Here is a 237,744-nt window from a genome sequence, read left to right as displayed (position 1 = left end):
GTTCAATTGATTTACAACTTTACATGAATATGATAAGATTAATTTTAGGATTCAATTTTATCACAGCTTGGGAATGTGGTTTTTTTTAATATTAAAAAAAATGCAACAAGTTATGATTAAAACAATACCACTTTCACATGAATTCACCATTAAGATCAATCTCGACCTATCATTTTTTTAACTATTATGAAAAAACTGTGAATATTTTTTTGCATCATTGGACTTGTTGGTATGATAATGTTATCTTATTAATCTGATTATTAGCAAATACTAAAATCATTATTATTAGTCGACCCCAAACTTTAGGAATAAAGCTTCTTGTTGTCATTGTTGTAGTCTTGTACTACTTTCTTGGTATGATAATGTTATCTTACTAATCAAGGTGCAGTGCATGCAAAGTGTCAAATTCCAAGTAATTTCGGGTCCGTTTGGTTAGAGATTTCTAATATCGTTATTTAAGTATTGTGAAAATATATATTGTGGTATTGAAACACTGAAAACTGTTGTTTAAACACCCCTACCAAACACCCTCTCTAATTTGGGGGGGGGGGGGGGGGGGGGGGATGTAACATTGTGGTTGTGAGAAAAGTTGGCATTTTCAAAGTCTTGGACCCTTGGTACCAAAAGTTCATGGATTTTGAGTTGTAGTAGTCCATGGGCTCACGATGGGCCCATGTATATAAGCCCTTTTAAATTGCATCAAGAAAAGGGGATGGCACTTTTTGGTAAAGCCTGTGAGAGAGGGCCCCGGAGACTGTCTAGACCTATTTTATATTTTTATGAGTGGGCTGGCAGTATTAGTTAAAGAAAATTTTATATTTTATATTTTGTGTCTGTGATTAGAGAGATTTAGGGGTATCTGAGAACTATATACATTGTAAAAATAAATAAATAAAAGGAAATTAGAGGGACGTAAACAAGTACTCCTATTAATTAAAGATCTATTCAACCCAACATTATCAACTCTATTCTTCACCACATTAGAGCCATTTCACATTGGTTTAGTCAAAATTCTCTTTCTGGTATAGAATAAAATTTTACTTTTTGTATTTTAACTAATCACTTTTTAAAACACCTATATTTGATTCTCTTTATTATAGACTAAGCATTGTACAAAATTTGGCTAATTGATTGATAATTGTAGGGTCAAGGGCCAACCCACATATTGGGCCTTGGGCTCTGGCCGAGTGCATGGTGATCCGAAGACAAATAAATGGATGTGACAGAGTCAAGCTTAGAATCTAATAAGTGAAATACGAATGGAAGGGTAGTCCAAGGAGGAATGTCTCCTCCAATAGACTAAGCACAACTCAAATATGTCTCCTAAAAAGTCAAAGTGACCTTCGAGGAAGCTTCAGTGATAGAAACATGCCTCATGAATGTACAAGTAGGATGAGAGCTAGGAAATATCTAAAGGAAAGCTGCTGCCACCGCATTTAATGCCCTGCAGCTAACTTTCTGGCCACATTTATGTAGAGAAGACCCCTAAACTGTGTTGCATTGGCTACCACAACTAACAAAAGGCCAGAAGGGGTGTTTGATGAGACAGACACTCGAGTAGTGGCTCAAATAATCAACAGATGTAGGATCGAAATCATCCTGAGGGACTTATATAATGTAAGAGGTCCTCCATTGATAGGGGAGAGGGGGAAAAAATAGAGAAAATGCACTATAGCAATCTAAATTGCACTTGTACTCTATTTAATTGATTTATATGAAAACTTACCTCCTCGAACGGTGAATTCATTCAGCTCTATGTTCTTTGTTCTTGCTTAATCATCTTCTACATCCATACTAGCCGTTGTCAAATTCATTAGGGCCTAGTTCTTTAACACATTCTCTACAAATTCATTGTTTTAGGCTTTTTTGGGCCTAAGTCTATTCATCCTGGACTGAGTCTCGAATCTAGTCCTTACAATAATAAATTATGAATGCTTATTCACATTGATTGTTGGGGTTTATTAGACTTTTTTTTTTTTAAAGAGTTTCAACCTATGATGTCCATTCCTAATGATAGCTCTTTATCATTAGACCAAGACACCAATCAGTTTTTAGTGTAGACGAAAATTGAACCCCAGATCTCTTATATAACCATCAGAGAGTTTACCAGTTGAGCTAACTGAAACCCACTTTATTAGACATATTTGAATTGAAATACTACGGGTCTATTAGACATTTTTGGACTGACATATTAATTTAGCTAATCTAAAGCGAATGTTAAAAGCATTGAGTGCATTTTCTATCAACATTTAAGTGTCATGTAACTCAGTGATATTGCTTATTAATAAGTACAATTAGGATTCAAATCTCACTCTCTACTTGTTGTAACAATTGAATTATCCATTCAAAAAAAAAAAAAAAAAACTATGCCCCTGACATTATAACTATCTTCCCCCTCAGCAACTGCCTCTTGTTTAATGGTAGTTCAGTTGGTTGAGGAGAAAACTTGGAAGAAAAATGAACTTGATTAGAAACCTTATTGCATATTTTCTTTAACTTCAAAATAATTGTATAGTCGACTGTTGAGTAGTTTTTTTTTTTTTTTTTCCTTGTTTACTTCAAGTTATACCAAGTTCCCAGCCCACCTTGAGCAGAAAATAATCCTAGGTATACAACTATATATACACTTTTTTTTTTTATACAATATAGAAATTATATTCTTACCTAATTTAAGTGTATATATGTGTGAAACTCCCTCCTGGAGACTTGAACACCGGCCTTTGTCTCTCACACTCCACAAACACTTATATTTGCGAAGTGACTACCGCACTAAGAGTGCACGGTAATACTATATATACACAATTAATCATTGTAAATCACATGAATCAAATTAATTTCGATAAAATTAAATTATAAATGTGGGGGAAAAAAGACTAATCGGCCTGTTTGAATATCTATATTGGGCCAAGGGCCTAATCCATGGAAAAGCCCCTCCTCGGCCATGGAAAAATCCTCCTCGGATGAATATAGCCAAGGGTAAAAGAGGTAACAGGTCACCGGTAGCGAGACTACAGATAGTTCCATAGGGCAGGGAAAGCACTAAAGTAGAGAGAGATAACAGAGAGAATGGAAGCGTCTAAGGGAAGGCTGCCTTTATTGTATTCAGTGCCCTGCGCCTAACATAGCCATACTTCTCTGTCCTTGCAACCACTCCCAACAACTGAAGGTAGGGGCTGATGGGACAAATACCTACCCTGGGGACCCCAGTCAGGAGGAGGAAAACGACTATAAAAGGGGAATAAAGAGAAACAAAGGGGGGGGGGGTGATCCCCAACACACAAGAGGCACCAGAAAAAGCTCCTCGGATCTTACCAAGGACCAAATTTTCTCTGTTAAACTCGGCCCATGAGGAATACCTTGATGGTTGTCATTCACACACCTAAGCCCAGCTCTTTGGCCCACTCTCTACAAATTCATTGTATTGGGTTCACTAGTCTAAGGTTCCAAGCATCTTGGACCTAGCCTAAGAAAACGTGTCCCTACAATAAATATGTAAGATTTTTTAGCTGTTGTCTCCATTTTACTTAAGCTTATTTATTTAATTTTTAGTTTTTATGTACATTTTTTTAATTTTTTTTTAATTTTGTCAAAATATATGTATACTTTAACACACGTTTAGTGAAAAATTAAATAAATTATCCTCAAACAAACAACCATATAGGAACAAATTCTAAAAGCATGCCTTTGTAGTTCTAGACAATGAAATTAAGTCTATGACTCTGTAATTCAAGTTTAGCAAGTTGACATGTTCTCCTAGATCGCAACTCGCAACACACCTTTTGGCTGGTGTATTGGGGTGCATCATTTTTGGCCCTTATGAGTGTATGATACATCATCACACCAAGGGTCTTAAGCGTCACACTTCCTTAAAGAGGCTTTATATTGTTTTAGTGTGGGTCATCAAAATCATTGTAGGTAAATGCTTAGATAATGAGAAAACGCCAAATAAAAAGGATTTAAGTAAAAGTTAACAAAAGGAAATTAAGGCATCTAATGAGTTTAATGGATCATATAACTAAAGTGATGCTTTATGCTTAAAGTGGACCATGTATCATGTGGGTGTGGTCGTAATGATCCTTTACTGGAATTTAATTAGCATATCCTCCTTTGGATCCTCTACAGATTCGGTTTTTAAGTAAACTGAGCAGGTGAAATATGCCACTGTTCATTATTTTCTGTACTCATAGTCTGCATTAATAATGCATGTATAATTTCCAAGTGATAAGTCCCATTGTAATAGAAGAGAATGAGCAAACAATGATATTTCACTTCATGATTTATGTAGTATACAATTGTACATAGTACATCATGTCCTTATATGATGATAATAATAATAATGGCCTAGTAAAATACAAAGTACAGTAATCAACAATTTACAATCCAAGTAAAACTTAGATATAGTACTTAAATGTTATTCCTTAAGTTCCCCTCTTAAAATTCAACCATATGACTTTTTTCTCATGAAATAGAAGTATATTTTTTTAATTAAGTAATCTCATACCTAAGTTTTAAGAAGAAAACCTAAGGAATAATATCTAAAATACTACATGTACTTAAGTTTTGTTCGTAATGGCAACACCAAGAATATTTTTTACATATATTCTGAAACTACCACCATCTTCCTATCGTTTTCCTCGTTATTCTCTTCATCGTCACAATACTAGTATTGCTAAACATATAATAGTATTCCTATCGTTTTACTTTTTTATGCATTATAGTGATATCAAGCATCTTCAACTCATTATTGAAAGTTGAAACAACAGAAGTCCAACAATCACGGAGACCATGCAAAATGATGAGAATTTATATCATTTTTGTTTAGTTGAATTGCCTCAACCAACACCTTTCACCATCACTGCACCATTGCCATATTCGTTATCAACACAACTAAAAACCATTACCACCATTTATGGAGATATACCACAACCTCATTAGTGTGTGTTTGGCAAAAATAATTTTTGCCAATTTATTTTACTATTTAGCTTATTTTTACTACTATTTATGAGCCTCCCTCTACTTTTTGGTACTATTTATGGATCTCATTGTACTATTTCAGATAAGTTTTACCTTTATTATCTACAGTATTTTCGGCAAAAAGTTTTCAATTTCAGCAAAATAAGCAGATTCCAAATAGACCTTTAGTTTTGCTGTCACCTTCTTTTAATTACAGAACCAATGCCGCCAGCTACTAAAATTCGTTTGCTATAATCACTAGTACCAAGCATAAATGTCCACTGCCCATGGCTACAACAACTTTACGACCATCATTATTGGGGGCTTCTACAGACTATATCGTAAGAGTTAATGGACTTCCAATTTGGACAATTAACTTTGTACATTATGTTTATCACAAATCAAACATTATGTTAGTATTTTTCCCTTAAGACTAATAGCCATCACATATGATTTTTGTCACATTATCAATAATTCTGAAATGTCATTATTAGTTTATTACCATGTGCATATTATGTGACAAAATATGTACTTTAATAATAATAAAAATTCTAACAAAGTATTTGAGTTATCACACCTAACATAAATGAGATAAGTTGTTCAAATCAAGGTTCTAAAACTTGTTTGGCAAAAAAAAAAGTGTTATTCCCGCAATAGTTATTCTTTGAAACCTTGGTGATTTAAAGTTTTTACCCTAAAACTTTTGAAAGCTTCAACCAGCTTTAAAGTGGTAATAATATCATTGTCAATAGGTTTAACGGTATAGTGGCTTTTGATTGGAATGCATGCACTTGTATTGTTAGGAATAAAGAATTTTACTAGTGGGCCTTCAGGATCAAGCTGGTTCACTCTTGCAAATAAAAGTACAACAATTGGGGAGAATATATATGTGAGGTTTAGGCTGTTTAGCACAAAGTCATTTCATGATATATATATATATATATATATATATATATATCATCATTCTTGTAATATACTATAAGGTATGGTCAAAAAGGGAGGAAAATATAATCATATATATGCTTTTGAAGCTTAAACAAACCAGGAGCCTTATATTTGGATATGATTGTAATAATCTTTAAGTGAATTTAATACTTACTATCATGAGTAGAAGGGGTTTCATGATCATCATCAAAAACTAATTAGTGTCTTAACATGATAATAGAAAACAATTATCATAAAACGGATGTTATAAATTTGAAATATTATTATATTTATCAACAAAAAAAAAAAAAAATTGTTGTATAAAAAATGTTGTGAATTTTTTTTCCCAATTCATTCAACAAATGAGTAAGAGGGGTCCCATCATCATCTTCTACTCATTTAGGCATTCATGTGGATGGGGTTGATCATGAGTTCAACAAGTATTTGAAAATTATCTAGAATAAATCAGCTAAATCATACCAAAAAAGAGTGTATCAATGGGCCTCATCATCTTCTACTCATTTGCTAATTGAACTTTTGGCAATTTGTCCAAATTAATTGAACTAAAGCTGCTGATCAATCATAGTAAAAAAGAGTGAATGTTTTAAAACTATGATTATGCATATCCCTTTCATTAGTACACTTGTCCAAATTTAAAAATGCATAAAGCACTATTTCAAAAAAAAAAAAAAAATGCATAAAGCACCTAAAGGTGACGTGGACCACCATTTTGAAGACAGCTTTTTTTTTCAATAATATGTTCATCTTTCCACGTTCCTGACCAAAGTCGGTCGTACGTGGCACATAGCCATTGGTTCACATCTTTACAACAAGGAATCTTAACCATGAATTATTCTCACCGTCCTCGAATGATCAACATGTATCTGCTAAAAAGGGGAATCCCTATAATGCAAGGTAAAGCTACACAAACACACTATTTGCTTTTGTTTTCTTTGATAAATACTCATTTAATATACACAAAAACTCATTTAATATAGTTATCTATTCTTTTTTCTATAAACAAAGTTTGAAATTAGCAAAAGGAATTGCAAGTTAAGAAATTTATCACACGGATCGAGCTTGACACACAAGCTCACTTCTTGATCTAATTCCCTATATAAGCTACTTTTGACTACACAACCTTGTCATCCAAAGCAAACCAGTTCATTCTAGAAATCATTTCAAACAGTTCCACCCTACAGAAGAACCATCATAAAAACCAATTCAAACCCCATTTTCTTTCACCCTTTTGCTAAACATGGCTAGGTACTACAACCAACATTATTATTACCTAGACTACCTCTCTTTCCCTATCCACCTTTGCTTCTTTGTTTTCATACTCTTCTTCATCTTGGGCTTCACATGGTACATAAACTATGAGTCTATGTTTGAGGACTTGATCACTCAGATCAAACTCGTCCTCACGCTTGTCCCCTTACTTCTATTGATACTAGTTCACTGCCTATCCAGTGGTTTTCCATCTCTGATACCGTTGCCGGGGGAGAGGGATTCGCTTCATAGGGCTGGAGGGTCTCCTTGGGGTGTGGCACTAGTACTTGTTTTCCTTTTGTTCATGATCTCACACCAATCTTCTTTTCATGAGCGTTGGTTTCCCTTACTAAATAGGTGATGATCAAGTTATTTTAGTGGATTTTGGGTCATACCTGTAAGAGAAAAAGTGGGCTAGCTTGACTTGTTCTTTTTGGCATACAAGACTTGCTTTTGTATTTAGGTTATTATGATAGCATATATGGTGCCTGTGAAGATAAAGATATTGTAAGAATATGGATCTCTGTACTTAATTTGTTTTGTTTTATTATCATTGATCCTGTACTTATGACCAATTCCAACTTTCTTCTCTTTTGTATACTGCTTTGCCACTTTGAATCTTTTTTAGTTTAATTATGCGTGTGCTCATTCTGTTTTGTTTATCCAATCATGCATCATCAGTTTTTATTCGATGTATAAAATTTATTCAGTTGCATTTGCAAATTGCAATAATGTCGTAGACATTATGTTGCTATTTATTAATGAGCAATTAAGATCTTATATCCTTCATTCATGTATTTATACTTCATTAATCATAACTTGTCGTGTATTTTTTTTTTCTTATAAAATAATCAAAGCTTAAAAAAATTTATTAAAAAAAAAAACTTACACATGAAAAGTAGTGAGTAATTATAAAATATAATACAAAAACTGGTTTCTATTCAATTGAGATATGGCAATATATTCAACACATTGATTCAAATTTGTTTCTGCCTGATATAATCTTTTCAAATTTGTAGTGGTACTTTGATTATGTAATATATTATAAGCCTATTTAAAAAACTCTATATACTACTTTCGTATTCTTGTGTTCTAATAAGTATTATTGTTTCCTAAAAAAAAATATTTCTTTGACTTTTATATACCCATCATGTCTTTTGGTTCCAGCTAGTTTTATTTTGAGAAAGTGGTTCTAGCTAGTTAACAATTCAAACCAAAGCATTGCGTCGTTGAGTCCAAATCTTCTGTCCAACTTTTCCTGCTCCACTTTATATTCCACCAATAAAAACTTGTCACGTGTTCACCTAATTAATTAAATACTATCATTATTGACTTATTAATACTACCGTTATTAATTAATAGTAGTATTTAATTAATTAGGTGAACACGTGGCAACTTTTTATTGGTGGAGTATAGAGTGGAGTAGGAAAAGTAGGACAGAAAATTTGGACTCTGCATTATATAGTCATTATGCAAAACGTGCAACACTTAAAATAACTAAACCCAAGGATAATTAATTCTTGGAATGGGCTCGAGTGATAGTCCAATGGTAATTGTATTTGGGAAATGTTAACAAATGTCCTAAGGACATTAGTTTAGGAACCATTTTTAGAAACATTTTATTGGAAATTGATAAAGTAATTAATTTTTTTGACAACTTTTTATATTTCACTTGAAAGTGTTGTTAAAACTTTCCTAATTTGGTTTATTAATAATTGCTCTAAAGGCACTCGTTAACATATGACCAATTGTATTTTTTGTGATGCTTCACAATTGCGGTTTGAATCTCCTTCCTCCTTCCCCCTCTGCCTACTAGCTAACTACCTAAAATAATAATAATAATCTTGGAAATGAAGGACAATGGAGAGAGAGTAGAAGGGGAATGTGGTTGAATGTAATAAAATTCAGTGGTGAATAAAAACCATTTTTCCCACTTAATGTTTTACTTTATATTTCATCAGTCACAATAAACCTATTAAGTTGGATCACTTCTAAATCAACATCTCAAATTTTTATTTTGAAATTTTCTCCGTCAACATTTTAATCTCAGTTAATCCACTCATTTATCATTTGTCGCATTTTTGTTGTTAATCAATTAAAAAAAAATTCTATTAAAAACGTCATTTTTGAAAAAATGATATCATATTTTGGCAAGTTAATGGCTAAATTCTAATGGATGTTGACACTTGACAGAAAGGACATATTAACATTGTTGTACTATTTGAATATTTGAATTGAAAATTTTTATTCAAGGGACCAGTTTTTACTCTTAGAGTATCTCCAACAATCACTGTATTTCCATTTTTAGCAAATAAAATGCCACTATTCACACTCCAACAGGTTTTCTAAACACAGATTCTCCAATTTTTTTTTTTTGAAGTTGCTATAGTACTTCTCTTAATTTAGAGAACACTGTAGCAACTCCAAATCAATTTTTCTATTTAAAAAATTATCTCAGCTACTATTGTATCAATTCTTTCTCTCTCCTCCGGATTTTTTTTTCCTCTTATTCTCTCCGTTTCTCACATAATCCAAACACAAAACAAAATCCAATTCTTAAAATAAAGTTAAATCAGAAAGAAAAAAAAAAAAAAAAAAAAAAAAAAAAAAAAAAAATCTGACTCAGCCTGGTGGTGGGGAGGACGACGAGCGGCGGTATGGCGAAAGACGAGCGACGGCGGCAGAGCGGAGCCATCAAACCCATCTGTTCTTTCTCTCTCTACCTCTTTCTCCGTATCTTATTACAGAGAAAGCTGGATAATGTGTTGGAATCAAGTAGAAAATGAAAAAAAAAAAAAAAAAAAAAGTTTGAGAAAGAGAGCTAGAGAAAGAAAGAGAGGGAGGGTTCTGGAAAGTGGAAAGTAGAGAAAAAAAAAAGGGAGAGGATAGGGATATATGGTTATACATGTGTGGTGGAGAAAAATCAAAAGAAAAAAAAAAAAAAAAAAAAAAAGAGAAACGTATGGATGATAGAAAGAAAGAAAGGAAAAATAATATATAAAAAAAATGACAATTTAGAAATTCTACCACAATATTTTCACAATATTTTCACAATAAATTTTAAGTAAAATATTGTTATTAACTAATATTGGTGAGTAAAAATATAATTTCAGCAATGAGTTCAAATTAGAACTAATAACAATTTTCCACATAAGATTTTGATGTGATTCTTGTGAAAGTATTGCGAAAAATGTTATGAATATAACACTTTTAATTGAAAAATATAATTGTTGGGAATTAATATAGAAAGAATAAATGATAATAAAAAAAGAATAAAGAAATAATGAAGAAATAATATTTAAATGAAATAGAGAATGGGATAGAGAATCTGTTAGAAAGTGTATTTGAAAAAATGGGTAGGTAAAAGTTAAATGTCATTATTCATTCTCCAAACAGTACAAAAATTTGGAGAAGTTGCTGGAGATGCCTTATAAATTTAAAGGGCATAAATAGTATTTTAGACAAGAATAACAGAACACATAATAATCCCTTCATAATGAAAATTCCAGAGAATATTGTTGTTCTTTAACAATAAGTACTGAAAAAACGAAGGAAAAAAAAAATTTAAAATCAATCATTTGCTTTGAAAGACTAATGTTCTGACTATAATTGAATGTGGCAGGCCCGGTTGTTAGTGAGTACCGAGTACAAGTAAGGGATCCATATACATTTCAGATTTCAGAAAAATTACATTATATTTTATATTTAAAAAACAAGGTATAAACCGGTGGAGAATTCAAGACTTCATTTAAAAATTCTAGCAACCAAAACAATATCATAATTAAAAGATAGTTTGGTCGAGTGGTTAAAGCGGGCTAGGGATTCAATCAAAATAATAATAATAATAAAGCGGGCTACGGATGGAGAATTTAATTTAATCCACATTTAGGTAGGGTAGATCTGGGTGCAATGGCCTGAATTATGGTTAGGGGTACATGAGGGTAGCTCTTTGTTAATTAGTTGAGTAATATTACATGCACAAAAGTTTCACAATTTCTTTTAGAGATATGATCGTATTTCAAATTTTTGGCACCCGATCCATGATGATTGTTCTTTATTATTTGGCTAGGATACCAACTAGTTTTCTATGTAGGCAATAATTGAACTTTAAATCTCTCATTTGATAATAAAAAATTTTACCAATTTAACTAACTAGAATTGTGCATTTTTTTGACATAGTTGAGTTAATAGGATTTTACTAGTTCTTATCAGACACACCACTTACATAACTTTTTTATCTACCATTAATAATTTGTCACATTAATAATTCTCAAATTATTTTTCCACAATAATAACACTATGGAAAAAGTTGCACCCTATATATCAACTATATAGGCCCTACAATTTTGGGGAGAGGCTAATAAGTGAAGATAAAAGTGTTTCTATTGAATGAAAGATTAGGTGAAGGGAGGAAAAGATAAGACCCTACCGGAAGATTAGTTGCATAATTCTTAAAACTTTAATGGGCTTTATGATGTGGCAAGGTACAAGGTACAAAATCATATACAAATAAAGAATTGAAGAAAAAGATCGTCCTAACTTCTGCCCCTATGTTCTTTGTTCTCTCTCTAACATTTTCATTCAATTCTCATTTGGGTTTATGTTTAGAAGGCGAAAGCTTAAGATACTACAATATTTTTCTTTAATTTTTTTTTCCCATGGATGTTGTTGGCACTTTCCCTATCATCAAATTTTGTTAATGTTAGCAGAATTGTCTCATAAAGCAAATTACAAAGAAGTAAATGCCTTATTAAGCAAAATTCAAAGGAGGTAAGTGTCACAAAATAAAACATAGGGTAGCTTCATATTTGAAGGTTATATCGAAGGAGTGGTATATATAATTTAATTAGTTGATCTCTAACGTAGAAGATAGTTCCGTTAAGGTGGTGATGGTTAGAGAGGGTCATGAACGTTGTTGAACTTGCCGGTGGTATCTTCCTCCTCTTTCATGCATAGTTGTCAAAATTATGATCTAGATCCTACGATCTTATGATTTTACGTTCTCACCTATTCAAAACGATCTAAATCTTTCAAGGATCTTTGCGATCGTTTAAGATCGTACAATTCTGACGATCTCAAACAATCCTGATTTCTTGTAATTTTCTTTAACTTGACAGAGGGTTTAATTGGATCCAAATGAAAAATAACATTCCAATAAACTAAGTTTTGCTATTCTAATGTAGAGAAATAAAGTGTCAGTTGAACACAAATGAAAAATAACATTCCAATAGAGTGTCATGTTTTGAGATTTTTGACATCTTTAATGATGCTTACAAATGAATTAAATGATGTGTGGTAATTATATCAAATGAATACAAATTTTTGGTTTTTTATAAATGTATAATTTATGTGATTGTTTAATATACCAATTTTTTTTTTAGTTTTTTTTCTACAATCCATGATCTCATCTACCTCACACGATCTTACGTAAGCTCTCAATTTTGACAACCTTACCTTCGTGCATATATTTGCCCCATTAAGATTATTATCACATGCCCACACACATCCTAGGCACCACGATCTATCTTGTGTAATTGAAATTGCTAAAACTCACATTATCATTGTTAAATTACCAATTCTCTCAAAAGTTTAAACTTCTATCTAACAATCATCATCTTCATTACCACATATTGACTACCATGCACGAACTCTAGCTGCGATGGAACTGTATCAAAGTTAAGACCCACATCATAATGGTAGTGACCGATATATAATCTTATAAAAGAAATTGCCACGGCAATGAGGGCCTTCCATGTAAGTGTTGTCGCCACCACTACCCGTGAAGGTTGGCATTTTGATAATGATTCAGAATCACAAGCACCAGTACCTTTGGCAATGGCTTTTTAGGCTTGATATCGATGCCTTATTGAACACAAATCTTTTGGTGATGATTGGATTTGGAACAGGTCCAGGTTTGTTTTTAGGTGGTATCACAGGCATAATATTCTCTCTTGGTGGGAAGAAAAAAGCCAAGTCAAATCTTGGGTGAATCAAGCTTCATTGATCCCCCTTCTGCTTAGTTTATAGCATTAAATTTAAAACACAATCTAATGCAACTTAAAATATGAGGTTTATTAAACAAACAAAAAATAAAAGAGCAGTACAATAACTGTGTATTATTATTAAACATTGCAGACGTATCAGATGGCATGTGTAAGTCTTCCCCCGTGAATCACATTGGCAGCCCCACAGGCCACAATGCCTGTACGTACTGGAAGTCTGGAAGTAAAAAAGATTCTGTGAAAATTTTAAAAAATAAATAAAAAGAAGAATCTATGGGACCAATTTATTCAAATATATGTGTCATATGTAAACGGTAAAGCAAGGAACGTAAGCTGTTGTGACTTGTGAGTTGACTATAAAAAAAAAATCTTTGGGCTTCATTGGATGTATTCTTTTCACCTCTATAACAGTTTTTAATACATCACCTTTTTAAAGTTTAATTATAATTTTATCAAATAAACTATATAAACTAAATAAGTTAATTTTGTATTGTATCTCTTTTTCTCTATGTCTCTAGTTAGTGTAACTTGATTGCTTGGGGTGTTCCCATTTTTTGTCCCTGTTTATGAAAAGTTTCGATTCCCTCAAAAAAAAATTTAGTGTTTGAGAATGATTTTTATAGAATGTGTTTTGAAGTGGATACACAGTTTATTTGATTGCTGGTTTGGACAACTTAATGAAGATTGGAATGTTGGATCGAGGTGCAAGAGAGTGGTTGTTGATGGTCTTATACTTATGGTAATGGAAAAAAAAGAGAAGATAAAAATAATTGGTTTTGCTTGGACCATCTCTTATAATGTAACTTGCAAGTTTAATTAACACTTACAGATAAGGTCAATCAATTGGGTGAGTTGAGCTGAATGGTATCTCTCACACCTTAAAAGTGTATGAGAGAACACGGGGACCTCAATTTGAGCCTTGGGGTATTTATGCAATATTTCTAACTAATTTATTATAAATAATAATAATAATAAGGCCCATCATAAAAGTAGATAGAATCACCACTTTGATATGGAACATGAGGGGCTAAAATAAAAACACACCTAAACATAAAATGTTATAAGTGTAATTTAGTCTCTAACTAGATGTCTAGAGTCTCTTAGACCAAATAAGATGAGGCTGCACCCTAATCCAATAATTTAGTTATAATAGAATTTGATTAAGAAAAGCTAACATAGGGGAGGAGGTACTTTAAAACACCATAACTACTAATTTGTTTATATGATATTTGCATCAAAGCAAAATATTCTTGTGAAAAGTTAGTAAAACAACACATTGAGTCATTGAGATGTTTCACAACTAACAACACTTACAGCTTTGAAAATAAAAATTCATTAATTGGGATTTTGACTGTGTAAAACATTATTGAATCTATAGATATAGATGTCTTTTGAGTTTTGTCTGTATTATTATGGTGATAGATGATGTACGAAGCTGTAATTGTTGCTTTCAGAGGGCTAGGTAAGGTTAGCTCGAGTCCTTTTATAATAAATGAGGGCCCATAGGTAAAGTTATTTGAGGGCCTGGATAGTTTTAAATTGAATTTATAAAGGGCCAGATTTTAGTTGAATTTTTCTAAGGAAGTGGGGTCCTATGTACCGGATCCCTAGCTCAACTTTTGACTGGGCCTATAATTTTTTCACTACTAATTATTCCTATGTACCGGACCTACCTGTTTCATAATGGAATAGATTTAATGGCTGAGATTGATTCAGAGTTAAAAAAAAAGAAGAAGGAACTTTCAATCTCAATAATTGGATAATGAAAATAAGAAAAAGTTAAAAAATTAAAGTGGTAAAAATATTTTGTAAGTAGAGGAGGGATAATTGCATTCAATCCTATTTTCACATCTATAATTTCTGTCTTCTTTTTTAAATTGAACCAATCTTTGCACTCAGACAATACAGATTGTCCTATCTACTTCGAGTGCTGATAAAGTAATCCATTTTTTTTTTGCTAATCTGATAAAGTAATCCATTAATCATAGAAGAAGGTATCTCGTGAATATGACATACGTATATCCCACTAAACGTGAAGTCTACCTCGAGAGAGATTATGTATATTAGCATATGCCAAATGTACAAGATAATGGGCAAAACTTTCTAGGTGCAATATATTATGTTTCCTCATTATATTCAAATACATGGTTGCATGGAATAATGAAGTACAAAAAAATAATTTTTCCTCCAAAAAAAAAATTATACTTAATGCAGTTATTAGATTGAATTTAATTGAGAAACATAATACACTGCACCTCAATAATTTTATCTAAGTTTTAAACCTAAGTTTTATCTTTAGAAAATTATTAAATTGTACCTAAGTTATCTCCAAAATTATTAGAACCCATGGAACACATGAGACTTGGAAACCATTACATTGGCATCCGGTTTCTAAAAAATATCTCATTTTACCATCTCAAAAGCTACTTTATTTATTATACTATACCATTTTACAATACACCCAACATCCTTACTTTTATTTTACCATACAACACATTAAAATAATATATCTACATAATAAAATATAATATAACCCAATACCTAAATAAAGCCCAAATAAAAACCTAACAAAATATTATTTAAAGAAACTACCATCTTGCTATCGTACCATCATAAAAGTAGGATGGTATTGTAGCCCAATTGTAAAACTATTTAGAATTGGAAGTGATGCAAAATTTATTGGGTTTGATACTAAACTTTAGTATATTTGGAGTTTTAGCATGCCGATGCTTGCTCCCCACCTATACTATTATATGTAAATCTCAATGAAAAAGACAATCACCTTTGTTTAATTGTTTCCTTAACAAGCTGATCCCTTTCTTTATATTGTGTGCACGCTAAATGTTGATGGCAAGGTATTGCTAATTACTATTCAACTTTCCACCCTCTTGGGAAAAAAACAAATGTTTGCATGATCCATCAACAAATGGCCAAAACGGAAAAAGGAATAAAGCAAAGACTCCATGCTGGGAATCAAAATTCAAAATGACCTACTGAGATAGTGAAGAATATTCGTTCTTCAGAAAGTGGGTTCCAAAAAGTAGTTGTGCAGGAATATGTATTTTAATATAGCAGGGATTAAAGAATGATTTTACACTAACAAAAACCACAGGAAAATCCCTATTGCAAATTGAAAATTGAAAAGCTCATCTTTCACTTTACTGTTGAAGTAGAAATTACAGGAAACCTCCTATTGCATTTTGCAAGTTGGAAAGTTCATCCTCCACTTTCCTGTTGACGTTGAAAACAGCAGGAAAACTCATAATGCATTTTGGCAAGTTAAAAAGTTCATCCAGCACTTTCCTGATAAAGTAGAAGCAAAATTTATTCCCCATATAATGCAAACATCAAAGACAAGGCTGTGCTTGTAGCTGGTGAAAAGCAAATTTGAGGTAATTTTTTCATAAAAAGTTTCCCCTATTCCTATGTTTATAGAACACAAACTGTGAGATTAAGAAGAAAAAAATAGAGCACAAACGGATTATTTATGGGTGGAATATTTCCGTAGTTCTTCAAAATCAATGGAAGTGGTTTCATCCTCAAAAAAAAAAAAAAAAAATGGAAGTGGTTTCAATATGATGATTCACTCTGAGAAGCTAGTTAAACACATAAAGAAACCAGAACCAAGATTACATTTTACTAGCATATATAGTAACAGCAGTTAATCCTTCTCCTCATTTCATTTTCCACAGAAATGAAATGACTGTTAACTTACATTATGGAGAAGGATACATTACACACCTATATAGCACACACATTTGTGAACTGGCATACTTGAGCTTTGCTTTAGAAGATAAGGCCATGCAAGGAAGGCTGGTAGGATATGAGAAATAAAAGCAATAGGAGTACAAAGGCCACACCCCAAGGTGAGCCCCCAGCTCGGTGAATGGCACCTGGCTCAGACCCTGGCATTGGGAGGTTAAAATGGCTGCCTGTAGAGAGCCAGTGAACAGCAATGACCAGCAACAGAGGAGAAATCACCAGCAAACGTTGCAATAGCTCAGATGCTGTGGCCATAATTGCATCATAAATTACATAACCCAAAAACCCACAGATAAATATAAAGGCTGCCATTAGGAGCCACATCTCTGAGAGGCTGAGACTTGATGCTCTTGATCTTGGGGCTGAAGTCATGAGGAAAAAAGGTTAGTGAGTGATTCTTAGGGAGTGAAAAACTGAAAGGGTCAGGACTCTGAAGCTGTCAAAAGACATACATATGCAGGGATATATGGCCACAAAATAATAGCAATAATAGAGGTGTCCTTTTGTATTTATCTGGTGGACCTATGGACTTATAAACTCTAATTTCACTAGGATAAATTATTCTGTAGTTTGAAACTTTTGTCAGACTTTTTACCAAAGGGAATCAATTCACTGAGCCTTTAACCTTAGTTTTAACTCATTCCTTTGAAGGCATGTAGTCATGGAATTTTGTACAGTAACACTAGCATCTCTATGATTCAATCAGTTACCAATCATATATTTTATTGATTTGCAAGGGCAATGCTGGAATTTCATAAGAATCAGGTAATTACTTTGCCTAAATAAGAAAAGGCAACTCTATGATATGCACAACAAAGACATAGGAAAATGCTACTCCTAGAAAGCTTCAATAGTTGCTTTGAAAATTATCATGTGAGCATGTAATGAGATGCTTCACAAGTTTAAAAATATTGTCTTGAAGTAAAAGTAATTCCTCTGGGTATTAACAGCTCATAAGATGTGTTATTCCAGATGCAACCTATGCCTATAAGCTCCACTTCTAGTGATTCCATGTAAACCATCACTTGCTCGTGGCAGAACGAACAAAAATGGCAACTTTGTGTTCTAGGATTTTACCTGATTTTATATACATCATGATGACTCAGCCAATCTCTCTAGTGCAACAACTTTAAATGTCCATAACATGAAAGTTATGCTGCTCAAATTAGAACTAATCTCTGGTTATTGCTTGCAGGAAAGGTGACTGTTGAGAAATTCAACATTTATTTCTTGCACATTTGTCAGGTCTCAGTTCTCACACATAACGGAAAAATTACACTCATAGGCAAGCTGAAATTTCATTTTACAGTAACATGCAAGCTGCATTTGCGTATATTTATGCAGATTGGCTGTCCAAATATGCCCTTGACATTCTGTTAAGCTCCCCAAATAGCCTCCAAAACTCAATTCCATATGTACCTTTTAGTCTAAGACTTAATATTGCGCTCATGTTGGGAATCTAATTTCACATGCTAATAGTGCAGCTGTCAACAAGAACAAAAATCCTGGAAAGCTCAAGTACTTTGTTACAAAAGATAAGTTCACTAGTGATTCATCTCTCTTACAGTCTACACTACGCCTCTTTAATTTCCAAAACTATGTTCTTCATCCCTGAATTCTCAGCAAAATACAGAAATTCAGATAGATTATGACTCTTCATTAGCCAAGATCAAAAGTTACCATACAGCCTCTTTGATGATTACCTTAGTACAAACACTATTTACTCCAACCAACTGTACCCAGGAGCCTTCTTCAAGCCCTTCTGTTTCATGGCTACTCTCAGGTCAGCTGCATCATTCCAGAAACCAGATAAAGTAGATACATTAGCTGCAAGTACATAGTTTGCTCCAAGTTCAGGCTCTAATTTAAGTAATAGTTTCCTAAGGTTATCATCTAAACAAAGGTTCCAGCCATAGGTCCTACATGCTCCCAGGAAGCTCCTTATTATTACTGAGTTAGGCTCCATTGGCATGTTCTTGATAATCTCATAAGCTTCATTAATCAATCCAGCTCTTCCAAGTAAATCAATCATGCATCCATAATGCTCCATCGTTGGCTTGATATCATAAATTCTTACCATCTGATCAAAATACTTTTGACCCTCTTCAACAATACCCAAGTGGCTACAAGCTGACAAGATCCCAGCAAATGACATACTGTCTGGTTTCAGCCCAGTTCTTTCCATCTCAGTAAACAATGAAATAGCATCTACCACATGGCCATGATCTGCAAGACCAGATATCATGATTGTCCACGACTGCAAATTCTTCTCACCCATCAAATTGAAGACTTGGAAAGCTTTGTTAATATATCCACACTTAGAGTACATTTCAAGGAGAGCTGTCCCTAAAGCAACATCCAATTCCATATGGTTTATGATAATGTAGGAATGAATGGACTCCCCTGTGTTGATATCAAGAAGATGAGTACAAGCAGAAAGCAAGCTCACCAAAGTGACTGAGTTTGGTCTTTCATTTGCTAGTTTCATTTGTTGGAACACCTTAAAGGCATCTGATGGACAGTTGCTGTATAAACATAAAAGTAAGAAAGGAATAATTTAACTGGGGTTAAGGTGAATCTGTATTATATATATGACATGAAAATTACAGAATAAGGGAAATGGCCATCTTGGTAGCAAAGACATAATAAAAGTCAATCTGAATTATTTGGTCATTTTTCTTAACCTGACAATTATTATAAATTATGATTGGAGGTGAAGCTTTCTGCAGTTCCATGATGCAAGAATAAACATTGAAGCTTAGCCATGATTAAGGCAACTTTTATGAATTTTAATATAAAACAAAGTCTAAGAGAGGAAGAGCAAAAGCTAAAATAAAAATTAAAACAAATAATAACTAATTCATATAAGAATAACAAGAAGAAGGTTTTCACACTAAAATCTCTCTTCATGAGGACACTAAATTAACTAAGAGTAATAGCTAACTTTCTTTTTCTAGAGGATTCACAGTTTTAAGTTTTAACATGTCAAACAAATGAAAGGAACAGAGAAATTTTCTTAAGCAGGGATTATGAGGAAATAGAATGTATGAAGCACATTGCAACATTGGACAAGTATACAAGCCTTAAACCTGAAAACACATGCCTCTAGGAACTTTATCTCCAAATCCCACGGCCCAAGTGAGTTGTAGGAAGTACCCAATCTATAAAGCTTGACTAGTTTATTAATTCTCTACTCTGTCATTGTAAAATTCAAATATGTGGAGTAATTCTAGAGCTCTTTCTGAATGACATAGCAATTGAAATCATGAGTTCACAGTTATAAAGAACGTGTTTATTTTTCATGAGAACATGTTGGTATCAAGAGTCGAGAAATCACCATGGATAGGTTAGAGAAACTTTTTTTTGTGACCAACAGTTAAGAAAGCACCATGAATATTAAATGCATCTTCATTAAGGAAAAGTTAGCATACTTGATGAACAAAAGGAGCATATATTAATCCAGGCCCGGCATGAAAGTTCAAGAAAATAATTAACAAAGGAACTCTATGTGATTATTATCAGGATTTTATGGTCAGTAGAGGAAGTTTAGTAACCTCGATCTTTTTCATTACATTCAAAAACAACTATAACTCTATGTTATAATTTGGGAAAGTAACCGATAAAATCACTAATCAATTTTTACTGGGTGAAAAAACCGAAAACACTAAATAGCAAGTGCTGCTGATGACAAATCATCTGAAAGCTTTTATAATGCTCTTAATCAAAACATCATCAGTCAGTCCAAACTCCAAACAAGGTTGCATATGAGCTGAAGCATTAAAGGGGCATACCAAGCAACATATCCTGCAATCATGGAACTCCAAGAAACCACATCTCTCACAGTCATTTCATCAAACACCCGCCTCGCAAGCCCGACAGCACCACAAGCTGCATACATTCTCAAAAGGGTATTCCCTATATACCGATCCAAATCAAAACCCGCCTTTATAATCATCGAATGCATCGCCCCACCTTCTCCGACCAACGAACACCGGCCACAGGCTTTCAAAACAAAAGGGTATGTGAAATTGTCTGGTTTAATCCCAACCCTTTGGAGCTGAGAGAACAGCCTCACTGATTGTATTGGAGTTGAGCTCTTGGTAAATGCTCTGATAATTGTGTTCCAAGCAAAGAGCGGTGGAGTAATGGGCAAGCTATCGAATACTAATTTTGCAAAATTGACTGAAACAGAGCACCCTGAAAGAACGAACTGAGAGATGAATTCGGCGTCGTGATCAAGAGCGGTTTTGAAAATCAGAGACTGGAATTGGAGGAGATGGGAGGTAGTTTTTGACCGTTGGATCAAGTTTTGAATTTGGCGGGAAACCATGACACTTTTACATTAACACAAAAGACTTTAAAAGTTAAAACTCAAAGACTCCGAACTAAAACAGCAGGTTTTGGCTTTTAATCATTAAAAACATCCAAATTACACTATCGACAATTACAATAAAATGGCCTCTTCAAAAAATAAAAATGAGAGGTTAGAACGTGTTGGAATTTGGGACAAATACAAAATAAGAGGTAACCTCAAACATTGATTTCATATCCCCTCTCCTACTATTTACCTATCTCAAACATAAGACGTAGTTTCATTTTTACTCCATTAAATTTCTTCTAAATCACGTTGACTCTTTAACATGTTTTATCAACATTCCATTTTCATATAAGTAATTGCTCAAACATAAGACGTAGTTCTATTTTTATTTTATTAAATTTCTTCTAAATTACGTTAACTTTTTGACATGTCACATCAATATTTTATTTTCACATAAGTGATTACTTGAGTAAGATATTAATAGGTTGGACAAAAAATTAACACCTATTGAATTCTTAAGGACTAAATAACAACCTTTCAAATTTTAAGAACAAAAAATAAATTTAATCAAATTAGAAGGGAAATTTTGCACCTTTACTCTTCTTTTTTTTCTTGTTTCCATGCATGTTCATTTTAGATTTTAGGTTGAAATTTGTTTTAGTATGCATTTAGATCTTAATTATAAGTCAATTTATTGTTTTTATTATACTATTTACAAGTCTCACGTAAATTCTCTACTTATTTTATTTAGTACTTACTTTCTGTCCAAATTTATTTAAAAAAATGAAGCCTTGGAAACCTTTTTTTTTTTTTTAAAATAATACTTATCACACAATTAATTCTATCAAATAATATGTCTTGTGAATATTTTCAGTTAAATTTTTATTAATAAAAAAAAAATGTTAAAACTTTAAACAGCTTGATTGCTGACAGAATTGGACTCTGAAAAGGTGAGGACTAAATTGACCAAAGTTTAATCTTAGAGTCTAATTTTTCAATTGAAGTAAAAATCAATGCACTAAATTGAATTTTAGCCTAAATTTTGTATCACACACAGTCACAAGACGCCGTCGTTTCTCTCTGCTTTCCGTCTTCTCTTGTGAAAGCAATAGAGAGTAGAGACTACTCAGAAGAGAGAGAGAGCTAGCTAACAATGAAAGTTTCAGAGATTTCAATGAAATCCAACAACAACAATGGGCAAAGCAGTTCAGAGAAGCCTAGCAAACCCCATTTTAGACCTGCTCAAGATGACACCAAGCCTGTCCTCCAAGACCCAGTACTCTCTCTCTCTCTCTGTCTAAATTTTTATGTGAATATTTGGCCTTTAGTAGTTTTCATTTGACATGGGTTTTTCATATTTTGCGTTTTTTGATATCATTGTTCTATGTGTATGTGGTACCATTCATTTTGTTATATATCAATATAGAAAATTTTCAATATTGTAGAGGCTTTTGGAGATAGAAGCCTCTCCTCCAAGACCAACTACTCTCTCTTTAAATTTTTTATATGGGTTTTCCATTTTATGTTTTTTGATATATCTTTATGTGTATCTAGTTCAATTCATTTTCTTTTTTTGATAATTGTTGCTAGTGGGAGAGGGTAATTTGAACCTAAGGAGATCAGGTATAGCTGAGCTACAAGGTTCTTGGCTACAATTCATTTTCTTATATAAATATACATATGGAATTTATTATGGGGTTACTTTTGTTAATTTAAGTCTGTCCTCCAAGACCCACTGGACCACTACTCTCTCTTCAAATTGTTATTTGGATTTTTGCATTTTGTGTTTTTTGATCTCTTTGAGGGTAGTTCTACTCATTTTTTGTGAGTGGTACAATTCATTTTTGTTAAACTAATATACATTTTTCAATTTTGAGATGGATTTTTATTGATATAAGGGTGTTCATTTCTGTTTTGCTTTTTTGTTTTTTGGGTAGATACTCAGGTCAGACCCAATTGAGACGGAAGAAGCAGTGCTCAGATTGCCTCCTTTCCCTGTTACTAGCAGATCAAATCCCAGTTCAAAATGAGTTCAATTGCCAATATATTGTTTTATTGTATCTTTTTCTGTGTTTTGGGAATTTGATGTAGAATATGAATTCAGATCAAATGTGCTTAACTGAAATAAAATTGTTGGAGTTCTACTTTTATATGTGTATTGCATGGCCATGTATGACTTCTATAATAGCCTTGAATGTGTTGGACTTCTTTTTGGTGGTTGAAAACAAGCTTTTGAATATAAGGGTTTTTGGTTTGCATTTCTCTGGCAAAAATAATGACTAAATGGTGTACTATTCAATTTTTTGAAGATTTTTAATATATATATATATATGTGTGTGTGTGTGTGTGTGTGTGTGTGTGTGTGTGTGTGTGTAATTGTGAGAAGTTAAAAAAAAATTTAGCTCTGTAGAGCTTCACCTGTACTTTCCAGGTTTGAATGCCAAAAAACCAAATGCTTACTCTAGAATGGTTATTCACTCCTGTGTGTTCTCTGGAAACAATTTGTATTTAGAGCAGCACACATTGCTGAAGCCAGGCACAGAGCCAATCTGATCTGTACATTGGGTCCTGCTCTGTGAACAGCACGTGAGTTCTCTCTATCTCTCTAACTTTTCTAATCAAATTGTTTATCTTGGTTTGACAGATCCCTCATATCTTTCTGGCAAAGCATGTTCTTTTAATATGATTTTGATCTAGAAAATAAATAGATCCCCAAAGCACAACAGTCTATGAGTGTTGGATGTTTTCCCTCATTGCCTGAACAACCTGAAAACTAACAGATTTAACATTTAAGAGATAAATTAGAAATAGCAATTAGCATCAATCCATGAGTGGCCATGCACAAATTTGCTTGAAATTCTAGGTCTGTTTAATGTTTTTACTTGTTGGTTTGATTTTGATTTGTATTAATCAGAATCCTGTTGTGTGTTTGTCAATTTTTTTTTCCCAATTAGATTAATTATATTGGAACCATTTCATTGTTAATTGGTCCAAACAAGCATTTGGTAAATTGTACAATTGTTTGGAAAGTATGCCTGTATGGATTGGCAGGTGCGTTTGTGCTTGGCCTAACACAATTGCTGGTTTGTTTAAAAAAAAATGAATGAGATATTTTATTAATACCAAATGGAACATATACTATCAAAAAACACCCCCACCTGAGACCAAAAGCCAGCACATATCTAGCAAAAACACCAAAGAAACAGAGGCTACAAGGACAACAGAGCAAACCCAACTCAAGACTCAAAACTGAATGAAATCTTCCACGTACAGCACAAACCTCTGTTAATGATTGAGTGACACTTTCTTACAACAATTCAACTCTACAACTCACATAAATAACATTGGCTTGAACCTTGAAGAATTGCATCCTCGGATCTTATTCTCCCATTGCACAATCTAGCATTACAATCTAACCACAAATGATAAAGAGTGGCAGCCCAAGCTAACCTGCAAACAAGATCATCCAAATTGTTTGATTTTTTTTCTTTTGATAAATACGATAGGATTTGAACTCATAACATCTGCTTCATGATAATTGCTCTTTATTATCAAGTCAATATACCAATTGGCTCTTTATTAAAAGAGAGAGGTGAAACTTAGTTGTGTATTTATGTAAGATTTTAGGGTGTTGATTTGTCGGCAATTCTGGATTGTTATCTGTCTAGGAATTATGATGATGAGATTTTTCCTGGAACTTCTTGCAGAGCTGTGAGCAGGAGAGTTGACTTATAAGATTGATTTAAAAAGAAAAATCCATGCTCTCGTGGGTTATTTGCCACATGAGTCAAGGCACAATGAAGTGTTATTATATAGATCTTAGTTCTGTGTGCAAAGCTTTCACTCCTCAAATTCAGGCATTTGTGCTCCCTTTTATAAATTTCTTTCCAAACTTGGTGTTGGTTTCATTTCCATAATTAATTGGAGAGTTGATCCTAGCAGTTTAATGGTTGAAGAAATGCTGAAACAAGGTAAGAAATTAAGAATATGCAGCCCAGAAAAGAGAGAGGATCTTTTAATCTGCTACAAGCAGAGATTGTGACTAAGATAAGCAGTTGTTCATGAGAAGGGTTGTGTTCAATGAGGGAACTGTGGAATATTAGCCATTCTTACTGGCATTAGATTAGAAGTGGATGCGCTTTTCTTTTTTGAATGATTTAGCAGCTAAATTCTTGTTTGGAAACCAGATGGGAATTCAATTTTGACTCTATTCAAAGATGTGTTTATCAATCTTATTAAAAACATTTCAATTGACAAACTGCTAGCATTTTACGCACCGAAGGTAGCCCATTCAATTGACAAACTGCTAGCATTTTATGCACCGAAGGTAGCCCATTCACCTCAAACATAAACTGGAAAATTATTTTTTATAAGCAGATTTCGAAATTTATAACTACTCCATATCTTATTTCACTACATGCACAGCATGAAACAGAATACTGACTAGTAATGCCAACCAACTGATGTAGCCTGTGTAGGTTAGTTAAATTCAGTCTTAATGTTCTTCAAATAAACAAAATTTGAGGAACTTTTTTTTTTTTTTTTTTGAGAAACAAACACACACAAGAAAGAGAGAAATGGATTTTAACACAAAGACACACCACAAGAGAAATGGATTCTGAAGCAATAAACACCACCCCCTCCCCAATAAAAAATTAAAATTAAACTTTTTTTTTTCATTTTAAGTTGGCTTCTGATTGTGAACATCAATTACTTATATAAATACATAATGACCTAAAGTTTAATATAAAAATATTTCCTTATGGTAAATTTTGCATAAAAATTACTTATTTTCTATAAAAACATAATTAAAAAAATCATTTGACCCCACATACGTTAATTTTATGTTTTTCCCATTTTTTATCTACAGAAGGAAAGGTTCAAGAGAAGCGTGACTTTCTCCTTAAAAATTATGTTTTGCATTGATTCTTGCTCATAATTGATAATTCACCTTCCATGCATTTAGGGCACTCAAAACATACAAGATCTTTGTCAGCTGGAAAATCTGCTGTCAATGAATCAATCTGCAGGGACAAACTGTTCAACTTTAGCCATTCCATGTGAAGATAAAATGTTTGATTTTTTATGGATTAGTGGAGACTTGAGAGAAGCAATACAAGACACATTGCAAAACTACTCATTTCAAACAGAACACCAAAATATCAATCACAATAAAGCAACATTTTTACCTAAAAGATAAGAGGCACTTCAATTAATTCATCTAATAATATTGCGAATCAGAGTGACAAAAATAACCCAATTAGGGCAATTTACAATTCCCTTGATAGAATTAATAATATTCAAATATAATGTATCTCTTCCAAAGAAAGAATCAAGCATCATCCTCAGATGCTGCTGAAGAACACACTCCTGAAATGTTTGGAAATTTTGGAGGCAATCTAAACACGGGTTCATTAACACCACTAGAACCTTGAAATGCTGAACCTAATGCATAGCCCAAGGCTCGAGCAACAGGAACCGCAACGGCATTCCCAACTTGAATGTATCTGAAACAATATCAAAGAATAGACTTAAAATCAACAACTGTATCAATAATTCCAACACAATTAAGCATTATTCCAACACAATTAAGCATTACAGATTCATAAAACCAAAAAACCAAATTTTATCTATCAGATATATTCGAAATGAATAACTAAGAAACTAAAATTCACTTTTTCCTGCTACAAATATGTAGAAACACTAGACTTGTCATGAGCATCAAACTAGTCAAGAACATCACTTCACATTTTTTGACAGAAACCATAAAAAGGTTGACAACTCAGCATGAGATGCAATACAATACCAGCAACACAATGCATCAGAATTGTTCTATTCAAATGATACTACATAACTACATAGCATGGCAAACCACATCTTGTATAACCACAACTGACAGAAACATTAAAAGGGCATCTCCTTCCCCTTTCCCTAATCACTCAAATTCTCTCTCTAAGTTTTGGCCCCAAGGGAAGATGAGAATTGAGCCAACAATCTAAGCTTCTTGAGGCATGGTCCCCAGCCAATTGTGCAACCCCTTCAGGTCTAATTTAATCTCGTGTAGTTTCCATATTTACGAAATCAGCAAAAATTCACTCATGAAATGGTCCTCTTCTATTAACAACCACTTTAGTTTTGTCTATTGTAAAGTAACAATTCTGTTTGAAAAAGATGCCAAGTAGGATAAAGTGCCATTTGGGCACCACAAACTCATGAGATTTAATAGTAGAAACATGTATTTGCAGTATTTTCTTCAACCAAGAGTAGGAAAATGAAAGGCACCTCTCTTTTACTGGACCACAAAGCTTGTAACAATCAGGAAAACCCTGAAGTCTGGCATTCTCACGTATTGTGAGTACCCTGTTCTGTACTGGATGTAAAATTGCCTGTAATAGAGAGACATGTTAACCATCAAGAAACACCGTGCATATCCTTTTAAGCTATAAGAATTTAAACAAGGAGATGACCTGATTGTGAGGCTCAGCTCGTGTAACAACAGTTGGCACAGTCTCATCCCACCATAAACGTGCAAAAGGTCTACAAGAATTTGTAAGGAGAATATATGAAAAGCAAATCAACTAGCAAAATCAACAACAACAAAAAAAATCAGCCAAAAGAAATACTTACTTAGATGACGTCCCATTGACAAAACTCATTGCATAATCTGGTACCTACAAGTAATGAAGTGAATAGGACTTATCAGCCCAAATTGCTGAAAATAATATGTATAAATATATCCATAACCACCACCATTTGAAAAAAACAATAGTAGGAAAAAAAATAAAAAATAAAAAACTTTACCAAGGGTTTCCCTGACTTCAAATAGACTCTCTCTACATCTGGATCCCATTCTACTTTATTTTTATTCGAATCTGAACAGATCCGAACACCAGGCAGATCTCGGAAATTTGCACCCTAACCAAACATTCAAACGAAGTAAAAATAAGAAAGCAATGCACACATGGAAAATATTAATACTTCAATCTAGTTGCATCTCTCCTCCCTGGTTATCTGTTTGCTCCTCTTCGTATTCTGCTTTGAACATTCAGTCCACTGAAATGCTATTAAGATGAATGAGACCGAACCCTAGGAAGAATCCTCAACCAAGGGAACCTCACCCGAAGTTGACTCTCAGTGTGGGAACGGAACAAAGGCTCTCAACAGAACTTCACTCAATTAGGAGGACAGGCATTCCCTGTGCTAGTCAAACTATAAATACATATTGCATGATATGAAAAATCACCTTTTTCTGAGGGATCTCACAAACACGCTCATAATCATCATTATTCAATGCCAATGGACGATGATCATAAAGGACACATTCTAATGGTTCTTGCTTTGGAAGACCCAGCAATTCTGCCAAAAAAAACACCCACCAAAATGTACATTTAGACCTTCAACATTACCTACCAAATTTATAAAGAAAGTTGATTGACTTGAAACACCATTCAAAGAAAGAAAGAAAAAAATGGAGAAAATACAGTACATCATATACTTCATTGAAAATTTTCTGTTATTAGAGTCTATGATTAATATTGACCTGAAAAAGGGGAAAAACCATCATACACATAATTCTATATTTAATAAAACAGTAAATTAGCACACTTGCTAGTTGCTATAAACGCAAATTTAATATATGATAACAACACAAAACCTGCAGTACTGATCAAAAAGAGTTACTTATTCAATGTTAGTGTATTAAAAATGTTTTCAAACTCACAACATGTAATGAAACAATTGCATATACGGGTATATGGGAATAGTATCGAAATACACATCTTCAAACAAAATTTTTTTCTTTCAATGATGCACACCCATTGAAAAAGATACTGATAAAAAAATTAATTTGAAGCATTCTCAAGTTTCTCCTTTCAACAAATTGACACTTCAAAAATGAACATCACACAGAATATAACTCCATGGATTTAGAAAAATTTATGCAACAAACACAGAAGCATACCATCTCGGCCTAGTCTAATAAGCTTCTGGAACTCCGTCTGGGGAGGCCCACTGTAGGGCATTTCATCTCGGCATTCATTATTCTCGACCTGAATAAAACGTGAAAAGATAAATTATATTACAATAGATTGCAAACATATGTAAAAAGAAGCAAGTAATGATAAAACATACAGCGATACTTATCAAAAAAATAAAACATACAGCAGGAAGGTCAGAAATTGCATCTTTAAGCAAAAGCTTTTCTTCCAATTTGAGATTGTGGCCTTCATCATGAGCAACTGTATTCTTCTGCAGCAATACATAAATATAATTATAAGAAAACCATCGGCAAGGAAAATAGAATTTCTACTATAGAGCAAGGTAACCCTCTTATACCTCAAACTCTAATGGAATAACCCCCCTTACAACAACATCATGGGTGGGGAGTGGGAACTGAGGCAGATTCTGCCAAAAAAAAACAACTAATTAGCACAAAAATGCTTCAAGATAGTCATACCAAATAAAAAATATATAATTATTTACAAACCTCAGTAGGCTGTGCCCCCCATAAGAAAACACGCATGCGAAATTGTGGAAGCCCATATGCACCTGCTGCCATCATCCCCATCCGGACTTGATAGTTCATACCAATAAGACGACCCAATGCATAACGTCCAAGAAAGCCATTTGCAAATTTAACAAGATCAACCACATTTTCCATTAAAACATATCTTGGCTTCAAGTGTTGCACTAAGTTCATATAAACAATTAGTTGTTTATTTTTGTCATCATCCAATGGATTTTCTTTATTCCTAAACCGATTAAAACCACTTATGCCTTGACAAGGAGGTCCACCACATATCACATCAACATCACCCTACATTATTAAAAAAAAAAAGTATAAGGTCACATTCAAGTTAGACATAACTTGCTTCCTAATTCCAGTTACAACAAACATACCGGTAAAGGTAAAACCTTTGATCTATAACCATTGGTGACAAATTCTTTTATTGTCTTAACACAATTCCTGTAAAATGAACCATAATTAGAAAAATATATAACAAAATAGCATATCCATAAAAATGTAACAAAATTCCATGCAATACCCCAATCCCATGATTGGTTCCCATGTGTCTTCATCAGCTCCATAGCCTTTCCAACGAACCTAAATACAAGAGATGATAAAACCCAATTGTCAAAAAGAGGCACATTCTAAAAAACTTCAAATTTTAAACCTTAATACTGCACTTAAAATTTTACAATATTACATTTTTTGGACCATTGAACTTAATAGTTAATTACTTTTTTAGAGAGCACATGATTGAATTTATTCTAGCTTCTCCATGTAAATATTCTAACATGATAATCAACTACAATTTCTTACTCAAGTGCAAAATAATGACAAAAATAAAATCAAAACAAATAATAACTAATTCATATGAACTAATTCAAATACCTTAAGATATAATTCCCGTTGTTTTGTCTCATTAGGGTCACCATAACATATTCCCAATATCTTTTCAACTTCAAAGACCTCCCCATCTTCATCATCAGCCTCATCATTATTGTTGTCCTCGTCACTACCATCACCATCATCGGCAACAAACAAATCCGCATACACTTGTGGAACAGCATCACTTTTAAGTAAGGAAAAATAACAACACAATTTTTCCCACTCCTCTAGCAACAATAAAAAATCCTCAGCGGATTCATTTCTAACCTGATTTGCCAAGGATAAACTAATATTAGAGTTTTGCACTTAAGCATAAAAGTTCCTATGTATCAATAAAAGAAAAGAGACCAGAAAATCTACCTCCGTCTCTGGATGGTTTAACCTGAGACTTTCACAAGCATACCGGTTTAAGTCAACAGCCCATCTCTACAACAACATACAAAGGAAATAAATTAGTTCCAAGACATAATGATGATGATAAGCTGACATCTAATTCAGGTTTGTATATATTTTGGCTTAAAGAATGGAACTTACGGTAACAAGATGTAAACCAAACAAATTAGCTCCAAGACATAACCCAGTCGACATAGCACCACAACCGGAGTAGAGGTCTAGCAATGACACCTCTGTCTTAGAGTGATCTTGAACTTTAAAATCTTCTTCTTGTTCAGTCCCATTCATATCACACTCACAAGAAATAGTGGATGATGCCTCACAGCTACTATGCCTCTCTTCTGCAAGTTTATAAGAAGGAAAAAATAGGACAAATAAAAATAAAGTCTTTCAAATTTAAAAACACATACAATTTAATGCAAATAACACAAAATTCCAACCTGTTGGTAACTTAACAAATGTAGAATATGGCAATAAATAGAGCATGTCACAATAATAATCACAATTGGGAATTGTTCTATTTGCTGGATCAACCTGAAAAAGAAATTTTAATTACTATCACACTATAAAAATATCAGAGAACGTATATAAGAACTTATAAAAATCAAAGAACGTATATAAGAATTTGAAATCATACATCCAAAGGAATCCTAGCAATTGTTAATTTTTCAATTAGACAATCCAGTGGGTTATCATTCTGGATTTCCGAATAGAACACACGCTTGTTGTCAATAAGATTGTGACAGTTCTGTATGACCTATGGAAAAAAAAATTAAAAATTTAATCAGAACTAGGCATTAGTAAGCTAAATATTGAGGACCAAAATCAAGAGATAGTGTTAAGATGATACTTACCGTATCCTCAGCCCTATAATACCATTGAGCTGTAAAATAAAAACCTCCATCCACTGCCTCAAACATTTCAACAATCTTGCCAATATAACTAGGCATTCCTTCTGGAGCCTAAACATAACAAACAAATAAACAAAAACACAAGTTAGACTATCAAAATAAAATATACAATAAATAGCAAAGCATTTCAAATTAAAACTTACCTTAACATGAGCATCATCATAAAGATTATAGAGAATTTGACCATCAACCTCTGCTTGAGTGTAATGGCGTCGAGCCAAAATAATTTCATCAGATTCATCCTTACTTTTTATGACCTAACAATATCATCACATCACTTATCAAGAAGATTTATAATATTTCATTACATAACAGTAGGTTTAACCATCTAAGAAATATCTCATTACATTACAAGCTTACATCTATAATTAAAATATATTACTCATCAACGAAACAAAAAGGACCAAATTAAAACAACATAATTTTATTTTAACTCACAACATTACTCTTAATTAATGATGATTTGAAATAGAGCTTGATGGCCATCTTCCATCTTTATTCATAAAAAGTCAATATCCATAAGTGGTAGATCAAGCTTCATGAAACATGATTTTCACTACTCAAGTAAAAAACCAACATAAAAACAGAAGTATTTCTTGCTTTTATTCAAGCCAACCAAAACACATAACAAGCAATATTAACATTTTATAGTTTTGAATTTCAAAACTACTTTTAATATATAAAACATTAATGTCGACGCAATCACAAAAGTAACTTTACAATTTGATGATATAAAAATTTCCCCAACAACCAAATAGAAACTTCCAAGCATAATGTCTCAAAATGACTACACTTCTGATTTCACAATATGGTTTCTGCTCAATAAAACATTTATATCTACCCAACAAAGCTCAAATCTTTACAATAATTTAACTTAATTCAAGTCAGCTCATGACACATAAACAAATACATTAATGTCAACGCAATCACAAAAGTAACTTTACAATTTGATGACATAAAAATTTCCCCAACAACCAAATAGAAACTCCCAAGCATAATGTCTCAAAATGATTACGCTTCTGATTTCACAAGATGGTTTCTGCTCAATAAAACATTTATATCTACCCAACAAAACTAAAATCTTTACAATAATCTAACTTAATTCAAGTCAGCTCATGACACATAAACAAATACATCATAGACCAATTTGTTTTTCAGACTGATTTTTTAAACCAAGCAAGAATTGCATACATGGACATTAAGCCCAACTATTTAGCTTACTCAAAATAAGCTCATTGTACTCTTTTTTCCATTTCACATACCTAGCAACCAGACTCCTCCACATTTGGTAATAGAAAAAATCTCGAACTCTACAATTTAATAATTGACTAATTTTCTAGAAAACCAAACAAAAACCCCACACAGAATTGAGTTCAATACAACAAAAAGTAAACGAACCCCGTACAAATAAAAATATCATATACCCATTGGTCCTTTTTTTAAAAATTGAACATTCTCAGCAATCAAACAGCTCTATCTGGATGCAGACAAAACTCACAAATCCCTAGCCATATTTTACTAACACATTGATTTTCTGACTAACCAAACGGAAACTCCACACAAAAATTATCACTTCGAGCAAACAGAAAACTCAAAAAGAAAGCAAAAAAATAAAAAGTATACCTTTCCCTTTTCCTCGTACCGCTTAGGCCAGCGTTGGCGAGCCTCTAGGTCCGGAACTGGCTCTCCGACGAACCTCGAATCTTCCTCATCATCATCCTTTTTCTCCACCGCCCTCCTCGGCGAACTGCTCTCCTCCTCCTCCTTGGGAGCCGCCGCCTGAGGCTGCTCTTCCACTCTCCGCTTTTTCTCGGTCACTGACTTTGACCTTGACTTGAGCTTCGCCATTTCCGACTCTTCCTCTTCCGCCCTACGCTTCCTCGGCGAACTACTCTCCTCCTCCTCCTCCTCCTCCTGCGGCTGCGCTTCCACTTCCTGCTTTTTCTTGGTAACTGACCTCGACCTTAACACGCGCTTTGCCACTGCCGACTCTTCCCCCACCGCCCTAGGCTTACTCGGCGAACTGCTCACCTCCTCCTCATTCAGATCCGGCGCCGCCGCCGCCTGCGGCAGCGCTTCCACCTTCGGCGTTCTCTTGGTTACTGACTTTGAGCTCGAGTTGCGCTTTGCCATGGCAGAGAAGTGAGAGATCGGAGCGTGTGTGTGAGAGAGCGAGCGCGAGAGAGTTGGAGAGAATAGAGTTTGAAAAGTAGAGTTTGAGAGGGAGAGGAAGGGATTAATTAGGTTTTTATGAGATATCGGGAAGAGCGAAATTTTTGAAAAAGGGCGGAGTGAGCGGGAAAGTGAAAATTATTGAGTTTGGACTTTGGTGAAATGGATTTTAAAAAGGTCCATGACTCCATGTGTTTTTTTTTTGTTTTTTTCTCTTTTATGTTTTCTTCCTTCTTTTATTTTTTTGTTCCTTTTTTACTTGAATCCAAAGGGTGGCTACAACTAGATAGGCTTTATTCTCTCCACAGTTTATGGACGGGTGATGTGGGAAAATTGTGTTTTGTTTTGTTTTGTTTTGTGTTATTTTTCTTTTCTTTTTAGAAAAAAAAAAATTTAACACTTTCATTGTTTGTTAGTAATTGGAAATTATTGAGTGTGACTTGTATATTATATATTCATCTCACATAAAAAGTAAAGTAATTTTTACACATATGATCCATGTTTACATGAAGAGGAAGATATAATACATTAAATGAACGGAATAATTTATTCTCAACGAGAGTATAATATTAACTAGTCGCTAACCCGTGCGATGCACGGGAAAACTATTTTGTATAAAGATGAAACATTAAATTACTTAATGAAAAATAGAAATCAAACTTAAGTTTAAAATAAAGCACTTACTGATCTTTGAATTCAGCAGTCTCAGGAATAAATGATGAATTGAAAAAAAAAAAAAAACTTTAAAAAGTGTTTTTTGGTAAGCCTGGCAATAGAACAGGTTGATAACGAAAACAACAATAAATGAAATTTTCCAATAGTTAGAAGCACCAACAATGAACAGGCAAAAAAATTTCAAAATTTCAATTTCATACTCTAATTGAAAAGAATTATAAGAATTGTCATAGCAGCATAATTATTTTGACTCTAATCATCTCTCTGCAATAAATTTTTCCACAATACAATTAAGGACCAAAATGGGTTATGTATGAACTCCATATCCTGTTCCAAACCCAAAGATTCATCTAAACTACAATTCAATCAAATATAAAATACAAAACAGACACAAGTACCCTCTAATATAATTATTTACATAAAAAGAATTGGGTCGAAAAAAAAATCAGCACAATCTATTAAACAATAAAATTTCAATATAATCTTTGGGAAATATCTCTCCCATTGTCATCTTCATTGTTGTACATGATATGACATGGCTTCAAACTGTTGGCAGGAGGAGTCAGATGTTCCAAAAGAAACTCATTTGTTAACTATGGTAAAACTCATTCGATTGTGAACTATAGTAATTCTCATTGCATGTAGCAAGTACTGTCAACAAACCATAAATTTACTCTATCTTAGCAAATAGAAAAAGAGGCTAAAGCAAGGAAAAAAGAAGAATGATTCATTTAAAGCTTTACGTAGGCATTTGAATTGAAGTGCTATATAATGTCTCAGTTGTAACCTTAATAGAGGACAACTCATTCAGCCCAGGAAAAAAATTTTCAAAATAAAAAGAGAGCAAAGAACGAAGCATTGAAAATATTAGTTTGAATACCAAGCCACTGCATTATTTGGCAGAAAATAAGAAAAAAGACTATTCAATGCATTGAATTAAATACCTTAGAAACAAAGTTCTACCAAGCACCTATCTAAATTTGAATGCTTGAAAGTTGAAAGTAACGTTGACAAACTGCGCTTTGACCATAAGGCTTTCATTATAAAAAAAATTTGAAAGAAACAACAATCCATCATTCCATTATTTCTATATCAATTGAAAATCTGGCAATTGAAATCAAATCTACTGATTAAGTACATTGGCTATTTAGCAGAACTGACATCTAAGAGTTTCTTCATCCTTTAATGACTTGGCAAAACATATTTTTTCCCGATCGTTGGGTACAAACAGAATATTGTTTGTATCATCATAACTTATGATTGATACATAACAAAAAGTAGTCAATAACCAGTATCAATTAAAACCAAGATGCACAAACCATAAAGTGGCTACAAACTAATGCAAGAGTAAGCAAGGCATTTTCTCAAACACATGGTGTGCACAAAATATTTCAATGCCTTAGTTATAAATGTTTGTTATTATAAAAATTAAAAATTAAAAACAGAAAACAATAGCTTGATTGTGAAGAAAAGAATTACCAATAGCAAACCACCAAAAAGATACAATTGTTTAGTGTTTTAATAACTCATGTCTATGTCCATTACTCATAGCTTTCTTTTCCCTGCAACCCATACCAACAATTTGCATTAAATAATCACAACAGAAAATCTTCTATCATTAGTAAAATTTTCTCATAATTTCTATCTTAAATAGCTCTACCTTTTCACTTTGCTATTGCTGGGATTTGCAGACAGCTTCTAAACTATATAGATTTGGTCTTTCGTTGTGCATAACAGAAAGCAGAAAATAATCCGTGGGTTACTAAAGGAGGAAATTGGAAAAGAAGCTGGGGTCTGCAACCAAACAAAGAATCAAATAAAACCCCTCAAAAATCAAGATGCTACTATTAAAGAAGATTCGGTCAACTAAAATACAAAATAAATAGAGACTAAACATGAAACCAAAGCTTGACACCTATTAAATTGGGCTATAAAAAAAACATTTGATGATTGCTACAAAAATCATGAGCTAAAGCTGAAAGTTCAATCCAAAAGTCCTAAACTTTAGGAAACTTGCATCAAATACCAATAAGTGTATTATTCTAACAAAAAGTCACATATCCAAGTCCAAAATTTTATTATAGCCATCAATAGCAACCCAAAGATAAGAAAAGAGAATCATGAGCTAAAGCTGAAAGTTCAATCCAAAAGTCCTCCATAAAACAGGAATAGAGTATGGAAAAAACAAATAGATGAAGTCTGACTTATCTCTAACTCCAACAATACGGTAACAATGCCATACAAACATATTTTGCAGCAACTTTAAATGAGAATGAATTTCATTATTACAACATGGTAAGAAAAAAAAAGATTTCAATTTCATTGAGACATTCTGTCAAACACTTAGGGTGATGGGGAGGATTTTAACAAAACAGACATAAATTTTTTACCAAACCTTTAATTTTCATTGATTCTAATTTCTCTGGGTCATTTTGTCAAACACTTAGGGTTGGCTTATTTTCACAAAGGATACCGATTCTTACATCATTCTCTCAACCATTATACCAGCAAAAACATGAGAAAGAGAGAATTACTGAGAGAAAAAGCAAGAAAGCTGGTGAATTTGTCAAACAAAATTGGATTTTGAATAACATATGGAAGACTTTGTATGTTTTGAATAAAAGGAAGATCGATTTGTTCCAGAAGACAATTTGCGATGTCGTTGGGTTCTTTGGATTATGCCCGTTTAGAGAGGAAAAGGGGTATGAACTAAAATTCCTAACTTGACAACAAACCATAATTGAAGAGAATATTAGAAAAAGAAATTAATACCTTTGCTGTGATGAAATTAGAGTATTCCACTTCATCTCTGCAAAGAAACTGAATGATTTAAATCCAAAGAGATGAATTAAAAAAAAAAATATATATATATATATATATAAACGAAAACATTTAATCAATCACATCAGAATCCTATTTTCTAAGCCCTAGTTTCTGAATTTAAATCTAGAACCACAGCCAACTGAAATTATAAATTTTGAAAACGTATAACAAAAAATCAAAGAAAGAATGGGAACCCATCGGTGGAGGAATTTTTTTTTATCAGAGAAAGAGTAGGAACCCATCAGCAGCGGTGTTTATGGGCAGAGGAGAATTACCTTTTGAGAGGAAGTAGGCCACAACCCGAAAATCAAAGAGAATGGTGAAGGACCCTCAAAATCCAATTGCTATCTCTGTCTCGGCATTTCGCGGCTCTGTGTTTTTTTTTTTTTTGGATGCGGTGGTTCTGTTTTTTTTTGTAGAAGAGAATCTGTCTAGGGTAGCAAAGCCACAGGTAGAAGAGGAGTGGGGGGGACGATAGAGAGAGATACGTTTGCGTTTGAGGGAGAGAAATAGGTTTTATCGGGTTTGTTTTTGGAGAAATAGTTATTGGGTCAGAAAAGGGTTTTATTTTTATTTTTTTAATAATTTTTTTTTAAATAATGCTGATGTGGAAAAATGTGGGAGCTCTAAAAGCTTCGGTTTTATATATATATATAGATAAGTTAGTTTTAAAAGGGTATGATAACTGACTTTTTAACGGTATTCATTCAATTAAAAGATTTGGAACGAAGCAACGAACTTCCAAGTATAATTTGGTTTTAGCAATATCAATAATAAAATCCATTAGTTTCAGTTTTTTTTTTTTTTTTTTTTTTTGAGAAAGTAATTTGCTAGTTTCATTAAGGCTTCGTTTGGGAGGAGAGAATAGAATGAAATAGAAATTAATAAAAATAATAATTTTAGAATATTCTTCTCTTCCCTTATTTGGGAGTTTTAATGGAGGGAATGGAAAGCTCATTCCCTTGTTTTGGAATTTAAGTGGAAAGGAATTGAATAGGTAAAAGGAAACACTCATTCCTCTCTATTCCCTTAAAACCTTAAATTTTAATTCTCCCCAAAATTGGGAGGAATAGGAGGGAATGAAATTAGATTTAATGATATTTTTACTAAAACTCCCAAAATACCCCTATATATTCAACCCTTTATTTTAAAATAGGAGTCTAATAGTATTATTGTCATAAAATGATTTCATTTTATTCCCTCCATGTTACTCTCAAACAATATTACTTACATTTCATTCATTTCCATTCTTTTATTTTAAAATATCCAATCAAGATTACTTAATTCCATTTTTTTCTCTTACTTAAATACATTATATTCCATTCATTTCCATTCCCTTATGATCATTCCATTTCATTCCCTTATAAACTCCCAAACGGAGCCTAACTCACCTAATAAGTCAATTTTTGTACCGTTATAAACAGGCATTATAAGTTCGAATCTTGTCAATAAATTAACATATATAAAAATTTCAAGAAGCAATATCTCTTTTATTTCTTTAATGGTTCAAAGTTTCCATATAATAAATTAGTTTTTGAAATGCATGATAACGGACTCTTCAAAAAGGGAAGAGTTAACGAATGCCCTAAACGCATTGGTTAGTGAACCATTTTAAGAAAGTTTTTATCAAAAATAAAAATAAATAAATAATGTTTTGACATCTTTTTCAATTTCTCATAAAAGTATTATAAAATGAGTAATGCTACAGACATAAACTATTTTACAACATTTTTACAAACTGCTGATGTGGCAAATTCTTACTAGTTATAATATGGACTCATCACTAACATCACATTTTTACTTGCAATAACTATTTGGAAAATACTAAAGCCATATCAGCCGTTTGTAAAAATGTTGTAAAATAGTTTGTGTCCGTAACATTACTCTTATAAAATATTTAGAAATATATGATAACTACGGTATTCATTCAGTTAAAAAATTTGGAGCGAAGCAATGAACTCCCAAGTATAATTTGGTTTTAGCAATATTAATAATAAAATCCGTTAGTTTCAGTTAACTCACCTGATAAGTCAATTTCTACACCATTATAAACAAGCACTATAGGTTCAAATCTTATCAACAAAATTAACATATAGTATTAAAAAAAAAATTAAAAGCAATATCTCTTTTATTTCCTTAATGTTTCAAAGTTTCCATATAATAAATTAGTTTTTGAAATGTATGATAACAAACTCTTCAAAAAGGGAAGTGTTAATGAATGCCTTAAGCATATTGATTAGTGAACAATTTTAAGAAAGTTTTACCGAAAAAGAAAAAAAAAAGTAATTAATATTTTGACATCTTTTTCAATTTCTTATAAAAGTGATATAAAATATTTTCTAAAATAATTTATTCATAATTACTCTAAAGGCAACCGTTAATAGGATCCCTTTAAAAATATTTGTCAAAAACTCACAAGTATAACAAATATAATTTGGTTCTATCAATATCAATAATAATTTTTTTTTTTTTTTGAGAAAGATAAAATTTGTTAATTTAAGTTAATAAAATCCATTTATGTACCATAAAACAGACATTAGGCTAAAATCTGGTCGCGACTTCCCCTTTCCTTGTATAGGGTCCAATATTCAAACTCTACGGCTTCACGTGAGAAAGGACTTGCAATCTTGCACGTGTTTATTGACTTGTTAAATCATAAGTCATAACATCAATTTGCTCAATCAAACAAGAGTTTTTTTTTTTTTTTTTCAAGTAATGACACCTTGCACGTGCGGGCGTGGCTTAACCTGGTCTAAAAAGAAATACAATGTGGCAAGTGATGAACGCATAAATTGCCACTAATCACAAAACAGTTTTTTCACACAATTTTTGCCATGACCTTTTTAAGACTAGTCACTAAACAGTTTTTCACCACAATTTTTGCCATAATATTTTAAAGTGGTATACCATGAATAAAGGATAATCACATTCACAACTCATCACTTTTTCTCCACCATTAACTGTGGATCACATCAAAATTATAATAAAAATTGTGTTACTAGACTTTCCTATCACTAAATATGCGAAGAGAATCTTACTTTAAAAAAAAATTAAGAAAGTTAATTTTTGATAATTCAAAGTTACAATGAGAGAATTTAATCTATGGACATCTCCTTTAAAAATATTAAAATATGTCAATTGAGCTACAAACTCATGATGAAGAGAATCGATTACACAATAAAGAATAGTTAAAACATCTAAAATCAAATATAATATCAAATTATTTACAAATTTTGTTTTCGTGGACTTGTACGACCTAAAAACTACTGAAGATTGCTTTCATGAGTTGTACAATATTGAAATTGTAATGCAATGAGAAGAGGGATTTTTGCATTTTCTACCTAGAGCATTCACAACAATACATGTAAAATTTGTTGTATAAGTTTTTAACATAAAAAGCTACTTTTTTCTATTTTATATACTCACTTTTTAAAACAACACATGTGGGGTATAGAAATTTAAAAAGGAAATCATGCCATGTGTCATACCTAAGGCCGAGAAGGCCAATACAGTTCCGAGGAGTCCATACACTCAAATGGTAAGGCCGAAGAGGCGGGCCATGGCCACGTCAATGGCACATTGCAGGAGGGGGCCACACTATAGAGGAAGAGCTTCGGAAAGGGGGTTAGCCCTGACGTGATTGGAAGGATGGTAGCTGCCACCACATTTAATGCACCTCACCAAACACCATGGCCGCATTTATGTAGAGAAAACCCCTAAACAGTGTTGTCTTGGTTGCCGCAATTCACAGAAGACTTGGGAGGGCGTTTGATGGAACAATCACTCGAGTAATGGCCTGCATGATCAACAAATTAAGGGCCAAGATGAGAAAAATGAGGCTATATATTGTGAGAGATCCTCCAGGAACAGGGGGGAGTTTATCTGAAAATTTGGAGAAACACTGTAGTGCAAAGAACTAAAATTGTAATCAATTTTAAGAAGAATATACTCCAGTATTACTCTCCTCGGACTTTTCCGAGGGAGGATTTCTTCAAGCAAAACCTATTTTCCTTTGTTTTATTTTAATCTTAAACCCATTGTGAGTGTTGTCCCATTCATTGAAGCCTAGTTTTTAGGCCACTCTCTACAAATTCATTGTATTAGGCTCTTTGGGCCTTAATCCATTTACCTTTTGGGCCTAGGATCCAAAACCCACACCTACAATACACATTAGATTATCTATTTTATACCATAGTTATCAAAATCATAATGAAGGTTGACCTAATTGAAAAATTGGTTCATTAGTTCATCAATTTAACCGGTGTTTCATTGGTTGAATTGTAGGTTTATTAATTAATTAAATAATATATTTTATAACTATAAAAGCAACTAAAATAAAATAAAACATATTCTATTTAGGTAAACTAATAAATTATAACAATAAAAAATTACATCATATGACATAAAAATTAGAGAATATAACAAAAATAAACATATCTAAATCGTCCAATAACTTTTTGACATTTTATTATAACAAATTTTGTCTCTTTTAGTGTATAAATTTTTCCATTTTTGTCTCTCTCTCTCTCTCTTTTTTTTTTTTTTTTTTTTTTAAGTTCTATCACTTTATCCTAGTTCTATAATTTTATCGCTATATCTTTATCTCTTTCGGTCTCATAACTATCACTTTATCTCTTTAATCTCAACACTCAACTCTTATCTCATGGCACAACTCTTACTTTATCCCTTCAATATTTCATTTTTATCAATTTATTTTTTTCAATCTTAAGTGGTTATCAAAAAAATTTCAATCTTAAGTAGTTTAATAATTAGGTTCAGAGTCTGCAGACTTCAAAGTTTAGACAATCCAGTAACTTCAATAGTTCAGTTTGGTCCTTTTTCACAAATACACAAGATTTTTTTTTTCTTTTATCCACCAGTTAAGAAGATTAATATGTGCAATCCATCAATTTACATGGTTTGAGAATGGATCATTGCATATACGGTATTTTACACCAAACCATTCTAGATAATGATTTAGTTCACAAGTTTCACGATTTCACCAATGGTCTAGTGCGAATTTAGTAACTATGTGTTATACTACAATGCATTTAGCAAGAAAATTCTGAAAAATAAAGAGAAATTAAAATTTTAATGCAAAATATATGTTTGAAAAGTGAAAATGTAAAATAGAAAAAAAAATTGCCAAGGGTGACGTGGTTTTCTCTGATGGAACGCTCTCTCTCCCTCTCTAAAGAAGAACTGGCGGAATTAGCACGTAGTAATAAGAAAGTTAAAAACGTCAACCATGCAAGCTTCCAAGAAGGCCGGGAGTCCAATCCATCAATGCCGAGCCATGGTTACAGCCCCTGGAATCGTGCAGCTTCATTCAAGGACAAGCTGGTAGGCGAGATACCAAGAGCTTTTACGTAGGCTTTCAACTTCGGAGACCTTATGGAAGATGATATGGAGTCGGATGATGAGGTAAAAGCTCTTCGTGAAGGTCTACTTGCAGTGAGATTCTCCAAGGATCTTAAGCAATGGATTCGCACACCGTAGACTAGAGCCCTCATTATGAAGGTGTATGGCAGGTTTATTGGATTCAACTACCTTCATAATAGGCTCTTATCTTTGTGGAAACTAGTGGGTAGATTAGACTACATGGATTTAGGACACAGCTTCTTCCTCACTCGGTTCTACTTAAGAGAAGGTTTCGAATCTATATTACAAAGGGGTCTGTGGTTCATTGGCGAGCATTTTCTGCCCATTAGGCCGTGGAAGCCAAATTTTCACCCGGCTACGGCTAATGTCTCTTCCATTGCCGTCTGGATAAGACTAAACGAATTGCCGATTGAATATTATAATGCAGAAGCTCTGCACCAAATCGGTAAGACGATAGGTAATGTCTTAAGGGTGGATACTCATACGGCCTTTGAAACGAGAGGAAGATTTGCTAGGCTCTGTGTCTAAGTTAATGTGAACAAACCACTAACCACGACTATTTTGATCGGAAAGTTCGAACAACCTATCTCCTACGAAGGAATTCATAAGTTGTGCTTTGTCTGTGGGAGGATAGGGCACAAACAGGAGTACTGCCCACAAGTTATCCGGCAAGATTTGCCACCAAAGAAGGCGGAGACAGTGGCAGAAGGGGAGCGGGATTTAGGCTCATGCAATGAACATGTAGCGGATATTAACAAACTTGTATAGGGGCCCACTGAAAGCGTGCTTGCAATGAGCAGAAGGAAGGTACAGATGGGAGGTATAGGCTGTCGGTAGTGGTTATGCGCAAGAAGAGTGGGACAAAGAGTCAGAGGAGTGGTGGGGTCTCTATGGTACAAGGTAGTGGCCAACCACAACAACTACAAAAAAGGAGTGAATTGGTATTGAGGACAAACCTTGCAACACGCTAGACTAATTTTAGAAGTGAAACGGCAAGGGAGGCTAAACGTAAACTTAATGGACTTGCTATAGACAACGTGATCCGGCGCATTGTGAATGAGCCTAATTGGCTGGCCCAAGACAGGTTTGAGAGCAGTTCAAAATTGAAAGAATTGGGCCATGCTAATATCCGGTTTGATGTGGACTTACGTAAGCCCAACCTGAGTCACAAGTCTTCTATTAAGGGCAAGAAAGTCCTTGCACGACTAAGGGCTTCCCAAGCTAAGATAGGGAGCGCCGTTGGAGAAGCTAACATTGATATTCCCCATTTATCTATCATATCCCAGGAGCAAAATTTCCATGATGCAAATGCAGGCTGTAGCAACTATGGCGGACAACAAATGGGTTCTAATCCTCAGTTTCAGTTCACAACCGGGCAACAATCAAAGATTGGCCATCTGCGTAGTCGTGATTTCGAAGATGGTGCTCACCGAAGCTAGAGCAAACCCGATCCATGTAGTGAGATAGCTCAACGAAGAGCTCAATAAGCCATGGAATTGGAGCTTCCCTTTGATGGAGGCGAGTGCAAAGGTGGGTGAGTTAGCACTGTCAGACCCAGCTTGGATTTTGGCAAAAAATCCATGGAGTATCTAGAGAAGCAAATGAATTGTGTAATGAATTCATGTGTTTCAATCGATGGGTGTGCTTAGTCTACACACAGCTTCACAGGAGATGGAGATGGGGTTAATTAAGCACAATCGGAGCATATCACCGGGCGAGGGACAGATGAGGGATATGCTGAGGCAGAGCAGATGGAATTTGAGGGTGAAGGCGAAGTTGCTGCCACCTGCTAATAAGTGGTTCACTCTTGATCACCAAATTCCTCATGAATATAATAGTGTGGAATTGCAAGGGCGCTTTGAAGCCCTCTTTTCTAAAGCATGTTAGTGCGTTGGTCCATAACCATAATCTATCTATAATGGTTGTAATGGAAACTCGAATTGGGGGTGGAAGGGCAAAACATGTCACTAATAGAATGCCTTTTGACGGAGCTCTGGAATTCGGATAGAGTAGAGGTCACACCGCTGTCAAGCACTGAGTAGGAGATTCATGCAATAGTTAAGGTACGAAATTCAAATTCTAGCTGGATGTTTATTGCTGTGTATGCTAGTCCTAGGACTGCTGAAAGACATATTTTGTGGAATAATTTAGCTAAAATTTCTGATCTCCATAACATGCCCTAGGTGGTAGCGGGTGATTTTAATGAACCGTTTATAGGTGAGGATAAGTTTGGGGGTAGAGCAGTAAGCATCAACAGATCTCTGTTGTTTAAGGAATGTCTGGATAAGTGTAGTATGATAGACATCAGTTTTTCTGGACCCCGATTCACTTGGACCAACAGAAGGGATCTTCATGGCCTAGTACAAGAAAGGATAGATAGATTTTTTGTGAATCCTAGTTGGTGCATGTTATATCCAGAAGCAAAAGTGGTGCATCTTACTAGGTGCCACTCAGACCACTGCCCAGTTATACTGGAGATGCAGCAAGGAGGTGGTAGGGGGAGAAATAGACCTTTTAAGTTCCAAACATGTTGGCTGTCTAACCCTTCTTTTCCTACCATTGTGTCATGGGCTTGGAGTCAATCTGAAATGCTAGTGGATGCCATTAGTAAGTTCATTGATGAGGCTACAAGGTGGAATAAGATGCACTTTGGAAATGTCTTTAATAGGAAGAAGAATATCATGGCAAGGCTTAATGGCATCTAGCAAGCTCTAGCTAACAGGCCTTCAACTTTTCTCATTAATCTTGAAAATGAGTTGCTTAAAGAGCTGGAGGTAGTGCTTAATCAAGAGGAGGAGATATGGGCATTAAAATCTCGGATAAATTAGTTGGTGCAAGGTGATAGAAACACTAATTTTTATCATGTTTCTACGTTGGTGAAGAGGAAAAGGAACCAGATTTTGGCAATCAAGGATTCAGTTGATGAGTGGATTTTTGAGGAAAGGGCTATTAAGGAGCACATTAGGAATGGATTTGAAGATATATATACGTCTTCTTTTCTCTATGTTACCCGAGCTGCCCCATCTATTTCTCAATGGCAGGTTAGTCTCTCTGAAGAGGAGAAACAAAGCATTTAGGGGGGGCTGCCTCGAAGGATGAAATAAAAGCGGCGTTGTGGTCATTGAAAGCTTTCAAAGCGCTGGGCTCGGATGGTTTGCATGCCGGTTTTTTCCATATGTTTTGGTTGATTGTGGGTAGCTTGGTGGTAAATGTAGTGAAGAAGGTGTTTATGGAGAGAAAAGTTTTAAAATATCTCAACAAAACCCACATTGCACTTATTCCAAAAATCCAAGGGCCAGAAACTATTGGTAACTATAGGCCGATTAGTCTATGCAACACCGTTTACAAAATCATAACTAAGATCATTGTTGCTCGACTAAGGCCTCATTTGGATAAGCTTATTTCACCCCATCAAACAGTATTTGTTCCTGGTAGGAAAGGAGTTGATAATGCGATCATTATGTAAGAAGTTGTTCACTCTTTGAGTAAGAAAAAAGGGAAAGTGGGATATATGGCCTTGAAGATTGATCTTGGAAAGGCACATGACAAGCTTGAGTGGAGTTTCATTAGGGAAGTTCTCATTAGAGCAAATTTTCCAACTGATTTGATTGAGATAATTATGAGCTGCATCTCCACCGTTTCTACATCCATTTTGTTTAATGGTGAAGTTTTGGAACCGATATACCCCTCTAGAGGGATAAGACAAGGAGACCCTCTATCTCCATACTTGTTTATACTTTGTATAGAGTATTTGGGTCAACTTATTGTGGAAAAATGCAATGCTAAGCTTTGGCAGCCTGTTAAGACATCTGGTAGTGGGCTGGCCTTCTCACACTTGTTTTTTGTGGATGATTTGGTATTGTTTGCAAGGGCTGATGCCACCAATTGCTCTATCATTAGGGATGTTTTGGATGAGTTTTGTAGCATACTGGGGCAAACAATTAGTGAGGCTAAGTCGAGAGTTTATTTCTCGCCCAATGTGGATAGGGATACTAGGGAATCATTAAGTGATATCCTTGGTTTTGCCTCCACTCCTTCACTTGGTGAGTACCTTAGGATACCTATTAAGCACCTAAGATCCTCCTCCCATTAGTACAATTTTGTTTTGGATAGGGTTAAGCAAAAACTTGCCCGATGGAAGGCGAATATGCTGTCTTTTGCTGGTTGTGCCATCCCTATTCAAGCCTCTTTTACGGCAATACCATCCTATATTATTCAATGCGCTAAGTTATCGGGAAGAATATTGGATGGGATTGATTGGGTTAATAGAAATTAACTATAAGGAACCACGGAGACTGCCAAAAAAATTCATTGGGTGGGGTGGCAAAAAGTTACAAGAACTAAAGAGGAAGGAGGGCTTGGGTTACAGGCAGCAAAAGGTAGAAATACAGCTCTCCTTGCGAAGCTTAATTGGTGTTTGCACACGGAAAGAGAAGTTTTGTGGGCTTAAGTCCTTTGGCAAAAGCACCATAATAATAGAAGGCTCAATGCTAGCAACCCGGACAGATTGCCTTGCTCCCAGGTCTAGACAGCCATAAAAAGAGGTATGGAGACCTTTAATAAGGGTAGTTTGATGATGATTATCAGAGATGGTAATGTTAGCTTTTGGAGGGGCAATTTGCTGAGTAAAGGACCTCTCCAGAATTTGATTCAAGGGCTTTTAACTCAAGGTGCAACTCACTTGGAAGTGAAGGATGTCCTAACAGATACGGGTTGGGATTGGAGTAAAGTCCCTTTTGAGCTGCCTTTGGATTTGAAATCCTTTTCACTTTTAGAGGAACGGATAGAATCTCTTGGATGGACAACCCGAAAGACACCTTTGATTTAAGGAGTGCCTACTCTATTGCCATGGGAATGGAAACTGATATGGTTGAGTGATTTTGGGTGGATTTGGAAGTTGAACACGCTGCCCCGCATCAAGACCTTCCTGTGGATGTGTGCTCATGGAAGTATAGGGGTTAAGGCTTGCCTTGTGAGAAGAGGAGTGGTTGAGGAGGAGTCATGCCCAATCTGTCAAATAACCTCAGAATCAATATAACAAGGACTACCATAAGGTCAAAGAAGTTTGGAGGCAGTTGGGAGTTCAGGGTACTGACCGAGTATTTTGGATTAGTAACTTACAAGATTGGATCAAGATCAATAGTAAAGATAGGAAAAGTTGCTTTCAAGGTAACCCTCCATGGAATATTATATTCCCAATAGCAGTGTGGAACTTATGGAAAGGTAGAAATATGTTTATTTTCAAGAGGAAAAGCCAAAACCCAAATCTTTCTAATGAAGTTGTTAACCAAGCTGTGGAGTTTTTGTGTTATGTAGCTTCACCTAGAAACCCAACCTGAGTAGTGATAAAGAGCATCAGATGGGAGAAGCCAGCAGTGGGATGGAAGCAATTAGACACTGATGGTTCGGTTTTTTGTAGCTTTGGACAAGTAAGTTGTGGTGATGTTGTTAGAGATGAACATGGGAATTGGATTGTAGGTTTTACAAGGTATATAGGGGCTACTAACAGTTTTGCAATTAAACTCTAGGGTTTAAGGGATGGGCTTAGCTTGTGCTTGTCTTTGAATATACCATACCTCGTTGTAGAGCTGGATGCTAATGCAGTGGTTGATGTCCTAAGGAACTCTAAGTATGATAACAATATTATATCTCCTATACTAGATGATTGCAACCAGCTGGTGTTACGTTTCCAACAAATTCAGATCAAGCATTGTTATCGGCAAGCTAACCGATGTGCAGATTTGTTGGCCAAAATGGGAGTGGAGCAGGAGATTGATCTTATTAAGTATATTAGTCCGCCTGTGGACGTTTTGCAGACTTTACAAGATGATAGGGACGGATTGTATATAAATAGGATCTGTCATGGCATTGATGTAGGGCTGTCCACCTGAAACCAAAAACCGACCCACCCGCCCAAACCGCCCGGGCCGACCTGAAAACAGATCGACTCGACACCAGTGACGGTCAGCGACGGGTCTTCAAGACGAAAAACCGATTTAGGCGGGTCGGATGGCAGGTTTTCTTCTCCAAAACCCGATGAACCCGATCCGACCAACGAATCCCGTGAAAGAAGACCGGATCTACCTAGATCTACTCAGATCCGGTGAAGATTTGGTAGTTTTTGGCTAGATCCGACGATGAGATGGAAGTTTTCGCTCAAATCTGGGCTTGAGGTGGTGTTTTTTGCTTCGATCTCGTGGTTGTCACATAGATCTGAAGAAAAATCAATAGATCTAGCGAAAATCCAGTGAAGATACGGCGAAGATCCAGTGAAGATACGGCGAAGATCCGGCGATGAGATGAAAGTTCTCGTTTAAATCTGGACTTGAGGTGGTCTTTCTTGCTTCGATCCTATGATTGTCGCACAGATCCGAAGAAAAATAAGCAGATTTCGACGAATATCCAGAGAAGATTTGGCGAGATCCAAAGAAGATTTGGCAATTTCTGGTGAAGATTCGGCAAAGATTTGAAGGTTGAAACTCACTCCGACTTCAATCGACCCGACCGTTGTCCACCGAAGCCCGATCTGACTCAACCAGAGGTTGTCGACGGTCGGCGGCAGGTCGTTCAACATCCCACCCGATGTGAGTGGATCGATTCCGAGTTGGGCACAAACCCGACCCGTGAACACCCCCACATTGATGTAACGTTTTAATTTATTTATGCATCGCCTGTTTATCAAAAAAATAAAAATAAATAAAAAAATGTAAAATAGAAAAACTAAAATTTTCTATTAAAATAGACAAAATTTTTGCATTAGAAGGCACACCATACTTTTCAACCCTTTGAAAATATGTGGAATGAAAAGATTGTACCTGGAAAAAATTATAGGTTTTAAAAAGCTAGAGAGTGTTTGATATATGCATTTAAAAATTGAAAACATGTATTTAAAAACATGTGTGCAAATACGTGTAATGTTGTTTAAAAATTGAAAACATGTGTTTGAGTGGGTATACCAAATGGGTATTCTTTGAAAAAGTATGGTTTCAAATCAGTGAAACAAACAGGGCCTTGGGTACTTGCATTAAGGATAACATTAAAAGCAAGCGAACAGCTTTATAAATTTATCATACATGGGCGCAAAAGTCTGCAGCTGCAGCTAAGCTCCTCAACCATTTTTTACAATTAACATGACAACAACAACTACATATAATGAAGTTGGGAAAGGAGGAACACCAAAATCTATCACTTTCTTTCGACATGATTCCTTGAAACTACACAGGAATCAAGATACAGTCCGCCCATAACACAAACAAGCAAGATAGAGATTCTTCGCCCACTTTTCCTGCACATAAACCAAAAATATGGAAGAAAAAATTAGTACATCACTCTTGAAAAATAAAATGAAAAATAATTACATGCACTTCTTTTTATCAGTATAAAACTAGCACCCAATGAGTTTTGAACTCATGACCTCACTCTCCGCTACATCACATTTAAAATAATCACAGATTTTCCAACATTTACCTTCACATGGGTGCTTGGAAATTGGGATGTACGCAAGGTTTCCTGAGTTTCATCACCAGGTTTGCGCCTTGGAACACTCAAAATTAGAGCAGCTTGATCCCAAGTTGCAGCTGTTGATGTAATTCGGTAACCACTATCCCAACGCCTATGGATGCCCTCACTTGGATAGAGAAAATCAAGCTCCACGACCTAAATCAAAATAGAGAACAGATCAGAGAGAAGAACCAGAGGAGGCCTACGTTGAATTCCACAGTACAAATAAAATTGACATTGAAACTGTGTAAAGCAATTGTGAAGTGCACTAATCTGAAATATAAGTCTTGCCAGAAATGAAGTGCAGATATGAAGGAAGAATGTTAAAGGTTGTGCAAAGAAAATATTTTGTTGCAAATGAACAGGATATTGAGGAATTGTTAATACGTAAAATTAAAATTATTAACCCCAGAAAAATTATAATCATTATCATAGGCATATGAGACACTTAATCTTCAAAGTTCAAATCAATTGATTAGAAACTGGGTCACGATGCTGAAGTTGGCCAAGCCGATCCTTTTAGACCAATGTTATCAGTCAATTCTAACTTAATAACATTGCATTCTGTAATTTTACATGTCTAAAAAGACAGAATTCAAGTCAGCATAACACTTTGAAAATATAACATTCGCACCCACACAAAAATTTGATCCAGTTACAGCCACAAGGCATTAACTTATGCCTGCTAAGACGTTGAGCCCAGAAGGATTATAAATTTAAGACAACAAACAATGGAAGTTAACAATTATAGTTAGCCTTTACTCCCCACCCCCCCAACTCCCAAAATAACAATAGGCAGTTGTCTTTCAACTGTAAGAACAATAAGAACACGTAGTATTCTGAAAGAGAGAGAACAGTAAATGCTGAAGAGAAGCAAAACTCAACCTGATCACTGAAGCCAGCATTGCGAGACATGACAACACCCCATCGGCTTCCAGCAGTTGCCATTGAGGTCACATGGAACCCTTCTCTCCACTTCTTGTTTATCCACTTGAAAGGGAAAGAGTCGCTTACTTTGTAAGACTGCTGAGTGTATTGGGTGCCTGCAAATTTTGGTTCATAACTTAATAAGCTAGTAGCTGAAGATGGCTAGGAAGAGAATCCATGATATCCAAAGATTTGGAGATGTCACGAACTTATCAGTGCACAAGAAGTGTATATTTTTTTACCAAAATTATTAACTTAGAAATACAAAGAGGTATCTTAAGACCTGACAATATCATTTAGGAAATGGAAACCCCCAAACAGGATGCCTCACAAAGTTTTCATGAGAAAATTATTTTTATTGGTATGCACCAACCATTCAAAAAGACCACGTAAGTTCACCCATTGATGCCAATTAAACAAACCTTTAGACATAACCACAAGGGAGCTCCCATTGTTGGCACCAGCGATAGAGCTGATGTAAAAGTTCTTTTCCCATTGTTCCATGATCCATTCCTGTGAACAACCAACATTAAATTTGAATATTGCTTGACGAGTATAGCTCCTAAGATGAACATAGAAATAATGTGCGCGTCTGTGGCACAGAAATTCACCTTGTGTAAGAAAAATGGCGACAGCTCATAAACTTGGCTTGTGAAACCAGTTCCAGCATCCATAATAAGGGCCCAGAGATTGGAGCAAGATGCCACACAACTTATAAGCAGGCCATCAGCAATTCCCCTTTCCACATGTTGTGCCAGCCTTGCATCAGCTACATTATAATGGTACCTAAGCATAAAATAAATGAGCAGGTCATTAAGGGATATTCTACTAAATCTTAATTTCCATATGCTTGTTCTGTACAGTGAAGCAAATGCAGAAGTGGCATTTAACTTCTTAAAAAACAAAGGCATCCTCCAGTCAGGAAATAATAACGAGGTGCAGGTCCAATTAGATAAGCAGAAAGAATTCCATCTTTTATCTCAAAAAAAGATAAGCAGAAAGAAGATCAGGAACCCTCAAGACAGTTCCAATTACAATATCACTACCATAATGTCCATCAGTTTTGAACCTAGGCTTTCTTTGAAGATATGAACTTTTAAAGTGATACAAAAACATAAAATTAGACTTTCTTTATCAGGCCTAAAGGTGTAATTGTGGACTAGGTTGCACCCCTTTGTTTTGTCAACTGAAATTAGGACAGTGATACGGATCCAAAAACCCATTCAAAACCATAACCATTTTTCAAATATATATTTAAACCATATCCCTTATTAAAATCATGATTTATTAACACATGCACATGAAAAAACGAAACTCATCTATTTGTTCAAGAGGAGAAAAGGCAAAAGTAATGAAACAAAATGCAGTTCTACCTCTGCTTCATTGGTAGCCTGGCATTGTAAACTGAAATCCACTGCGTAGCAGGAACTCCTAAACGAACCTTCTTCCTAGGTTGCCCATCATCTTCTTCTTCAATGTTTAACCTACCCCGTTTTTGGCCAACCTGGTGGTTGCATTAAAACAACTATGAATAGAAGAACATAAAAACAATCACTTTTTATCCATAAGCTGATATAATACCAAAATTACCTTTTGAGCACCCTCGGTGTTTATTGGTCTTAGAGCCGGATTAGGTCCTATCAAGCCCTCAAACAAAGAAATGAGCTTGGCATAGTTAGGCTCTTCATCAAATTTCATATTCACCACGATCTCAAGAAATTGCTTAAGAGGTGGGGGGCAGAAACAGCATAGCATTTCAGGAGACGTTGCCATCTTTTTTTTGCACACTAGAAAGGATTTGTTATCACCCTAACAGAGGGAAGGGAAAAAAAAATAAAAAATTAAAAAGTGGCTTCAATAAAGCAATTCCAGAGACATTAACATACAATCCCAACAGATGATATATGTATTAGTACCTGGTACCCTTGCCAAGGCAACCTGCCTCGATGGAGAAAGATAAGGGTATATGCAAGAGATTCAAGATCATCTCTTCTACTAGCAGTTCTTCCCAAGTGAGCATGAACACTAGCATATCGAACAGTTCCTCTGAGAAAATGACATATAGAAGATATCAAAATCTCTAGTAAATAAGTTACATTGCAAACTGTAGCCTAAAGACACAAACATCAATTCACCTAAACATATCAGGGCGTTGATCATATTCAACATGCTGCCCACTAGAGCTATCTCTCCACTTTGTTGCTGCAACATCATCAATTCATAAAGAAGACATAAGAAATCGATGTAAAATAGATTAATTTGAGAGAGTATGTAAGTAATTAAATGTACTTGCCTAATCCAAGGTCAACAAGAAACAACTTCTTCTCTTGTGGTGTAGATGGCTGACCAAGTAAAAAGTTCTCTGGCTTCACATCACCATGGACATAGCTAATACCAAACAGGGTCATGATAAAAAAAAAAAGAAAAAAGAAAATTAGTATTCTGCAGCAAAATCAAGACACTAACCTTAAAAATCAATAAAATTAAAATAATACAATCACATACCCTCTTCCATGCATCTTCTCTAGAATTGATAAGGACTCAACTGCTATACAAGCAACCATTTCCGAGGACATACTGTGTACATATAACAAAAGAAGAGAAGAATTAAAATCATATACTCATTGCATTCATGAAAGATCTAGAAACAAGGTACATTTATTGAGAGAGGAGGAGAGAGAGAGAGAGAAGAAGAAGAAGAAGAATACAACAACCAAGCCTTAAACAAAACAAATCTTGTACTGGTTCTTTAAAATAGACAAAATAAAATAAAATAAAAGGTCACCCATTTCAAGTTCCAAACTAGTTAACATTTAGTATTTATGGATTTTATAATGTCTCCTACTGTAACAGGAACACATCAACATTTCAAGAGGTTCTAGCAAACTAATATAAACCCTCTTGTGATTTACATTGACAAAGATGGGTGCTAAGTCCACATCAACCAATATCGCAAAAGCAAATTTTATTTTGATTAAGTATTGTTGTGTGAATTTGACTTAGCAATAAAAAGAGAGGTAAGAACTACATAAAATACAGGAATTCATGCTGTTCAAAGAAAATCTAAAATGCCTCTATAAACTCTAATCATCACGTGCTTGTAACATTCTGAGGCTTGATACAGTCATGCCATGGAATAACATATCTTCACCCCCCCCCCCCCAAAAAAAATAAAACTAATAAATCAGCTTAACCCCCCTCCACTACATTATCTATTGAAGACATGAGATACTCACGCCTGCCCTGAGGAATTCCATACATCCCACAAGCTGGGCCCTAGCATGTCCATAACCTGCATATCAAAAAGTATAAAAGTTAAACCATCAAGTTATAATGGAGAGATAAATAAGTTGTAGTTTGTGCGGATCATACCATTACATAATAGTCTCCTTGCCTCCCTTTGTAGTGTACTTTAGGCACTCCATGACTACCACCAAGAGTGCTAAACAACAAAAATAAAGAATAAAAACATAAAAATATAAATTTATGGCAAAGTAAAGTAGAAGCGCCAAATTTTTTTTTTTTTTTTAAAAGAGACTTACTTGTACACTTGCCACTCATATGGAGGGCCATAGTTGCAGCCTTTGCTGTTTCTATGCTCAAATTTGAGAGCTACCTGATATGACCATAAAATTTAGAAGTTAAAATCCAGACAACTGACAGAACTTTTCTAGTACAAGAGAATCTGAACTGAGCTAACCTCTATTGCTCCGGGACCTGAGGTGCGTTCAGTTCCACCTGAAACACGACGACCAACGAACACCTGACCGAAGCCACCTTTGCCCAATTTCCTATCTATCTTATATACAGGTGACCCTCCCACCGAGACCTTTATGAAAATTACAAAAAGAGGTATCAATGCACCAAACCAAAAATGGACCATAAAAATACTTGAGTTCAATAGATGCTTTATTGGCAATGAAAAAATGCGTCAATCATATCTATACTTCTGTATTTGCCTACATAAGAGTGTACAACCAAACAACTGAGAAAAAATACAAGTACGTGCCACGTGCAATCAGGAAATGGAAACAAGTACGAATCTCACCCATTTACATAAATAGTAAATACATAAATCATTTTACTTGAACCAAGTAACGCACCCACATTAAGTACATAACACAACTACTCGCCAGTCGCCACGTGCAATCAAGAAATAGAAACAAGTACATAACGCACCCATATACATATATAGTAAATACATAAACCAACTAACACACTCATATGCATAAATAATAAATACACAAACAAGTTCATTACGCAAGTTACTCACACGTGCAGTGAGATCAGACACATTAAATGCTTCAACAACACTAGCAAAAAAATGATTGATAAGTTACACACTCACCAAGCAGGACTCGAACTCACAACCTCGCCCTCCATCCCATTATCATGAGAAGAGGAAGTACCAGTTGAGCTATAGCTCATTGGCAATAACACTAGTCAAAATCACCATATAACAAGATACTTGCAAACACGAAAGTAGACAATTCACCATTTACAATATAACCTTTTTAACAATTCAAGGATCAACCAAATCAATCAACGCCAAAACAACATTCTTTTATAAGTGATCAACACCCAAACAGCATTATAAATCATTTACCATATACCCTTTTTGGCAATTATAGCAGCAACCCGACCGATAAACGACAAAACAATATTAAACTAGCATGCCAAAGGTCATATCTCTGCAAAATTATGACACAATCCAATTGGGGGACAACCAAACAAGATCAGATCAAACTACCCAAACAATCATTATGCAATTATAACATCAAAACTAACCTACCAATGAACAATTTAAACAACTAACTACCAACACAGAGCCCTGAAACACCGAAACAACACAAACCCAGTTCACAAAAAAACTCAAAAAGTCAGGAAAAAAGTGTATACCCTCTCTGGGAAAGGAGCAGTGCTGCCCTCTTCCTCTTGCCCAGCTGCCTTATTAGCACTCAAGCCGCCACTGTCGTCACCCATCGCAGCTTTCTCTTCTTTCTTCTTTCCTCTCTTCTTGTCAGACCCACTCTCCTTCTCAGAAATGACAATCACCTGCGCCGGCTGCTTCTCTTCCTCTTCCTCCTCCTCCTCCTCCTGGTTGTGGTGGTTGAGGTTGTTGTTCTTCTTCCTGGTGGTCTTCTTGTTATCAAGCTTCAATCTCTTGGCCCTAGCTACGGCGGCGCGTGTCTTGACGTACGTCCCAACCGCGTTGGGCAAAGGAGAAGGAGAGGGAGAGGGAGAAGGATCGGATCGCTTGTTGTTGTTGTTGTTGTTATTGTTGTGGTGTTGTGGAGCGACCTTAGCTCGGCCTCTGCGAACTCCTTTGCGAAGCTCCGGCATCGCTCAAACCCATACAATAGGCGTCGAAATCAGAGTCCAACAATTCGATCATTATATTGCTCAGCTCAGCTCCCTGATTGTATTCATCGCCGAGAAAAAAATACCCCAAAAAATTCCTGTTTGGTTCCCGAGAAAACAAAAAGAGAGCTCAAGCTGCGATTTGATGCAAAAGAATCCTGATTATGAATTTTTGAGGACAGCTAGGGTTAGGGTTGGGTTTGGGTTCAAAAATGAGCAAAAATCAGAAGAAACACAGCGAAAGAGAGAGAGAGAAAGAAGGGGATGGGATGGGAGCCGTGTTTGTTTTGTTTGGGGAGCCGATTGAGAAAAGTGGTTCTTGCTTGCTTGGTTTAGTGGGACCCGAGATCAATGAGTCCTCTCCTCTCCTCTCCTCATATAGTAGTAGGTTTTTTTTTTTTTTTTTTTTTTTTTTTTGGGTGTGTGTTGGGTGGGTGAGTGGACAGTCAAAAGACTCAAATGCATGCAATGTCCGGACAATGGTTCTAGCCAATGAAGAATGGATTTATGTACATGTGTAATATCTAGGACGGTGGATTTTCTGTGATAGATTCAAAAATGTGTAGTCCATGCCCAAAGGATGAGATTGATGCACTCGAGGTGAAACTTCCATGATGTATGAGAGCAACATTTTTTTTTTTTTTTTTTTTGAGAATCGTATGAGAACAAAATTGGTTTTAGAAAAATAAATAAATAAATGGATGGTTAAAGAGGGCAAATATAAACCTTGAATGCATAGGTTGGAAACATTTAACATCACTAATTAAGTTACAAGAATATTAGCAAATATTTTTTTTTTAGTGATGCTATAGCCACAAGTTTAATTATATAGTAGATGTTAGAATATATCGTCTTCTAAAGCGCAAAAGAAAAAAGTATTTTATGTTCTGGATGTGTTGCCAAATAAACTCAATGCCACATTAATTTGTAAACCCTTTAGAGTAAGCTCTGTAGCTTTAATATATTTCTCTCTCTTTTTTTTTTTTTTTTCCATAAATGCTAATGTGCTTGTTGCAATCGATGGTGGTGGTGTCAATGATGAGTATCATAATTTGTTACCTTAACAAGTAATAATATTACACAAATAATACTGAGACTTGTTAATTTTTCTTTCTTTTTTTCTCCCTCTAGGGCTTTCTTTATCAACGCACTCATCCTATTAATGGCATTTTAATAGTTAACTCATGGAATTACCTTGTTTTGATTTGTTAAGGGGCTTAAGTTCAAGTTCATTGCAAGTATTTTATGGATAAGTTGATTGCCAACACGAAGAAGTTTAGCTTGTCCAAGCAATTAGTGTGCTTGGAAGTTGAAACAAGAGTAGAGGAATGGTCCAAACTTATGTTGCTTGGTACAATTCTATTAACAAAACCTTTTTTCTCATTTGATAGTTAGAGAGATCTTAATGACAATTGTAAAAACTTTTAATAAGGTAAATATGTCAATTGTGGATAATAAAGTTTTTATGTTCTCCTTCAAACACGTAGCGGACATTAGAAGGATTTGGGACTATTGTCATTGGTCCTGTAAAGGGGAATATTTAATTCTCAAGAAGTATGAGCTTGATTGGAGCTTTAACGGTCCAAACTTATGTTGCTTGGTACAATTTAGTTAACAAAATCCTTTTTCTCGTTTGATAATTAAAGAGATCATAACAGTAGTTGTGAAAATTTTTAATAAAGTAAATATGTCAGTTGTGGATAATGTTGTTTTTATGTTCTCCTTTAAACACGTAGTGGACGTTAGAAGTGTTTGTGACCGTTGTCACTAGTCCTTTAGGGGGGACATTCAATTCTCAAGAAGTGTGAGCTTGATTGATTGGAGCTTTAATGGTCCAAACTTATGTTGCTTGCTACGATTCAGTTAACAAAATCTTTTTTTCTTGTTTGATAGTTCGAGAGATCATAACGTCAATTGCAAAAACTTTTAATGAGGTAAATATGTAAGTTGTGGATAATAATGTTTTTATATTCTCCTTCAAACACGTAGTAGACGTTAGAAGGGTTTGGGATTGTCACAACTGGTCCTTTTAAGGAGGAACATTTAATTCTCAAGAATTATGAGTTTGATTGGAGTTTTAATGGTATCCTATTTTTGGGTCAAAGTTCATAGACTCTCTCCCTCTCAACCGACAATCTTAATCAAATAATGTTAATTGTCCTTTAACTATGGAATTCCCTTTGGAAATAGCTCATTGATATACAACAACCACTACCCATTAGAGATAGATAACAAGCAGACATGGAACCGAGAATATTTTGAATGTATATTAAGGGTTTGTTCGGGAACAACTTATTTAGGTGAAATTAAAATTTTTTTACTGAAAGTACTGTAGAAAAAAGTTAAAAGTTAGTTGAACACTACAATAAAACCCATGAATAATACCAAAAAGTACAATGAGATTCATAAATAGTAACAAAAAGAAGCTAAAAACTTAAATAAGCTGAAACTTGCATTACATCCCAAACAGGCTCTAAGCCTGGAATAGAAAAACTAGATTAGGGGTGGGGGGTTCTAATTGTGTGAGGAGGTTGGCCGACCCTTTTTTAATAGCTTTCAAAACCCATTACCAAGCATTGTTGTCAATGTAGTTTTAGGCTTTTAACTACTATTCACCATCACTAATCTTGTAAGAAGCCATCATTTTTCAAGTGGATTGGCTTGGTAAAGTAGGCTCTCATTGGCAACGATTAGTAGGTAGCCTTGTGCACATTCCACTATGATATGTTTCGTTTTTATCACTAACCCACCTAAACACAGTGCCATTTTTTATCTTTAAATATACTTGTCATTCAAAATGACATCATTTTTAGGTGAGTTAATAACAATATTATCATGCATGTTGACAGAAAAGGTACACATTGTCATTGTTGTAAATAATACTCAAAAGAGTGTAAATTACAAGTTTTCCTGATTAAGGGATTGATTTAAAGGTGACCCTAAAGTTAGAGGGTGTAAATAATATTTTAGCATAAAAAATATGAGTTTTTATTCAACCATTTAAGTTGATTATTCAATAAATAATTATAATTTATACATCCAAGCATCATATTCCAGTTGCATCAAAAGATACAAAACTAAATCCCAAAATACCAAAATAAATCAAACTAATAAATATAAACCAAGTCCAAAAATTCAAAATAAATCAAATTGACAAATTTAAAATACATATAATTAAAAAAAAATTAAATAGAGTTACTAACTCACTCGATCCAACCCAATAAAAAGCTTAATTAAAGGAAAAAAAATCTAATACAACCCATTATCCCAAAAAAAAAAAAAAAAACCCAAGATATTTGGTTGGGTTGGGTCGAATGGATTTAGCGGGTTGAAAGCACATTCTTTTCTTACAGTTGTGAGTCACTGAAACTTTCTTAAGTCGAAAAAGTTCGTCCTTACAACATGTACAATTACTTTAAAAGGCCTAGACAGATTTTTTTATTATAAAAATTAGGAAGTCAAAACGACAAGTCGTTTAATCTAACAAGACAATGGCCGAGGACAGCACTTTTTAGATTTTTGGTGATGGTGAATGTGAGGTCCTCCATGACCTTGTGTTACATGTCCACTGTCCCGTACAACACAACAGTGTGTGCGTGTGCCCGTGAGAGACAGAGAAAGAGAGAGACAGAGATAGACAGAGAGAGAGAAAAACATGGCATCTTCTTCTCAGCTCTCAGCTCTCCCTCAACGTTTTGCTCTGGCTACCACGGACCACTGTGAGTTCTCTTTCTCTCACACTCTCTCTCTCTCACACACACACACACACACACACACACACACACACACATTTACAAGTACCCAATAAAGAATTTGAGCTTATTGAGAAGTTCCAGTTAGCTGCATGAACTTGTTGGAATTGCTTTAAACTAAACTTTCAAGTTAACTTGAGCTTTGGAACATGTTGTCTGAATTTCCAGTTTGGTTCATGAAAACAAGTATAATGACTGTATTAATATTTACATATTTCTTGAATTTTCAAAAACTTAAAAAAAAAAAAAAATTGTGGGTGAATCTTCCAAAAGGGTCCAAATTTGTTTTCCATGTCAGTTGGGCTGCTTTATTTGAGTATGAAATTGCATTTTCAACTAGATATATAAATGGGTTACTTTTCCTCTTGTACAAATTCACTGTCAATGCAGAAGTGATTCCGTTGTTAGGAATTGTAGAATCAGAATTGAAATATCATCATGTTGTGAAATTTCAAGTTATGATGATTGATAAATTACCTTTTGTCTCAAAAGCTTAAGATGTAAGGAAATGATGAATTTAACCACTTAACCACTACTCTAACACTCCCTCTCATGTGAATCCAGACTCTTCCTTAATAAGTGAGACCCAACACATGAAATTTTTAACTTTTTTAAATTGGAGATAGAGTAGAGACATGGTTCGAATTCAAGATTAGCTACTCTGATACTGTGATAAATTACTATTTGTTCCCCAATTTTAAGATGTTAGGAAATGATGAATTTAATCTCTTAACCATTATTCTAACAATGATTAATTAAAAAAATGAATTTTATTTGTTTTTATTTTTATTTTTATGGATATTCAAATGGGTTTCCAAACTCATGGTGATGCAGTCGTTGTTCTGATTTTGGTTCGTCGTTTTGCTTGTATTGCTCTGAAGATTAGAATACGCTAAGCTGTATATTGTTGGAAGGGCAGTGATTTTAACCAGCATTCATTTCTATCAAATCACAGTAAATTTCAAGTCAGTTAGGATTCGTGTGAGATCTAGTTTGGAACGTGAGAACCAAAATCCAGGAGATTCAGACAACTCATCAAAACCATCAAAGGTAAAAGTTTCGATTTTTATCAACATCTAATGTCTTTTAGGGTGGGCATGATCACCATTTCCTTAAAGCAAAATTTCTAAGAGGGAAGACATGGCTTGTTGGAAAGCAAGGGGAGAAGTGGTACTGATCATCAAATGCTTTCATTTATGGAAATGTACTATTTGTTGCTCATTCTGTTATGAGTCCCAACGCATTTATGTGCCATGTATGAATACCATTTAGTAGAATGTGATGTGATGGATGGGGTTGCTAGTATTTCTCCAAGCGGGAAGCTGCTCTCTTTGTTGGGGCACATTCAATTTGTTGTTCATGTTGCTAATGGTGTAGTAGAGAAGGGAAATTTATCCATTTGCCTTATAAAACTATCTACTAGATGATTTGTCATTGTGCTGTGGATGGGCTTCCACGTTCTTAATATATAAATTCCATCAATGACACTCACTTTAGTCATTTGATGGCCACAGTACTACAAATTTATAAATTTGGCTAGTGCAAAGTTTGTTTTGCTGTAAACACTGGTCTACTGAATATCTTAAATGACATATAAAGCGCTTTAAAATCTCATAGAAAAGACTTAACTTTAACAAAGTGAGGATTTTTTTTAAGAAATTTTTTTAAAATGCAGGGATCTCAATCATCAATCTCTCGGCGTTGTTGTCTCACATGTTTGTGCTCAACTTTATCTTTGATAAACAATTCTGGTACCCCTATTTCCATACAAAATGCAACTGCTTTAGAAGGGAATGAAAGACCAGGATGCCGGAACTGTGGGGGCAGTGGTGCTGTACTTTGTAAGTGTGAAATTCCCTATGTTTTTTTGTTTTATTTATTTCCTCATTAGAATAATAATCTGAATGTTTGTACAGTGTACATATCTTGCAATATATGTAAAACTTGTTGAGAATGTGAAATTATATGAACCCTTGAGAATTTTAGAGTTGCCAGCTCTGTTGCTCTTGTATGAATATAAACTGTGAGAAGCTTAAACATGGGTGGGAAGACTGATACCTAGATCGTGGATCTTGTTTACCTTGTATCTGTTATTGCTGTTGTCTCCTCCTTCCTCCCGCCGCCCCCCCCCCCCCCCACCACACCCAAATCCCTCCCTTAAAAAAATGTTGGATGAGTAGAGTGAATATGAATTGTTTCTGTTAACACAATTCCTTACTGTTACAAGGTCTATTGAAGTTTATTGATCTGTTAAAAGTCCTTGTGTTCCAAGAATTTGGCATAGTTATGGAGATTTTATCATGGTCTCAATGGAAAAGTTTTTCATCTCTCTCACCTTTTAATCTATTTTATGTTCTAATCATTGAATCTTCTATGAAAACATCACTATTTATTAAATTCTGTTACAAGTGGTACCCCACTCTTGTCTATAAGAAATTCAGTCCATAAGATGTTCGTTTGCTTTTTATTTAGGTGATATGTGTGGTGGTACGGGAAAATGGAAAGCTCTGAACAGAAAACGGGCTAAAGATGTCTATGAATTTACAGAATGTCCAAATTGTTATGGTATGTAATTTTTGACTGATACATTTGCATTAGTTAATTAGTTATAGAAGCAGGTATTTGCTGCTTTCAATTGTTTTGTTGCCATTCTGAATATGCATTTCTCTGAACGTTATCTGATATTGGTTCTTTGACTAATGAATTGGGACATTTGGACATTCTTTAACATTCAATAGTAGTGAACACATTCCATTCTTCTTTTCTTGGCATTTTCTGCTGAGGTTATCCCTCCTAATGGAGTCAATTGCAGCATTTGAAATCATGGCCTCATATCATAGTAGCTGAAAGTTTTATCATACATGAAACTGGATAGACACATTCCCCATCTTAATTATGGTGGTAAAAGGCTATCACTGTGAGAGTGTGGCAGGTTGGAGTGGGCTTTACATAGCATAGCCTGTCCCTACAGAGAGTGGTGTATTCTAATTATCTAACTGAAAAATAAACAAACCTTATCTCTTAGCTAGAAAGATAGACTTATTATTGTATCATAGATGATACGTCAGGTTGTCTTGGATGCTACAATGTTGACATTGTTGCGTGGTAAAAGGCATTGATTTTAACCTCTATTTGTTTTAATACTGCTGTTCCAAATTGTAAAATCAGCTTTATTCCTTTTTTTTTTTTTTTTTCCCCTCTCTCTGGTAATGTGGAATCCAAGTACTTTGAATTGTGTTACTAATTTCTTGTTATGGGCAGGTCGAGGAAAACTTGTGTGTCCTGTTTGTTTAGGGACTGGTTTACCGAATAACAAAGGTCTTCTTAGGAGGCCTGATGCAAAACAGTTACTTGATAAGATGTATAATGGTCGGCTGCTACCAAAATCTTGAAGTAAGTTCTCTTCCAAATTAATTCCCTGATTACTTGATGATGTTGTTGGTGTCACACACACAGCATTTATCTTTTAGCAGTGATTCTGTATTGTATATATGGTATTATATACAGTTAATGATGCTTGGACTGCATTCATTTCATTTAATAGGCCTCCCCTTGAATTGCGTAATTTTGATGGATGTGGTTTCCTTATTTATAAATTTAAATTTTGAAATGCTGCAGTTAGAGGCTTTTTGATCACAAGAATACACTTCAACTAGTTGGAGAAAGAAGAGGCACAGAGAGTATAGAGTACTTGTTACACTCCCAAGTGCAGCACAGATATAAAGCTTTTTTCCTGTTGAGTAATCATCTGCTTGGTCTAACCGAATAGTCTATACTTGCGATAAGTTGCATGCAATTTGGGCTTGATACCAAGCACTGGGAAATACCTTTTGTTTACTTTATTACTATAGTAATTCACTTAGCTGGAGGAGAAGACTACATGGTTCTATGATGCCATGTGATACATGATTATTGCATTGCCAAGTACAAAAGTTTTTTACTGATTTGATCAATGTACGACACTTGTGGTGGACTCGTTGATCATCACAAATTGTAAGCATTACATTAGGCATATTTGTTGTGGAAAATGGACTTTGTTACTGAGCTTTACAATGTGTTTGAATAGGGTGCATGTTTTTTTTTTTTTTTTTTTTTATAGCATTTCAATGTGCCTTTTGTGAAACCTGTTTTACTTGCATTTCCATTTTCAACTCAATAGTACTTCAGAATACATGGAACTGGATTGCCCATCTTGTGACATGGAAACCATATGCAAGTAAACATTTTTATCATAGCCAACAGAGAAGGAAAGAGAGAGAGATAATGAATCAAATGTTTTAGAGTTTGGGTCTGTTTCCTAAGGCCTCTAAGCCAAGGATATCATATCCTGATCATGTTCCCAGCTTTATTACATCTTTTGGCACTGCCTGTGGAATGAATAAATGATTGGGGCACTTGGCTTTAACCAAAGCTTTACCAATATTTGGTCAGGTTAGACTTTAGGTTGGTTGGGTCCACCTGCCAAAGTGGGGACCTCAGGCTTGGGGAAACGTATGATGATCTTGTGATGTGGATGTATAGAATCAGAAAACACAGATCAGTGATCCCTACTGAGTCAATTCCATTGATAATTGCAAACTTTTACCGGAGATGAAAACAAGTTTTCTATTAGCTATGTGAAGCTGAATTGATCAGCAAATGGAAAGTTTCTTTTAAAAAAGGCAAATAAATTTCTTGAAAATTCCATGCCAATAGAAGAATCCTATCTTTCAAATTCCATGACTAAGGAAGTTGAATATCAAAATTTGAACTTTATGAGGTGGAGAAGTATGACTAACTAAATTCAAACACAACTACATTGGTCAATATAACACAATTGTTATCTTTCCCTAAACACTCAAGTACTTTGTATATGAGGATGTGCCAATTCAGCTACAAGGCCTTTGGCTAGAAAATGAGAAGCTCAATATAAATAAATCGTAAAAAACCTAATTATATATATACCATGATTATATACGGTCCATTACTAACTAATATATATATATATATATATATATATAATCAATGTTTAGAGAAAATTTAATTAGATTCAAAATTGAAATTTTCTTTTGTTAGCTTTTCATACAAATTAAATTGTTTAGATTTTTGTTGTTATTTTTTCTCTAAACTAATGAGCAAATTTTTTATACTGTTTTATTCAAATATTTTGTATGCTAGGATTTTGAACATAACAAATTGTAATTGATCTTAACGATCCCATACACCTATCCCCATTCAATTTAAGAGATACTATTGGACCAATTTATTCTTTTATTTTGTGTTGTATTTAGTAGAATTTCACGGACAATGATTGTGAATTAATATTGTATATGTAATGTAAGGACACAATTCCTTTGCGGCCCAATAATAGTGTTGGGCTCGCATATGAAAGATCCCTCACAATATGATTTGTAGAGAGTGGGTTTGAAAAGCTAGCCGTTGGTCACGGGGCGATGCCCGGTCTTGGTTTTAGAGGAATTCGTGTAGAAAAAGGATTTGGGCTTGAACATTTAAGCCCTACGGCGTCGCATCCTATGGGATGGGTCTCCTCGGACTTGATTCGAGGACCATTAAGGTCTTACCCCGGTTACCCGACGATGGGTTTTTTCTGTCATCTCAGGTGTTGTTTAGGTGTTCTCACCCATGTAGTCTCTCTTTTTTGGAGGTGGGATGGATCCCCCTTCAGATTTACTTACTTTCTTCTTTTATACTCGTCTGCGTTAACTATCCTTCGTCCACGTGTAGGGTCAACCTTTACAAGACTGATATTTGTCCCATCAGTCTAATCCCAGAATTGTTGGGGATGATTGATAAGACTGAGGAATACGGCTCTGCTAGGTGCAGAGTCTTATCTGGGAAGGGTCATAAGGGTAACTTTCTCAAGATATTTTAGATCTCTTTTCAAGTTTAGTCCAATACTAGTTTTACCCCTTTATTCCGGTGGGATTTTGGATCTGCCGAGGACTGAACTGTCCTCGGCTGTATTCCAAAACAGTCTTGTGCTCTATGTTATCGGGCTTGGGCCATAGCTCTCCTCGGCTTGGGCCTTCGGACTCTCCACGAGAAAATGGGCCTGGCCCATAGATTATTGGGCCCCACATGTAATATCCAATAGTGATTTTAAAAATTATATACATAATAATGGTGTAATGAGAAATTTGACGTAATCAATACATGAAAGTTGTAAAAAAAAACTATTTTATACCTCCAAATGTCCTGTTTGAACTAATATCCTATATATTTTATAGCCTAAGCTAATATTATAGTACCACTACAATTCATTCATCATGCTTGTGCATAACAATTTACATACTAGTTTAAACTTAATTGGAGAATCGCACAATACTTAAAAAGAATTGTATTTGTATCTAAGGTTTATGAAAGGACCACTGGTTATGTGCACACAATCATACCCGAAAAAATTAACTTCTTATCTGCATGTATAACACGTTTACACTCATTAGTGGGCATGCAAAAATTAACTGCTTAGATTAGATGCATGTATAACACTTTTACACTCATTAATAGGGCATGAATGATGCATGTATAACACGTTTTACACCCATTAATGGGGCATGCATCCGTTACGAGTTTGACTAATACGTATTGACTAATACATATGAAAAGCATCAAGAGTCTGATGAGATTACATCATTTTGTTAGGGTTGTTGGATATGTTAGAAACTGCTTAAAATTGATGGGCTTATGATATGCTCAAAGATAATGAATTAATGATCATTTGCACGTATCTTTGAAACCGTAACAAATTTTTCAATGAAAGTTGTTTCTAGGAAAGTACACATTTGGAGCTTCAAAACAAACACAAATTTGATCTAGTTTAGTTTTAAAATGAGTGGGGTATAGTTTTTTTAAATTAATACAATTGTGTTGTTTTTGAGAGTTTGCTCTCCATAAAGTTCTTTGGAGATTGGAGTACTAGAATTTCAGTGGTTGTGGACAAGTTTATTTGTGAATGAAGTTCTATAGAAGGATTCCAAAGTTTGAGAGGTCACTACTATGGGAAGCAAAAGCTGTTTGTTGAGATTGTATAGAGAGTCTAGGTTATAAAAGTTTGATAAGTTCTGAATGTAGTAACTGTTTCTTCTATAATGAATTTCCTACGGGTTGTTTACCAAAAAATTAAAAAAAAAAATTCCTAAGGGTTGGATACCTAGAGTAGTTTTTCCTCCAAGGAATTCAGCAAAGATTTTCCACTTCATCAAATTTGATTGTGCTTTTCATTGCTTTTAGATTTTGGTGATATTAACTGTGATTATGCAATCTAAAATTTTGTTAACACTAAAATTAATAAATAAATAAAAAATAGTCACAGACAATTAATTTATCAGTCGCTTAACTTATTAGGGTCTAAATAAAGTTTTTTCACATTTTAATTGTGAACGATTAAAAGAGCTTCTTACATTATATTTGTCTTTGTTCTTCAACATAAAGAAATTTGAAACCCAATGGAGACCATAAATCATAATTGCACTAGCGTGTCACAAGGGGAACTATTAAAGCATTATTGATAGGGAATGAGCAAGAAAAGTGAGCGGCTTAGGTGAAGAGAACTATTTTCTTAAGGGTTAACACAATTCAGCTAGACCACATCTCATGAATCATGACCCTCCCTTAGTGTTAGGAGCTTTATAAGTTGCTGATGATGGCATGAGGAATTGGAGTGCTTGGACAACATCAGGCTAGTCACATGGCTCAATGTTTTCTCAAGACACCCATGGCTCCTCATGCCTACCTAGTGAAGCTCCTAATTGCGCTTTGAGGGGGACAAGCTCGGTCTCCTTGCTGGATTCAGATTGACGAGCATGATGAGGGGCAGCATGTGGAGGCACCTTGCTCCACATGATGCCCTAAGGCCATGGCAGAGGAGGGCCATGGTGGGCAGAGACGGATTTTGATGATGGGCAGCAGCAGGTGGTGTTGACCCTATGTGATAGTGCATGGCATAGTGGTTTGGCTAGTGATTGCTTTGTATGCGGGCTTGGTGGCTTGGGTGCAAGGCAGTGGTGGGCTGTTGTGATGATGATATGCTGTGTAAGGCATTGGGCTGGTTGGTATTGGCATAATGCATAAACTTGTATGAGTGGGCTGATGACAGTTACTTGGTGTTGCATATGGACATGTAGTGTGGGCTATGATGCTGATGAGAAGGGCTTGGGTAGGAGGTCAAGGCTTCTAAAACGTGATGGAACTATTATGTGTGGATTGCTGGAGCATGGGCAGAAGCCCCATGATGATGTGCTGAGTAATGGGCTGGCATGTGCAGAGCGTGCAACAGCAATTACCAAGCAGTTCCTGGCTTTGTGGATGTTTAGACCTGTTGTGTAGGGGATGGAAACTTGGAAAGCAGGCCAAGACAGCATCAGTTGAAGGTGTCTTAAGTCAGACCACATGTGGCAGCAAGTTCTGGACAAGGGGCAGTTACTTGGCAGTAACTATTGTGATAGTTAATTCCGTATATTTATCCTAGGCTGTTGGGGCTGTTAACAGCAGAGTGTGTAATTTTGCTTAGAGAATTTCATGTGTATTCTCCAGGCTTTCTTTGTACTTGATATTGAGTAATAAAGGTTAAGGTTGGTGCCCTGTAAATACTGTGTGTGCTGTGTGTGTGTGAATTCCCTAGATAAATCTATTTTGAGTGTTTCTGCGGTGTGTGTGTGTGGAGTGTTAGCTGAGACTAAGTCAGGGGCTTAATGCCATCACAGATAGAAAATTTAAAAGAAAAAAAAATTGACCCTGTGACACTTAGCTTAGTGGCCAAACTCACTCATATAATAAAATAAACTAAAAATAATCAAGGCGAACGATTTAACTCCACAAAGCCATAAGATTATAACACATCTTCTATGTCAGACTTGTATGAGCTATTCAAAATTCAAGTCTGATTGTTGGGTAGTCTGCTGAGTACAGAGTGCTCTGGCTTGTGATCACATTCATAATCAAGGTGAACAAATGCCCGCTCAACTTCCGGAAGTTTCTCTAGCTTCTCCTGCAAGGTCTCTCCGATGGCATGTGCTTCTTTTAGGGGTAGCTCTTCGGGGAGTTCAATGTCAACCTGTTTCAACAATATAATAAAGATCATTACTTTGCTAGATATTCAAAACTAGGATGCTTAGAATCTAATGTAACTTTGCAAAAAATTTCATCTGCATGGCATAATAAAATTTAAAAGAAAATCTCCCACAAAATATTTAATTTGCAATTTCTTCAATGGCATCTCAAAGGGAAGGGAGGATCACAGTTTTGATGTCTTATTGTAGACTCAAAACTTTCTTTAAAAATGAAATAAAAGATTGAAGTTGTGATCGAAAGCTCGCCACTATTTATTTTTACTCAGAAATTTACATGACTCACCTCTACAAAATAGAGAACACCAAAGGTGTAGGCACGGACAGTGTCAATACGCTTGACTTGAGGGTGTGAGTGTCTCATGACAAGATATGTTAGTTTCTGCAAGACTTCAGGAGGTGCAGACTGTCCCACGAGAGAAACTGCATCAAGAAACGCAGCTTAAAATAGTTCTAAATATGAATATTACAGCCATGTAAAGTATATAAAGCATAGCCAAGCACAAATTAGAATTTATCAATAGTAAATTTTGTAGGACACATTCATTGGGATAAGGAAGTAGGCACTGTATTTATAACTTCAATTTCTGCAGAAAATAGATATTTTCCCTTCTTTTCCAAACATTTATTGTTTAGTTCTCGCACCAACCAGTATCCTGAATGCTATGCCCTTGATAAATTAAATATGAAACCAGAATTTATTTTGATATTCTTCTCTTCGTTTCTTCATTTTTCTGGGAGGTAAAACTAAAACCATTCAGGTCCGACTCCCTCAAAGCCATTAATCCCCATGGCAGGATCCTTTTCCTGAGGGGGTTATTTGCATTGAGAATAGGCGTTCTCTCCTCTTTGGCTTTGTTGCGGCAGACTAAGCCTAAAACTTAATTTATGCCCATTTAAATTAGCCAGTATTATTTTCTTCGTTCTTCTTTGTGATTGATATCATTATGACTGTAATCATGCTTTATTAGGAGGGAATACATAACTGTTTATTTAAATAAGTCAAAATACTCTGTTTTAGTTACTATTATATCTGTTTGCCGTAACTCGTCTGCAACAGTTCTGCTTGCCGTAAATTTGCTCCTGGCAGACAAGGCATAAGTTTGTGCACAAACCGGCCCAAGTTGAGTTACAATTGGACTGGCCCCAGCTCCCTTACTCAGAAACACCAGGGCCCATCACTGCAGGAGGCAGCCCAGCTCATTACCGCAGGAGGCAGCCCAACATACCATATCATACAAAAAGGGCCCCTACACCCAATAAAAAGCTTAATTAAAGAAAAAAAAAAATCTAATACAACCCATTAACCCCAAAAAAAAACCCAAGATATTTGGTTGGGTTGGGTTGGCGGGTTGAAAGCACATTCTTTTCTTACTGTTGTGAGTCACTAAAACTTTCTTAAGTCGACAAAGTTCGTCCTTACAACATGTACAATTACTTTAAAAGGCGTAGACAGATTTTTTATTATAAAAATTGGGAAGGCAAAACGACGAGTCATTTAATATAACACAAGACAATGACCGAGGAAAGCACTTTTGAGATTTTTGGTTTTGGGGATGGTGAATGTGAGGTCCTCCACGACCTTTGTGTTCCATGCCATCCCATGCCACTGTCCCATACAACACAATAGTGTGTGTGCGTGTCTGAGAGAGAGAGAGTGTCACGACCCAAATCCATGGAACATGAATTTAGATGCATGACTAACCTGCTAAACTTATATAATTCCATAAAAACATAATTAATCCAAAATAGATCAATACTCCAAAGAAATAATACTCTTAAAAAAAACCTCTCACAAAAAAAGTCTAAACTCCACAAATGGGAAATAATCTCCATAAAAACATGAAATACAAAAATAAGGTAGCTAAAGTTCTATTAGTCTTCAATGCATACTGAAGTCACCTACGACTTCCATACTCTACCTTGCACCTTATAAAGCGACCCAACGGTTCTATGTTTCCAACTATACTTTAATATGAAAAATAGTAATTGATGGGGTGAGCCACACATCTAGTAAGTAATTATACAAAATACACAATGGAATAGAGTCAAGCCAGGCACAAATATTTTGATTTTTCACAAACTCATTCAATGATATCAAAAATAATTATTCCAAAACATATAATGAATCACTTAATACAATTGTAATCACATCTTAAAATCATTTGAAATCACATTCACAAAATTGATTAGAGCACAGTGTCACATATACACATCACATATTCTCACATACAATCCTGTGAGCAGATACCAACATCTAACCCTTGCTGGTAAGGGATCAACACATATTCTCACATACAATCCTGTGAGCGGATTTACACATATATCTGATATATCTAATCAAATCCAAAAACACTTATTTTGAGTCACATATCACAAAGCAAAATTTATACAAAATATAATAATTTACTTGATATTAACAATTTCTTTTCAAATACAGAGGCATATCAAAGATCACAATATCGAATAGAACATAAATCAAAGGATGCTTGACCCTCTTAGGGAATGAATAAGAACTGAAGAGTTTATATAAATATATTACAATTCTTGAGTAAATCTGAAAATTCAATTGGCTAAAAGAAACGTTTCAAATATCATTTGGAGAATAGGAATATGACTTTAAAACTACTTGGTTTTAATAAATTTAAAGGACAAGAACCTTTTTAGAAAGCTTACATTGAAACTCAATTATTTACGGAAAAATAGTTTAGTTTAGAAATCATCTTTTAAATGAGATTTGGACATTCAAAACTTATTTAAAATTCAAAGTATCTCTTTAAAATATTATTTAATAGTTGAAATTTCTCTTTCAATGATACTAAAATACTTTTGACAAACTTTAGAAAATATAATTTTGAAATATAAAACTTTTGAAAACTTTTAACTTCTAAGAACCTAATGGACAAACTTGTGCATTTTATGCATAATTACTTACCTCTCTTGCTAATATATTCGAACACGGCCAAGCACTTTTAGTCTTCTGTAAGCTCTAAACAGAAAATTACTTTAATCAATAAGCAAGAAATTTCATGATCATAAACTACTTCCTAAAACACTATAATACTCCACAACCTTCTCTTTTTATTTTATTTTATTTTTTTCCTAGAGTTATAATATAGGCAAAACTAGTTCCCACACGTAGAAACATCAAATCTGAATATATCTATTAGTTATTCTAAAACAATCATCCAGTATATCAAATGTCAAATTTAACCAACTACAAGACTTCATGTTATTATTGACCGCCACCTTCTCTTTAGGGTCAATCCTAAACTAGTGATATAATCAAGGAAAACGTGGAAAATCCAGTAGGACCTAATATACACAAATCTAATAGGAGACTTGATGGCAATATATATAATTTATACGTGCAAAACCGAAGAAGACTTAGCCAAAATCACGGATTCTAGAAATTCCGTGGCTCAATCTAGGATTCAAGGACCAACTTTTAGGAAAAGATATCTCTTAGAAACAAATCTACATATCGCCAATGTTTCTAAGATAAAATTTTAATCCTTTAATTCTTTGTTTCTAATGGATGAAAAATCATACCTGAAACAATCAGCTGCCTCTTCAATTAACTCCAAGGAAAAAAATACCTCTTAGCCTCTTTGATAAAACCCTAGCCTCCTTAATGATGAAACCCTTCTTATCCCAAAACCCTAATTATTTTTTTTCCTCCAACTTATATTTTAACACAAAAGAGATGTGGGCTTGATGGGGTAGTGGGCTGGATTTTAAAACCCACTTGAACTTATCACTTTATTTTACAAGGAGTCCGTAAAACATCTTTCTCTTTTCCTTTTTATTTATTTATTTTAATTGACCCGCTAAATCGTATATACGAAAACTTTAATTTTCTCATCTATTTGTAGCAACACAAAATTGTCGACTCCCATCTTACTGTGCACACACATAGGGTACCTCGACGCTATATTAAAATTGACAATCATAAAATCAAAATTTGGGGTATTACAGAGAGAGAGAGAGAGAGAGAACATGGCATTTTCTTCTCAGCTCTCAGCCCTCCCTCAACGTTTTGCTTTGGCTCCATGGACCACTGTGAGTTCTCTTTCTCTAACTACCACACACACACACACTCATTTACAAGTACCCAATAAAGAATTTGAGCTTATTGATCAGTTTCATTTAGCTGCATGAACTTGTTGGAATTGCTTTAAACTAAACTTTCAAGTTAACCTGAGCTCTAGAACATGTTGTCTGAATTTCCAGTTTGGTTCGTGAAAATTAGTATAATGACTGTATTAATATTTACATATTTCTTTGAATTTTCAAAAGCTTTACTTATTTGTGAGTCCTTCCAAAAGGGTCCAAATCTGTTTTCCAAGTCAGTTAGGCGTTAGTGCTATTGAGCTGCTAATATATAAATGGGTTACTTTTTCCTCTTGTACAAATTCGTTGTTGAGAAGTGGTCAATGCAGAAATGATTCTGTTGTTAGAAGTTGTAGAATCAGAATTAAAATATCATCATATTGTGAAATTTCAAGTTTGCTGTGATGATTGATAAATTACCTTTTGTCTCAAAAGTTTAAGTCGCAAGGGGATGATGAATTTAACTACTACTCTAATACTCCCCTTCATGTGAATCTAGACTCTTTCTTAATAAGTGAGACCCAACATATAGAATTTTTAACCTTTTTAAATGGGAGATAGAGAATAGAGAGATGGTTCGAATTCAAGATTAGTTACTTTGATAAATTACTACTTGTTCCCAAAGCTTAAGTTGTTAGGAAATGATGAATTTAATCTCTTAACCCTTATTCTAACAATGATTACTTAAAAAAAAAATTATTTGTTATTTTATGGATATTCAAATGGGTTTCCAGACTTATGGTGATGCAGTCATTGTTTTGATTTTGTTTGTTGTTTTGCTTGTATTGCTCTGAAGATTAGAATATGCTAAGCTGTATATTTTTGGAAGGGCAGTGATTTTAACCAGCATTCATTTCTATCAAATCACAGTCAATTTCAAGTCAGTCTAGTTTGGAACGTGAGAACCAAAATCCAGGAGATTCAGACAACTCATCAAAACCATCAAATGTAAAAGTTTTGATTTTTATCAACATCCAATATCTTTTAAGGTGGGCATGATCACCATTTTCTTAAAGAAAAATTTATAAGAGGGAAGACATGGCTTGCTGGAAAGCAAGGGGAGAAGTGGTGCTGATCATCAAATGCTTTCATTTGTGGAAATGTACTATTTGGTGCTCATTCTGTTACGAGTTCCTATGCATTTATGTGCCATGTATGAATACCATTTAGTAGAATGTGATGTGATGGATGGGGTCGCTAGTATTTCTCTGCGTGGGAAGCTGCTCTCTTTGTTGGGGCACATTCAATTTGTTGTTCATGTTGCCAATGGTATAGTAGAGAAGGGAAGTTTATCCATTCTCTTTATAAAACTATTTACTAGATGACTTGTCATTATGCTGTGGATGGGCTTCCATGTTCTTAAAATATAACTTCCATGAATGACCTCACATTAGTCATTTGATGGCCACAGTACTAAAAATTTATAAATTTGGCTAGTAAAAAGTTTGTTTTGCTGTAAACACCGGTCTACTGAATATCTTAATGACATGTAGAGCACTTTAAAGTCTCATAGAAAAGACTTAACTGTAACAAAGTGAGGATTTTTTTTTATATTTTTTATTTTTTAAAACTGCAGGGATCTCAATCGTCAATCTTCTCAGCGTTGTTGTCTCACATGTTTGTGCTCAATTTTATCTTTGATAAACAATTTTGGTACCCCTATTTCCATACAAAATGCAACTGCTTTGGAAGGAAATGAAAGACCAGGATGCAGGAACCGTGGGGGCAGCGGTGCTGTACTTTGTAAGTGTGAAATTTCCTATGTTTTTTATTTTTATTTTTATTTCCTCATCAGAATAATAATCCGAATGTTTGTACAGTGTACACATCTTGCAATATATGTAAAACTTGTTGAGAATGTGAAATTATATGAACCCTTGAGAATTTTAGAGTTGCCAGCTCTGTTGCTTTTGTATCAATATAAACTGTGAGAAATTTATACATGGGTGGGAACACTGATATCTAGATCATGGATCTTGTTTACCTTGTATCTGTTATTGTTGTTGTATCCTCCTTCCTCTCACCCCTGATCCCTCCCTTAAAAAAGGTTAGTGAGTGAGTAGAGTGAATATGAATTGTTTCTGTTACTGCAACTCCTTACTGTTACAAGGTCTATTGAAGTTTATTGATCTGTTAAAAGTCCTTGTGTTCCAAGAATTTGGCATAGTTATAAAGATTTTATCATGGTCTCAATGAAAAAGTTTTTCATCTGTCTCACCTTTTAATCTATTTTATGTTTTAATCATTGAATCTTCTACGAAAACATCACTATTTATTAAATTCTGTTACAAGTGGTACCCCACTCTTGTCTATAAGAAATTCAGTCCATAAGATGTTCATTTGCTTTTTATTTAGGTGATATGTGTGGTGGTACAGGAAAATGGAAAGCTCTGAACAGAAAACGGGCTAAAGATGTCTATGAATTTACAGAATGTCCAAATTGTTATGGTATGTACTTTTTGACTGATACATTTGCATTAGGTAATTAGTTATAGAAGCAGGTATTTGCTGCTTTCAATTGTTTTGTTGCCATTCTGAATACTCATTTCTCTGAACGTTATCTGATATTGGTTCTTTGACTAATGACTTGGGATATTCAGACATTCTTTAACGTTCAATAGTAGTGAACACATTCCATTTTTCTTTTCTTGGCATTTTCCGCTGAGGTTAACCTTCCTAATGGAGTCAATTGCAGCATTTGAAATCATGGCCTCATATCATAGTAGCTGAAAGTTTTATCATACATGAAACTGGATAGACATATTCTCCATCTTAATTATGGAGGTAAAAGGCTATCACTGTGAGAGCGTGGCAGGTTGGAGTGGGCTTTACATAGCATAGCCTGTCCCTGCGGAGAGTGGTGTATTATAATTATCTAACTGAAAAAGAAACAAACCTTATCTCTTAGCTAGAAAGATAGACTTATTATTATATTTATATTTTAAAAATTCTACAATTAAAGAGTTGTCTTCTGTCAATTTCACATTTTGTGTTATTTAATATCATGGGTGAGTAGAGACTATCTTGTTTCAACACATTGTAAAAAGCTTTGGTACTTTAATTCTTGATGATTTAACACTAGAATTATTAATGATCATGAACTATAATAAGATGCTCATAAATTTTATTTACTTTTAAAAATCATTTACAATAAAAGCTAATGAAATAAATTGCTTGCTGAAGGCATCTTTGATATGCTGACATTAAATGAAAACCAAATGCTGGTGTTACTTTGAAATTTCTACAAATAAAACTTAACAAATAGAAATAGAAATACATATAGTTAGTTAGGTTTCAGTCAATGTTTTAAGCTTGCAGGAAAGGACGGTCAAGCCTTTAGTATATATGGTTAATTGGAGCCCTCTAGCCCTTGAGTTGTAATTTTAAATAACAGTCTGTTCTTTGTTTCAATAATTTGGATATTTTGTGAGTGCTAAACTTTAACTCAAGAGCTCTTCATGCTCATAAATGCTGAAGATGCATATGAAAGGTTTAGCAAGAAGTCTTTAGGTAAAAACACACTTCAAAGGGTAGTAGCTACTCAATGCACAATCCCAAAAGGGGGTTCTGACTAACTTTAGCAGCCCCAACACTCCTTTCATATATATATATATATAAAAGATTGTGATATGTCAGGTTGTCTTGGATGCTACAATGTTGACATTGTTGCGTTGTAAAAGGCATTGATTTTAACCTCCATTCATTTTAATACTGCTGTTCCAATTTGTCAAATCAGCTTTATTCCTTTTTTTTTTTTTAAAAAAAAAAAAAAAATTTAATTTCCCTCTCTCTGGTAATGTGGAACCCAAGTACTTTGAATTGTGTTACTAATTTCTTGTTATGGGCAGGTCGAGGAAAACTTGTGTGTCCTGTTTGTTTAGGGACTGGTTTACCGAAGGTTTTCTTAGGAGGCCTGATGCAAAACAGTTACTTGATAAGATGTATAATGGTCGGCTGCTACCAAAATCTTGAAGTAAGTTCTCTTCCAAATTAATTCCTTGATTACTTGATGATGTTGTTGGTGTTACACACACAGCATTTATCTTTTAGCAGTGATTCTGTATTGTATATATGGTATTATATACAGTTTATGATGCTTGGACTGCATACATATCATTTAATAGGCCTCCCCTTGAATTGTAGAATTTTGATGGATGTGGTTTCCTTATTTATAAATTTAAATTTTGAAATGCTGCAGTTAGAGGCTTTTTGATCACAAGAATACACTTAACTAGTTGGAGAAAGAAGAGGCACAGAGAGTATAGAGTACTTGTTACACTCCCAAGTGCAGCACAGATATAAAGCTTTTTTCCTGTTGAGTAATCATCAGCTCAGTCTAACCAAATAGTCTATACTTGTGATAGTTGCATGCAATTTGGGCTTGATACCAAGCACTGGGAAATACCTTTTGTTTACTTTGTTACTGTAGTAATTCACTTAGCTGGAGGAGAAAACTGCGTGGTGCTATGATGCCATGTGATACATGATTATTGTATTGCCAAGTACAAAAGATATTTTTTATTGATTTGATCAATGTACGACACTTGTGGACTGGTCGATCATCCCAAATTGTAAGCATTACATCAGGCACATTTGTTTGTTGTGGAAAATGGACTTTGTTACTGAGCTTTACAATGTGTTTGAATTGAGCGCATGTTTTTTTTGTAGCATTTCAATGTGCCTGTTCTATAAGATCAGTCTAATTGGTAATAGGAAATGACAGATCACATAAGGAATCTGTGAAACCTGTTTTACTTGCATTTCCATTTTCAACTCAATAGGACTTCAGAATACATGAAACTGGATTACCCATCTTGTGACATGGTAGCCATATGCAAGTAAACATTTTTATCATAGCCAACAGAAAAGGAAAGAGAGAGAGGTAATGAATCAAATGTTTTAGAGTTTGGGTCTGTTTCCTAAGGCCTCTAAGCCAAGGATATCATATCCTGATTATGTTCCCAGCTTTATTAAATCATTTGGCAGTGCCTATGGAATGAATAAATTGATTGGGGCACTTGGCTTTATCCATAGCTTTACCTATTGGTTTTAGGTTGGACTTTAGGCTGGTTGGGTCAACCTGCCAAAGTGGGGACCACAGGTTCGGGAAACGTATGATTTTCTTGTGATGTGGATGTATAGAATCTGAAAACACAGACCAGTGATCCCTACCAACTACCGAGTCAATTCCATTGATAATTGCAAACTTTTACCGGAGATGAAAACGAGTTTTCTATTAGCAAATGGGAAGTTTCTTTTAAAAAAGGCAAATAAATTTCTTGAAAATTCCACGCCAATAGAAGAACCTATCTTTCATATGCCATGACTAAGGAAGTTGAATATCAAAATATGAACTTTATGAGGTGGAGAAGTATGACAAACTAAATTCAAAATCTCAAAACACAACTAAATTGGTCAATATAACATTAATGTTATCTTTCCCGAGGGTTAATGAAATTCAATATAATTATATATTTAAACTTAATTGGAGAATCATACAATACTCAAAAGAACTGTATTTGTATCTAAGGTTTATTAAAAGGACCATTGGTTATGTACACACATTCGTACCCGAAAAAATTAACTTCTTAGATGCATGTATAACACGTTTACACTCCATTAGTAGGGCATGCAAAAATTAACTTCTTAGATTAGATGCATGTATAACACGTTTACACTCATTAATAGGGCTTGATGCATGTATAGCACGTTTTACACCCATTAATGGGGCATGCATCCGTTATGAGTGTGACTAATACATATGAAAAGCATCAAAAGTCTGATGAGATTACATCATTTTGTTAGGGTTGTTGGATATGTTGGGAAATTTTAATGTCAAAACGTAGCGAATTTGGGTTGTATTAATAGAACTATATTAAGGTTAACTCTAGGTTACTAGGTTAGAAATTGCTTAAAATTAACGGGCTTAACCATTGCACACCCTTGGTGTAATGGTTGTTCCACAAGTCTTAAGTGGTGTGGGGGGTAAGGGCAGGGGTTCAAGTCCCCAGAAGGAAACTTCATGTACTTATACACTTAGATTAAACTAGAATAGAACTTTTATTAATATTAGATAATGAATTAATGATCATTTGCACGTATCTTTAAAACCGTAACGAATTTTTCAATGAAAGTTATTTCTAGGAAAATAGACATTTGGAGCTTCAAAACAAACACAAATTTGATCTAGTTTAGTTTTTAAATGAGTGAGATATGGCTTTTTGAAATTAATACAATTGTGTTGTTTTGGAGAGTTTTCTTGAGCTAGATCTTGCTCGTTTGAAACTACAATAAATAATAAAATAAATTGACATTAAAGGCCTGGCTACTTGCCTAATGATTTCATATGTAAAACCATCCTTACCACACAAATTGAGATGGGAGAGATTGTCGTATTAGGATTATTCTTAAAAGTAAACTTTCTTGAGCCTAAACAGTTAAAAAAAATGACCCTCTCCCTTTAGGCTCCGCTTGGGAGTTTATAAAAGAATGGAATGTAATGTAATGTATTTAAGTAAGGGAAAGGAATGGAAAAAAATGGAATGGAATGGAATTAAGTAACCTTGATTGGATGTTTTAAAATAAAGGAATGGAAATGAATGGAATCTTTAAGTAATCTTGTTTGGGAGCAACATGGAGAGAATGGAATGGAATCATTTTATGACAATATTACTATTAGACCCCTATTTTAAAATAAATGGTTGAATATATAGGGGTATTTTGGGAGTTTAAGTAAAAAAATCATTAAATCTAATTTCATTCCCTTCCATTCCTCCCAATTTTGGGAGAATGAAAATTTAAAGTTTTAGGGAATAGAGAGGAAGGAGTGTTTCCTCCTACCTATTCCATTCCCCCTCACTTAAACTTCCAAACGAAGGAATGAACTTTCCATTCCCTCCGTTAAAACTCTCAAACAAGAGGGAGGGAAAAATATTCTTTTTATTTCATTCCATTCTCTCCTCCCAAGCGGAGCCTTTAGTGTTTGCCTTTTGAGTTCTTTCCAAAGTTTCTCATTCAAACCACAAAAGTTATCAACTGTTATAAGTGAGCACACTAGTGTATCTCTCCAGAGAGTTCTTTAGAGCGCTAGAATTTCATTGGTTGTGGACAAGTTTATTTGTGAATGAAGTTCTATAGAAGGATTCCAAAGTTTTAGAAGTCACTACAATGGGAAGCAAACGCATCGCTTGCTGAGATTGCATAAAGAGTCTAGGTTATAAAAGTTCGATAAGTTCTGAATGTTTTAACTTTTTCTTCTATAATGAATTTCCTATAGGGTTGGAAATCTGGAGTAGTTTTTCCTCCAAGGAGTTATCAAAGATTTTCCACTTCGTCATCAAATTAGAATGTGTTTTTCATTGCCTTTAGATTTTGGTGATATTAACTGTGATTATGCAATCTAACAATTTGTTAACACTAAAATTAATATATATATATATATATATATAATTTAGTCACAGTTAATTAATTTATCAGTAGCTTAAGTTATTAGAGTCCAATTTAAGTTTTTTTCACATTTTAATTGTGAACGACAAAAAGAGCTTCTTACATAATAACTGCCTTTGTGCTTCAGCATAAAGAAAAAGCATTTGAAACCCAATGGAGACCATAAATCATAATTGCACTAGCCTGTCACAAGGGGAACTATTAAAGCATTATTGATAGGGAATGAGCAGGAAAGTGAGTGGCTTAGGTGAAGAGACAACTATTTCCTCAAGGCGAACCATTTAACTCCACAAAGCCATAAGATTCTAACACATCTTCTATGTCAGACTTGTATGAGCTATTTAAAATTCAAGTCTGATTGTTGGGTAGTCTGCTGGGTACAGAGTGCTCTGGCTTGTGATCACATTCAAAATCGAGGTGAACAAATGCCCGCTCAACTTCCGGAAGTTTCTCTAGCTTCTCCTGCAAGCTCTCTCCAATGGTATGTGCTTCTTTTAGTGGTAGCTCTTCTGGGAGTTCAATGTCAACCTGTTTCAACAATATAATAAAGATCATTACTTTCCTAGATATTCAAAACTAGGATGCTTAGAAGAGCCTAATGTAACTTTGCAAAAATTTCATCTGCATAGCATAATAAATTTTAAAAGAAAATCTCCCACAAAATTTTTAATTTGCTATTTCTTCAATGGCATCTCAAAGGGAAGGGAGGATCACAGTTTTGATGTCTTATTGTAGACTCAAAACTTTTTTTTAAAATGAAATAAAAGATTGAAGTTGTGATCAAAAGCTCGCCACTATTTATTTTTACTCAGAAATTTACATGACTCACCTCTACAAAATAGAGAACACCAAAGGTGTAGGCACGGACAGTGTCAATACGCTTGACTTTAGGGTGCCTCATGACAAGATATGTTAGTTTCTGCAAGACTTCAGGAGGTGCAGACTGTCCCACGAGAGAAACTGCATCAAGAAATGCAGCTTAAAATAGTTCTAAATATGAATATTACAGCCATGTAAAGTATATAAAGCATAGCCAAGCACAAATTAGAATTTATCAATAGTAAATTTTTTAGGACACATGCATTGGGATAAGGAAGTAGGCACCGTATTTATAACTTCATTCTGCAGAAAATAGATATTTTTCCTTCTTTTCCAAACATTTATTGTTTAGTTCTGGCACCAACCAGTATCCTGAATGCTACGTCCTTGATAAATTAAATATGAAACCAGAATTTATTTTGATATTCTTCTCTTCGTTTCTTCATTTTTCTGGGAGGTAAAACTAAAACCTTTTCAAGCATAAATGATTCAGATAAAAGAATATCCTTCTTCAACCAAACTAATATATAAAGAAAGCACAGGTAAAAATAAAATCTACAGAAATCAATCAACATAAAGAGCCCAAATTGCAATCTCTGAAAGCACTGGAATTTAAAAAGCCTCCAACTTCAACAACTATTGTGATGAACAGTGAGAAATTCTTTAAAAGAACAAACATCCAAAGGAAGCATAACCTTTAATCTTGTAGGGATAATATGAGTTGTGGTAAAGGAAGTGGTGGCTGAATAGTAGTAAGTAAAACTTTGACAGAAAACTTATAAGATTTTAGAGATGAAATTCCATTTTATTCTTTTTGTTTGTTTGTCAGAATCATGCAAAAGATTGTGAAATCAAACAGAATAAAAATGAGGTTGAAGGAGTACCAGCATTTTCAAATACAGTTTGAGACCAATTTATTATTGTGTACAATGCAAGGATGATGGCACCAGCGGGGTCAATCCACCAGAAAAATTCATCGGCAAGAAGAGCTGCAGCTAATCCAACCACATTAGTTACCACATCGAAAAAGTGATCCTGCACATTGGCATCATTTCAAGAAGTTATGCAGCTGATAGCTAGAAGGATAATACATATGACAGAAGCTTAAGAATATAAAAGTAGAGATAGGAAACCTTTGCATATGCACGGACGATATCATTTTCTGAGTTTTTACAGTATATCCAGAGGGCAAGTTTTACTACAGTAGCAGATATCATGATTGTGCACATCCATATCAATTTACTTTTGGACAGTTTTTCAGAAGGTTCATCTTTAATTAGTTCTTCTGCAGCCTGAAGCAACACCTGAAAGCCTGTAAGAAAAATGGAAGGGTGTAACAATCCTAACCTTATCAAAAGGAATCTATTCCACATTCAGAGAAGAAAACCCCTAATAGTTTCATCAGGGTGTTTATTTTTGAAAAGCATTAAGATTTTTGAATAAGTTGAGACAGAATATTATGACATTAGATGCAAATCTTTTGCAAGTTACAATTGTTGAATGTGAGAAGAAGCCTGTGAGAAACCCAAAGGTCAGATTATCTTCTGCAAAGAAATTAAGCAATATTCTGAGGTTATGAACACAACTGAATACATAATTCTTCTTGATACTACGTAGTCTAGCAAGTAATTAATCAATGAGCGTAGCAGTTGCAATTAATTATTCTTTGAAAAATCTGATTTAGACCCTTATGTGTTCTAAAAGGTCTGATACCAATAGAAAAAAAAATCTGATTTCAACCCCAAACACTTATACAATGTATTAATCTGATTAGTTCAACAAGTTAAGTGTATTCCCAACAGATAATCCAACATGCAATTCAGCCACAATAATCAATCACCAAATCTAAAGACAGTAATAATAAAAAACAGTAAAAAGGCACACAGATTTATTAATGAAGTGGAAAGCCAATAAAAAATCTATATTTTATAAATCTTGTTATTAGAGATTATTATGTATTGTATATGATAGATGAGCACTTTACTTCAATCTAGCCTGTGCTTGAGCTTTGCGCTTTACCCTTAGTTTCGGAGAGGCCTGTGCGCTTGATGCTTTTACCAACACGATATAATGTATTGGTCATAAAGCAATGGTCTCTCCTTCCTTTATTATGAGAAGGGAACTTCTAAATTATCTTTTGCTTAAGAGCAGTTACCCACTGAAACTTGAAGCAGGTGCTGTCCTTAAACATAGCAATTCACAGAGCTTCTTCATAAGCAGCAGGGAAATGTGACAGTACATCCACTAACTATATGAAAGTTCTGGTTAAACCCATCTGGAATTATATTAAGCTCAAGCCTCAAGCAGTCTCCAGAAAAATGATAAGAATGACCAATATAACCTTTTATGGATGCCTAATTTCTCAGCCATTATATCCCCAGGCACTTAGATGTAAATAACAACATCGTGTCAGGTCATGTGTCCAAACAAGAACAAAATTCAGAACATTTTAAAAGCTCTCTGCCTACCTCAAACTTCAAGTGAACATTGTATGTTTTTTGCATGTTTAAACTGCAGGAGGAAGCTCTTATTCTTAATCAATCATTAAGGAAGTATGAGTAAGCCACACTTTTCAGGAATAAGTTCCTAATGTGTCTTTCATAAGTCCTTATCTAAATCATGCTTCATATTTATTCAAAAATGTATCAACAAACTTGCTAGTATTAAATAATGTATTTGGTTTCTAACTGTTTAGGTATTTCAATATTGTTGTGACAAGAAGAAGACAGTTTGTTATATCAACCACAGCAGTAATTACTGATATGGGTTGCTTTAGAAAGCTTTATGTATTCTGATTAACTATCCAGAAACCATTCATTAGAAGAATACCAAAAAACAATCCCTGTATTTTCTTTTACTTTTGTGTACAATATTTCAACAATTAGGAGTATTCATAAACATTTTTTTTTTTTTATATTTCACCAATTAGGAGTACAATATTTCAAGTTCCTATTTCTTTATTCTTAACAAGAAAAGCCAATTATTAAACATCGATTATGTTGCCTATGCTAGAAAGCTGATGTAATCTGGCCCAACTATCCAGAAACCATTCATTAGAAGAATATGAAAAGTGAAAACCAGTCCCCTGTTTTTTTCTTTTACTTTGTATACAATATTTCACTAAATTACAAGCATTCGTAAACATTTTTGATCATTTATATAACATATGATCAAGTTCCTATATTTTTTAACTATTAACAAGAAAAGCCAATTGTTAAAAATCAATTACATTGCATTTACTTCGCTTTATATGTCTTCAATAAAATGTAATCCGATAATTGGATAGGTTCAATTAACAAACAAGTTCACCATAAAAAAAGGTAGTCATCAATGACATGACAGAAAACCAACGGAAACCTAAGGCAGGTGAAGGTACTGCAACATACCAAGTGTAGCCATGACAGCAGCAAAGATAATTATGCCTACTGGCTGCACCCTCAGCTTTCCAATAGGATATTTGTAGATATTTATGCTCTTCATTGCCAGGTGAGTGAACCAAAGAATGCCACCAGCCATGAGATCAAGTAAAGAATCTAGTGTTGATGCAGCAATGGCCAAAGATCCACTCTTTATTGTAGCATAGACCTGCACATTGTAATGCATATTGTTATTATGGGAGTTTGTATATGAGCAATAGGTTATATATATATTGATAACATAGGGAACCTTACTAAAGAAGATCCCTTTGGACTTGCCTCTAACCAGTAACATATTATATAAAATGGTGATTTAGGGGTGCCTGGATACATGTTAATCAATTTAATACTTTTGTCATATAAAATGAATTATTTTAAGTGCTTTTTAACTCGAAGTATATATATTCTTCCAGAATATTGTTTGGTTAGATTACACTATTTTACAAGTTCCACCTTAGAGCTTTATCAGAAATAAAACTTGGATTTCCCAGAGCTTTTAACAGTTCTAAAAAAATAAGGGTTTTTTCTTCATCAAACTCAACTGAAAATATATATCCTGTAAAACATGAACAAAAATGAAAGCTCGCCTTCTTTATGTGTGCGTTTGGGTTTTGCGTCTAGCTCCTACGTTTGCGTTTTTTGCGTTTCTTTTTATTTTTTATTTTTAGCGCCACTTGTATTGTTCATGGGACATGAACAGTGCATTTAGGCTTATGAACAGTAATCTGCACTGTTCATGCACGCGGATTACACTGTGCAAGAGACATTGTGTACTGTTCAAGGTACCCATAACCACTTTATTCAGAAAAAAAAATTAAAAATAGGTCTCACAGTATTATTTACACATTTAAAAATTATTTTGCTGCAGTATTTTCTGTTTTCAGCAAAATAAGCTGTATCCAAAATAAGCATATATATATGCCTCATAAAGTTTTAAAACACACCATCCAGTAAGAGACACCTTCTTGGAGTCTGGTAGACCATGAAAATAATAAAAGTTATATATCTACATCACCTTAAATGCCAGAAGTATTATATTTGCATAATTAGATATCTTCATTGCTCTTTCATGTCGAGCATCTTCTTTAGCCTGTTCCTCCTCATCAATACTGTTAGATGTCATCAAAGAATCGACTTCTTCAAAGGAATTCATGGTATTGATTTGTCTTTCATAGTACTCCCTTTCTCCTATAATGAAGACAATGCATTCATTCATTGTAAGAAAAGGAAGAAATTTTTTTAACTTCACTCATGAATTTAAATTCATAATCTCATTTCTTCTTGTTCCCCAATTTAAAATAAACTTTAAATTCTTCTCCTAGCTACTTCCTAGGCCTACAGTATAATACATATATATATGTGTATGTCTGAGAATTTAAAAACATATGTAGGCATATATGTACATCTAGCACTAAGGAAAAAAGAAAACCCAAGTCCAATATTCAGTTATATTTAGTAGCTCATGCTATAACACAAAACCATAGTCCCCATAACGGCATAACATTTACAGTATTCCTATTGTATCAAAATGCAACGCAACTTACAAGTCGAGACACTAGGACCTTAATTGTATAAAACAGATGTACAAAAGTGCAGAAAGGGCAATTTAAGGAAAAAGAGTTTTTTTTTTTTTTTTAATTATAATTTTTCTGCTGTTCTACATAAACCCTTCTATGCGTAATGGGTTTTACATGTAATTAGTTTTATGTTTTTTTTTTTTTTTTTTTTGGGGGGGTAGAAACTCAATAATTTTTTATTCGATGTGTATTTTTGAATACTTTTTTATTCATGCCTGCAAAATCTCACAATGATCATATATCAATATATCTCATCTATAACATGGTTTAAATTTCCAAATTTTTGTATTTTAAAATTATGCATACAAGATGAGTTTATAAAAGAAAAGTACTTGATTAACACAAAATTTAGTACACATGAATGAAAACAGATAATCTAAAGGTTGAATTTTGTTTAAATATTACTTAAATGAAAAGTTATTGAGTTGGGTAACTTGATCCTTATATATACACAATTGATTGAGTTAACAAGCTTTGATTGATCCAAAACATCACCTTTTTTTTTTCACATTCAAATAGGCCTATCATTTACACCAATCACAGCATACACCTCAGCAAGTTTGAGAGATATAAAAAAATAAAAAAAAAAGGTGAAATGTTGTGTAAAAGACAAGCAAAACAAAACAAATTCTCACGCTTTCAAGTTAAGAACAATGAATTAAGTTTGTTCTATCCTATGTACTTGTCTGTATATATTATATGAACCCATTTATTTTCCAGTATTTTTGTTTCTAACAAACCAAACACAGAGAGAGACAGAGACATAGACCTTTGGATAAGCTGGAGGGTTTGGAAAGGTCAAGGTAGAATGGATCAGACTCAGGGTCAATACCAGACCGAAGCTTATCAGGCAACCTTGACACGAACTCGCTCCTCAGCGAGTTCACCGAGTACCTCCGACTCAGTCTCCCCCCTCTCCTACCGCTTCTACTCGCCCCTAGTATCGGCGATTTCAGATTCGTATCCTCCATATCTCTGTGTGTGTGTCTCTGACTCTCTGTGTTCTTACTTTTGCTTTGTCTAAGTTTCCATGTTCGTGTGTATTCTTCTAAGCTCGACTGTCTTTGCCACATATATGTAACATCTAAGTTCCAGAAAGTAAGTTAAAAGGCCTGGACTTTCAATCAGATTTTGTACGGACTATAATTAATGTCTCTAATTTTTAATTTTTTAGTCCTCTAATACCTACTAAATATTAAATAAATATAAATAGAATTCCAAAACGTACTGTTTTAGTTAAAAAATTGTAACTAAATTTACCAAATTTTAAGGTCTGTTTTTTTTAAAAATATTTTTACAACATTTTTTTTATCTAAATATATTTCTATAACACTTAAATAACCTTATTAGAAGGAATTTATCAAACTACTCTTAATTTTTTTACTCGAAAAAGAGATGTAAAAAAAAAACTAATTTGTCTTTTATTTTCCTTTTAAAGTGAGAAGTTGGTAAGTAGGTAATGATGCAATTGATGTAATTGGTATGGATAGTTGAAATTTAAAATTACAATCAGATATAAAAAAATAGTAAAAATAAAGAAGTAAAGGTAATAAAATAAAATAAAAAAGTTTATGAGGGAAAATGGGGTGAATAGCACGGCACCGGATCCCAATCCTGATGCAAGTACTTGTACTGCCAGAGTGTACCTGATTATTATAAAATTATGTTGTAATTTTTTTTTTTTTGAGACGCTGACTACTTTTGAATCTAACAAAGTATAATAGTGTTAAATAATAGAATAGTAATTGTCACCGGTATAAAAAAAAAAAAGTATCTTGTTTGGTACCGACATCAAGACCTCTTTACGGAAACAGTGTTCTGAGCATCTGTTTTATGGGGCGCGTCTATGTGCTATATGTTTGTAAGAGGCCCATTCATAATACAGATGAAGTATATATTTAATATTTTCCTCTCGTTACCAAGAGATATGGCTTGTATGAGAAGTGTAATTCTATCTCCTATGAAATTATACCATGAGATTTGCATTATGTGAAAGCCCTATTGCATGAGCATAACTTTAAAGCAAAATATAATTCTTGTTTCCTATCATATCATGGTTGTGCTAACTTTGACCTCCACATTGGGAAACATTTTTAATGTTAAGATTATATTTTATGGAATAAATAAATCTTATCTGGGTTTGTGCTCATTCGATTCCACTTATTTTGATTCTTTTCTTCTTCTTCTTTTTTCCGTTTTTTGGAATATATATTTTTATAGCATTTTTATTATATGTAGTTGTATCTATTTTTATATAGTTTTTTAACAAAATAAATCAATGAAATTAAACAAGCACAATTGTAACAACTTGATTCTCAAAATGAAAAAAAAATTATAACCACTTACTATAAATTATAGGGTCATTTGTTCATCTTAAGTTATGAATGATTGTAGTCAACATTCTAATTCAAATTAAGTTACAATGTTTGCCAAATTATCCAAAATTAGTATTAAATTTCACAAATTAGTTAGATGGTAAGATGGTGGGGTGCACTAATAGTAATATGTCAAAATTAGTAAATTTAGTTCTCATTAAACAAAAAACATTGGTCCTAGGTGGTGGGTTCATTAGTATTGGCCGTGAAGTAAATTTAGAGGTCTCAAATTTAATTAACTACACAATTCATTTAAGAGATTTATGGGTTTGACCAAAGACTAAGATACCACTTCCTTATAAAGAAAACAAATAAAAAATAAAGAAGATGCAATATGTTCATTCACATTAGTTTACAAATTTGATGATTGTATTAATGATTTTAAATAATGAGATGAATATTATTATAAAGTAAACTTGAAATTTTTGTTGGCACTAAGTAATCTTAATTAAGGAGTTAATTGTAAAGATTTATAATTTACAATTTACCCATTTTGTATGGAGTATGTGCATGAATTTTGTCTACAGTGTGTATATAAAATATTATCATCTCAATTCTATATAGTAATAATTGAGAACAATTATATCTTATATAAAAGATCAAGATGAATTGCACATCCACCATAAGTTCTTATGTCCCACTTGTTATTGATTGATGTTACTGATCTTACTAATGAATGGTCCTATTCATTGTTTTCAACAAAATAAAATAAATGAGACCAACCACAATTATTACTTGGTTCAGTTCATAAATGCCATTAATGGTGGTATATAAACAACATGATATGGTGGGCAGCCTACAAATGGGAGCATAATACATTGGGCATGGTTTATGAATACTACTACTCAAATAAATGCAAAATAGTAATTTTGTTTTCCCCCTTTCTTTACAATATCCAAATGGAAGTTCAGGTTGTTTTCTTTATTTTCTAGACAAGTTGTAGGGTCCATATAGATCGTGCAAATAGTGAAGGATTTGAAATTGTCAAATTGCATATAAAGTTACATTCTCTTAAACTATTTTAATTACACAATTTTCCTTTAAAATATATTTTTTAAAAAACATGAAAATTATAATATTAATCCATTTATAATTTTAATCGCAAGCTCTATTTTAAGATATATAACTTGTTTAAATTACTTTATGAGTCATGTAACTAAAATATATATGCATGAACATTTGATCGTCATGTAATGGGTTAGAAAACATTTATACAAATCCGTTTTGATGAAAAATTTTGTCCAAAATTTAATAATTCATTATTTTTATGTATTATCTAATTCATGTTAAGTGAATCTAAGAATGCCGACAAATTAATTTTACTAGTACAAACCATTTCATAATCCAGCTAGGATCGAATGCATTAAGACATGACACAACCTTAAAGCCTAATACAGTGTGTGATCATTAGCATGGCCTAACAAACAAAGTGCAATCACGCACACAGAAACGTTCATCAGAGCATCATAAGGGGAAAAATTGTTGTCCATTGATTTTTAATAAATGGACAGAATTTTCGTCTGAATCAATTTTTAAGGAAAATTTTCCAATTTATTACATGGCAACTCAAAAAAATTAATATGCATGTATTTAATAGTCATGAGATTTGTTCAAATAATTTAGCAAATTAAATGATTTAAATACACGGTTAAAAGAAATTAAACTTAAATCCAATTTGATGGAAAGTGTTATTATTTTAGATCCCAAAATTAAGAGAATGTCAAAGCTAAATAATATGTGGGTATATAAAATTGCACTCTTTAATAATTTATTCTTTTATTGAGTAATTTTTGCATTTTTTTGATAATTTAATAGTTACAATTGGGAGATAGGTGATTAGAACTTTGAATATTTTATTTGAAAACATTAAAAAGTATTAACCAATTGAATTACAACTACAAGATTACTAATTTTTATTTTTTAACGTAACTTTAATAACTTATTAAGATGACAATTTTGTAGCTATTGAATTAATCTCACATAAAGGCTTGAGGGTTTTCTCGAGGAAAAAAAAAAAAAAAAAGCTTGCGGGGTTTGAGAACCCATGTTTCCTAGAGTAGAAGGGGGTGAGTTGTTTAGTAAATATGTTTAATCAATCTCTTTTTTTTTTTTATGAACATTATTAATCAATCTCTTGTGCCTGTGTATATATATATGTGTATAATTTGTGATTAAAAAAATTACCATATGATCGTAAAACTAAAATAAATAAATAAAATTGGAGGGGAACCCCGGTCACGCTGGGAAAGACATGGTCCAGGGTTTATTGTCAAAGCCTTGTCATGGGTTTCTACCCTTTCACAGAATTGATTGAGCCATTATAAACTGTTGCAGCCTGCAAGGACAGAAGGACACTTCTTTTTTTGAATTCAGGAAAGTAGGACACCATATTAATATCTTGCTTTTTAATCCATTACTTTAGAACGCCAAGACATATAGATAAAAAGTTATCTCAGTGCACCACACGATATGCTGATTGAAAAAAACAATATATATATATATATATATATATATATATTTTTAACTCTGTTTGAAAATGTTTGAAAATAATAAGGGATGTGGTCCATGTGGGGTTAAAGTCGAAGAGTGACTCCAATTCACACCCCCAGTTATAAAAACTTATTATTAGAAGTAATATTAAGAAAAAAGGACAGAATTTTTTGGAATCGGTTTGGATATTTTTTTTTTTTAAATTTCTATAACCATAAAAATTTTATAAAGTATTTCACAATTGCTTATGTGACATGTTGTTAATGGAAAAGGAATCACAAAAAAAGAAGTTACTAATGAAAAATAATAAAGTGATACTCATTGTGAACTCAAATAAAAATCAATAAAAATTTGCCAACTCAACTGTTGTTAAATTATTAATAAGTAGTAACATTATCTTTTTCTCTGAACCCACTAGGTGGCAACTCAAATGAATTTTTATTTATACTTTTAATCACATTACAAATTTAATAACCATTTGCAAATGATTTGTACTTTTTTTTCTCTCTCCCCGTCAGATTGCTCTCTCATCTATCTTCTTCTCACAACAACAAAGAAAGAAAAAGGTGGGCGGAGCCTAGGTAGTGGTTTGTTTGATATAATAACAAATTAAAGAAATATTATTATTTAAATATAATAGATAATAGAATAGATAAAATTGGTGTGGATATTTTGTAAAAGTGGGTGTGTAAAATAGAAAAAGTATGTGTTTTTTTTTATACAAAATAGACATGAATTTTGCACGGTCTAAGCTCTTATGATTTTATGGTGTGCAAGGAATACTTTCTTAGGTGATTCTAATTTCTAATACTCAAATACCACTTCCTCCAAAGCGCAAAAAGGGAAATTTAAGGAATATATATATATATATATATATATATATATTTTAAAATTCTTCCGTGATATGCATAATCCCTACTATGTGTAATGGCTTTTACATGTTATGATTATTTTTTTTTTTGGGTAGAAACTCAATAACTTTTTAATCTATGTGTATTTTTGAAAAATTCAAGATTGAATTGCATTTTATTTTTATACCTTTCGTGTCTGTAAAATTTCAGAATGATAGTATATATATATCATCTATAATATGTTTAAAATTTTTAATTTTAAAATTATGTATAGAAGACGAGTTTATAAAAAAAAAAAAAAAAAAAGATCAACACAAAATTTGATGCACATGTTAAATAATAATGAAAATATATAATTAATCTAAAGTTTGAGTTTTTAAAATATTAGTTAAATGAAAAGTTTTTGAGTTGTGAAACTTGATCCTTACACATACACAATAGATTGAGTTGACAAACAAATGATTGATCCAAAACATCACTTTTTTCGCATTGAAACCAATCACAGCTTGCATGCACCTCAGCAAAAGTTGAGGAAAAAAAAAAGTGAAATGTTATGCAAAAGTGTAGAAGACAAACAAAACAGAACAAAATCTTACGTTTTCCTTAATAGCAATGAGTGAATTTTGTTCTATCGTGTGTGCGTTTCTGTGCAATGTACAGATTATATACACAAATCCATACATACACCATTTTCTTTTTGTTCTTTTCCTGCATTTTGTTGATAAACCAAACAGTCAAACACAGAGAGAGAGAGAGAGAGAGAGACCTTTGGTTAAGCCGGAGATTGTGGAAAGGTCAGGGCTGAAAGTTTGAGACTCAGGGTCGAAATCACCAGCAGAGCGAAGCTTATCAGGCAAACTTAACGCGAAATCTTTCTTCAATGACTTCACCGAGTACGATCTCCGACTCAGCCTCCCCCCTCCTGTACCGTTTCGACTCGCCCCCAGAATCGGCGCTTTCAGATCCGTATCCTCCATATCTCTCTCTCTCGCTATCTTTGTCTGTGTCTGTGTCTCTCTGTTCTTATTTTTGCTGTGTCTGTGTCTCTTTGTTCATGTGTCTTCTTACTTATCTCTCACACACATGTCTTGCCACATATATACACCAAACAAATATGATAAATAAATATGATAAATATCTAATGCGTGTGTTTAGATATCGATTATTTTGTTAAAATTAAAAAATTATTACTAAAAATGAGTTAAAATAGTTAATTAAAGCTCATAAATAATGTTAAAAAGTGCAATGTCAACTGTGTGGTTCATTAATAATAGAAAAAATAATTTTAATTTTTAATCCTAATTCACACAGACTAAGTTAGACAACAGTTTTAGAAAATAAAGAGGCCTAACTATAATCAGATTTTGTACGGCTATGATTAATTAATTAATTTATATATATATATATATATATAATATAAATTCTAATATGTACGCTTTGTTAGCTACCAAAATTTAATTTTTTCTATTGCCTTGGAAAGGATAGGTAAAACATAAAATAATATCAAGGATCCGTTTAAATTGAATTTATTGTTACTGAAATTGAAAACTAAAAACACTATAGTAAAATAATTTTTAAATGTGTAAATAGTGCCGTAGGATCTATTTTTAATATTTTTTAATACATGAACAGTGTTGCTATAGTGATGACAGTGTGTGAACAGTGATTTTTGTCCCCTGCACAGTGAACCCATGTGATGTTACTATTCATGCATAGGGGAAAAAAAATCTGAAAACGCAAACTGAAAAAACGCAGACACTTACCCCAAACGTTCACTAAGGGTCCATTTGGGTAGAACTTATTTTGCTGAAACTAAAAACTGAAAACATTGTAACAAAATAATTTTTAAATGTTTAAATAATATTGTGAGACTCATTTTTAATAAAAAATGATTAAAAAGTGAAGTTTGTAACATCCATAAACTGTACATAAATGTACTATTTACAGGAGAAAAATCAAATATTGTGGCTTAAAAAAAAAAAAAAACGAAACATGATTTTAAAATGCACACCCGCAAAAAGCTGATCCAAACCGCACCCAATACTGTCACAGCAGTAGGTAATTTGAAGCAAAAAAGAAAAAAAAAAAAAAAGTAGGTAAGTAGGTAACGGTGGCAAGTACTTGTACTGTACCTAAATATTATAAAAAATTTTGTTAGGACTTTAGAATTTTTGTATTTTGCAGGACAGATAGATTAATACAAAAGTTCTATACTAACACGTATATATTAATAATTATATTATAATGGTTATTAGTATTAAAAAACGAACCTTGATTGGTCTTCATATACAAAAAAACAAAAAAGAGAAGCTTGTTTGCACATACATCAAGCTCTTTCTAGTCCTATCAAAAAAAAAAAAAAAAACTCTATCCAATAATAGATCCCGAATCTGGTGCGATCTTCTTTATGGAGCAAGCCTCCCTCACAAGCATGTGGGTGTGAAGCTCATACTCACGCTCACATGCTTGTAATAAGCATACCCCATAAAACAGACACGTAAGAGATATATATATATATATATATATATTTATATATATTTATCAATGAAAATATCTTGTGGTGTATCTTTATCTCATAGAACAACACAATAAAACAATATGATATTACACTAATACATAGTGCATACCGCATAGAGATAATTTATTTTATTTTATTTTATTTTTTTATTATGATTGTGCTAACTTTGATCTCCACATTGGAGATTAGATTTATTGAGTGAATAAATTTTTATCTGGGGTTAGTCCTCATTTGATTCCACTTATTTTTAAACATTTTTTTTTTAATTTTTAAATTTGGTATACATAGTTTTTTATAGCATTTTTTAATGTATAGTTGTACTTTTATATGGCTTTTAACAAAATAAATCAATGAAAATAAACACATTTAAGTGTACCAACTCACTATAAATAATAGGACCATTTGTCCATCTTAAATTACATGATTATAGTCAACATTTTAATTCAACATTCATTTACAATGTTTGTTTAATTATCCAAAATTAGTATCGCTATTCACAAATTAGTTGGATGGTTAGATGGTGGGGTGCACTAATAGATGCCAAATTGTTGGCCTAAGGTGGTGGATTCATTGGTTTGGGGCGTAAAATAAATCTAAAGGTTGATTTTTGGAGCGTCTTCTGGGCATGGAGTGGAATAGTTTGGTCAAAGGCTATAACACCACTTCCTTATAAATAAAATGTAAAAATACTATTTTAATCTCTAAATTTTACAAAAAGTTTGTTTTTTCATCCATGAAGTTTAAAAAGTTCATTTTTCGTCCCTAAATTATTGAAAAATTCATCTTTTGTACCTAAATGTCCTAACCTATTGAAAATGTTTTATTTATATCCTTAAATTTTACTAAAAGTTTTTTTTTTTCATCCCTAAACTATTAAAAAAGTTCTTATTTCATTCCTATTTTTGTCTCTAAACTATTAAAAAAAAACTCTTAACAAATTTTTGTTTTTTAAAGTTTAGGGACAAAAAACAAATTTTTGTTAAAATTTAAGGGCTAAAATAATATTTTACCTTAAATAAAAATGAGGAAGTAATATGTCCATAGTGCCCATTAGTTTACAAATTTTTTTTATTATATTAATGAATTTTAAATGATGAGATGAATATTATAGAGTAATCTTAGTTAAATTAAGGCGTTGATGGTAAAGATTTATAATTATGCGTGGAGTATGTGCATGAATTATGTCTACCGTGTGTATATAAATTTTCATCCCAATTTATGTATAGTAATAAATGAGAACAATTGTATCTTATATATATATATATATATATATATATATATTTTTTTTTTTTGGAGAGAATTGTATCTTATATTTTAATTACAAAATAAAAATGAGATGTACACCCATCATAAGTTCTTAATTTCCACTTGTTATTGGTTGCTGTTACTGGTCTTCATAAATCATAATCAATCTTCCTCTTCATTGTTTTCAACAAAAGAAAAGAAATGAGACCAACCACAAGTACTACTTGGTTTAGTTCATAAATGCCATTAATGGTGAAATCTAAACAACATGCATAACACAAACACAATTGAACAAGTACAGCTCTAGAATAGTTCAATACTCCAACTCAAATAACTGCAAATTGTAATTCTTCTTTTCCTCCTTTCATTTCAATCCAAATGGAAGTTCAGGGAGTTTTCTTTATTTTCTAGCTGGACAAGTTTTAGGCTCCATATAGATCGTGCAAATAGTGAAGGTTTGAAATTGTCAAATTGCATATAAAGTTACATTCTCTTCAACTATTTTAATTAAAATAAAACCATAACAACTAAAATATTAATTCATGTATAATTTTAATTACATGCTCTATTTCAAAATGAGTGACTTATTTAAATAACTTAATGAGTCATGTAACTAAAATATACGTGTATGAACATCTGATCGCCATGTAATGGGTTAGAAGTTATTTATGCAAATTTGTTTTGAGGAAACTTTTGTCCAATTTTTAGTAATTCATTATTTTTATGTATTCTCTATGACAAGTTAGTTGTAAGTTGAAGGAAAAATTTGTCCAAATTCTATTAAGTTCTTCTTTTATGTATGCTCCATGACAAATTAGTAATAGCTAAGGTATAGGTAATTATCCAAGCACTTTTCTAGTTCCATGAATGAAACCGAACGCGATTCTTATAATGCTAATCTAAGAAAAATCTACTTTTCAAAAAAAGAAAAGAAAAAAAATAAGTGAATCTTGGGACTGTGATAACCAAAATAATGCTGACTAATTAATTTTACTAGTACAAATCATTTCATACTCCAGCTAGGATTTAATGCATTAAGGCATGACACAACCTCAAAGCAAAATACAGTATGTGATCATTAGCGTGATCTAACCAACAAAATGCAATCATACGAAAATGTTCATCAGAGCATCATAATTCATAAGGAAAAAAAAATTTGTTGTCAGTTTATTTACTGAATCAGTTTTAAGGAAATTCTTCCAATTTATTATGTGGCGACTCAAAAAAATATGTATGTGTTTAATAGTCATGTAATTTGTTCAAATAATTTAAATACATGATTAAAAGAAATTATACTTAAATCAAATTTGATGGAAAGTTTTGTCCAAAATAATGATTTGTGCAGTATATTAAGCCTATTTATATACCACAATTTTTGCATCCAAATATATATATATATATATATACTTCTTATAAAAAGAATATATAAAAAATTTATGTTAAACCCCAAGATTAAGAGATATGTCAAAGTCAAATAATATGTGGATATATAAAATTGCGTTATTTAATAACTTATTCTTTCTTGAGTAGTCTTTTTTTTTTTTTTTTTTTTAATAATTTAATAGTTACAATTAGGAGATAAGTGATTAAAACTCTGAATGTTTTATTTGAAATCATTAAAAGATATCAACCAGTTAAACGAAAATATTAATAATTTTAATAATCTATCAAAATCAATTTTTAGGGGGATGCCGGTCACGGTGGGGGAAGATATGGACCAGGGTTTATTACATTATTGTCAATGCTTAGTCATTAGTCGGGACCCTTTCACATAATTGACTGAGACCTATATAATTGTTGCAAGGATAGTACGACACTTTTCTTGCTTTTTTGTTCCGCTGCACATAAAGTAAATAAAAATTATAAAACATGCCGGCAGGAAATTTTTTTTTTTTTTTTTTTTTTAGAATTTCAACTTATGGTGATTGTTTATGTGATTTTTATTTTTTATTATTAGATTAAGGTATTAATTTTTGTTCTTTATTATTAAATTAAGACATTATTTTATTTTTGATATAAATAAAAATTAAATTTCAAACTTCTTATTCAACTATTAAAAATTTTATTAATCAAATTAATTGAAAACTACGACTTGTCAATGTTGCTTGTTGGATGCAAATTTATCTCTTTGGAATTTATGATTGCAGCCTATAATTATTGTATACATCGTTAGGAATCAATAGGAAGATGACAAGCAGTGGTCATTTTTTTTTTTTTTTTTTGATGGAAATGACAAGCAGTGGTCAGGTACATTATTGTTGGAAGCCTGTCATGCTGCGCAAATTGTGCCTGAAAACCAGCAGAATAGTTAGATCTAAAAAATATTCATGAATGGAGTTCCAAATTTTATAGCACTAAAAAGACAACTCAATTAAATAAAATTTTCACCAATAAGCAACTTTCATTTTAGTTGTTGTGAAAATATTGTAGTAATAATAAAATATTATGACATTTTGATAATACAATACCTTTATTTTTAAATGTGCTAGATCCCAATTTGATATTTATTATTTTATTTTGATCCACAAGGAATTAACACATAGTTCACAATATTTTCATAATATCTCCATGTTTACATTTTACTTACAATGTAAATTTATATCGTAGAAAAACAAAAATTGGCAAATGTTGTACACATTTGTTAATTGTGTACAATATTTATCATTTTTTGCAAATGTGTACAACATTTACCTCTTTTGTGTTAATGTAAGTTTATATTGCAAGTATACTGTAAACATAAATTTAAAAAAAAAAAAACCAAAAACAAAAAAATCTTAGCATACTTGAAAATAATTGAACAAATCAAAAACACTATTCATGAGCCTATTGGCTCTTTTTATATAATTAATAGAAAAAGAAATAAAAATAAAAATAAAATACAAATAGATTATAGAACTCTGACAAATAGATATAAAGGGTCTGTTTGGATAGAACTTATTTTACTGAAACTGAAAACTGAAAACTGAAAACACTGTAGCAAAATAATTTTTAAATGTATAAATAGTGCTGTGGGACCCATTTTTAATGAAAAAATTGATAAAAAAATGAAATTTGTGAGTCCGTGAACAGTGCACGGATGCACTGTTCACGGAAGATTGGTCAAAAGTTGTGGCTACTGTTCATGTACAGTACATGAACAGTAACCGCTGTTGGGGTAAAATGCGTGCTCAAAAAAAAAAAAAAAAAAGGGAAAACGCAGCAAACAAAACGCCGTATCCAAACTACCTCAAAAAGTCGAGGAATTGCACCACGCCACTAGCAATATTTATTTTATGGGAATTTATTATTATTATTGTTATTATTATTATTATTCTTTTTTAGAGAGTTTTAACTTAGGGTATCCGTTCCTAATGATAACTCTTTATTATCAGAATAAGACATTAATTAGTTTTTGATATAGGCGATGATTGAATTTCAAATTTATTATACAACTATTAGAGACTTTACTAGTTGAGTTAACTGGAACTCACATTATTATTATTATTATTTTTTTGAGAAACAAAAAAGGGGACTCGCGTGTGGCAGTCATTGTCCCACGTCCCATAGTATATTTCGGTAAGCCTATGGGTACCACCAGCTCAAACCGCAGCTCGGAGACCTCGAACTCACACACATCCTAGTCTCTATTGGTTTTTTGGACTTTCCAAGGGATTAAAAACAACAAGGGATGGGGTCCATGTGGCGTTAGCTCGAGTGCGACTCCAATTCTAACCCCAATTATAAAAGCTTATTATTAGAAGTGATATTAAGAAAAAAGGACAGATTTTTTTTTTTTTGAATTGGTTTGGATATTTAAAAGAATAAAACAACTCTAGAACCATAAAAAAAATAAAAATAAAATTAGCCTCATCACATGCGCTTCGCGTGTGTGATGAAGCTTTTTATTATTTATTTTTTGGGTTTACACGTTTTACTCATGACAGTTTAATTTTATTTTTTATTTTAAGAAGAATTCGTATTAGTACTTGACTACTGATGTGAAAGAGAAATGTGGAAGTGAGAAAAAAAACAGTTTAGCTATAAAAAAAATGGTACGTTTGTGGAAATTTTTTTTTTTTTTTATTTTATATTTTTTCAAAAGTTGTATTAGGACTTGATAACTAACGTGAGAGAGAAATGTGCAAATGAGAGAACAAACTGTTTTTATTTTTATTTTTTACTTTAGCTAAAAATTAGGAGTTTTTAAATTACTAATGTAAGGATCGAGTTTGAATCCCTGACCCAAAGGATGAACAGGCTTAGGCCCAAAAGATTCAAAATAATAAATTTGTAGAGAGTGGGTTGGAAAACTGGGTTAGAATGAGTTGAGTGGCAAATTAAGTGGATTCAAGTGACAGAAATAAAAAGATAAATGGATTTCAACTAAAGAAAGTCGTCCTCGAAGAGATTCGAGGAGATTAGTTCTCGTATCTTTATCTTAAGTATGATTATAAATTTATTTCCTAATTGTTACAGTGTTTCTCTTTTCATTTTTCCTCTCCCCTTTTCATGGAGGGTCTCTTACATTATATAGTCCCCTTTGAACGATTTTGGTTCTTCACTTGTTGATCATCTAAGCCACTACTTGAGTGCTTGTCTTATCAGACACCCCTTTTGTGAGTTGGGATAGCCAATACAGCACTGTTCAGGAGTTCTTTTCACATTAATGCAGTCAGGAAGTTAGCTGCAGAGCATTTAATGTGGTTGTAGCAGCCTTTTCCTAGACGTTTCTCGGCTTCCATCCCTCTTGTATGTTTATAATGCACATCTTTGCTAGTGGAATTTCCTAGAAGGTCACTTTGAACGATATGATATACACTTGACCTGTGCTTGGCTTATCCGAGGAAACAACCTCCTCGGACCACCTTTCTCAATCTTTTCACTTGCACGTTACTCATGGGACTCTGAACTTAACGTCCTTATTACTGTTTATTCGTCCTCAGACACATTAACGTCCTCGGTCAAACCCCAAGGCCCAATATACAATCCTGAGCTCTTATCCCTACAACTAATTTTACATATCTAACTCTATGATTAAAGTCTTAAAAATGAGTGAATTTTAGGGTATTTTGGGCATCTAAATTGAAGATTCCAAATAAAGAGAAACCTCTTAAATAGTATTCCTAGTATAGATTAAACAAAATATTTAACAATTGCTTACTGATAGGTTGTTAATAGAAAAGAAACCTCAAAAAGAAGAAGTTATTAATGATAAATAATAAAGTGATGCTTTCAAAAAAATGTTAATGCTGAAATAAACTGAACGTTAGATAAAAAATAATAAAATATGTGAACTCAACTATTCTAAAAATTTTGTATGTAGAGTGCATTTCGAAATGGATGAAAAGTTGGCTTTCTGCTTATTTTTTAGAGGCCCCCGTGAATAAGCTAAATAAGCCCAAAGGGAGAAAAAAGCAAGCAAAATAAGCTAACAATACCAGCGGGTCCCACTGTTGGCAACGACAATATTTGTGATTCTGTCAATGGTAACTTTATTATTTGCAGGTAAAAAATTAAATAGGTTGTCCTTAAACGGATCTGTAACATTACTCATATTTTAACTCACTAGGTGTCAACTCAAATGAATTTTTATTTATATTTTAATTATATTATTTATTTAATAATTATATGAATTATTTAAATAATTTAATGAGTATGTGATTTAATACACTAATATAATTTTAAGAATAGTCATGTAATGAGGTAAAAGAGATTCCTACCACCAAAGAAAATTTATCTTAACCCCCTAAAAAAAGAAAAAAGAAAAACGAAAAAAAGAAAAAGAAAAAGAAAAATCTTGAATCTTATTATTTTTTCCCCTTTAATTCCCTAGAAGTTAGTTTTAGTCATAATTAGTTAAGCCTGTATAACACGGTTTTGTTCATAAACTTATATAATTTATTTGAGAAACAAACGCAAATCTCTATATATAGCATGAGTGGCTACTATTTGTAATTTTTCCCACAATTGTTTTGAATATATATATATATATATATATATATTTAAAACTATTATATTGAATCTAGAATTATGGAAAAAAAATTGAATCTAGAATTAGGCTAGGTGTGATTATTTCTCACTATTATTTCAGTAAATCATAACGACAGGATTGAATATAGAATTAGTCTATATAGAAAAAAGGTATATCATATTATCATAATATAGGTAAAGAAATTAAAGCATTGACTCCACAGTGTAAGATGACACAACTCTTTGTAAACAATCCATTATGTTTAGAGTTAAAAGACCTAAAAATTAATTCAAAAGGAACAATCCATGAATTCTTGTAACATATATTATACATAAGGTATGGATAAGTAATACAAATAATAGGGTATAACAGTGATGCAGCTCATACTTTAAGGCAGTAAAAAGTATAAACTTCTATAACCTTGTGGCGTGCAAAGAATACTTTCTTGCGTGGTTCCAATACACGGATACTACTTCTCCAATTCTATTAAAAAACTCATTTAAAGCTTCTTCGTCAATCTTTTTCATAAATACAAATGATGGGTCATTCAATGATTTGTTTTCTTTTCCAGACTACAGTACTGATTTGTTTTCTTTTCCAGACTACACTATGTACTGTACTCTGGAAAAGAAAACAAAACAAAAAACACTTTGTACAATTTTGGGGTTTGCACAAAAGCAATTTATAAAGGTGACATGAGCTTACTCCCCCTCAATGATTTCCCAAATTCAGTTTCGTATGATATTTATTAATTAACTAATTACTTATCATTTGAGGTCAAGAGACTCAAGGCTACATCCTAGTGAAAGGATCAACTGCAGAAAATGGAACCCTTGGGCTAATGACCACATCAAATTGAACCATTCACTAAGTTCATATGATTAAATATTGAGCTTTCAAATGTGTAATACAAACGTGTAAGAGTGACTTTTCTGGGAATGCCCCATCCATACTTCACTGCTTCAGCATTCAATAAAACCTGAATCATCGATTTATCATAATCAAATCTTGCAAGAAGAAAGAAGGCGGTAAAATTATGACAACAAATAAACTCTGTTACAATAGCTCTGACACCCATACACATTGTTTAGAGCTTCTCTGTAATCATCTTCAAAACACAAGCAACTGTAAGCTAACAGTAATTTCCATGGCCTGGGGCAGTATTAGAATTTTGGGTAGAATATGACTCGGGCAGAGCTTTTTGTCTTCCACCAATAAATTTAAGCTGGATCATATGCTTTTAAGAAAGAAGAGAAAGCCCTTTGTCTAAAGAAGAATCCCCTGCTCATAGCATCTTGTGTTTTCTTTTAGATATTCCACGCAACGTTGTTCGAAAATAAAAGATGGCCAGATATAAATCCTCCGGCACACTTCTTGTCAATGAGTGTCAATCATTCCATCTGTGGCTTGACAATGTTGCTAGCTTTTTGCTTCCTCTCACAAGCTAGGTTCATACTTGTCACTATGTCTTCCTCATCCATACTTGTTAACATAATCTTTGAGTTAATTTCACACATTGTTTTTCTTCCTATGATACTGCCTGACTCAATAAGAATTTGAGTCCGCACCAACTATTAATATTGGTGATTCAGCTGGTACGGATACTTTTGGATCACTCTGTTTCCTCTTCTTTTCATTTTGGCGCCACTTATTTAAAGCTTGGTCAGCCTTGGAGACGATTTTTGAGACTGTAAACCCTGCAACATCAAAAGTATGTGATCTATAAGGTATTAAAGAATTGCGAAGCACAACATCAACTCCTTCATAGGTCCAAACACCTAAGACTGCCTCGAACTCCCTTCTCACCCATTTCCCAAGCTCTTCAACTCACTTCTCCCCAATCGGCGGCTGAAGCAAGGGTAAATTCACAATTGATGTCACAATTATATAATACACATTACATAACCATAATGCAGCATGCATCTTCCATAAGAGCAAAATGAGATAAGTATTGATAAGTAGATAAGCATCTATCATCTTAGACTCAGGCCTATAATAGGGCCAGTGTACCACAAGTGCCAAAACTGGGCACTGAGATTTGTAGAATAGTCTCCCCCCTCACAATACACACACAGAAGGGGGAGAGGGGGGGTACCAAATTAAGGCAAATGCCTGTGCAAAACTGCTGTATGCCAGTTGAATTCTAAAATGGCCAAGAGGAAAATCAATTTTGGCTAAATTGCCACATCCAGGCACTATCCTATATACTACATGGATCTCAAGGATCGACCTAAAAGAAGCCATGATTAAATTATTATTAGGTGCTTCAGGTGTAAGAAGAAAAAATTCCCCCATTCATAAAATTTTAGTTACATAGACTACTGATTATTAGAATAAAAAAACCATGAGCAAGCAGGGAATCACAGAATAATACCTGCAACTGAAGGCCAAAATGTTCTTCTGGCATTATCTGTGCGTTTTCCTGTTTTTCCCATGTGTAATGGGAGATAAGGAGATGCCCACAGGCCCCACACTGTGATGTAGATAGAATCTACAGATGATTCTTCTATATCCAGCCTCATAAGGACAGCAATATGAGCTGTATGACCAGCCTGTCACAATTCAAATGATAAAAGCATGAGCTAGAACAGATATCAATTGGTAAGGAAAACAGAGAATAACAAACTATCAAATAACTGCTAGAACCATCAAATAAAAAACTATCTTTGAAACAGTGAGTTTTGACACAGTATTCTTGCAGTAGTTATTAAATAGTCTTGGACTTGTAAACTATACAACAAACTCACTCATCAGTCATCATCCTGTTCTTATAAAGGAGGAGTTGCATTAGAGCTCAAAACTCAATGGAAAAACATTTATTACAAAACTAATCAAATAACATTGCGCATCAGCATCTCTACTTAAAAGCTAAAATCAATTTTTTTGGTAAAGAATTGACTGGCATGCTGCTGCCTGGGGTGCAAGACAAATCAAATGCTGCTCTCATGTCACATAATAACAAGAGAAAGGACAAAATTTAGCTACAAAATTGTAGCTACATATTTTGAAAATTTAACCGTTGAATTGCATGTTCTTTACGTTTTTAATACATATGTCTAATTTTGTGTCAATTGGATATTATTTACTATATGATCAATAGACTTATATTTTATGCATAATTTCAAATCACAAGAACTTGTAATTTAAATAATTTATTAATCACATAGCTATTGATCTTTAATTTTCTAAAAATTTTGCAAGTATGGAGCATATAAGAAGAAGATATAATCCAATTATGGATTTATCAAAATTCACCTCCAATAAAAAAATATTGAGTAAGGTTGTAGCCTAAGGTTATAACTAATTTTATAACTAAACTTTGTCCCAAGAGAAATCAAAGTAAATTATTTTGTAGCTAAACTTTGTCCCAAGAGAAATAACAAGCTAAAAGCAGATGCAGAAAAGGACAATTATCAGGAATAGAGAAAAATAAATAAAACAAAAAGAATCATGACCAGCCTTCCAGTAAATATTTGTAATGAGAAGGATACAAGGCTGGAAAAAGGAAAGTTAAATACAAAGTATAAATTCACTCTCCTTCCAGCACAAAAAATATACATTGCAAACGGCAAAATATTTATAAACTCTACTAATCCAAGTAATTACAGACTCGAAGATTTAAGAATTACATTCAAGTCTTGCAGAGAATATCTTTCTGGTTTACTGTCACCAAATAAACCCCAATAAGGCACACTCAGTGCTAGGAATACAACCAACCCCATCAAAGTACCAGTCAGGCAAATCCATGACCATATATTGTAACATTTGATTGAGCTAAGAAGGAAAAAGAAGAAAATCTTCCCTTTGATTTATTTGTAATTGTTTCAAGTACAATTTGTTCACCATTGTGAACATGATGTACTTATTATCAATAAAACTTATATCACCTATAAAAAAGAAGAAGAAGAAGAAAATCCTTAGCATCGAGGTGATCAGGTAATCTAACTACATATGATTTTACAGCAACCTTTCCACCTCATAATCTTTGCACATTGAATTGGCATGAATCAACTTTAACTGACCAAATGATTTATGGTGAGCCTTAAAAAAAAGGTTCCTTACAGCTGTCTGAGAATAAAAGCAAAGTCACCAGTAAGCAGGCAATGCAACACCAAACTGAAACTCTAGGTAACAGCTTATGCTGTACCCCTACAGATATCAAAAGATTGATGTAAAAATGAGACCTTGACCCCCATTTAACGAATGCACAACAGTCTAATACTGATCGAAAACCTTAAATTCTACAAAAGGAAAAAGACATAACTCAACTCAATTAAGCAACATCTTTAACTATCTTGCTTGCATCATTTGGTCATATTTAATATCACCTCTTCAGCTCCTCAGTTGAATAAAAGTAAAAACATCATTTTTCACTTCAAAATTGTAAAGTTTGAACTAAGCTACCTAACTGAAATCCCCCTCGCAAAAAAATCTAGAACCTTTAAACATCTAGAAACCAACTGCTCTCATAACAGCTGGTTGATTCTAAAGGCATTGCAGTGCATAATCTTCTATACTTCTATTCATGATTCTCAATATGAAAAAATCAGACAACCTTTAAATAAACATATAAAGAATATACAAAATCAAAATCAGACAACCTTGCTTCCACGCCCCCGAATTGTCCTCTATCGTCTCCGAAACCAGACTCGCCACCTTCCTCTGAAACGAGCCATCGAAATCTGTAGCGCGTCCCTCCCGTCGAAGCCAGCCGCTTCCCAACCGTGTGATCAAAATCGAAATCCGGCAGCAAATTCTCCACCGTCGGATCCTTCACCTTCCCATAATGCCACAGCGAATGGCACCGGCCCGAATCAAAACCCGACTCATCGCCATTTTTGGGCTGAATTACGAGACCCCTTTGAGGGAACCTGGAAATTCCGATTCCTGAGCAATGTGAACGAGATGGGTATGTTAGTGATAATCGGGATTCTTCGCCGAGGGCTTGAGGAAAAAGCCAGGGTGCTTAGGATTTGAGTTTTGCATGTGAACCCCACAACCAGGGCAGACAAGGGAAGTGGGTTCCTCGTAATTTCCATCGCGGGTAAAGGGTATAGATGGTATTGAGGAAGAGAAAGATTTGAAGTTGAAGAGAAATGGAGATGGTGGGGTTTTGGGTTGGGAGTTATTCTTGATGTTGGGCAAAGGTAAAGCGTTGTGAGAGAGAATAGAGGGAGTGTTTGAGCTTTTGGGATGTAGAGAGAGTTCGAGCTATGAATATCACCATATTTTTCTTCGATTGGTATTTTGTGTGTGTGTGTTATGGTTTGGTTTAAGATTGGTTTTTCTTCCACATTCTTTCTCTTTTGAGTTTATGAAATGGTTCAGGGTTTAAACGGCTATTCAAATTGGCATCGGATAAAAGTCCCTAGTAGAAAGGAGTTTCAAACATACTAACACTAAGATTAGTTTTTATTGGGTTTACCTAGATGGTTAGTTTTTATTGGTTCAAATCAAAGGAGTTTACCTAGATGGTTAGTTTTTATTGGTTCAAATCAAAGGAGTTTACCTAGGTGGTTTGTTTTTATTGCTTCAAATTTGAACCTAATACTAAGATTACTTTTTTGCCTTAACAATAATAATCAGTAACAACTTGCTACTTAAGATTTGTTGTAAAAATGTTATGAAAATATTGTGGACATATCATTTCTCATATTTAAATTAGGCTAGAATTAGGTTAGAGTAGAATTTCTATCTCGTATATATAAAAAAAAGGGATCGAATCAGAAACGGGAACAGGGATATTTTTCGGTTGTTTGACTGTTATGGTTTTTAAAACTATGGCAAAATTTGCTGAATAATAATTTTCTAGAAAAGATTTTGGTACATAGCATGCCTTTTGAAACTATTTTGTAAGTTGGATTGTTTTTGGAACTCGAGTTCCAAGCACTATGCAGCAATATTGAATGGAACTCGAGTTTGATAAACTCAAGTTCAAGCCCAAACTTGAGTTCCAAAAACAGTCTAATTTATAAAATAGTTTCATTGGTGTGCTAGTTTCCCAAAATTTTCCTAAAATCATGCTATCTGGCAAATTTTGCCTAACTATGGTCTAGTCCCACTCACAATAATTTAGTATTACAATGGTTTTACTTGCAAACAGTTTTTGGAGGAAAATTCCTCTCATTTCTTGGTGATTGATAAAACTATCCAAATATATTTCTAGATATATTTCCTTGCAACATAGTTACACACCATTCAAAAAAAAAAGAAAAAAAAAAGAATTTCAACAACACTACCCTTACCATTGATTTGTGCAGTAGAGCGTGCACCAAATAATAATATTTTAAACAAAGTTTGACTCCAAATATGTTAGGAGCAATATATTTTAACTTTTTACGTATCGATTTATAATACTATTTATGTATATTATTTTAAAAAAGTCATATGACTTATTAAAAAAGTAATGTGAGTAAAACTACTTATAAATGGTTTGTTTAATCGTTACATTATGAGTTGTAGTAAGATAGTTTCAAATATGTTTGGAACCAAAAGTTGAAAATAAATTGTATTTAACTAACATCGGGACAAATGGGAGACTCCCTTTGATTCAAGAGGGAAAAAGACTATCGTTTGTGGAAAGTGGCATTGTTTTGGAAAATTAAAGGTAATTATAGAAAGTCATGGCTATTTGATAATATGAGAAGTTCTTCATTTGTTTTGTTACTCGATGATTCAAGAGTAAGTCTTTATTTTGGATGAAACTTTTGTCAAGTGCTCTAGTGCAATGAACAAGATACAAAAGCAACATGTGGTCATTCTCGCTTTTATATTATATATAGATATAGATATATATACATACATTAATAAAGTCTATTGTAGTCGAATAAGAGATTTGTGGTTCAAATTTCACTTATATAAAAAACTAATTAGTGTCTTGACTTAATAATAAAGAATAATAATTATTAACTGACGTCATAAGTTGAATTTTTATTGTACCTATAAATTAAAAAAATTAAAAGAGTTGCTTCGGCAAATTAATGTACATCCCCTGAAAAAAAAAACAACGGTGTTTTGATGGGTGACACTCAAAATAGGATTTTTATTCGAAAAATAGAACACAGAATCAAACAAAGAACCAAAATTTTTAGGTATTTTGGTAATTGTGCATCCCTCACATCTAAATACCAATAATATGCCTCTATGAGTAAGAACAACCAAACAAGTGGATGAAAACATTGAAAAGAAAATGAAATTTCAACCACTGATATTAGGTGTAGTAGGCCTACTAGTCCAAAAATCGGTTACATCCTCGATTGAAACTGGCAGCCGCTTATTCCTTAACACTCGAACCTCATCACGATCGGGTGAAACTGGTTGCTGCACATTAAGGATCCCAGCATCATCATATGCCATCTCTTGATCCTCATGCGCATCCTTACCACTTTGAATCTTCTTTAAAGCCTCCAATACCTCATCCATGGAAGGCCTCGTTTCCTTGTCCTGTTGTAGACATTGAAAAGCTAACTTTGCCACCAAAATGGTCATTGTTCTAATTCCATCATCTGACTCAAATCCAAGATGTGGGTCGATCAACTCATGGAATGCACAGTTTTCAATCTTGTTTACAGCCAAATCAGCCAAATTGATTTCATGCTTTTGCCTAAATATATCAACGGCTGGCAGTGATGATATGAGCTCCATGAGGACAACCCCAAAGCTGTAGACATCACTCTTACTAGTAAGCTGGTAGCATTGGTCATATTCCGGGTCAACGTAGCCTGGTGTCCCTTGAGGAGCTGTTGAGACATGGCTGAGATCGTTAGGGAACAGCCGGGAAAGCCCAAAATCAGCAACTTTGACGCAGAAATTGTCATCAAGAAGGATGTTGTTAGTCTTTACGTCGCGATGTATGATTTCAGAAGCATGGAGGTAAGCTAATGCACTAGCAGTTTCTATAGCAATGCTCATACGAGTTGGCCATGTGAGTGAACCTGGTGTAGCTTGATGGCCTTGAATATGATCAGCAACGGTGCCATTGGGAATGTATTCATACACAAGAAGAAGTTCATGGCAGCTGCGTGAAGTGCAGCCATAAAGGGAGACAAGATTCTTGTGGCGCAATCGTGTTAGGATTTCAACTTCATTGATGAACTGCTCTACTCGTCTATGGTTGTGCCCATATAAGCGCTTGACTGCAACTTCCCTCCCATCATGGAGTTTGCCTAGTTGAGAAAAATATCATGTCAAAGTCTTTCTTTTTTATTTTCACATATTTTTCTTTAACCTTTTGTTAAGAAAGTTTGTACTGTAGTTTAAGTGATCTAGAAATTGATTCAATGAGTTGATTACCTTACCATGATAAACAGTTCCGAATCCTCCATTCCCAAGTTCTTTCTCAACATGAAAATTATTGGTAGCTTTTTCAAGTTCATTGTAGGAGAAAACAGGGACTCTAAAGTAGACACTCCACCCCTCCACTTCTGATCTTGAGGATGGATCAGAATATGTATTCCTTGCTAGCAATTTTGAAGAAGGATTTCTTTTCTTGTAAAGTTGCCAGAAAATAAAGAACAAGATAATCATGAAGAAGACTGCGCATCCAACAGCTAAAGCAGAGAAAGGAATTGGAGTTAAGTTCTGACTGAAAGGCAGCAATGGAGGAATTCAAGAGATACAAAATTTTTCTAATGAAAGTCACAAAGGAACTTGTGGGAAGAAATTTAAATATTGACAACATCTTCTAGCATCATTGTATTTAAGGCACAAGGCCATCTTCTAGGATTATAGTAGTGGAGAAAATGGACCCAGTAACAAAACTAATAGCAGAAATAGGAGAAATTATTTTCGCATGAAATGATACAATCAATTTCAAAAAGAAATATGATTGAAGATGCATCTTACCTAATGGTATCACCACTTTGTTGTTGTTTTTATTCTCTGCAACAGTAGATAGATACAAATATGTTGTTAGTTTCAACAATGAAGAAAGAAGTGACACAGCTAATTAAATTGGAATCCTTTGAGATCTTAACAGTGTTAGGCAAAAGCCCTTTCAAAACCAGCTCAGACATACCCGATCATAGGTTTCACTGAAACTTTATTTCTATCTCTCTCATAACCTAAATTTGAAACTACTCCAAATCAACTAAAGCTATTGCTGCAGAGTGGATTATGGCATGGAACAGACAGAAATAGTAGCAACACATGTATTAGGATCAACTTCAGCATAAAAAAAAAAGGAGTTTATATCTATGTATATGATCATGAAGGTACATGTGTGTATGCATCAAAGCATTTTTGAGTTATTCCATGTCTATACCTTTTCCTTCTTTACCATGACAACTGCTACAATCATCAGATATATGCAATTCAAGGTCGAACTCAGCAATTAAATTCAGTTCATCTTTATGTGAAGTCTCGTTCACTGGCAGCTGAATAGTTGAACATTCAGAAGATAAATTCTGAGAAGCCTCGTTTGAAGGACTATAGTAGATGTTATAGTGTTTGCAGGTCATTTTTTTAAAATTTCTAGGGGAAGTAATATTAAGATTGCATTTGAATAGGGTCCGACTGGGTGTGGTGAGTTTAAAAGTAGAAAAATGAGAGGGAAAAGCAAAATGGTCCAAGTAATGGCATTTATTGGATTTCAAGTATTCCGAAAGCGAATGGTCCTTGACACGGATGTGTTGTGTGGTGGTAGTGTAAGAGATGTTTAAAACTTCATATTGTCTCTCTCTCCACGCCCACGGCAAGTGGATCATCGGGGGTGTTTCGTCACAGTCTACTTGCATGAAATGGCAAAATGAGAATAATGGGGGTGGGATTTTGGTGAATGGGAAGCTAATGTTACCTAATTTTCCACATTGAAAGTGCCGACAATAATCGTTTTCTCGCTTTTCTTCTTCTTCAGCTGAGTGAAGCAGCACGAGGTGCGAGAGAGCAAAAAAAACAAACAGAGAGACAGAAGCCATTCCAAATTCTCGATTCACAGGGAAAAAAACAAGAATCTATTATTCTAAACTAAAACAACGTATTTGTATGAATTATTTTCTCGTTTCTTCACTATATAACATGTAGTTTCTCTGATTAACACGCCAGTTGACTTGGAAGTTGGATACGGAAGACTTGTGAAACCAGACTGAATTTAGAGCAAGGAGGGGTAGCCATGTGAAGAATGGCCTGTGCCTACTGAGGAGTTTCCTACTCACCTTCCCCATTGACCCACAACATAGAGAAATTTGACTCAGTCCGAGACTCTTACTAATGGTCAATTCTCATGTATAATTTAATAAATTGAGTTTAAATTTTTTGACTAACTTTTTCTGCTCTACTCTATATTTTATCAATAAAAATTTATCACATGTTCATCTAATTAATTAAATATTATCATTATTGACTTATTAATACTACCATTATTAATTAATAGTAGTATTTAATTAATTAAGTGAACATGTGACAAAATTTTTATTAGTAAAATATAGAGTAGAGAAAAAAAAAAGGGACAAAAGTTTGAAATTTCAAAAGATTAAAAAAAAAAAAAATTAGCGTTACGCGTTTGTCTCATAAAACAAAAAGGTTTGCTTATGGTCTACTACAATCTTTTGTAAAGTTTACAGGAGTTGCGAAAAATAGGTGGAAACCCGTTTAAAAGAGGTCAAAAATTTTTTGGCATCTTCGAAAAAATTATAACGTGGTGGGTACTACTGGGACATAGACATGTCTTCTGGGCCATGGCCACTTGTGAAGTAGGAGACGGGGTAAACTGAACGTTTTGACAATGGAACACAATTTATGGTGAAATAGGTGAATACTTCTATTTCAGAATTGTTTAAAATTTTCCGTAGACTCTTGTCTCTGTGGATATTTTAAACAAAACAGAGAAATGGGTTTACCTTTGTTTCGGCGTATGGTTATATTTCTAGTTCATGGGCTCTCTTTGTTCTGCGAGAGTGAAGATAGAATGATGAAACATCATCCACATCTCATTTCTTAATTAATAAATATTTAAACGTGTGCAAAAGAAGCAAAAGCATGTTGCATATTCCAAATAAAAATGATTAAATTCATGAGTTGGGCTTTAATTTCAAATGTAATTCATTTCTTTTTCTTTTCTCACAATTTCCCATCAACTTCAGTGAAAAAAGAGCAATGTAATAATATTATTATCTAAAAGAGGAAAAAAAGGCATGTGAAATTTGAGATCTCATTTAAAAAAAAAAAAAAATTGGAATGTATGAGACTCCAATCTACCAAATTACCAAATCATCAAATTATTGTAGCAATATTACTATTTAAATGGGGAAAAAAAAAATCAGCAATACAAAACAATGTTCGCATAGCTAAATCATAAAGTTCCAACCAAATCAAGACATTCCTCAATTTTCAAACAATGCCAAGTCTATCTTAGCTTGAACTCAAAATGATTTCATTTGTTTAAGTGTTGCATAAAATTAAATTTGTTTGTCTCAATATGATTCATTGAACATCAAAGAAAAAATAGTATTTCTAGTACAATGCTAACTATTTTAATATTTGATAAGAGTACTAGTATCAGCTGTATTACCCCAAATGCCATTTTAAAACACACAAATTTATTTTATCTATTTTACTACACAATTTTACAATACACTCTACATCAAATGTTTTATTTTAACGATACTTCACAGTAATGTTCACCCATGCCAAATTATTTGGCATTTAGAACACTTCATGTGAGATGTTTTTTGGTGTGCCAAATGTCAAATATTTGGCACACCTAATGTATGTGTTTAATAGTCATGTAATTTGTTCAAATAATTTAAATACATGATTAAAAGAAATTATACTTAAATCGAATTTGATGGAAAGTTTTGTCCAAAATAATGATTTGTGCAGTATATTAAGCCTATTTATATACCATAATTTTTGCATCCAAATATATATATATATATATATACTTCTTATAAAAAGAATATATAAAAAATTTATGTTAAACCCCAAGATTAAGAGATATGTCTGGATATATAAAATTGCGTTATAACTTATTCTTTCTTGAGTAGTCTTTGTTTTTTTTTTTTTTTTTTTTTGATAATTTAATAGTTACAATTAGGAGATAAATGATTAAAACTCTGAATGTTTTATTTGAAATCATTAAAAGATATCAACCAGTTAAACGAAAATGTTAATAATTTTAATAATCTATCAAAATCAATTTTTAGGGGGATGCCGGTCACGGTGGGGGAAGATATGGACCAGGGTTTATTACATTATTGTCAATGCTTAGTCATTAGTCGGGACCCTTTCACATAATTGACTGAGACCTATATAATTGTTGCAAGGATAGTACGACACTTTTCTTGCTTTTTTGTTCCGCTGCACATAGATTAAATAAAAATTATAAAAATGCCGGCGGGAAATTTTTTTATTTTTTTTGTTAGAGTTTCAATTTATGGCTATTGTTTATGTGATTTTTATTTTTTATTATTAGATTAAGATATTAATTTTTATTTTTTATTATTAGATTAAGACACTATTTTATTTTTGGTATAAACAAAAATTAAATTTCAAATTTTTTATTCAACTATTAAAAATTTTATTAATCAAATTAATTGAAAAATACGACTTGTCAATGTTGCTTGTTGGATGCAAATTTATCTCTTTGGAATTTATGATTGCAGCCTATAATTATTGTATTCATCGTTAGGAATCAATAGGAAGATGACAAGCAGTGGTCTTTTTTTTTTTTTATTTGATGGGAATGACAAGCAGTGGTCAGGTACATTATTGTTGGAAGCCTGTCATGCTGCGCAAATTGTGCCTGAAAACCAGCAGTGGTCTTTTTTTTTTTTTATCTGTTATCTCTCATGGCATTAACTGTGAATTTATTCAATTTCCATTCTATTGTGAAACCTCCAAGTTTGAAATATTTAGTCCAAAACTTGTATGTAGCTCGGAAAATTACTTTGTATCAACATTTCAGGATTTTTGATTATTAATTCTTAATTTACTTGTTTTATTGCTGGAAGATGTGCAATTGTGCATGAACTTAACTGATGGAGTTGCATCTTTCACCCGTGCCTTTGTTAGATTCATGACTCTCTATTTCTTTTTTCTGTTTTTGATAAGCTTCAATTTCATTAAACTATAAGGAAGACAGAGGGGGGGGGGGGGGGGGGGAGCTGCCTTACATGACCCTCTATTTCTAAGTTTGCTCTTTTTTTCCTTTTTTCAGTTCTAGTATAATTCTTTTTGGTGATTTTCCCTTTTTTTTTTTCAAATTGGATTTCCAATTTAAAAGCTTCTACTATTTTGTTCTTGTTATTTCTTTTAGCTTTGAATGATGGCGGTGGCTTTATTTTATTAATGACTGCGTTAGAATGGTGCTGGTATTTGTGTTTGGTTTTAATTAAATGACTGGAATTTTTATATCATAGTCTAGACATTTGGGATGTATTATTTTGTGTATAACATTATAGACATTTGGGATGTAATTATTGATATGGTGTAATTAAATATATTTAGTTTCTTGGTTTAATGTGGTATTGTATTTGCTATTGGAAAATTTGAATTGTGGTTCATTACAGTTGCTATAAAATAGGTATTGGAAAATATGTATTGTAGTTACATTACAGGTGCTAAAAAATTAAATTTTTTTTTTAAAAAAAAAAACGCCTATGCCAGCGTTTTTAAAAGCGCTGGTATAGGCCTTTTAAATTTTATTCATTCAAGACCTATTCCAGCGTTTTCAAAAGCGCTGGTATAGGTCTTTTAAATTTTATTCGTTCAAGGCCTATGCCAGCGCTTCAAAAGCGCTGGCATAGGTAGTACCTATTCCAGCGCTTTCAAAAGCGCTGGTATAGGTTATATTCACATTTTCGTAAAGGTTGTGCCGACACAAGTAAAAACGCCGAAACAGGGTCTGAAAAGCGCCGGGACCTGTCCCAGCGCTTTTAAAAAGCGCTGGTACAGGTCCGGCGACCCTATTCCGACATTCAAACCGCGGCGGTTTGAAGCGCCGGGAAAAAAAACGCCGGGATAGGAATTTTGACCCTATCCCAGCGCTTTTTGGGGCTGTCCCAGCGCTTTTGAAAACGCTGGGATAGCCCTGTTTTTTTGTAGTGACTGGAGTTCCAAATTTTATAGCACTAAAAAGACAACTCAATTTTTAGCAAAAAAAGAAAAAAGAAAAAAAGACAACTCAATTAAATAAAATTTTCACCAATAAGCAACTTTCATTTTAGTTGTTGTGAAAATATTATAGTAATAATAAAATATTATGACATTTTGATAATACAATACCTTTACTTTTAAATGTGTTAGATCCCAATATGATATTTATTATTTTATTTTGACCCATAAGGAATTAACACATAGTTCACAATATTTTCATAATATCTCCATGCTTACATTTTACTGACAATGTAAATTTATATAGTAGAAAAACAAAAATCGGCAAATGTTGTACACATTTGTTAAATGTGTACAATATTTATCATTTTTTGCAAATGTGTACAACATTTACCACTTTTGTGTTAATGTAAATTTATATTGCAAGCATAACGTAAACATAAATTTAAAAAAAAAAACCAAAAACAAAAAAAGCTTAGCATACTTGAAAATAATTGAACAAATCAAAAACACTATTCATGAGCCTATTGGCTCTTTTTATATAATTAATAGAAAAAGAAATAAAAATAAAAATACAAATAGATTATAGAACTCTGACAAATAGATATAAAAAGTCGTGGAATTGCACCACGCCACTAGCAATATTTATTTTATGGGAATTTTTTATTATTATTGTTATTATTATTATTATTCTTTTTAGAGAGTTTCAATTTATGGTGCTCGCTTTTGATGATAACTCTTTATTATCAGACCAAGACACTAATTAGTTTTTGATATAGGCGAAGATTAAATTCCAAATTTCTTATACAACCATGAGAGACTTTACTAGTTGAGCTAACTGGAACTCACATCAATATATATATAAAATCGAAGCCTCTGCTGGCACTACAATTTTCCACGTCAGCACAATATTTAAAAAATAAAAAATAAAAATAAAAATATTATAACACCTCAAAACCCTAGCAACCTTACCCCTCTCTCAAGTTAAGAAATATAAAGTCACAGTTTCTGCAAACTCTCTCTCTCTCCAAACGTAAATATCAAATTCAATCCCTTTAATTTCTCTTTATATTTTTGAGGTTTCTATAGAGTTATAGTGAGTTATGCTGATTTTGTTTTTTGTGTGTGTGTATAGATGGTCATAATACTTCGGTATTCGAAGAGAAGTTTGTGTTTTCGTTAATTGAAGGCCTTAGAGAGATAAGTGTTGCTGTTTGGAACAGCAATACAAAAGACAATTTCATTGGCAGCGGAAAGTAATTACTTTGTCTCATATTTTTGTTTTTTGAATTGATTTTGTGTGCTTTTTAGACCTTTTTGGATCAATTTTGTTAATTGGGTTTTTTTTTTTTTTTTTTTTTTTTGATAGGGTCCAATTGGGGAAGATTCTTTCAAAGGGTTATGACGACCGCACTTGGTGTCTATGTACTAATAGTGGAGGGTAAGTGCTATAAATTACTAACCATTTTAAGTGTATAATCTATTTCTAAAATTATCTATAATATTTTTTCCTCCCAAAATTTTATCTCTTTAATTTTAGTATATTGTGTTTCTTAAGCTATAGACAGATTTTCTTTGTTTCTTATTTTCAATAATAAATCATTTTATTGCAATACCGGTAATTGTTTGAGAAATCCAATATGTTCATATCTCTATAGAATAGAGAATAGTAGAAGCCAATTTTATTACAACTACTTAAATTGAGTTGACTTAATTCCGTATAATTACAAAGTATAGCATGGAAGATAATGGAATTAATTTTTGTAATTTTTATTTTCTTTCCATGTTTTGAATTTCCATGTTTTTATTGTTGATGAGAAATTAAGGCTCAGTTGCACAATATGTGTAAATTCTTCAGAAAACTACTTTAAATAGTAAGTCAATGTGTCTCTTACATTTGGGTATTAGTTAGAATTATTTTCAAATGATTGTACCAATAAAAGTGAATGTGTATAAATTTTGTTTAACTATCCCGTGCATCGCACGGGTTAGCGACTAGTTATTATTATTATTATTATTTTTGAGAAACAAAAAAGAGGACTCGTGTGTGGCAGTCATTGTCCCACGTCCCACGGTATATTTCGGTAAGCCTATGGGTACCGCCAGCTCGAACTGCAGCTCGGAGACCTCGAACTCACACACATCCTAGGCTTTATTGGTTTTTTGGACTTTCCAAGGGATTAAAAACAACAAGGGATGGGGTCCATGTGGCGTTAGCTCAAGTGCGACTCCAATTCTAACCCCAATTATAAAAGCTTATTATTAGAAGTGATATTAAGAAAAAAGGACAGATTTTTTTTTTTTTTTTGAATTGGTTTGGATATTTAAAAGAATAAAACAACTCTAGAACCATAAAAAAAAAAAAAAAAATAGCCTCATCACATGCGCTTCGTGTGTGTGATGAGGTTTTTTATTTTTTATTTTTTGGGTTTACACATTTTACTCATGACAGTTTAATTTTATTTTTTATTTTAAGAAGAATTCATATTAGTACTTGACTACTAATGTGAGAGAGAAATGTGGAAGTGAGAAAAAAACAGTTTAGCTATAAAAAAAATGGTACGTTTGTGGAAAAAAAAAGTTTTATTTTTTATATTTTTTCAAAAGTTGTATTAGAACTTGATAACTAACGTGAGAGAGAAATGTGCAAATGAGAGAACAAACTGTTTTTATTTTTATTTTTTACTTTAGCTAAAAATTAGGAGTTTTTAAATTACTAATGTAAGGATCGAGTTTGAATCCCTGATCCAAAGGATGAACAGGCTCAGGTCCAAAATGTTCAAAATAATAAATTTATAGAGAGTGGGTTGGAAAACTGGGTTAGAATAAGTTGAGTGGCAAATTAAGTGGATTCAAGTGACAGAAATAGAAAGATAAATGGATTTCAACTAAAGAAAGTCGTCCTTGAAGAGGTTCGAGGAGATTAGTTCTTGTATCTTTATCTTAAGTATGATTACAAATTTATTTTCTAATTGCTACAGTGCTTCTCTTTTCATTTTTCCTCTCCCCTTTTCATGGAGGGTCTCTTACATTATATAGTCCCCTTTGAACGATCTTGGTCCTCCACTTGTTGATCATCTAAACCACTACTTGAGTGCTTGTCTCATCGGACACCCCTTCTGTGAGTTGGGGTAGTCAAGATAGCACTGTTCAGGAGTTCTTTTCACATTAATGCAGCCAGGAAGTTAGTTGTAGAGCATTTAATGTGGTTGTAGCAGCCTTTTCCTAGACGTTTCTCGGCTTCCATCCCTCTTGTATGTTTATAATGCACATCTTTGCTAGTGGAATTTCCTAGAAGGTCACTTTGAACAATAGGATATACACTTGACCTGTGCTTGGCTTATCCGAGGAGACAATCCTCCTCGGACCACCTTTTCCAATCTTTTCACTTGCACGTTACTCATGGGACTTTGAATTTAATGCCCTTATTACTGTTTATTCGTCCTCGGACACATTAACGTCCTCGGTCAAACCTCAAGGCCCAATATACAATCCTAAGCTCTTATCCCTACAACTAATTTTACATGTCTAACTCTATGATTAAAGTCTTAAAAATGAGTGAATTTTAGGATATTTTGGGTATCTAAATTGAAGATTCCAAATAAAGAGAAGCCTCTTAAATAGTATTCCTAATATAGATTAAACAAAATATTTAACAATTGCTTACTGATAGGTTGTTAATAGAAAAGAAACCTTAAAAAGAAGAAGTTATTTATGATAAATAATAAAGTGGTGCTTTCAAAAAAATGTTAATGCTGAAATAAACTGAACGTTAGATAAAAAATAATAAAATATGTGAATTCAACTATTCTAAAAATTTTGTATGTAGAGTGCAATTCGAAATGGATGAAAAGTTGGCTTTCTGCTTATTTTTTAGAGGCCCCCGTGAATAAGCTAAATAAGCTAAAAGGGAGAAAAAAGCAAGCAAAATAAGCTAACGATACCCGCGGATCCCACTGTTGGCAACGGCAATATTTGTGTTTCTGTCAATGGTAACTTTATTATTTGCAAGTCTCTGGATTTGTTTTTACAGTATTTTCCAGTAAAAAAAAAAATCAGTTAACTTTTAGTTTTTTTTTATAGTATTTTAGTAATAAGTTTTTAGTAAAAAACTAAATAAGTTGTTCTTAAACGGATCTGTAACATTACTCATATTTTAACTCACTAGGTGTCAACTCAAATGAATTTTTACTTATATTTTAATCATATTATTTATTTAATAATTATATGAATTATTTAAATGATTTAATGAGTATGTGATCTAATACACTAAAATAATTTTAAGAATAGTTATGTAATGAGGTAAAAGAGATTCCTACCACCAAAGAAAATTTATCTTACCCCCCCCTAAAAAAAGAAAAAGAAAAAGAAAAATCTTGAATCTTATTATTTTTTCCCCTTTAATTCCCTAGAAGTTAGTTTTAGTCATAACTAGTCGCTAACCCGTGCGATGCACGGGTAAGATACTTTGAAATATCTATTTAAATACATTGTATTCTCAAAGCTTTTCAAAAAAATATGCATGTTAACAACTTCTATCCTTTTCAGCTTCATTACAACTCATGTTGGAGAGAGAGAGAGAGATTGTACCTATCAAAGTATCTGTTTAAACTCCTCTTTTAAAAATATTCATCCATTGGATTCATAATAATGCCACAGACCCTACATAATAAACCATATGCTCCAACCCTTTGATTACAGTGATCCTTTAATGACCATTGCTTCTGCCATTAAAGGATCATTCAAATTAAATTTCTTTGTCTAAGCTTTAACATAAGACTGCATTTCATCTCGAGCTGCTACCCCCAGAATTGAAGCACCTCAACATTTAAACTTGATGAGTCTGTAAACCAAAACATTTATGTCATACTGCTATGTTGCACATATATATTTTTAATTACAAATTATCCTTGCACAAAAAGATCATTACCGGTACTTAATCTTAGCATGATTCTCCATGTAATATAGCAAAGAAACAATTGGTAGATTATCCAATCCTCTCCAACTATCTTATGGGTCTATGCATTTATATTACAAATCATTTAACTTGCCTTTATGCTGTAAACTTGTAGTTGCTTCTTTCTGCAAATTATGCATGAATAAATATTACAATCATCTACTTCCTAGCATGTTCTCTTTAGATCAACCACACCATGGATCTCAAAGAAGGTGGTATCCTTGACAAATGAAAACAATAACTTGGTAAATGCCCTCATCTCTTATAAACCAATTTTCATTATTGCAGTTTAAACATACATTAACAGCCAAGATAAACAGTAAAGCAAATGAGAAACTAATAAACTACTTAAAAAACTTCTAGCTTAGTTGAGTATTCTCTGCACTTAATTTTGTGTTATTTCCTATCTCCAAGTCATCCAAAGAACCTGTCCCATCAGTGAATAATTCTTCCATTACTTATAAAAATTGTTTAAAGAAGAAGAGAAAGAACTAAATTGTACTACTAACATGCTGCTAAGTCAACAAAATTTTTAAGGGTACCACATAGTTCAACTCCTTCCACATCGTGGATTAATTTGATAACATTATATAAAGAAATTATGAACAAAGCATGAATGTAATGATTGATTGATGTGCACCAAATCATACCCAACATATAAAATGGAAATTTAAATTTATTTTTCTACTGTATTAAAATCTACTTACAAATCACTCTAAGAAAATTCCTTTATTCATGTCAAAGATTTTATAAACAATTTGCAATTATGATACCTCATATTTCTAACCAACTAATTTGTAAAGTTAATTTTTATCAACTGAATGTGTCCATTGCATTCATAGCTGTGACTAAGAAATAGGGAGTACTAAATAGTTGAACCCATTTCTCTATAATCTCTCTGTTCTCCTTGTATCCATCTAATTTCTACACGGTATTTTATTTATTTATTATTATTTTTTTTATAAATAACAATATTTCATAAAACAAAAGCCCCAGGTACATCAGGAGTGTACATGGAAAGATTTACATCAAGATTGAAAATTACAATGATCAAGCATAACAAAAAGATTAGAGCAAGAAAAAGAAGAGAAAGCAGAACACCAAGCAAACAAAGAGTGAAGGAGGAGAGATTTAATCTCAAGAGTCGACTGTTCCGTTCCCTTGAAGCATAAACCTTTCAAGAGATTTAATCTGACTTCTAAACAGTAATCTACACATAAACCTCTCATAAATTAATTGATTTACCTAATAAAGCTAGAGGTTCTGAGATTAGTCCATAGAGATCCTAATTTTTGAAAGGTATTAGAAATAATGCATTGAGATATGGAAAACAAAAGGCACAATATTATAGAAAGTAAATTGACCTTCCTCACTATAGTGAAAAAAGCATCCCATGCTCCAAAATAATGTTGAGGCACTCTAGCCAGTAATTTTCCTTCAGATTAAAGTTCAACTTTGACAATTTGCATTCTACACAACATAACCAAATAAAAAAGAAGAAGAAAGGACCATTAAATAGTAAATAATCAAGTTGTGTCTCTCTTCAATAACTACTTAAAACCTAAAAAATGGAACATTAAGGAAAAATCTTAAAGATACAAACTTATCCTTATTGTATGGTCCATAAAAAAAGGAAGAGGTTTTCCCCCCCCATTTTTTAGACAGTTTGTCATAATTTTTGAGTGGTGTATTGGCCAAGTCCAATGCAACCTCCATATATAGTTCAAAGAAAAAAAAAAAATAAAGGCAAGAGAGATAGAGAAAGGGAGTACCTTCAATGGCTTTCAAATTTGGTAGTTATTCATCAATGCCACCACCTTTTCTTGTGATTTGGTATTGTTGCCCTCAGTTCCTACAAATAAAATCAAATGCACTCAATTTGCATAAAGTAAGAAATGCAAAATATTAAGTACTCTAAATGGTACAATGGATTTTGCACAGTGACCTTGCCTAATCATATCAAAATATGCCCAAAGGATCTAAAAGCCAAGTACTCAAATTAAAAACTTTCACCCTTGACCATAACGCTACTTGCTTTGTAAATCAATTTGCTGTATTGAAATGAAAATATTAAATTAACTCGTGTGATGCTCTCAACATAGCTGTGGCAGCCATCCACAATCTTTGGCAAGGAATTAATTCAATATGGACTATAATAAGAGAACCATAACTATCTTTAACAATAATGCCCAAACTTGCATAATTGGTGGCTTTTTGAAAAAGGTAAGTGCCATATTCATTTTGAGATAGGAGAAATAGGTGGCTACCATTGCCATGTTTTAGGAGCTGCAGTTATGGGCTAACATTGCAAAACCTAAATAGCTAATGGTCCTAGATTGAAATTTTCATATAAAAAATCCAAATTGCATAGAAAAGTTCCTAATTTTTGCAATTGAAAATAACCCCCCACCCCACCCCAGAAAAAAAAATTTGATTAACTGCAACCGAGAAATTCAAACTTATAATTTGCTTGGCTGACATGTTCAGAAAGTGACCAGGTCCTTTGCATTGAAATAGCATCCATGAGGTTTAGAACAAACCACCATCTAAAATCTCACTTGCAATGTTATATTAAGTAGCAAATGAAGGACTCATGAAAAAAAAAAATGATTTGTTAATTTGATGGACCCAACTTACCAAAGTCGGCAATTGAATTCCCCATGAAAACTTGTTAGGCCTAACCTTTCAGAAGCCAATCAACATTGAAAAATTTGCACTAATGGTTGAATTTATGGAAAATAATGGTTTTGGGGAATTAAGATGTGAAAGACCCAAAATGAAATGATTTATCATGTAACTAAAAAGGCTTCAAAGATTGATAAGTCTAAAGAGGACATTACTTGTGCTCTAAGAATTTAAGGCATGCAAGTGCTTTGTGGTCAACTTCACATCCAATTTCTATTACAAATCTCAACCACGTCTTACATGAAATTCACCTGAACAAAAAGCAGCCAAAACACCAAAACATTTACAAATTCCTATAAAGTATATGCACCCTAAAAACCAGAAATAAGAAGCTAATCAACACATGGAACCCTTCACTTACTAACCCAACAACTTTTGAGTGTAAATATGCTTTATTAACAGAAAATTAAAAAAAAAAAAAAAACCCAAAGCCAAAGTTTACCTGTAAAAAACAGCAAAAACCATTCAAAAGAAACCCAAATAACTCAATATAACAAAGTTTTCAGCCTTTTGAGGGAGAGAAAGTAACAATTAGATAGCCAGGACCCAAGGCCACACACAAACCCAATTGGCAAACACAAATTGAATATACCAATATGAATATATATGTAGAGCTTACATAGGTCAATCTCACATACATATACTTGAATAAAACCACAACATTAAAAAGAAAACCAAATTTCTAGAGAACTAATATTGATATCACAATCGACAACAAAATTTAAAAGAAATATGTAAATAGCATTGCACGTGCATAAGCAATTGGGTTCCACACAGCCAATCCAAAGTTCAGTTTAAGCATTTCTTCAAACACTTGTGCGGCATTAAGAAACCAAAGAAAAAAAAATTCCAAAAATTGAGAAACTAAATAAAATAAAAATATGCCAGAATTGAAAACCCAAAAGGATTAAAAAATGAAACGTGGATGTTCCAATACCAAAGAGAGAGAGGGAGAAAGATTAGGTATTGTTGTCATGATGTACCTTTCTCCATATTCATCTAGTCAATCTGATTGCTAGATGACGTTGTTGAAGCTCTTGGTGATGAGCTATTCAATTGTGCAGTCGTGGCACTGCAAGGTTGAAAGATAAGTAGAATTGAAAAATTAAAAACAAAACTAAAAGATCATGGAGACCGTAAAAAATTCACCTTGCGTTAAATACCCTACCTTTGGTTTTTTTGAAACGGCAGCAACTGAAAGGACTTGAACATCTGGAGGAAGGAAGAGCCGTGAGAGCACTGGCATTATGAATCTGAAGTCTGAATTGTGAAGATTTGAAACTGTCTTTGGAAGAGAGAGAGACTGCCGTTAGCGAGCTTGAAACTGTGAAACAGGGGTAAAGCAAAAGATGGGGAGACAGAAAGGGTTTTTTGCCGTTAAAAATTAAAGACCATTCGGCTAGGTTTGGGCTTTACGGTGGACAACATACAAGTCTATAATTAAGATTGGGCTTTATGGTGGAGGTAAAGTTGGGGATCATTTTTCTTTTATTAGTATTTTAAAATTTAGGAAATGCATTTTAAATTATAAGAGAAATTTAGAAAAAATATTGGTAACGACATGGCTGCTGATGTGGCTCAATGAGAGAGTAGCAACATTAAATATTACGTCTCAGCTTTTAGTATTATATAGATTAGTTAAGCCTGTATAACACGGTTTTGTTCATAAACTTATATAACTTATTTGAGAAACAAACGCAAATCTCTATATATAGCATGAGTGGCTACTATTTGTAATTTTTCCCACAATTGTTTTGAATATATATATATATATATTTAAAACTATTATATTGAATCTAGAATTATGAAAAAAAAAATTGAATCTAGAATTAGGCTAGGCGTGATTATTTCTCACTATTATTTCAGTAAATCATAACGACATGATTGAATATAGAATTAGTCTATATAGAAAAAAGGTATATCATATTATCATAATATAGGTAAAGAAATTAAAGAATTGACTCCACAGTGTAAGATGATACAATTCTTTGTAAACAATCCATTATGTTTAGAGTTAAAAGACCTAAAAATTAATTCAAAAGGAACAATCCATGAATTCTTGTAACATATATTATATATAAGGTATGGATAAGTAATACAAATAATAGGGTATAACAGTGATGCAGCTCGCACTTTAAGGCAGTAAAAAGTATAAACTTCTATAACCTTGTGGCGTGCAAAGAATACTTTCTTGCGTGGTTCCAATACACGGATACTACTTCTCCAATTCTATTAAAAAACTCATTTAAAGCTTCTTCGTCAATCTTTTTCATAAATACAAATGATGGGTCATTCAATGATTTGTTTTCTTTTCCAGAGTACACTGTACTCTGGAAAAGAAAAGAAAAGAAAACAAAAAACACTTTGTACAATTTTGGGGTTTGCACAAAAGCAATTTATAAAGGTGACATGAGCTTACTACCCCTCAATGATTTCCCAAATTCAGTTTCGTATGATATTTATTAATTAACTAATTACTTATCATTTGAGGTCAAGAGACTCAAGGCTACATCCTAGTGAAAGGATCAACTGCAGAAAATGGAACCCTTGGGCTAATGACCACATCAAATTGAACCATTCACTAAGTTCATATGATTAAATATTGAGCTTTCAAATGTGTAATACAAATGGGTAAGAGTGACTTTTCTGGGAATGCCCCATCCATACTTCACTGCTTCAGCATTCAATAAAACCTGAATCATCGATTTATCATAATCAAATCTTGCAAGAAGAAAGAAGGTGGTAAAATTATGACAACAAATAAACTCTGCTACAATAGCTCTGACACCCATACACATTGTTTAGAGCTTCTCTGTAATCATCTTCAAAACACAAGCAACTGTAAGCTAACAGTAATTTCCATGGCCTGGGGCAGTATTAGACTTTTGGGTAGAATATGACTCGGGCAGAGCTTTTTGTCTTCCACCAATAAATTTAAGCTGGATCATATGCTTTTAAGAAAGAAGAGAAAGCCCTTTGTCTAAAGAAGAATCCTCTGCTCATAGCATCTTGTGTTTTCTTTTAGATATTCCACGCAACGTTGTTCGAAAATAAAAGATGGCCAGATATAAATCCTCCGGCACACTTCTTGTCAATGAGTGTCAATCATTCCATCTGTGGCTTGACAATGTTGCTAGCTTTTTGCTTCCTCTCACAAGCTAGGTTCATACTTGTCACTATGTCTTCCTCATCCATACTTGTTAACATAATCTTTTAGTTAATTTCACACATTGTTTTTCTTCCTATGATACTGCCTGACTCAATAAGAATTTGAGTCCGCACCAACTATTAATATTGGTGATTCAGCTGGTACGGATACTTTTGGATCACTCTGTTTCCTCTTCTTTTCATTTTGGCGCCACTTATTTAAAGCTTGGTCAGCCTTGGAGACGATTTTTGAGACTGTAAACCCTGCAACTTCAAAAGTATGTGATCTATAAGGTATTAAAGAATTGCGAAGCATAACATCAACTCCTTCATAGGTCCAAACACTTAAGACTGCCTCGAACTCCCTTCTCACCCATTTCCCAAGCTCTTCAACTCGCTTCTCCCCAATCGGTGGCTGAAGCAAGGGGAAATTCACAATTGATGTCACAATTATATAATACACATTACACAACCATAATGCAGCATGCATCTTCCATAAGAGCAAAATGAGATAAGTATTGATAAGTAGATAAGCATCTATCATCTTAGACTCAGGCCTATAATAGGGCCAGTGTACCACAAGTGCCAAAACTGGGCACTGAGATTTGTAGAATAGTCTCCCCCCTCACAATACACACACAGAAGGGGGAGAGGGGGGGTACCAAATTAAGGCAAATGCCTGTGCAAAACTGCTGTATGCCAGTTGAATTCTAAAATGGCCAAGAGGAAAATCAATTTTGGCTAAATTGCCACATCCAGGCACTATCCTATATACTACATGGATCTCAAGGATCGACCTAAAAGAAGCCATGATTAAATTATTATTAGGTGCTTCAGGTGTAAGAAGAAAAAATTCCCCCATTCATAAAATTTTAGTTACATAGACTACTGATTATTAGAATAAAAAAACCATGAGCAAGCAGGGAATCACAGAATAATACCTGCAACTGAAGGCCAAAATGTTCTTCTGGCATTATCTGTGCGTTTTCCTGTTTTTCCCATGTGTAATGGGAGATAAGGAGATGCCCACAGGCCCCACACTGTGATGTAGATAGAATCTACAGATGATTCTTCTATATCCAGCCTCATAAGGACAGCAATATGAGCTGTATGACCAGCCTGTCACAATTCAAATGATAAAAGCATGAGCTAGAACAGATATCAATTGGTAAGGAAAACAGAGAATAACAAACTATCAAATAACTGCTAGAACCATCAAATAAAAAACTATCTTTGAAACAGTGAGTTTTGACACAGTATTCTTGCAGTAGTTATTAAATAGTCTTGGACTTGTAAACTATACAACAAACTCACTCATCAGTCATCATCCTGTTCTTATAAAGGAGGAGTTGCATTAGAGCTCAAAACTCAATGGAAAAACATTTATTACAAAACTAATCAAATAACATTGCGCATCAGCATCTCTACTTAAAAGCTAAAATCATTTTTTTTGGTAAAGAATTGACTGGCATGCTGTTGCCTGGGGTGCAAGACAAATCAAATGCTGCCTTCATGTGACATAATAACAAGAGAAAGGACAAAATTTAGCTACAAAATTGGTTGTAGCCTTAGGTTGCAACATTACTCAATAAAATAAACATTACTACATATTTTGAAAATTTAACTGTTGAATTGTATGTTCTTTACGTTTTTAATACATATGTCAAATTTTGTGTCAATTGGATATTATTTACTATATGATCTATAGACTTATATTTTATGCATAATTTCAAATTACAAAAACTTGTAATTTAAATAATTTATTAATCACATAGCTATTGATCTTTAATTTTCTAAAAATTTTGCAAGTATGGAAGATATAAGAAGAAGATATAATCCAATGATGGATTTGTCAAAATTCACCTCCAATAAAAAAATATTGAGTACGGTTGTAGTCTAAGGCTATAACTAATTTTGTAGCTAAACTTTGTCCCAAGAGAAATCAAAGTAAATTATTTTGCAGCTAAACTTTGTCCCAAGAGAAATAACAAGCTAAAAGCAGATGCAGAAAAGGACAATCATCAGGAATAGAGAAAAATAAATAAAACGAAAAGAATCATGACCATCCTTCCAGTAAATATTTGTAATGAGAAGGATACAAGGCTGGAAAAAGGAAAGTTAAATACAAAATATAAATTCACTCTCCTTCCAGCACAAAAAATATACATTGCAAACAGCAAAATATTTATAAACTCTACTAATCCAAGTAATTACAGACTCGAAGATTTAAGAATTACATTCAAGTCTTGCAGACAAGATCTTTCTGGTTCACTGTCACCAAATAAACCCCAATTGGGCACACTCAGTGCTAAGAATACAACCAACCCCATCAAAGTACCAGTCAGGCAAATCCATGACCATATATTGTAACATTTGATTGAGCTATGAAGGAAAAAGAAGAAAATCTTCCCTTTGATTTATTTGTAATTGTTTCAAGTACAATTTGTTCACCATTGTGAACACGATGTACTTATTATCAATAAAACTTATATCACCTATAAAAAAGAAGAAGAAGAAGAAAATCCTTAGCATCGAGGTGATCAGGTAATCTAACTACATATGATTTTACAGCAACCTCTCCACCTCATAATCTTTGCACATTGAATTGGCTTGAATCAACTTTAACTGACCAAATGATTTATGGTGAGCCTTAAAAAAAGGGGTTCCTTACAGCTGTCTGAGAATAAAAGCAAAGTCACCAGTAAGCAGGCAATGCAACACCAAACTGAAACTCTAGGTAACAGCTTATGCTGTACCTCTACAGATATTAAAAGATTGATGTAAAAATGAGACCTTGACCCATATTTAACGAATGCACAACAGTCTAATACTGATTGAAAACCTTAAATTCTACAAAAGAAAAAAGACATAACTCAACTCAATTAAGCAACATCTTTAACTCTCTTGCTTGCATCATTTGGTCATATCTAATATCAACTCTTCAGCTCCTCAGTTGAATAAAAGTAAAAACATCATTTTTCACTTCAAACTTGTAAAGTTTGAACCAAGCTACCTAACTGAAATCCCCCCTCCTTGCTAAAAAATCTAGAACCTTTAAACATCTAGAAACCAACAGCTCTCATAACAGCTGGTTGATTCTAAAGGCATTGCAGTGCATAATGTTCGATACTTCTATTCATGATTCTCAATATGAAAAAATCAGACAACCTTTAAATAAACAAATAAAGTATATACAAAATCAAAACGCTAACGTTCAAGCAAAAACAAACCTTGATCCTAATATGCACAAGCTTTTGCTCTTCCCTCGTTAACCTCGTGGTGATCTGATGAGCCCCGGTGTGTCAAACAGCTCCCCTCCACTCTAATGATCCCCAATGTAGTCCCTGGCACTGGCGCCTCTGTCAAATGTGTAATCTTCCTTCCTCCTTCTCCTACATGCTTCCCAATCGAATTTACTAGCCTCGCCATCTTCCTCGGAAACGAGCCATCGAAATCTGTAGCGCGTCCCTCCCGTCGAAGCCAGCCGCCTCCCAATCGTGTGATCAAAATCTAATCCGGCAGCAAATTCTCCACCGTCGGATCCTTCACCTTTCCATAATGCCTCAACGAATGGCACCGCGCACAAACCACCGGCCTCTCCAGCCTCCGGCCAGAATAAAAACCCGACCCATCGCCATTTTTGGGCTGAATTACGAGACCCCTTTTGAGGGAACCCGGAAATTCCGATTCCTGAGCAATGTGAACGAGATGGGTATGTTAGTGATAATCGGGATTCTTCTCCGAGGGCTCGAGGAAAAAGCCAGGGTGCTTAGGGTTTGAGTTTTGCATGTGAACCCCACAACTAGGGCAGACAAGGGAAGTGGGTTCCTCGTAATTTCCATCGCGGGTAAAGGGTATAGAAGGGGTTGAGGAAGAGAAATGGAGATGGTGGGGTTTTAGGGTTGGGAGTGATTGTTGATGTTGGGCAAAGGTAAAGCGTTGTGAGAGAGAATAGAGGGAGTATTTGAGCTTTTGGGAAGTAGAGAGAGTTCGAGCTATTAGTATCACCGTTTTCTTCTTCGATTGGTATTTTTTGTGTGTGTAATAGTTTGGGTTTAAGATTGATTTTTCTGCCTCATTCTTTCTCTTTTGAGTTTATGAAAGAGTTTAGGGTTTAAACGACTATTTAAATTGGCATCGTTTTAGCAACGTCCAGATAGTTTTAAAGCTATGGTCTAGTCCCGCTCACAATAATTCAGTATTACAATGTCATGTGTTACCACGGTTTTAATTGCAAACAGTTTTTGGAGGAAAATTCCTCTCATTTCTTGGTGATTGATAAAACCATCTAAATATACTTTTAGTTATATTTCCTTGCCACAGTCACACACCATTAAAAAAAAAAAAAAAAAAAAAAAAATTCTCAACAACACCACCCTCGCCATTGATTTGTGCAGTAGTTAAGCATGCACCAAATAATTATATTCTAAACAAAGTTTGACTCCAAATATGTTTGGAGTAATTTATTCTAACCTTTTATGTGTTGATTTAAAAGACTATTTATGTATATTATTTAAACAAGTTATATGACTCATTAAGAAAAGTAATATGAGTAAAAGTGTAAAACTACTTATAAATAGTTTGTTTAATCGCCACATCATGGGTTGTAACAAGATAGTTTCAAATATATTTGAATCAAAAATTGAAAATAAATTGTAGTTGCCTAACATTGGGATGAATGGGAGACTCCCCTTGATTCAAGAGGAAAAAATATTGTCGTTTGTGGAAAGTGGCACTATTTTGGAAAATTGAAGGTAATTATAGAAAGTCATGGCCTTTTGATAATATGAGAAGTTCTTCATTTGTTTTGTTACTCGATAATTCAAGAGTAAGTCTTTATTTTGGACGAAACTTTTGTTTGGTGTTTTAGTGTAATGAATAAGATACAAAAGTAGAATGTGGTCATTCTTGCTTTTATATTATATATAGATATAGATATTTACACACATTAATAAAGTCTTTTGTAGTCGAATAGGAGATTTGTGATTCAAATTCCATTTATACCAAAACCAAGTAGTGTCTTGACTTAATAATAAATAATAATAATTATTAATGGAATTCATTGGTTGAATTTTTATTGTACCTATAAATTAAAAAATAAAATAAAGGAGTTGCTTCGGCAAATGTACATCCCCTGAAAAAGAAAAAAGAAAAAAGAAAAAAAAGAAGGTGTTTTGATGGATGACACTCAAAGTAGGATTTTTATTGGAAAATAAGAACACAGAATCACATAAAGAACCAAAAATTTTAGGTATTTTGGTAAATGTGCATCCCTCATATCTACATACCAATAATATGCCTCCATGAGTAAGAACAACCAAACAAGTGGATGAAAAGAAAATGAAATTTCAACCACTGACATTAGGTGTAGCAGGCCTATTAGTCCAAAAATCCGTTACATCCTCGATTGAAACTGGCAGCCGCTTATTCCTTAACACTCGAACCTCATCACGATCGGGTGAAGCTGGTTGCTGTACATTAAGGATCCCAGCATCATCATATGCCATCTCTTGATCCTCATGCGCATCCTTACCACTTTGAATCTTCTTTAAAGCCTCCAATACCCCATCCATGGAAGGCCTCGTTTCCTTGTCCTGTTGTAGACATTGAAAAGCTAACTTTGCCACCAAAATGGTCATTGTTCTAATTCCATCATCTGACTCAAATCCAAGATGTGGGTCGATCAACTCATGGAAAGCACAGTTTTCAATCTTGTTTACAGCCAAATCAGCCAAATTGATTTCATGCTTTTGCCTAAATATATCAACGGCTGGCAGTGATGATATGAGCTCCATGAGGACAACCCCAAAGCTGTAGACATCACTCTTACTAGTAAGCTGGTAGCATTGGTCATATTCCGGGTCAACGTAGCCTGGTGTCCCTTGAGGAGCTGTTGAGACATGGCTGAGATCGTTAGGGAACAGCCGGGAAAGCCCAAAATCAGCAACTTTGACGCAGAAATTGTCATCAAGAAGGATGTTGTTAGTCTTTACGTCGCGGTGTATGATGTCAGAAGCATGGAGGTAAGCCAATGCACTAGCAGTTTCTATAGCAATGCTCATACGAGTTGGCCATGTGAGTGAACCTGGTGTAGCTTGATGGCCATGAATATGATCAGCAACGGTGCCATTGGGAATGTATTCATACACAAGAAGAAGTTCATGGCAGCTGCGTGAAGTGCAGCCATAAAGGGAGACAAGATTCTTGTGGCGCAATCGTGTTAGGATTTCAACTTCATTGATGAACTTCTCTACTCGTCTATGGTTGTGCCCATATAAGCGCTTGACTGCAACTTCCCTCCCATCATGGAGTTTGCCTAGTTGAGAAAAACAGCATGTCAAAGTCTTTCTTTTTCATTTTCACATATTTTTCTTTAACCTTTTGTTAAGAAAGTTATACTGTAGTTTAAGTGATCTAGAAATTGATTCAATTAGTTGATCACCTTACCATGATAAACAGTTCCGAATCCTCCATTCCCAAGTTCTTTCTCAACATGAAAATTATTGGTAGCTTTTTCAAGTTCATTGTAGGAGAAAACAGGGACTCTAAAGTAGGCACTCAACCCCTCCACTTCAGATCTTGAGGATGGGTCAGAATATGTATTCCTTGCTAGCAATTTTGAAGGATATTTTTTCTTGTAAAGGTAGTGCCGGAATATAACGAACAAGGTAATCATGAAGAAGACTGCGCATCCAACAGCTAAAGCAGAGAAAGGAATTGGAGTTAAGTTCTGACTGAAAGGCAGCAATGGAGGAATTCAAGAGATATAAAATTTTTCTGATGAAAGTCACAAAGGAACTTATGGGAAGAAATTTAAATATTGACAATATCTTTTGTGAGTCATGTGACGTTATCCTTATTAACCATCGTTGTATTTAAGGCACAAGGCCATCTTCTAGGATTATAGTAGTGGAGAAAATGGACCCAGTAACAAAACTTATAGCAGAAATAGGAGAAATTATTTTCGCATGAAATGATACAATCAATTTCAACAAGAAATATGATTGAGGATGCATCTTACCTAATGGTATTACCACTTTGTTGTTGTTTTTATTCTCTGCAACAGCAGATAAATACAAAAATGCTGTTAGTTTCAACAATGAAGAAAGAAGTGATACAGCTAACTAAATTGGCATCCTTTGAGATCTTAACATTGTTAAGCAAAGCACTTTCAAAACCAGCTCAGACATACCCGATCATAGATTTCACTGAAATATAAAATTTATAAAATTTTTCTAATGAAAGTCACAAAGGAACTTATGGGAAGAAATTTAAATATTGACAACATCTTTTGTGAGTCATGTGTCGTTATCCTTATTAACCATCATTGTATTTAAGGCACAAGGCCATCTTCTAGAATTCTAGTAGTGGAGAAAATGGACCCAGTAACAAAACTTATAGCAGAAATAGGAGAAATTATTTTCGCATGAAATGATACAATCAATTTCAACAAGAAATATGATTGAGGATGCATCTTACCTAATGGTATTACCACTTTGTTGTTGTTTTTATTCTCTGCAACAGCAGATAAATACAAAAATGCTGTTAGTTTCAACAATGAAGAAAGAAGTGATACAGCTAACTAAATTGGCATCCTTTGAGATCTTAACATTGTTAAGCAAAGCACTTTCAAAACCAGCTCAGACATACCCGATCATAGATTTCACTGAAATATAAAATTTTTCTAATGAAAGTCACAAAGGAACTTATGGGAAGAAATTTAAATATTGACAACATCTTTTGTGAGTCATGTGTCGTTATCCTTATTAACCATCATTGTATTTAAGGCACAAGGCCATCTTCTAGAATTCTAGTAGTGGAGAAAATGGACCCAGTAACAAAACTTATAGCAGAAATAGGAGAAATTATTTTCGCATGAAATGATACAATCAATTTCAACAAGAAATATGATTGAGGATGCATCTTACCTAATGGTATTACCACTTTGTTGTTGTTTTTATTCTCTGCAACAGCAGATAAATACAAAAATGCTGTTAGTTTCAACAATGAAGAAAGAAGTGACACAGCTAATTAAATTGGCATCCTTTGAGATCTTAACATTGTTAAGCAAAGCACTTTCAAAACCAGCTCAGACATACCCGATTATAGATTTCACTGAAACTAAATTATTTCTATCTCTCTCATAACCTAAATTTGAAACTACTCCAAATCAACTAAAGCTATTGCGGCAGAGTGGATTATGGCATGGAACAGACAGAAATAGTAGCAACACATGTATTAGGATCAACTTCAGCATAAAAAAAAAGGGAGTTTATGTCTATATATATGATCATGAATGTACATGTGTGTGTGCATCAAAGCATTTTTGAGTTATTCCATGTCTATACCTTTTCCTTCTTTACCATGACAACTGCTACAATCATCAGATAAATGCAATTCAAGGTCGAACTCAGCAATTAAATTCAGTTCATCTTTATGTGAAGTCTCGTTCACTGGCAGCTGAATAGTTGAACATTCAGAAGATAAATTCTGAGAAGTCTTGTTTGAAGGACTATAGTAGATATTATAGTGTCTGCAGGTCAAATTTTTAAAATTTCTAGGGGAAGTAATATTAAGATTGCATTTGAATAGGGTCCGACTGGGTGTGGTGAGTTTAATAGAAAAAAATGGAGAGATGGGAAAAGCAAAATTGTCTAAGTGGTGGCATTTATTGGATTTCAAGTATTCCAAAAGCGAATGGTCCTTGACACGGATGTGTTGTGTGGTGTTCGTGTAAGAGATGTTTAAAACTTCATATTGTCTCTCTCTCCACGCCCACGGCAAGTGGATCATCGGAGGTGTTTCGTCACAGTCTACTTGCATGAAATGGCAAAATTGGAATGGGGGTGGGATTTTGGTGAATGGGAAGCTAATGTTACCTAATTGTCCACATTGAAAGTGCCGACAATAATCGTTTTCTCGCTTTTCTTCTTCTTCAGCTGAGTGAAGCAGCACGAGGTGCGAGAGAACAAAAAAAACAAACAGAGAGACAGAAGCCATTCCAAAATTCTCGATTCACAGGGAAAAAAACAAGAATCTATTATTCTAAACTAAAACAACGTATTTGTATGAATTATTTTCTCGTTTCTTCACTATATAACATGTAGTTTCTCTGATTAACACGCCAGTTGACTTGGAAGTTGGATACGGAAGACTAGTGAAACCAGACTGAATTTAGAGCAAGGTGGGGTAACGGGTAGCCATGTGAAGGGTCTGTGCCTACTGGGGAGTTTCCTACTCATCTTCCCCCATTGACCCACAACATAAAGATTTGACTCCTTCAAAACCTCTAATAAACGCTCTAGAAATTGGTGAAGGAAATCTTTGCGGCTGGTTTGAACGTCAACTGCCCCTTGAAGTACGTGCTGCAGTGTTGGCTCTCTAATTCTCGTGTATATTTTTTATTTTTATTTTTATTTTTATTTTTATTTTTTATGAACGAAAAGGACCTCACCACACTTAGGGGCAATTCTCTTGTATAATAAATTTCAAAGGATTAAAAAAAAAAAAAAATTAGCGTTACGCGTCTGTCTCATAATTAAACAAAAAGGTTTGCTTTTATGGTCTACTACAATGAGACAATCTTTTATAAAGTTTACAGGAGTGTTGAAAAAAAAAAGGGGAGTGTTGAGAAAAATAGGTGGAAACCCGTTTAAAAGAGGTCAAAAGAATTTTGGCATCTTCGAAAAAATCATAACGTGGTGGGCACTGATCACTTGTGAAGTAGGAGACGGGGTAAACGGAACCTTTTGAGTTTTGACAATGGAACGAAATTTACGGTGAAATAGGTGAATACTTCTATTTCAGATTTGTTTCAAATTTTCCGTAGACTTTTGTCTCTGTGGATATTTTAAACAAAACAGAGAAATAGGTTTATCTTTGTTTTGGCGTATGGTTATATATCTAGTTCATGGGCTCTCTCTGTTCTGCGAGAGTGAAGACGAAACATCATCCACATCTCATTTCTCAATTGAATATTTAAACGTGAGCAAAAGAAGATATCAAGTCAAATGTTACTTTACCAAAAAAAAGTCAAATGTTACTTTTCCAATTAGTATCCGAACTCTTCAGTCTTCCCTCTTGTCCTTCATAATTCTCTCTTTTGTTTCTCCATTGATGACTTTGACTGTAGATAGGCCACTATTTCGACGCGGCTGTTGGGACTAGGGAATCGATTGCATTTTCTTTTGTAATTTCATTAGATTGGTTTTATTCCTGTCCTTATGCAATTTCAAATCATGAGTTGGGCTTTAATTTCAAATGTAATTCATCTCTTTTTCTTTTCTCACAATTTCCCATCAACCAAACAGTAAAAAAAGAGCAAAGTAATAATATTATTATCTAAAAGAGGTAAAAAAAAAAAAAAGCATGTGAAATTTGAGATCTCACTTTTTTTATATAAAAAAAATGGAATATATGAGACTCCAATCTACTAAATTACCAAATCATCAAATTATTGTAGTAATATTAGTATTTAAATGGGGAAAAAAAATCAGCAATACAAAAAAAAATCTCTAAGCTAAATCATAATAAACTTTCATCCAACCAAATCAAGACATTTCTCAACTTTCATACAATGCCAATTCTATCTTAGGCTTGAACTCAAAATGATTTCATTTGTTTAAGTGTTGCATAAAATTAAATTTATTTGTCTCAATATAATTCATTGAATATCAAAGAAAATACAGTAGTCCTAGTACAATGCTAACTATCTTAATATTTGCTAAGAACACTAGTATCAGTTGTACTATCTCAAATGCCATTTTAACACACAAAACTTACTTTATTTATTTTATCATACCATTTTACAATATACTCTATATCATATGTTCTATTTTAACGATACCTCACATTAAAATTATATAAACTAATAAAAAATTCATTTATTAATTTCTCTAAAAAGCCACCCCCCTCTCTCTCTCTCCTTTGTACTCTAAAACCAAAACCCAGCCACCATCTCTCTTCTCTCTACTCTCTGAAAACCCATCCACCACCTCTCTTCTCTCTACTCTCCATGTCATATATAAATGTGTGAGAGGAGAGAAAGAAAGAAGAAAGAAAAAAGAGAGAGTGACAAAGAAGAGAGAGACCGGTTTGGAGAAGAAAAAAGAAAGAAGAAAGAGAGAAAAGAAAAAAAGGAAGAGAGAGGAGAGAGAAAAATATAAAAAATAATTTTTTATTATAGCATTTGTGATTATACTGTTCCAAATTTGGAACAGTAATGTTCACCCATGCCAAATTATTTGGCATTTAGAATACCTCATGTAAGAGTTTTTTGGTGTTTAGTGTGCCAAATGTCAAATATTTCGTATTTGGCACCTGCTACTAGTGCTCAAATAGCCATTACAGTACATGTACATCAATTAGTATTGCATCTCTAATTGATGTGCCATTTGTTTTGTTTGTTTGTTTATTTTTTTTTTTTTTTCATCTTCTTTTTCCTTTATTCTTTTTTCTTCTTCTTTTTCCTTTATTCTTTTTTTTTTTTTTACTTCTTTTTTTTTTCTTTCTTTTTTGGCTTTTCTTGTACTTCTCAATAGTGTTTTATTTTTTTTGAGCTCATCTCCTTTGGCTTGTGCTTTTTTAAAAAAAAAAAAAAAAAATTGAAGTGTCCATACAAAATTTTTTTAATAAAGAAAATATGTTACTTTTTTGTTTTATTTAATGGGGACATAATTGTAAATTTATACTAACTTCATTTTCTATCATCTCATTTTTCTTCTTAACCAAATATATAAGTTTTTCATCTTTTCACTTTTCCATCCCCCAACTAAATACAAATGAGAGAAAACTAAATCTTTTTTATCCTCCCACTTTTCCATTCTCTTTCTCATTTTCTATTCTCCCACTTTTCCATTCCTCCAACCATATAGACCCTTAATGAAGCAATAGCTCTTGAACAATGTTGTTGAGTATAACCGAATTTTTATCATGTATTTTTCCTTTTTGGCAACCTACTTGACATTTTGTTCAGCCTCCTCTTCTACAAGCTTCTCCCAATAAGCTTCTTGTGTGCCAACAACACTAAACCCTACAAAGCAAGTAAACATTTGTGTACAAATCCCAGATATCAAAACCTTTTAAAAAATACAAATGCAACATCTAAAAAAATTCCTTGAGAAAAATATCGAAACCTTTTTTTGGATCTTAAATAATAAAACTTTAAAATACAATCCTAGGCATCTGTCTATTCACTTATAGCAAAAGTAGCAAAAGTTACAAAGAACAATATGTCAGGCATAGATTATTCTCATATTGCGTCATCGACACAAACCTTAGGCTAAGAAATCATTCTCATATTGAGTCATCGACACAACCTCCTTCACTCTTCAGAGCATATGGAACCATATCTTCGAACTACATAAACTAATAAGGATGATAGTCTTATATCCACCATAACAATGTGCACTTAAGGCTACTTTACTTTCTCCATCACTTCTACACCTTCTAAACACCAAAAATACTCAACTTCTTAAAATGAAGTTGTTTAATGAAATCTCTTTTAAATTAAAATCATTAAAATAATAACAATTGATTGAAAATGATAATAGCTTCGTGAAAAAAATTCAAACATTTTAAAACTCAAACTCAAAATTTTTGCACTCACTAGGGGCCATCAAATTGTTACATTTTGACTTATCGTGTAATGCCTTCATTGAGCACCGTCTTTGTGAAATACTAAAACCATGAGTCTGAGGTTGAGGTCGACCGATTCGATAATAGCCTAAACAAATTGCTTTGTGAGCCTAAAAACTCCAAACAAACAGACAAACTCAATCATTATTAGAACAATTAAACAACCAAAAAGAGGCAACAATTTCATTCAAATGAATAAACAACCTTTTGAAATTACGGTAAATGAAGAAGAATAGTTCTAAATCAAAAACCTTAATTAAAACAAAATCTATCCCAATCGCCTAAATCAAAACCAACTGATCAAAATACCAAAAACTATATCCTATTAAACCCCAAAATTTAAAATAAAATTTTACTTTTTAAGCCTCTAAATTTTGATGAAGATTCATTCTTTCAAACATGGAAAACTCATAGCTTGTCTACGATTATCTTATGGGTAACATCTAATATATATAACACAATAGTAACTGACCGACATTGACACCCAAAAATCTATAATATATTTAGAATCTTATTCAAAATCAAAAGTTTTGAAGTAAAAGAACACAATTTAAAAAGATTAGTAAATCAAAGTGCCAAATTGGACCTAAAAACCACAATTTCACTCCCACTAACAAATAAAGATATCATGTAAAGGGAAATTCCTAAAATTAAAGTAAAAAAATCACCAACAATATAATTTCCAAAGCCATAATATCTAACATAAGGTAAATTATTACAAATATACCACACTACCACATAAACTGGTCAGGGGATCCATCCATTCACAGTTGGTATGATATTGTCATCTCTGGTATGTAGATTCTTGGCCCCATGGATAGCAGCCTCACTCATACCCTCAAGGTTTTTCTCTCCCCCCATGGGCAGCAGAGAAAGCGCGTCAAATAGACCCTCTTTTTCATGTGGTCTTTTGGCCCCATGGACAGCAGCCTCACCCACACACAATCAAGGAAACTCTTCCCCCCATGGGCAGCAGGGAAGAACGCATCATCCATAGTGAAAGGGCACGGACCTGGATCTGATTCTGTTGTCACAAAGACTACAAAAACCAAATCGGGTGATCACCTGGAAATCACACATGGCATGGTGTTAAAACCACATAAAGCTCACAAGTTACATTACTTTCAAATACATAATTTATGTCTAGGTAATTTTAGAAAAACCTTAAATAGTCTAACTTCCACAAAGTTTGTAAGGTTTTCAACTTCATTCTTGTCAAAAGATTTCTATCAATTTCTCACATAACACGACAAGATGAGCATCTTTAAATTTTCTAATATACCATAAAATTCAAGATTTTCGTATCAAAGATTAAATAAAAGATGCTTATTTTTCCACGTCAACAAGTCATGCATTTCCCCATATGCAATACCAAATATGATGGATTTTCATATATATATATATATATATATTAAGGTTACGACACAATAGTTTTAGGAAACTATAGTTTTCATAGGTAGTTTCCAAAAGCGTGTCTAACTAAAAAACAACATTTATGTAACATGGTTATTTTTCAAAAATCCCATTAAAAAACTACTTACCTCGCAACTGCAAAAGCCTAATTATCTAAGCTCTAAGGAGATTAGCTAGAACCTAAACAATATCAAGTAAACCTATCACAATAAGCATAAAGCTTGAAATTGTATCTAGCTACATACAATTTAGGAATTGCCAAATGAGCACTTAATTAGGCAAGTCTAGTATTTAACCTCATCAATAATAATATATTCCACTGAATCCTCGGCAAAGTATCTAGCTTCCAAATCCACTTCCCTTGGAAATCCGGATCAGGGAAGGGCTCACTAGTAAGGAGATAAGCACTTCTAAGATCAAATGAACCCTTGGGAGAAGGATTCCAGGCTAGCTTATCCTTATTCCTTGCTACACATGGGAGAAGGGGTAGCTTGGATCTTTCTTCTAACTTCCTCAGGAACCTCCATTTGCAACAAGTTCCAATTCCACCCATCCAAACTAACTACATCATTAATTTTCAGCCCATTTGATAAGGTGGTAAGTGGACCTTGGATGATACTTCTTATAATTCCTACCTTGGACCAACTGTCATGCCAGAAACTAAGACTACTTTCATACCCTGGAACCCAGGTGATTCCTTTCTTAAAAATAGCTTCCCCTTTCTTCATGCTTCTCCAAGTGCGAGAACAAGGTAAACTTACTTCATTCCTGGAGTTTAAACGTTGATTTGTGCAATACTTCAGTCTCAGCACTTTAGCCCATTGAGATTCTCTCTCCATGTGAAATCTCCAGTTTAATTTAGTAAGTAACGCCGTATTTCTGCCCTTGGCAGCTTGGATGCTCAGCCCACCTACATCCTTAGGGGTGGGAATGTATTCATACACAAGAAGAAGTTCATGGCCATCAAGCAAGGGGAAATTCACACTGGCCTGAACGATATATTTCTTTATTTTTACCATACACTCAAATCAATTATAAAACTAATATTAAAAAAAAAAAAAAAAGCAACAACAAAACAAATCATTATTTTTTGACTCTAAAAAAAGAAAAAAAGAAGAAGAGGAAAATCTTGAATCTTATTACTTTTTCCCATTTGTTTCCCTAAAATTTAGTTATAACTAGTTGAAGTCCATGCAACATGGTTTTGTTCATAAACTTATTAAATATATAATTTATTTGAGAAAAAAAAATGCAAATCTCTATAGATAGCATGGGCCGCTATTATTTGTAATTTTTCTCAATGTTGTTTTGAATACACACACTAATAAAGTCTCTTGGAGTCAAATAGGAGATTTGTGGTTCAAATTCTACTTATACCAAAAACTAATTAGTGTCTTAATTTGATGATAAAGAATAATAATTATTAATGGACGTCATAGGGTGAATTTTTATTGTACCTATAAATTAAAAAAAATAAAAGAGTTGCTTCGGCAAATATACATCCCCTGAAAAAAAGGTGTTTTGATGGGTGACACTCAAAGTAGGATTTTTATTCGAAAAATAGAATACAGAATCACACAAAGAATAAAATTTTTTAGGTATTTTGGTAAATGTGCGTCCCTCACATCTACATAAAAATAATATGCCAATATGAACAATAACAACCAAACAAGTGGACGAAAAGGAAATGAAATTTCAACTACTGACATTAGGGAAAATACTTAGGTACACTCGGTATATGGTGAAGTGATACTTTCTCCTTTCACATTCATGATGGATTTCACTATGAATTTAATGTGTCTACCATAAATGTGAGAAGAGGGTGTACCATTCACTGTGCTAGGTGAGTACCTAAAAATTACTCCTAGCATTAGGTGTAGTGGACCTACTAGTCCAAAAATTGGTTACATCACTCGGTTACATCCTCGGGTAAAAGTGGCAGCCGCTTATTCCTTAACACTCGAACCTCATCACGATCGGGTGAAGATGGTTGCTGTACATTAAGGATCCCAGCATCATCATATGCCATCTCTTGATCCTCATGCGCATCCTTACCACTTTGAATCTTCTTTAAAGCCTCCAATACCTCATCCATGGAGGGCCTCATTTCCTTGTCCTGTTGCAGACATTGAAAAGCTAACTTTGCAACCAAAATGGTCATTGTTCGAACTCCATCATCTGACTCAAATCCAAGATGTGGGTCGATCAACTCATGGAATGCACACTTTTCAATCTTGTTTACAGCTAATTTAGCCAAATTGATTTCATGCTTTTGCCTAAATATATCAACGGCTGGCAGTGATGATATAAGCTCCATGAGGACAACCCCAAAGCTGTAGACATCACTCTTACTAGTAAGCTGGTAGCATTGGCCATATTCGGGGTCAACGTAGCCTGGTGTCCCTTGAGGAGCTGTCGAGACATGGCTGAGATCGTTAGGGAACAGCCGGGAAAGCCCAAAATCAGCAACTTTGACGCAGAAATTGTCATCAAGAAGGATGTTGTTAGTCTTTACGTCGCGATGTATGATGTCGGAAGCATGGAGGTAAGCCAATGCACTAGCAGTTTCTATAGCAATGCTCATACGAGTTAGCCATGTGAGTGAACCTGGTGTAGCTTGATGGCCATGAATATGATCAGCAACGGTGCCATTGGGAATGTATTCATACACAAGAAGAAGTTCATGGCATTGGCGTGAAGTGCAGCCATAAAGGGAGACAAGATTCTTGTGGCGCAATCGTGTTAGGATTTCAACTTCATTGATGAATTGTTCTAGTCGTCTATAGTTGTGCCCATATAAGCGCTTGACTGCAATTTCCCTCCCATCATGGAGTTTGCCTAGTTGAGAAAAATAGCATGTCAGGTCTTTCTTTTTTATTTTCACATATTTTTCTTTACGCTTTTGTTAAGTAAGCTTTATACTGTGATCTAGAAATTGATTCAATGAGTTAGTCACCTTACCATGATAAACAGTTCCGAATCCTCCACTCCCAAGTTCCTTTTCAACATGAAAATTATTGGTGGCTTTTTCAAGTTCATTGTAGGAGAAAACAGGGACTCTAAAGTAGACACTCCACCCCTCTACTTCTGATCTTGAGGATGGGTCAGAATATGTATTCCTTGCTAGCAATTTTGAAGAAGGATATTTTTTCTTGTAAAGGTGCCAGAATATAACGAACAAGGTAATCATGAAGAAGACTGTGCATCCAACAACTAAAGCAGAGAAAGGAATTGGAGTTAAGTTCTGACTGAAAGACAGCAATGGAGGAATTCAAGAGATATAAAATTTTTCTAATGAAAGTCACAAAGGAACTTATGGGAAGAAATTTAATTATTGACAAACATCTTTTGTGAGTCATGTGACGTTATCCTTATTAGCCATCATTGTAATTAAGGCACAAGGCCATCTTCTAGGATCATAGTAGTGGAGAAAATGGACCCAGTATCAAAACTTATAGCAGAAATAGGAGAAATTATTTCATGAAATGATACAATCAATTTCAACAAGAAATATGATTTGAGGATGCATCTTACCTAATGGTATTACCACTTTGTTGTTGTTTTTATTCTCTGCAACAGCTGATAAATACAAAAATGCTGTTAGTTTCAACAATGAAGAAAGAAGTGACACAGCTAATTAAATTGGCATCCTTTGAGATCTTAACATTGTTAAGCAAGGCACTTTCAAAACCAGCTCAGACATACCCGATCATAGATTTCACTGAAACTAAATTATTTCTATCTCTCTGCTAACCTAAATTTGAAACTACTCCAAATCAACTAAAGCTATTGCGGCAGAGTGGATTATGCATGGAACAGACAGAAATAGTAGCAACACATGTATTAGGATCAACTTCAGCATAAAAAAAAAAATTAGGGAGTTTATATCTATATATATGATCAAGAATGTACATGTGTGTGTGCATCAAAGCATTTTTGAGTTATTCCAATGTCTATACCTTTTCCTTCTTTACCATGACAACTGCTACAATCATCAGATACATGCAATTCAAGGTCGAACTCAGCAATCAAATTCAGTTCATCTTCATGTGAAGTCTCGTTCACTGGCAGCTGAATAGTTGAACATTCAGAAGATATATTCTGAGAAGTCTCGTTTGAAGGACTATAGTAGATATTATGGTATCCGCAGGTCATATTTTTAAAATTTCTTGGGAAAGTAATATTAAGATCGCTATTGCATTTGAATAGGGTCCGATTGGGTGTGGTGAGTTTAAAAGAGATAAATGGAGACTTCGGAAAAGCATAATAGTCTAAGTAATAGCATTTATTGGAATTCAAGTATTCCCAAAGCGAACGGTCCTTGACACGGATGTGTTGTGTGGTGTTAGTGTAAGAGATGTTTAAAACTTCATATTGTCTTTCACCCCATCCCCACCCCCACGGGAGGCTTATTGGCAAGTGGATCATCGGAGGTGTTTCGTCACAGTCTACTTGCATGAAATGGCAAAATAAGGATGGGAGTGGGATTTTGGTGAATGGGAAGCTAATGTTACCTAATTTTCCACATTGAAAGTGCCGACAATAATCGTTTTCTTGCTTTCCTTCTTCTTCAGCTGAGTGAAGCAGCACGAGGTGGGAGAGAACAAAAAAAACAAACAGAGAGACAGAAGCCATTCCGAAATTCCCGATTCACAGGGAAAAAACAAGAATCTATTATTCTAAACTAAAACAACGAATTTTTATGACTTATTTTCTCGTTTCTTCACTATATAACATGTAGTTTCTCTGATTAACACGCCAGTTGACTTGGAAGTTGGATACGGAAGACTGAAAAACCAGACTGAATTTAGAGCAAGGTGGGGTAGCCATATGAAGCATGGTCTGTGCCTACTGGGGAGTTTCCTACTCATCTTCCCCCATTGACTTACAGCATAAAGAGATTTGACTCCTTGAAAACCTCTAATAAACGCTCAAAAATTTGGTGAAGGAAATCTTTGCGGCCGGTTTGAACCGTCAACTACTCCATGAAGTACGTTTTGCAGTGTTGGCTCTCTAATTCTCGTGTATAATTTTTTATTTATTATTTTTTTATGAACCAAAAAAAGCCTTACGCGTTGTCATAGATTTGACTCAATTGAATCCACAGAACTCATAGCGTGAGACAGTCTTGGGTGCGTTAGGACTATCCACGTCTAGGCACAATACTTTTGTAAGGTGCACTACTTGAACTAGGTAACTCTTAGACTTGCAGGTATGACTTAGTCCGAGACTCCTACTAATACACCACATGCTTGGGTCAATTTCCATGTATAATTTAATAAATTAAGTCTAAATCTTTTGTCCTATTTTTCCTGTTTTACTCTATACTCTACCAATAAAAATTTGCAACATATTCACTTAATTAATTAAATACTACTATTATTATTAACGGAAGTATTTAATTAATTAGGTAAACATGGGATAAATTTTTATTGGTAAAATATAGAGTAAAACAGAAAAAATGGGCCAGAAAATTTGAAATTTCAAAAGATTAAAAAAAATAATTAGTGTTAGGCGTCTGTCTCATAATTAAACAAAAAGGTTTGCTTTATGGTCTACTACAATCTTTTGTAAAGTTTACAGGAGTTGCGAAAAATAGGTGGAAACCCGTTTAAAAGAGGTCAAAAAATTTTTGGCATCTTCGAAAAAATCATGACGTGGTGGGCACTACTGGGACATAGACATTTCTTCTGGTCCATGGTCACTTGTGAAGCAGGAGACGGGGTAAACGGAACGTTTTGACAATGGAACGCGATTTATGTTGAAATAGTTGAATACTTCTATTTCAGAATTGTTTCAAATTTTCCGTAGACTCTTGTCTCTGTGGATATTTTAAACAAAACAAAGAAATGGGTTTATCTTTCTTTTGGCGTATTGTTATATATCTAGTTCATGGGCTCTCTCTGTTCTGCGAGAGTGAAGATAATATGACGAAACATCATCCGCTTCTCATTTCTTAATTAAATATTTAAACGTGTGCAAAAGAAGCAAAAGCATGTTGCATATTCCAAATAAAAATGATTAATATCATGAGTTGGGCTTTAATTTCAAATGTAATTCATCTCTTTTTCTTTTCTCACAATTTCCTATCAACCAAAAAGTGAAAAAAGAGCAAAGTAATAATATCATTATCTAAAAGAGGAAAAAAAGTCAAGTGAAATTTGAGATCTCATTTTTTTTTTAATAAAAAAATTGGAATGTATGAGACTCCAATCTACCAAATCATCAAATTATTGTTGCAATATTATTATTTAAATGGGGAAACAAAATCAGCAATACAAAAAAAAAAAATTCGCTTAGCTAAATCATAAACTTTCATCCAACCAAATCAAGACATTTCTCAATTTTCATACAATGCCAAGTCTATCTTAGGCTTGAACTTAAAATGATTTCATTTGTTTAAGTGTTGCATAAAATTAAATTTGTTTGTCTCAATATGATTCATTGAACATCAAAGAAAAAATAGTAATCCTAGTACAATGCTAACTATTTTAATATTTGCTAAGAGCACTAGAATAAGCTGTACTATCCTAAATGCCATTTTAACACACAAAAATTTATTTTATCACACAATTTTACAATACACTCTACATCAAATATTCTATTTTAACGATATTTCACATTAAAATAATATAAACTAATAAAAAATTCATTTATTAATTTCTCTAAGAAGCCTCTCTCTCTCTCTCTCTCCTCTAAAGCTAGAATCCAGCCACCATCTCTCTTCTCTCTACTCTTTGAAAACCCATCCACCACCTCTCTTCTCTCTACTCTCCATATCATATATAAATGTATGAGAGGAGAGAAAGAAAGAAGAAAGAAAAAAGAGAGTGACAAAGAAGAGAGAGACTAGTTTGGAGAAGAAAAAAGAAAGAAGAAAGAGAGAGGAGAGAGAAAAATAAAAAAAGAATTTTTTTATTATACTATTTGTGATTGTACCGTTTCAAATTTGGAACAGTAATGTTCACTCATGCCAAATTATTTGGCATTTAGAACACCTCATGTGAGAAGTTTTTTGGTATGCCAAATGTCAAATATTTGGCACACCTAATGCTAGTGCTCTAACAGCTATTACAGTACATGTACATCAATGAGTATTATATCTTTAAACGTAGAAGCACTTAATTGATGCAGCCTTATAGTGTGTTTGGTATAATGGATTTTAGGGAGGATGGAAAGAAAAAGAGAGAAAATGAGTAGGGAAACTTTTCGAAAAGTGTTTGGTTGGGAGGGGGATCACATATATTATACATAAGGCATGGATAAATAATACAAATAATAGGGTATAATAGTGATGATGTTCATACTTTAAATAAAGCAATATAACGTATAAACTTCTATGACCTTGTGGTGTGCAAAGAATACTTTCTTGGGTGGTTACAATACACGGATACTACTCCCTCCAATTTTATTAAAAACCCATTTGAAGCTTCTTTGTCAATCTTTTTTCATAAATACAAATCGGGGTGTCCAAGTTTGACCCGCCCAAACTGTCCGAGTCAAATCGAAAACTGTTCGACTTGACGTTAGCGACGGTCGGTGATGAGTCTCCACTTCTAGGAACGGAAACTAGCGGGTTGGTTAGCAGGTCTTCACATGAAAAAGTGAGTCCAACTAACCTCCCCTTCGAAATCTCGCCGTTCATCGCCTTCCCCTTCTTTCTTAGATGCAAATTTGGCAAGTTCTGTCAAGATTCGGTAAGATCTCTATGAGATCCAACGAGATCTTGACGAAATCCTTTGAGATTTGGCCAAATCTTGACCAAATCCATCGAGATCCGACTAGAACTCAACTAGCCAAATCTCCACTGCCGTTTAAGATCGCTGCTCTCCATTGGTTTCAACCGAAACCGATTGCCATCCACTTGAATTGAAACTGAGTCGACTAGTGGTTTTTGACGATCAGTGGTGGTCAACTGCTCTGCCACTCCAAGTTGTCGGGTCTGTTAGAAATCAACACTAACGCTCTTATCTCTAGAAATTTCTAGAGTTTCACTCAATTTGCTTCTCTTCGAAATTCTCTAGAGCTTAGTTTAAGCTCAGCCACTCATTTTCAAATAGTCTAGAATGGGCTAGAAATTAAAATAAAAAATAAACTAAGACCTAGAACTACTAGAATTTTGGTGGTAGAAATTAGATGAAGCTAGAAGCTTCAATGTCGGTTACTTAACCGACCTTTAGCAAGTATAAATAGGAACCTTTGGTTCCTACATGAGATGTGTGATGTGAAGTGAAAGACAAGTGAAGTGTGTCATAGGCCAGGTGAGTAGTGTGAAATGGAGAAATAAGTAAGAGCTATTGTGTAGTGTCAGTACATAAGTGTCTAGAGAGTTGGTATGTGTCTTGTAAAAGCTAAGTATGCTACAGTAGCTTTGCCGTGTGATGTTAGTGAGTCTTGTAATTGTGTCATACATGGAGCCATATTAGGCTTTCCATAAGTATTAAGTGTTGTAATTCAAAGAGTCAAGTTTTAAATAAAAGCTCTTTGTTCACTCTTTTGTTCAACAATCTAGTGTGAGAACTTCCTCTAACTCAACAAGGTTGGTTCTAGGTTGGGCACAAACCCGACTCATGGATAGCCCTAAATACAAATGATGGGCCATACAATGATTTGTTTTGTTTTCCTTTCCAAAGTACACTATGTAACCTCTATGTAACCTATGGAAGCATAAACCCCTTTATTTTTTCCAAAAGAAAAGAAAATGAAAAACACTTTGTACAATTTTGGGGTTTGCACAAAAGCAATTTTTAAAGATGACATGAGCTTACTCCCCCCTCCCATTTATTAATTAACTAGTTACTCATCATTTGAGGTCAAGAGACTCAAGGCTACATCCTACTGAAAGGATCAATTGCAGAAAATGGAACCCTTGGCCTAATGACCACATCAAATTGAACCATTCACTGAGTTCATATGATTAAATATTAATTTTTGATACAAGGGTTTAACAACTTATCATGCGCTCAGTGGAGCTTCCAAATGTGTGTAATACAAATGTGTAAGAGTGACTTTTCAAGGAATGCCCCCCATCCATACTTCACAGCTTCATCATTCAATAAAACCTGAATCATCAATTTATCATAATTAAATCTTGCAAGAAGAAACAAGGTGGTAAAATTATGACAACAAAAAAAACTCTGTCACAATAGCATTGACACTCATACACATTGTTAAGAGCTTCTCAGTGATCATCTTCAAAACACAACCAACTGCAAGCTAACAGTAATTTCCATGGCCTAGGGTAGTATTAGACTTTTGGGTGGAATATGACCTGGGCAGAGCTTATTGTCCACCACCAATAAATTTAAGCTGGATCATATGCTTTTAAGAAAGAAGAGAAAGCCTTTTGTCTAAAGAAGAATCCTGCCCATAGCATCTTGTGTTTTCTTTTGGCTCTGTGTCCAGCAGAACAACAATATTCTCATTAAGACTTAGATATTCCACGCAATGTTGTTCGAAAATAAAAGACGGCCAGATATAAATCGTTGGCACACTTCTTGTCAATGAGTGTCAATCATTCCATCTGTGTCTTGACAATGTTGCTAGCTTTTTGCTTCCTCTCACAAGCTAGGTTCATACTTGTCACTATGTCTTCCTCATCCATACTTGTTAACATAATCTTTGAGTTAATTTCGCACATTGTTTTTCTTCTAATGATACTGCCTGACTCAACAAGAATTTGAGTCTGCACCAACTGTTAATATTGGTGATTCAGCTGGTACGGATACTTTTGGATCACTCTGTTTCCTCTTCTTTTCATTTTGGTCCCGCTTATTTAAAGCTTGATCAACCTTGGGGATGATTTTTGAGACTGCAAACCCTGCAACTTCAAAAGTATGTGATCTATAAGGTATTAAAGAATTGCGAAGCACAACATCAACTCCTTCATAGGTCCAAACGCCTAAGACTGCCTCCCCTTTAAGTCTTACAGCAAACCAACCCAGACCTGAAGCCGCAACATCCACTGAACTTGAGTCCCCAGCTATTGTCATAGACACGAAATTCCTTTCTCACCCATTTCCCAAGCTCTTCAACTCGTTTCTCCCCAATTGGTGGCTGAAGCAAGGGGAAATTCACATTGATGTCACGATTGGGATCAGCAAATGTGAACTTCTTCATGGCATCATTGCTGATCATATTCATGGCCATCAAGCTACACCAGGTTCACTCACATGGCCAACTCGTATGAGCATTGTGAAGGGAATTAAGCCGAATTCCCAACCTGTGAGAAACAAAAATAGAGAAAAACACATGCCAAAGAAAAACAATCACACGCATAAGACAATATTTACATGGTTCGGCAATTTGCCTACATCCACGGAGTTGCAGGGATTTCACTATTTTCAGGGAATAATATAATACAACATGCGGCTACAATATTTTCTCTATATATGAAACACGGCAACCGACTCCACATTAAAAAACCCTAATTACAAAAGGCGGTTCCACAATGGGCTAAACGGGCCAAAATTTTTTTTCCCGAGGTCGTTGCCCCCGAACCCCCAAAGGCTTGTCCATGAGCACTCCAACTTTGGCCCATCAGCCCAAGCCTTTACTCCATAAATTAAGTCTCAATAAATTTCCCATTAAAAACCTCGCAACATTATTCAAGTTGCCCCCAGGTTGTCAAACCAAATAAAAAAAAATTAGGCTCCACAAAGCCCAACAAATCCCCCACTTAAAGACTAGTTCAATCATCAACATCAACCGCAATCCCCCAAAAAAAATCCCTCATCCTCTTGTCCTCAAGCTAGAAGATCAATTGAAGCTACACATAACTTCAACTTCTCAATAGTGACACCCTTAGTCAACATGTCTGTTAGGTTCTTAGATCCATAAATCTTCTCAAGTATTACCAGTTTATCTTCAACAAAGGTAACAGATAAAATGGTATTTTGTTTGTATATGCTTCGACTTTGAATGAAAAGCTGAATTTTTGGCAAGAAAGATTGTACTCTGACTGTCACTGCATAGAATGCCCATCTTCTGCTTCTTACCTAATTCATCTAAGAAACCATGTAACCAAATCATCTCATTTCCAGCTTCAATTGCTGCAACATACTCAGCTTCTATAGTACACAAAGTAACAATCTTCTGTAGATTTGAAACCTATGATATAGCTGTATTACTTAGAGTAAAAACAAACCCAGTAGTACTCTTTCTACTATCAATATCACCAATAAAATCAGCATTTACATAAACCTGCAGTTTCAAGCTTGCACCTGTGAACCAAAGACATGTATCTGATAAACCCTTCAAATATCTCAGAATCCACTTAACTACCTCCTAATGCTGCTTTTTAGACCTACTCATGAATCTGCTCACAACTCCCATTGCATGTGCAATGTCTGGCCTTGTACACACCATAGCATACATCAAGCTGCCAATAGCTGAGGCATGGGGCACCTTGCTCATGTGGTCCCTTTCTTCTTCCGTCTTCAGTGACTGTTCTTTGCTTAGTTTGAAATGACTACCCAAGGGTGTGCTCACTAGTTTAGATTCATTCATGTTGAATCTGCTGAGAACTTTCTTCACGTACTCTGACTGTGAAAGCTTCAATGTACCATTAGCCTTGTCTCTAATGATTCTCATACCAAGGATTTGCTTTGCAGCTCCTAAATCCTTCATTGCAAACTGTTTGGACAATTGCTTCTTCAGATTATTAATCTCCTCAATGCTAGACCCTGCAATAAGCATATCATCCACATACAACAGTAATATGATGTAAGAATTATCAAAAGACTTAACATAGCAATAGCGATCAGCTTCACATCTCTTGAACCCAATTCTATGCATAAAACTATCAAATTTCTTGTACCACTATCTAGGAGCTTGTTTTAGGCCATACAAGCTCTTTCTCAGTTTGTAGACTAGATTCTCTTGTCCCTGAACAATGAATTCTTCTGGTTGAATCATGTAAAGATCTTCCTCCAAGTCACCATGAAGGAATGCCGTCTTCACATCTAACTGGTCAAGATGTAAGTTTTCTGCAGCTACTATTCCCAGTACCAGTCTGATTGTTGACATCTTCACAATTGGAGAAAATATCTCTGTGTAGTCAATGCCTTCCTTCTGTTGGAACCCTTTAACAACTAATCTAGCCTTGTAACGTTTGCTACTATCGTGCTTATTCTTTATTCTGTATACCCACTTGTTATGCAAAACTTTCTTTTCTACTGGCAATTCAGTCAGTTCCCATGTCTGATTCCCCAACAAGGAATCCATCTCGTCCTTCATGGCTAACTCCCACTTGCTTGAATTCTCATTTTGCAAGACTTCATCATAACACTCTGGCTCACCACCATTAGTCAACAGGAGATAATTTAGAGTGGGTGAATAACGCTGTGGAGGTCTAATGTTCCTAGAAGATCTGCGAACTTCAGCTACAGGTGTACTCAGATCTACTTGTGAATTTACGTTCTCCTTATCTTCTTTACCCCTTTTCTAGACAGTACCTTCAGTCAATTCATCTAAGTTGACAAACTCAGATTTCTTTTGATCTATCTCTGTAACATCTGACACTACAGTTAACCTGTCCTTGTACATAACCTGTTCATTAAATATCACATTTCTACTTCTGATGATTTTCCTGTTTTGTTCATCCCAAAACCTATAGCCAAATTTCTCATTACCATAGCCAATGAAAAACCATATTTTAGACTTTGCATCAAGTTTACTATGAGCATCAGAATCAATATGAACATAAGAAACACAACAAAAAACTTTTAAGTGTGAAAATTTTACCTCTTTACCATTCCAAACTTTCTCAGGAAGTCTGAACTCCATAGGAACTGATGGTCCTTGGTTTATTAGGTAAGCTGTTGTGCTAATAGCATCAGCCCAGAAAGTTTTTTGTAGTTTAGCATGCAACCTCATACTTCTAGCACGCTCATTGAGAGTTCTGTTCATGCGCTCAACCACACCATTTTGTTGTGATTCCCAGGAATGGTCTTCTCCATCCTAATTCCCTGTGTAGCACAATACTCACTGAATCCTCCATCTATATACTCTCCTCCATTATTTGACCTCAAACATTTTACTTTCAAACCTGTTTCTGTCTCAACCATGGCCTTCCACTTCTTAAAAGTTTCAAATACATCAGATTTATTTTTCAGAAAATAAACCCATACCTTTCTGCTTGAGTCATCAATAAAATTATAAAAGTGATATAGTACCTTGAACCTCCAAGGGATGCAACCGGAGAAGGCCCCCACAAATCAGTGTGTACTAACTCCAATTTTTCAGCCTTCGGTGTCCTGCCAGTTTTCAAGAAGCTCACATTTTTCTGCTTTCCTAAGATGCAGCTTTCACATATGTCAAAATCAATGGATTTCAATTTTGGTAGTTTTTCTTTTGACAGCAGCATCTTCATCCCTTTCTCACTCATGTGACTAAGTCTGCAGTGCCATAGGCTTGTATCAGTACTTGCATCAGCAACTGCAATTGTGTCTCTTGGACATGAGGTCATAAACAGAGTACTAGTCTTCTTTCCACAAGCCAATACCCTAACTCCCTTTGTAACCTTCCAAGTACCACCAACAAATAGTATTGCATGTCCTTTATCATCAAGTTGTCTAACAGAAATCAGAATCCTCCTCAAGTCAAGAATATGTCGAACCTTCTCCAGTAACCAAACAGACCCATTGGGCAACAATATCCGGACATCTCCCATACCAACAACATCCAAGGCTGAACCATCAGCCAAATACACCTTACCAAAATCACCTGTAACATAATTATGTATGATTTCTTGGAGTGGAGTGGTATGAAACGAAACTCCTGAATCCAAAACTCAATCATCAAGTGGACTGTCTACTACAAGAAGTAATGCATCTTGTACCTCTTCTATTACAGTATTAGCATAATCATCTTCATTCTTCTTCTTAGGACTTTTGCATTGATTCCTAAAGTGACATGTTTTCCCACAATTCCAACATTGTACTTATTGGCTTGATCTAGATTTACTTCTGTTCTGATTAGAATTTCTAGATTTTGATCTGCCCCGATTTGAATTTCTGTTATTACCTTTGCTTCTTGTCTCAAGGTTTAGGGCAGAACCAGATCTTGAGGTTTCACCTGCATCTCTTCTGCGAATCTCTTCAGCCAGAATTAAATCTCGTATATCATTGTACTTGAGCTTTTCCTTTCTTGTAGAGTTGCTTACTGCCATCCTCATTACCTCCCAACTGTTTGGCAAAGAAGCCAAAACGATCAGAGTACGAATCTCATCATCAAAATCAATTTCTATAGATGACAATTGATTTGTGATAGTATTAAATTCGTTCAGATGTTGTGTTACTGATGCATTCTCTGCCATTTTTAAATTGAACAATTTCTTCATCAGATGCACCTTGTTGTTTGTAGACGGCTTTTCATACATACCGGACAAAGCCTTCATTATATCTGCTGTGGTCTTCTCCTTTACAACATTGTGTGCAACAGACCTAGACAGAGTTAACCTAATAACTCCTATAACCTGTTTGTCAAGAAGCGCCCATTCCTCAGCCTTCATAACCTCAGGTTTTTCCCCTAGAAGCGGCAGATGCAACTTCCTCCCATAAAGGTAAATCTCGATTTGCATCCTCCAAAATCCAAAGTCTGTGCCATTGAACTTTTCTATTCTAGATGCCTTTCCTGCTTCCTCTGCCATTGCTCCCACTCAAACCTAACCCTAGGCTTTGATACCAATTGAAGGGAATTAAGCCGAATTCCCAAACTGTGAGAAACAAAAATAGAGAAAAACATACTCCAAAGAAAAACAATCACACGCACAAGACAATATTTACGTGGTTCAGCAATTTGCCTACGTCCACGGAGTTGCAGGGATTTCACTATTTTCAGGGAAGAATACAATACAACATGTGGCTACAATATTTTCTCTATATATGAAACACAGCAACCGACTCCACACTAAAAAAACCCTAATTACAAAAGGCAGTTCCATAATGGGCTAAACGGGCCAAAAATATTTTTCCTGGGGGCGTTGCCCTCGGACCCCCAAAGGCTTGTCCATGAGTGCTCTGGTTTGGGCCTATCGGCCCAAGCCTCCGCTCCATGGACTAAGCCTCAGTAAATCTCCCATTAAAAACTACGCAATATTATTTGGGTCGGGTCGGGTTGTCAAACCGGATCAAACAAAATTAGTCTCCACAAAACCCAACACGTTGTTATAGAAACTGCTAGTGCATTGGAGATGAAATACATTTTCTTTTTTTGTTGTATGTGGTAGTGTGGTTTTGAAGGCTATTGTTTATTGTTATTATTATTATTATTTAGGAATCAAAATACTTAATCCAAAAAAAAAAGAACTGTCAAGAAGATTCATCCTTAATTATGTTGTACATTATTATTGTAATATTCCAAATTGTGTGAATTTGTATTATAAATGTTGTGTAGGGCGTATGATAAGTTCCACATCACTTTCAAAAAAAAAAAAAAAAGTTCCACATCAAATATAGCAATATAACAATAGGACTTTTTATTTTAATTAATTCTTTTAATATAGAGAAATACTATATTTACAACATTTTCATAATAAATACTACATTATAGATATCAAGATCTAACTTTCCTAGATATAATCTTAGATATTCATGTTTAAATTTTAAAATTTTATTTTATTTAAAATTTAAAATAGAAAAAATTCACTTGCTTTCAATGCTCCAATGCACTAAAAGAGACACAAACACAATATGGAATCGAGAATTTGTGCGCGATGCCATACGTTTGAGGCATTACGGGAATGTGAAGGATCCAATGGTGGAGAATTTGTTGCCGGATTTTGATTTTGATCACACAGTTGGGAGGCGGTTGGCTTCGACGGGAGGGACGCGGTCAGTGGTGTTGATGGTGGTGGATGCTACAAATTTTGATGGCTCGTTTCTGAGGAAGGTGGCGAGGTTGGTTTCGGAGACGATTGAGGAGAATTCGGAGGCGTTGAAGTAAGGGAAGTCGGGGAATTTGCCAAGGATGGTGATGGTGGTGACCAAGATTGATTTGTTGCTAACTGAATTGTCACCTACGAGGTTGGGTGAGGCAGAGAGCTAGGGAGGGTGGTGCGGCAAGTAAGTTAACGAATGTGCATATTATCAAAGGCAAAAGAGTGCTGATAGTGCAACAAGTCAAGCTGTTTCACCAGCTGCCACACCAGAGCAGCTTAGATAGTCACACAACGCAGCAGCTAGTGCATCAGAGCTGCTCAGACAGTCACACAGTGCAGCAGCTAGTGCAGGAGCAGATAGTGTAGAGCCTAAAGGGTCTAATAGTCATCAAAGGGATTAAGCCTCGTGCTACAGAGATAAAGCAGTTCAAGATGTGTTCAAGTCTGTCTAAACGACAATGTAGTTTAGCTAATACATGAACAGTAAACGATATATAGTTTTTGTAAATAGAGTTAGTTTAGTCAAGCACGTGTCATAGTTTGTTATATTTGTTAATTTTTGTTCACACGTGCATCAGCCTGTTAAGTTAGTTACAGAGTTGATCTCTTAGCTTGTATATATATAGGGATTTTATTCAATGAATGAGATAAGTAAATCAGTTTTCACCAAATCAATTTTCTCACACATATGGCGAGTACAGTGAGGAAATTTGTGGGCAATAGGGCACCGAATTCCGGTAAGAGTACACTGATAAATTCGATTGGGAAGCATGTAGGAGAAGGATGAGGGAAGATTACACATTTGACAGAGGCACCAGTGCCAGGGACTAAATTAGAGTGGAGGGGAAGCTGTTTGACACACCGGGGCTTTTGCATCCTCATTAGATCACCATGAGGTTGACGAGGGAAGAGCAAAAGCTTGTGCATATTAGCAAGGAGTTGAGGCCGAGGACTTATAAGATCAAGGGTTGTTTTTGCTTGAACGTCAGCCGTTTGATTTGTATATACTTGATTTTTTTTTATTTAAAGGTTGTCTGATTTTTTCATGTTGAGAGTCGTGATAAGAACATTATGCACTACAATGCCTTCAGAATCAATCGGCTGTTATAAGAGCTGTTGGTTTTTAGATGTTTAAAGGTTCTAGATTTTTAAGCAGGGAGAGGGATTTTATTTAGGTAGCTTAGTTCAAACTTTATAAGTATGAAGTAAAAAATGATGTATTTACTATTGTTCAACTGAGGAGCTGAATAGGTGAAATTAGATATGACCGAATGATGCAAGCATGAGAGTCAAAGATGTTGCTTAATTGAGTTGAGTTATGTCTTTTTGCTTTTGTAGAATTTAAGGTTTTCAATCAGTATTAGACTGTTGTGCATTCGCTAAATATGGGTCAAGGTCTCATTTTTACATCAATCTTTTGATATCTGTAGAGGTACAGCATAGGTTGTTACCTAAAGTTGCAGTTTGGTGTTGCATTGCCTACTTACCGATGACTTCTTCGCTTTTATTCTCAGACAGCAGTAAGGAACTTTTTATTATTATTATTATTTTTCTTAAGGCTTACCATAAATCATTTGGTCAGTTAAAGTTGATTCATGCCAATTCAATGTGCAAAGATTATGAGGTGGAAAGGTTGCTGTAAAATCATATGTAGTTAGATTACCTGATCACCTCAACGTAAAGGATTTTCTTCTTTTTCCTTAGCACAATCAAATGATACGATATATGGTCATGGATTTGCCTGACTGGAACTTTGATGGGGCTGATTGTATTCTTTGCACTGAGTGTGCCTTATTGGGGTTTATTTGGTGAGAGTGAACCAGAATGATCTTCTCTGCAAGACTTAATGTAATTCTTAAATGTTCGAGTCTGTTAATACTAGGATTAGTAGAGTTAAAAAAAATATTTTGCCCTTTGCAATGTATATTTTTTGTGTTGGAAGGAGAGTGAATTTATATTTTGTATTTAACTTTCCTGATGATTGTCCTTTTCTGCATCTGCTTTTAGCTTGTTATTTTACCTCATTAGGGTTAAGAAATATACTTTGATTTCTCTTGTCATTATGTCACGTGAGAGCAGCATTTGATTTGTCTTGCACCCCAGGCAACAGCATGCCAATCAATTCTTTACAAAAAAAAAAAAAAAAATGTTTCTAGCTTTTAAACAGAGATGCTGATGCTCAATGTTATTTGATTAGTTTTGTAATAAAATTTTTTTTTTCCATCGAGTTTGAGCTCGAATGCGCCTCCTCCCTTATAAGAACAGGATGATGACTGATGAATGAGTTAGGTGCCAAAATTCACTGTTTCAAAGATAGTTTGTTGGTTGATGGTTCTAGAAGTTTAAACTATCTGGTCTAGTCTTGTTGTTAAAAATGAAAACACTGACCTCAACTATTGAATAAGTTGGTTAATTCTATTTTCTTATACTGGCCTTGTTGTACGGTGCCATGGGGAATGTATTCATACACAAGAAGAAGTTCATGGCCATCAAGCAAGGGGAAATTCACACTGGCCAGAACGAAATATTTCTTTATTTTTACCATACACTCAAATCAATTATAAAACTAATATTAAAAAAAAAAAGAAACAACAAAACAAATCATTTTTTTTTTACTCTAAAAAAAGAAAAAAAAGGAAAATCTTGAATCTTACTACTTTTTCCCATTTGTTTCCCTAAAATTTAGTTTTAGTTATAACTGAAGTCTATGCAACACGGTTTTGTTCATAAACTTATTAAATATATAATTATTTGAGAAAAAAAATGTGAATCTCTACAGATAGCATGAGCCGCTATTATTTGTAATTTTTGTCAATGTTGTTTTGAATAAACACACTAATAAAGTCTCTTGGAGTCGAATAGGAGATTTGTAGTTCAAATTTTACTTATACTAAAAACTAATTAGTGTCTTAATTTGATGATAAAGAATAATAATTATTAATGGACGTCATAGCTAGGGTGAATTTTTATTGTACCTATAAATTAAAAAAATAAAAGAGTTGCTTCAGCAAATATACATTTCTTGAAAAAAAGAAGGTGTTTTGATGGGTGACACTCAAAGTATGATTTTTATTTGAAAAATAGAACACAGAATCACACAAAGAATAAATTTTTTTAGGTATTTTGGTAAATGTGCATCCCTCACATCTATATACAAAAAATATGCCGCTATGAACAAGAACAACCAAACAAGTGGATGAAAAGAAAATGAAATTTCAACTACTGACATTAGGGAAAATACTTAGGTACTCCCGGTATATATATGGTGAATACCTAAAAATTACTCTTGGCATTAGGTGTAGTGGACCTACTAGTCCAAAAATTGGTTACATCACTCGGTTACATCCTCGGGTAAAAGTGGCAGCCGCTTATTCCTTAACACTCGAACCTCATCACGATCGGGTGAAGCTGGTTGCTGTACATTAAGGATCCCACCATCATCATATGCCATCTCTTGATCCTCATGAGCATCCTTACCACTTTGAATCTTCTTTAAAGCCTCCAATACCTCATCCATGGAAGGCCTCATTTCCTTGTCCTGTTGCAGACATTGAAAAGCTAACTTTGCAACCAAAATGGTCATTGTTCGAACTCCATCATCTGACTCAAATCCAAGATGTGGGTCGATCAACTCATGGAATGCACACTTTTCAATCTTGCTTACAGCTAATTTAGCCAAATTGATTTCATGCTTTTGCCTAAATATATCAACGGCTGGCAGTGATGATATGAGCTCCATGAGGACAACCCCAAAGCTGTAGACATCACTCTTACTAGTAAGCTGGTAGCATTGGCCATATTCCGGGTCAACGTAGCCTGGTGTCCCTTGAGGAGCTGTTGAGGCATGGCTGAGATCGTTAGGGAACAGCCGGGAAAGCCCAAAATCAGCAACTTTGACGCAGAAATTGTCATCAAGAAGGATGTTGTTAGTCTTTACGTCGCGATGTATGATGTCAGAAGCATGGAGGTAAGCCAATGCACTAGCAGTTTCTATAGCAATGCTCATACGTGTTAGCCATGTGAGTGAACCTGATGTAGCTTGATGGCCATGAATATGATCAGCAACGGTGCCATTGGAAATGTATTCATACACAAGAAGAAGTTCATGGCATTGGCGTGAAGTGCAGCCATAAAGGGAGACAAGATTCTTGTGGCGCAATCGTGTTAGGATTTCAACTTCATTGATGAATTGTTCTACTCGTCTATAGTTGTGCCCATATAAGCGCTTGACTGCAATTTCCCTCCCATCATGGAGTTTGCCTAGTTGAGAAAAATAGCATGTCAGGTCTTTCTTTTTTATTTTCACATATTTTTCTTTACCCTTTTGTTAAGAAAGTTTATACTGTGATCTAGAAATTGATTCAATGAGTTAGTCACCTTACCATGATAAACAGTTCCGAATCCTCCACTCCCAAGTTCCTTTTCAACATGAAAATTATTGGTGGCTTTTTCAAGTTCATTGTAAGAGAAAACAGGGACTCTAAAGTAGACACTCCTCCCCTCCACTTCTGATCTTGAGGATGGATCAGAATATGTATTCCTTGATAGCAGGTTTGAAGAAGGATATTTTTTCTTGTAAAGGTGCCAGAAAATAAAGAACATGATAATCATGAAGAAGACTGCGCATCCAACAGCTAAAGCAGAGAAGGGAATTGGAGTTAAGTTCTGACTGAAGGGCAGCAATGGAGGAATTCAAGAGATATAAAATTTTTCTAATGAAAGTCACAAAGGAACTTATGGGAAGAAATTTAAATATTGACAACATCTTTTGTGGGTCATGTGACGTTATCCTTATGAACCATCATTGTATTTAAGGCACAAGGCCATCTTCTAGGATTATAGTAGTGGAGAAAATGGACCCAGTAACAAAACTTATAGCAGAAATAGGAGAAATTATTTTCGCATGAAATGATACAATCAATGTCAACAAGAAATATGATTGAAGATGTATCTTACCTAATGGTATCACCACTTTGTTGTTGTTTTTATTCTCTGCAACAGCAGATAAATACAAAACTGTTGTTAGTTTCAACAATGAAGAAAGAAGTGACAGCTTTAAATTGGCATCCTTTGAAATCTTAACAGTGCTAGAGCAATTACATCAGCTCGTGTATAAGTTTCCGTCTATTTTACACTTAAAACTTACTTTTTTCTATTTTATACCATCACTTTTACAAAACATTCACATCAGTTTATCTATTTTACAAGATATTTCAATAAAATATTCACTCTTCTCAAATTTTTTATTATTTCCCTCAACTACCACTTTATATACGCGCGCCCTCTCTCTCTCTCTACCCATTTTTTGATTTTTTGCTCTCTCTCTGTACCCATCTCCATCCATCTCTATACCCATCAGCTCTCTGTACCCATCAACTCTCCCCCTCGGTCAGATCTCCCTAGCTCCGATCAGGCAAGACCCATCTCGGTCAAGCTCCGTTCAAGCAAAAGACCCACGAGCTCCGATCCGATCAGGCAAGACCCATCTCGGTCAAGCTCAGTTCAAGCAAAAGACCCACGAGCTCCGATCGTTCCACAAGCACCGATCAAGACGAGCTCCAGCCAAGCACTGATCAAGACCCACGAGCTCCAGTCAAGCACCGGTCAAGACCCACTAGCTCCGATCAAGCACCGGTCAAGACCCATGAGCTCCGATTTGTCTCTCTGTTGGTTTGTCCGTGTGGGTTTGTTTGTGTGTGAGTGTGTTTGTGTATCTCTATGTGGATGTGTTTGTGTGTGGGTGTGGGTGGGTGGGTTTGTGTGCATCTGAGGAAAAAGAAGATGAGGAGAGGAAAATTGAGTTCGTTGGTTGTGCATGGAGAAGAGAGAGAGAAAAAAAGGTGCGAACGGAAATTAATAAAATAACATATACACATGCTACAATAACTATGCATATATGCACGGTTATTGTAGCAATTGTGCATAAATGCATAATTATGCACAAGCTGGTGTGGGAGTTTTTTTGCTCAAATTGTGTAAAAGTAGTTAGTTTTTCTATTTTGCACAATTATGCCCAAGTTGATGTAATTGCTCTTAGGCAAAGCACTTTCAAAACCAGTTCAGACATACCCGATCATAGGTTTCACTGAAACTAAGTTATTTCTATCACTCTCATAACCTAAATTTGAAACTACTCCAAATCAACTAAAGCTATCGCTGCGGAGTGGATTAAGGCATGGAACAGAAATAGTAGCAACACATGTATTAGGATCAACTTCAGCATAAAAAATAAATAAAGGAGTTCATACCCATGTTCATGAATGGACGTGTGTGCGCAACAAAACATTTTTGTGTTATTCTAAATTCTATACCTTTTCCTTCTTTACCATGACAACTGCTACAATCATCATATACATGCAATTCAAGGTCGAACTCAGCAATTAAATTCAGTTCATCTTTATGTGAAGTCTCGTTTACTGGCAGCTGAATATATAAACATCCTGAAGGAGAACTCTGAGAAGCCTCGTTTGAAGGACTATAGTAGAAATCATAGTGATCTCTGCAGGTCACGTTTTTAAAATTTCTATGGGCAGTACCATAAAGAGCGTGATTGCATTTGAATAGGGTCCGACTGGGTGTGGTGAGTTTAAAAGAGATAAATGGAGAGTTGGGAAAAGCAAAATTGTCTAAACTCTCGCATTTATTGGTTTTCAAGTATTCCGAAAGCCAAAAGTCCTTGACACGGATGTGTTGTGTGGTGTTAGTGTGAGAGATGTTTATAACTTCATATAGTCTTTCACTCCAATGGTCGGCCAGTGGCAACTTGATCATCGGATGTGTTTCGTCACACTCTACTTGCATTAAACTGCAAAATGGGAATAGGTGTGGGACTTCGGTGAATGGGAAGCTAATGTTACCTAATTTTCCACATTGAAAGGGCAGACAATATGGGTGTTCTCGCTTTCCTCCTCCTTCTTCAGCTGAGTGAAGCAGCGCGAGGTGTGAGAGAACAAAAAAAGCAAACAGAGAGACAGAAGCCATTCCAAAATTCTCGATTCACAGGAAAAAAAAAAAAAAAACAAGAATCTATGATTCTAAAACAAAAACAACGTATTCGTATGACTTATTTTCTCGTTTCTTCACCATATAACATGTAGTTTCTCTGATTAACACTCCAGTTGACTCGGTAGTGGGATACGAAGACCTGTGAAACCAGACTGACTTTAGAGCAAGGTGGGGTAGCCATGTGAAGCATGGTCTGTGCCTACTGGGGAGTTTCCTACTCATCTTCCCCATTGACCAACAACATAAAGAGATTTGACTCCTTCAAAACCTCTAATAAATGCTCAAAAAATTGGGGAAGGAAATCTTTGCGGCTGGTTTGAACCGTCAACTAGTCCATGAGGTACGAGTTGCAGTGTTGGCTCTCTAATTCTCGTGTATAATTTTTTATTTTTATTTTTATGAACGAAAATGAGCCTTACGCGTTATTTGACCTGACCTACTTTTTTTTTTGAGAAAGACCTGACCTACTTGACTCCGCAGATTTCATAGTTTGAGGCACTGTTTGGTACTCAACATCTCTGCTTGCCTGATGTACTATTCGAATCAGGCAACTCCTAGACTTGCTAGTATGAGTCAGTCCAAGATTCTTACGAATGCATCACACGCTTGAGTCAATGTCCGTAGAGTATAGAATGGTGAAGAAAAATTAGGATAGAAGATTTGAAATTTCAAAAGATAAAAAAAAAAAAAAATTAGCAATATGCGTCTCTCATCATTAAACAAAAAGGTTTGCTTTATGGTATACTACAATTTTTTGTAAGTTAAAGGCTATGTAACTAAATTGGCACATTCTATGCACAAAATACATGGGAATTTAGAGGAGAAAATATTTGAACCGTAGAGTTAGCAACATATTGTAATTATCTCTTTCTTAAAAAAAAAAAAAAAAGAAAAAAAAAAAGAAAAAAGATCTTTTGTAAAGTTTACAGGATTTGCGAAAAATAGGTGGAAACCCGTTTAAAAGAGTTCAAAATTTTTTTGGCATCTTCGAAAAAATCATAACGTGGTGGGCACTACAGGGACATAGACATGTCTTCTGATCCATTGTCACTTGTGAAGTAGGAGACGGGGTAAACAGACCGTTCTGACAATGGAATGCAATTTATGGTGAAATATATGAATACTTCTATTTCAGAGTTGTTTCAAAATTTCCGTAGACTCTTGTCTCTCTGGGTATTTTAAACAAAACAAAGAAATGGGTTTATCTTTCTTTTGGCGTATTGTTATATTTCTAGTTCATGGGCTTTCTCTGTTCTGCGAGAGTGAAGATAATATGATGAAACATCATCCACTTCTCATTTCTTAATTAAATATTTAAACGTGTGCAAAAGAAGCAAAAGCATGTTGCATATTCCAAATAAAAATGATACAAATCATGAGCTGGGCTTTAATTTCAAATGTAATTCATCGCTTTTTCTTTTCTCACAATTTCCCATCAACCAAACAGTGAAAAAATAGCAAAGTAATAATATCATTATCTAAAAGAGGAAAAAAAGGCATGTGAAATTTGAGATCTCATTTTTTTTTATAAAAAAAAAAGGAATGTATGAGACTCTAATCTACCAAATTACCAAATCATCAAATTATTGTAGCAATATTACTATTTAAATGGGGAAAAAAATCAGCAATACAAAAAAATACTGGCTTAGCTAAATCATAAAGTTTCATCCAACCAAATCAAGACATTCCTCAACTTTCATACAATGCCAAGTCCATCTTAGGCTTGAACTTAAAATGATTTCATTTGTTTAAGTGTTGCATAAAATTAAATTTGTTTGTCTCAATATGATTCATTGAACATCAAAGAAAAAACAGTAATCTTAGTACAATGCTAACTATTTTAATATTTGCTAAGAGCACTAACATCAGTTGAACTATCCCAAATGCCATTTTAACACAAAAAAATTTATTTTATCTATTTTATCACACAATTTTAAAATAAACTCTACATCAAATGTTATATTTTAACGATACTTCACATTAAAATAATATAAACTAATAAAAATTTCATTTATTAATTTCTCTAAAAAGCCTCTCTCTCTCTCTCTCTCTCTCTCTCTCTCTCTCTCTCTCTCTCTGTACTTAAAACTAGAATCCAACCACCCTCTCTCTCTCTCTCTCTGTACTTAAAACTAGAATCCAACCACCATCTTTCTTCTCTCTACTCTTTGAAAACCCATCCACCACTTCTCTTCTCTCTACTCTCCATATCATATATAAACGTATGATAGGAGAGAAAGAAAGGAGAAAGAAAAAAGAGAGTGACAAAGAAGAGAGACTGGAGAAGAAAAAAGAAAGAAGAAAGAGAGAGGAAAGAGAAAAAAAGAAATTTTTATTATAGCATTTGTGATTGTACCGTTCCAAATTTGGAACAGTAATATTCATCCATGCCAAATTATTTGGCATTTAGGACACCTCATGTGAGAGGTTTTTTGGTGTGCCAAATGTCAAATATTTGGCACACTTAATGATTGTGCTCTAACAGTTATTATAGTAAATATACATCAATGAGTATTGTATCTCTAAATTTTGAAGCACTTAATTGATGCAGCCTTAGAGTGTGTTTGGTTGAGTGAATTTTAGGGATGATGGAAAGAAAATGAGGAGGGAAACTTTTTGAAAAGTGTTTGGTTGGGAGAGGGAGAGGGAAAAGAGATGGTGGGGTCCAGGTGTTTTCTCCCTAGGCCAACCAAAATGCTTTCTCCCTAAAATGGGGAGAAATTTGGGGGGGGGGGGGGGGCGCTAGGGAGGGAGAAAAACTCAATGTGGGCTGATCAAAATGCCCATGTGTACAGTACATAAGTGTGCTTTTTTTTTTTTTTTTTTTTGGTATGCCATTTGCTTTTTTCTTTTTCTTTTTCCTGTTCCTTTTCCTTTTTTTTTTTTTTTTTTTTTTTTTTTTTTTTTTTTTTTGCTTTTCTTGTACTTGTCAGTAGTGTTTTATTTTTATTTTATGCTCATCTTCCTTTGGCTTTTGCTATTTAATTTTTTTTTTAAGTGTCCATACAAAATTTTTTTAATAAAAAAAATGCTACTTTTTTTTTTTGTTTTATTTAATGGGGACATAATTGTAAATTTATACCATTTCATTTTCCATCCTCTCATTTTTCTTCTTAACCAAACATGTAAGTTTTCTATCTCTCCACTTTTCCACCTCCCAACTAAACACATATGGGAGAAAACTATCCTCCCATTTTTCTATCCTCTCCCCAATTTCTATCCTCCCATTTTTCCACTCCTCCAACCAAATAGACCCTTAATGTAGCAGTAGCTCTTGAATAATGTAGTCGAGTATAACAGACTTTTTATCAAGTATTTTTTCTTTTTGGCCTCTTGCTTGACATTTTTTTCAGCCTCCTCTTTTGCAAGCTTCTCCCCAATAAGCTTCTTGTGTGACAATAACACCAAACCCTACAAAGCAAGCAAACATTTGTGTACAAATTCCAAATATCAAAACCTTTTAAAAAATACAAATGAAACATCTAGAAAAATTCCTTGAGAAAAATATCAACATCTTTTTTGGATCTTAAATAATAAAACTTTAAAATACCACCCTAGGCATCTGTCTATTCCTTACAAGAAAAGTAGCAAAAGTTACAAAGAACAATATGTCAAGCACAGATTATTCTCATATCACGTCATTGGCACAAACCTTAGGCTAAGAAATCACTCTTATATTGAGTCACTGACACAACCTCCTTCACTCTTTGGAGCATAAGGAATCATATCTTCGAACTACATAAACTAATAAGGATGTGCAATTTAAGGGAGTCCAAATCTTCTGTCTCACTCTTCTTGCTCTACTATATACTCCACAAATTAAAACATGCCACATGTCCATCTAATTTATTAAATGCTAAATTTATGTCTTCTATTATTTCAATTTTCTAAAATAAATAAATAAATAACTCATCATATTTAAAATAATAGAAGACATAAATTTAGCATTTAATAAATTAGATGGACATGTGGCATGTTTTTATTTGTAGAATATATAGTGGAGCAGGAAGAGTGGGATAGAAGATTTGGACTCAATTTAAGGCTACTCTACTTTCTCCTTCTGCACCTTCTAAAATACCAAAAATACGTAACTTCTTAAACTGAAGTTGTACAATGCAACATAGAAAGTAGCTATGGGCCTATGGCTTTTCTGAATGTTTTATTTTCACAAATGAATTGCCACAATGTCACACAACATTAATTTGTGCCTTTTAAGATTCCTAATTCTTATGAGTAGTTTGTCTCCATTTGATACATTTTATTTCATAATGCTGAAATTTTCTTCCACTTATAGTTCTTACTACTTTAAATATTTGTATTACTTGGCTAGAGCTTCATTTTGGTCAACAGAATGTGTCAAATATTGTAAATCATTCCATGTTTTCAGATTATACCTGTTCCTTTCGCCACTCCAAGATCTATAGCAATTATTTATTTATTTATTTATTTTGTTGTAAAAAAGAAAAAGAATGAAAAAAGAAGAAGTCCACAAATAGGCTTTGCAAATTGCAATGCCTTAACTCTTACTACATCATATTTGCCTTGTTCTTCCTTATTCATTGTCACACATTTTTTCCCCTATATCAATATTCATATACCAAAAGTATTAAAAAAAAAAAAATTCAAATTGAAGTTTATATGACATCCCAAAGCATTAATAGTGAAACTAAAACAATTCCTAAACTTAACACATATAAAACAAAACAAAGAATCAAACAAATCACATCAAAACTATTTTATATTGATGAACACAAGGAAATCAGTAAGGCTAAATGTCTCAGGCGTTGATCTGTGTTACTTGGAATATCTTGAAAAGATGAACACAAAGTCAAAGGAGACCGGGGAAGACCTGCCAAGAATCCTCCAATGATAAAGTTAGTATTTTCGAAATTCCAATTTGTATGGAAAAATGTCTGAATGCCTTACCTTCCCGTAGAAGAGCCCTTATATAGTGCTTGTCTGAGACAGTTACCTCTCCTACCATTGTGGAGTTCGGAGGATTCGGAGTTAACTTCCATAACCATCAAGGAAGTTATGTTTTGTGGGGTCTGTCTTCCACAACCGTTTATTGGGGGAGTGTTTTGTAGTCTGATAAGAAAACATAAGTAGCTTCAACATGTTCAGGACGCAGGGAGTTCGTCCAACCGACTTTGTGGACGAACAAGCTTACCTTGGACAGATAAGCTGCATGCCATCCATCATTTCCTTAGGACGAGCCATATGGACGAGCTTAGGAGTTGGCATTTTTTATAACACCATCATATATATATATATATATAACTATTATATTAAATCTAGAATTAGGCTTAGATGTGATTATTTCTCACTATTATTTTGAATTAAGATATTTTTTCTTGCTATTATTTCAGTAAATCATAACTATATGATTAAATATAGAATTAGTCTATATAGTAAAAAAGTATATCATATTATCATAATATAGGTAAATAAAATAAAGCATTGACTCCGCGGTGTAAAGATAGCATGACTCTTCATAAATAATCCATTATGTTTAGAGTTAGAAGGCCTAAAAATTAATTCAAAAGGAACAACCATGAATTCTTGTAACATATATTATACATAAGGTGTGGATAAATAATACAAATAATAGGGTATAATAGAGCAATATAAAGTATAAACTTCTATGACCTTGTGGTGTGCAAAGAATACTTTCTTGGGTGGTTACAATACACGAATACTACTTCCTCCAATTTTGTTAAAAACCCATGTGAAGCTTCTTTGTTGATCTTTTTTCATAAATACAAATAGGGGTGTCCAAGTTTGACCCGCCCAAATCGTCTAGGCCAAATCAAAAACCGTTTGACCTGACGTCAGTGATGGTTGGTGACAAGTCTCCACTTCTAGGAACCGAAACCGGCAGGTTGATTTGCAGGTCTTCACATGAAAAATTGAGTCCAACCGACCTCCCCTCCAAAATCTCGCCATTCATCACCCTCCCCTTCTCTCTCAAATGCGAATCAGATGAGCTCTGTCAAGATCTGGTAAGATCTCTATGAGATCCAGCGAGACCTTGATGAAGTCGTTTGAGATTTGGCCAAATCTCAACCAGATCCGGCCATAACTCAACTAGCCAAATCTCCACCGTCGTTTAAGATCGCTACTCTTCATCAGTTTCGATCGAAACCAATTGCCATCCACCTGAATCGAAACTGACTCGACTAGTGGTTTTCGACAATCGGTGGCAGTTAGCTACTCTACCACTCGAAGTTGTCGGGTCGGTTTTGGGTTGGGCACAAACCTGACCCATGGACAACCCTAACTACAAATGATGGGCCATACAATGATTTGTTCTATATTCCTTTCTAGAGTACACTATGTAGCCTCTATGTAACCTATGGTGGCATAAACCCCTTAATTTTTCCATAAGAAAAGAAAACAAAAAACACTCTGTACAATTTTGGGGTTTGCACAAAAGCAATTTATAAAGATGACATGAGCTTACTCCCCCTTCCCATTTATTAATTAACTAATTACTTATCATTTAAGGTCAAGAGACTCAAGGCTACATCCTAGTGAAAGGATCAACTGCAGCAAATGGAACCCTTGGCCTAATGACTACATCAAACTGAACCATTCACTAAGTTCATATGATTAAATATCAATTTTTGATACAAGGGTTTAACAACTTATCATGCACTCAGTGGAGCTTCCAAATGTGTATAATACAAATGTGTAAGAGTGACTTTTCAGGGAATGCCCTCCGTCCATACTTCACAGCTTCAGCATTCAATAAAACCTGAATCATCAATTTATCATAATTAAATCTTGCAAGAAGAAACAAGGTGGTAAAATTATGCCAACAAACAAAACTCTGTTACAATAGCTTTGACACTCAATACACATTGTCAAGAGCTTCTCAGTGACCATCTTCAAAACACAACCAACTGCAAGCTAACAGTAATTTCCATGGCCTAGGGCAGTATTAGACTTTTGGGTGGAATATGACTCGGGCAGAGCTTTTTGTCCACCACCAATAAATTTAAGCTGGATCATATGCTTTTAAGAAAGAAGGGAAAGCCTTTTGTCTAAATAAGAATCCTGATTCCTGCCCATAGCATCTTGTGTTTTCTTTTGGCTCTGAGTCCAGCAGAACAGCAATATTCTCATTAAGACTTAGTTATTCCACGCAATGTTGTTCGTAAATAAAAGATGGCCAGATATAAATTCCCTTGCACACTTCTTGTCAATGAGTGTCAGTCATTCCATCTGTGGCTTGACAATGTTGCTAGCCTTATGCTTCCTCTCACAAGGGAGGTTCATACTTGTCACTATGTCTTCCTCATCCATACTTGTTAACACAAACTTTTTGTTAATTCCACACATTGTTTTTCTTCTAATGATACTGCCTGACTCAACAAGAATTTGAATCACACTAACTGTTAATATTGGTGATTCAGCTAGTACAGATACTTTTGGATTACTCTGTTTCCTCTTCTTTTCATTTTGACGCTGCTTATTTAAAGCTTGATCAGCCTTGGAGACGATTTTTGAGACTGTAAACCCTGCAACTTCAAAAGTCTGTGATCTATAAGGTATTAAAGAATTGCGAAGCGCAACATCAACTCCTTTATAGGTCCAAACACCTAAGACTGCCTCTCCTTTAAGTCCTACAGCAAACCAACCCAGACCTGAAGCAGCAACATCCACAGACACAGATTTCCTTTCTCACCCATTTCCCAAGCTCTTCAACTCGTTTCTCCCCAATTGGTGGCAGAAGCAAGGGGAAATTCACATTGATGTCACGATTGGGATCAGCAAAGTTGAACTTCTTCTTGTGTATGAATACATTCCCAATGGCATCGTTGCTGATCATATTCATGATCATCAAGCTACACCAGGTTCACTCACATGGCCAACTCGTATGAGCATTGCTATAGAAACTGCAAGTGCATTGGAGATGAAATAAATTTTCTTTTTTTTTTTGTTGAATGTGGTAGTGTGGTTTTGAAGGCTGCTGTTTATTATTATTATTATTTGGGAATCAAAATACTTTATCCAAAAAAAAAAAAAAAAACTGTCAAGAAGATTCATCCTTAATTATGTTGTACATTATTATTGTAATATTTCAAATTGTGCGAATTTTGTATTATAAATGTTGTGTAGGCTTATGATAAGTTCCATATCAAATATAGCAATATAACAATAAGACTTTTTTTTTTAATTAATTCTTTTAATATAGAGAAATAATATGTTTACAACATTTTCATAATAAATACTATATTGTAGATATCAAGATCTGACTTTCCTAAATATAATCTTAGATATTCATGTTTAAATTTTAAAATTTTATTTTATTTAAAATTTAAAATATAAGAAATTCGCTTGCTTCTAATGCTATAATGCACTAAAAGAGGAACACAATATGGAATCGGGAATTTGTGCGCAATGCCATATGTTGAGGCATTACGGGAATGTGAAGGATCCAACGGTGGAGAATTGGCTGCCGGATTTCGATTTTGATCACACAGTTGGGAGGTGGCTGGCTTTGACGGGAGGGACGTGGTCGGTGGTGTTGATGGTGGTGGATGCTACAGATTTCGATGGCTCGTTTCCGAGGAAGGTGGCGAGGCTGGTTTCGGAGACGATTGAGGAGAATTCGGAGGTGTTGAAGCAAGGGAAGTCGGGGAATTTGTCGAGGATGGTGATGGTGGTGACCAAGATTGATTTGTCGCCAACTGAGTTGTCACCTACGAGGTTAGAGCATTGGGTGAGGCAGAGAGCTAGGGAGGGTGGTGCGGCAAGTAAGTTAACGAATGTGCATATTATCAAAGGCAAAAGAGTGCTGATAGTGCAGCAAGTCAAGCTGTTTCACCAGCTGCCACACCAAAGCAGCTTAGACAGTCACACAATGCAGCAGCTAATGCACCAGAGCAGCTCAGACAGTCACACAGTGCAGCAGCTAGAGCAGAGCCTGAAGGGTCTAATAGTCATCAAGGGATTAAGCCTCGTGCTACAGAGATAAAGCAGTTCAAGATGTGTTCAAGTCTGTCTAAATGACAATGTAGTTTAGCTAATACTTGAACAGTAAACGATATGTAGTTTTTGTAAATAGAGTTAGTTAGTTTAGTCAAGGACGTGTCATAGTTTGTTATATTTGTTAATTTCTGTTCACACGTGCATCAGTCTGTTAAGTTAGTTACAGAGTTGATCTCTTAGCTTGTATATATATATATATATATATATATATATAGGGATTTTATTCAATGAATGAGATGAGCAAATTAGTTTTCACCAAATCAATTTTCTCACACATATGGTGAGTACAGTGAGGGAATGTGTGGGCAATAGGGGCACAGAATGCCGGTAAGAGTACACTGATAAATTCGATTGGGAAGCATATATGTAGGAGAAGGAGGAGGGAAGATTACACATTTGACAGAGGCGCCAGTGCCATGGACTACATTAGAGTGGAGGGGAAGCTGTTTGACACACTGGGGCTTTTGAATCCTCATCAGATCACCATGAGGTTGACAAGGGAAGAGCAAAAGCTTGTGCATATTAGCAAGGAGTTGAGGCCGAGGACTTATAAGATCAAGGGTTGTTTTTTCTTGAACGTTAGCCGTTTGATTTTGTATATACTTGATTTGTTTATTTAAAGGTTGTCTGGTTTTTTCATGTGGAGAGTCATGACAAGAACATCATGCACTGCAATGCCTTTAGAATCAATCGGCTGTTATGAGAGCTGTTGGTTTTTAGATGTTTATAGGTTCTAGATTTTTGAGCAGGGAGAGGCATTTTAGTTAGGTAGCTTAGTTCAAACTTTATAAGTATGAAGTAAAAAAAATGATGTTTTTACTATTGTTCAACTGAGGAGCTGAATAGGTGAAATTAGATATGACCGAATGATGCAAGCACGAGAGTCAAAGATGTTGCTTAATTGAGTTGAGTTATGTCTTTTTGCTTTTATAGAATTTAAAGTTTTCAATCGGTATTAGACTGTTGTGCATTCGTTAAATATGGGTCAAGGTCTCATTTTTACATCAATCTTTTGATATATGTAGAGGTACAGCATAGGTTGTTACCTAAAGTTGCAGTTTGGTGTTGCATTGCCTACTTATTGGTGACTTCTTCGCTTTTATTCTCAGACAGCAGTAAGGAACTTTTTATTTATTTATTTTTTTAAGGCTTACCATAAATCATTTGGTCAGTTAAAGTTGATTCATGCCAATTCAATGTGCAAAGATTATGAGGTGGAAAGGTGGCTGTAAAATCATATGTAGTTAGATTACCTCAATGTGATGGATTTTCTTCTTTTTCCTTCTTAGCACAATCAAATGTTACAATATATGGTCATGGATTTGCCTGACTGGTACTTTGATGGGGCTGGCTGTATTCTTAGCACTGAGTGTGCCTTATTGGGGTTTATTTGGTGAGAGTGAACCAGAATGATCTTCTCTGCAAGACAATGTAATTCTTAAATCTTCGAGTCTGTAAATACTTGGATTAGTAGAGTTAAAAAAATATTTTGCCCTTTGCAATGTATACTTTTTGTGTTGGAAGGAGAGTGAATTTATATTTTGTATTTAACTTTCCTGATGATTGTCCTTTTTTGCATCTGCTTTTAGCTCTTTGTTTTACCTCATTAAGGTTAAGAGATATACTTTGATTTCTCTTGTCATTATGTCACATGAGAGCAGTATTTGATTTGTCTTGCACCCCAGGCAACAACATGCCAATCAATTCTTTAACAAAAAAAAATGTTTCTAATCTTTTAAACAGAGATGCTGATGCTTAATGTTATCTGATTAGTTTTGTAATAAATTTTTTTCCATCGAGTTTGAGCTCGAATGCACCTCCTCCCTTATAAGAACAAGATGATGACTGATGAATGCGTTAGGTGCCAAAATTCACTTTTTCAAAGATAGTTTGTTGTTTGATGGTTCTAGAAGTTTAAACTATCTGGTCCAGTCTTCTTGTTAAAAATGAAAACACTGTCCTCAACTATTGAATAAGTTGGTTAATTCTATTTTCTTATATTGGCCTTGTTGTACGGTGCCATTGGGAATGTATTCATACACAAGAAGAAGTTCATGGCCATCAAGCAAGGGGAAATTCACACTAGCCCGAACAGTATATTTCTTTATTTTTACCATACACACAAATCAATTATAAAAGTTATATTAAAAAAAAAAAGCAACAACAAAACAAATCATTATTTTTTTACTCTAAAAAAAAAAAAAAAAAAAGGAAAATCTTGAATCTTATTACTTTTTACCATTTGTTTCCCTAAAATTTAGTTTTAATTATAACTAGTTGAAGTCCATGCAACACGGTTTTGTTCATAAACTTATTAAATATATAATTAATTTATTTGAGAAACAAAATGCAAATCTCTACCGATAGCATGGGCAGCTACTATTTGTAATTTTTCTCACTGCTGTTTTGGATACACACACTAATAAAGTTTCTTGGAGTCGAATAGGAGATTTGTGGTTCAAATTCTACTCATATAAAAAACTAATTAGTGTCTTAACTTGATGATAGAAAACAATAATTATTAATGGACGTTATAAGTTGAATTTTTATTGTACCTATAAATTAAAAAAATAAAAGAGTTGCTTCGGCAAATGTACATCCCCTGAAAAAAAAAAAAAAGGGGTGTTTTGATGGGTGACACTCAAAGTAGGATTTTTATTCGAAAAATAGAACACAGAATCACATAAAGAATAAAAAATTTTAGGTATTTGGTAAATGTGCATCCCTCACATCTACATACCAATTATATTCAGCTATGAACAAGAACAACCAAACAAGTGGATGAAAAGAAAATGAAATTTTAACCATTGACATTAGGGAAAATACTTAGGTACTCCTAGTATATAGTGAAATTGTGCTCTCACCTCTTATATTTATGGTGGATTCCACCATAAATTTAATGAGTTTACAATAAATGTGAGAGGAGGGTGTACCATTCATTGTGATATGAGAGTAGCTAAAAAGTACTCCTGACATTAGGTGTAGTAGACCTACTAGTCCAAAAATCGGTTACATCCTCAGGTAAAAGTGGCAGCCGCTTATTCCTTAACACATGAACCTCATCATGATCGGGTGAAGCTGGTTTCTGTACATTAAGGATCCCAGCATCATCATATGCCATCTCTTGATCCTCATGCGCATCCTTACCACTTTGAATCTTCTTTAAAGCCTCCAATACCTCATCCATGGAAGGCCTCATTTCCTTGTCCTGTTGTAGACATTGAAAAGCTAACTTTGCCACCAAAATGGTCATTGTTCTAATTCCCTCATCTGACTCAAATCCAAGATATGGGTCGATCAACTCATGGAATGCACACTTTTCAATCTTGTTTACAGCTAATTTAGCCAAATTAATTTCATGATTATGCCTAAATACATCAACGGCTGGCAGTGATGATATAAGCTCCATGAGGACAACCCCAAAGCTGTAGACATCACTCTTACTAGTAAGCTGGTAGCATTGGCGATATTCTGGGTCAACGTAGCCCGGTGTCCCTTGAGGAGCTGTTGAGACATGGCTAACATCATTAGGAAACAGCCGGGAAAGCCCAAAATCAGCAACTTTGACGCAGAAATTATCATCAAGAAGGATGTTGTTAGTCTTTACGTCGCGGTGTATGATGTCAGAAGCATGAAGGTAAGCCAATGCACTAGCAGTTTCTATAGCAATGCTCATACGAGTTGGCCATGTGAGTGAACCTGGTGTAGCTTGATGGCCATGAATATGATCAGCAACGGTGCCATTGGGAATGTATTCATACACAAGAAGAAGTTCACGGCTGTGGCGTGAAGTGCAGCCATAAAGGGAGACAAGATTCTTGTGGCGCAATCGTGTAAGGATTTCAACTTCATTGATGAACTGCTCTACTCGTCTATAGTTGGGCCTATATAAGCGCTTGACTGCAACTTCCCTTCCATCCTGGAGTTTGCCTAGTTGAGAAAAATATCATGTCAGAGTCTTCCTTTTTTATTTTCACATATTTTTCTTTACCCATTTGTTAAGAAAGTTTATACCTTAGTTTTAAGTGATCTAGAAATTGATTAAATGAGTTGATCACCTTACCATGATAAACAGTTCCGAATCCTCCATTCCCAAGTTCTTTTTCAACATGAAAATTATTGGTGGCTTTTTCAAGTTCATTGTAGGAGAAAACAGGGACTCCAAAGTAGATACTCCACCCCTCCACTTCTGATCTTGAGGATGGATCAGAATATGTATTCCTTGCTAGCAAGTTTGAAGAAGGATACTTTTTCTTGTAAAGGTGCCAGATAATAAAGAACAAGGTACTCTTGAAGAAGACTGCGCATCCAACAGCTAAAGCAGAGAAAGTAAGGAGTTAAGTTCTGACTGAAAGGTTGCAATGGAGGAATTCATGAGATATAAAATTTTTCTAATGAATGTCACAAAGGAACTTATGGGAAGAAATTTAAATATTGACAACATACTTATTAACCATCATTGTATTTAACGCGCAAGGCCATCTTCTATGATTATAGTAGTGGAGAAAATGGACCCAGTAACAAAATTTATAGCAGAAATAGGAGAAATTATTTTTGCATGAAATGATACAATCAATTTCAACAAGAAATATGATTGAAGAAGCATCTTACCTAACAGTATCACCACTTTGTTGTTGTTTTTATTCTCTGCAACAGCAGATAAATACAAAAATGTTGTTAGTTTCCACAATGAAGAAAGAAGTGATACAGCTAATGACATTGGCATCCTTTGAGATCTTAACAGTGTTAGGTAAAGCACTTTCAAAACCAGCTCAGACATACCCGATCATAGGTTTCACTGAAACTAAGTTATTTCTCTCTCTCATAACCTAAATTTGAAACTACTCCAAATCAACTAAAGCTATTGCTGCAGAGTGGATTATGGCATGGAACAGAAATAGTAGCAACACATGTATTAGGATCAATTTCAGCAAAAAAAATAAAATAAAGGAGTTTATATCCATATTCATGAATGTACATGTGTGTGTGCATCAAAACATTTTTATGTTATTCCAATGTCTATACCTTTTTGATCTAAGTGACAATAAAAATTGCCATCGAGATCATGATTACATAGACCTCCTTTATCATCACAACGGCTACAATCATCAGATACATGCCATTCAAGGACGAACTCAGCACTTAAATTCAGTTTCTCTTTATGGGAAGTAGAATCAGGAGTGTGATTGCATTTAAATAGTCTCTGATTGGTTGTGTTGAGTTTAAAAGAGATAAATGGAGAGTTGGTTGAAGCAAACTTGTCTAAGTAATTGCAATTATTGGTATCCCCATCTTCCGAAAACCAAGGGTCCCTGATACTGATTTGTTGTGTGGTGTAAGAGATGTTTATAACTTCATATGGTCTTTCACTCCCCGGGACTCTAAAGTGGATCGTCGGACGTTTTTCGTCAGGGTCACACTCTACTTTCAATAAACCACAAAATGGGTGTGGGCTTTTAGTGAATGGGAAGTAAATGTCACCTAAATTCTCACAATATTGAAAGGGCAAACAAGATGGGCGTCCTCGCTTTCCCTTTTCTTCAGCTGAGAGAAGCAGCATGAGGAGGGAGAGAACCAAAAAAACAAACAGAGAGACAGAAGCCATTTCCAAAGTTCTCTTCTATTATTCTAAAACTAAAACAACATATTTGTATGATTTATTTTCTCGTTTCTTCACTATATGACATGTAGTTTCTCTGATTAACACGCCAGTTGACTTGGAAGTTGGATACGGAAGACTAGTGAAAAACCAGACTGAATTTAGAGCAATGTGGGGTAGCCATGTGAAGCATGGTCTGTGCCTACTGGGAAGTTTCCTACTCATCTTCCCCATTGACCCACAACATAAAGAGATTCGACTCCTTCAAAACCTCTAATAAACGCTCAAAAAATTGGTGATGGAAATCTTTGCGGCTGGTTTGAACCGTCAACTACTCCATGAATTACGTGTTGCAGACTTGCAGTGTTGGCTCTCTAATTCTCGTGTATAACTTTTTTTTTTTTTTTTTAATGAACAAAAAAGATTTTCACACGTTGATTATTGACCCGGCTAGGTTGAACTCACTAAACTTATGGCATGAAACACTCTTGAGTGCATTAGGGCTATCCATGTCATGACACAGCATTTTTGTAAAGCACATTACTCAAACAAGGTAACTCTTACCAACGCATCATGTACGCCCCGGGCAATTCTTATGTATAATAAATTTCAAAGGATAAAAAAAGAAAAGAAAAGAAAAAAACGTAGCCTTACGCGTCTGTCTCATAATTAATCAAAAGGTTTGCTTTATGGTCTACTACAATGAGACAATCTTTGGTAAAGTTCACAGTAGTCTTGAGAAAAATAGGTGGAAACCCGTTTAAAAGCCAACAAATTTTTGGCATCTTCGAAAAAATCATAACGTGGCGGGCACTACCGGGACATAGACATGTTAATTGTCATCTGGGCCATGGTCATTTGTGAAGTAGGAGACGGGGTAAACGGAGGGTTTTGACAATGGAACGCAATTTATGGTGGAATAGGTGAATACTTGTATTTCAGAATCGTTTCAAATTTTCCGCAGACTCTTATCTGTCGAAATTTTAAACAAAACAGAGAAATGGGTGTATCTTTCTTTTGGCGTATTGTTATATTTCTAGTTCATGGGCTGTCTTTGTTCAGCGAGAGTGAAGATAATATGACGAAACATCATCCACATCTCATTTCTTAATTGAATATTTAAACGCGTGCAAAAGAAAATTTCAAGTCAAATGTTAGTTACCAATCACAATCAGTATCCAAACTCTTCTCTCTTGTCCTACATAATTCTCTCTTTTATTTCTCCATGATGACTTTGACTGATGGGTCACTATTTCGATGGTACTGTTGGGACTAGGGAATCGATTGCATTTTCCATTGTAATTTCATTAGATTGGTTTTTATTTTTGTTCCTATGCAATTTCAAATCATTAGTTGGGCTTTCAATTTCAGATGTTGATTGAACAGAAAAAAGAAGCAAAAGCGTGTTGCTTATTGCAAATAAAAATGATTAAAATCATGAGTTGGCTTTAATTTCAAATGTAATTCATCATTTTTTTTTTTCACAATTTCCCATCAACCCAACAGTAAAAAAAGAGCAAAGTAATAATATTAGTATCTAAAAGAGGTAAAAAAAAAAAAAGGCATGTGAAATTTGAGATCTCATTTTTTTTAGAAAAAAAAAAAAAAAAAGGAATGTATGAGACTTCAATCTACCAAATCATCAAATTATTGTAACAATATTACTGTTTAAATGAGGAGAAAAAATTCAGCAATACAAAAAAATATTCGCTCAGCTAAATCATAAACTTTCATCCTATCAAATCAAGACATTCCTGAATTTTCATCCAATGCCAAGTCTATCTTAGGCTTTTAGATGTTGCATAAAATTAAATTTGTTTGTCTCAATATGATTCATTGAACATCAAAGAAAAACAGTAATCCTAGCACAATGCTAACTATCTTAGTATTTGCTAAGAGCACTTGTATTAATTGTACTATCCCAAATGCCATTTTAACACACAAAAACTTATTTTATCTATTTTACTACACCATTTTACAATACATTCTACATTAGATGTTCTATTTAAATGATACTTCACATTAAAATAATATATACTAATAAAAAATTCATTTATTAATTTCTCTAAAAACCCTCTCTCTCTCTCTCTCTCTCTCTCTCTCTCTCTCTAAATCCAGAACCTAGCCACCATCTCTCTGTAGGAGGCAAAATTTTAAGCCAATTATAAAATGCTACATCAAAATTTAGTGACAAATTTTAAAATAATATGTCATTAAATTAATTAAATCAAATGACGACATGTGTCATCCAAATTGGCATCACATTAGCATACCAAAATTTGCCACATGTCATTTGACCCAAAAGATAAAGATAAACTTCCTATTCAAATTTTATGGGCAATTATCTTTATTAAAATAAATAATAAATAAAATAAAGATAAATTTTCTATTCAAAATTGGTAGATAATTATCTTTATTAAATAAATTAAATAGAGATAATTATTTATCTTTGTTGATTATTATCTTTATCAAAATATGATATTTATCAAAATAGATAAATAAAGATAATTATCTCTAAGAAGAATTTGGGCCAATCAAAAGTCTACTACATACTTCCAAGTATATCAATTCGAAGTGGAGCTTATCCTCTAAAATCACTATAAATAGAGGACATCCCTTCTCATTTTGAAGACGAAGTTTTCAAGACGTCAAAGTTCTGGAGAAATTCTATCTCAAGAACACACGAAGAACATTCAAATAAGTTCTTTGAAGTTCTATTGGAATTAAGCTGAAAAAGCCTCCATAAACTTCAACAAATCTCAAATCCTTGAAGCTCAACGAATCAAGCCTCTAAAGCCCCAAAGAACTTCAACCTAAAAGCCTTCATATTCAAAGACTTGAAGAACAATAAATCTCTAATAAGCTTGAAGCTAGAGATTTGTTGTGGAGACCGTTCAATCCATCTTTCAACTAAAGTCAAGAAGATTCCTTGTTCGAGTCAAGTTCAATGAAGATAGAATCAGAGGGTATTCTTTTGTAAAATAATTGAAATAGAGATTGTACTTGTTATTTATCAATACAAATTTATATTTGCAAACCTATTTCTTTTCAATTGTTTAATTGTCTGCAATTGGAAAAAATTTGTGTTTACACTCTCTTCTCTCTACTCTTTGAAAACCCATCCACCACCTCTCTTCTCTCTACTCTCCATATCATATATAAATGTGTGAGAGGAGAGAAAGAAAGAAGAAAGAAAAAGAGAGTGACAAAAAAGAGAGAGACCGGTCTGGAGAAGAAAAAAGAAAGAAGAAAGAGAGAGGAGAAAGAAAGGAAGAGAAAGAAGAGAGAAAAAATAAAAAAGAATTTTTTATTATAGCATTCGTGATTGTACCGTTCCAAATTTGGAACAGTATTGTTCACCCATGCTAAATTATTTGGCAACTAGAACACCTCACGTGAGAGGTTTTTTTGGTGTTTGGTGTGCCAAATGTCAAATATTTGGCTTTTGACACACTTGATGCTAGTGTTCTAACAACTATTACAGTACATGTACATCAATGAGTATTGTATCTCTAAATGCAGAAGCACTTAATTGATGCAGCCTTAGGGTGTGTTTGTTTGGAAGGGTTTTAGGGAAGATGAAAAATTTAGGAGGGAAAAATAGAGATAAAGAAAATTGGGAAGGTGTTTGGTTGGGATGGGGAGTGGAAAATTTTGTAGTGGGACCGGAGTGTTTTCTCTCCAAACTCACTAAAAATTTTTCTCTTCAAAATAAGGAGAAGATTGAAGGGAGAAAATATAAGCTCTAGTAATAACCAAATTTTCCCCTCTGTGCATTAAGTTACGATTCCAAATTTTCCTTTTTGTGTTTTTGTTTTTTTCAAGCTCCTTGAACTTACGTTTACGCTACTTTTTATTTTTCAACGTTTTAATCAAACAGTAGATTTTGCTTTTTTTAATTTTTATTTTATTTTATTTTATTATCAACGGTGGGGTCCTGGGGGGCTTTCACCTCTTTTTTTGATCCACCTTTCTTTTTTTCCAAAGTTTTCCAGCTTTCACCGCTTTTTATGTACATAACAAAGAAAAATAAAGTAATATAATAATATTAATAATGTGTTAAATTTTATAAGATATTATTTTTTAAATTTTAATTGATAATAAGTTTATTTTTAATGATGGTAAAGAAATTATTTCTTATATTATGCAATAGGGGCATGAGAGTAATTTTGTACAAACTATATTTTCTATTTACTCACTTTTTTTCTTAACCAAACAAATGAGTTTTCTATCTCTTCACTGTTCCACCATTCCTACCAAACACAAATGAAAAAAAAACTAAAATCTCTTCTATCCTTTCATTTTTCTATTATCTATCTATCTTCTATCCTCCCACTTTTAAAATCCCTAATTCCTATAAGTTGTTTGTCTCCATTTGATACATTTTATTTCATAATGTTGAAATTTTCTTCCACTTATAGTTCTAACTACTTTAAATATTTGTATTACTTGGCTAGAGCTTCATTTTGGTAAACAGAATGTGTCAAATATTGTAGATTGTTCCATATTTTCAGATTATACTTGTTCTATTGGCCACTCTAAGATCTATAGCATTTATTTATTTATTTATTTTTGTAAAAAAAGAAAAGAAAAGAAAAACTCCACAAATAGGCTTTGCAAATTGCAATGCCTTTAACTTTTACTACATCACATTTGCCTTGTTCTTCCTTATTCATTGTCAAACATTTTTTCCCCTATATCAATATTCAGATACCAAAAAAAAAAAAAAAAAAAAAAACACCTTCTCAAAAAAAATACCCCAAAAAAAAAAAATTTGAAAGTTTATATGACATCCCAAATCATTAATAGTGAAACTAACAATTCTTAAACTTAACACATATAAAACAAAACACATCAAAACTATTTATATATATATATATATATATATATATATATTTATATCTATTATATTAAATCTAAAATTAGGTTAGATGTGATTATTTCTCCCTATTATTTTGAATTTGGATGTTTTTTCTTGCTATTATTTCAGTAAGTCATAACTATATGATTAAATATAGAATTAGTCTATATAGTAAAAACGTATATCATATTATCATAATGTAGGTAAATAAAACAAAGAATTGACTCCACAGTGTTAGATGACATAAATCTTCGTAAATAATCTATTATATTTAGAGTTAGAAGGCCTAAAAGTTGATTCAAAAGGAACAACCATGAATTCTTGTAACATATATTATACATAAGGTATGGATAAAAAATACAAATAAGAGGGTATAATAGTGATGAAGCTCATACTTTATAGCAATATAAAGCATATAATTTTATGACCTTGTGGTATGCAAACGACACTTTCTTGGGTGGTTACAATATACGGATACTACTTCCTACAATTTTATTAAAAACCTATGTGAAGCATCTTCGTCAATATTTTTTCATAAATACAAATAGGGGTGTCCAAGTCTGCCCCACCCAAACCGTTCGGGCCAAATCGAAAACCATTCAACTTGATGCCAACAACGGTCGACGACAAATCTTCACTTCTAGGAACTGAAACTAGTGGGTAGGTTAGTGGTTTTTCGCATAAAAAACAGAGTCCAATCGACCTCCCCTCCAAAATCTCACCGTTCATCACCCTCCCCCTCTCTCTCAGATGCGAATTCGGTGAGTTTTGTCAAGATCCAGCAAGATCTTTATGAGATCCAATGAGATCTTGACAAAATCCTTCAAGATCTGGCCAAATCTCCGCTAGATTTGTTGAGATCTAGTTGAATCTCAACTAGCCAAATCTCCACCGCCGTTTAAGGTCGCTGCTCTTTGTTAGTTTCGACCGAAATTGATCGCTATCCACTCGAACTGAAACTAACTCAACTCGTGGTTTTCAACGGTCGGCGGTGGTTAGCTGCTTTGCCACTCAAAGTTGTTGGGTCGGTTTTGGGTTGGGTACAAACCTAACTGAGACCGACCCATGAACAACCCTAAATACAAATGATGGGCCATACAATGATTTGTTTTGTTTTCCTTTCCAAAGTAAACTATGTAACCTCTATGTAACCTATGGTGGCATAAACCCCTTTATTTTTCCAAAAGAAAAGAAAACAAAAAACACCGTACAATTTTGGGTTTTGCACAAAAGCAATTTATAAAGATGACATGAGCTTACTCCCCCCTCTAATTTATTACTAACTAATTACTTATCATTTGAGGTCAAGAGATTCAAGGCTACATCCTAGTGAAAGGATCAACTGCAGAAAATGGAACCCTTGGCCTAATAACCACATCAAATTGAACCATTCACTAAGTTCATATGATTAAATATTAATTTTTGATACAAGGGTTTAACAACTTATCATGCACTCAGTAGAGCTTCCAAACGTGTAAGAGTGACTTTTCAGGGAATGACCCCATCCATACTTCACTGCTTCAGCATTTAATAAAACCTGAATCATCAATTTATTATAATTAAATCTTGGAAGAAGAAACAAGGTGGTAAATTATGACAACAAATAAAACTCTGTTACAATAGCTTTGACACTCAATACACATTGTTTGGAGTTTCTCAGTGATCATTTTCAAATCACAGGCAACTGTAAGCTAACAGTAATTTCCATGGCCTAGGGCAGTATTAGACTTTTGGGTGGAATATGACTTGGGCAGAGCTTTTTGTCTTCCACCGATAAAATTAAGCTGGATCATATGCTTTTAAGAAAGAAGAGACAGCCTTTTTGTCTAAAGAAGAATCCTGCCCATAGCATCTTCTGTTTTCTTTTGGCTCTGAGTCCAGCAGAACAGCAATATTCTCATTAAGATTTAGATATTCCACGCAATATTGATCGAAAATAAAAGATGGCCAGATATAAATCCTCCTGCACACTTCTTGTCAATGAGTGTCAATCATTCCATCTGTCGCTTGGCAATGTTGCTAGCTTTTTGCTTCCTCTGTCTTCCTCATCCATTCTTGTTAACACAATCTTTGTGTTAATTTCACACATTGTTTTTCTTCTAATGATACTGCCTGACTCAACAAGAATTTGAGTCTGTACCAACTGTTAATATCGGTGATTCAGCTGGTACAGATACTTTTGGATCACTCTGTTTCCTCTTCTTTTCATTTTGGCGAGGCTTATTTAAAGCTTGGTCAGCCTTGGAGACGATTTTTGAGACTGTAAACCCTGCAACTTCAAAAGTATGTGATCTATAAGGTATTAAAGAATTGCGAAGCACAACATCAACTCCTTCATAGGTCCAAACACCTAAGACTGCCTCTCCTTTAAGTCCTACAGCAAACCAACCCAGACCTGAAGCAGCAATATCCACTGAACTTGAATCCCAGCTATTGCCACATACACGGAATTCCCTTCTCACCCATTTCCCAAGCTCTTCAACTCGTTTCTCCCCAATTGGTGGCTGAAGCAAGGGGAAATTCACATTGATGTCACAATTATATAATACACATTACACAACTATAATGCAGCATGCATCTTCCATAAGAGTATAATGAGATAAGTATTGATAAGTAGATAAGCATCTATCATTGTAGACTCAGGCCTATAATGGGGCCAGGGTACCACAAGTGCCAAAACTGGGCACTCAGCATTTGTAGAATAGACTCCCCCCTCACAACATGAACACAGAAAGAAAGGGGGGGGGGGGGGGGTACCAAATTAAGGCCAATGCCTGTGCAAAACTCCTGTATGCCAGTTAAGTTCTAAAATGACCAAGAGGAAAATCAATTTTGGCTAAATTGCCACAAACAGGCACCATCCTATATACTACATGGATTTCCAGGATGGACCTAAAAGAAGCTGTGATTAAAATATTATTAGGTGCTTCAGGTGAAAGAAGAAAAAATTCCCCCATTCATAAAATTTTAGTTACATTGACTACTGGTTATTAGAATAAAAAAACCATGAGCAAGCAGGGAATCACAGAATAATACCTGCAACTGAAGGCCAAAATGTTCCTCTTGCATTATCTGTGCGTTTTCTGTTTTTCCCATGTGTAATGGGAGATAAGGAGATGCCCACACTGTGATGTAGATAGAATCTACGGATGATTCTTCTATATCCAGCCTCATAAGGCCAGAAATATGAACTGTATGACCAGCCTGTCACCATTCAAATGATAAAAGCATGAGCTAGAACAGATATCAATTGGTAAGGAAATCAGAGAATAACAAACTATCAAATAACTGCTAGAACCATCAAATAAAAAACTATCTTTGAAACAGTGAGTTTTGGCACCTAACTAACTGCATATCATGTGTTAAACAGACATAGTATTCTTGCAGTAGTTATTATATTGTCTTGGACTAGTAAACTATACAACAAATTCACTCATCAGTCATCATCCTGTTCTTATAAAGGAGGAGGTGCATTAGAGCTCAAACTCAATGGATTGCGCACCAGCATCTCTGCTTAAAAGCTAGAATCATTTTTTTTGTAAAGAATTGACTGGCATGCTGCTGCCTGGGGTTCAAGACAAATCAAATGCCGCTCTCACGTGAGATAATGACGAGAAATCAAAGTAAAATTCTTAACCCTAATGAGGTAAAATAACAAGCTAAAAGCAGATGCAGAAAAGAACAATCACCAGGAATAGAGAAAAATAAATAAAATGAAAAGAATCATGACCAGCCTTCCAGTAAGTATTTGTAATGAGAAGGATACAAGGCAGGCTGGAAAAAGGAAAGTTAAATAAGAAATATAAATTCACACTCCTTCCAGCACAAAAAATATACATTGCAAATGGCAAAATATTTTAAAATCTACTAATCCAAGTAATTACAGACTCGAAGATTTAAGAATTACATTCAAGTCTTGCAGAGAAGATCTTTCTGGTTCACTGTCACCAAATAAACCCCAATAAGGCACACTCAGTGCTAAGAATACAACCAACCCCATCAAAGTAAAGTCAGGCAAATCCATGACCATATATTGTAACATTTGATTGAGCTAAGAAGTAAAAAGAAGAAAATCTTCCCTTTGATTTATTTGTAATTGTTTCAAGTACAATTTGTTCACCATCGTGAACATGATGTACTTTTATCAATAAAAATTTTATTACCTATCAAAAAAAAAAAAAAGGTAAAAAAGAAGAAGAAGAAAATCCTTAACATTGAGTTGATCAGGTAATCTAACTACATATGATTTTACAGCGACCTTTCCACCTCCTAATCTTTGCACATTGAACTGGCATGAATCAACTTTAACTGACCAAATGATTTATGGTAAGCCTTAAAAAAAAAGTTCCTTACAGCTGTCTGAGAATAAAAGTGAAGTCACCAGTAAGCAGGCAATGCAACACCAAACTGCAACTTTAGGTAACAACCAATGCTGTACCTCTACAGATATCAAAAGATTGATGTAAAAATGAGACCTTGACCCATATTTAACGAATGCACAACAGTCTAATACTGATTGAAAACCTTAAATTCTACAAAAGAAAAAAGACATAACTCAACTCAATTAAGCAACATCTTTAACTCTCTTGCTTGCATCATTTGGTCATATCTAATATCACCTCTTCAGCTCCTCCGTTGAATAAAAGTAAAAACATCATTTTTCACTTCATACTTTTAAAGTTTGAATTAAGCTACTCCCCCTCCTTGCTAAAGAATCTAGAACCTTTAAACGTCTAGAAACCAACAGCTCTCATAACAGCTGGTTGATTCTAAAGGCATTGCAGTGCATAATGTTCTATACTTCTATTCATGACTCTCGACATGAAAAAATTAGACAACCTTTAAATAAACAAATAAAGTATATACAAAATCAAAACACTAACATTCAAGCAAAAACAAACCTTGATCCTATAAGTTCGCGGTCTCAACTCCTTGCTAATATGCACAAGCTTTTGCTCTTCCCTCGTCAACCTCGTGGTGATCTGATGAGGATGCAAAAGCCCAGGCGTGTCAAACAGCTTCCCCTGCCCCGGCAAAATTCCCTCCACTCTAATGATCCCCAATGTCGTCCCTGGCACCGGTGCCTCCGTCAAATGTGTAATCTTCCCTCCTCCTTCTCCTACATGCTTCCCAATCGAATTTAACAGCGTACTCTTACCAGCATTCTGTGCCCCTATTGCCCACACATTCCCTCTCGGCCCAGCCAATTTCACCACATCTTCCACCAAATTCTTGAGCCCCCAGTCCCTCACTGCACTCACCATATGCACACTAGTCATCTTACTCGCTGCCCCACCCTCCCTAGCTCTCTGCCTCACCCAATGCTCCAACCTCGTCGGTGACAACTCAGTTGGCAACAAATCAATCTTAGTCACCACCATCACCATCCTCGGCAAATTCCCCGACTTCCCTTGCTTCCACGCCCCCGAATTCTCCTCTATCGTCTCCGAAACCAGCCTCGCCACTTTCCTCGGAAACGAGCCATCGAAATCCGTAGCATCCACCACCATCAACACCACCGACCGCGTCCCGCCCGTCGAAGCCAGCCGCCTCCCAACCGTGTGATCAAAATCAAAATCCGGCAGCAAATTCTCCACCGTCGGATCCTTCACCTTCCCGTAATGCCTCAGCGAATGGCACCGCGCACAAACCACCGGCCTCTCCGGCCTCCGCCCCGAATCAAAACCCGACTCATCGCCACTTTCGGGCTGAATCACGAGACCCCTTTTGAGGGAACCTGGAAATTCCGATTCCTGAGCAATGTGAACGAGATGGGTATGTGAGTGATAATCGGGATTCTTCTCCGAGGGCTTGAGGAAAAAGCCAGGGTGCTTAGGGTTTGAGTTTTGCATGTGAACCCCACAACCAGGGCAGACGAGGGAAGTGGGTTCCTCGTAATTTCCATCGCGGGTGAAGGGCAGAGATGGGATTGAGGAAGAGAAAGATTTGAAGTTGAAGAAGAGAAATGGAGGTGGTGGGGTTTTGGGTTTTGGGGTTGGGAGTGATTGTTGATGTTGGGCTAAGGTAAAGAGTTGTGAGAGAGAATAGAGGGAGTGTTTGAGCTTTTGGGAAGTAGAGAGAGTTCGAGCTATTAGTATCACCATTTTCTTCTTCGATTGGTACTTTTTTTGTGTTTGTTATGGTTTGGGTTTAAGATTGGTTTTTCTGCCTCATTCTTTCTCTTCTGGGTTTATGAAAAGGTTTAGGGTTTAAACGGCTATTCAAATTGGCATTGTTTTAGCCATGTTTAATCCATATTCACTTTTGGTTTTCAAAACTATGGTCTAGTCCCACTCACAATAATTCAATATAACAACGTCTGTTTCTATTAAAAAAAAAAAAAAGTCATGTGTTATCCGGTTTACTTAAAATTGTTTTTGAAGGAAAATTCCTCTCCTTTTTTGGTGATTGTGACGGTAAACTATCATCACCATCGATGCATAAGCACCAAACAATAATATTTTAAACAAAGTTTGACTCTAAATATATTTGGAGTTATCTCATCTAACTTTTTAGGAGTCGATTTATAAGATTATATATGTTATATTATTTAAATAAGTCATATGTTTTATTAAAAAAGTAATATGAGTAAAACTACATATAAATGGTTTGTATAATTATCACATCATGAGTTGGAGCAAGACATTTACAAATATTATGGAGCCAAAAGTGGAAAATAAATTGAATTTAATTAAAATTGGGACAAATGGGGGACTACCTTTGATTCGAGAGAGAAAAAATAAAAAATAAAATAAATTCTGTCATTTGTAGAAAGTGGCACTGTTTTGGATAATTAAAGGTCATTATAGAAAGCCAAGCCTGTTTGATAATATGATAAATTCGTCATTTGCTTTGTTACTCGTTGATTCAAGAGTAGGGCTTTATTTTGGACGAAAGCTTTTGTCTAATGCTCTAGTGCAATGAACAAAATTCATTCTCTATTCCATGTTGTGTTCATATCTTATTTAGTACACTGGAGTATTTTTATTTTTGGAAAATGACATAAGTCATTTTATTCAAATAATTGGAAAATCAAAAAATGGCATGTCATTTTTATTTTTATTTTTCAGAAAATGGCATAAGTCATGTTTAGTACTTCCCTCTTATCGTTTCTCACCACCACCCCAATACTTGCATCATTGGACTCAGCAAACACCACCCTATCAAAATTAGTTTTGAAATTTTCGATACGTGGAGGTTTCCACTTCACCAAAGCCAAAGCTTGTATTTTTTCCTAGACGAGGGAATTTAAATTGATATTCGAAAAGGAAGAGACTCGCAGCTTCTAGTATTTTTTGGGGTTGCAAACTTAGTTCTCACTGGAGCATTGAATGAAAGACAAATGTCTTCCTTATAAACTTTAAGCCCTCCTTTTGGAGGAGAGAATGGAATGGAAGGGAAAGGGATAAAAAGAATAATTTTAAAATATTATTCTCTTCCCTTGTTTGGAAATTTTAATGGATAGAATGGTAAGTTCATTTCCTTGTTTGAGAGTTTAAGTGAGGGGAAATAGAATGGGTAAGAGAGGAACACTCATTTCTTTCTATTCCCTCTATTCCCTTAAAATCTCAAATTTTCATTCCCTCAAAATTGGGATAAATAAAAGGGAATGAAATTAGATTAAATGAATTTTTACTAAAACTCCCAAAAATACTCCTATATATTCAATCATTTTTTTTAAAATAGAGGTCTAATAGTAATATTGTCATAAAATGATTCTATTATATTCTTTTTATATTACTCCCAAACAAGATTACTTACATTCCATTCATTTTCGTTTCTTTTCATTCTTTTATTTTAAAACATCTAATTAAGGTTATTTAATTCCATTTTTTTTTCATTCATTTATCTTGCTTAAATACATTCAATTCCATTCCATTCTATTCATTTTTATTCCTTTATAATTATTCTATTCCCTTATGAACTCTCAAACGAAGCCTAAGGAAAAATAAGTTTTTAGGATTCAAACATGAATATCCAAGTTTATATCTTGGAAAGCCATATCCTGATATCCACATCTAGGCCATAGATTAATTAAAATAAAAGGTCCTATTGCTATATTGCCATATCAACTTTAGTACATATATTTGATGTGGAACCATAAGCCTATACAACGTTTATAATACGAACAATTTGGTATATTACAATAATAATGTATAACATAAGGATGAATCTTCTTGATTGTAATTGGGAATTTCGTTGATTTAAGTGAAAATCCTTTTTACATAACCTCACTTCAGATAACTAAGGGATAGTTTTTTTTTTTTTTTTTTGATAAATTACTTTGTGTTTGTTGGATAAATTACTTTGGTTCCCAAAAAATAATAATAATAAAAAACATAAACACCAGCCTTCAAAACCCATACTAAACAAAAACAATACTAATCATCAAAACCCATAAACCAAATCAATGATACACTGATGTGCAGCATCACAGTATAAGTATTTTATAAAGGTCATTATGGCATTATGCATACTGCGTGTTTAGTTCGTGCATAATGAATATCAATTTTAGGGTCACTGAGGTCAAATTGGCTTCATAGATTGTTTTTATGAATTTTAATTAGTATCATCTGACTAGATACAAATCTGTAATTTTTATTTTATTAAAAAAAAAGATCAAGGCTTTGGGCTAATTTTATGTTGTTTGGGCTTATTTGTATTATTATTTGGATTCTTTTGTATTATTATTTGGATTCTTTTGTATCGTTATTTGGGCTCTTTTGTGGTCAAAGGGGCCAAATTAATTTTTCATGGGCTCTTTTGGGCTCTTTTGTGCCAAATTTAAGTATTTAACTTATAAAAGGAAGTTGATAGGGCACTCAAATTTGAAAGTTAACTTGCCCTCTGGCAAGTTCATGAAAGTTCAGTGAGTATGAAGAAGAGAAGCATGTTAACACCAATGGGAGAATGGACCAGGAAATCTTGTATTCTTTGCGGTTTTTGGTGCCATATGGGAATTATTGGAAATTTTTGGATTAAACAATTGTATTAGATTGTGATTTTAGTAAATAATACACTTTTATCTCTTCTCAAACTGGCCGATCAATATATTTCTTTATTTTTAACGTACACTCAAAACAATTATAAAAATTGTATTTAAAAAAAGCAACAACAAAACAAAACATTATAAATAAAAAACACACACGATGAAGAAAAGCAATTAAACTTGCATTATGTAAGACTTTAATACATATCCAAAAGCTAATAGATAAAGTCTCTTGTCGATTGAATAAAGGATTTGGATTTAAACTTTAAACTGTCTACACTAAAAACCGTTTAATGTCTTGGCAGAATAATCATTATGTAGTAGACTTGTGGGTTGAAATTCTCTCCAATCAAATATTAAAAAAAGAAAAAAATAATAATTTGAAAATTTTATGAACTAAAGAAGACTGAAAGAAGATTGAGTTCCAATCCAAGGAGTTGCTATACGTATACTAGCTAGTATTAGTTAGTTTGAATTTGTAGGGAATTCAATTACCATTTACCACTTTTATAGGCATTATTTGAGTTATGGCCTTATGGGTAGTCTAGGTGTTTTTGAATTTCATTGCATTCTTAGTGTTAGTGCCTTAGTGGTGTTTTGAAAATTAGGAGCATCCTCACTTTCTTTCTTTCTTTTTCTTCTTCTTCTTCTTCTTTTTTTATTTTTTATTTTTTTTATTTTTTATTTTTTTATTTTAATTTTTTAATAATTAATTTTTTGGCAAAAATCCAAAATTGTCCCTCTAACTTTCAGCATTTTTCATTTCAGTCCTCTAACTTTAAGTTTTGTCATTTCAGTCTTTTAACTTTCAATTATTGTCAATTTGGTATTTCGTTAGATCTCAGTTACTTGCTGTTGTTAAGTGAGCCAAAACGACGTTGTTTTGGCTATTTTTTTAAAAATAAATTTCGGAATTAAAAGAAGAAAAAAATGTTATTAAAAACAAAAAAGAAAAAAAATAAAACCTTTAGGGGAATAACGTTGTTCCCTTTACCTAAAATCAAAACCAAAGAACACGATAGACACCCAAATCCCTAACTGAGTAAATTTGGGAAAAAGGGAAAACTGGGTCGGTTTGAGAGAGAGAGAGAGAGAGGGGTTTAGGTCAGCAGGGGAGACTGAGTTTAAGAGAGAGGTCGAGATTAAGGCCAAGTTTGAGATTGAGACTGATTTGAGTCAGGTCGAGTTTGAGAGAGACCGATTTGGAGCCAACAGGTATTCAATCATTGTTCTTATCAACTTCTAACTAAATATTTGTTTTGTTTTCATAGTTGAAAGATCAGGTATTAAAACTTACATTTATAAGGGCATCTGTAACGACCCCACCTCATCTGTGTAAATATTGTTCGCTTTGGGGCCTCATACCCCTCACGGTTTTGTTCTCCCCCAAAGCACACAACAGTGGGGGAAAAGGCCTCTACACATTGAAGGGAGGTCATTCCTTATAAACACATTCCCATGTGCTTCCCTAGATGATGTGGGATTCTATGGAATGCAAGATTCCCCCTTTTTGGGTCACTACAATCCACCCCCCTTACGGGCACACGCATCCTTGTGTGTGGGGCCCACACTTCTGACTATGGCATGGCTCTGATACCATATGTAACGACCCCACCTCACCTGTGTAGATATTGTTCGCTTTGGGGCCTCATATCCCTCACGGTTTTGTTCTCCTCCAAAGCACACAGCAGTGGGGGAAAATATCTCTACATATTGAAAGGAGGTCATTTCTTATAAACACATTCTCATGTGCTTCCCTAGGCGATGTAAGATTCCATGGAATGAAAGACCCCCCTTTTTGGGTCACTACAGCATCAATATCTAAAAGTTATCACTATTTGTTGTTGTTGTTGTTCTTGTGGGGTTTAATGTTTTATGGATTTGGGTAAGTTTTAAATTGTTTATTCTCTGATGGGTATTGAAAATTAGGAATGGTTAGTTTAGAATATGTTGTCATTTTTTGTGGTAGTTTACTTTACTAATGGTTGGCAGTGGAGAGAATTTTAGGAAGAAAATAAAAGACCTACTGCATACTATGGAAATACCTACTGCATGTATGAGTATCATACAATGTACTAATCAAGAAGTTTGCCTCCTTATCAATACCTACAGACACCTTCCAAGGAAAACCTTCAACACATTTATACTTCACCCTAGACTTCTCATTCTTTGACAACTTGATGCCATATCCATGCTTCAACTTGTAAGCTTGTGAAAACTATTTGAACTACTTGTTGTCCCTAAATGGCATCCCCAACACAAACTCAGGATCCTTTAATCTAAATTCAAGTAATTTTATCTTTTGATCACCATCAGAATTGTCGGGAGAATGCAATTGGTCTAAGGGTGCATAGTCGGATCCACTTGGGATTTCATCCAACGGCCAATTGAAAAGAGTTGGAACTAGATCTAGGTGAAATAATGATTGGTTTGCAAAATTAGGTGGGTCTGACAATGGATGGATGACAATTGTGGGTTCTTGTGAGTGCTGATTGTTATGGGTTATAGTAGGTTGAATTGTGTAGTCATCAACCTTATCCACAATAATTTCATATAACTGTTCATTGGCTGGGTCATCATAACCAGAGTCATACCATTCATAATCCACATCTCCCACAGCACCATTCCCATCCTTGCCCCTAACATCATTCCTTTCATTGACCAAATTACCACCCCCTCAAACTCATTATCACCAAGAGACTCATCCCCATTCTCCGCATCAACTTCATCAACATCCCCATCCTCCATATCAACTTCATTATCATCACAATCACCATCAACGTCATCAACACCCACATCCTCCACACCAACACCACAACCCACCAAATTTGCAGCATCAATAATACTAACATCCCTGACTAACAATTATTTTTGAACAGGGGTTGCATGTTCTACATAAATGTCTATTTTTGGATCAATGGAGTCAAGACATTTAAATAGTTCATGGGTATTAGCATCAGTAGACAAATGTCTTAAGCCATTGTCAAGATCGAACCCAGGCACAAGATAATAAAACTGGACATAATCCAGTACCCCTAATTCCGCACAATAATGCTTAACACCCGGTACAGAAAAGCAGTTTGAATCCACATTATCATAAACTTTCACCTTACCACCTATATACTTCCTCTTCTTAATTGAGTGGTGCAATACTTCGTTGTAGTAAAAAACTAATGCAAAATTCTGACCAATCGTCTTCCCTCTGAAAGTTTTAAATAAAAAATTCAACACACAACACAAGTATTTTAGCTGACAAAGACAATGTTAAGTAACCCCACACACACCATTAGCTTAATAGAAAAATAAAGTGCTAACATCTAAGTACCCCACACAGCAAACAACTCCTCCAAGTGGGGACCAAGTTATTTTGAAACAATAAAATTGCATGTAAAGATGTTCAGCAAACAGACAAATGAAATATATTATCCACACAAAAAAAGAAAAAACAAACCATATAAAGTAGATTATCCCAATGCATTTAATCTCACCTATCAGTCAACAAAGTCCAACATAAACAACCAAAATGCAATAAAAATACTCTTCAACAGAAAAAGCCACCAACTTTATATAACACACTACTGGTCTCGGTCTCAATATCAGAAATCCATCACCTTCTCGGTCTATCTTGGTCTCGATTTATATCTCAATCTCTCTCAATATCAATATCTCGATCTCTCTCAATCTCTGCAGATCGGTCTTTATTAGAACTCTGCCACCTTCATCTCGATCTCTCTCTCAAACTCGGTCTCTTTCTCAAACCGACTCAGTCTTTCTCTCTCTCAAACCGACAAGTTTTCCCCTTTCCCCAAATTTACTCAGTTAGGAATTTGGGTGTCCATTGTGTTCTTTGGTTTTGATTTCAGGTAAGGGGAACGACATCGTTCCCCTAAATGTTTTTTTTTTTTTAATAACAGTTTTTTTTTCTTTTAATTCTGAATTTTTTTTTTTTAAAAAAAAAAAGCCAAAACGACGTCATTCACTTAACGACAGCAAGTAACTGAGGTCCAACAGAATACCGAATTGCAAACAATTGAAAGTTAGAAGACTGAAATAACAAAACTAAAAGTTAGAGGACTGAAATGAAAAAGGCTAAAAGTTAAAGGGTCAGTTCTGGATTTTTACCTAATTTTTTTATTAAAATTGAAAGTTGGATTATGTATATAAAATTTGGAGAAATTTCTATAAAATATCATTGAATATTGTTCCGCTTAAAACACAATTTGTGTACTATGCAGACACCTGAATTTTCTATTTCTTCTTTTTCATTTTTCTCCCAAAATATTTTGTGATATGATGAGATTCTATAGTGTTTCTTGAACACAAGTAGTACTTCTAATTTGAGACTATTTGGTCACATGTCATGCAACCCCTAATTTTAGTTAAAAAATAGAGGGTAAATTACAAATTACACTCCTAAAGTTTGGGGGTGATTGGATTTTACTCCTTGAAGTTTCAAAATTTGAATTTTATCCCCTGAAGTGGTTTCAAAATTTGGATTTTAGCCCCTATATTTTAGGAATGTTTAGATTTTATTCCTTAAAGTTTTCGGGTGTTTGGATTTTACACGCTAAACTTTCAGAATTTGGGGGTGTAAAATCCAAACAACCCTAAACTTTAGGAGGTAAAATCCAAGTTTTGAAACATTAGGGTGTAAAATCCAAATATCCCAAATTTCAGGGGGTAAAATCCAAATTCTAAAATTTCACGATGTAAAATCCAATCACCCCTAAACTTTAGAAGTGTAATTTACAATTTATCCAAAAATAAATTACAGGAGTATTTGGAAAGTAGCACTGTTTTGGATAATTAAAAAAAAGAAAAAGAAAAAAAGAAAAACCATTGTAGAAAGTCATGACTGTTTGATAATATGAGAAGTTCTTCATTTGTTTGGTTACTATTTTTTTTTTTTTGATAGGTGTTTGGTTACTAGTTGATTCAAGAGTAGGGGTTTTTTTTTTTTTTTAATATATATTTTTAAATTTTAGACAACTTTTGTCCAATACTTTGTTATAGTGAACAATATACGAAAGTAATATATAGTTATTTTCAAACATAATGCACTGAAGCATTGGATGCAAGTCAATTCCCTTTATTTTAAACTTCTTAAAGAAAATAAGCTTTTGTAATTCAAACATGAATATGGAAGTTTATATTCTGGAAAGCCATAAAAAAAACTACACCATAGATTAAAAAGATTAGTTAAAATAAGAGTTCATATTTTTATATTGTCCGTATCAACTTAATACATATTTGATGGAATTTATCATAAGCTTACACAGCATTTATATTACAAATTCACACAATTTAGAATATTAAAATAATAATGTGCAACATAAGGAAGAATCTTCTTGATTGTACGTGAGAATTTTGTTAATTGAGTAATGCTAATTTTGTTAATTGAGTAATGTTACAGATACAAACTATTTTACAATATTTTTATAGAACATTGATATAACCAACTTCTTATTGGTTTTCATTTAGACTCATCATTAATATCACATTTTCATTTATCAATAACCATTCACCACATCAGCAGTTTGTAAAATTTTTTGCAAAATAGTTTGTATCTCTAGCATTATTCTTGTTGATATATGTAAAAAAACATGTTTGTGGTCCATAACGTTTATCTTATGTGATAAAATTTCAAATATATATATTATTTTAATCCATAGCATTTTGATATTGTGTCAAAATAGTTTATTCTATTAAATGATGGAGGGAAGAAGTTGTCATGACTAACAAATATATTAAAATAAGAAAAACTGTTTTTATTTTTTTCAACCAGAATGCCATGTTTCCTTCAATTGAAAGAGAAAAGAAAAAAAGAAAAAAAAATTCAATAAATTAGGGGGAGATCAGTGAAGTCAATTAATTAGTGACCTTGTTGAGTTCTTCGCTCGCTCAAACTCGTTAACCTCACTATAAACTCCTCTAATTAGGTGGGTATGTACAAACTCCTCTAGTTAGGCGGGTATGTACAAACACGTATCAAAATCTCTTCCTTTCTCTCCTTCTAATTTTTTTTTTTTTTCTGTATTTCTATTTTATTTTTATTCATTGTTACAGGCTCTTTGACAAAATCTAAGAAACTGATGAATAGTAGATGAGAAGAATATTAAATTTTCGATCTGAATACCGTTCCATTTAGTATGATTTATGAGCTTTGGCAACATGGTCCGCAATGAATATGGTAAAGGAGATTTGGAATTGCTAATAATGCTGGGGTGTTAAATCCTTTCGGTCCCAAAATTAAACAACAACAAAAAAATAATAACAAAAATAAACACCAGCCCCAAAATTGGCTTCAAAACCACACTACCACATACAACAAAAAAAGAAAGTTTGTTTCATCTCCAATGTCTTCTTATTAGGCAATGGAATTACCAGAGGAGGATCAACTCAAAATAACTAATTAAACAAAAAAAAAAATCATCAAAACCCAGAAACACGATCAATGATCGATGAATGTGCAGCTTCTCAGTGTAAGTTTTTTATAAAGGAATATCAAATTTAGGGTCTTTGAGATCAAATTGGCTTCATAGATTGTTTTTATGAAATTTAATTTGCTTATGTATAATAACATGTCTTTGCTGTCTAATGATGACTTTATTAAACCCATGTGATGCTCCTTATAGAAGTTGATCAGGTACTCAAATCTGGAAGTCATTTTTTATTAACTTGAAGAGAAGCATGTTAACACCAATGGGAGAATTGACCAGGAAATCTTGGATTCTTTGCGGGTTTTGGACATTGGTGCCATGGGAATTAGTGGAAAATTCTGGATTAAAAAGTTGTATTAGATTGTGATTTTACTAACTAATACATGTTTATTTCTTCTCAAACACACATAACAAGTAACATTAGAAAAAAAAAACACTGGCCGATCAATTTATTTCTTAATTTTTACCATACACTCAAAACAATTATAAAAAAAGCAACATAACAAAATATTACGGAGTATAAAAAAACACACACACAAGATGAAGCAAAGTAATTAATCTTACATTATGTAAGACTCTAATACATATCCAAAAATTAATACATAAAGTCTTTTGTTTGTTAAATAAAAGATTTGAGTTTGAAACTGTCTATACTAGTCTTAGCATGATAATAAATAAATAAATAAATAAAAAGAAGAACCTAATTTGAACAATTTATAAACTAGAGTGGACAGTAAATATTAAAGAAGTGAATAGATGAAAGGGCAAACCATGCATGCATGGTAGCTAGTATTCATCAGGCAAAAGATCAGGTCGTGGCCAGCTTCCTTAACCACGCGACGTAGAAACATGTAAAGATTGTAGGCCAAAGTAGAAGCAGAAAATCCACAAAGTCGATCTTCTGATATTTTTCAAGAAAACTTTGGAACGAATTATAGGTTGTCCAAAGCGAGATAAGAACCGTACAAGTGAATGAGAAATACATAAATATAGTATCAAATGTTACAGCCATTGTCAATTTCACCACTCACCCTTGACTTGAGCCAATATATAAAGCAGTCCTATATATATATATATACTATTCCTATCACACGCGTCCTCTCTCTCTCTCTCTCTCTCTATATATATATATATACTGTATATAAAAACCAGTGAGAAGTTTGTTTGAGAAGAAGGTTTATATGTATGGAGTACAAATTTTCAGTCAATAACTACTCACACAAATCGAGGGAGTGGTTTAATTGTAGTAAATAACTTCTACTTACAAGTGTCATCTTTTTTCGGGACTACTATTTTCATATATAAACAGAGTTTCAATCCAATAGGGAGTTGTTACCATTAAATAGTTTGAATTTGTAAGGAATTGCCATTTCCCACTATTATAGGCATTAGTTGTGAGTTATGGGTTACGGAATGAAAAACAAAAGTCTAGATGTTTGTTGGGTAATTGAATTGTTTCTAAATTGAGTTCTGTGTTAGTGCCTTAATGGTGTTCTGATACCGTATTTAGGAGCATAGTTAATGTGGCCATATTTAGGAGTTATGGTAACCCCGGCTGTTTTAGTATTATTTTTTGGATTGTGTCTTGTGCATTAGTTACATTTGACACATTAGAATGTGGATACGTGTCAAGTTTTAGACAGAAGTTATGTCCTTTTACCTTATTTGCTTCTCTCAATTTCCATATTGTTGGGGTTTTTATTTTGTATTAAGGAAGATTAAATTTTTAACCCACAATCTTCACAAAAAAAAAAAAAAAAGACACTTTTTAACCCACAATCTTGCTTGCTAAACTTCTCCTCTTCCATGACTAGGTCTCCCCCCCAAGTTCCAAAGATGATTTTGAGCCTCCCTTCTTTGTCTTGATTTATAATGTCATTGCTTATATTAAAAAAAAAAAAAAAAAAAAAAATTAAAAATTAAAAGTTTAGGAAGTTGGATTATGTGTAAAAAATTTGGAGAATTATCAATAAAATATCATCGAATATTGTTCTGCTTAAAACACAATTTGTGTAGGCCATACACCTGAAGTCTAAGTTTATTAAATTTGGAGTTCTTGATTGATTTCATATTTCTTTTTTCTCTCAAAATATTTTGTGATATAACGAGATTCGTACGTAGTGTTTCTTAAACACACGTGACACGTTGAACGTTGAAGACTGTTTGGTCACATGTCATGCAACCACTAATGTTAGTTTGTTCCAATGCAATTGGATTCCAATGGTCACGAATGATGTTTAATTGGTTTTTGTTTTTTTTTTTTTTTTTTTTTTTTTTTTTTTTTTTTTTTTTTTATAGGATATATGTTTAATTGGTTGTTGACCATCTAATCTTAGTATAGAATTAGCTATATATTACTAATAATAGGATTCTTTTGTTTGGGTTGGACTTTTCTACTATTTCAATTTACTCTCACATTCAACTTTTTAAATTTAAAAAAATTGGGTCAATTAAGTAAAATAACTCTTTTTTTTTTTTTTTTACAATTTTGAGCAAAAAAAAAAAAAAAAACTTATATTTTAGGCTTTTAGAATTCTACTTATAGCCCACTAATCAGAAGTAACTTCTCCTAATCAGCTATTGTGGTGGCTTAATACCTGAAATTCTTGAATAAACACTCTTAACTAGGAGTTTATATATATAAATAGGGTCATACATGTCAAATAACAAATTTCATTTTAAATTCAAAAAGAGAATTCCTAAAATTTAGGATTTTTTTCCTTCACGTTCAAAAAATTACCTTATCTCTAAAATTTATCATTTTTATTTGTTTGAATATATATATATATATATTTCTAAATTATAATATATGCAAATTATTAACCTTTACTCAGAAAAATAAAAGAACTTCTGAGCACACGTGTGCTTAGAAGCTAATATATATATATATATAAAATATCGTTTAACTTTTGGTTGATTTCATATACTAATATTATACTACACAAGCTTTTGATACATCACACTTTCTTTAACTAGTAGAATATATAATTTCCATATACAAACACAATCATATTAGATACCTAATGCTAGAATACACATAGTTCCATATATAAACATAATCATAATAAATGTCTAATAACAACTACTATAATTATTAATATTTATACCAAAAAAAAAAAAGAGAAAAAATTATATTAAACTTCTCCGTAGAATATTGTATGGTCTACCAATCAACTAGTTTGGCTCGACCAAAAATTGATTAGTGTCTTGACCTAACGGTAAAGAACAATTATCATAGAACGGATGTCATATGTTTAAATTTTATCTTAAAGACTAGTTGTTAATGTTGTTATTTAGCATATGATATGATGGATGCAGCCTTGGTGGAAAACCTTTGGGCTTCTTTTGTACTAAATCTCAAATTGAAGAGTGGGACTCACATAAGATGTATTTCACCAAAAAAAAGAAAGAAAGAAAGAACAAAGAAGATAAGATGAATTCCGTGGGAAATAAGAAATGGATGGGGGAGAAAAGTCTTACTTGTATATATTAAAACCATGTATAGTGCCCCACGATTAAAGAACAAATAGACAGAAATTCTAGATGCTTGAAATGAAAAGCATTATCTGATTGTCGACATGGTCCTCCCTTCCTTTATTGCGCTTCTAGATAGACAGAGACGCCGTAGACCCTAAGTCGCTGCAATATCTTTTTCGGTGTTAAGAATCTCTTTGCTTTTAGGAAAAAACAAAGGCATGCATGGACTTGGAGCAGGAATATTTCAATATGGTCTAGGTTACAAATCTTAGCCATTAATTACCTTGTTGAATTATGTAACACAAACCGTTTAACATGAAAATAGACTTTTAATGATTAAGAATCCAAGACAAGCAATTAGCTTACCGACAATTATTTTCTCAAAAAAAAAAAAAAAAAAAAAAAAAAAAAAATACTTACCGACAATTAATCTTCTTATTTGATCTTTCAAACCACGTAAATGACACATTTTCAACAAGGACAAAATTTAGGTATAGTACTTTAGATGCTGTTCATTAGGTCCTTTTTTAGGATTTAGCCATGTGACTACTTAATTAAAAAATATACTTCCATTCCATAAGAAAAAATCCATATGATAGAATTTTAAGAAGTGAACCTAAGGAACAGCATCTAAGTACTATACATAAGTCTTGCCCTTTCAACAACTATATATAAGCCTAGTCTAATTAAACACCATCATCTTGTTCAATTAAGTAACCCAACCAGAAAAGAATCTATATATATTAAAAGCCAAAATTCAAAGAAAATCCATTAGATTTCAATTGGATTTTCAATTTTTCTCCAGGTGTCCTATCTAATTTTTAATTTTTGTGTTAAGTGAATTATTAAGTGTAAAAATTAAATAGTCCAAATCCAATTAGATTCTAAATTGGATTTTAATTGAAGTCTAATTTTGCGCCACGTGTCCATCTAATTTTTTAATTGGGTAAATTACGTATTTGGTCCCTATCTTTTATACCATATTTCAATTTAGTCCACAATATTTCAATTGTGTCAATTTGGTCCATAACCTTCAGTATCGTGTCAATTTAGTCCGTGTCGTTATCGTTTGGATGAAAATTGTTGACATAGCAAACGGCTAAAATAAAAAATTTATTTCCAGATCAACATAAACTAATTTTTTATTTTGGTCATTGGCTATGCCATCAATTTCTATTAAAAAAAAAAAAGATAATGGTAGGGACTAAATTGATATTACATTAAAAGGTTAAGGACCAAATTAATACAATTAAAAGGTTATGAACCAAATTGAAATATGATGTAAAGGATAGGAACCAAATACGTAGTTTACCATTTTCAAAGAGTATAAATCTAATTAAATTCTAAATCATATATATATATATATAAATCATTGCATATTTTAGAAATGTATTGTTTAAAAAATGTGTAAGCTAATACCATGTATATATAATTTGAACATCTTTTAAAAAAAAGTATAATTTAAACCCTGTAATTATAATTTTTCTAATTGTACTCGTGCATATACACAGAGCTAAACACTAGTGTCTTATAATAAAAATAAGAAGAACTTTTAAACCTTCATAGTTTGTTTTAATCATTTAAAAAAATATATAATATGGAGCTTTTAAGAAAAAACTCTATAATTTAGAGTTCATGTTCTATAAATTTAGAACTTTAAAGTATTATTAAACTAGGGAATGGCTCACTTCCAAATTTGGAAGTCTCCCATTTTCTCCCGTTTTAAAACCGATGAGCGACATGTGGCAAAGACACAATCCAAGGGCTACAAAAAGAGCACGTCAAATACAACTTTTTTCTTTCCTAATCTTCTAACTCCTAAGAAGTTCAACCCCTCTTTATCTCTCCCCAACAAGCCTCTCTCTTCCTCTCCATCACCATCACTGCATGAGCATCAGAAGCACTGAAACTAAATCTTGTTGGAGAAGAAGGGGCAAAACAGGACAATGGATTAGGAAATTAAAAAGAGCAAAATATCTTAGCGGATTTATGGGAAGCAAAGCAAGCTATACAGTGCGAGGAATGTAGGTGTTCGGTTTACCATTGTTGGCCTTAACTCCACCTTCTCTTGGACGGAAGCCAATGGGGTTGCGGCTAAGTACACCACTCAAGTCCTTGTCCAACATGCCAAGAATGATATAAATTCCCCAAGCACAAACTCGCATTTTGTCCATTTTGGGGTTTTTTAAAAAAAGTAAAAAAAATAAAAAATTCTTCTCTCTAATCAAACTGTATTTCTCATTTCTTTTCAAGTTGTGGAAAATTTTGATTTTGTAAAATCTTTTGAATTTTTTTTCAATTAGATGTTAATGTTATGACCGGTTTTGTGGTAACATTGTCTGTGGGTATATTTGTATTAAAAAGATCTTTTGTGCCATTGATGCTTTGAAACCCAAACTGTATTATTTTTAGCCTAACACCGTGACAACCTAAGAAGGTGTCCAACCATCTCCGCTACCCCATAAAATGTTCTCACCATAAGACCCTTTAGAGTTTAGGGTGCTTCAAAGCACAGTTGGATCGCCTTTGGTTAGTTTACCATTGTGCATAGCGTGCAAGTTTTGCATCCCACACCCATGGTTGGAGTCCAAATGCTAAACGAACTGCATTATGAGGATCCAAAATTATGGGGCTTGTTTTGCCCAACAAGTTTTAATTTCGGTGCCTTTGATGCTCATATGACAATGGTGATGGAGAAGAAGAAGAGTGAGGCTTGTTGGGGAGAGAGAGAAAGAGGGCCAGACTTCTTAAGAGCACCCACAGCAGATGTGAGATATGTGCCAAATGCTAAATATTTGGCACATATCCCACACCAAACACCATTTAACCCATTTATCAGATGTTCTAAATGCCATATTTTTTGCAACATGCTACAGTACCGTTGCAAATTTGCAACGGTACGGAATCAAAATGGTATAAGTTTTAATAATTTTTTATTCTCTTTTCTCTCTCCTCTCCCTTCACTTTATTCTTTTCTCTTCTCTCTCACCTCTGTTCTCTCTCACCGATTCCCTCTCTCTTATAAAATTGTTGATCTTGATCCGTCATCGCTGATCCATCATCGCCAATCTCTCATCGGTTGCATTTTGCATCGTCATCGCCGATCCTTCCAGGCATCGTCATCATCATTGCTGATTAGAATCGACGTGGGCATCGACGTTGAGGTGAGGTCGGAGTGTTCGTCACGATCGTGGGCATTGACGTTGAGGTGAGGTGAGATCTTGATCGTGGGTTGCCGGTGCTAGTGGGTTTTGGTTGCCTGTGCAAGTGGATTCGTGGCTTTGGGTTGGCGGTGCTAGTAGTTTCGTGGCTTTGGGTTGCCAGTGCTAGTGGGTTTTGGTCGTGTTTTCTAGGTTTGAGTTGCTATGTTTTTTGGGTTTGAGTTGCTGTGCTAGTGGGTGTTGCTCTGTTTTTAATGGGTTTTGTGGCGGGTTGTTAATGACGATGGTTGTGGTGGTGGTTTTGTTTTTAGTTTTTTGTTTTGCAATGGATTGTGGCTGCCATAGTGGTGGTGGTGGCGGCGACGGCAGCGGCAGCAGTGTTGTGGTTGTTATTTATTGTGTTATATATATTATTTTATTGTGTTGATTATATTATTTTAATGTGTAGTAAATATTATTTTAATGTATAGAATTGCATGATAAAACATCTGATAAATGAGATGTTGTAAAATGATGTGGTAAAATAATAAAATAGGTCTTTGGTGTGGTAAAATGACATTTTTTTTACAACATCTGCTATGGATGCTCTACGAAAGACAAAAATTGTATTTGACATGCTCTCTTTTTAACCCTTAGATTGTGTCTTTGCCATGTGTTGTTCGTGAGTTTTAAAACGGGAGAAAATGGGAGACTTTCAAATGGGAGGTGAGCCGTCCCATTGTACTATTATTCACTCACTGTAATTTGTTAAATATACAAAAGTCCAAAGATATTTTAAAAAAAGAATTATATTGTAAAAACTAAAAAATCCACCCTTAAAACTCCACCGTTAAAAAATTCTACATCTTACCATAATAACAAACGGACAAAAGAAATTTCTTGACTGGCAGTCTTATTTGATCTTTCAAACCCACCCAAATGGCAATATTTTATTATTTTTCCACAACCATAAAGCTATGTTTGGTTCAGTGGAAGGGGAAGGAAGAGAGGAGAAAGAAAAAGGTAAGAAAAATAAAAAAAAAGGGTGGGAAAAGAAAGTATTTTCTCAAGTGTGTTTGGATATGAAGAGGAAGAGAAAGGAAAGATGTGAGATATTTTTTTTCATTTTTATCCTTTTAAGTTTTAAATTAATATGGATATAAATGTTATTTCACAAAAATAGACAAAATCTTTTAAAGGTATAAGAGTAATTTTAAGAAAAAAAATAATTGATTCCACAAAAGCCTTTTCCCTTCTATTATTCCTTCCTTTTGTTTTCCTTTTTAATCAAACAAAGGAAAGTCATTCCTTTTTTTTCTTTTCATTCTTCTACCATCAAACCAAACAAAGCCTAAACCATTACCTCTTGAATTAAATAACACAGTCCATGTAACGTAGAAGAATAGTAAGTACTAATTAGCAACAATCCAGGGAAAGCAATCACCTGCCTGACAAACTTTTCTGAATTTTCATACACACGTGCCTGTACGTGTGGTTCTAGTGCTCACCAGCCTTATTTCCACCGACAATTTTTTTTTTTTTTCAAAAAGTAATTACTACCTCAACAATTTCTACAATTTTAACCGCACTTCACCTGCATGACGAACAGTAACTAGTGAAAAAAATGATGAGTCCGGTCCATAATTCTACCGCTCATGAATGACAAGTTCCGGCAAAATAATGAAAATCGTTTGTGGTGCCGACTTACTTTTTCACAATTAAATGCATCCCCACATCTATTAAATTTTTTTTTTTGGATAGACCCACATCTATTAATTTAATGTGACAGAATATGTAACCATCTCTATTATCAACTTTAGACTTTTCCAAATCCCTTCAATATTTCCAAAGCGTGCCTCGTACCTCAACTGCCAAACTTGTTGAATTTCATTTTTCTTCTTTTTCACCTGAATATAAATGTAGTTTGTCACCTCATAAACAAAGGGTCACAATTTGTTTTGTTAAACACTTGAACTTAAACATTGAAGCTATTCTAGAGTGAAATACTGTTGCAGAAAAGTATGTCTTCTTCGTCTTCTTCTTGCTGTACCCTACTGATAGGTCTTTTATGTGTGGTTTTGCTTGGAGGATCTTTATCTCATGGCCAGCTGAGTCCAACATTCTATGATACAACGTGTCCAAACGTGTCCAACATCGTACGTGGAATCATCGAAGAGGCTTTGACGACAGATGCCCGAATTGGCGCTAGCCTCATTAGGCTTCACTTCCATGACTGCTTTGTCAACGTATTTCTCTAACTTTTCTTTAGTTTTAAACCCATTTGCTTTGTTTCCTCTTAAGAATTTACCTTCACAAAGTTTGGCAGTAGAAAAAAAAAAGAAAAAAGAACAGCCTTTCTTTTTCTTTTTTTGGGTTAAAAGAACAGTCTTTCACTCTTGCCTATTTTAATTAGTTTAAGGGCTTGTTTTGTTGCTCTAAGGTTTAAATAACAGTTTTTTTTATTGTTTAAATAATAAAACACGTATTTTCATAACACTTTTTCATTTACAAATATTTTCACAATATTTAAACAATTTTATTAGAATAATATTACCAAATGGTCTTAAATTCATATATATATTACTCCTCTTTTTCTTAAGAGTATGATGAAAGTGAGGTCTAAGACTTGGTGCATATTAGCTGATTCATAGTTCTCTTTGCATGGACTTGATTTTATTCCATTTTAGTATTTGGGTGAGTTTTTTTTATTTGCTTTATTTTATTTTAAAAAAAAAGTAAGATGTACTTAGAGAAAAAGAAAAAAAAGTCTTTAAAAAGTTGAACATAAATAAAGTAAGTCTGAAAAAGAAAAGAAAAAAAAAGCTCAAGCAAATAATGAAGGAAAAAAAATAAGGTTTTGTTGTAGCACAAGTCACACACCATTAAGGGACCACAACGCGTTTTCCAGCCTAAAATTCAAACACGCGTGTTTAGTAAATTTTTTGAAAAGTGCGATATATATTTTTTTTTGAAAAGTGCGATATATAAAAGTGCGTTTTTCAGCTCAAAGGCTCCTGTGTTTTGGTGCCGGCAGCTTTGAGCTATGTTTTTTTAAAATAAAAATATTACCGTTTGTGGGTTTTTATTTTTCCTTTATTGCCCATAGTTCTTTCTACTCTTTTATGCTGCTATGCTGCGGCATCCTGTCTTCTTCTTCTTTTTCTTCTCTTCTCTATATTTTTATTTTTATTTTTATTTACGTCTTACATAACTAATCTTAAAAAAACTTTTTGAATTCAGTAGAGTTTTTGATAGATGGAAAATATGCAGCAGAGAGAGGGAGAGAGAGAGACCTGTGTGTGTGGGGCTTTGTGTGGAGGAAAGTAAAAGAAAAGGAAAATAAATAAGAAGATGAAACCTGTGTGGCTGTATATGCAGGAAAGGAATAGAAAATGAAAATAAGAAGATGAGGAAGAAGTGAACGATGGATGAGAAAAAAGTGAAAGAAAAAAAGAAAAAAAAAAAGAGTTTTTGGGTTTGGATAAAACAACGTGGAAGAAAATATAGGTGGTAAGAACAGTGATTATTTCACAATTTTTTTAAAATTTTATTTTTTACAACTTTGATGTTGTAGAGTATATGGTAGAGAAAAAACTGTGAAATAGTTTGTAATTAATCTTAGAACAACCCAGTTAAAAAATAAGTATTAATAAAATTTTATTTTATAAAGATTAATTCTACCAAAATTATTGGGTTTCAACTTTCAACTTTTAAGATAATAATTTTGTATTCTTTGTGGAAAAGAAAAATATTATTTTCACAATACCTTCACAACAAATTTTAAATGTCAAGTTATTATTAGTTGTTATTGATTAACAAAAAAGTAATTTAAGTGATAGGTTCAAATCATCAATCAATATATCATTAGTCATCAATTAATATTAATCAATCAATCAATCATAATCAATATATATATATATAAAAGCAAAGATCTCATGCGGAAAAGTTTAAGATTCTGCCATGTGGTGCACTCTATGAAAAAGATTGAAATACTCTTAGAAATAAGAATAAATTTAAAAATATGGACTCTTTAACTACTTTTTGTTACATTTTTTATTCAATGTTTTAAAACTACTATTTGGTTCAATATTTCAAGAATTTTCCTCTCTCCCACCTACAAAAAACTTTTTGCATTTCCAATCACTCTTTTCACTTTTACTCCTTTATATACACATGTCCACACTCCACAACCTTTCATTCTATCCCCATCTCAAATACACTTAAGCAAAAAACGATACCATTTATCTTCAGACTTTCAACGACACCTATATAATTCCAACATTGTGATACCATTTGATACTAACCCATATGAGTAGGCTATGACCAAGAAAGGAGCCTTGCGTTTTTTATTCAGTGATGTTAACTTACAGTTTTGATATGGAAGTCGGACGTTGTGGATTTTGTGAAGGTTGTGATTCGCTTTTTCGCCTTAAGTCTTGGGTGTTTGGGATTTTGGTTTGGAAAAGTCATAAATGTATGAAGTTTGTTATTTTTTTAATAATATTATTTTGTGTTAGAACTCATAATTTGTAGGTTTTTTTTGTAGGCCTTTTACTACTGTTTTGTGCTGTATGAGCCTTAGTGATAAAAACAAAAGTTGATGATAAATTTAAAGTATTTTCCTTTTTTTTCTTTTTAAAAAATACGGAAGCCAAACTAAAAACATTTAAATTTTGATAAATGGATGTGTTTTTAGCCAATTTCTCTATGTTTAATCATGTTCTCTTTATGTTCATACTTACAAATGATTTCCTTAATTTCATTGAGATAATGAATTGGGTGTTTGCGATTGAGATCTCCATATTTAGTTGTGAGAATAGAGTGATTGAGGAAGTGTTCGGGAGGTTGCCTAAATTTATGAAATTTTAGAATATAAAAGTATTTTTTGCTTTAAATTCTTATTTATAGATTTCAAAATCATTTAAACTGTGTAACAAATAAAATGTACTTTTAACGGTAAATATTATAATATGTTATAGTCTTGTAATGTTATACAGTTTTTTTCAATAAAATATGAATTAAGAAAATTAAGTTTCAAAGTATTCAACAATATTGTAGGCAAACATAGATATTATACAACATAATAAATATTATATGTAGGTCTTAATATACATAAAAATAATTTCAAATAATATTATGAAGTAGTCCGCGCATACCATATATTATGAAGTAGAACTAATAACAGCTTACCATATAAAATTTTTTGTGAAAGTGTTGAGAAAATATTGTGGATATAACATTTCTTGAAAAGAGAAATGCTAAAGCCAAGTACTTTTTTACAAAATCTTTTATTAAGAGAGTCATTTATTCATGCTCAGAAGAGAGTCATTTATTATTAGCAAGAAGTAATTATTATTATTATTATTATTATTATTATTATTATTATTATTATTAAGAAGTTGATACTAAAATAAACTCCCTTCTATATACATTTTGTCATTTTTGGTAATTTACAACTTAAACTGTCATTTTTGTAAGTGCTAATCAAACACTCAATTTTTTAAAAAACACTTTTTAATAGCTTTTATCAAGCACTTTGCTTTTTAAAAAAGCGTAATTTTATACTGCAATTTTTAAAGCCATCCTTTTTAAAAAGCACAGTATCAAGAAGCTGAACTAAACTCATCCTAATTCATCCTAGGAGAGAAAACTTAGTAGGCTTTCTTCAAGGTTTATTCTGAATCATATCAAATAAAGTTTTTTTTTTTTTTTTTTAATTTTTAATTTTTAATTACTAACTACTTGTGGAAAGTGACCCAAACCTATCTTTCCTTGACCTTTTCGATTGCACACACACCCGTCTCTCTATTTCTAAAGCGCGCCTGAGTTAGCAAACTGGCATGCATGTGCCTTCTTAATTAGAAGGGACTAATGCTATAGCTAGCTTCTCACCTTTGCCTTAAGCTTGAAAAAGTAGTATAAGCTAAAAGAGAAAAGAGCACTCGTTTGCTATTTTAGGGAGTACTCTTTTAGAATATTGTCCAAATTAAGATGTTACAATCTATCAACTTACGTCAATCTTAGCACACTCTACAAGAAATACATCCATTATCAACAAGCTAAGGAAAAAAAAACATAAAGGAAGACAACTGATGAAATGAAAATGAAAGATAATTTGAAACCTTACCTTTCTATACCTTGATTCCAAAAGCATGACATATTCAAGTTTTATTGTGAGGACATTATAGTATGTTTGGATTAGCTTTTAGCTTTAAGGTTTTAAATTTCTTTGTTTTTGTACAAATATAAAATTCTCTTTTATTAGCTTTCAACTTTTTAATTTATTTAGTTATTCATAGCTTTTAAAATTCAATTTTATTAGATACAATTGAACTTTTATTCATTTTCAGCAAATCATAAAAAAGCTAATCTGAACACACTTCTTGAAAATTTTGTGAAACAACAAAATCAAATTCTAATTATTTTCCCTCTAATTTCTTAGCAGCCAAAACATTTTGCTTTAATGGGCTTTTAACTGTTCAATTGTCTGAATTGTCTAATAAACATATGTTAAACTTTGTTGTAGGGTTGTGATGGATCAATTTTGTTGAACAACTCCGCTACCATAGAAAGTGAGAAAGAGGCTCCTCCAAATAATAACTCGGTCAGAGGCTTTGGTGTTGTTGATGACATAAAGACTGCATTGGAAACTGCTTGTCCTGCTACTGTTTCCTGCGCTGATATTCTTGCCGTTGCAGCTGAAGAATCAGTTTCATTGGTATAATAACGACAAACCCTTCTCTTTAATGTTCTCTCTTATTGACTCTTTTACCCAACTGAATAAAATTAAGAAGGAAACTAAAACTCGAAGATTGAAGTGTAAATAAACAATGGGCATTTTATTGAAAACAAGGACCGATAACAATAATCAGGCCATTTTTGGATAGGGTCTAAGAGACCTAAAATCTAGGGACACACTTACTCATGTTATGTAGAAATTGTGTCTTAAAAACATGATTTCAGTTTGGATATCAGATATACATCAGAACCTTTAAAGTTTAGATACCTCTAACGTAAAAATTCAATACTATTCATTTTATATTCAAATCATATCTTAAAAACTCTATTTCAATTTATATGAGTTGGGATATTAGACATTTATCTTCAAGGACAAAAAATATAATCTTATTCATGTTGTATAGAATTTGAGTCTTAAAAACATGATTTCAATTTCATATATTAATTTGGATATCAGATTTCCATCTTTAAGGCAAAAATACAATCTCTTTTAGATGTAGAAATTGTGTCCTTGAAAACATATCAGTCAGTAACTAGACTAAAGACTTTGTCCTTCTACTGTATCCAAAGATGTTACTAAAAGTAGGGATGTACAGCGAACTCACCAAAACCAACCCAATCCAACAACCTGCAGGGTTAGGTCAGTTTTTAAGGTTTGGTGGGTTAGGTTGGGTTATGAATTTTTTTTTACAATGGGTCGAGTTGGGTTCGGGTCATAAGATTCACAAATCTGTCTAATCCGACCTGACCCACCTATATTTAATATATATTTAAAAAATAAAAAATATATTATACAATTTTATTATTTACTTTTTTGCTTCTTTTCCGAAATAAAATCCAAATCCTAAGTTTTCTTCATATAGTTTGTGTTTGTTTGATATTATGTTTATGATTACTTGGTTATAAATATGCTTTTATTTATGGTGGTGTTATTCTAATACTGATCAATTTAATAATAATAATAGTAATTAAAAAAAAAGTTCAACCCATGAGTCCAATTTGATCCAACACAATCCATGTGAGTTGGATTGGGTTAAATTAAACTCTTGTGATGAATTGGGTTGGATTGAATTAAATTATATTTTTTTTAACTGACCATAATAGGTTGGTTTAAAAAAACTTGTCCTCCTAACTTAATCCAATCACGCATGCCCCTAACTAAAAGTTAAACACCAGGGAGAAGTTTTTTTTTTTTTTTTGAGGGGAACACAAGTGAAAAGTCAGTCATATCTTTCAACTACTGCTGACATTTCAAATAATATTATATGTTGTTTGCGCGCATCATATACCAACTAAAAGTAAAACTAATCCATCCTCACAGGCAGGAGGTCCTTCGTGGAATGTTTCACTGGGAAGAAGGGATAGCACTACAGCAAACCGAACAGCTGCCGGTATTTTCCTTCCTGGTCCCACACAACCCCTTGATGTTATTATAACAATGTTCTCAACCATGGGCCTCGACACCACCGATCTTGTTGCCCTCTCTGGTAATTACTATTTATTCGCGCACACGCGCACACACACATAGAAATAATATGAGTTAATTACATTGTGATGAAAGTATTGCTTTAAGTTCTGATATAAAGTTGGCATGCATGATTGATTTTCAGGTGCTCACACGTTTGGACGTGCTCAATGTAGCACTTTCATCAACCGGTTATACGATTTTAACAGCTCTGGTAATCCTGATCCATCCTTAAACACAACCTACTTACCAACTCTGCAGGGAATATGCCCCCAGAATGGAGATCTTACTGTTGTGACCAATCTCGACCTCACCACACCTGATGTTTTTGACAATAAGTACTTCTCTAATCTTCAAGTTCTAGAGGGTCTACTCAATAGCGATCAAATACTATTTTCAACTACCGAGAATAATGATACCGTTGCCCTTGTTAACAACTTTACTGCTAATCAGACTGCCTTCTTTGACACCTTTGTGGTATCAATGATTAAAATGGGGAATATTAGCCCGTTAACAGGGACAGCTGGAGAGATTAGATTGAATTGTGGAAAAGTTAATGACAACTCTACTGAATCAGATGGTCTTCTATATAGCTCAATGTAAATAAGTGTTATGGCTAAGTCTAAGTATGAATAAAACGTGTGCTGATTTACAATGGTAATGATGGTCAGTATGAGTGAGGCTATTTTGTATCGAGCAGTGTTAACTGTGTAACTTGATAGATGTTTTTTTAATGTTGTCTTTGTTCCTAGGGGTTCTTTGAATTAATCTTTCATATGAGCATAAATAAAATGTGTTATGCTAAGTGTTATGGCTAAGTATAAATAAAATGTGTGCTAAGTGATTTTTTTAGTAGTATATATTATGATTGTTGAATTGACCTATTACAAACTCATAGGTAGAACTCACACTAGAATTATAACATACCTTCACGTGACAAAACCACAGCTCATTTGATCACATACTCAATGAGCTTCATCCGATTACTTGAGGTGGTGGTTAATTTTGATACTAAATGTTATAAACTCATGAGTAGAATTCATCTTTGAAAACCGGCTTGCAAAGGAAGGGTGCCCTAGAGTTATATAAATACATGATTAAGCTTACACTTAATCCATGTGGGACACTAAGATTATAACATGAAACAGTATGAGAAAGACATATCCATGTTGTGTGTTGTAACCTCTATCCCTCTCAAGAATAATAATATATCAAAATATTTTGTCTATTTCAAAATAATTGATACTGAGTTTACAAGGTTTGAGAGTACCAGCTTCTGGAGAGTACTCAATAAACAAAATATATAATTTTAAAAAACATATTTTGGTATGATCCAAAAGCATGAAATGAATAGAATATAATTTTACAAAGAAACAATTCTTTCACTTTTTCAAAGATACAGCTAACCAGATGTGTAATCTAGAGATGAAATCAACCAATTGGTAGACAGATTATGTATAAACCAAATAGCAAAATCAGTTAAATTGAATAGCAAAATCATAACAGATTTATCTACAAGTTCATGATGAAAAAAACAAACTAAACCAAATCCCAACTTCATCCCCTTTCCCACAAAAAAAAAAAAAAAAAAAAAAAAAAAAAAAAAAAATATTTGTTACAGCTTGTCATACCCGCACCCCAACCCAAGAATCCCACTTTGTCTTCTATACTTCTTGAAATGCTCCTAACTATATAGAATAAAGTACCATTGATCCCTAAAACTAGCTGTATAACTCAAAGCCACGCTTATTGCCTAAAATAGCATTTGCTTTCTGCTTAAGAAGAAGGTCCACTAAGGAAGGATGCTTTCTGAATTACGAGTTACATAAAGTAAAGGTGTTTTAATAACAGTTTTTGAGGGTGAATGCAGTCCAGTTTTTGAGGTAATGATGTTGATTGTGTTAAAAAATTAAAAAGCTCCTTGATGAGAAATTTGAATTAAAGGATCTTAGTCTATGAAGCACGGGTGCGTTTCGGGACTCGGGTGCGGGTGCGGGTGCGGGTGCGGGACTCGGCAATTTTTGAAAAAATAGGGTGCGGGTGCGGCGGGACTCGGCGATTAAAAAATTATTAAAAATATTTTTATTTATATTTTCTATATATTTTTACTATAAAAATATTCTTAAAAAACACATTAATATACTTGATTCATAAAACAAAGAAAGAAGAAGGCAAAAAACACATCTGAGGTCAGAATTTCGGCTGCTCCGGCGAGTTTTAAGGCCAATTTCGGCTGATTTCGGCCGTTTCGGCCTGTTTCGGCCGTATCGGCCGTATCGGTCGCCGGCCGATACGACCCGATATGGCCGATACGGCCCGATTCTGGCCGAATCGGCCCGATTCGGCGCGAATCGAGCCGCGTCGGCGCGAATCCAGCCGATTCGGCTCGAATCCGAGAAAAAAAAAAAAAAAAAAAAACTCAGACGCGGCCGGACTCGCGGTCAACCGCGTCGGACGCCGCGTCCCGCGTCGCGCCGCGTCGGACTCGGGTGCGCCACCCTCCCAGCCGCGTCCGTGCTTTCTAGATCTTAGTTTTGATGCCGTAGAAGCTTGAAGAATACATACATGATATTCTATTGATGGGACATAAATTAAACTATTAGCTTCTGGTAGTAAACCTTGAATCTACGAGGAGTTCTCCTGAATCCACAAGAAGATAAATTGGAATCTATTGGAGAAAAAATTGACAAAATGTCTGTGTTTATTGATTATTGTCTGATCTGCCTCTGACAGCTAAACGTCTGAAACTCTAATTCATACTAATCACGTGATTAGGTGACAAAATATCGAAAATTTTCAAAAATGACAAAATTGAATTAAATGTAAAATCATAAACTACTGACCTTAAGAGTTGTTCCAAAACAAATGAGACTTTATTCTAATTTTTGAGCAAAAAATTAATAAAAAAACAAAAATTATTATAAATAGTAAAATCGCAGTTTTCAAAACATAAAAAAAGGATGAAATTCGCCATTTTCAAGTACTCATATCTGGAAGTTATTTTTTATTAACTCATTGTAATTTGTTGAATATTTTTTTTTTTTTGGTAAAAGTAATTTGTTGAATATACAAAAGCTAGAGATATTTTCAAAAAAGCTAGCAATATTATATTGTAAAAACTAAAAACTCCATCTTTAATACTCCACCGTTTAAAAATTCTACATCTTACCATAATAACAAACGGACAAAAGCAATTTATTGACTGCCAGTCTTATTTGATCTTTCAAACCCACCTAAATGGCAATATTTTATTATTTTTCCACTACCATAAAGCCAAGTCTAAACCATTACCTTTTGAATTAAATAACACAGTCCATGTAGCGTAGAAGAATAATAAGTACTAATTAGCTAGAATCCAGGGAAAGCAATTACCTGCCTGACAAACTTTTCTGATTTTTCATACGCACGTGCCTGTACGTATGGCTCTAGTGCTCACCAGCCTTATTTCCACCGACAGTATTATTTTTTTCACAAAAGTAAGAGCTGTTTGTTAGGTCATTTTAAGCAATTTTTAGATTATTTTAAACACACTAATACATATTTTGAAATATTTTTTTATTTACACGTATAGTAAAAACACTTAAACAATATTACTCAAAGTCTCCTATCAAACACCCTCCAAGTTTATAACTCAACCATTTTTACAATTTTCACCGCAATTCTCTTAGCGACAAATTGTAAATAGTAAAAAAATGAGTCCGGTCTATAATTTCACCGCTCATAAGTTACTATACAGACAAGTTCGGGCAAAATTGTGAAAATCGTTTGTGGTGCCGGCTTACTTTTTCCCACAATGAAATGCATCCCTGCATCTTATTTGATGCGACAGAATATGGAACCATCTTTTTTTATCAACTTTAGACTTTTTCAAATCCCGTGAATTTTTCCAAAGCGTGCATTGCACCTCAACTGCCAAACGTGATGGATTTCATTTTCTTTGTTTTTCACCTTAATGTAATGTTGTTTGTCACCTTATAAATAAAGGGTCACAATTTGGTTTGTTAAACACTCAAACATTGAAGCTATTCGTGTTTATTAGAGTGAAATAATATTGCAGAAAAGAATGTCTTCTTCTTCTTCTTCTTCTTCTTCTTGCTGTATGCTACTGATAGGTCTTTTATGTGTGGTTTTGATTGGAGGATCTTTGTCTCATGCCCAGCTGAGTCCAACATTCTATGATTCAACATGTCCAAACGCGTCCAACATCGTACGTGGAATCATCGCAGAGGCTTTAAAGACAGATGCTCGAATTGGCGGTAGCCTCATTAGGCTTCACTTCCATGACTGCTTTGTCAATGTATTTCTCTAACTTTTCATTAATTTTAAACCCATTAATTTGCTTTGTTTCCTCTTAAGAATTTACCTTCACAAAGTTTAACAGTAGAGAAAAAAAAAACAGTCTTTCACTCTTGCCTGTTTTAATGAGTTTAAACTCATATTACTACTCTTTTTCTTGAGAGTATGATGAAAGTGAGGCCATAAAACTTGGCGCATATATTAGCTAATTCATAGTTCTCTTTGCATGTACTTGAGTTTATTCCATTTTAGTATTTGGGTGAGTTTATTTTTATTTGCTTATTTTTTTTAAAAAAAAAGTAAGATGTACTTAGAAAAAAAAAGTCACTAAAAAGTTGTACATAAATAAAGTAAGTCTGAAAAAAAAAAAAAAAAAAAAAAAAAGCTCAAGCAAATAATGAAGGAAAAAAGTAAGGTTTTATTGCAGCACACGTCACACACCATTAATTCATCCTAGTAGAGAAAACTTAGCAGGCTTACTTCAAGATTTATTCTGAATCATATCAAATAAAGTTTTTTTATTATTATTATTTTTTTTAAATACTAACTACTTGTGGAAAGTGACCCAAACCTATCTTTCATTGAACTTTTTAATTGCACACACACCAGTCTCTCTATTTCTAAAGAGCGCCTGAGCTAGCAAACTGGCATGCATTTACCTTCTTAATTAGAAGGGGACTAATGCTATAGCTAGCTAGCTTCTCACCTTTGCCTTAAGCTTGAAAAATTATTATAAGCCAAAAGAGAAAAGAGCACTAGTGTGCTATACTAGGGAACTCTTTCAGAATATTGTCCAAAGATGTTACAATCTATCAACTTACGTCAATCTTAGCACACTCTACAAGAAATGCATCCATTACCAACAATCTAAGGGAAAAAAAAAACCATAAAGGAAGACAATTGATTAAATGAAAATGAAAGATAATTTGAAACCTTACCTTTCTATACCTTGATCCAAAAGTAGAACATATTCAAGTTTTATTGTGAAGACATTTTAGTATGTCTGGATTAGCTTTTAGCCTTAAGATTTTAAACTATTTTGTTTACGTACAAATATAAAATTCACTTTCATTAGCTTTCAACTTTTTAATTTATTTAGTTATTCATAGCTTTTAAAATTCAATTTTATTAGATACAACTAAACTTTTACCCATTTTCAGCAAATAATCAAAGAGCTAATCTAAACACAATTCTTGAAAATTTTGTGAAACAACAAAATCAAATTCTAATTATTTTCCCTCTATTTTCTTAGCAGCCAGAACATGTTGCTTTAATGGGCTTTTTACTGTTAAATTGTCTGAATTGTCTAATAAACATATGTTTTAACTTTGTTGCAGGGATGTGATGGATCACTTTTGTTGAACAACTCCGCTACCATACAAAGTGAGAAAGAGGCTCCTCCAAATAATAACTCGGCGAGGGGCTTTGGTGTTGTTGATAACATAAAGACTGCGTTGGAAACTGCTTGTCCTGCCACTGTTTCTTGCGCTGATATTCTTGCTATTGCAGCTGAAGAATCAGTTTCATTGGTATAATAACAACAAGCCCTTCTCTTTAATCTTTTCTCTTATTAACTCTTCTACTCTAGTGAAAAAACAGAAGAAGAGGAAACTAAAACTCAAAGGTTGGAGTGTAAATAAACAACATTACAAGGGGTATTTTATTGAAAATAACAAGGACTAATAATAATAATAATTAGGCCATTTTTTATAGGGTTTGAAAGAGACCTAATATCTAGGGACACAATTTATTCCGACCATATTCATACTTATTGAGATTAATTGTAAATTGTGATTGGTGTGTGAAATTTTTCATACTTATTGAGATTAATTGTAAATTGTGATTGGTGTGTGAAAAATATCACCGGTGGACATAAGTGAAAGTTATGATCGATATTAGACCAATCACAACTTATCACCTCAATAGTAAAAATATGCCTATATAACATAACCGCAAACTTTGTTTTTAAATTTATGTACATTACCTTGCTTTACATGCAATGCTAAAATAATGGCATCCCCATATGATACAGCTCAACTAGAAGGACAAGGTTGGAGGAATCTCTTTTCATTTATTCTGTGACGATTGATTCTTGCACGTTTTACTTTTAGTTAAAAAAACCTAATAAGTAAGCCACCGGATTAAAAGAAAACTTTGTCCTTCTACTAGACCCACAATATATATTACTAAAACAAAAGTGAAAAGCAAGTCCTACCTTCAACATTTGCTGACATTTTAAATAACATGTATAGTTTGCTTCACATACCAACTAAAAGTAAAAGTAATCCACGCTCACAGGCAGGAGGTCCCTCGTGGAATGTTTCACTGGGAAGAAGGGATAGCACTACAGCAAACCGAACAGCTGCTGGTCTTTTCCTTCCTGGTCCCACAGAAGCCCTTAGTGTTCTGAAAGCCAAGTTCTTAGCCGTGGGCCTCAACAGCACCGATCTTGTTGCCCTCTCTGGTAATTATTATTTATTCGCACATAAGCTTACAAATTCCAATCACAATTGATATATATAATATAATGAGTTAATAACATTGTGATGAATGTATTGCTTTTAAGTTTTGATATAAGTCGGCATGCATGATTGATTTTCAGGTGCTCACACGTTTGGACGTGCTCAATGTAGTACTTTCATCAACCGGTTATACAATTTTAGCGGCTCTGGTAATCCTGATCCAACCTTAAACACAACCTACTTATCAACTCTACAGGGAATATGCCCCCAGAATGGAAATACTACTGTTGTAACCAATCTCGACCTCACCACACCTGATGTTTTTGACAATAAGTACTTCTCTAATCTTCAATCTCTAGAGGGTCTACTCCAGAGCGATCAAGAACTATTTTCAACCACCGGGGATGAAACCGTTGCCATTGTTAACAACTTTACTGCTAATCAGACTGCCTTCTTTGCCAGCTTTGTGGTATCAATGATTAAAATGGGAAACATTAGCCCGTTAACGGGGACGGCTGGAGAGATTAGATTGAATTGTGGAAAAGTTAACAACTCTACTGGATCAGATGGTCTTCTATATAGCTCAATGTAAATAAGTGTCATGGCTAAGTCTAAGTATAAATAAAATGTGTGCTAAGTTACAATGGTAATGATGGTCAGTATGAGTGAGGCTATTTTGTTTTGAGTTGTGTTTATTGTGTAACTTGATGGATGTGTTTTTTAGTGTTGTCTTTGTTCCTTGGTGTTCTTTGAATGAATCTTTCATCTGAGCAAAAAACTTATGATGGTTGGTAGGATAAGAACATGTTATGAGGCTATTTTGTTTTGAGTTGTGTTAATTGTGTAACTTGATGGATGTTTTTTTAGTGTTGTTTTTGTTCCTTGGTGTTCTTTGAATGAATCTTTCATCCGAGCAAAAAACTTATGATGGTTGGTAGGTGTTGAGGGCCATTTGTGGAAGCCTAGACAGACAGAAAGAAAGCCCAATAATAAGGGCAACAAAGAATTGACAAAATAGATAGCAAAAAACCATTAGATTCAAGCGGTAGGAATAATGGATCACAGGCCCAACAAATAAACAAATGGGTCTTGAAGAGGCAAGTGGGCTCAAAGAAGTCAGGAAAGAAAGAAATAGTATCCCATGGGCAGTGTATGAGGTAGAAAAGCGAGAAAGGCCTGCCGTAGGCCCAAGACAATACAAACTAAGAGAGTAAGGGGTTTATGACAAGCCCATGAACCCCAAGGATGAAAATAAAGTTATTGGGCCAAGATAGCCCAATGAAGTTAGTAAAATGCCCATGGGAGTGTGGAATTGAGCAAACGGGTCGAGGAAGCCTAAAGAAAGCGATCGGGCCATGAATGCCCAAAGGAAAGCCCAAAGGGACATAGGAGCCCATAAGTAAAAGTAAAACAGTGCCCATGACAAGTCACTGAGAAAAGGAATAAACGGCTGGCCCAAAAGAGGTCCAGCAGGATTAAGTTATTACGACAGGAATAACAGTTTTACGTTGCAATAAATAAAGAAAATCAAGAGTGGACCAAAGAAATGTAAGATCCATCATCAGACAAAGCCCAGCTCTTGAATGGAGCGGGAAACCAAAGAAAAGCCCACATGAAAGGTCAGAAAACACAGACGGAGAGTCTCTAGATCACGGCAGATGCATGAGCAGTAGGCAGACTCTTGGACATATCTGAAAGGGAAGCACGCGCAAGGCCCAGACACCACCAGCCTGTACCTAGCCAATATAGGACGTGGTGGGTCCATGGGCCAGAGGTAGGAGGTAAAGGGGGTATGGTTTGGTGGTGGGGAGAGGGGAAAAGATCTATTTTGCGGTTCCTGCCCAAACCCTTTTGGGAGATACGTCCTGCTGGGATGATAGACCACCCAAAAGAAGCAAGTTTGAGGGGAAACTGTTGGGTGCATGCCTTGAGGGAAAGAGAGAGAAAGCATTTATACCGTGGTAGGAAAGAAGTGCTACGGCAGACTGAAGAACGAAACAAACCTGCCTTTGTCTGGTAAGGGTGAATGTCACACAGACTTGGTGGTCGGCAAGTACGCCCAGACCAGACAAAGGCGATTAAGGGGCAAAGTGGTAAAACATTGGTCACAGCAAGCACTATAAAAGGGGTCTTGCCGTGCCCTAAGAGAGGAACCGAAAAACAGAGTATTCTGGGAGTAAAAAGAAAAACAGAGTAAAAGAAAAGAAAAAAGATAAGAAAGAAAACAGAGAAGAAATGAGAGGAAATGGAGAAAAGAATGAGAGGTAATACAATGGGCATGCACCAGTAGGTCATTTTCCCTCTCTCCTTTTCAAATCCTGCTCTCTTCCAAAACGTAACAATGACTCCTTTTGGGCAATAACTATTCAGGTCCGACTTCCTCAAAACCATTAATCCCCACGGCAGGATCTTTTCCTAGGAGATTATTTGTATTGAGAAGAGGCGTTCTCCCCTCTTTAATTTTGTTTCAGCAGATCGAACTTAAAACTTGATTTATACCCATTCTCGATTAGTTCATATTATTTTCTTTCTCATTTTCTTTCTCTGTGAATGACATTGTCACGACTGTAATCATGTTTTATAAGTAGGGATTACCTAGCCATTTATTTAAATAGTATCTGCCTGTCATAACTCATCTGAAACAGTTCTGCTTGCCGTAAGCCTGCTCCTGGTAGACAAGGCATAAGCTTGTGCACAAACCGACCCAAATTGAGTTACAATTGGACCGGCCCCAACTCCCTTACTCAGAAACATTCGAGCCCATTACTGCATGAGATGGTCCAGCCCAACACACAATACACAAAAAAGGCCCCTATAGTAGGATAAGAACATGTTATGATTTTTTTTTTTAATTATTATTTTTTTTTGTAGTATATATCCTGATTGTTGAATTGAAACAGTCCGAAAAAGACATATCCATGTTGTGTGTTGTAACCTCTGTCCCTCTCATGAATAACAATATATCTAAATATTTTGTCTATTTCAAGATAATTGATACTGGGTTTGAGAGTACAAGCATCTGGAGAGTACTCAATCAACAAAATATATAATTTTAAACAACATATTTTGGCATGTTCCAGCAGCGTGAAATGAATAGAATAAAATTTTACAAAGAAATACTTCATTCACTTTTCAAAGATATAGCTAATCAAAGGTGTAAGTGTAATCTCGAGATGTAATCAACCAATTGGTAGAAAGATTATTTATAAACCAAATACTAATGGTATTTTCAACTCATTCATCAGTTAAATTGAATAGCAAAATCATAACAGATTTATTTGCAAGTTCATGGTGAAAACAACACACTAAACCAAATCCCAACTCCATCCCCTTTCCCACAAATACAAAAAAAAAAATACATATATATATATATATATATATATTTATATATTTGTTACAGCTTGTCATACCACCAAACCCAACCCAAGAATCCCACTTTGTCTTCTATTCTTCTTGAAACGCTCCTAACGTTTCACTATATAGAATAAAGTACCACTGATCCCTAAAACTAGCAGTATAACTCAAAGCCACGCTTATTGCCTAAAATAGAAGTTGCTTTCTGCCAAAGAAGAAGGTCCACTAAGGAAGAATGCTTTCTGAATTACGAGCTGCATAAAATAAAGGTGTTTTAAGAACTGTTTTTAAGGGTGAATACAATCCAGTTTTTGAGGTAATGATGTTGATTGTGTTGAAAAATTAAAAAGCTCCTTGTTGAGAAATTTTTTTTTTTTTTGAGGAACAAACCTTGATGAGAAATTTGGATTAAAGGATCTTGGTTATTTAAGATACTTTCTGGACCTTAAAATGGCCAGGAATGATAAAGGTATAAGTCCAAACCAGAGAAATTATGCTCTTTAGATTCTCAAAGACACAAGTTTTTTGGGTTCAAATCCATCAAAATTTCCAATGGAGCAAAACTTGAGACTTTCAAAAAAATGAAGGGAAAGTCTTAACAGACCCAAATCAGTATAGAAGGTTGATAGAAAGACTTTTGTATGAGTTGTATTTGACTTTGACAAGGTCGGACATTACTTATGCAAGGGTACGTGGAGTTACAGCTAAGCTTGGGGGCCATGGTCTTTCCAAAATTTTAAAAAATACTTTTATTTAGCTACAAAAATAGAAATTGACCTCTCCAAATATTTAAGTTAGTCCCATGATACTCTTAAAAACAATAGAATTTGTTAATTTACTTAGTAGTTATATAGACAAGGTGATTTTTATTTTCTTAAATTCATTTTTTTTTTTTTTGTATATGTTTAATATCAAACTTTTTTTTTTTTTTTTTTTTTTTTTTTTTTTTTTTTTTGTGGGGAAAACAATTGAAAAGTCAGTCATATCTTTCAACTACTGCTGACATTTCAAATAATATTATATATTGTTTGCGCGCATCACATACCAACTAAAAGTAGAACTAATCCATCCTCACAGGCAGGAGGTCCTTCGTGGAATGTTTCACTGGGAAGAAGGGATAGCACTACAGCAAACCGAACAGCTGCCGGTATTTTCCTTCCTGGTCCCACACAACCCATTGATGTTATTAGTTAATGACATTGTGATGAAAGTATTGCTTTAAGTTCTGATATAAAGTTGGCATGCATGATTGATTTTCAGGCGCTCACACGTTTGGACGCGCTCAATGTGCCCTCTTCAGCAACCGGTTATACAATTATAGCGGCACTGGTAATCCTGATCCATCCTTAAACACAACCTACTTATCAACTCTGCAGGGAATATGCCCCCAGGGTGGAGATCTCACTGTTGTGACCAATCTCGACCTCACCACACCTGATGTTTTTGACAATAAGTACTTCTCTAATCTTCAAGTTCTAGAGGGTCTACTCAATAGCGATCAAATACTATTTTCAACTACCGAGAATAATGATACCGTTGCCCTTGTTAACAACTTTACTGCTAATCAGACTGCCTTCTTTGACACCTTTGTGGTATCAATGATTAAAATGGGGAATATTAGCCCGTTAACGGGGACGGCTGGAGAGATTAGATTGAATTGTGGAAAAGTTAATGACAACTCTACTGAATCAGATGGTCTTCTATATAGCTCAATGTAAATAAGTGTTATGGCTAAGTCTAGTATGAATAAAACGTGTGCTAATTTACAATGGTAATGATGGTCAGTATGAGTGAGGCTATTTTGTATTGAGCAGTGTTAACTGTGTAACTTGATAGATGTTTTTTTAATGTTGTCTTTGTTCCTTGGGGTTCTTTGAATTAATCTTTCATATGAGCATAAATAAAATGTGTTATGATAAGTTTTATGGCTAAGTATAAATAAAATGTGTGCTAAGTGATGTTTTTTTAGTAGTATATATTATGATTGTTGAATTGAAATGTTACAAACTCCAGATTACTTGAGGTGGTGGTTAGTTTTGATACTAAATGTTATAAACTCATGAGTAGAGCTCATCTTTGAAGACCAGCTTGCAAAGGAATGGTGCCCAGGAGCTTATAAACACGTAATTAAGCTTACACTTAATCCATGTGGGACACTAGGATTATAACATGAAACAGTATGAGAAAGACATATTCATGCTATGAGTTGTAACCTTTGTCCCTCTCAAGAATAATAATATATCAAAATATTTTGTCTATTTCAAAATAATTGATACTGGGTTTACAAGGTTTGAGAGTACCAGCTTCTGGAGAGTACTCAATAAACAAAATATATAATTTAAAAAAACATATTTTGGTATGATCCAAAAGCATGAAATGAATAGAATATAATTTTACAAAGAAACACTTCATTCACTTTTCAAAGATACAGCTAGCCAAATGTGTAATCTAGAGATGAAATCAACGAATTGGTAGACAGATTATCTATAAACCAAATAGTAATGGTATTTTCAACTCATTCATCAGTTAAATTGAATAGCAAAATCATAATAGATTTATATACAAATTCATGATGAAAAAAACACACTAAACCAAATCCCAACTTCATCCCCTTTCCCACAAAATACAAAAAAATAAATATTTGTTACAGCTTGGCATACCCCCACCCACCCCAACCCAAGAATCCCACTTTGTCTTCTATACTTCTTGAAACGCTCCTAACGTTTCACTATATAGAATGAAGTACCATTGATCCCTAAAACTAGCTATAAAACTCAAAGCCATGCCTATTGCCTAAAATAGCATTTGCTTTCTGCTAAAGAAGAAGGTCCACTAAGGAAGGATGCATTCTGAATTACGAGTAAAGTTGTTTTAATAACAGTTTTAGAGGGTGAATACAATCCAGTTTTTGAGGTAATGATGTTGATTGTGTTGAAAAATTAAAAAGCTCATTGATGAGAAATTTGAATTAAAGGATCTTAGTTTTGATGTCGTAAAAGCCTGAAGAATACATACATGATACTCTCTTGATGGGACAAAAATTGGAATCCACCATAGAAAGAATTGACAAAATGTCTATGTTTATTGATTATAATCTGATTTGCCTCTAACAGCTAAACGTTTGAAACTCTAATTCATACTAATTACGCAATTAGGTGACAAAATATCAAAATTTACCAAAAATGACAAAATTGAATTAAATACAAAATCATAAATTATTGACCTTAAGTGTCGTCCCAAAACAAATGAGACCTTATTCTAATTTTTGAGCAAAAAATTATTAAGAAAACAAAAATTACTATAAACAATAAAACCGCAATTTTCATAACATAAAGGATGAAATTCGCCATTTTCAAGTACTCATATCTGGAAGTTATTTTTTATTAACTCATTGTATGTAATTTGTTGAATATACAAAAGCTAGAGATATTTTCAAAAAAGCTAGCAATATTATATTGTGAAAACTAAAAACTCCACCCTTAAAAGTTAAAACTCCACCGTAAGAAAATTCTACATCTTACCATAATAACAAACGGACAAAAGCAATTTGTTGACTGGCAGTCTTATTTGATCTTTCAAACCCACCTAAATGGCAATATTTTATTATTTTTCCACGACCATAAAGCCAAGTCTAAACCATTACCTTTTGAATTAAATAACACAGTCCATGTAGCGTAGAAGAATAGTAAGTACTTTTTTTTTTTTTTGAGAAAAGAAGAATAGTAAGTACTAATTAGCTAGAATCCAGGGAAAGCAATTACCTGCCTGATAAACTTTTCTGATTTTTTATACACGTGCCTGTACGCATGGTTTTAGTGCTCACCAGCCTTATTTCCACCGACAGTTTTATTTTTTTCACAAGTAAGTTTATTAACTCAACCATTTCTACAAATTTCACCACAATTTTCTTAGTGACAAATTGTAAATAGTAAAAAAATGATGAGCTCGGTCCCGCTCATAAGTTACTATCGACAAGTTCTGGCAAAATTGTGAAAATCGTTGGTGGCGCCGGCTTACTTTTTCCCACAATGAAATGCATCCCTACATCTTATTTGATGCGACAGAATATGTAACCATCTTTTTTATCAACTTTAGACTTTTTCAAATCCCGTGAATTTTTCCAAAGCGTGCATTGCACCTCAACTGCCAAACATGATGGATTTCATTTTCTTTGTTTTTCACCTTAATGTAATGTTGTTTGTCACCTTATAAATAAAGACTGTTGAAATCAAGTATCCAAGCTCGAAGAAGGATCAACAATGGAGGAAAGCATGCAGAGACGTGAAGGAAAGCATGGAGAGAGAAAGTGAATCTTCTAGAGCTTCTGTGTGAAATGATTTCGTATATTAAAATAACTGATTCTGTTCCTTTTATGTGACTGTTTGGATTCGGCTTCTTGCGTCCACGTTTAGCTTTCAACGCGTTTCAACTCTTTTTTTTTTTTTTTTTGGATAGCCGCACTTGTTGACTTTTTGTTCGTGAACAGTGCATCCGTGCATTATTCATGGACCCACAAATTTTACTTTTTAACAATTTTTTCATTAAAAATGGATCCCACGACACTATTCACACATTTAAAAATTATTTTGTTACAGTGTTTTCAGTTTTCAGTTTCAGCAAAATAAGTTCTATCCAAACAAACCCTATATAGTAGAAACAGAGGACGAAGTCAAGCTCTACAATCAGTCAATACAAAATGACAAGTGACCTAACTAACTAAGTATAAAACTACCAAACTAATATCTACAAGATATCCTATGTGACAAATATCTACAAGACTAGATATTTACAATATATTCAACAATGTCATGCTAGTCTAAAATATCTAGTTATACGTTGTTGCATGGGCAGTAGACATTTTAATACTCCCCCTCAAGATGAACCGTATATATTCATCAGGTTCATCTTGGAAAGAAGATAAAAGAACTGCCTTTGTCCAAGAGCTTTAGTGAAGCAATCTACTATCTGGTGCTTTGTTGGAATGTGGAAAGTCTTGATAACACCAGCTTGGATTTTCTCTCTAATGAAATGACAATCTACTTCCACATGCTTTGTTCTCTCATGATATACCGGATTGGCAGCAATGTACACAGCAGCTTTGCTATCACAATACAGGTAAGCAGCTTGTGTATGATGCACCCCAAAGGTTTTGAACAAAGCAACTAACCATACAATTTCACTAGTTACTGTGGCCATAGCTCTATACTCAGACTCGACTGAGGATCTTGAGACAACTTGTTGTTTCTTGCATTTCCAGGAAATTAGAGAACCCCTTAGAAAAACACAAAACCCTGAAACAAATCTTCTTGTATCAATGCAAGCTGCCCAGTCAGCATCACAGTAAGCCTTTAGTTGTATACTTGAATCTGCAGAGAGAAACAAACCCTGCCCTAGTGTTTTCTTCAAGTATTTGATGATTCTATATGCTGCTTGTAAATGAGGGACATAAGGAGAGCTAAGAAATTGGCTCAATTTATGCACTGAATAGCATATATCAGGTCTGGTCAAAGTTAAGTAAAGAAGTTTGCCAATTAGCCTTCTATACTGTGACACATCTGAAACAGATTGACCAATAGAGTTGCTGAATTTTGCAAATGGCTCCATAGGTGTGCTTGTAGGTTTACTAGCCAACAAACCTGTATCAACAAGAAGATCCAAGGTATATTTTCTCTGACATAAAGAGATACCTTTGGTAGTCCTAGCCACCTCAAGTCCAAGGAAATACTTCAATGTACCAAGATCCTTAAGCTTGAACTTACTATCCAAAAACTGTTTGAAAGAATTCACTACATCCACATCATTGCTTGCAATCAAGATGTCATCAACATATATCAAAATGATAATGATAGAGCATCCCTGAACTCTAGTGAAGACTGAATAGTCAGATTTGGATTGTACAAACCCATGATCAACAATTGTGGTAGACAATTAGCAAACCATTGTCTGCTAGCTTGTTTAAGTCCATACACAAGTGTTGTTAGCCTTAAGAGCATCAAACTCAACTTGCATTGCCTCTTGCCATCTAGGATCCAAGATGGCTTCAGCATAAGAATCAGGCTCCTTAGAAACAGAAAGGGAAATGGCAAAAGCTCTGTGACAGGTAGAAAGTTTATCATAAGTCAAAGTAGATGAAATGGGCTAGAGAATACCTGAAGGAGCAGAAGTACTGGAATCAAGAGGTTGAGTAAGTGAAGCTGAAGCCAACACATGTGAAGAAGCTAGATTGCAATGATAATCAAGGAGATAAGAGGGTGCTTTATGAGGTCTAGAAGACTTTCTTGGAGGCTGAGGTAAAAGAGGAGAAACAGAAGTGGGAAGCACAGGTAAAGTAGGATCGGAATGAGGTTGCTCTAAGGTAGAAGGAGGAGACACAAGATCTGGAAACTCATCAGGAGGGGTTGCAATGTCTATGGTAAAAGCAGGAGTGAATTCTGCAGAAACGAGAAGAGTGAAAGATTCTACAGAAACAGGTTGGGATGGAAAGACTGAATCAGAGAGTGTTAAAGAAGGAATGGGGTTGGATTTAGAAGTCCAATGTTTAAAAGGAAAACAGGACTCTTTGAAGACAACATCCCTGGAGACAAAACAAGTCCTAGAAGCCAAATTATAAAGCTTGTATCCTTTGGTACCAAAAGGATAACCAAGAAAAATACAAGCCTTGGCCTTGGGATCAAATTTGGACCTGTCTCTAGCCAAGATAGAAGCATAACAAAGGCATCCAAAAGATTTAAGATGAATATATGAAGGAGGCTTACCTAGCAATATTTGAAATGGAGTGAGATCATGCAAAATAGGACTAGGAATTCTATTAATCAGGTAAGTTGCAGTGAGAACACAATCACTCCAAAACTTCAAAGGAAGATTAGTTTGAAATCTCAAAGCTCTAGCAACAGCAAGAAGATGCTGATGCTTCCTTTCAACCACTGAGTTTTACTGTGGTGTTTCTACACAACTAAGCTGGTGTATGATGCCTTTAGAAGCATAAAAAGAGTTTAAAGCAAACTTAGGTCCATTATCAGATCTAAGCATCTTAATAGGAACCTTAAATTGTGTAAAAATCATATTATAAAAGGTTTGAATTAAGCATGAAGTCTCAGACTTGTGTTTCATTAAGTAGACCCAAGTACACCTACTATGATCATCTACCAAAGTAAGGAAATACTTGGAGCCATTTAAAGAAGGAGTAGAATAGGGGCCCCAAATGTCAGCATGAATTATATCAAAACAAGATGAAGAAGAAGAAATAGATGTAGGAAAAGGCAACATTTTTTGCTTGGCTAGAGGACAAACAGAACAGTCAAAAGTTTTATTGATATTGCAATTAATGACATCTGGTACAAGAGAATGCAACAAGACTAATCTTTGTGGGGAAGGGTGACCTAACCTACAATGCCATAGACTAGTGTTGTCAACATCAGATGTACAAGAATTGAAACAAAAGGAAGAAATTTTAGAAAGTTTAGCAAGTACAGTAGACACGGATTCAGGTAATGAAGCAGTAGACTGACTTCTTTGTAATGTGTAGAGCCCACCTTGCTTTTTACCCAACCCAATCATCTTCCAGTGCTGTAAGTCCTGAATTAGACAAAATTGTGAGAGGAAGATGCAACAACAAGAAGAGGATTGAGTCAGTTTACTAATGGAGATTAAATTGAAAGAGAATGTGGGAATGCAAAGCACATTTTCTAATAGCAAAGTGGGAGAAACTTGAACAGTTCCAATATGTGAAACCTTAGCCATGTCACCATTGGGCAATCTAACAGAGATGTGAACTATGGAGGTAATGGAAGTAAAGAATTGGATGGAATGAATCATATGGTATGTAGCACCACTATCTAAAATCCAATCATTGGAACTAATGTGAGTTGTGACTGTACTGGAAGAAAAAACAGAATATTCTAAAGAAGGAGCTAACCAAATACCTGAAACCTCATGTCCCTGAAGAGCAAAGGAAGACTGAGTAGGTTGAGTGATGATGTTGGCAACTTGGTGTGTGTCAGAACCACCTCCTAGTGTTGCTTGTGTACCAAAGTGATTGTGAGAATTCAGCAAGCCAAGTAATTGTTGATACTCGGATCGGGTTAAGTTGACACTTTCATCAAGAGAAGCATCAACTGTTACAACATTATTGGCAAAGGAAGCTGCTTGTGGAGCCTTGTTTTTGGACTTGTAACTAGGGGGGTATCCGTGAAGCTTGTAGCACTTGTCAACAACATGGCCTAAAACACCACAATGAGTGCATTGTGGTTTGCCAAACTTAGCTTTGGTGAATGACCTACAAGAACCATTAGTCTTGACTGCTAGAGCAGAAGACTCAATAGTATTCTCCTTGCCAACCTTTCTTTGTTTCTCATCTTGAATCAAGAGAGAAAACACCTTGCCCATGGGAGGAATGGGATCCATCAGTAGAATTTGCCCTCTAACTGTGGTATAAGTTTCATTAAGCCCCATAAAAAAAGACATAACAAAATCTTCAGCCTGATGACCACAAGAGCAAGTCCTATAATCTGAAAGTTCTTGCCACAGTGACTTAAACTTGGTGTAATAGCTACTGATGCTCAAATCTTCTTGTGCTAAGGAGCAAATTTCTTGTCTTAACTCAAAGATGTGTGGTCCATTGCCTTGAGAGAATCTATGTTGCAAGTCCAACCAAACTTCCCTAACTGTTTTGAAATAAACCACACTTGGTTGAAGATCCTTAGACACAGAATTGAATAGCCACGCTAGAACAGTGCTGTTGCATTTGCACCAAGCAGTGTAAAGAGGATGATCCACAGATTGAGGCTTCAATAGAGAACCATCAATGAAACCTATTTTGGATTTGGCATCCAAAGCTATGAGAACAGCCCTAGCCCTACTCCAGGTGCTGTAGTTCTCCTCAGTGAGATGTTGCACAACCAATGATACACTAGGATTGTCACTGTTTGACAAGAAATATGGGCTGGAAGAGTTCTCCCATGGCTGAATGGTTGGAATTGTGGCTGTGGTTCTTGGAGTGCCATCACTCATTTCTTCAAATCAAAGATCAAGAATTGATGAACTACAAATAAGGCCAGGAACAAATACTCCACAGCTAATAATGATGAATTCTAAATCAGAATTCAACAAGAACAACAACGAAGGCCTCAAAAATCCCAGAATTCAATAAGAACAGTAATGAAAGATTCAAGATTCTCAGAATGAGAATTGAACCAAGAATTGTATGTAAATCTTTGAAGAATTGAAGATTTAGACAATGAATTCAATCATAGAAACTCTAAGTCTCTATTATAAGAATCGAGAATTGAATTTTCAACGATCAAATCAAGATCCAAGTGAAATTCAATTATTGAAACCCTAATTTCTGATTTTAATTTGCTAAGAATTGCAAAGAAAATCAAAACATAGGGGAAAGAAAATTGTGCGCAAATCAAGAGAAAATACAAAGAGATATCTACTCGATCTGAAAAAATGCACAAAGAAGAGAAAGAATTGAACGAGAAATTTAACTAGCAAATATAGAGTGTACCAAGAATGAAGACTCTGATCTAGTTCGGCTTTGATACCATGTTGAAATCAAGAATCCAAGCTCGAAGAAGGATCAACAATGGAAGAAAGCATGCAGAGACGTGAAGGAAAGCATGCAGAGAGAAAGTGAATCTTCTAGAGTTTCTGTGTGAAATGATTTCGTATATTAAAATAACTGACTCTGTTCCTTTTATATAGTAGAAACAGAGGACCAAGTCAAGCTCTACAATCAGCCAATACAAAATGACAAGTGGCCTAACTAACTAAGTATAAAACTACTAAACTAATATCTACAAGATATTCTATGTGACAAATATCTACAAGACTAGATATTTACAATATATTCAACAATGTCATGATAGTCTAAAATATCTAGTTGTACGTTGTTGCATGGGCAGTGGACATTTTAATAGGCTCACAATTTGGTTTGTTGAAGCCTCAAACATTGAAGCTATTCTTGTTTATTAGAGTGAAATAATATTGCAGAAAAGAATGTCTTCTTCTTCTTCTTCTTCTTCTTCCTGCTGTACGCTACTGATAGGTCTTTTATGTGTGATTTTGCTTGGAGGATCTTTGTCTCATGGCCAGCTGAGTCCAACATTCTATGATTCAACGTGTCCAAACGCGTCCAACATCGTACGTGGAATCATCGCAGAGGCTTTAAAGACAGATGCTCGAATTGGCGGTAGCCTCATTAGGCTTCACTTCCATGACTGCTTTGTCAATGTATTTCTCTAACTTTTTGCTTTGTTTCCTCTTAAGAATTTACCTTCACAAAGTTTAACAGTAGAGAAAAAAAAAACAGTCTTTCACTCTTGCCTGTTTTAATGAGTTTAAATTCATATTACTACTCTTTTTCATGAGAGTATGATGGAAGTGAGGCCACAAAACTTGGCGCATATATACTAGCTAATTCATAGTTCTCTTTGCATGTACTTGAGTTTATTCCATTTTAGTATTTGGGTGAGTTTATTTTTATTTGCTTATTTTTTTTTAAAAAAAAAGTAAGATGTACTTAGAAAAAAAAGTCTCTAAAAAGTTGTACATAAATAAAGTAAGTCTGAAAAAAAAAAAAAAAAAAAAAAAAAAAAAAAAAAAAGCTCAAGCAAATAATGAAGGAAAAAAGTAAGGTTTTATTGCAGCACACGTCACACACCATTAATTCATCCTGGTAGAGAAAACTTAGCAGGCTTACTTCAAGATTTATTCTGAATCATATCAAATAAAGTTTTTTTTTTTTTAAATACTAACTACTTGTGGAAAGTGACCCAAACCTATCTTTCATTGAACTTTTTAATTGCACACACACCCGTCTCTCTATTTCTAAAGAGCGCCTGAGCTAGCAAACTGGCATGCATTTACCTTCTTAATTAGAAAGGGACTAATGCTATAGCTAGCTAGCTTCTCACCTTTGCCTTAAGCTTGAAAAAGTAGTATAAGCCAAAAGAGAAAAGAGCACTAGTGTGCTATACTAGGGAACTCTTTCAGAATATTGTCCAAAGATGTTACAATCTATCAACTTACGTCAATCTTAGCACACTCTACAAGAAATGCATCCATTACCAACAATCTAAGGAAAAAAAAACCATAAAGGAAGACAATTGATGAAATGAAAATGAAAGATAATTTGAAATCTTACCTTTCTATACCTTGATCCAAAAGTAGAACATATTCAAGTTTTATTGTGAAGACATTTTAGTATGTTTGGATTAGCTTTTAGCCTTAAGATTTTAAACTATTTTGTTTACGTACAAATATAAAATTCACTTTCATTAGCTTTCAACTTTTTAATTTATTTAGTTATTCATAGCTTTTAAAATTCAATTTTATTAGATACAACTAAACTTTTACCCATTTTCAGCAAATAATCAAAGAGCTAATCTAAACACAATTCTTGAAAATTTTGTTAAACAACAAAATCAAATTCTAATTATTTTCCCTCTAATTTCTTAGCAGCCAGAACATGTTGCTTTAATGGGCTTTTTACTGCTAAATTGTCTGAATTGTCTAATAAACATATGTTTTAACTTTGATGCAGGGATGTGATGGATCACTTTTATTGAACAACTCCGCTACCATACAAAGTGAGAAAGAGGCTCCTCCAAATAATAACTCGGCGAGGGGCTTTGGTGTTGTTGATAACATAAAGACTGCGTTGGAAACTGCTTGTCCTGCCACTGTTTCTTGCGCTGATATTCTTGCTATTGCAGCTGAAGAATCAGTTTCATTGGTATAATAACAACAAGCCCTTCTCTTTAATCTTTTCTCTTATTAACTCTTCTACTCTAGTGAAAAAACAGAAGAAGAGGAAACTAAAACTCAAAGGTTGGAGTGTAAATAAGCAACATTACAAGGGGTATTTTATTGAAAATAACAAGGACTAATAATAATAATTAGGCCATTTTTTATAGGGTTTGAAAGAGTCCTAATATCTAGGGACACAATTTATTCCGACCATATTCATACTTATTGAGATTAATTGTAAATTGTGATTGGTGTGTGAAATTTTTCATACTTATTGAGATTAATTGTAAATTGTGATTGGTGTGTGAAAAATGTCACCGGTGGACATAAGTGAAAGTTATGATCGATATTAGATCAATCACAACTTATCACCTCAATAGTAAAAAGATGCCTATATAACATAACCGCATACTTTGTTTTTAAATTTATGTACATTACCTTGCTTTACATGCAATGCTAAAATAATGGCATCCCCATATGATACAGCTCAACTAGAAGGACAAGGTTGGAGGAATCTCTTTTCATTTATTCTGTGACGATTGATTCTTGCACGTTTTACTTTTAGTTAAAAAAACCTAATAAGTAAGCCACCGGATTAAAAGAAAACTTTGTCCTTCTACTAGACCCACAATATATATTACTAAAACAAAAGTGAAAAGCAAGTCCTACCTTCAACATTTGCTGACATTTTAAATAACATGTATAGTTTGCTTCACATACCAACTAAAAGTAAAAGTAATCCACGCTCACAGGCAGGAGGTCCCTCGTGGAATGTTTCACTGGGAAGAAGGGATAGCACTACAGCAAACCGAACAGCTGCTGGTCTTTTCCTTCCTGGTCCCACAGAAGCCCTTAGTGTTCTGAAAGCCAAGTTCTTAGCCGTGGGCCTCAACAGCACCGATCTTGTTGCCCTCTCTGGTAATTATTATTTATTCGCACATAAGCTTACAAATTCCAATCACAATTGATATATATAATATAATGAGTTAATAACATTGCGACGAATGTATTGCTTTTAAGTTTTGATATAAGTCGGTATGCATGATTGATTTTCAGGTGCTCACACGTTTGGACGTGCTCAATGTAGCACTTTCATCAACCGGTTATACAATTTTAGCGGCTCTGGTAATCCTGATCCAACCTTAAACACAACCTACTTATCAACTCTACAGGGAATATGCCCCCAGAATGGAAATACTACTGTTGTAACCAATCTCGACCTCACCACACCTGATGTTTTTGACAATAAGTACTTCTCTAATCTTCAATCTCTAGAGGGTCTACTCCAGAGCGATCAAGAACTATTTTCAACCACCGGGGATGAAACCGTTGCCATTGTTAACAACTTTACTGCTAATCAGACTGCCTTCTTTGCCAGCTTTGTGGTATCAATGATTAAAATGGGAAACATTAGCCCGTTAACGGGGACGGCTGGAGAGATTAGATTGAATTGTGGAAAAGTTAACAACTCTACTGGATCAGATGGTCTTCTATATAGCTCAATGTAAATAAGTGTTATGGCTAAGTCTAAGCATAAATAAAATGTGTGCTAAGTTACAATGGTAATGATGGTCAGTATGAGTGAGGCTATTTTGTTTTGAGTTGTGTTTATTGTGTAACTTGATGGATGTTTTTTTAGTGTTGTCTTTGTTCCTTGGTGTTCTTTGAATGAATCTTTCATCTGAGCAAAAAACTTGTGATGGTTGGTAGGATAAGAACATGTTATGAGGCTATTTTGTTTTGAGTTGTGTTAATTGTGTAACTTGATGGATGTTCTTTTAGTGTTGTTTTTGTTCCTTGGTGTTCTTTGAATGAATCTTTCATCTGAGCAAAAAACTTATGATGGTTGGTAGGATAAGAACATGTTATGATTTTTTTTTTTTTTTTTTTTTTTTCTGTAGTATATATCCTGATTGTTGAATTGAAACAGTCTGAGAAAGACATGTCCATGTTGTGTGTTGTAACTTCTGTCCCTCTCATGCATAACAATATATCTAAATATTTTGTCTATTTCAAGATAATT

At 34.0% G+C, this 237,744-nt stretch overlaps 16 protein-coding genes, 1 long non-coding RNA gene and 3 pseudogenes across 21 annotated transcripts; 6 read left to right on the top strand and 14 right to left on the bottom strand.

Annotated features, from left to right (window-relative positions):
• Nucleotides 1-17,995: 17,995 nt before the first annotated feature.
• On the bottom strand, nucleotides 17,996-21,329 carry LOC115978062 (pentatricopeptide repeat-containing protein At2g36730-like). Its single transcript, XM_031100091.1, has 2 exons — nucleotides 20,702-21,329; nucleotides 17,996-19,435 (listed from the first exon to the last, which is right to left on the bottom strand). Exons 1-2 carry the CDS (start codon nucleotides 21,238-21,240, stop codon nucleotides 18,631-18,633), a joined length of 1,344 nt encoding a protein of 447 aa, XP_030955951.1. The 5' UTR covers nucleotides 21,241-21,329; the 3' UTR covers nucleotides 17,996-18,630.
• Nucleotides 21,330-22,265: 936 nt separating this feature from the next.
• On the top strand, nucleotides 22,266-23,435 carry LOC115976712. The gene is made up of 2 exons (XM_031098207.1): nucleotides 22,266-22,504; nucleotides 23,166-23,435. Exons 1-2 carry the CDS (start codon nucleotides 22,382-22,384, stop codon nucleotides 23,256-23,258), a joined length of 216 nt encoding a protein of 71 aa, XP_030954067.1. The 5' UTR covers nucleotides 22,266-22,381; the 3' UTR covers nucleotides 23,259-23,435.
• Nucleotides 23,436-26,410: 2,975 nt separating this feature from the next.
• On the bottom strand, nucleotides 26,411-34,195 carry LOC115978052 (DNA (cytosine-5)-methyltransferase CMT3). Its single transcript, XM_031100082.1, has 20 exons — nucleotides 33,547-34,195; nucleotides 32,067-32,180; nucleotides 31,867-31,974; nucleotides 31,650-31,769; nucleotides 31,453-31,546; nucleotides 31,154-31,353; nucleotides 30,980-31,045; nucleotides 30,623-30,886; nucleotides 30,273-30,331; nucleotides 30,127-30,193; nucleotides 29,714-30,043; nucleotides 29,563-29,631; nucleotides 29,389-29,475; nucleotides 29,189-29,276; nucleotides 28,472-28,584; nucleotides 28,030-28,143; nucleotides 27,856-27,899; nucleotides 27,696-27,765; nucleotides 27,511-27,614; nucleotides 26,411-26,735 (listed from the first exon to the last, which is right to left on the bottom strand). The coding sequence occupies exons 1-20, from the start codon at nucleotides 34,054-34,056 to the stop codon at nucleotides 26,561-26,563; spliced, it is 2,796 nt and encodes a 931-aa protein (XP_030955942.1). The 5' UTR covers nucleotides 34,057-34,195; the 3' UTR covers nucleotides 26,411-26,560.
• A 2,312-nt stretch (nucleotides 34,196-36,507) lies between these two features.
• LOC115976657 lies at nucleotides 36,508-37,990 on the bottom strand. The gene is made up of 3 exons (XR_004088354.1): nucleotides 37,869-37,990; nucleotides 37,543-37,579; nucleotides 36,508-36,564 (listed from the first exon to the last, which is right to left on the bottom strand). It is a non-coding gene; the product is annotated as an uncharacterized LOC115976657 (long non-coding RNA).
• An 11,980-nt stretch (nucleotides 37,991-49,970) lies between these two features.
• LOC115978039 (casein kinase 1-like protein HD16) lies at nucleotides 49,971-57,124 on the bottom strand. The gene is made up of 16 exons (XM_031100074.1): nucleotides 56,302-57,124; nucleotides 55,103-55,231; nucleotides 54,945-55,018; nucleotides 54,775-54,844; nucleotides 54,639-54,694; nucleotides 53,908-53,979; nucleotides 53,696-53,790; nucleotides 53,538-53,604; nucleotides 53,319-53,448; nucleotides 52,993-53,211; nucleotides 52,776-52,906; nucleotides 52,014-52,188; nucleotides 51,825-51,915; nucleotides 51,361-51,518; nucleotides 50,443-50,631; nucleotides 49,971-50,260 (listed from the first exon to the last, which is right to left on the bottom strand). Exons 1-16 carry the CDS (start codon nucleotides 56,743-56,745, stop codon nucleotides 50,201-50,203), a joined length of 2,160 nt encoding a protein of 719 aa, XP_030955934.1. The 5' UTR covers nucleotides 56,746-57,124; the 3' UTR covers nucleotides 49,971-50,200.
• A 3,131-nt stretch (nucleotides 57,125-60,255) lies between these two features.
• Nucleotides 60,256-64,580, top strand: LOC115977998 (protein PHOTOSYSTEM I ASSEMBLY 2, chloroplastic-like). 2 transcript variants are annotated; one of them, XM_031100031.1, is made up of 6 exons: nucleotides 60,256-60,482; nucleotides 61,397-61,565; nucleotides 62,191-62,356; nucleotides 62,988-63,080; nucleotides 63,777-63,908; nucleotides 64,134-64,580. In XM_031100031.1, the coding sequence occupies exons 1-5, from the start codon at nucleotides 60,289-60,291 to the stop codon at nucleotides 63,905-63,907; spliced, it is 753 nt and encodes a 250-aa protein (XP_030955891.1). In that variant the 5' UTR covers nucleotides 60,256-60,288; the 3' UTR covers nucleotide 63,908; nucleotides 64,134-64,580. The 2 variants fall into 2 exon arrangements, with proteins under 2 accessions (XP_030955891.1, XP_030955898.1); XM_031100038.1 differs by having other exon boundaries at nucleotides 60,325-60,482; nucleotides 61,471-61,565.
• Nucleotides 64,581-69,279: 4,699 nt separating this feature from the next.
• On the bottom strand, nucleotides 69,280-73,185 carry LOC115978024 (metal tolerance protein 4-like). Of its 2 annotated transcripts, none has more exons than XM_031100064.1 (3): nucleotides 73,133-73,185; nucleotides 69,867-70,003; nucleotides 69,280-69,567 (listed from the first exon to the last, which is right to left on the bottom strand). In XM_031100064.1, the coding sequence occupies exons 2-3, from the start codon at nucleotides 69,942-69,944 to the stop codon at nucleotides 69,388-69,390; spliced, it is 258 nt and encodes an 85-aa protein (XP_030955924.1). In that variant the 5' UTR covers nucleotides 69,945-70,003; nucleotides 73,133-73,185; the 3' UTR covers nucleotides 69,280-69,387. The 2 variants fall into 2 exon arrangements, with proteins under 2 accessions (XP_030955924.1, XP_030955917.1); XM_031100057.1 differs by lacking the exon at nucleotides 73,133-73,185 and adding an exon at nucleotides 72,516-72,558.
• Nucleotides 73,186-73,537: 352 nt separating this feature from the next.
• LOC115978013 lies at nucleotides 73,538-78,328 on the top strand (annotated as a pseudogene).
• A 2,829-nt stretch (nucleotides 78,329-81,157) lies between these two features.
• Nucleotides 81,158-93,738, bottom strand: LOC115977981 (metal tolerance protein 4-like). Of its 2 annotated transcripts, XM_031100015.1 has the most exons (8): nucleotides 93,434-93,738; nucleotides 87,721-88,035; nucleotides 86,390-86,562; nucleotides 85,345-85,543; nucleotides 83,092-83,270; nucleotides 82,843-82,993; nucleotides 81,969-82,099; nucleotides 81,158-81,667 (listed from the first exon to the last, which is right to left on the bottom strand). In XM_031100015.1, exons 1-8 carry the CDS (start codon nucleotides 93,642-93,644, stop codon nucleotides 81,488-81,490), a joined length of 1,539 nt encoding a protein of 512 aa, XP_030955875.1. In that variant the 5' UTR covers nucleotides 93,645-93,738; the 3' UTR covers nucleotides 81,158-81,487. The 2 variants fall into 2 exon arrangements, with proteins under 2 accessions (XP_030955875.1, XP_030955881.1); XM_031100021.1 differs by lacking the exon at nucleotides 87,721-88,035 and having other exon boundaries at nucleotides 81,324-81,667; nucleotides 93,434-93,737.
• Nucleotides 93,739-103,213: 9,475 nt separating this feature from the next.
• Nucleotides 103,214-108,628, bottom strand: LOC115994894 (annotated as a pseudogene).
• A 774-nt stretch (nucleotides 108,629-109,402) lies between these two features.
• Nucleotides 109,403-112,476, bottom strand: LOC115977940 (LEAF RUST 10 DISEASE-RESISTANCE LOCUS RECEPTOR-LIKE PROTEIN KINASE-like 1.1). The gene is made up of 4 exons (XM_031099976.1): nucleotides 111,643-112,476; nucleotides 111,225-111,260; nucleotides 110,678-110,929; nucleotides 109,403-110,545 (listed from the first exon to the last, which is right to left on the bottom strand). Exons 1-4 carry the CDS (start codon nucleotides 112,292-112,294, stop codon nucleotides 109,578-109,580), a joined length of 1,908 nt encoding a protein of 635 aa, XP_030955836.1. The 5' UTR covers nucleotides 112,295-112,476; the 3' UTR covers nucleotides 109,403-109,577.
• LOC115977950 (LEAF RUST 10 DISEASE-RESISTANCE LOCUS RECEPTOR-LIKE PROTEIN KINASE-like 1.1) lies at nucleotides 109,403-136,367 on the bottom strand. The gene is made up of 5 exons (XM_031099987.1): nucleotides 135,567-136,367; nucleotides 135,147-135,182; nucleotides 133,666-133,917; nucleotides 132,507-133,534; nucleotides 109,403-109,538 (listed from the first exon to the last, which is right to left on the bottom strand). The coding sequence occupies exons 1-4, from the start codon at nucleotides 136,216-136,218 to the stop codon at nucleotides 132,567-132,569; spliced, it is 1,908 nt and encodes a 635-aa protein (XP_030955847.1). The 5' UTR covers nucleotides 136,219-136,367; the 3' UTR covers nucleotides 109,403-109,538; nucleotides 132,507-132,566.
• LOC115977970 lies at nucleotides 126,633-131,322 on the bottom strand (annotated as a pseudogene).
• Nucleotides 136,368-142,965: 6,598 nt separating the features above from the next.
• Nucleotides 142,966-145,941, bottom strand: LOC115977959 (LEAF RUST 10 DISEASE-RESISTANCE LOCUS RECEPTOR-LIKE PROTEIN KINASE-like 1.1). Its single transcript, XM_031099997.1, has 4 exons — nucleotides 145,227-145,941; nucleotides 144,802-144,846; nucleotides 144,229-144,480; nucleotides 142,966-144,105 (listed from the first exon to the last, which is right to left on the bottom strand). Exons 1-4 carry the CDS (start codon nucleotides 145,900-145,902, stop codon nucleotides 143,177-143,179), a joined length of 1,902 nt encoding a protein of 633 aa, XP_030955857.1. The 5' UTR covers nucleotides 145,903-145,941; the 3' UTR covers nucleotides 142,966-143,176.
• A 14,478-nt stretch (nucleotides 145,942-160,419) lies between these two features.
• On the bottom strand, nucleotides 160,420-164,250 carry LOC115977911 (LEAF RUST 10 DISEASE-RESISTANCE LOCUS RECEPTOR-LIKE PROTEIN KINASE-like 1.1). The gene is made up of 4 exons (XM_031099946.1): nucleotides 163,459-164,250; nucleotides 162,104-162,139; nucleotides 161,530-161,781; nucleotides 160,420-161,407 (listed from the first exon to the last, which is right to left on the bottom strand). The coding sequence occupies exons 1-4, from the start codon at nucleotides 164,126-164,128 to the stop codon at nucleotides 160,479-160,481; spliced, it is 1,887 nt and encodes a 628-aa protein (XP_030955806.1). The 5' UTR covers nucleotides 164,129-164,250; the 3' UTR covers nucleotides 160,420-160,478.
• An 11,683-nt stretch (nucleotides 164,251-175,933) lies between these two features.
• Nucleotides 175,934-179,042, bottom strand: LOC115977922 (LEAF RUST 10 DISEASE-RESISTANCE LOCUS RECEPTOR-LIKE PROTEIN KINASE-like 1.1). Its single transcript, XM_031099956.1, has 4 exons — nucleotides 178,175-179,042; nucleotides 177,761-177,796; nucleotides 177,213-177,464; nucleotides 175,934-177,079 (listed from the first exon to the last, which is right to left on the bottom strand). Exons 1-4 carry the CDS (start codon nucleotides 178,752-178,754, stop codon nucleotides 176,106-176,108), a joined length of 1,842 nt encoding a protein of 613 aa, XP_030955816.1. The 5' UTR covers nucleotides 178,755-179,042; the 3' UTR covers nucleotides 175,934-176,105.
• Nucleotides 179,043-185,200: 6,158 nt separating this feature from the next.
• On the bottom strand, nucleotides 185,201-189,863 carry LOC115977931 (GTP-binding protein BRASSINAZOLE INSENSITIVE PALE GREEN 2, chloroplastic). Its single transcript, XM_031099966.1, has 3 exons — nucleotides 188,511-189,863; nucleotides 186,646-186,813; nucleotides 185,201-186,113 (listed from the first exon to the last, which is right to left on the bottom strand). Exons 1-3 carry the CDS (start codon nucleotides 189,711-189,713, stop codon nucleotides 185,727-185,729), a joined length of 1,758 nt encoding a protein of 585 aa, XP_030955826.1. The 5' UTR covers nucleotides 189,714-189,863; the 3' UTR covers nucleotides 185,201-185,726.
• A 17,626-nt stretch (nucleotides 189,864-207,489) lies between these two features.
• LOC115977903 (peroxidase A2-like) lies at nucleotides 207,490-214,669 on the top strand. The gene is made up of 4 exons (XM_031099936.1): nucleotides 207,490-207,901; nucleotides 212,182-212,373; nucleotides 213,715-213,880; nucleotides 214,004-214,669. The coding sequence occupies exons 1-4, from the start codon at nucleotides 207,677-207,679 to the stop codon at nucleotides 214,459-214,461; spliced, it is 1,041 nt and encodes a 346-aa protein (XP_030955796.1). The 5' UTR covers nucleotides 207,490-207,676; the 3' UTR covers nucleotides 214,462-214,669.
• Nucleotides 214,670-217,704: 3,035 nt separating this feature from the next.
• On the top strand, nucleotides 217,705-225,722 carry LOC115977887 (peroxidase A2-like). Of its 2 annotated transcripts, none has more exons than XM_031099926.1 (4): nucleotides 217,705-218,155; nucleotides 219,492-219,683; nucleotides 225,048-225,117; nucleotides 225,231-225,722. In XM_031099926.1, exons 1-4 carry the CDS (start codon nucleotides 217,922-217,924, stop codon nucleotides 225,686-225,688), a joined length of 954 nt encoding a protein of 317 aa, XP_030955786.1. In that variant the 5' UTR covers nucleotides 217,705-217,921; the 3' UTR covers nucleotides 225,689-225,722. The 2 variants fall into 2 exon arrangements, with proteins under 2 accessions (XP_030955786.1, XP_030955778.1); XM_031099918.1 differs by lacking the exons at nucleotides 225,048-225,117; nucleotides 225,231-225,722 and adding exons at nucleotides 220,453-220,618; nucleotides 220,757-221,482 and having other exon boundaries at nucleotides 217,729-218,155.
• An 8,166-nt stretch (nucleotides 225,723-233,888) lies between these two features.
• On the top strand, nucleotides 233,889-237,475 carry LOC115977878 (peroxidase A2-like). Its single transcript, XM_031099907.1, has 4 exons — nucleotides 233,889-234,203; nucleotides 235,516-235,707; nucleotides 236,474-236,639; nucleotides 236,778-237,475. The coding sequence occupies exons 1-4, from the start codon at nucleotides 233,970-233,972 to the stop codon at nucleotides 237,227-237,229; spliced, it is 1,044 nt and encodes a 347-aa protein (XP_030955767.1). The 5' UTR covers nucleotides 233,889-233,969; the 3' UTR covers nucleotides 237,230-237,475.
• The last annotated feature ends 269 nt before the right edge of the window (nucleotides 237,476-237,744 follow it).

Source organism: Quercus lobata, chromosome 1 (genome assembly GCF_001633185.2).
Source record: "Quercus lobata isolate SW786 chromosome 1, ValleyOak3.0 Primary Assembly, whole genome shotgun sequence".
NCBI classification, from domain to species: Eukaryota; Viridiplantae; Streptophyta; class Magnoliopsida; order Fagales; family Fagaceae; genus Quercus; species Quercus lobata.
Note: the sequence above shows the minus strand (reverse complement) of the source record. Positions and strands in the feature narration are given on the sequence as shown.

Coding starts and splice junctions, on each gene's coding strand:
- LOC115978062 (XM_031100091.1), bottom strand. CDS start 21,240: ATGGTTTCCCGCCAAATTCAAAACTTGATCCAACGGTCAAAAACTACC. Junction 19,436..20,701: donor ATTGCAGGATATGTTGCTTG/GTATGCCCCTTT, acceptor ATGTTTATACAG/CAACTGTCCATCAGATGCCT.
- LOC115976712 (XM_031098207.1), top strand. CDS start 22,382: ATGAAAGTTTCAGAGATTTCAATGAAATCCAACAACAACAATGGGCAA. Junction 22,505..23,165: donor AGCCTGTCCTCCAAGACCCA/GTACTCTCTCTC, acceptor TTTTTTGGGTAG/ATACTCAGGTCAGACCCAAT.
- LOC115978052 (XM_031100082.1), bottom strand. CDS start 34,056: ATGGCAAAGCGCAACTCGAGCTCAAAGTCAGTAACCAAGAGAACGCCG. Junction 28,144..28,471: donor GTGAGATCCCTCAGAAAAAG/GTGATTTTTCAT, acceptor ATGTTTGGTTAG/GGTGCAAATTTCCGAGATCT. Junction 27,900..28,029: donor TGAAGTCAGGGAAACCCTTG/GTAAAGTTTTTT, acceptor CATTACTTGTAG/GTACCAGATTATGCAATGAG.
- LOC115978039 (XM_031100074.1), bottom strand. CDS start 56,745: ATGCCGGAGCTTCGCAAAGGAGTTCGCAGAGGCCGAGCTAAGGTCGCT. Junction 55,232..56,301: donor CTGCTCCTTTCCCAGAGAGG/GTATACACTTTT, acceptor ATTTTCATAAAG/GTCTCGGTGGGAGGGTCACC. Junction 50,632..51,360: donor ATGCTGGCTTCAGTGATCAG/GTTGAGTTTTGC, acceptor ATTTTGATTTAG/GTCGTGGAGCTTGATTTTCT.
- LOC115977998 (XM_031100031.1), top strand. CDS start 60,289: ATGGTGAATGTGAGGTCCTCCATGACCTTGTGTTACATGTCCACTGTC. Junction 60,483..61,396: donor TCTGGCTACCACGGACCACT/GTGAGTTCTCTT, acceptor ATTGCTCTGAAG/ATTAGAATACGCTAAGCTGT. Junction 62,357..62,987: donor GGGCAGTGGTGCTGTACTTT/GTAAGTGTGAAA, acceptor CTTTTTATTTAG/GTGATATGTGTGGTGGTACG.
- LOC115978024 (XM_031100064.1), bottom strand. CDS start 69,944: ATGAGACACTCACACCCTCAAGTCAAGCGTATTGACACTGTCCGTGCC. Junction 69,568..69,866: donor GTGTTCTCTATTTTGTAGAG/GTGAGTCATGTA, acceptor TTGTTGAAACAG/GTTGACATTGAACTCCCCGA.
- LOC115977981 (XM_031100015.1), bottom strand. CDS start 93,644: ATGGAGGATACGGATCTGAAAGCGCCGATTCTGGGGGCGAGTCGAAAC. Junction 86,563..87,720: donor ACCCTCCAGCTTATCCAAAG/GTCTATGTCTCT, acceptor TCTTCATTATAG/GAGAAAGGGAGTACTATGAA. Junction 85,544..86,389: donor TAATACTTCTGGCATTTAAG/GTGATGTAGATA, acceptor TACAATGTGCAG/GTCTATGCTACAATAAAGAG.
- LOC115977940 (XM_031099976.1), bottom strand. CDS start 112,294: ATGGCTTCTGTCTCTCTGTTTGTTTTTTTTGCTCTCTCGCACCTCGTG. Junction 110,930..111,224: donor CAAAGTGGTGATACCATTAG/GTAAGATGCATC, acceptor TCTCTGCTTTAG/CTGTTGGATGCGCAGTCTTC. Junction 110,546..110,677: donor ATTCGGAACTGTTTATCATG/GTAAGGTAATCA, acceptor TTTCTCAACTAG/GCAAACTCCATGATGGGAGG.
- LOC115977950 (XM_031099987.1), bottom strand. CDS start 136,218: ATGGCTTCTGTCTCTCTGTTTGTTTTTTTTGTTCTCTCGCACCTCGTG. Junction 135,183..135,566: donor TCATGGTAAAGAAGGAAAAG/GTATAGACATGG, acceptor CTGCTGTTGCAG/AGAATAAAAACAACAACAAA. Junction 133,535..133,665: donor ATTCGGAACTGTTTATCATG/GTAAGGTGATCA, acceptor TTTCTCAACTAG/GCAAACTCCATGATGGGAGG.
- LOC115977959 (XM_031099997.1), bottom strand. CDS start 145,902: ATGGCTTCTGTCTCTCTGTTTGTTTTTTTTGTTCTCTCCCACCTCGTG. Junction 144,847..145,226: donor TCATGGTAAAGAAGGAAAAG/GTATAGACATTG, acceptor TGTATTTATCAG/CTGTTGCAGAGAATAAAAAC. Junction 144,106..144,228: donor ATTCGGAACTGTTTATCATG/GTAAGGTGACTA, acceptor TTTCTCAACTAG/GCAAACTCCATGATGGGAGG.
- LOC115977911 (XM_031099946.1), bottom strand. CDS start 164,128: ATGGCTTCTGTCTCTCTGTTTGCTTTTTTTGTTCTCTCACACCTCGCG. Junction 162,140..163,458: donor TCATGGTAAAGAAGGAAAAG/GTATAGAATTTA, acceptor CTGCTGTTGCAG/AGAATAAAAACAACAACAAA. Junction 161,782..162,103: donor CAAAGTGGTGATACCATTAG/GTAAGATACATC, acceptor TCTCTGCTTTAG/CTGTTGGATGCGCAGTCTTC.
- LOC115977922 (XM_031099956.1), bottom strand. CDS start 178,754: ATGGCTTCTGTCTCTCTGTTTGTTTTTTTGGTTCTCTCCCTCCTCATG. Junction 177,797..178,174: donor TTGTCACTTAGATCAAAAAG/GTATAGACATTG, acceptor CTGCTGTTGCAG/AGAATAAAAACAACAACAAA. Junction 177,465..177,760: donor CAAAGTGGTGATACTGTTAG/GTAAGATGCTTC, acceptor TCTCTGCTTTAG/CTGTTGGATGCGCAGTCTTC.
- LOC115977931 (XM_031099966.1), bottom strand. CDS start 189,713: ATGGTGATACTAATAGCTCGAACTCTCTCTACTTCCCAAAAGCTCAAA. Junction 186,814..188,510: donor CGCGAACTTATAGGATCAAG/GTTTGTTTTTGC, acceptor GAATGGTGACAG/GCTGGTCATACAGTTCATAT. Junction 186,114..186,645: donor ATTTTGGCCTTCAGTTGCAG/GTATTATTCTGT, acceptor CCCTTGCTTCAG/CCACCAATTGGGGAGAAACG.
- LOC115977903 (XM_031099936.1), top strand. CDS start 207,677: ATGTCTTCTTCGTCTTCTTCTTGCTGTACCCTACTGATAGGTCTTTTA. Junction 207,902..212,181: donor TCCATGACTGCTTTGTCAAC/GTATTTCTCTAA, acceptor ACTTTGTTGTAG/GGTTGTGATGGATCAATTTT. Junction 213,881..214,003: donor CGATCTTGTTGCCCTCTCTG/GTAATTACTATT, acceptor ATTGATTTTCAG/GTGCTCACACGTTTGGACGT.
- LOC115977887 (XM_031099918.1), top strand. CDS start 217,922: ATGTCTTCTTCTTCTTCTTCTTCTTCTTCTTGCTGTATGCTACTGATA. Junction 219,684..220,452: donor CTGAAGAATCAGTTTCATTG/GTATAATAACAA, acceptor CCACGCTCACAG/GCAGGAGGTCCCTCGTGGAA. Junction 220,619..220,756: donor CGATCTTGTTGCCCTCTCTG/GTAATTATTATT, acceptor ATTGATTTTCAG/GTGCTCACACGTTTGGACGT.
- LOC115977878 (XM_031099907.1), top strand. CDS start 233,970: ATGTCTTCTTCTTCTTCTTCTTCTTCTTCCTGCTGTACGCTACTGATA. Junction 234,204..235,515: donor TCCATGACTGCTTTGTCAAT/GTATTTCTCTAA, acceptor ACTTTGATGCAG/GGATGTGATGGATCACTTTT. Junction 235,708..236,473: donor CTGAAGAATCAGTTTCATTG/GTATAATAACAA, acceptor CCACGCTCACAG/GCAGGAGGTCCCTCGTGGAA.